Raw genomic sequence first — 267,099 nt, 5'->3', positions numbered from 1 at the left:
CAGTGGCTGAGGCTGTCCTTGAACCTGTGATCCTCCTGTTTCAGCCTCCCAAGTACTAGGAGTGCAGGTGTGAGCCACCACGCCCAGCTGTATTTGTTTTTGAGGAGCAATGAAGGTAACTACGAGCAGGGCTGCCATGTTTGATGGTCCAAGTTGGGCCGGCACAGGGACATCATAACTAAGAGAACATCCTTCACACTGCAGACACTACAGATTTGTTCCCTCATTACAGCTTTTTTCTTTTCTTTCTTTTTTTTTTTTTTTTTTTTTTTTTTTGGTGGTATTAGTGTTCCTGGAAGCCCGTCTACCTCCGGGCTACACTCCCAGACCTATTTTATACTTTTTTATTTGGAAACAGGGTCTCTTAAGCACCGTGGCTGGCTTCGAACCTGCGCGATCCTCCTGTCTCCACCTCCCAAGCACGGGGATTACAAGCGTGTACCACCACGCCCGGCCAGCTTTTTTCTAATGAACAAAAGTTTCTTGAGAAAGAAGCATGTTTTCTAATTCACAAAAAGAGTTTTCCAAGCCAGCCCTGGCTCTAGTGACAAAGGGCGCACAATTATGTATAAGTTTACAAAGTTCAGAATCATCCAAACCTGCTCCCACTTTTGTACATCATATCATGTTGGTGCGAATGTAAATTAGAGATTAATCAAAACACGTGCTAGCCTCTCCCTGCCTCTCTTGTGACTCAACTTCAAGCTGGAAGGGACCTGGAGGTCAGCTGTCCCCTCACTTGGAAATGAGAGGCTCCTGGGGGCCCTGAGACGCTGCATCACACACTGAATTAGTCGCTTTGAGCTGCTATAACAAAAGACCACAGACTGGGTGGCTTAAATAACAGAAATCTTTTCTCAGTTGTGGCAGCTGGCAGTCCAAGATGTAGGAGCCAGCTATCCAGTTCCTGGCCAGTGCTTGCGCGCCTCTCTCTCTCTCTCTCTCTCTCTCTCTCTCTCTCTCTCTCTCTCTCTTGAAAGAGCAAGCTCTCTGTTCTCTCCTTAGTACATCCTTAATGCCTTCCTGGGGCCCCTTCTCCTGACCTCATCTAAACCTACTTTCCCAAGGCCCCGCCCTCTGTACTAATGCACTGGGGACCAGGGCTTCCATGTGTGAATTAGGGGGAACACAAGCATTAGGTCCAATACACATCCTCAAGGCCATCCAGGAGGAAAGAAAGAAAGAAAGAAAGAAAGAAAGAAAGAAAGAAAGAAAGAAAGAAAGAAAGAAAGAAAGAAAGAAAGAAAGAGAGGGAGGAGGGAGGGAGGGAGGGAGGGAGGGAGGGAGGAAGGAAGGAAGGAAGGAAGGAAGGAAGGAAGGAAGGAAACATCTTTTCCAATCAAAGTCTCAGCAAAGCCGTTTTAGCCTTGACTGTGTGGTTTAGCCTTGAATGTGGCGGTCACATTCCAGGACAGGCTCTTAACAGAGCTCCCTGTGGTAAGCTCAGGGATTTCAGACCCCAGCTCCATCCTTTCCCCCAAAAGTCCATGAGAAGGTCAACTGTCTTGGAACCTGTGCCCTTCCCAGGCATAGGCTGGGTTTGCCTGGGACACTGAGATGGCTTCTATGGAGAGACATTTTTTTTTTTTCTGTCCTTGTTTTATTGAAGGGAAATTCAAGGCCAAGGCAGAATGTGAGTGAGACCAAGAACCAGAGGTTCCAAATTCCAAGTGGACAGCCAGCCTCCAGACAGCAGCCTGGAGCCTGGGTCTGGGGCTCAAAGATCAGTGACAGAGAAGTAACCCTGGTGAGTGACGGGCCTCCGGGGAGGACAGAGCAGGGCAGAGAGAAAACAGTTTTACTGAGCACAAGGAGGGCCAGGCATGGTGGCACATGCCTGTGATGGATGTGGTGCACATCCCAGTACTTGGGAGGCTGAGACAGGAGGATCACAGGTTCTTTTTTTATTTTATTTTATTTTTTTTTGTCCAGTACTCGGGATGGAACCCCTTGGCATTCTACCTGCAAACTACCCCATTATTATTGTTGTTGTTGTTGTTATTATTATTATTATTAGCCCTATTTTATTTTTTATTTTGAAACAAGTCTCACTAAGTTGCAGAGGGCCTCACTAAGTAGCTGAGGCTGGCCACGAACCTTTGATCCTCCCATCTTAGCCTCCCAAGTACTGGGATTACAAGCGCGCGCCACCACACCCAGCCAGATTGCAGGTTCTAAAACGGCCTCAGCGACCAAGTGAGCCCTTGTTTCAAAATAAAATATAAAATAGGGCTGGGAGTGTAGCTTAGAGATAGAATACCCCTGAGTTCAATCCCCAGCAACACACACACACACACACACACACACACACACACACACACACACACAACAAGGGAGCCCAGAGAGCAGCAGGCAGAGAAAAAGAGGCAGGCGAAAAGCAAGGGGGAGTGGGGAGAAGAAGGCTGGAGCAGGTGCCTGACTCCTGGCAGCCAGAGAAAGGCAGACAGTGAGATGCGGCTGCCACTCTGCAGACCTGCAGAAGCTTGCTGATGGGAGAAGGGAGTGCGGAGTGACGGGAGCTCTCGAGCGCCCCCGGCAGGCGAGCTGGAGATGGGAATTGCCAGCTGTGACTCTGGCCTGGCTTTAATATAGCTACAGAGGCACAAACCCCACGCCCAGAAATTCCACTCGTGGGATCCACCCTCGAGAAAATCTTGTACACGTGAGCCAGGAGAAGCATAAGGACATTTGCAGCAGCTCTGTGGCCAGTCAGTCCCCATATCCACCGGGGAAATGAGGAATACATTGTAGTGTGCTCACTGCTGCAAAATATTACACAGCAATGAAAACAAATGACTGCCCTAGCAATGTTTAGTGGAAGAAGCCAGACCTAAAAATCTGCAGCGTATGATGTGACTCGCATAAAGTTCAAAGGAAGGAAAAACGAGCTGAGTGCTTGGAAATGTGTACCTGGCTAAGTAGAACTTCATAGAAAAGGCAGAACAAATTAGCAGTGGCTTGCCTGCGGGCAGGAAGGTGACTACAAGCCCATGGGTAGGTTCTGGAACGCCGTAGCACGTCTATATCTTGACCTGGGCGGTGGCCACCCAGACAGTCCCTTAATAATTATTCTTCAAGCTGTTCACACGTCTCAAGCAGTACACTTTTCTGTCCATGAAGACAAGACCCCAGGGCCAACAGGCGGACGTGGTTGCCTTCAGAGGCAGGTCCCTCCGGAGCCCAGGAGGAGTCTCCCTGACCCCCATCCTCCACTACATTATCCATCTGCAAATTTGCTGCCCGGGCTCTCCTGGCCAAACCCAGGCCAGTCCTAACTCACGAAGACCCCGCACATCCCCGCTGGGGCCACATGCCAGCCTGCGCCGCGTCTGACCCCCTGCACTGAGGAGCGAGCCCCGGCGTGCCCCCGGAGCTCCCCAGTGAGAGTCAGCCCTTCCAGGTGCCCGGCCGACATGGGCCTTGTCCTGGAGAGGTGGCGGCAGGACCACGGTTCCGGAAAAAAGCATGATGCTCCCCACTGTGATAACGACTACAAGCAGCCCACGGAGAGGCGCTAGTGAATCCCAGCCTCCAGAGGTGGAAACTGAAGCCCAAGAGGCAAGGAGCCGGGGTTGGCACACCAATAACAGTGTTACAGGCTGGTACTAGGATCCCGCCCGTCCAAGCCCTGCATGCTAGCCAGTGCCTTCCCCCGGCACGTCCCATCCCCGCACCTGGCTCACTGCCCTCGGCAGTCCCGGGGAGCCGTGGCACAGATGGGATTCACCCCAAGAGAGAACACGGCCCACCAACAGAGGCAGTAGCCTGGACGCGGACGGCCCAGGGCAGCCCTCCTTCCTTGGGGCCCGGCACTCAGAGCATGAACCCTTCACCTGCCCTTTAGAGCAGACACACGAAGGCCCAGAGAGGGGCAGGGGCCCAGACACACGGCGTCCACATCATGATGCCCCTCCTCGAGCCGGGTCCTTCGTGCTTGCCCCAGCTCAGTTCCTTGTTCCTCCTCCCAGGACTTCGGTGATCATGACCTGTCCTCCCCTGCCCACCTCCCACACACAGCGTGGTGGACCGTCACTTCTCACCTCTCACGGGGGTCCAGGGTCCTTAGCCTCTCAGGAGAGGACACTGTCCCTAGGTCCAGGAGGCAAGGACAGGGCAGCCCTTCGCCGGGCCCGCCCTGTCCCCAGCCCAGCCGGCTGTGCTCCGGCTCTCTGAGGCTCGCCTTGATAAACACGGCTGCATAGCAACGCTCTCTGAAGGAGCCAAGGGCCTGCTGGGGAGAGATGGAGCCGGAGACTTTTCCCTCCCTCTCGTTTCCCCTGTGGCTTCCCGGTGCTGGCCTCTCCCAAGTGGCTGGCCTGGCCTCTGGGGCCAGAGACAGACAGATGAGAGAGCCGGGCCCCGCTGCTCGGCGACCACAGCAAGAAAGTGCCCGGCAGGCTTGGGCAGAAGTCCTGGGCAGCTGAAAGTTTGTTTTGCACCACGGGCCTCTGGGCCCACTTTGCTTCTGTTTAGAAGCTGTTCCTGGAGGCAGAGGGCACACAGCCAGGCCTGGACTTAGCCTGTGCTGTGTGGCCAGTACTTAGCCTTTTCCACCTCAGTTTTCTCATCCATAAAATGGGAATAGTTACAGTACTGACTCAATGGAGGTGCTGTCAGGATTTAAAAAAAAAAAAAGGGGGGGGGGCCAGGAACAGGTTTGTGGTTTGTCTAGCACAGAGGAGGCCATCTACCACTTCCCCAGAAATAAATACTTACATAGTAAAAAACCTGTGGCCTCCTCCCCAACCAGAGTTTTTTGTTTGTTTTGGGGGTTTTGTGGGGTTTTTTTCTTTTTTGGTGGTACTGGGGTTCCTGGAAACCCTTCTACCTCCGGGCTACACTCCCAGACCTATTTTTTTTAATATTTTTATTTGGAAACAGGGTCTCTTAAACCAGCAAGGCTGGCTTCAAACCTATGCGATCCTCCTGTCTCCGCCTCCTAAGCGCGGGGATTACAAGCGTGCGCCACCACACCCGGTGCAACTAAACAACCAGAGTTTTTACCCCAAATTTGAAAATGTAGAACACAGCAGCACGTGCGTGTGTGTGTGTGCGTGCATGTGTGTGTGCATGTGTGTGTGTGTGTGTCTGTGTGTCTGTGTGTCTGTGTGTCTGTGTGTCTGTGTGTGTGTGTCCTCATTCAGCCCTAGCCCTTGGGCAGAAGTCCCAGGCTGACAGGGTCCCTCAAACAAGTTCTCTCCTAACCCCCATCTACCCTGCACCCTCCATGGGAGGCAGAGGGTAACCAAGGTTTTGATTTTATGCAGCCTTGCAATGAGCCACTCGCCAAAGACATTAAGACTCTCTCCAGGTGGCCCCCATGTTCCTCACGGAGGGATCCCGGGGCCCAGGAGTACCGAGCAAAGGAGGCTGGAATGCGCTGCCCACAGCATCTTAAGGCCTGGTGGACTCGCTCCCGCCCAGACCCACAGTGTCCTGGACCCTCTCCTCTTTCCCTCTGCAGGGACCTCCCCAGAGGCCTTGGGAGGAGCAGCTTCATTTAGCAAGCTCCCAGAGGGGCTAACGAGGTCCCGCAAGAAGGACAGAAAACAAGATCCGCTGCAGAGGGCGCTGGCCAGTCAGGAGGCATCACCTGAGAAAGCGGGCTGGCAGGAGCCCGACTCCTGAGCACCCTCCAGCAGAGCCCAAGAAGGAGGCGCCTCCTTCAGGCTGTGCCAGCGGCCAGTAGGGAGAGACAGCCTGGTGTTTGGGTTGGCTTCTCCCTAGGAGATAGGTATGAAGAAGCCCAAGGTTACAGCTAGGGAAACTGAGGCTTGGCAAGTCTTGTGGCTTGCGAGTGAGAACCCATAAAGGGCAGGGACAGGGCAAGACAGGACTTGATGTCCCTAACTCTGCCAGAGATAGCGTGTATACCTTCCCCAAGCCATCCTCACACATCTACAGGCATGCCCCTGCCGGCCCCAGCAGTTCTGAGTGTAGCTCCCTGCCCTGGGGCAAAGACCCCAGTCAGAACTGCAGCCAAGAAGCCCCTCCAGCCTACCCAGCTCCACCCTCTCTCCACCCCTCCCCTCTGCCCTCTTGCTCACCTGCACACTCTGCCTCTGGGGGCATTGGGCACCAGGTTCCCTTGAGCCTGCGCTGTGCCAAGCACTGGAGATGAGAGCACAGGCTGCCTTGGGGCAGAGCAGAGACCCGAGCAGGCAGCCGCCCGCTCAGGCTGTTACCTTAATAAGGGGCGGGACTCGCAGTCCTCTAGCCAGGCACTGCCTGTAATCCCAGCTACTTGAGAGGCAAAGGCAGAAGAATCACAAGTTCTAGGCCAGCCTAGGCAATGCGCCTCAAAATAAGAAATAAGGAGCCGGGCAAGGTGGCACACGCTTGTAATCCCAGTGTTTGGGAGGCTAAAACAGGAGGATCCCAGGTTCTCAGACAGCCTCAGCTACTTAGGCCCTCTGCAACTTAATGAGACTTTGTTTTAAAATAAAGAATAAAAATAGGGCTGGGGGTATAGCTTGAAGGTAGAATGCCTCTGGGTACCATCCCCAGTTCCACACACACACACACAAAAAAAAAAGGATAAAAGAAGGAAGGAAAGAAGGCAGACAGGCAGGCTAGCCAGGTGTGGAAGCGCAAGCTTGTAATCCCAGTACTTGGGAGGCTGAGACAGGAGGATCACAGGTTTGTGGCCAGCCTCAGCTACTTAGTGAAGCCCTCAGAAAATTAGTGAGACCCTGTTTCAAAATAAAGAATAAAAATAGGGCTGGGAATGCAGCTCAGAAGTAGAATGCCCCTGGGTTTCATTCCCAGAGCAGAAAGAAAGAAAGAAAGAAAGAAAGAAAGAAAGAAAGAAAAGAAAGCAGGCAGGCAGGCAGGCAGGCTGGAGGCTGTCTCTCACTGGTAAAGTGATCTTGAGTTCAGTCCTCGGTGCCATTAAAAAAAAAATCATAGCCAGGCGTGGTGGCGCACGCTTGTAATCACCACGCTTGGGAGGCGGACACAGGAGGATTGCACAGGTTCAAAGCAGCCGCGCGCACTGGTTTAGGAGACCCTGTTTACAAATAAAATATAAAATAGGTCTGGTAGTGTAGCCCGGAGGTAGAAGGACTTCCAGGAACCCCAGTACCACCAAAAAAAATATATATATATATTGTTTTTTTAAAAGGGCTAGGGTTAGCAGGGCATGGTGGTGCACACTTGTAATCCCAGCCTTGGGGAGGCTGAGACAGGAGGATCACGGTTTGCGGACAGCCTCAGCTACTTATGAGGCCCTTTGCAACCCAGTGAGACCCTGTTTCAAAATAAAGAATAAAAAATAGGGCTGTGGGTATAGCTCGGAAGTAGAATGTCCCTGGGTTCCATCCCCAGTACCAAATAAATAAATAAATAAATAAATAAATAAATAAATAAATGGCTAGGGGCCAGGAGTGGTGGTACATGACTCAGGAGGCTAAGGCAGGAAGACAGCAGCAGAGGACAAAGCTCAGCTAAAGCAGTCGCCCAGTGAGCCTGCCAGGCAGGGCCGGCGGGGGCGTGGTGGACACTAGAGGCAGCCTCGGGTGCTGCAGTCCCTAGGACAGGAGAGGCCACTGTCGGAGGGGAGCCAGACCTCCGCCTGGATGCTTTCCTAGGACACCTGAGGAGGTCTCCCAACAAAGGGGCTTGGACCTCTAGGCCCCAGGAATTTGCCATGATTTTTTATCATTTGAAAGAAATATTTTGCTACCTAACTTTGTCTTGTTTCTGGAAGAAAAGGGCATGGGGCCTCACCAAGCCTGAAAGGCCCCAGGTGAGAGAGGGAGGACCCTAGGAAGAAGGCTGAGAGCACCAGGACGTAGCTCTGAAGGAATTCCAGGAGCAGAAGCCAGAGGACCGGCAGGACGGAGGAGGAGAGACCAGCCCCAAGGCCGCCTGGCCATCTGAGGCGCCCGTCCCCAGGCCCCATGCGCGTGGCGGGCTCTTGGGCTCTGGCGTACTCAACAGCCCTGTCCTCAGGTGTGTTCAGCATACACGCGAATCCCTCCCCCATCTATCAAGACAAAGCTTGTTTATGGTTGAATTGTGCGTTCCCAGAATTCCTCTGTAGAAATCCAATATCTCAGGCAGTGACCTTCTTTGGTAACAGGGTCACTGCAAATGTCAGTAAGTAAGAAGAGGCCTCCTGCAGCAGGGTGGGCCTGGCATCCACTACGGCTGGTCACCTCGATAAAGCAGGAACATTTGGACACAGATGCAGGGAGAAGTCAGAAGACCGGAGTCACACTGCCTTGAGCTCAAACAACCCAAGGAAGGGAGCTGGGAACATCCTTCTCCAGCCTTCGCGGGAGCGTGGCCCTGCCCAAGTGCTGACCTCGGCTCTGGCTCCAGAACTGTGGGACCACAGGATCTAAAATTCTCAGCACCCAGTTTGCAGTGCTCCATCATGGCCACCCAGGGCAAAGCGGCCCTGACCCGCCCAGGTGATGCTGAGCACTCCCCAACAGGGGCTTGGGCTGGAGCGCTCCAGCTGGGTTCTCTCACCTCCTGGTCCACCTGCTCTGTGCCCTGAGGCTGGGCTCTGGGCCGCAGCAACAGGCTCTCCTGCCTTCCCTTGGGTTTGGCAGCTGGACAGAGGAGAGCTTCTATTCCCCAGCTTCCTTCCAGCAGGATCCTTAGAGGAGTGCAAGAAGGCCTGTAGCAGCTAGGAGGCCCATGCCTGGAATCCCAGACTAGGGAGGCTGAGATAGGATGATTGCAGATATGAAGCCAGCCTCAGCAACTTAAGTGAAACACTCAGAAATCTAGCAAGACTTTGTTTCCAAACAACAACCAAAAAAAAAAAAAAGAAGAAGAAGAAGAAGAAGGCTGAGGGTATAACTCAGAGGTAGAATCCCCCTGGGTTTAATCTCCAGTACCAAAAAAAAAAAGATGCCCAGCCAGCAACCTTCTAAGATGCTCTGGAGGGATTGAGGTGCCTCCCGCCCCAGCCTCCACCAAGAACGTTTACAGCACAGGGATTCTGAAATATGAAACAAATAGAAAACAGTCTGCTGGATTCTGAGTGGCTCTTATGTTCTATTCCAGTGACTCTGGAATCATGCCCTTGGCCAGACCTGTCCCAGAGCCAGTGAGATTCTCAGCCCAGCCATTCCCCAGCTGGATTTTGTGAAACAAATGTGAATGCAAAGAAGAAATGAAGGTTCTAATGGTAAAGAAAGTTTGAGAATGTAGGCTTGAATAACGCTGCACTAATTTCCTATCTCCAAGCCATTCATACACCCTAAGTATTTTTTCTTTTTTTTTTTTTTTTTTTTTTTGCAGTGCTGAGGATGGAACCCAGGAGCATTCTATTTCTCAACTACACCCCCAGCCCTATTTTTTATTCTTTATTTTGAAACAAGTTCTCACTAAGTTGCAGAGGGCCTCACTAAGTAACTGAGGCCGTCCACGAACCTGCGATCCTCCTGTCTCAGCCTCCGGAGTACTGGGATCACAAGCGTGCATGACCACACCCGGCTCCTGTGCCCTAAGTATGTGGACACTCCATAGAGGTAGAGCTCAAGGCAACTTCCAGTTAGATCTATTTGTTCACAAAATACTTCTTAAAACCAGAGTTTTATAGCATACACATTGCAAAACTCTAATGTGTTTCAAAGTTTCCAAGGCAACTAGCCCAGAACTTGAGCGCATCCCAATAACAAATGCATCATTCATTGCAAGTAACATTGTACCTCCCGGGACCATCAAGAAAAAATCAGCTCCCCAGTCCAGGTGTGTGCGTGTCCCTCTCCCTCTGGTCCAGGTCCTCCTACTTCTTCCCAGAAAAAGCAGCAGAGGCAAAAGGAGGAACAAAAGCAGCCAGAGGAAAAACCAGCTCGGAGAAGATGAGCAGCCAAGCTCGTTGACAGGAAGACAGGGCGAACGCCCTCCCACCGAGGAGGTTGACTGGGAACCCACATGCCCCTCCGGTCCCTTCTCTCAGACCATAAACCACCTCCAAGCCCAAGCCCTCTGGAGCGTTTCACCCCCTCCGCCCCTGCCTTGGGACAGGACCATCAAATGCGGGCTTATTACCTGAGGGTCCGGTGCCAGGCCCGCGGGGTCCCTGCAGGGTCACAGGGTCAGCCAGGGCGCTCTGGGAGGGAGCAGTGACGGAGGAAGGACACACATCCTCGTGAAGGAGACTGGCCAGGGCCAGCTGGAGGGCGAGCTGCCCTGTGGTTCCTGGGCCCTGGCCCTGTTTGATGTGAATGGAGAGAAAAGACGCTTGTTTCTCGCCGTTTGCCTGGGTGACAGTTACCATGGATATAAATCAATTTTTGGAGCCTGTCAGTCACCAGTTGAATAGAAAGAGCATGCTGTCTTGGAGCCACGGGAAGACAGGCAGTGACACGCGTGGGGACCTTGGCTGACGTAAGCTCGGGTGGAGACGCAGAAGAAGCCGCAGGAGGGCGCCTGGCTCTCAGAATCCCCTGGGTTTCATTTTTTTGTTTTGCCGCACCGGGGATGGAACCCAGGGGCATTGTACCTCCAAGCTACACCCCCAGCCCTATTTTTTTTTTAGTCATTTATTTATTTATTTATTTGGTGGTACTGGGGTTCCTGGAAGCCCTTCCACCTCCAGGCTACACTCCCAGCCCTATTTTATAATTTTATTTGGACACAGGGTCTCTTAAACCAGCACAGCTGGCTTCGAACCTGCATGGTCCCCCTGTCTCCACCTCCCAAGCTCGGGGATTACAAGTGTGCACCACCACGCCCAGCTACTCTTTTTATTTTTGAAACAGGGTCTCACTCCCACTGTGTTTCCAACATAGTACACACACCTATACACCGGCCCATGCAGTATCTTCTCATGGCCAGGGAAAAGTGACCAGACATAGGTGAGAGAGTCTGACTCCCCCGTCCCATGCTCATATGCAGGACACCCAGAACTCTGAAGGATGCTCTGCAGAATCCCCACAGAAGACACCCAGGAAGGAGCCCCTGGGGGCATCCTCTGGTGGTGCCAAAGGATACTAGAGCCAGCACTGCAGCTATTTGCCAGTCTAGGCGATATAGATCCCAATTCATTCATCCGACAGAAAACCTGGGGGGTAGATACGCTTATTATCACCATTTTGAAGATGAGGAAACTGAGGCTCGGAGAGGTCACTCAACTAGTACTGGTTGATCAGGATTAGACCCCAGTTAGGGTCAAGTGCAGTGGCCTGTAGCCTCAGAACTTGGGAGGCTGGGACCAGGGAATCACAGGTTCAAGGCCAGTCTCAGAAACTTAGCAAGACCTTTATTAATTTAGCTAGAACCTGTTTCAAAACCAAAAAAAAAGCTGGGATGTAGCTCAGAGGTAGAATGCCCCTAGGTTCAATCCCTAATACCATAAAAAAAAAATCTGTAGCAGTTGTTATACATGGTCAGGATTTCTGAGACCTCGTGCAAGTCATTGCTTCTCTGAGCCCCATTTTCTCACCTCTAAAATGGCAAAAAAAAAAAAAAAAAAAAAAATCCGGGCATGGTGGTGCACGCTTGTAATCCCAGCATTCGGGAGGCTGAGACCATAGGATAGCAGTTTGCAGCCAGCCTCAGCTACTTAGTGAGGCCCTCCGCACTTAGTGAGACCCTGTTTCAAAATAAAGAATAAAAAGTAGGGCAGAGGGTGTAGCTTGGAGGTCGAATGCCCCTGGGTTCCATACACACACACACACACACACACACACACAAATTTTAAGTGGCAAAAAATAAATATTTTCCCTGCTTTTGTCCAAGGATTGTTATAAGAATCATGCAGAAGATAAGCCAAATGTAGAAAAAGAAAGAGAAAAAGAAGTTAACATTCATTAGGTGCCTTCTGTGTGCCGGGCTATTATACTGTGGTGTACAACGTCTTACCTCCAATCCTGCAAGGAAGTCAAGACGCCCAGCAGGAAAGGCAGGGGCTGCAGACCTTCGCAGTAGGAAGCCAAGAATCTGGATTCCAACAGAAGTCTGCCTGGTTTCAAAATGTTTGTTTTGGTTTGGGTTTGGTGTGTGTGTGTGTGTGTGTGTGTGTGTGTGTGTGTGTGTGTGGTTTTTGGTTTTGTGTACTAAAAGGCCATGGATACAAAAGTTAATGACCCATTTGTATTAATGGCCCAGGACTTCTAGGACTCCTCACTTGCGCCCACGTGGCCTGTCCGGCCTCACCCCAAGCCTGCAGGCACTGGCTCCTGCACAGGAACTCCTGACCCCCTGCGGCCCCCACCACTGCTGTCCACATCCAGCCAGGCAGCTACAGATGCTGTGTGACCTGGGCAAAGCCCTTGACCCTCAGACCCCCGTAACCTCATATCTAAATGGGACTAACACCAGAACTGAAGGTTTCCATGGCAAATCTCAACTTCCCCCACCCCCAGGGCCTACAGCGCAACCCCTGCCTAGAGCTCAGCGAGCATCCTTCCGACTCCTCTCAGTGAACTGGGTGTCCTGACGCCGCATCAGAAATCAAGTGGACACTTGTCATTCTCTCCAATAGTAGAGAGCACATTCTTCTGGTGAGACCAAAGAGCACACACTGTCTCCTCCTGTCCCCCACACTGGCCTTCCTGGGGCTCACAGGCACCGGCTGGCTCCTCCCTTCCATAGACACAGACTGTCCTGGCTGAGCACTGGCTCCTGAGGGGCAGTGCAGGAGCTGCCCAGACGCATGCTCACACACACACACACACACACACACACACACACACACACACACACACACATTCTTAAGGTGTATATGGGTGGGAGGAGGACGAGAGTGCAAAGAACCAAGATGATTACAGGGGAGGGAAGGAGGGGAGAAAAGATGGAGAGAGAATTGCTCAACTATTTAAACATGCCCTCCCAGACTCATGTTGATTTTTTTTTTTTTTCCAGAACCAGGAATTGAAACCAGGGGCACTCCACCTCCAAGCTATACCTCATGCCCTATTTTTTTTTTCATTCTTTATTTTTGTTTTTGTTTTTGTTCTTTTGGTGGTACTGGGGTTCCTAGAAACCCTTCTACCTCCAGGCTACACTCCCAGACACCTATTTTTTATATTTTTATTTGGAAACAGGGTCTCTTAAGCCAGCAAGGCTGGCTTCGAAACTATGCGATCCTCCTGACTCTGCCTCCCAAGCACAGGGATTACAAGCGTGTGCCACCACGCCCGGCTTTCATTCTTTATTTTGAAACAAGGTCTCAGCAAGTTGTGGAGGGCCTCACTAAGTAGCTGAGACTGGCCGTGAACCTGGATCCTCCTGTCTCAGTCTCCCAAATACTGGGATTAATAGTATGAGCCCCCATGCCTGGCCCCACATTGAAATTTAGTCTTCATTATATCTCACTGAAAGATGGGATGAGGTAGGACCCTTACTAGGTGACTAGGGCTCTGATCTTGTGAATGGATTCATCTAGTCATACAGATAATGACCTGATGGGTTATGTCCACTTGTCACAACTATAAAAGCCAGTTCAGCTAGGTCTCACACCCACGCCCCGTCTCTCGACACGTGATGTCCTGGGCCACTGTGGGACTCTGCAGCAAGAGGGTCATCACCAGATGGGGCCCTTAACCTTGGGCTGGAAGCATGTGTCCAAATGAACTCTGTTCCTTTATAATTTATCCAGCTGAAGTATTGTGTTATTAGTAACAGAAAATGAACGAAGACATCAGCCAAGTCTAGAATTGGCTGTGTTATGGGGAAAAAATAACAGTTTAACTATTAAAAGACCCTAGATGGAACCTGGCGTGGTGGCACATGCTTGTAAATCCCACGCTTGGGAGGCGGAGACAGGAGGATGGCGCAGGTTCAAAGCCAGCCTTGCTGGCTTAAGAGATCCTGTTTCCAAATAAATAAATATAAAATAGGTCTGGGAGTGTAGCCTGGAAGTAGAAGGGCATCCAGGACCACCAAAAAAAAAAAAAAAAAAAGACCCTAAATGGAAAATAGATGAAGAGGGGGGAATGAATGTTCTTAGGATTTGAAAGCTGGGCACGGGGTGGGCCCGTGCCTGTTGTCACAGCTGCTCGGGAGGCTGAGGAGGGAGGACGGCGTGAGCCCGGGCAACATAGAGACCCGTCTCTAAACAAAGGAAACCTTTAAGATGTGCTGGGGATTGGAAGAAGTGACTGTGTACCTGATGCTTGACTGGATCCATGGTTTTGAGCTGGCTTCATAACTTCCCGGAAGTTGGTCCCTGGACACACCACAAACGCTTCTATTTCATCTCACAGCCAGCCTCTGAGTTGCTCTGACCTTCATTCTGTAGGTGAGGACATCGACCTTTGCAGAAAATAAATGTCTTGCCAAAGATCACAGAGTAAGTGCCGGGGGCTGGACCCTAACCACTCTAACGCCAAAACTTCTGTGATGCCCAATTTCTTCATAAGCAAAGGCGTGAGGTGTGCTGAGTCAGCTCTGCGAGGGCCAAAGGAACACTCCATGTAAGAGCCTGAGAGCTGAGAGCCCTCGTGGTGTGTGTGTCTCTCTCTCTCTTTCTCTCTCTCTCTCTCTCTCTCTCTCTCTCTCTCTCTCTCTCTCTCTCTCTCTCTCTCCTAAGATAAAACCCAGGGCTTTACACATGTTAAGCAAGTGTCTTCCCACTGACCTAGACTTCCAGCCCTTTTAAAAATTTCCTTTTATCCAGGCAGAGTTTTACACTATAATCTCAATACTTTGGAGGCTGAGCCAAGAGAATCACTGATGTGAGGCTAGCCTTAGAAACTTAGCAAGACCCCATTTCAAAATTTAAAAAATTAAAATAAAAGCAGCTGGGGGGATAGCTCAGAGGTGGAATGCCACTGGGCTCAATCTTAGTATCTAAGGATAAAATTTTGATTCAGGGTCTTGCTAAATTGCCCAGGCTATCCTGGAATTTATAATCCTCCTGCCTCAGCCTCCCGAGTAACTGGCATTGCGGTCATGGATCATTGCTCCTGGCCTACAGAGCTTTAATTTGTACATTTTTTTAGCAGCATGGCCTATTTAATTTTGTTGCTTCTTTTTTATTATTATTATTTGTATACTGGGGTTGGAACCCAGGGGCATTCTACTTCTGAGCTCTACCCCCAGCCCTATTTCATTCATTTATTTTGAAATGGACTCACTATGTGGCAGAGGCTGGCCATGAACCTGCAATCCTCCTGCCTCAGCCTCCCAAGTACCAGGATTATACATTTGTACCCCAAACTCCTGACTTGTTTGTTGCTTCTTTAAAAAAAATAAAACTTTAGCCGGGCGTGGTGGTGCACGCTTGTAATCCCCGGGCTGGGGAGGCTGCAACAGGAGGATCTGGGATTGCGAATAGCCTCAGCTACTTAGGCCCTTTGCAACTCAGTAAGACCCTGTTTCAAAATAAAGAATACGGCCAGGTGTAGTGGCTCAAGCTTGTAATCCCCATGCTTGGGAGGCTGAGACAGGAGGATCGCACAAGTTCAAAGCCAGTCTCAGCTACTTAGTGAGGCTCTCAGCAACTTAGTGAGACCCTGTTTCCAAATAAAGTATGAAATAGGTCTGGGAGTATAGCCCGGAGGTAGAAAGGCCCCTGGGTTCCACCCCCAGCAGCACACACACACACACACACACACACACACACACACACACACTACAAAATAGGAAAGGGGGTATAGCTCAGAGGGAGAATGCCCCTGAGTTCCATCCCCAGTACCACATGCATACAAACACAAAACAAAAGTGGCAGAACTGAAGTAAAAACAGGTCCACATTTATTTTTAATTCCTCAAAAGGCCTCTTTCAATAATTGATAGGATGAATATACACAAAAAGCAGAAAACCTGCACAGCACTATCAAACAGTTTGATCTGTTGCTATTTACAGAACAGTCCCCAAAATAAGTATTCACCAAGATAGATCAAATACGAAGCCATGAAACAAGTTTCAATGCGTATGAAATCAAATGATATGAACATGTTCTCTTTTCACCGTAGAAGTAAATCAGCAATTGATATCAGGAAGATCTCTGGAAAATCCTCAAATATTTAGAAATTAAATGTCACGCTTCTAAATTATCCATGGGACAAAGGAGAAATCGCAGGAGAAAAGAGGAATTAGACAATATCTTGAACCAAATGAAAATGAGAACACAACATATGAAAGTTTGCAGGATGCAGCTACAGCGGCCTTTAGAGGGAAAATTTACCCCTCGATGTTCGGCCAGAAACAATGTAAATCTCCACAAATAGAAAGGATATGCAAATCATGGATTATCCACATAATGGAATACCACATGGCCACGAAATGAGCCCACTGTGGATGCCCACAACAGCATCCAAACCCTCAAAAACCCAACTCTGCTGGAATTAGCTAACTCCACGATGGGGAGGCAATCCAACCCAGCCCTTCTGTGAGACAGCTGCCCGGTCTCTTTAATGTAGCGACGTCACAGGGAAAGGCTGAGGGGAAAGAGGAGGGAAGAGCTGCTTTAGAGCAGAAGTAACTACGGATGGATGAAGAATCACTCTCAGTCAGTAAACCTTGACTGGATCTTAGTTTAAAAAAAGACATTTGGGTATCTGCCTGTATAACAGTACTACACTGTTTCAATTAATGTAGCTTTATAAGGTTTGAAATCAGAAAATGTGCATCTTCTAGCTTTGTTCTTTTTCGAGATTGTTTTGGGTATTTAGAGTTCATATTTCACGTGAGGATAGATTTCTTCTGGGAAAAAAATGTATGATAGTTTCACCTTAAAAAAAAGAAAAAATATATATCCTCTGGTAAGAAAGACAGCAAAAAGAAATATTGAAATGTTATCTCTAAGTGATCAAAAGTTTGATATCAGACAAATGAATCTGTTATGTGAGATTATCATTATTAATTTTGGATAAATTGCTATAATACTAGATGTCAACCACTAAGCCAAGCATGGGAGGGAGGGATGGGGAGGGAATGGTGTGAGGTAGGGGCTAACTGGGTGATGTGTGCATGTATGTCTACACAAGATTTTTATCCCATGATGATGTATGAATACAGTGCACCAATAAAAAATTTAAAAAGAATAGATATTAATAAAAAAAAGACATTTGGGGGACAATTGGGAAAAATTGGATATGAACTAGATATCTGATATTAGGGAATTACCATTTGATTTTTTGGTGTAATAATAATATGTATGGGAATAAAATGACATTTCTAATTTATTTTCTAACATATCCTCAAAAATAAATATGTGCACATTTTTAAACAGTCAAAACAAAATATAGCAAAATATTTACAATGCTATAAGTGGTATACATACAATTATACTATTACTTTAAGGCTGGGCATGGTGGCGCACACTTGTAATCCCCGTGCTTGGGAAGCGAAGACAGGAAGATCGCGCAGGTTCGAATCCAGCCTCACTGGCTTAAGAGACCCTGTTTCCAAGTAAGAATATAAAAAATGGGTGTCTGAGAGTATAGCCCGGAGATAGAAGGGTTTCCAGGAACCCCAGTACCACCAAAGTAAATAAAAAAATAAAATACTATTACTTTAATTTTCTATATATTTGAAATTCTCAAAAGTTGGAAAAGAAGTTAGGTGAAGAACAAAATTCTACCCCCCATACACACTATCACTGATATGTGAAATCATGGTTTTCATGGACAAAGTCTACAGAAAAAAACTAACGCAGTTGGTACATTAATGTGAGTGATTGTCTTATTTATAGTATTATTACTTCATTTTTTAAGCAAATGAAGGTGGGGGGGGATCAAGCTTTCTGTGCGGGGCAGATAGTACAACCTTTTTTCTGCCTTTTCCTTTCCTATCTGGGAAATCTTACTAGCCCAGCCTAGTGGCAGCATGGCAGGGTCCAGGAGTAGGTAGACACTCCCCACATCAGTGAAGCTGGGGATTCAGTCCGCCAGTTGGAGGCTTAGTCTCCTCCAAATTCCAATTTATTCTGGGTCCTTCTTATGACTCGTGTTGATAGGCTAGTCATTCGGGCTCTGCTTTGGGACGTAGACACCAGAAGGAAAAAAAAAAAGAGCTAGAAACACCTTGGGATTTCTCTGGCCAACTCCAGAAGGCTGGTGCAAGAAAACTCACACCCCCAAGAGGGACAGTGTAGGGATGGGGGATTACTGTACACAGGAAGAGGTCCGTTGTAATGGCTGTTCTTGAGGACCACTGGGCTTGGATAGAAATATGCATGAAGCAAGGCTGACATCTAGTGGCCAATAAATAACTAGGACAATCTGAACAGAAGTCAAGAAACTACCATTGGAGCGCCCTGGTTCTAAATGACTCCATTAAATTCACCAAACTCAACCAACACACAGGTGTGTGCTGTAAAATACAAATATGTCTACTGAGGGAAAGGCCCCTTTAGGGAAGCAGAGAAAAATCTGTCATAGAATCTCTACTTATCAAAACTCAAATTGGAGCCCAGAATGAAGGTCTATAATCCCAGTACTTGGGAGGCCGAGACAGGAGGGTCACACAGTGGGTCTGGGCCAGCATGCAGTAACTTAGTGAGACCCTATTTCAAAATAAAAAGGGCTAGGAGTGTAGCTCAGAGGTAGAATGCCCCTGGGTTCAGTCCCAGCACAAGGGAGGAAGCAAGGAAGGAAGGAAGGAAGGAAGGAAGGAAGGAAGGAAGGAAGGAAGGAAGGAAGGAAGGAAGGGAGGGAGGGAGGGAGGGAGGGAGGGAGGGAGGGAAGGAAGGAAGGGGAATCATTATATTATATTCCTATAAAATGAGAAAAGCAATTTTAATGTCATGTATGATGTCTTCTGATTTTAATTCTCATAAATAAACCTGTTGAGGAAGGTGTGGTGGTGCAGGCCTGTAATCCCAGTACTTGGGAGGCTGAGATAGGAAGACTGCAGGTTCGAGGACAGCCTCAGCAAGTAATTAGACCCTCATCAACCTAGCAAGACCCTTTTGCAAAATAAAAAATACAGTTGGGCTAAGGATATAGCTTGAAGGTAGAATGCCTGTGTGGTCATTCCTCAGTACCACAAAAAATAAATAAATAAACCTGTTGGCTGATCACAAATCTAATCAATACTCCCATGGGATTTATTTATAACTTGCGGTGGGGTATTTGAAAGTTTCTGTAAATTAGTTTAGCTATACTGATGCAATTTGATGGCATCTATCAAAATGTAAAAGTACTACAGCCTGTGGCCAGAATTCTGCCTCTCAAAACCCACATAGAGGCCAGATGTGGTGACACATGCTTGTAATCCCAGTACTTGGGAGGCTGAGACAGGAGGATCCAGGTTCACGCACGGCCTCAGCTATTTAGTGAGGCTCTCTACAACTCAGTGAGACCCTGTTTCAAAATTAAGAATAAAAAATAGGGCTGGGGATATAACTTGGAGGTAGAATGTCCCTGAGTTTCATCCCCAGTACCACAAAATAAATTAAGAAAAAAAAACCTAGAAGAATCCCAGCATAGGTGCCCAAGAAACACAATCAGGGTCACCACAATCTTTATTTTACCAAGAATTTGGAAACAACCCAAACGTCATCTGTTAGGGAATGTCTCGTGTCCAAAGCCACAGCTGTGGTTCTCAAAGGCATAGAACAAGATAGAGTGCCTGAATCCTTGGAGACTTATAAGCTTATCATCTGGCCCCACTTGACAGAAACTCCGGGGAACAAGGAGGTCTTGTTTTAGACCCCTCCCGCAGGTCCTGGAGCTTTCAGCTTGAAAAAAGAAAGTAGTTCTGTGTTACTGACTCGGAAAGTCCTCCAGAATACAATGAATACAATGACATTGTGTGTGTGTGTGTGTGTGTGTGTGTGTGTGTGTGTGTGTGTGTGTGTTGCTGGGGTGGAAGCCAGGGGCTTTCTACCTCCAGGTTACACCCCAGACCTATTTTATACTTTATTTGGAAACAGGGTCTGAGTTGCTGAGTTGGTTACCTCTGCATAGAACCACTTCAAGCTGGGATTTGGAAGGGGATCAGAGTTGGTAGGCAAAGAGCATTTAGCCTTATCTGTAACCTTTCATTCTTATTTACAAGAATGAATTCCTATAATGTATTCCTAACTAAATGTATTCTATTTTTACTGTGTGTGGTACTGGGGATTGAACCCAGGGGCATTCTATCTCTGAGCTATATGCCTAGCCATGTTTTTTTTTGGGGGGGGGGGTGTTGAAACAGGGTCTCACTAAGTTGCAGAAGACCTCATGAGGTTGCTTCGAACCTGCAATCCTTCTGTCTCAGCCTCCCAAGTACTGGGATCACAGATGTACGCCACTCACTGTGCAGGCTTCCAATGTTTTGTTTTTGTTTTTGTTTGTTTTCTTTTGGTGGTACTGGGGGTGGAAGCCAGGGGCTTCCTACCTCCGGACTACACTCCCAGACCTATTTTATATGATATTTGGAAACAGGGTCTCACTAAGTTGCTGAGAGCCTAAGCAGCTGAGGATGGCTTCGAACCTGTGCGATCCTCCTGTCTCAGCCTCCCAAGTGCGGGGATTACAAGTGTGCACCACCACACCAGCCTCCCAATGTATTTTAATGAAGTGCCTAGGGAAGTCAAATGCAGAGCCAGGAAGCAGAATGGTGGTTGCCAGGGATGGAGGGAGGGGCCTGGGGAATGGCTGTTTAATGGGTAAAGTTTCAGTGCTGGAAATGGATGGTGATGATGGCTGCACCACACATGAATGTGCGTACTACTGAACTTTCCCCTTAAACAATGGTCTACTTACCTGGGCGTGGTGGCACATGCCTGTAATCTGTACTTGAGAGGCTGAGACAGGAGGCTCACAGGTTCAAGGCCAGCCTCAGCAATTTAGCAGGACCCTGTTTCAAAACTTTGAATATGGAGTGAGTGCAGCCTAAAGGTCATTGGTTCTGGTTTCAATCCCCAGTACCAAAAATGAAGAGAAAAAAAGGTAAATCTTGTTTTGTGAGGTGTTTTTTTTTTTTTTACCACTACTTTAAATAGCAAATGTTTAAAGGCTCAAGCTGTCAATGAAGCAGGCACTGGTGGGCTCACAGTGAACTGACTTTGAAGACTGGCCTCTCCCGCCATGTCCCCAGGATGGAGTGACCTGCCCCAGGTGGGTGATTGAACCAGCTCGACACACGAGAAAAGTGCAGCCAATCAAACAGTCCTTCCCAGAAAGTGGGAAATTGGACTGGCTTGGAGTTTGGGCAGGAAACACATTCATTGGGGCCAAGGGAGTGGTGTTAAGGGACTACTATTAAAGGTGGGGGAGGAGTTAAGGGACCTGAGGGGAGTGAGGAATTCTGGGGTGGGTAAGAGAGGGAAGCTATCAAGAGGAAGAAATGCTTTTGGATCCCAGCCAGAGTTAAGGCACAGGCAGGGGACCATGGGACCCCTGCTCATCCCAGCCAAATAGACGTGGAGGATTAAAAGAAAATGCAAGAATACCTGCCTAGCTCCAGAAAGGGGAGTATTTTTTGGGGGGGGCTCAAAATTATATTTATTGATGTATGGTTTTTGTGCATTAGAGTCTCAAATCACAAACTTAAAACTAAGAAAACTGTCAAGAAAAACAGTATCATAGCCGGCACGGTTGCACACCCTTGTAATCCCAGTACTTGGGAGACTGAGACAAGGGGATTTTCAAAATAAATTAAAAAAAAAATAAGGCTGGGGGTGTAGCTTAAAGGTAGAATGCACCTGGGTTCCATCCCAGTACCACAAAAATAGATGATAGATTAGATAGATGATAAATAGATAGATGATAGATGATAGAAGATAGACAGACAGACAGACAGACAGACAGACAGGGTGAGGGTGTAGCTCGAAGGTAGAATGCCCCTGGGTTCCATCCCAGTACCACAAAAATAAAGAAACAAATAAAAATCGGGTGGAGGTATGGCTTGGATGTAGAATGCCCCTGGATTCGATCCCCAGTTCTGCAAGAAGAAGGAGGAGGAGGGGAGGGGAAGGAGGAGGGGGGTGAGGGGGAGGAGGAGGAGAAGAAGGGGGAGGAGGAGAGGATGATGATGACGACAATGGGTATCATGAAAAATATGAGTAGGCAAACTAAAAAATATTTGTGGCATGTTTGACAAGAGAGAAGTATCCCTCATAAAAAGACAAAGGCAATGCCAGGCGTGGTGGCGCACACTTGTAATCCCCGCGCTTGGGAGGCAGAGACAGGAGGATCGCGCAGGCTCGAAGCCAGCCGCTCGCGCTGGCTTAGGAGACCCTGTTTCCAAATAAAAATGTAAAAATAGGTCTGGGAGTGTAGCCCGGAGGTAGAAGGGCTTCCAGGAACCCCAGTACCAACAAAAAAAAAAAAGACAAAAGTAGACAAGACAGTCCCTCTAAAGATGGACAAGGATCTGAACCCTCAGTACACCTGAGAATACAAATGGCACTGAATATAAAAAAGTTGCTGAACTGAGCATGATGGATTGGAGATAAAGACACTGTGCCTGGAAATAAAAACTAACGCAGTCCTTCTGGAAAGCCCTGTTGATAAAACCTTTCTAAGAAGATTGGCAGTTCTCTCATATTTACTTGGTAATACTATTCCTAAAAGGAGCTCATAAATTTTAAGAAAAATACAAAGTGTGCCCAAACTATTCAATGTAGCATTACTTATATCAAATTAAAACAAGGGAGTGGTTAAAGTGTAACATAGGCAGAACACTAAGAACCAAATAGCATTAAAGCATAATTAAGGGCTGGGGAATATGGCTCAGTGGTTGAGCACTAACCTAGAATGTGCAGGGCCTTGGCTCAATCTCCAGGACTGCAAAAAAAAGAGAGAGAGAGAGAGAGAGAGAGAGAGAGAGAGAGAGAGAGAGAGAGAGAGAGAGAGAACTGATATATTACGTGAAAGGCAATAAAATGAACATTATTCTTATTTTATAAATGTATATAAGCTAGGCGTGGTGACACATGCCTGTAATCCCAGAATTTGGGGAGGTTTAGACAGTAGGACCATAGGTTCAATAGGTCAGCCTCAGAAAGCAACAAGACTCTAGGCAATCTAGTGAGCTTCTCTTTCAAAATAAAATAAAAAGGCCAGGCGTGGTGGCACACGCTTGTAATCCCAACATTTGGGAGGCTGAGACAGGAGGATCGCAGTTTGAAGACAGTCTTGGCTACTTAGTGAGGCCTGCAACTCAGTGAGACCCTGTTTCAAAATAAAGAATAAGAAATAGGGCAGAGGGTGTAGGCCGGGGGTCAAATGCCCCTGGGTTTCATCCCCAGACCCGCAAAATAATAAAATAATAATAATAATAATAATAATAATAATAATAATAGCTGGGCGTGGTGGCACATGCTTGTAATCCCCACACTTGGGAGGCGGAGACAGGAGGATGGCGCAGGTTCGAAGCCAGCCACGCTGGCTTAAGAGACCCTGTTTCCAAATAAAAAGTATAAACTAGGTCTGGGAGTGTAGCCCGGATGTAGAAGAGCTTCCAGGAACCCAGTAGTACCACCAAAAAATAAATAAATTAATAATAATAAAGGCAATAATAATAATAATAATAATAATAATAATAATAATAAGGCTAGGGGTGTAGCTCAGAAGTAGAATGCACACATATGTCATTAAAGGATTTTATTAATTTCACTTTTTTGGTTGTCTGATTTTAAAATGTCAGAGATAAAAAGGACTTTCCCTTAGAGCTATGCCCTACCCTTCTCATATTGGAAAAATATGTAACAATTGATCTGAAAATAATCCCTTGGGCAGGTACTGCATTTTGGTGTTCAGTGTTTCCAGATAGTCTAATTTGGTTCCTGCAGCATCTCTGAGACAGGTGGTACTTTTAACTCTCCTGCCACACACCAAAAGGAAAAAAGAAAAAGAAAAAAGTAGTCCAGCCATTGCCACACCGTGGAGCAGAACCAGAATTGGTGCTTCTGCTCCTGTTCCTAAATTTACTTTTCACAAGAGACTGAACTGTATTCCTGCTGACCCACCTTTCATTTTGTACACCCAATCCCATCGCAATCACCAATGAAGACTTTGCCAGTTACACAACATGACTGCATAACACAGAACCGTACACCTAAAAATGGTCAAATGCTTTTGTTATATACATTTTGCCACAATAAATGGGGGTAGGGGAAGAGCTCTGCCAGACTAATCATAATTAACACGGTCAAAATTTGCCAAAATCTATTTTATTTAGGTGTAATAACCATCTATACTGTAAGGTACCCACAGTCAGCAATGGACTATCCCCTGAATTATTAAGAGTGTAACTAGTCAGCAGCTAAACATGACGATGGAAGCCCATCACACCTTTTCCAAACAGTCACTTCCTGTTACCAAAAGGAGAAAGTTCAGTATAGAGGAGAGGACCTGGTAAGGGGTGAAGATAAGGAGTCGAAGCCTGTCCACACAGGCCGCCATGAAGCCCGTCCAACTCATCTCCTGCTCTGGTGCCGCGTTCTGGTTCAGAAACAAATCTTGCAGTTGTATAAAACTGGGTCAGTGTGTGACCCTCCTGTGAAGAAAGACACCGCATCACGTGAACAGCCCGCTCCATCTGAGAGGCAGGTTTTCTCACACAGAATAAATATATGAAGGAAAAACTTTTTCCTGGAAGCCTGGTTCATGACTTCACTGTGTGAAACTGCGTCCACTCTAGAGACAAATGCTTCAAGCCCACACAGCTCGGCCCCCGACACCATGGCCACCCAGGCCGTCCTCCCTGGACAGGCCGTGCTGCCCGCGCCAGGCAGCCACACTCCCTCCCTCTGCAGAGCACCTACCCATTTCCACTAAAGAATTATATTTTAAACCTCAGAACCCAGAAAGTAGAGAATTTCCTCCCTATGTTATTACTACCTAGAATATGCAGACAACTCTTAAAAGTGCTTAATTTGCAACTTTGGGGATTTTGACATTCCCTACCTCCTCACCTGCAATGTTACATACCACACCCCACCAAATTTCATTTTGCACTGTGCCTTACACAGTAACTTACAGTAGCTGTCCTCAGAAACATCTCACGCTGCAAGTTCACACACGTATATGAAAATCAACGATGGTATCGATTACAGCCAACCTAGTTCAGCATCAGCTAGCACCTCATGAAGACCGCAGTCCCCAGCCGGGGCTCCTCCAGTCTCCCCCCTCGGAATGAACCCTGCTAATCCATTCACACCGTTGTGGCTTCTTGTTCTGCACTGCCTTGTGATCCAGTGTACAATTCTCTCAACACAAGAGATAGTGCTGAGGTGCCACAAAAGACCACTGTGCTAGACTAAAAGAAAATGGAATTTTATGCCTGAGTTACCATCAGAGAAAGGTTCAATTAATGGTCATATGAAGGGCACCAGAAAAACAACTGCAGTATTCGTATCAATCACAGCTCAAAGAAAATTGCAGCTGAGGGATGCCATGAATTCAGATTTGAAGGGACCTAGAGCCAACGGACCCCTCCACTGGCATCACCCAGGGCTTCTCTTCTTGCAGGGCAACATCACTCCCTTGGGAAGCTCATGTCACATCCATGTCAATATCAAACTGCTATCTCCATCCCAACTACTCTTCCCAAGCTAACACAGTAGATATTTACAGACTAGTTGATACTACGGCTGGACCAGGTGTGCTGGTGCACACTTGCTATTTCAGTACTTGGGAGGCTGAGACGGATCGCAGGTCAGCAATCAGCCTCAGCAGGTTTGCAATGCCCTCTGCAACGTAGTGAGATCCTGTTTCAAAATAAAATATAAAATTGGGCTGGGGGTGTAGCTCTGAGCAGTCACACTATGCAACCCAAGGCCTCACTACTTCTCTGATTCACTCTCTCCGTGCGCCCTTTCTCATGGTCCTCAGTTTGACCTCCTTTCAGCCTTTCAATAAATCAGGCACAGAGGGTGGCCTCAGACCCTTCCTTATGCCGGCCCCTCTTCCCCAGATGCCACAGTATGTCAATTCTCTCCCCTCTTCTGACATACGTTCAAATCTCTCTTCAGTACTGTCTCACTCACGTCTACAAACTACTCTCCGCCCACCTCCTTACTCTTCCGCTCCCCATTTGCAGTTACCATTTCACGTACTGTATGAAATTTTCTTGCTCATCATTATGCATTGCTTACTGCCAGTATCTCCCTAGTAAACATCAGCTCCTCAAAAGGGTTAGTTGGCTTTGCATCACTGCACAGAAACACCAGAGGTGACTGTGTGGTGCTGGGGATGGAATCCAGGAGCATTCTACCTCCAAGCTACAGCCCCAGCCTTTTTTTTTTTTTTAAACAGGGCCCAAGTTTCAGTGCCTCACTAAGTAGCTGAGGCTGGACACAAACCTGTGATCCTTTTGTTTCAGCCTCCCTAGTACTAGGATTACAGTGGGCTAAAACTTATAAAGAGAAAAGCTTCTGTTGGGTGGGCTGGCACTTTTCAAACTCTGCATAGCATACATGGCTGCAATAACTCCATTCTGCTCCCATCAGGCCAAAGAATGGCTTCCCAAAAATTGGCTACCAAGCCCTCTCACTTCCTTGCAGTATAAAAGGTTCCTTAGTCCAACTTGTTTTCTGGAAACCCCGATTCATGCAAGTATTAATAACATGTATTAATAAAAGTGGCATGTTCTCCCATAAAGAAAAAAACTCCCAAACCCTATACCTAAAGCCTTAATACCTACTGACATATACTCAACACATTCATCTGTACCCAAGGAATTTGTCTATGAAGCTGTCACAAATGCAAGCACCAATTATAAAAAACACTTAAACCAGAATCTAACTTCTAAGGAAACAGATAAATCAAAACTGTAGGACCCTGTATAATGTCTTAATTTATAAGAATTCGATTTTCAAAAACAAGATACACACACACTGGAGGGTGGGGGTGAAGGCTCTGGATCAACAGAGCAATAGACAACCAAATATCACGTATGTATGACTACTGACTTGATCACAGCTGAAAAGTCGAAACATTTTTAAAAAACACAAAGCTGGAAAGGAAATTTTAAAAAAATACATACAACACTGTCACTGGAATTAGGAGTAGAACAAGACAATGAAATGCCATAGGACCAAAAAATTCCTTTTTTGTAACAAGAACTCTGTATTTTTCTAAACTGAAAATAAAAACCCTAAGAGATTATCACATTTTCTTCTTCAAGTCAGGAATAGGAAAGTAAGACTCACGTGATCTAGTGTATTAGTACATGCATGCCTCTTCATCACTGTTACCACAGCCTTGGGTGGTGAAGTCACACCCCAGCCAAGTGAGACAGCCGCAAGCAACACCCAGCTACAGCTGCCACTAGGTTAAGACAATCGTTGTTCTTTCACTTCATCACTAACCCTAGGTTATCCAACAAGCCTTGAATAATTTGCCTACTAATACTGGCAGAGTAAACTCACTTTTTAGAAACTTTCATTTAAGCCCAAACATGTGATTGCATTTCTCTAAATATACCACAAGACAAACACTGGATAAAGATGAATATTTATTCGCTTTACAAAGAGATGGTATTAAGTTGCCATAAACAGCTCCATTGATGGACAAATGCCACTGAGCACGGCACCAGCAGTTTGCTCACGCTGCAATCCCAAGAGGCTCTCGGGGCTCCAGCTCTACGAGTTGAACACAGAAACCTCTGTTCTGCCACTGTATTTTAAAAAATCCCTCAAGGATAATGGTTTTTACATATTCACAGGTGGGGAAAAATAAATCCATCTGCCCTGTCCTTAGAAGTGAGCGTCCATCCGCATGCCCCGGAGAGCACTAAGCAAATAGTGGCTCATTCTTTAAAAACAGTCACTAACAGTTTGAAAAGGTTTCTGTAGCGCACCAAAATACTTATTTATACATACATAAAAAATCTTGAGTCAGATTTATTATTTTAAAGATAAAACATATACCCTAACACTGCCAAGAGTGGGTAATGAAAAGAAAAACATTAAATTACTGAATTATAAAAATATTTTCTTTGGAAAAAATCCCAACAAGGTTATCATTAATATCTAAAACCAAAGAGAAAAAAATAAACAATTGTTCTTTGATCCATTAGTAATTTAAATAAAAATGAAAGCCTCTTCAAAAGCAGCTATGACTGAATTTTTTAAAAGTTGAAGATGAGCATTTTTAAATCTATACACTGATCATTCTTTACAGACAATATGCAGTCAAGAAAAATCCTTAATATGGCAAAATCTCTAGTTTTTTAAATACCATAATTTTTTGTTTTGTGTTAAAAAAATATTTCACGTGACAGCTTAAAAAATAAGTGGTTTTGGGGAAGCACTCCAAACCTTTAACTGGACTTAAAAGTCAGATGACCAGTCAGTAGACAAGCTAAGGAGATGGGTGAAATTTTTTTCTTAAATCACAATCATTTTTACTCCAGTTTTTAGTTACTCCTTCATAGTTTATTAAAATGTCCCAAATTAAAAACCGTTCACGAGTGCTGTCTGGCATCTGGATTTGATGAAAGATTACCAACCTGAGGTAAGAGATGGCTCCTTCACAAACGTCCTGAACCCCTATGGGATGTGCCTGTGTCTGCACTGAAGTCAATTTCTGATAGAACCAATCGTACTAGGATATTATATTATAAAAATATACCATATATTGGACACTCATGTCAGTACATTGCAGAAAATGTATCTATTTGCTGTGTAAAGTTTATTAACATTTGAATGAAACACTCTTATTTACACAGTTAAAAGTCTGGGGCGCCCAGGACAGCAAGGCGGCGTGGGAACCCGCTGACTGGAAACGGGCAGCGGCCTTGCATCCGGCACAGGGCAAGCTCCCTGGAGGGCTCGGCAGCATTGGGCACAGTGCACCAGTCTGCAGTCTGACTGGCTGGCTCTCTGTCTTCACTCTTCTTCACTTTCATTCTCAGGGTCCAAATCAGAATCTCCATTTAATTCCTTTTCACTCGCCCCATCTCTGTCCTCGCCATTTTCTTCTTTGTCCTCAGCATCCTCATCTTCCTCGTCAATCTCTTCCTCAATGTCCTCATCCTTTTCACTGTCTTTCTCTTCTTCGTCTTCATCCCAATCGTCCTGGAGGACACAAATGTCAAAGGAGAAAGTATCTGTGAAGGGCTTATCCTTAAAGAATATGAGGGTATAAGGCAAATGTATGCACCAGGAAACAAACCACTCACATCAGAATCCTTGTCTGCTATTTCATCGTCAGACTCCTCTTCAGAAGATTCTGTAGGAGAAACCAGCCTTCGTTTAGTGAGAAGCAGAGAACACAGTGCAGGACCAGATTTCTGAATTTACCCCCCACCCCACGGATTAGCCCTTTGAGTTCTTTATTTCGAGATAGGGTCTAAGTTGCCTAGGCTGGCCTCAAATGTACAATCCTGTGTCAGCCACCCAAATAACAGGGCTATTGTGCCCAACTGTTTCTAAATTTGCTTTTAGAAATAGTATTTATATTCAGCTATCACCCATCCAAAAAGTAACATTATGTGCATAAAAATAATCATAACAAAATCTCATCTTAAAATACTAAGCCAGCTGGGTGTGGTGGCGTACACTTGTAATCCCAGCACTTAGGAGGCTGGAGACAGGACAATCGCGCAGGTTCGAAGCCAGCCTCAGCTATTTAGTGAGGCTCTCAGCAACTTAGTGAGACTGTTTTCAAGTAAAATATAAAATAGGTCTGGGAGGATAGCCAGGAGGCAGAAAGGCCCAGTGTTCCATCCCAAGTACCGCCAAACAAAACAAAACAAACAAACAAACAAAAAAAAAAAAAAAACTAAGTCAAGTAGAGATGGTGGCACACACTTGTAATCCCAGTACCTTGGAGGCTAAGACAAGGGGTATAGCTCAGAAGTAGAATCCCCTTGGGTACAAGTCCCAGTGCCACAAAACAAACAAAGCAAGCAAGCCAACTAGCTAACCATTTCTGGAGCACCAAAAATAACCCAAGAGGATGTAGAAAAATTTTCCATAAAAAATATTTTTCTATACTTATTAAGAATACTTGGCCAGACATGCTGGAACACACTTGTAATCCTAGCATTTGGGAGGCTGAGACAAGAGGATCACAGGTCACAGACAGCCTCAGCTACTTAATGAGACCCTCTGCAACTCAGTGAGACCCTGTTTCAAAGTAAAAAAAGAATAAAAATATAGGGCAGAGGGTATAGCTCGGAGGTAGAATTCCCCTGGGTTTCATCCCCAGAACTGGGGGGGAAAAAAGGTAATACTTGAGCAAGATGTGGTTGCAGGCACATACTCATAATCCCAATGCTTGGGAGGCTGATACAAGAGGATGTCAGGATTGTGGCCAGTCTCTTAGTGACTATTTCAAAATAAAAAATAAAATAGTAAGATTAGGGCTAGAAGTAGAATGCCCCGAGTTCAATCCCTACTATCAAAATTTTTAAAAATTAAAAAGGTTTAATATACAGTGTTCTCCAGTAATCAATCAATCAATCTCTCTTTTGTTGTTGTTGCAGTACTGGGGATGCAACCCAGGGGCATTGTACCTCTGAGCTACACCCCCAGCCGTATTTTTTTTTTTAAGAAACAGGGTCTCCGCCGGGCATGGTGGCGCACGCTTGTAATCCCCGCACTTGGGAGGCGGAGACAGGAGGATTGCACAGGTTCGAAGTCAGCCACGCTGGCTTTTAAGAGACCCTGTTTCCAAAAATAAAAAAAATAGGTCTGGGAGTATAGCCCAGAGGTAGAAGGGCTTCCAGAAACCCCAGTACCACCAAAAAAAAAAAAAAGAAAGAAAAAAAGAAACAGGTCTCACTGAATTGCAAAGGGCCTCACTAAGTAGCTGAAGCTGTCCTCAAAACACGATCCTCCTGTTTCAGCTTCCCAAATGCTGGGATTACAAGCGTGCGCCACCATGCCCAGCTCAGTTAATCTCTTAATGTAATGACTATATTAAGATTTTGTATGCTAAATCACCTTATAATCTTTAAATAAACTCTACTTGACAATGGCATAGTAATTTAACTTAAACACTTCTATAATCAATTTGGTACTTAATGATCTTGGATGGTCTAAAATGTTTTCTTAGCTGGGCGTAGTGGCACACACTTATAATCCCAGTACTTGGGAGGCTAAGACAGGAGAATCCCAGGTTTGAGAACAGGCTCAACAAATAGATTCTGATCAACCTAGCAAGACCATTTCCAAATAAAAATAGGGATGGGAGTATAGCTCAAAGGCTGAGCATGGCCCCTGGGTTCAATCTCCAGTGCCACAAAAATCTAAATAAGTAAATAGTTCTCTTCACTATACTTTTCTGGTTTTAACTGTTAGTAAAGTTATACTTGACTCATAAAATGTTTAAACTGTTTGGATTTGTTCCTTGAAGGTTTGATAAAAATCATATAAAACTAATGGGCCCGGTTATCTTCTGATGGGTTTTTGATTAAGTTAATTTAGAGCTTCTGACTCTCAGGTCAATTTTGGTTATTAAAGTTTCCTAATGAATTACCAGTATCACCTATGGTTTTCGTTTTGTTTTGTTTTGTCTTGTGGTACTGAGGTTCCTGGTAGCCCTTCTACCTCCAGGCTACACTCCCAGACCAATTTGTTTTATTTTTGGAAACAGGGTCTCTTAAGCCAGCGCGGCTGGCTTCTAACCCGCGTGATCCTCCTGTCTCCGCCTCCCAAGCGCGGGGATTACAAGCGTGCGCCACCACGCCCGGCGCTCACCTATGTTTTTACATGTATAGGCAAATCTCTTTAGGGTTCTTCTCTTTAAAGATCTTCCACTGCTGGTCATGGTGACACATGATTGTAATCCCAGTTCTTGGGAGGCTGAGACAAGAGGATCTCAAGGTTTGTAGCCAGCCTCAGCAACCTCGTGAAGCCCTCTGCAACTTAGCTGAGACCTTGTTTCAAAATAAGAATAAAACAGGACGGGGATGTAGCCTTGCCCCTGGGGTTCAATCCCTAGAACCACATACACACACAAAGGTCTGAGCTTAATGTGCCTTTTCTTTATTGCTCTATCACACCTGTGCCTTCTCTTTCCTTATTTCACTGGAGCGTTTTGCTCCAGGCAGGCTTGGCTATTTTATTAGAGGGGTATGCCAAAGCAAGACCTTACATGAATGTTATTACAAGTAAGATAGCAGACCGAGTCACTGTGCAACACTAACTGTTCCCGTCTAGACACAACCCCACCCACACCTTTACCTTCTTCATACACCAGCTTTGCCTTCTGTCCAGGGGAAGGCATGCCTTTTGTTTTCTCTGATGCTGTAACCTGAAGGGCAGAGTAGAATTATGAGGCAAAGCGTAAGCCTGTCCCACACATCACAACATCGCCACGTCCACATCCTGCCACTGGCCCATTTACCCTCACCACACCTGAATCAACAACAGGAAGAAAATGTGCAACGAAGGCAGGGCAAAACAAAGCTTTGAATAAAGAGGGAAAGAATTACTCTGTAAAAGCTGGAAAACACTCTGAGGTAATTAAAATATTTTTGTGTCAAAACTTCTACCTACAGAAATACCCTATAACTTAACTATATTAACAACTGAAATATAGCGGTGAGAAAAGGCTTGAATGGAAGTTGAAACAATGCCAGGCACTGGTACATACTTGTAATGCCAGTACTTGGGAGACTGAGACAGAAGGATCGCAGAATCTCACGTTCAAGACCAGCCTCAACAGCTTAGCCAAGACTCTATTTAAAAAAAAAAAAAAAAAAAATCGGGCTACAGGAATAGCTCAGAGGTAGAATGCCTCTGAATTCGATCTCTAGTACCACAAAAAAGCTGCAATAGGTATAACTAAATCCTCTATCAAACAGGTATCATACTTCCACATTAAGGACTAGATTCTCATTTACCTGCTGAAAGAGGGAGCTCTGGCTGATTGGGTAAACAATCCTTATTCCTCTCACAATCAAAATTGAAGGCTGAACAATTTGAATTACTCACTTGCGTAATTAGAAGGATAAGCTTTCCATGAAGGTGTGAGAGTTTCTGAAAAGTTTTGACTCTGCTTTCCATTAGCTGGTAGAGTGTCCCCAGCTGGTGTACCAGGTCAGGCAACTAGGGGGAAAAAAATGATTGTTTGAAATTACAGTCACATTCTAGAGTTGACAACAAATCCACTCAGCTGTGCCTCAGCGCTCAGCCACTGCTTCTGTCCACATGTACTTCCGACAGCAGTGGCTGCTTGTGATACTTGCCTGGCAACATCGCAAATTTCCATGGAACACCCTCCATATCCTAGCAGAAAAAAATGACTTTGGAAAACTAACGAGCTGGGCGTGGTGGTACACACTTGTAATCCCAGTACTTGAGAGGCTGAGACAGGAGGATCACAGGTTTAAGATACAGTGACAAATCTGTTTGCTTTGCCTGTTTGGTTTTGTTGCTATCTGTCTGTTTTTGGTGGTACTGGTGATGGGACCCAGGGACATTTTACCACCAAGCTACAGCGGCAGCCCTTTTTGGTATTTTGTTTTGAAACAGGGTCTTGCTGGGGTGCTAAGAGTCTCACTAAAGCCGGGCATGGTGGTGCACACTTGTAATCCCCGCGCTTGGGATGCAGAGACAGGAGGATCGCGCAGGTTCGAAGCCAGCCGCGCTGGCTTAAGAGAACCTGTTTCCAAAAATAAAAAAAAGTATAAAATAGGTCTGGGAGTGTAGCCCAGAGGTGGAAGGGCTTTCAGGAACGCCAGTACCCCCCAAGTCTCACTATATTACCAAAGCTGTCCTCAAACCCATGCTCCTCCTGTCTCAGCCTTCCAAGTGCTGAGATCAAAAGCATGCAGCACCACGCCAGGCTCAAGTCTGTGACCTTTTGTGTCTCTATTTCATCCCAGCACCATGGGGAAGAGGGGATTATCTTGAACCTGTGGTACAGCTACAAAACAAGGGGGCCCATACTTTCCCTTTAATTAGCTTTTACTCGCCCTCCTATTTCTGACAAACATAAAATTGTATTTTACTTCGCCGGGCGTGGTAGCACACGCTTGTAATCTCCGTGCTTGGGAGGCAGAGACAGGAGGATCGCGCAGGTTCGAAGCCAGCCGCGCACACTGGCTTAGGAGACCCTGTTTCCAAATAAAAATGTAAAAATAGGTCTGGGAGTGTAGCCCGGAGGTAGAAGGGCTTCTAGGAAACCCAGTACCACAAAAAAAAAAAAAAAAAAAATTGTATTTTACTTCAATGTTAGTAACTTTTAATAACAGACAGGTGCAAACACAAGGTTTATTGCAAATGCATTTCAACTTATCACTACGTCCCATGTGTCCCCATTCAGACTGTGAGCTCCAAGATAGGGATCTGAACACCTTCTGAGTCTAGATGCCTAGCACAGACCTTGGCTTAGAGGAGCCATTTAAAGGTATTTGATAAGAAAAAAAAGAAATGCAGGAAAAGAAGGAAGGAAAGCACGGCTTTCTTAAAAATACTGTTGGTGGATTGTGAGGCCCTCTCCACACCACACCTTCCTGATATACTTTTTGTGTGTGTGTGGTACTGGGGATTGAACCCAGGGTCATTCTACCTTTGAGCTTTATCCCCAGCCCTTTGTTTTTTGTTTTGAAACAGGGCCTCACTAGGTTGCTTAGAGTCTCGTTACTTGCTGAGGCTGTCCTGCAACCTGCGGCTCAGCCTCCCAAGTGCTGGGATTACAGGCATGTGCTACCACACCCAGCCCGTACTTCTTTACTATGACATGACCTTGAATGTTATGCAACTTCTGGTATTTGTAACTCAGGAGTTGATTCTAGGAGGGATTTCCCCACAGGCCCCTGGATCTGTTCTTGCTTCAATGCAAGTAAATGGGTTAGTATTACCCAGTTTTCTAGCCAGAGTCCTAGGATGTAATGTTTGCTTTAATCATTCAACTCAGATCACCACTCCACTCACCACTGCCTCCAATTCTCCTCCAAGATTCCTGCAGGCTGGAGGATCTTACTGTTGATTGTCTCTCCCTCTTTCTAACATTTTGGTAAAGTTCTCTCTGGACACCCAAAGAACGAACTGCTGACCTCAAAGCAGGTTATCCATTAGTTTTCCCTATTTCAAACCAATGCAGGCAAAAGACTCTGAGACAGAGAAAATGGGACAGTGACCAGGAAGGAGGTGGGTGAAACTGGGTTAAGATATGAAGAGCTATAGGTTAAAGAGCAATTAAGAAATTTTCAACTATCCACTAAAATCTTTAAGAAAATAAAGCACCAGATACTCAAATACAGGAATAAAGTGTATAACTGTATTTCTGGCTTAAAACACAACTGATATAATGGATGGTAAAGAGCTCAACTTATAGCATATAGGATTTTTTTTATATTACTTTAAGATTTTATGCCTTTGTCTACTACTTATATCAATAGTGTTAAATCTTTTTTTTTTTTTTAAGGTATTGGGGACAGAACTCAGGGGCATTCTACCTCTGAGCTATACCCTCAATCCTATTTTTTTATTCTTTACCCTGAAACACGGTCTCACTGAGTTCAAAGGGCCTCACTAAGTATCTGAGGCTGTCCACAAACCACAATCCTATTTCAGCCTCCCAAATGCTAAGATTGTAAGCATGCACCACCATGCCTGGCTAAATCATTTATTTTTATTACAAACCACCTTTTATTCTCCTGGGATAAGGTAACACATGTATGTTAACACATGAAAAAACTTTAAAAACCTGATAAAATGTTTTAAAGGGAGGGCAAAAACATACGGAATATAAAAATTTTGTTGAGGTTATATGTATAGAAAAATGCTAGTATGTCAAAATATATAGCATTTTCCCAATCCTTTATTTTTCAAAGCCCTCTGTATATATTACTTTAAAATCCAGTAGAACAAGAGACCAATTTATTAAAGGCCACAACAGTGGCATTATGAAAGGGTTATGTCAATGCACCTTGGGAAAAGTAAATCTTTAAAGGAAGCATCTAATGGCTGAAGAAAGATAAGGGGTTACTTTTGTTTAGCTACTTATCAAAGTTTATAATCCTTTACAAAAGCCAAACTATTCATACTCAGAAAAGACTTACTGTGGATAGGTAGGATGCATGAACCGTTAATACACATTTCAGCCATTGAACCATTAAAACGGCACTGGAAAAAGAAAAAAATCCAAGTTAACTAATGTTCCTAAGTTCAAAATTTTAAATTGAGTAATAAAATTAGAAAAACCTAGATAAGCAAGTGAAAATCTGTTACGGTATTATCTAAAGATGACCATAATAATCAACACGTGTTCACTTCAAAGTCCTTTCATTCTTTCACAAAATCTACCTCAGAGTCCTGTAGAACACCAGCCTCCGAGGGGAAGGGCTGGAAAACCCCTCCCTATCAAACAATTCAATGTGACACGGCTCACTTCATAACTGAGACCAGGCCAGTCATCTTCATCCAAACTGAGATTGACTCTACACTTTAGGCTCATATTTGAACCTAATATCTATTCACTGTGTGTAGCTAACAAAGTTTTTGACACCAGCATTACAAGGTAAATATAGACCAAAACTATGAAAGCCAGTTCTATTTAATGAATTATCTTTCTCTTTTGTGAGCTCAGAAAGCTAATGAAGCATGTATCAAGAAAAAAGTCAGGGGAAAAAAAACTATTTTATAGATACCAATGATGCTGTAAGCTTAGCATCTCTGAGATGCTAACTTCCTGTTTAAGTGTTTAATCAAAGTATCTAGAAAAAGAGACTCACGAAATTTAGTCTTTTAGCTAAGAATATGGGGGAAAGGGTCAGTGGTAGAATTCTGCTGCCAGGGGCAGTGGCGCATGCCTATAATCCCAGTACTTGGGAGCTGAAATTGGGGAATCAAAGGCAAGGTCAGCCTCAACAAGTTAACGAGACCTAATTTCAAAATGATAAGAAGGCCTAGGGTTGTAGCTTGGAGGGAGGTAGAATGTCTCTGGATTCAATCTTCAGTATCAAAAAAATAAGCCGGGCATGGTGGTGCACAAATCCCAGCATTTGGGAGGACTCCCAAGATTGGAGGATCACAGTTCGCAGACAGCCTCAGCTACTTAGTGAGACCCTGTTTCAAAAATAAAGAATAAAAATATAGGGCAAGGGGTGTAGCTCGGAGGTCAAATGCCCCTGGGTTCCATCCCCAGACCCACAAAAAATAAATAAATGTATAGATAAATAAATAAATATTTCTGCTAGACAGAATTTGTTTCATTCCCCACTACTCAGATATTGATGGTTTTAATGACTACCTCTAGTTTACTTGTAAAAACAAAGCAGCTAAAGTCATCTAAACATCTTACCTATTAGGGTGTCCTTGCAGCCTCTTTGTAAGCTAGGGAGAGAAAAACAATATGAACTTGAGCACTTCCAAGCTGCCATCCCCATTAGCCCCAGACAAAAACCAGAAAACATTTCATAATAGTCTACTTTCAACCAACAAACTAAGAATTTATTTCCATTGTAGTTCCCTAATAGAAATGTAAATTGGAGTGTGTATGAATGAATAGGCAAAGTCATGGAGATACAAAATAAATAAATTAGTGATGATCAACTGAGGGGGCAGAGAAAATGGGAAGTCCCCACTAATGGATAGAGGATTTCTTTTGGGAAGGACAATAGCACAACCCATGAATGTATAAAAAATGAATAAAATTCATTTATTATACTGTAACTCTGGATTTTATGGTGTGAAAATTATTTCAATTTTCTAAGCCGGGCATGGTGGCGCACGCTTGTAATCCCAGCATTTGGGAGGCTGAGACCGGAGGATTGCGGTTCGAGGACAGCCTCAGCTACTTAGTGAGGCCCTCTGCAACTCAGTGAGACCCAGTTTCAAAATAAAGAATAAAAAATAGGGCAGGGGGTGTAGCTCGGAGGTTGAATGCCCCTGGGTTCCATCCCCAGACACGCCAAAAAAAAAAAAAAAATCTAAAAAAATCGATGTTGGGTAAATTTTGTTTTGGGATTGATAATATTTAAAGCTATGATCTAGCCGGGCATGGAGGCATATGTCTGTAATCCCAGTACTTGGAAGGCTGTGACAGGAATATCACAGATTTGAGGAGGCTCAGTAACTTAGTGAGAGCCTATTTCAAAATAAAAAACATAAAATAGGGCTGGAGATATAGCTCAGAGGTAGAACACCCCTGAGTTCAATCTTTTTTAAATATAGAGGTTTCCACTACCAATAATGGTACACAGGCCCACACTATGAATACTAAAAGCACTCTCACAAAGTGTTTCAAGATGTCAAACAAATGCAATTAAGTATGAATCCTGGTTTTTAATCATTTGTACTCATCCTTTAAATGGCATCAATGGAATTATGCATACTTTAAATAAAAAACAAAGAAAAAGATTTTCTCTAAGGTAATACTGGCTACACACGTAGCCAATCCCAAGTAAGCTGTGTCTCAGGAAACCTCAGCCTCACTGGCACGAAGATTGCCTGAGGAGTTGGGGTGCTGGGCTTCCTGGGCTCAGCACACCCACTCCCCTTCTGTCTACCTGCTCCTCCTAACACTGCTCAACAGTTAACTTAAGAAAAGACATGACAAGCACTTGTCAGAGACAGTGAAGATTATCTTCTCTAAGTCAGAGGCTGCACTAGATAATCTGTTTATTTGGACTAGATGATCTTAATGCCCTCTCTAGTTTCATATTGCCAGGGATAGAGACTAATAAATAGGCCATCTGCAGTAAAGAAAGTCAAAAGCATGGCAGGCTGGTGGTGCACTCCTATAGTCCAGTACTTGGGACTCAGAGACAGGAGGATCAAAGGTCTGAGAACAGTCTTTGGCAACTGAGACCCTGTTTCAAAATTTAAAATAAATTTTAAAAAATAGGGTTGGGGTATGCCGGGCATGGTGTCGCACGCTTGTAATCCTCGCACTTGGGAGGCAGAGACAGGAGGATTGTGTAGGTTCGAACCCAGCCTTGCTGGCTTAAGAGACCCTGTTCCCAAATAAAATATAAAATAGGTCTGGGAGTGTGGCCCGGAGGTAGAAGGGTTCCATCCCCAGTACCACCAAAAAAAAGGTTGGAAGGTTGGGTATAGCTTCAAAGTAGAATGCCCTGGGTTAAAGCCCCAGCACCCCCCCCCCACACACACACACACAAATGATTTCAATGTTACGTTAGAGTGCCTCATGGAATATAATGGGAAAACTCTAAGAATACAGGCGTTCCATGGTGGGATTTCTACTGCAACTGCCCCATGCAAGGGACATCCCTACATACAGCTTTCTATGGTTTAAAGTTCCAAATACCTTCTGGTGAAGATGGACACACTCATGCTAATGGAATAAAGGTCAAAGCATACATTGTATTTCCTTTCATTGGCTTGTGAATTCATCAATTTCACTTTTCTGTCCAAAGCACTTTCTTTCTATTTGCCATTTACTCTCTAAACTGCAGTGTCATTCAGTATTACAAATCCATTTCTCTAGATATTGGTTTTCCACTTTAAATCACAGAATTAGAACCTTAAAATAAAAAGAGCAGTTTAGTTACCTCCTGCAGCAGTGGAATAACAGCATGCAAAGGTATCCTTAACACAGTCTTCTTTATCAGGTTTAAGTTCCTAGTTTGAAGTACTTTCTGTGAGAAAAGAAAAGGATTATCAATATGAGTATAACAAAGTAAGGACACTGCAAGGAAAACTGTGTAAAAGGCAGCGCCGGGCGTGGTGGCACATGCTTGTAATCCCCGCGTTTGGGAGGTGGAGACAGGAGGATCGCGCAGGTTCGAAGCCAGCCGTGCTGGCTTAAGAGACGCTGTTTCCAAATAAAAATATATATTAAAAGAAAAATAGGTCTGGGAGTGCAGCCCAGAGGTAGAAGGGCTTCCAGAAACCCCAGTACCACCAAAAAAAAAAAAAAAGACCAAGGCAATAAACCACTAAATGAATTTAGTACATCAATGTTGGAGGAAATAAACAGAAAATGTTTCATTAAGTCTTGTGGCTATCATAAAGTATAGTAGTCTTTAGGCATCAGGAAATTTACTTCTTACCAATTTTTAATCCTCTCTCTCCTTTTTTGGGGGGTGGGCAGTACTAGGGATGGAATCTGGGGGCATTCTACCTCTGAGCTAGACTCCCAGTCCTATTTTTTATTCTTTATTTTGAAACCGGGTCTCAGGGAGTTGCAAAGGGCCTCACTAAAAAGCTGAGGCTGTCGGTGAACTAGGATCCTCCTGTATCAGCCTCCCAAATGCTGGGATTACAAGTATGCACCACCACATCCAGCTTACCAGTTTTTAATATAAAATACAGAAGAATATCTCAAAACATTTAAATATAGAGATAAGTACTACTTTAGAGATGCTCCCAAACCTCCACTTTATTAGAGCTGTCTCCATGACAGTGAACAAAACAGTACAATCACAATTAGCAAGAAACTCCTTTAAACTGTCAACTGATGTCTGTGTGTGTGAGAGACAGACAGACTAGGGATTGAAATCAGAAGTATTCTACCTGAGTTCCCCGCCCTATTTTATTTGTATTTGGAAACAGGGTCTCACTAGGTTGATGACAGTCTCGCCACTTGCTGAGATTGTGCTTGAACCCGTGATCCTATCTCAGCTTACCAAGTAATGGGATCGCACAAATACGCACTACCACATCCAGCTACCTCTGATATCTTAAACCAAAAGTGTGCACTCACAAAAAGTGTGCTTCACTGAAAACCCTTTGAGGTCAGACCTGGGAGAGATGCTGTCTCTACCCTGGACAGCTGAATGGACGACCGCTGACCAGGCTGCTCCTGCTTGTATAAACTACACATTCCTGGGGGGAGGCGTTTCAGCTTCTCTGTGCCTGACATGCCTCACAGAAGCCAGGGGAAGGGATTGGTGATGAAACAGGGCCTCACTAAGTTGTTTAGAGCGTTCACTAAGTAGCTGAGGCTGACTGCAAACCTGCAATCCTCCTGTCTCAGCCTCCCAAGTATTGGGTTTACAAGTATGCACCATCACACTGGGTGTTTTTTTTTTTTTTTTTTTTAAATTGTACTGGGTACTGAACTCAGGGCATTCTGCCATTGAGCCACACCCCTAGCCCTTATTTATTTATTTATTTATTTATTTATTTATTTTTAGTGTATGGCACTAGGTATTAAATCCAGGGATATTCTATCATTTACCATTGAGGTATACATCACCAGCCCTATTTTATACTGTATTTTGAAATGGAGTATTGCTAAGTTACCATGTGGTAAAACTACCTTTATACCAATTCATTCTAAATCCATCAATTACTATTTTAAAACTATGACATAATGAACTTCAACAGTAACAGAGTGCATGTCTCAAATCATCTCATCACTAAACTCTCACTTGTCACATGGTTCAAATGATCTAGAGAAGCTATAGAAAACTTCCTATGAACTAGTCTACAAATTACTTTGGAAATACACAATTCTTTTGATAAGACCTTAAATTTTCACAAGATGTTCACTCAAACCACCAACTTTCTTGGCTTAAATGGCCAAGTAGAGTGACCATGCTGCCAATTACTTACATTGGAAATTTGCTTAAGAACCCACAGTGGGTGGGTCACGGCTCAGCGGCAGCATTTGCCAGCATAGGTGAGGGCCTGGTCTAATCCCCAGGGCTGCACAATGACCACAATGAAGCAAAATGGAGGACAGAACACTGTGTGGCTCCCAAAACTCACTAGTGCTCTCATTACAGAGTGAAGATAAAATCTGCTGTCTAAACTGGGACACTGTGGGGAATGGAAGGGGTTACTACTAATACATACACCAAGATGAGTGATGGAAGCCAGAATTACAGAAAGCAAAATAATGAGTATGGCCTAGATACTTAGAAGCTATCCAGAACTACAAGGCATAAGAATTCTTAACAAGCTCTTGGATACTTATAATGCCCAACAAGATAGAGGCACTGTGTTAACAATTTTAAATTTAAAATAAGCAAATAAAAATAAATTGCTCTGCTCTGAGCTATATCATATTGAGAGGGGAATGAGCATCATTAATTTCTGTTAGGAATGTATTTAAAGAAACAACAAAGAGTTGATGCTGAAGAAGAGATTTTTTCTTTGGCAACTTTACTACAACTGAAACAAAAGGCGCCCATTTAAAAGTGCCCTATTTGGAAGGCTAGGCATCAGGAAAACATAAACACTAATGACATCTGACAATTTTAAAGAATTACTAATTCACATTTTTAGGTGTGATAATAGACTGGCTGTTTTCCAAAGGAACTTTTAAGTTTAATAGGGATTGTATCTATGGATGAAATGGTATTTGATCAGTTCTGAAATCTGTTTTAACATAACCTGGAGAGTCATGTAGGCAGATAAATGGCTAGTGTTAGTTAAAATTTGAAATTGAGTGATGGCTTCATAGTGATGTGCTGCACTATTCTAAATGTCTGAAAATGTTTCTTAGTACAAAAGAAAAAATTGATACCTGATTCACCTAACAAAGTTTCAAAGCAGAACTACATAGGGAATCATGACAAGTAAGCCATACTACATTTCAAAAATACTAATTGTTTTTTAAAGCTTCTTTTTTACAAAATCCTCATCTAGGTTTCTATGCTATGGTTAGCTAAAATTGATCTTGTAAAACAAATACATTGACAAACTACATTAAAAGTAGTACTGGGGCTGGGCACAGTGGCACACACTTTTAGTCCCAGTACTTCAAAGGCTGAGACAGGTGGACTGAAGGTTTGAGGACAGCCTCAACAACACAGGGAAACTCTCAGGCACCTGGCAAGAACCCTGTTTCAAAATAAATAAATAAAAAGGACAGGGGTTGTGTCTCAGAAGTAGAATGAATGCCACTGGGTACAAACCCCACCACCACACACACACACACACACACACACACACACACACACACACACACACAAGTAATTCTGGGGGTTTATATCTACTAGTTTTCTTTCTTTTTTGTTTGCTTATCTTTGTAAAACCACCTTAAGACAGAAATGTAAGATATTCCCATTTAGAGCCAGGCGTGGTGGCGCACGCTTGTAATCCCAGCACTTGGGAAGCTGAGACAGAATTCGAAACCAGCCTCAGCTACTGAGTGAGGCTCTCGGCAAGTGAGTGAGATCCTGTTTCAAATAAAGTATAAAATAGGTCTGGGAGTATAGCCCGGAGGTAGAAAAGCCCCTGTACCACCAAAAAAAAAAAAAAGAAAGAAAGAAAGATTCCCATTTAGACCAAGTGAAATCAATGACACTGTAAGTTGCATATTAAAGTTATATCTATACTGATACAAACTCTATTTCCACTGAGTCATTAAGAATGTACTTAACCATAAATTACTTTAATCTGGTCAGGTAGTATTTAAATTCAATTATTTTTCATCACACTTAAATTTTCCACAAAGACAATGTCAAATTGTAAAATCTAAGAGAAATTGAGTAACTTCATATAAGCAGTCACCAACTTACAGAGAAATCATAAATGCCTTCTTTTATACAGTTTCTAGTACTTTGATCTTTGTGTATTTTATAAAATATCCCCCAACCCTCTTGGATTTTTGCCCCAAACCTCCTACCCATTGCCAAGGTTCCACCTCACTGCCCCCTCTCACGGCCAGGGGGAAATAAGTTTCTGGAATCCAGAGTAAAAACTCAGGAACGCATTTTCCTACAGAAAAAAATATAAATGTGATCTAGTATGCTGAGTACTATAGTTCAGCTACACATTGTTTAAAAAGGCTTTTGTGAACTAAAGCCTAAAATCTAACAATTCAGAACAATATTTCTATGAGAAAATGCATTCCAGGTTTATAGGAATTCAACACAATCCCATTGTAGGCTAGTGACTGTTTGTATAAAGCCACCAAGTTATACACATTTGAATAAACTCACAAAATATTAAGAACTGCCACATGATTATTTGCTCTATGAATGTGTTACACATCAATCACATTTTAAGAAAAATTAACCATCTTAATTCATTGAAAAAAGCCATACTTACATTTAGCATTTCGAAATCATTACTTTCTAATCCTTGTGTGAGAAGAACTGGAAAACTACTTGTCTGCAGAAGGTCATCCTTTCTCTCTTTTGTATCTATATCCATTGCTCCTAGGCGTTCTTCAATGCTAACCTACAGAACAGTTTAGTGACAAAAAAAAAAAAACCACTGATTTACATCTTAACACCAAAAACTACATATATGTTAACGGTTGTTCCAATAAAATCTCATTATCATGATGCCAATGTATAAGTACAATATCTGTGATTCAAGTTTCTCGATTCTAGCAAAAAATATGAAGCCTACAAAGCACTGTTTGAAAATGTAATTCATAAAATCTCTCCATAGCAAAATTCAAAACAGGACATGACATGATTACTAAAGCACAAGAGAGGACCTATTATCAGTCAGTATGGTGGCACATGCCAATCCCAATACTTGGAAGTGAGACAGGATCGCAGGTTTGAGGACATCCTCAGTAACTTAATGAGGCTCTTAGCAATTTAGTGAGACCCTGTTTCAAAATTTAAAAAAAAAAATTAAAATAAGGCTGGGGGTGAGCTCTGTGGTACCTGACCCCTGGGGTTCAATCCCCAGTCCCACCAAAAAAGACCTATTTTCACAAAAGCTTTCCCCAGATCTGAGGTTAAAGGTAAAGGCAGCTATGTTTTCAAAACAATCCATAAAACATCTTCCTATTTTTTATTTATGATTTCAAATAGTTTTTTTGAATTTATTTTGCGGTACTAGGGATGGAACCCAGGGGCATTCTACCTATTTTTTATTCTCTATTTTGAAACAGGGTCTCACTGAGTTGCAAAGGGCCTCAGTAGCTGAGGCTGTCTGTGAACAGTGATCCTCCTGTCTCAGCCTCCCAAATGCTGGGATTACAAGCGTGCATCACCACACCCAGCTAAATTGTTCATCATTTATTACCTAGAATATATTATTATAACCATATGTTCTTGATAATTTAGGGGAAAGATTGTATGATACTAGGAACTGAATCCAGGGACATTGTACCTCTGAATTATAGCCCCCAGTTCTTTTTATTATTTTACTTTTAAAAAGGTCTCACTAGCCAGGTATGGTGGTGCATGCTTGTTATCCCCGTGCTTGGGAGGCTGAAACAGGAGGATCGCACAGGTTCGAAGCCAGCCTCAGCTACTTATAGTGAGGCTCTCAGCAACTTAGTGAGACCCTGTTTCCAAATAAAATATAAAATAGGTCTGGGAGTATAGCCCGAAGATAGAAAAGCCCCTGGGTTCCACCAGTACCACCCCCCCCCCAAAAAGTCTAAGTTACCATGTGCTGGCTGGCATCAAGCCTGTGATCCTCTTGTCTCAGTCTCCCAATCACTGAAATCACAGGTGTGTGCAACCATGCCTGGCTCCCTTAATTTTTTTTTTTTTAATTTAAGGGTAAATAAATATGATGCAGTCTGCCATACAAACGCTATGTTCTGGCAACTCCTGGGTAGCTAAATCAAAATATGAATTTGATCTTTGATTGTTAAATCAAATGTGTGCTCCAGAACGCTCCCTACTCGGGTTAGCCTAACATATAAAAAAAATTTATTAAAAAATTAAAGAGATGAATCTAGGCCAAGCTAAAGAAAGGTTGTATCTTAAGGTCAGACATCACGTTACTGAAGAATATATTTGGGGGGTGGGGTACTGGGGATTAAATCCAGGGCCTTATTTTTTATTCTTTGTGGGGGTGGGGGGGGTGTGCTAGAGAAGGAACCCAGGGGCATTCTACTTCTGGGCTATACTTCCATATCTATTTTTTATATTTGGAAACAGGGTCTCACTAAGTTGCTGAGGGCCTCACTAAGTAGCTGAGGCTGGCTTCGAACTCACACAATCCTCCTGTCTCAGCCTCCTAAGTACTGGTATTACAAGCGTGAGCCACCACACTCAGCCTGTTTTTTATTCTTTTTTTTTGACACAGAGTGTCACTAAGTTACAGAGGGCCTAAGTAACTGAGACTGGCCAAGAACCTGCAATTTTCCTGTTTCAGACTCCCAAGTACGGAGATTAAAAGTATGTGCCACAACGCTCAACTAAAGAATAATTTTTAAGAATAACTAGGTTAACCTCTAACCCCTCTACCAAATAAAGATTTAAAATCAACTAAAGAAAGGTTTTATGGTTAAAAGAGCTAAAATTCTAGATTATTTCACACAAAAGTGAAGAATGTGAACAGAAGATGAACATGAACTTTGTAGAGATAAGTACAATAACATACAGTAACTATAGGAAGGTGTTGGGAGTAGAGAAAAAATAAAGTATATGAGCACTTTAAGTGATTATGACTGCCAGGCCCCTGGTGCATACCTGCAACCCTAGTACTTAAGGCTGACAGAAGGATCACAGGCTCAAGGCCAGCCTCAGCTACTTAGCAAGGCTCTCCGGAACTTAATGAGGCTCTGTTTCAAAATAAAAAGTAATAAAAAAAATACATCTGGGGAGTATAGTTCCAAGGAAAATGCCCCAGATTCAATCCTCACTATTGCAGAAAAACAAAAATGAAGCCAGGCATTGTGGCGCACACTTGTAATCCACCAGTATTTGGTAGGCTGACACAGGAGGATTGTATGGGTTCAAAGCAGCCTCAGCATCTCTTTAAAACGCATGATGTATGTAAATAAATATATCAAAGTTAATCACCAAATCAAGCATGGGATCAAGGGAGGGGGAGGGAATGGGATGGGTAAAGTATAAAGGCTAATTGGATGATGTGTGCTTGTATATGCTCACAAGTCTTGTATTCCATTGTGATGTTTGACTTCAATGCACCAGTAAAATATATATAAATAAAATAAATAAATAAACACAAAGCCAGCCTCAGCTACTTAGCAAGGCTCTCTGCAACTTAGTGAGGCTCTCAGCAACTTAGTGATACCCCGTTTCTAAATAAAATATAAAATAGATCTAAGAGTATAGCCCAGAGGCAGAAAGCCCCTGGGTTTCATTCCCAGTACCACAAAAAATAAAAATGAAAATGAAAACTAAAATAGGGTTGGGAGTATAGCTCAGAGGTAGAATGCTCCCGAGTTCAAGCCCAGTACCACAAAACAAAGTGACTATGACCATTACACTTCTAAGGACCAACTGGCATGAAACAGCCAGGACTGCTCAGACAGCCAAGAGAAGAGGCATCACTGGAACTCAGTGATCTGCGAAACCAAGTTAAAGTCATCATAGCAAGTCCTGGCTTCATTTAGTCAATTTTACATTATCTAGATAACTAGTAACAAGTGACCAAAATTTGGTTCCTTTAAGTTAATAAAAGTTTCATCTTCTCAGAACAGTGGCCAAATGAGCCTTATAAAGATGACAATCTAGAATTTGGGACCTAAGCTGCACAGGATAAAGAAAAGACAGCAGCAACAATCACAGTACATTTCTAAAGATTCAACTTAGGATCTACTATTCAAATATACTGTTGGACTCCCCAAGCATTCTTAAATCTAAAACTCAAGAATCTAACCAAAGTGTTTACAGTACCTCGTTTCCCACTAGCTTCCTCTTGCTCTCTACTTCTCCAGTTTGTGGAAGAGGCTTGATAGCTGCATGATGCCCAGGAATCCCAGGCACCAGAACCTTTGCTTCAGAATTTATCACGGGTGTTCTCACCTGTCAAAAATAGTATGAAGGGTGTGGAAAAGGAAATTATGCCTTAGTCTTTATGCTTCCTTAACTAAAACATAAATAGCTTTCAAAGGGCATTCCTACTGAAAACTCTCAATATACTTTACTTAAAAGAGAAATTCAAGGTAAGTTTTAATTGAATGTTGACATTTTTAGATCATGATCTGAAAGTTCATGGTTTTAGAGCTTCCAATTTTTTTTTTTTTTTTTTTTTTTTCTGCACTGGAGACGGAACCCAGAGGCATTCTACCTCTGAGCTACACCCCCAGCCCTAGTTTTTAGTCTTTATTTTGAAACAGGGTCTCACTAAGTTGTGAAGGGCCTCACTAAGTAGCTGAGGTTGCCTGCGAACCGTAATCCTCAGGTCTCAGCTTCCCAAATGCTGGGATCACAAGCATGTGCCACTATACCCGGCCAATTTTCTTCATTTAAGAGTAAAAAAACAGCGAGGCATGGCGCGCACGCTTCTAATTCCAGCATTTGGGAGGCTAAGACCTGAGGATCACAGATCGTGGGCAGCCTCAGCTACTTAGTGAGGCCCTTGGCAACTTAGTGAGACCCTGTTTCAAATTAAAAAATAAAAAATAGGGCAGGGAGTATACCTCAGAGGTCAAATGCCCCTGGGTTTCACCAAGACCCGTTTAAAAAGAGAAAGAAAAATCTACAGATTACACAGGGATAAACTCATTTTAAAAACATTAAACAAGCTGGGCCTTATAGTGCACGCTTGTAATCCCAGCATTCGGGAGGCTGAGACCAGAGGGTCACGGTTCGCAGACAGCTTCAGCTAGTACTTAGTGAGACCCTGTTTCAAAATAAAGAATAAAAAATAGAGCAGGGGGTGTAGCTCGGAGGTTAAATACCCCTGGGTTCCATCCCCAGGCGCGCGCGCGCACGCGCGCGCACGCGCGCGCACACACACACACACACAAATTAAAAAGTAAATTTTTTATGACCCCTTCTAGAATTCAGTCTTTGCCAGAAATGCTCAGACAGCCAAGAGAAAGGTGTCATCTCTGAAACTCAGCCAGAAGCGAAACCACGTGGTTGTCATCATAGCAGATCTTGTTTCCTTAAACCACCAAGCATAGGTCATCTATGTGCAGGCACCAAGTTATGTTCACAGTACAGCACCACAATGCTCTTATGTGTAGTAATAAATTCTAGCTCCCTCATGGTTTTATTTCCCCCCTTAAATACCACAATCCTCTCATCAAACTCATGCTTCTTTAATACTGAGACTGGTACAATCAATCATTGACGAGTTTGGCATTTATTACCACATGCTTCCTTGCCTGATAGTAATGTGATCAGGAAAAAAATTTATCTGCAAGCTACCCACCCACTGGGTCAACAAAGAGTACAGGAGTGAAGTTTCATAATCTTGATATCTAAATCCACACTTCCATAAAACTTATAGACAATATCACAAGGAGGCTAATAAAGAATAAAAAGACAATCTAAATATACTACTGCAGAACAATTCACCCCTGTCTGTTTCTTGATTTCAAATTTTTAATGTACTCACCTTTGTTACAGCCGTTTCTACTTTTGGGGCCCAGCAATTTGAAAGATCTCTTACTAAACACATATGAGGTTCTTTGGAGTTTAAAACCTGGAATATTTCCAAAAGAAACGAGAGGGAAGAGGAGACAGTGTTAAAGAAAGTAACTGAGAAGAACAATGAGAAACTGACTAATGGTGTTCAGAGAACGGGGGAATGAACTTCCAAGCTACACCCCCATTTATTTTTATTTTTTATTTCAAAACAGAGTCTTGCTAAGTTGCTGAGGGGCTTGCTAAGCTGCCAAGGCTGGCCTTGAACCTGCAATCCTATACAAGCCTCCCAAGTACTGGGTTCATAGGTGTGTGTCACATCATACCCAGCACAATTGTACATTTTTATAAAAATGTTAAAAAGTGTAGAGGGCTTCCACACTGAACTGTTAACCATAATCACCACTCTGACTGATGGAAACTGAGGAAACTCTTAAACTGAGCACCAGGTTTACCTCGTTTTAGTTACAAACTGCTCAAATTTTTCACATTTAAAAGGCCAACAGATTTCTCTCTGCAGAAAATTTTAAGGAAAGCCCAATGGGCAGTGGGTGTGACAGCACACACCTGGAATCCCCGTCCTGGAAGCCTCAGAAATGAGGACTGCAGCCAGACATGGTGGCACACTTGAATACCACTAACTCGGGGGTCTAAAACAGGAGGATCTCAGCTTCATGGCCCGCCTACTTAGTGAGACCCTGTTTCAAAAATAAAGAACAAAAGTAGAGCTGGGGTATAACTTGGAGGTGGCATAACCTTGCATTCAATCCCTGATGCCAAAAAAAAAAAAAAAAGAGGATTGCAGATTCAAGACAAGCCCCTCAGCAACTTAGTATGACCCTGACCCTGTTTGAAGGTAGTGTCCCTAGATTCAATCCCTAGTACCAAAAAAAGGTAATGAAAATCCAATAGGTGCTATCAGTAAGCGCTCTTATTAAGATTTTCATCTTATGCAACTGAGCAAAACAACACAAGTCATACCTATCCTAACCAAAACTATAATCCAAGAAACATGCAGCTGCTGAGCACTTGAAATGTGGCGAATCCACACGGAGATGTGTGTGAATGACACATCCGCTTTCTCAAACAGAATATCAAAAGGGAAGGTAAAGAGGACACTGGCTATGTCGAATAATGCTTTATACCAACTAGGTGTGAAAATGCTTTTAGGTATGCTGGGCTGAGCAAAACATACAAAGGCCTCAAAAATTAAAACAAACTGCCCAGTAAAAGGAGTAGCCAATGGGTTTTTTAAATAATTCTTTTCCTCAGATGGGTGGATGCTGTATTGCTTTTCTCCAGATTAGCATCTACGTACCACTCGCTCAATAGTAGGCTGAAACCAATTGCCATATACAAGCAACAATGACGTTTTGTCTGAGCAAAAGCCAGCTGCTAGAATAGGTATGGGTTTTGGTGTTGATTTCTTGCCTTTCCCAGGCGTTGTTATCTGAATTGTGAAGTTTGAAGTCAAAGGTTTTTTGCAGTGTCTGGGAATGAAAAAATATAAGATTAGAGAATTTGAAATGACGCTCCTTCCTCATTCTCTGAAGCTGGCATCAAGTCGTGAAAAGCAACCCTCCTCTAGCCTCCACTGTACCATCAGGAATGCTCCGCCTTTCAAAACTGCACCTGCCCCTCCAACAGCTCCCCACCAGGATCAGCCTTTAGACCGACTTGCCCCTCTGTCCTACTTTGTCAGGCCCCAGAAAGAGGCCCCAAGCTCCCACACCATCTCCTATGCCCTGGGCTTCAGCCCTCAGATACATGCCCTCTTAAAGCCAATCCTACCTCCAACTGCTCCCAACCTTGAAAAGCTTCTGGAAGTAGCTCCAGTAACAAAACTATGTCCTTCCTATCCTCTCTAACGACATTCTTCCTCTATGCTGGCTCATCATTGCAGCCCTCCAAGGTGCAGCTGTTTTCTGTCCTACACCCTTTGTTAAGTACGCTGCTTCATCTCCACTGATGTCAAGACCTGGTCTATCCCTCTTTCACACCCACAACCTTTCAATTGTTGTCATTAGTAGAAGTTACTTCTCCCTCCTGCTGCCATCTCTGGGTCACTCCCCCACCTTTCTGAAAGATTTCAGTAGCCGAGCATCATTTTTCCTATCACTGCTTAAGAATGAATTCCTTTCTTGACAATTCCCATTATCCAGGTTGAAGATTCTTTTTTTTTTTTTTTTTGGCACTGGAAATTGAATCCAAGGGCATTCCACCTCCAAGCTACACTACCCCAGACTTATTTTTTCTTTTGAAGTAGGGTCTCCACTTTGCTGAAGCTGTCCTTGAACCTGCAATCCTCCTGTCTCAGCCTCCCAAGTACTAGGACTAGAGGGATGCACCATCATGTCCAGCTTTGAAGAGTCTTCTGATGCTCTGGCCTCTCCATTCTTATCACCAATATTCATGCCCTTCACTGTTTCTAAACCACACCTTCTTCACACCTTAGACATTACCACTTATTCCAAGTAAACACACATACTCTATAATCCATTTTAAGCATGCTACTATCCCTTTTACCAATTTACTCCTTATAGTACACTGATTCCACAACTGTTTCTAGACCAAGGACACTGCATATCTGCTCTGGCCTTTACCTCTTCTTTAGGCGATTTCTGACACGAGACATGCTACCTTAAAACTTAGGTCAAACTCCATCAATGCTCTGCTTAAAACCCTTCAATGACTTACCAGTGCCCAAGAAAAAATGTTCAGGTCTTCACCAGGGCCCAGTTCTTTGGGCCTCAATATATATTCCCTGTACACATATGACTATGTAAATAAAACCTCAAGTACTTCACATTATACTGTTTAGTTACTTCTAGAAATCAATGGAGAGACTCAGATTTCCTGAATCTTTTTAAAATGAATACTAATGTTACAATTAGTGCATAGCATTTTTTTTTTTCCCTGTGTGTGGTACTGGGGATTGAACCCAGGGGCATTCTACTTCCAAGCTACACTCTCAGCCCCCCCCCCTTTTTTTTAACTTATTTCAAAACGGGATCTAAGTTGCAGAGAGCCTCAGCCAATGCATTAAGGCTGGCCATGAACCTGTGATCCTCCTCCTGTCTCAGCTTCATAAGTTCTGGGATTATAAGCATGCACTACCACATCCAGCACGCCAGGATATTTTAAAAGCTTCCCCCGCCCCCTGCAGTACTGGGAATGGACCCAAGAGCATTCTACCTCCGAGTATACCCCCAGCCCTATTTTTTTTTCTTTTATTTCCAAACAGGGTCTCGCTGAGTTGCAAAGGGCCTCACTAAGTCGTAGCTGAGCCTGAGAACCGTGATCTTCCTGAATCAGCCTTCCTAATGCTGGGATTACAAGTACACACCACCATACCTGGCTTTAAAAGCTACTCTTAATCACAAATACAATGTTCCATTACTCCAAAAGCTTGAGTTCTTAAGTGTACTCATACAGATAAAGTACCATGAATGCTTTCAAAATGATCTAACTGAACAGTAATATGATACAAATAACAATGAAGTGGAAATATAAAAAGTAAACAGTCAGGAAAACAAATTTCTGACTTAGAATAACTTCTTACTTACCCATTTAATATGTGTTCAAAAAGATGGACCTGACCATCTCTGCAAACAACAGCTAACTTGACAGGCTAAAAGGAAAGCGTAACTGATTATTATGATGAATAATATACTTAAGTTCCTATAATCTATCTTAAGAAAACTAAACTCTCTTCCCACCCCTTATTATCTGCATATGTGTGTGGTACTGGGGATTGAACCCAGGGTCATTCTATCACCAAGCTATACCCCTAGCACCATTTTATTTTATTTTGAAATAGGGTCTCACGCCGGGTGTGGTGGCACACGCCTGTAATCCCCGCGCTTGAGAGGCAGAGACAGGAGGATCGCGCAGGTTCAAAGCCAGCCGCGCACGCTGGCCTAAGAGACCCTGTTTCTAAATAAAAATATAAAATAGGTCTGGGAGTGTAGCCCGGAGGTAGAAGGGCTTCCAGGAACCAGTACCACAAAAAAAAAAAAGAAAGAAAGAAAGAAAGAAAGAAAGAAAGAAAGAAAGAAAGAAGGAAGGAAGGAAGGAAGGAAGGAAGGAAGGAAGGAAAGAAAGAAAGAAAGAAAGAAAGAAAGAAAGAAAGAAAGAAAGAAATAGGGCCTCACTAAGTTGCTGAGGCTGACCATGAACCTGTGATGGTCCTGTCTCAGGTTCCCAGGTATTGGGATTATAAGCATGAGCTTCGTACCATACTCAACTTCATTTTATTTTGAAATAGGGTCTCACTAAGTTGCGTAGGCTAGCCTGGAACTTGCAATCCTCCTGTCTCAAGCTCCCTACCTCCATGCTTGGATTACAGGTGTATGTCACCATGCCCAGTAGAGTGTCACTCTTAGAACAAATTAAACCTTTGGACCTACAAGATTTTTATAACCCAAAAAATACATTTGATAACAATCACATATGTACATACATATGTACATATACATACACTCCCATTATTGGCAACTTGTTATTTTCTATAATGAACTTTAAAATGTGCTTCCTTTGTATACCATCTTTCCCCCTCTCTTAGAGCACATCACAATGTTTCTATAGTCTAAAAAGATTCTGGCTACATTTTACGCTCATACCCACACCTTAACATTTTTTTGGATGAAAGATTGCTAAGGAGTGAACCAAGGTGCATTCTGCCTTTTGAGATCCACCCCCAGCCTTTTCAATTTAATTTTTAAACAGAGTTTAAGTTTCTAAGGTGAGCCTCAACCCTGCAATCCTCCTGTCTTGGTCTCCCATGTGCTGGGATTACAAGCATACATGAAACATGGTCTTGCTAAATTGTTGAGGCTGGTCCTGAACCTGCGATCCTCCTGCTTCAACCTCCCAGGTGCTGGGATTAGAGGTTTGTGCCACCACAATCAGCTCAGTGCTTTGATTTTAAAACTGAGGTTTACAGAATCCAAAACCAACTCTCAAAAATCAAGCTACTTACCTCTTCTTTGTTTTCTGACAAGGTCAAGTCAATATAGACAGGTTCATCAGTGACTGTAAAAGACATCACTGCATTCTTTTCTTTGTTTTCTGACCGGACCTGCCTAGATAACAAAGCCACCCATTAGATAAGAGGACAGATTTATCCAAAGGGAAAATCATAGCATTTGAGTCTCAATAGCTTTTATGTCTTTGAAAGCCAACTACAGTAATGAAAGATCAAAATAAGGAAGCATTCATATGACCTTATTAACATTTGCTTGGGGGAAAAAAGGCACTAATATATTCATGACAGATTTTTTTTAAATAACATTCTCTATCCTCTTCCACTGATTCATGTTAATTCCACTGATTATGTTAATAACTTTGGCCTGTTGGCACACACCTGTAACCCCAGTACTTGGGGAAGCTGAGACAGGAGGAGCCCAGGTTCAAGGATGGCCTCAGCAAATGAGATGAGACTTTCATTAACCTAGTGAGACCCTGTTTCAAAATAAAAATAAAATAGGGCTAGGGGTATATCTTGGAGGTAAAATGCCCCCGAGTTCAATCTTCAATACTACACAAAATAAATGACATTAAATGCCAGGTGTGCTGGCACATACCTGTAATCTCAGTACCTAGGAGGCTGAGACAGGAAGATGGCAGGTATAAAAATAATCTCAGTATCAAGATTCTCAGTATCAAGATTCTCAGTACCCTGCAGGTGTGGTGATGAATGAATGTAATCTCAGTACTTGGCAGGCTGAGACAGGATGATCGCAGAGAATCAGCAAATTAGTGAGACTCAAAATAAATAAAAATTAGGGCTGGGGGTGTAGCTTGAAGGTAGAATGCTCCTGTATTCAATCTCTAGTACGGGAGCCAGGGGGACTCCTCAGCAACCTAGTGAGACCTTGTTTCAAAACAAAAAATAAAAAGGGCTATGGGTGTGCCTCAGACGTAAAACGCCCCTGGGTTCAATTCCACTACAACCACCACCAAAAAAAAAAAAAAAAAAAAAAAGACCATCAAGCCAGGTATAGTAGCAAACCTGTAACCTCTATACTTGGAAGGGTATGACAGTAGGATCACACGTTAGACGCCAGCCTTAGCAAATTAGGAAGACCCTGTTTCAGAATTTTAAAAAGGGTTAGGTGTATGCCTCAGAGGCAGACTCCCCCTGGGACCACCAATGAATGTCCCTCCCCCACAGAAAATTAACTTCAGAGGGAATTAGTAACACACGTACTGCAAAAAAGGGCTACTGGGAATTCTCAGAAATAGTCAGGGAATTTATGTCCTCCATAAACTATCAGCAAATAGCCATTACTGCATTAACCCAGTGGCGCCATCTATTTCAACAAAATGAAGTTTTTCTTAAAACAAACCTAGCTGGATGTGGTGGTACATGCTTGTAATCCCAGCATGCAGGAGGCTGAGACTGGAGGATCGCAATTCAGGAACAGCCTCAGCCACTAAGCGAAGTCTTTCACAACTCAGTGAGACCCTGCTTCAAAAAATTAAAAGACTAAAAAAATAGGCCTGGGGATGTAGCTTGCAGGTTGAATGCCCCTGGGTTCCATCTCTAGTACCGCAGGAAAAAAAGAAAAAGAAAAACCAATCTAGAGGTATTGTTAAAATGCCCAGTCACAAAAATATTCAGTCCACTGAATCTCTAGACAAGCAGAAAGGAGGCTCTATGCTCTGGAATTATTCTCAAAACTGGTTTTGTGGTTTTGTGTTTTTATTTGGCGGTAATGAGGATTAAACCCAGGAGCATTCTAACTTTGAGCTATAGCCCCAGCCCTACTTTTTTATTCTGAATCAAGGTCTCACTAAGTTACGGAGGGCCTCACAAGTAGCTAAGGCTAGCTGTGAACCTGTGATCCTCCTGTCTCAGCCTCCCAATTACTGAGATTACAGGCGTGTGCCACCATGCCCAGGTTGAATCCTTATTTTTCTTTTTTTTTTTGTGTGTGTGTGGTACTGTGGATGGAACCCAGGGGCATTCTACCTCCAAGCTACATCCCCAGCCCTATTTTTCAGTCTTTTCATTTTTGAAACAGGGTCTCACTGTGTTGTAAAGGGCCTTGCTAAGTAGCTGAGGCCACCTAGCTTAAAAAAAGATGTGTTTTAAAGGCCAGTTCAAATCTTTAGTATAAGTCAATGTAATTCCAACATTAAATACAACAAAGAAAAAAGAAAAAAAAAAAAGCAGGTCTCATTCATTCTCCCCCCCCCCCGCCAGCCCAATTTTTGTGTGTGTGTGCAGGTCTGGGGATGAAACCCAGGGGCATTCGACCTCCAAGCTACACCCCCTGACCTATTTTTTATTCTTTATTTTGAAACAGGATCTCTAAGTTGCAGTGGGCCTAAGTAGCTGAGGCTGTATGCAAACCGTGATCCTCCAGCCTCCAAAATGGAATGCTGGGATTACAAGCATAAGCCACCAAGCCCAGCATTTGTGGAGCACCTCACTAAGTAGCTGAGGCTGCCCACCAACCTGTGATCCTCCTGTCTCGGCCTCCCAAGTCCTGGGATTACAAGTGAGCACCACACCCGGCTTCATTATTTTGACTAACCATATAAAATGTGACAAATAAGGAAAAGCTACTTCTCAAATACTATAAGAACCACCTACCAGACATTAAGTAACCGGTCATGTACTGCTCCAGATAAGAAATAAAGACCTGTAATTCCATCAAAGGGCTGGCTCTCATTAGGAGGTCTGATAGAAGTGAACATAAGTGATGTAACTGGCGTCGCATGGCCTGTAAATTGCTAGAGAAAGTTAAATCTTATTTAGGGGAGGATGGATTCAAAGAAGCATAGAAATGTAAGAGTCCATATGTTATCATAAATAAGCTATGTGATACATCTCTGACAGCAGAGCTCTATAATGAAGTAACAAACTGTAAGCAAGTAAAACTTGTGCCATGATCTCCTTTTTTTGTGTGTGTGGTGCTAAAGATGGAACCCAGAGGCATTCTACCTCTGAGCTACACCCCCAGACCTATTTTTTACTCTTTATTTTGAAACAGGGTCTCACTAAGTTGCAGAGGGCCTCACTAAGTAGCTGAGGCTGTCAGAGAACCACGATCCTCCTGTCTCAGCCTCCCAAATGCTGGGATTACAAGCATGAGCCATCACACCCAGCCAATGTTCTCCTTTCTTTAAAAACCTGAAAATTAAAATGGTCCTTTTAACTCCCAAGACTCACCCACAATCTTTATGTCTTCCATTTATAAACTTCAGATTCAGTTAATTCTATCCATTATTTACTTTTTTTTTTTTTTTTTTTTTTGCAGTGCAGGACAAAACTTTACTCAGAGCTTCATGTATGATAGGGAAGCACTCTACATCCCTATCCCTAATTCTATCCATTTTTAAAGGGGTGCTCAGACACAGCCAAGGAATTGTAGGTCCTCATTTTACTCTCAGGGAGCTGAAACCACAATCTAAGGCATCATCACAGCACCAAAAATTCAGTAACTCCTAAGCTCACTTTCCTCTCCTAGTATTTCAAATCTCCAGTTAAAACATAAATAGACCAAATGCTGGTTCTAAACTAAAAACACAATAGACATAATCTTTGCATAGTAGAAGTTTTTAATTCAGATTCCATTTATTTTTCCATTGTATGTAGACATGTCTAACCTGTTTAATGTCAATGAGTGAGATATGGAGGCTAATTTTTGTCTATTGTATTATATGATATACCCAAAATCAAATATGTACGGGTTATAGGGGGGCTTTTGTTTTTTATTTGAGATGGGATCTCACTATACTGCCCAAGCTGGCCTCAAACTCTTAGGCTCAAGCAATTCTCCAGCCTCAGCCTTCAGAGTGCTAGGATTATAGGCATGTAGCACCAGCCCAGTAAAGGACCTGTGCACTTAAAACAATATTCTATGGTTCAAACTTCCTTCCCCATACTTACTCTGCACAACTGTTATGCTAACAAACAATTTAATACACTCACTCTGTAGACTTCTTTGGTCTCCAAAACCCACAGTTTGATTGTTCGACCAGCTGAAAGCAACATCTTTCCATCTGGGCAGATACACAGGGAAGTGACACTGCTATTGTCACCTTTCCATTTGCTGTAATGTGAGAGAAGCAAAAAAAAAAACTCAATGAACGAGGCACAATTTTACTCAGAGGAAAACATAACAAAAAACAAAACAGGCAACAGAAATGTCCCATGATCCCATGGCAACTACATTCCCTAAAATCTTGTAGTAGACGAATAACCCTACACACACCACTATGGTAAAGCCTCCATGGTGGGGCTCTCTTAAAATGGCATGCTCTCCCCTGGGCAGGCACAGAAAAGAATCATAAGATTGTTAAATAGGGAGCTGTGTTTCCAGTAACACTTTGCTAATGCCCAATCAACTAGCAAACAGACTAGACCTCCGCAAGACCATCCTACCCCCACCACAGTTCGTGCTTTATCTAGAAGGATAAACTTTTAATTCCCTTAGTTAGCAACACAAATGACTTCTCAGGCTACAGTCCAAAAATTTCTTTTTTTTTTTCCTTGATGGTACTGGGGATGAAACCCAGGGACATTCCTACCTTCGAGCTACACCCCCAGACCTATTTTTTATTCTTTATTTTGGAACAAGGTCTCACTGAGTTGCAAAGGGCCTCACTAAATAGCTGAGGCTGTCTGCTGTCTGTGTCCTCCTGTCTCCACCTCCAAATGCCCCAAAAGTTACTTCTATCCCAAATATGCATAGATGAATTCCTATCGACTGAATGAGATAAATTAGGTATAGATTATTCCTTTCTAATAGTCCAAATATAATTATAAGCACAAATATTTGCAGTTTGATGCACATATTAATGCTGTTAGAGACAACTAGGAGCCACATAGTTCACTGATATTGAATATACTGATCTTGCTGGGCATAGTGGCATACCCCCGTAATCCCAGTACTTGGGAGGCTGAGACAAAAGGGTCACAGGTTCAAGGACAGCCTCAGTAAGTAGTAAGACATTCAGAAACCTAATGATACCTGTTTCAAGCTAAGTAAAAATAAATAAATAAATAAAAACAGGGCTGAGGATATAGCTTAAATGAAGAATGGCCTTGGGCTCAATTCCCAGCATCACAAAAACATACATATTTATAGACAAAGAATTAATATTTAGAACACAAAGCTCCTCTATCAAAAAGATAAAGACGCTTGGTGTGGTGGCACATGCTTGTAATCCCAGCATTTGGGAGGCTGAGATTTGAGGATCGCGGTTTGCGGACAGCCTCAGTTACTTAAAGAGGCCCTTTGCAACCCAGTGAGACCCTGTTTCAAAAATAAAGGACTAAAAAATAGAGCTGGAGGTGTAGCTTGGAAGTACAATGTCCCTGGGTTCCATCCCCAGTACTGCAAAAAGAAAAAGAAAAAAAGAAGAAAAACTCATCTGAGTATGATGGCACATGCCTAATCCTAATACTTGGGAGGATGAGACAGGAGGATTACAGCTTTGAAGACAGTCGAAAAATAGTGAGACCCTGTTTCAAAATAAGAATAAAATAAGGCTGGGTGTGGTGGTGCACACTTGAAATCCCAGCATTTGGGAGGCTGAGACAGGGAGATGGCGGTTCAAGGATAAGCCTCAACTACTTATAGTGAGGCCCTCTGCAACTCAGTGAGACCCTATTTCAAAATAAAGAATAAGAAACAGAGCTGGGAGTGTTGCTCAGAGCTAGAATGCCCCTGAGTTCCAACCTGGGTACTGCAAAAAAAGAGAAAAAAATAGGGCTGGAAGTGTATCTCGGAGGTAGAAAGCCTCTGGATTCAATCTCCAGTGACACACACACAAAAAAAAACTCAAAATGAAAACAAAGGATATTAGCAGTCAATGCACAGCACAAACACGAATTGTTGGTAAATATAAACACTAGAACTCACTAAAGCAAGGAAAGATATATCAATAACGTATGGAAGAACTTTTCTTCTACCTTCACTGGCTTCTAAAAGTTTCTGCCAACTTCTCATCAATTCCAGTATCTTCAAGTCTTACTTAGATTCCTCATTCAACATATACTCACCAAGTTGGTACTTTATTTTAATGGTACTGGGGATTGAACCCCAGGATGTTCTACCTGAGTTGTCACATCCAATCCTATTATTTTTTTAATGGTACTGGGGATGGAACCCAGGAACATTCTACATCAGAGCATACAAGCTACCCCTAGCCCTATTTTTTATTCTTTATTTTCAAAGAGTCTCACTGTGTTGCAAAGGGCCTCACTACAGCCCTCCACCCCACTCTACTTCAAGAGCATTGCAATTCAGTGTAATCCTCCTATATCACCAAGAACTCCTCAGATTAGACTCCCAAGGCCCAACCACCTACTAGACCTGCTAAATCAGATCATGTGCACAAGTTACATTAACCTGTTATATCCCATCATCCTATAAAAACCTACACAGTTTTACAGAACATTCAACTTAAGTTTTTAAAGGAGTTGGGTGTGTGTATGTGTGCATGTATGCCACATATATATGAAGTTATCTTACAAGAAATTAAAACTGACTAACAGATGTGTCTAAAAATAACTTTACAGCCAAGCACAGAGGCACACGCTTGTTATAATCCTAGTACTTGGGAGAGGCTGAGACAAGAGAATTGCAGGTTCAAGGCCAGCCTCAGTAACTTTGTGAGGACCTCTGTAACTTAGTGAGACCCTGTTTCAAAATAAATAAAAAATATGGCTGGGAATAAAGCTCAGAGGTAGAATGCCCCTGGGTTCTATCTCCAGTACCACAAAAGAAAAAAATAATAATAAAAAATAAAAATGACTTTATACTACTATAAGAGAGCAAACCAATGGCAAGTACATGTAAATCTAAGCAAATGAATATGGCAATAAACCCCAAGAAAAGCAAAATGTTGCACCAAAAAGAAAATAAAACTGAAAACAAAAAAACTTCAGCTATAACAGTAAGTAATCATAATGTAAATAAATACTATTAAACCAAAACCATGATACACCTATAATGGGGGAAAGGGAGGGGCAAAGGAGAATGTGAGAGTTAAGTCCTCATCATCCATAGTAGGAAATTAGTAGGTATTAAGCCAAATGGGAGGAGCGTCAATATAAGACGCTAAGGAGAAAGCCAGAAGTAAAATTTTTATTTATTTGTTTTTGTTTGTTTGTTTGTTTATTCTGGTGGAGCTGGGGACTAAACCCAGTGGCATTCTACCTCCAAGCTATACCCTCAGCCATATTTTTTCTTCTTCTTTTTTGAAACAGGGTCTCACTAAGCTGTGGAAGGGCCTAAGTAGCTGTGACTAAGTAGCTGAGGCTGTCTGCAAACTGCGATCCTCCTGTCTCAGGTACTCAAGTACTGGGATTACAAGCATGCGCCACCACACCCTGCTTACAATCATTTTATTTTATGAGACAGCATAGTTTAATGGGAAAGATAATGGGTTCTTATTCGATCTATTTCTCAACTGTGGAACAGGGTTATGATTAAATACAGTAACATGTCTACTGTGGTCAAGCAGTGCCTCCAGCTTGCTGCTCACATGAAGGACCCAACTGTGTGAACTCTCCCCCAGACCCACTGGATCAGAATCCCACAAAAGCTTCTCGCAGATGACCAGTACGTAAACAACTGCTGCAGGTAAATGGCACACAAATACTAACCCTCTAAGCCCCCACTTTAAATCCAAGTCTCTGTCAACCTCCCTGTCCCACTAGCACTTTCACATGATTTCAGATTCAACCTGTCTGAAAACCCCAAACCACTTCCCTCTTCTGCCTTTAACATATGAACTGGAGGATATTTCTGTCTCTACCACGCATTATCTGCTAGTATGCTCCTCCCCTAAATCACTCAGTACCAAGTAAATATTTCACTTTCTTCCTCCTGGCCTTTGCCCTGTCTGTCATCTACCCACCTGCCTCTCCCATCTCTTGACAAGATTCTCCTGCCCTCCCCTATCCAAATCCTGACACAGAAGTACAACTGAAACCCCTCTCCTCCACCAGGCCTGCCAACCCTGCCTATTCACCTGACAAGCCAACCGCCATCACACCCTGCTGTTTGACATCTCTCATGCAATTATTAACTTTTATGAATTAAAATCTTATGTGTTGCCTGATTAAACATTCTTTGAAAGCAATCCTCTGAATGTGCACATCCCCTCCGTGTCAAACTCAGCACATTTCCAACAGTAAGGGAGCCTTCGCGCCCGGCCTGGTTACTCACCATTTCACTCTGCACGTCTGCGTGTTCCACTCTACGATGTGCTTATCATCTGAACAGCTGTACAGGCAGCCGCTGTCTCGATGCCACTGTATGCAATTCACTCTGTTGTCATGTCCGCCACTCTGCAGATGAAAAGGAGATTCAAGAAAAACCAAAACTTGTCTCATATACTAATATGAATCCTAGAGTCATAACTAGTTAACCAAAATGTTAAGCCTTAACCTACATCTATTCATTTTAGTTTTCCAATATCAAAAATAAGATAAACCAGCTAGAACTTCCCCAGAAGGTTAACTTTCCCTCCTCTGTATTAAAAACCTACTTCCATATCCTATGTCAAAAATTACTAATCTTAAATATTAATTCTAAACAAATACATTTGCTTTTGACAAAATGCCACCTCTAAACATGATCAAATATAAACAAAATATAAACAGTGGGAAAATAGAGTAAGGTCAAATAGTAGAATTCATAAATTAACTTTTAAAGTAAACATTTAGCTAAAAAAAATCCTTGAAAATCATTCATAAAAAAAGTACCAAATTAGCCGGGCGTGGTGGCTCACGCTTGTAATCCCCGAGCTTGGGAGGCTGAGACAGGAGGATCGCACAGGTTCAAAGCCAGTGTCAGCTACTTGGTGAGGCTCTCAGCAACTTGGTGAGACCCTGTTTCCAAATAAAATACAAAACAGGTCTGGGAGTACAGCCTGGAGGTAGAAAGCCCCTGGGTTCCACCCCCAGTACCACTCCCCCCCCCAGAAAAGCACCAAATTAGCCGGGCATGGTAACGCACACTTGTAATCCCAGCATTTGGGAGGCTGAGACAGGAAGATTGTGCAGGTTTAAAGCCAGCCTCAGCTACTTAGTGGAGCACTTTGCAACTCAGTGAGACCCTGTTTCAAAATAAAGAATACAAAATAAAAAATAGGGCTGAGAGTGTTGCTCAGAGGTAGAATGCCCCTGGGTTCCATCCCCAGTACTGCAAAAAAAAAGTACCAAATTAAACAGGCATGCTGGCACACATCTGTAATCTCAGTACTTGGGAGGCTGAAATAGGAGGACTACAGGTCCTAAGTCCACCTTCACAGCTTAGTGAGGCTCTCAGCAACCTATAAAACTGGACTGGGGGTGGAGTTTGGAGGTAGAATGCCTTTAGGTTCAAACCCTAGCACAAAAAATATAAGTACCAAACTAACCAGGTGTGGTGGTACACACCTGTAATTCCAATACTTGGGAGGTTTAGAAAGTAGGACCACAGGTTCAAAAACAGCCTTAACAACTCAGTGAAACTCTCAGCAACCTAGTGGGACACTGTTTCAAAATAAAAAATAAGCCAGGTGCAGTGGCGCATGCACATAATCCCCACGCTTGGAGGTGGAGACAGGAGGATCGCACAGGTTCGAAGCCAGCCTTGCTGGCTTAAGAGGCCCTGTTTACAAATTAAAAAGTATAAAAATAGGTCTCGGAGTATAGCCCAGAGGTAGAAGGGTTTCCAGGAACCCCAGTACCATAAATAAATAAATAAATTAATTAATTAATTAATTAAATAGAGCTATGGGTGTAGATCCAAAGTAAAATGCCTCTCTGGGTGTAAATCCTTAGTAACCAACACACACACACACACACACACACACACACACACACACACACACACACACACAAAATCTCTCAATAAAGAAATCACTATTTCTTTAGATAAATACTACTATACAAACAGTACTTTAAACACAGATAGCGGCTAAGACAGGAGAATCATCTGTTCAAGGCAAACCTCAGCCCTCTAGTGAGATCCTGAATCAAAATAAAGTGGGCTGAGGAGTGTAGTTCAAAAGTAGAATACCCTTGGATTCAATACCCAAAACCAAAAAAGAAAAAGAAATTGTTTTCACATTAAATACTATTGTTGTCTCACAAGCATTCAAGGACAAGCTCACTTAGCAGAATAAGGTGCTAAGTTACCTACATTGTAAGCAATTGTTATTTTCATTCATTCTAGCTGAATTCTATAAATGAAGCACCATCTAAGCTAAGAATTAAAGAAGTGCTCAAAATCATAATTATTATTTATGCAAAATTCTACATCAGTAGTATATTTCCAAATAAATTACTCCTATTTTAAGAGAAAAAAAATTTTTATGGTGCTTGGAATTGAACCTAGAGGCACTCTATCTCCAGGCTATACCTCCAGCCTAATTTTCTTTTATGATAATGGGGATTGAACCCAGGGGCATTCTACCTCTTAGCTATACCTTCAGCCCTATTTTTTATTCTTTTATTTTGAAACAAGTTCTAACTAAGTTGCAGAGGGCTTAAGTAGCTGAGGCTGGCCAGGAACCATGATATATCAAATATATCAAAACATTCCATTTAAAGTGCAAAGTAGCCAGGCGTGGTGGCACACGTTTGTAATCCCAGCATTTGAGAGGCTGAGATAGGAGGATCATGATTTGCGGATAGCCTCAGCTACTTGGTGAGGCCCTTTGCAACTCAGTGAGACCCTGTTTCAAAAAATAAAGAATAAAAAATAGGGCTGGGGGTGTAGCTTGGAGGTAGAATGCCCCTGGGTTCCAACCCCAGTACGCAAAAAAAATAAAGTACAAAGTAGCATTTTTAGTCTGTTCATCTAGGAATTTGTTTAGCATTATACTGCCCATGCTGGTGAGATTATAGTAAAAATGGCACAATAATACACTGCTAGAGGCAGTGAAAACTAGTATGTTCTTCTGGAAAGTAATCTGGCAGAGTCCACATATTCACTGACTTAAGTCATTCAGTAAATACCAATGACATGCCAGGAATTTTCAATGTACTATCATGCCCAAGTCCTTACCATGTAAGGGAGGTTGTATAATAACCACTTAAGAGATAAGGTGTTTAATTATTTGCCCAAGATTGTGTAAGTAGTAGGAGTCAACTTCCAGAAGGCCAGACCCCTCCTGATACTGGAGATTGAACCAAGGGGCACATCTCTCCCTTCTGGGGACTGAAGCCAGGGGCACTCTACCACTGAGCTACATCCCCTATGCTTTTATTTTGAGACTGGGTCTCCCTGAATTGCCCAGGTTGGCCTTAACCTTGAGGTCCTCCTGCCCCAGTTTCCTGAGGAGCTGGACTATAACACCACACTCACCAGCTTCCTCTCTTTCCTCCTCCACCAGTCTGGGTCCCCTGCCCCTTCCCCGGGATTCCCTCTACTACTTTCAGATATTTTTTTTCCCCCCTTCGATTCCAGAAATGAGAGAAAACACTTGTTTTTCTGTGTCTGGCTTATTTCATTTTCCATGATCTCCAGTACAAGCCATTTTCCTGCAAATGACATGACTTCATTCTTCTTTACAGTTGAATTGTCATCAATACTCGGCTGTCATCACACTATCTTCAAGTGTTTCTAACAGTCTCTAATAACCAGTTTCCCAGTCACATTTCTTATAAAACATATATAAGTATACTTACTATTAGTTTACTATGCAATTCTCCTTTTACTGTACTGTACAACAAAATGCTACCAACTGCTGTACCAAGAGCCAACAGGTCAATCTGGTCACTCGTTCCTATAGCTTCTGATTTCCTTTTTTTCCTCTGATGACTTTCCTGGAGGGAAAAATGTTTTCATTTAGTATTCACACTAAAACATCACTAATGCATAACTACAAAAGCCCACTACCCCACAAAAGACATATTAAAAAGGAGGGAGGGAGGCTGGGCATAGTACACCTGCAATCCCAATACTTGAGAGGCTGAGAGGGGAGGACAGCCCCAGCAATTTAGTAAGACTCAGCAACCTAGCAAAACTGTTTCAAAATAAAGATAAAAATTAAAAGTTGGGCTGAGATGTACCTAAGGTAGAATACCTCTAAGTTAAATCCCAAGTACAACCCCCCCCCCAAAAAAAAAAGGTAGCCAGGTGGTCCATGCCTGTAATCCCAGTACTTGGGAGGCTGGCACAGGAGGCTAGCCTCAGCAACTCAAGGAGAACTTGTGTGTGTGTGTGGGGGGGGGGGGGCTTACTGGGGATGGAACCCAGGGGCCTTGTACCTCTGGGCTACACTCCCAGATCTATTTTATATTTTATTTGGAAACAAGGTCCTACTAAGTAGCTGAGAGCCTCACTAAGTAGCTGAGGCTGGCTTCAAACCTGTGCAATCCTCCTGTCTCAGCCTCCCAAGCACTGAGATTACAAGTGTGTGCCACCACACATGACTTGTTTTTCAAAATAAAAAAATAAATAAATAAATAAAAGCTAGGTGTGGTGATACATGCTTGTAATCCCAGCATTTGGAAGGCTGAGACTGGAGGATCGCGGTTCATGGACAGCCTCAGCTACTACTTAGTGAAGCCCTCTGCAACTTAGTGAGACCCTGTTCAAAATAAAGAATAAACAATAAGGCAGGGGGTGTAGCTCAGAGGTCGAATGCCCCTGGGTTCCATCCCCAGACCCACAACAACAACAACAACTAAAAAAGGACTAGGGCTGTAGTTCAAAGGTAGAAACACCTGTGGGAGGCTCAATCCCCAGTAACACACACACACACACACACACACACACACACACACCTTCCCAATATAAGATCATGATGAAAACCACAATGTTACCAATGCAAAGAGAATATCAGAATAAATTTCCAAAGTAGTTCCCTTTTTTTAGTTATCTGACCTAGATGTTACATTTGAAGAATCTGATACACTAGACACATTTATATGAGCAAAGAGACTTAACAAAAAAGTAACTTTTAGAGGAAAATTAACATTTGACAGGTCCTTAAATGTATCTCTATGAATAAACCCAAAAGGGAAGTTAGAATTAAAAGCCAAAGTATAGAAGAAGTCTGATGTCTCATTTGTAACATTTAATCTACTTGAAACATTAAAACTTTTGCTCCAGCCCACTGTGGTGCCACACTTGAAGTCCCTGTACTTGGGAGGCTGAGACAGGAGGATCACGCAGGTTCGAAGCCAGCCTCAGCTATTTAGTGAGGCTCTCAACAACTTAGTGAGACCCTGTTTCCAAATAAAATATAAAATAGATCTTTGAGTGTAGCCCAGAGGCAGAAAGCTCCTGGGTTTCATTCCCAGTACCACAAAAAATAAAAATGAAAATTAAAATTAAAATAGGGTTGGGAGTATAGCTCAGAGGTAGAATGCTCCCGAGTTCAAGCCCAGTACCACAATACAAAGTGACTATGACCATTACTTCTAAGGACCAACTGGCATGAAACAGCCAGGACTGCTCAGACAGCCAAGAGAAGAGGCATCACTGGAACTCAGTGATCTGCGAAACCAAGTGAAAGTCATCACAGCAAGTCCTGGCTTCATCTAGTCAATTTTACATTATCTAGATAACTAGTAACAAATGACCAAAATCTGATTCTTTTAATAATAAGTTCCATCTTCTAAGAACAGTGGCCAAAAAAGTAACTTTTACTTAGAGGAAAAATAACATTTGGCAAGTCCTTAAATGTATCAGTATTAATAAACACAAAAAGGAAGTTAGAATTAAAAGCCAAAGAATAGAAGAAGTCTGATGTATCATTTGTAACATTTAATCTACTTGAAACATTAAAACTTTTGTTCTAGCCCATTGTGCTGGCACACACACAAGTAATCTGAGTACTTGGGAGGCTGAGGCAGAAGGATCGCACACTTTTGAAGCCAGACTCAGCTACTTAGTGAGACGCTGTTTCCAAATAAAGTAAGTATAAAAATAAGTCTGGGATTGTAGCCCACAGGTAGACAGCCCCTGGGTTCAATGCCCTGTACCACAGGGGGGAAAAAACACCCCCCCCCACCAAAAAAAACAACTTTTGTCTTAGAAATGCCCTAGGTTACAAGAATTTCTTAAACTACCTCTCAATGATTCCAGAGGGCTTCTACATAGTAGCTACAGAGTAGCTTCTACATAGGGCTCACAAATACATATTTCACAAAAGAATGGGGAGATAAGTGTATTACCTACTATAGGATGAGCATCCCTAATTCTGGTAATTTGAAATTTTGGAGCACTTTAGATTTCAGATTATGGATGCTCAAAAGGTCAAATCTACCAGGATATGGTGGTACACGCTTGTAATCCCAGTACTTGGGAGGCTGAAAAAGGAGGATCACAGGTTCACAGCCAGCTTCAGCAATTTGTGAGGCCCTCCACAACTTAGTGAGACCCCATTTCAAAACAAAGAATAAAATAGGGTTGGAGATGTAGAATGCCTCTGGAGTTCAATCCCCAATACCACAAAAAGAAAAAAGGTAGTCTATGTAGTATTCTGAACTCCAAAAACCTCTAAATCCCCAAGCAATTCAGATAAAAGATGCTCAATTTTGAGCTACATTAAAAAAATAAAAAGCCGGGCATTGTGGCACACGCTTGTAATCCCAGCATTCGGGAGGCTGAGACCCGAGGATCGTGGTTTACAGACAGCCTCAGCTACTTAGTGAGGCCCTCTGAAACTCAGTGAGACCCTGTTTCAAAATAAAGCATAAAAAAATAGGGCAGGAGGTATAGATCAGAGGTCAAATGCCCCTGGGTTCCATCCCCAGACCCACAAAAAAATAAAAAATAAAAATAAAAAATAAAAATAAATGAAAATTAAAAAGCTGGGTGTGGTGGTATAGGCTTGTAATCCCAGTACTTGGGAGGCTGAGACAGGAGAATTGCAGGTTTGTGGCCAGTCTCAGCTCTTTAGTATGGCCTCCACTAAGACTGTCTGAAAATAAAGAATAGAACACTGAGCTGGGGATTTAACTCGGAGGTAGAATGCCCCTGTGTTCAATCCCCAGTTAACGCAAAAAAAAAGAAAAAGAAAAATCCTCTGAAAACTTCTAAAAAATTTCTACCCTTAGTTTTCCCAAATTAAAAAATTAAATTATTTATACTAAGGTTCTTCAATGGTAAAAAAAAAAAAAGGGGGGGGTCCTGGTTCACACACACATACGCTTTACTGCAGATTTAAATTTGCATTAAATAGCACAAAAATATAAAAATTAAAACATTAATATCATCAAAATCCAGCCGGGCGTGGTGGCGCACGTTTGTAATCCCAGCATTTGGGAGGCTGAGACCTGGAGGATTGCAGTTCGCAGACAGCCTCAGCTACTTAGTGAGGCCCTCTGCAACTCAGTGAGACCCGGTTTCAAAATAAAGAATAAAAAATAGGGCAGGGGGTGTATCTCAGAGGTCAAATGCCCCTAGGTTCCATCCCCAGACCCGCAAAAAATAAAGAAAGAAAAAAATATATTTATCATCAAAATCCTAGTTTCCCTATGTGCAGAATCTATTTTTGGTGGAAGCAAAAAGCAGGTAGAAATATCCACAGGATGTATGTACAACTCGGAGGAACACTGGTCTAAAGCTAAATAATAATCCAACTAAATTGCTTTAATCCCAAATAACTATTGGCTCGACTGTTTTTCAAGGCGAAGGAGCCAGAGGACGCTTACCAAGTACTGTGTACATGTATGTCCCTATCACTCTGAACTACATTGTGAGATGACATTGCATCAACAAAATTATATATTTGAAAACATACATACATAACATACACATATACATGTGTAACTAACTCCCCATCCAGCCTGGCGACACTACCTGTGATCCTAGTATTTGGAAGGCTGAGACAGCAGAATCACATTCAAGGCTGGCCTCAGCAATTTAGCAAGATCCTCTCTCTTTGGGGTGAGGGGATACAGACTGAACCCAGGGACATTTTATTCCTGAGCTTTACTTCTCCTAAGGGCATTTTACCTTGGAGCTACACCCCCAGCCCTTCTTTTAAATTTTTGTTTTGAAACAAGGTCTCACGAGTTTGGTAAGAGTCTAAATTGCTGGGGTTGGTCTCAAACCTGCCATCTTTCTGTCTCAGGGTCCTGAGTACTGGGATTTTAGGCATGGTCCACCACCCACTGGGTTTCTACATCTGGGTTACACTCCCACACTATTTTATATTTTATTTGGAAACAGGGTCTCTTAAGCCAGCTGAGGCTGGCTTCGAACCTGCGTGACCCTCCTGTCTCAGTCTCCTAACAGCAGGGGACTACAAGCATGCACCACCAAGCCTGGCTTGATACCCTCTTTCAAAAATAAAAAGAAAGGACTAGGGGTAGCAGGGCGTGAAGGCAACATGCTTGTAATCCCAGTACTAGGAAAGCTGAGACTGGAGGATTGGAGGCCAGTCTTCGAAAATTAGGGAGGCCCTATTTCAAAATAAATAGCAGCCAGCCAGGCATGATGGTGCACACTTGTAATTCCAGTGCTTGGGAGGCTGAGACAGGAGGATTGCACAGGTTCAAAGCCAGCCTCAGCCTACTGAGTGAGGCTCTCAGCAACTTAATGAAATCCTGTTTCCAAATAAAGTATATTAAAAAATAATAAAAATAAAAAGTAGCCATATGTGGTGGCTCATGCTTATAATTCCAGTACTTGGGAGGCTAAGACAGGAGAATCAAAGGTTCCAGCCAGCCTCAGCTACATAATGAGGCTCTCTGCAACTTAGTGAAACTGTTTCAAAATAATAAAAAAAAAAAATAGGACTGGGGGTGTACCTCAGAAGTAAAATGCCTCTGGGTTTATCCCCAATACCACAAAATAAACAAAAAGTAAAATAGGGCTGAGGGTGTAACTCAGAGGTAGAGAATAGCCCCCACAGGTGGTCAATCCTTGGTGCACAGGGGAAAAAAAAGGGCTAAGGCTGTAGCTCAGAGGAATACCCATAAGATTCTCAGTATCAAAAAAGTAACTTCCCATTCAGCAAGATAAAAATATTTAAACATGTAACACATCAACTAGACCAGAGGCTTAGATAAGCAAGGTGTAGTATAATGAATCTAATGTTTCAAGTACTATCCCACACTAAATACTTTTTTTTTTTGGGTAATACGGGGGTTCCTGGAAGCCCTTCTACCTCCAGGCTACACTCCCAGACCTATTTCATACTTTTTTTTTTTTGGGGGGGGGGGACAGGGTCTCTTAAGCCAGGTCTCTTAAGACAGGAGGGTCACCTGCGTGACCCTCCTGTCTCCGCCTCCCAAGCATGGGGATTACAAGCGTGCATCACCACGCCAGGCCTAAATACTTCTGAAACCAAAAGGTCAGTGTTATTAATTCCAATTCCATCCTTTACATCACACTCTCAAAATATGTACACACTCCCCATTTTTGCTTTTCCTGCAAAACCTTGTTGGGTCTTTTCCTACTCACCTCAATTTTCATTGGCTAAGAATCCTAGCCATGCTTCAAGATCCACCTTAACTACCATATCCTCCACGGAAACCTTTCTCTCAAAATACGTCATGTTCTACATCACACACATAGTAAATCTGAATTGTCTTTCATATTTTAGTCACACTTGGTTGTTTCCTTTAAAGTACCTTACACAGCATCATGTGCCAACTGAGTATACATGTAAGTAAATACATAAAGCAGTGAGAAAGGTCGGCTGAGGATTTGGTTCAAATTATTTATTAGTAAATCTAAGTGAAGGGGCCGGGATGTAGCTCAGTGGCAAAGCACCTGCTCTGCAGGTGCAGCGCTATGGGTTCAATCCTCAGTTCCAAAAGACCCCCTTTAGAAAAAAAAAAAAAGTAAGCTAAGAAGAAAATTTAAATGAAGGCACCAAGAAAAAATAAAAGAAATGTGCCAATCAATAAATATCCAAAATCTGTGTGATAAAAGCTTCTCCACATTTGTCCTAGCAGACAGAATGAGAGCCCACATGGCACACACCTGGTCTACAAAAGCAAAGACATGCAGATGAGGTGACGGACAACCTGATGAGAGGTGAACCTGATCAGCAATGAAGCGCTGAGGTCTAGACTGAGATCCCAGAGTGAGAAGAGTTTACACATACATGGAAAGACCAGGATACACTCACAGGACTTCTGTTCATATAAAAAAAGCAAGTTCCACAAAAAAAGTATCTTTTTCAAGAACAAAAATACTGATATTTTCCATTCTATTTCTTTTTTGGGCAGTACTGAGGATTGAACCCAGGGGCATTTACCTCTGAACTAAACCTCCAGCCCTGTTCTTTATACTTTATTTTGAAACAGGGTCTAAGTTGTGGAGGGCCTCACTAAGTTGCTGAGTCTGGCTGTGAACCCGTGATCCTGTCTCAGCCTCTCAAGTATTGGGATTACAAGCATGCGCCACTATATGCCTGGCTCTATTCCATTTCTTGACCTATCTTATTGCCACTTACTCTGGCACATGTATGACAAATAACAATGGGGGAAAAACCCATTTTATATAAAGTTAAAATTATATTAAAAAGTTGTAATACACAGAAACTTCTATTTCTGCCAAATGGATCTAATTAGAACCTTTACCTTGGTGGACAGGGGGTCCTGGGGAATTTAACTCAGGGCATTCTACCTCTGGTCTACTTTCCCAACCCTATTTTATCCTTTTATTTTGAAACGGGGTCTCACTAAGTTGCAGAAGCCCTCACTAAATTACCAAGGCTGGCTTTGAACCTGTGATCCTCCCATCTCCCAAGTACTGGGATTATAAGCATGTGTTACAAACCAGCTCTTTACCTTTTTTTTTTGGGGGGGGTGATACTGGAGATGGAGTCCAGAGGCTTTCTACCTACAAGCTACACTCCTAGCCCTATTTTTTATTGTTTATTTTGAAACAGGGTCTCACTGAGTTGCAAAGGACCTCACTAAGTAGTAGCTGAAGCTGCCTGTGAAGGGTGATCCTCCGGTCTCAGCCTCCCAAATGTTGGGATTACAAGGGTGTACCGCCACACCCAGCATTACCTTCTTTTAACGTTGGGTGTGTCACTAGGGAATAAAGGGGGGGGGGGATTCTACCTCTAAGATACACCCATCTAATTTTTCTTTGAAAACAGTGTCTTCCTACTTTACAGAAAGTCTCACTACCTCCAGAAGCTGTCCTTAAACCTTTGATCCTCCAGTCTTAGCCTCCCAAGTACAGGGATTGTGCCCAGATTCTTTTGAAGTTTAAATACTGAAGACCTCCTTGAGGCAGTACACCTCTGAGTGTGGCGGTCACACTTGTAATCCCAGTATTTGGGAGGCTGAGACAGGAAGATCTCAGGTTCAAGGACAGCCTAAAAGTAGTGAGACACTCTGTAAGGTAGGGAGACCCTGTTTCAAAAACAAAAATAAAGTCGGGCAAGGTAGCATATGCTTGTTCTTGCAAACCCTGTATTTGGGAGGCTGAGACGAGAGGATCAGAGGTTAGAAGCCAGCCTTGGCAATTTGGTGAGACCTTGTTTCAAAGAAATAAAATCAGGCTGGGATATAACTTGGAGTTTTAATGATTCTGGGTTCAATCCCCAGTACCACTAAATAAATAAATAAACAAATAAATAAATAGGGCTTCAAATGTAGCTCATAGGTAGAATGCCCCCAGGTCCGATTCCCAGTAACACACACACACACACACACACACACACACACACACACAACCTCTGAATTGTGCTGTATCACCAAGAAATAGGAATGAAGATACTCAGTTCAGATTTTTCCTAGAAATGTCCTTAATGCTACCATGCTAGCTCTGCCCCAATGCCTGAGATGGCAGGTGCTTTATTTAACAAGTACTAAGCTGTGTGGGGTCATATTAACTTCAGTGACAGCAGAGCAGCATAAAAACATGTACTGAGCCAGGTGTGGTGGCACAGGCTTGTAATCCCAGCATTCAGAAGGCTGAGACTGGAGGATGGTGGTTCGCGGACAGCCTCAGCTACTTAGTGAGGCCCTTTGCAACTGAGACCCTGTTTCAAAATAAAGAATAAAAAAAAAAAAAATAGGGCTAGTGGTGTAGCTCGGAGGTAGCGTGCCCCTGGGTTCCACCCCCAGACCCAGAAAAAAAAAAAGTGTACTGTGTGTGTCAACGGCAGACAAGACATAGTCCTCTGAGGATCTTTAGCCAGAAGGGAAGGAAAGCAGAAGTTTGAGAGATTTAAGAGAGAAACAGGACAAGATGAGTTCCTAATGGCTCAGCCAAACTGTGTGACTCAGGCCTGTCGTTAACAGCTTAGCCTCAATCTACAATATAAACCTTAGAAAAAATACTGTAAACCCCTGCCTTAACCCAAGAAATCCAGCACAAAGTTATCTTTCTCTATTGATAAGAATATCATCCCATAAGGCCGGGTGTGGTGGCACACTCTTGTAATCCCTGCGCTTGGGAGGCTGAGACAGGAGGATTGCAAAGGTTCAAAGCCAGCCTCTGCCACTGAGTGAGGCTCTCAGCAACTTAGTGAGAGCCTGTTTCCAAATAAAGTATAAAGTAGGGCTGGGAGTATAGGCCAGAGGCAGAAAATCCCCTGGGTTCCACCCCTAGTACCACAAAAAAAAAAAAAAAAAGATTTCCATTAATGAATACAACATTAAAGAATGAGTCCAGGCAAAATACTTGCTAACTCAGTAACAACTAACATTGAGCTCCTATCATGTGCCAGGCTTTGCCATGTCAGTCATAAACACTGCCTCATTTAATCCTGAAGACTGAAAGGTAATCATATCTTTTTCATGCTTGAGTGGGTAGTGTGCCAGGAACTTAACAAAATGCAGGGAAAATGTGGCTTTGAATTAACATCCTTTTCATGCCTTGTACTTTTAAGCCTCAAAAATGCAAAGAGACCAGGCATGGTGATGCACACGTGTAATCCTGGCGCTTGGGAGCCTGAGACAGGAGGATCGCGCAGGTTCCAAGCCAGCCTCAGCTACTTAGTGAGGCTCTTGGCAACTTAGTGAGACCCTGTTTCCAAATAAAGCATAAATTGGTCTGGGAGTGTAACCTGGAAAGTAGCCCCTGAGTTTCACACCCAATGCCACAAAAAAATTGCAAAAAGAGTTTAATAAGAGCATCTTAACACTTCAGTGGCAAGGAACATAACCTAGGGACCTGGAAGCAGAGGTTAAGCAGCTGCTACAAATGACTGCAGCTTCAAAAACAGCCTCAGCAAATAGTGAGACTTTCATCAACCTAGCAAGACCCTGTTTCAAAATAAAAATAAAACAGGGTTGGTGGTAAGCTCAGAGGTAGTGCCTCTGGGTTCAATCCTCAGTGCCGTGTGTGTGTGTGTGTGTGTGTGTGTGTGTGTGTGTGTGTGTGTGTGTGTGTGTTTTACAGGACAGCTGGGTGTGGTGAGGAACTTGTAATCCCACTATTTGGGAGGCTGAGACAGGAGGATCACAGGTTCAGGACCAGCCTCAGAAACTTAGTGAGAAGCCGGGCGTGGTGGCGCACGCTTGTAATCCCCACGCTTGGGAGGCTGAGACAGGAGGATCGCACAGGTTCAGAGCCAGCCTCAGCTACTTAGTGAGGCTCTCAGCAACTTATTGAGACCCTGTTTCCAAATAAAATAGAAAATAGGTCTGAGAGTATAGCCTGGAGGTAGAAAGCCTCTGGGTTCCACCCCCAGTACTACTTAAAAAAAAAAAAAAAAAGAAGAAAAGAAACTTAGTGAGGCCCTCTGCAACTTAGCAGGCCCCTGTTCCAAAATAAAAGAATAAAATAAGGCTGGGAGTGTAGCTCAGAGGTAGAATGCCACTGGGTTCAATCCCCAGTACAACAAAATACAAATATATAAAAACTAGCCGGGCGTGGTGCGCACGCTTGTAATCCCCGCGCTTGGGAGGCGGAGACAGGAGGATCGCGCAGGTTCGAAGCCAGCCGCGCGCGCTGGCTTAGGAGACCCTGTTTCTAAATAAAAATATAAAAATAGGTCTGGGAGTGTAGCCCAGAGGTAGAAGGGCTTCCAGGAACCCCAGTACCACCAAAAAAATAAAAAAATAAAAATAAAAATAAAAAAGGGCCGGGGTTGTAGCTTGGAGACATAATACCTGTTCAACGCTGAGTACCACACAAAAATAAAGTAAAAATCACATGACTTCTTATTCTACACTACATGCAAGTTTGTTTTAATTCAGGAAAACTGTCTTTCACTAAATTTCAAGTAAAACTAATGCTCCAGGAGATCCTGTCCCAGTATGATGAAAAGGACGTCTCTAGTCTTCCCAGCTCAGTTCTGTGACGCAAAAGAAAAAAAGCCAGGGTAACAATTTAAGTAAGGTAGTGGACTAGAAGTCAGGGTACTTTCACTCTAGTGGCCACCACTACCTTATTAATAATATAGGCTTTGGTCAAGTAATTTAATTTCTTAGCTCTGACTCTCAATCCATTTCAGGGCTTTTTACAGTTATGTGGCTAAAATCATAGCTAACAGATAAAAGGAAAGTGAAACTTACACTTTTTGTGTGTATGAGATGATAGGACTTAACATGTACTCTACCACTGAACAACTTTTATGGAACCCAACTCTCACTTTTCACTAAGACCCCTCCCCAAGTTAAGCAATTTAATATAAGAAAAAGGAATCTGAAGCCAAGAGAAGAGGCTCTTATCTGTAATCCCAGTACTGGCAGGCTGAGAGAGGAGGATCATACATTTGAGGCCAGCCTCAGCAACACCTTGTTTCAAAATAAAACAAGAAAAGGACTAGAGGTACAGCTTGGCAATAGAATGCCTCTGGGGTCAATCCCCAGTACAAGGGAAAAAGTCTGTGTTGAGTCCTGAGGATAATATCAAGTCCACTTACTTTTTTAACTGTATCCGAGTGGTGTATATAACCATGAACTATGGCTTTTAACTTGAGACTAGGAAAAAATTTAATTCCTGGGTATATAATGTGATTAGAAGCAAAGGGCACGGTGGCACACATGTATGATCCCAGTGTTTGGAAGGCTAAAACAGGAGGATTGCAGCCTCAGCAGCCTAGCAAGACCCTGTTTCAAAATAAAATAAAATGGGCTGGGAGTGCAGAATTCCCTTGGGTTCAATACCCAGTACCAAAAAAAAAAAAAAAAAGGTAAATTAGATGACAAGTTTTGGGCAACCTAATATGAACTATATTTTGGAGATAACCAAGAACTGAGAGTTAAAGACCTGATTTCTAGCCCTGGTTCCACTTTTTCAAGTTGCTTTATCTGCCTGCAAAATGAACTATACAAATACAAGATACTACTAATAGTACTTAACACTTGGAGCTCCTATCACAGAACCACTCTAAGTGCTTTCTGTGTCATTAAACATATTACCTGTATATTAACTGTATGAAATAGGTACTACTACTATCCTCATTTTACAAATGAAAAAAACAGGCACAATTGGTGCTATGAATGAGAGCCTGGATTCATATGTAAACCACACAACCTGAGTAAATGTACCTACCTAACCACTGATCCATATTGCTCTCAGCATTACTCTTATTGCCACTGTAAGGGCTGTTGAATTAAAATATAAAGAACAATTTTTTAAAAAAGAAATACACGCAGTGTATAATCCCATTACTTAAGAGGTTGCAGATTCAAGGCCAACAGGCGGTGATTTAGTGAAGCCTCATTTCAAAATAAAATAGGGCTGGGGGTGTAACTTAGAGGTAGAGTACTCAGTGGTTTCAATCCCTGGTACCACGGTGCTAGTTAAAGGAAAAGAAATAACGCAAAGTGTCGTACCAACAGCTATGGCGGTTTTACAAGTGAGTTTTGTGCTTGATGTATGAGCCCTGATATTAATAGGAGAAATTACGAAAATGTGGCTTAAAATCTAATAAGTATCTGAACATACTCAAAGTCCAGCAAGTTAGATTATCCCCACTTTCATCCGAGAGTTTAGTCTTAGTTTCCTCTGGTGATCAGAGTTAAGAACTATCCTAAACACTCCCTTCTTAAGTTTGACAGCATAGCTACGGTAAAACGTGTCGCATTTCAAGATACCTTAGGCTTCCAAATCACACCGAAGTGATTCGACTTGGCTACTCTATAACTGCAGTAACCACGTGCGGGCGAGTGTGAGGAGGAGGAATCCAGCGAGTGGCATTTACCTGACAGTGAAAAGGCTTCCCTAACTTCGCAGTTCCCCATCCAAGAGAAACTTCACCTGGACTTAGACCTCACTCACTAGGTCAAGCTACTTCACTTTAACTCCGTATCCTAACACGGGCTTCAGGGTTTGGGCAGGGGGAAGGCGAGCAGAAGTTGGAATTTAAAAAGCAAGAAGGTTCGAAAGGCTGAGAATAAAATGGAGCTTGGGAAAATGACGAGTTTAGAGAGTGTAGGTCTCAGACCTAAACGTGGACGAAAACACGTGTAGAACCCGCACCGGACCGGAGGGGGGGTCCAGGAAACAAGAAAACGGGCTCGTTCACTCCAACTGCCCAAGGTGAAGCCAGCACGGGCTGTGGGATGCGGGAAAGAGGTATAGTCCCAATATGGAGCTCTGTCAAAAGCCAGGGCTCTCGTGTGCGCCCGCGGATGAGTGGGGCCTGGCAGCAGAAGGCCATCGTGGGGGCCGGGGTCCTCGGCGAAGATGGCGGCCCCGCGACAGTGGGGCGCAGACCGCGTGGAGCCGGGCGGATCGGCCGCGCCCTCCGCTGCCCTCCGGACAGGCCGCACACGCGGCGGCGGCGTGGGCCCAGTGCGCGCCGGCTGGCCCGGGCCGCGGAGTGCCACGCGCGAAGCGGGGTCACGCGCCGCTGCGGGGGGCGCCGCGCAACACACCCCGCGCGCGCCCGCCCCGGCCGCCCCGCTCGCTCTACCTTGGCCTGCAGCCGCGCTGGCGCCCAGGCCAGGCAGGTGCAGGTACCGCTGAGGTGCGCGGAAGGCACGTACTCCTGGTGCAGCCGGTTGCTGGCTGTCTCCCACACTCGCAGGTGACCGTCGGCGGAGGCCAAAGCGAAGTAGGCCTGTCTCTCCGGGGAGAAGGCGCAGGGGACCCCCGCCGGGGCCAGGGGGTCGCAGCTACCACCGCCACCCGCCGCCATTGCTGCTCAGGCTCCGCGGCAGCCACGTGTTCGCTGGTGCGCAGGCGCACGGGCGCGGGGCGGAGCCTGGAGGCGGAAGTGGGGCGGGAGAGCCCCGGGAGCCCAGGGAGTGGCTCGGCACTGCGCAGGCGGGCGTCGGGCGGGGCCGTCCCGGGACGGTGGCCCGGCGGGTCCAAAGCTAACTAGTCTAGGGAGGGAGAGGGCAAGTGGGAAGTGACTGTAGACTGCGGAGCAAGGCTCACTAACTCACTCACTCACTCACTTACTTACTTTACTTAATCTATTTATTTTTGGTACTGGGGATTGAACCCAGGAGCATTCTACCTCCAAGCTACACCCCCCAGCCCCATTTTTGTGTATGGTATTAGGGATGGGACGCAGGGCAGTCTATCTCAGAGATACAGCCCCTTCCCTTCCCTATTACATTTTTTTATTTTGAAAAAGGGTTTCTCTATTTCTGTATTGCAAAGGATCTCACGAAATTGCTGGTTTGGAACATGTGATCCTCCTGTCTCAGCCTCCCTAGTACTGGATGACAGGCGTGTGCCAACCTGACCCGCCAAGGCCCACTTCTTAAAAAAAAAAAAAAAAACCACTTTGTAGGATGTAAAAAAAATTACTTTGTAGGATGGTTAGACGAAATGTTTACAAGTCATATTTACTTAGAACTCCACTACTGTAACAACTGTTTCCATTCTTCCCTATTCACTTCCAAGCTATAATTAAGGACACACATATAGTAATAATGTATTCATACGATGTAAAAAGAAATGATGGGAACAACTATTCTCTTTTATTGTGTCCACAGTGGTCTCAAATTGCTACATCAAATAGTAATTAACACAGCAAATGCAATTCATTTATCTAGTTTGTGGTCTTGGGGATGGAACCCAGAGGCATTCTACCTCCGAGCTACACCCCCATCCCTATTTTTTTTTTAATTTTGAAACAGGGTCTCCCTAGGTTGAAAGTCTTAACTATTTGCTGAGGTTGTCCTTAAATTTACCATCCTCCAGTCTCAACCTCCCAAATAATCAAGTTTTTAATGTTTCTTAAATATTCCACCAAATCAATGCATTCTGATGGGGGAAAGCGCACTTGTAATCCCAGTGCTTGAGAGGCTGAGACAGGAGGATTTCAGGTTCCCAGCCAGAGCAACAAAATTAGGTCCTCCACAAGTTAGGGACACTTTGTTTCAAATTTAAAAAAATAAAATAGGGCTGGGATCCCAGCCTGGTGGTGCAGCTACTTAGTGAGGCTCTCAGCTACTTAGTGAGACCCTGTTTCCAAATAAAATATAAAATGGGTCTGGGAGTATAGCCCAGAGGTAGAAAGCCTCTGGGTTCCACCCCCAGTATCACACACACACACACACACACACACACACACACACACACACACACAATATATATATATATATATATATATATATATATATATATATATATATATATATATATATATATATGGCTGGGGATGTAGCTCAGAAGTAGAAGGCCCCTGTGTTCAATGCCAAGTATGGAAAGAAAGGAAGGGAGGGAGGAAGAGGGGAAAAAAGATGACTTGGAGGTAGTGTGGTGAATACATTAAAAGAAAGCTAGATAGCCAGACATGGTGGCGCACGCTTGTAATCCCAGCATTCGGGAGGCTGAGACCGGAAGATCACGGTTCACAGACAGCCTCAGCTACTTAGTGAGGCCCTCTGCAACTCAGTGAGACCCGGTTTCAAAATAAAGAATTAAAAAATAGGGCAAGGGGTGTAGCTCAAAGGTCGAATGTCTCTGGGTTCCATCCCCAGACCCGCAAAGAAAAAAGAGAGAGCTAGATAAATTGAGCATGGCTGTGCACACTTGTAACCCCAGTACTTAAGAGGCTAAAACAGGAGGATTGCGGGTTTGCAGTCAGCCTCAGCTACCTGTGAGGCCCTCCATAACTTAGTGAGACCCTGTTTCAAAATAGAGAATAAAAAAATTGAGCTGGGAGTGGAGCTAAGAGGTAGAATGCCCCTGGGTTCTATCCTTGACACCACAAAAATAAACAAATAAATAAAATTATGCTGAGTGAGATTAGTGAGTCACAAAAAGTAAAAAAGCAGATGTTCTCCCTCATATGCAGAAGCTAGGGAGAAAAAGGGTCATCAGAGGAACTGTAAATGAAGGAGAACTATAGATGAACAAATAATGCGACCAACTGAAGGGGGTGGGAGAGGGGAAGAGGGAAATTCCCTAGTGCACATGATAAGCATTCACAAACATATCAAAGGCAATCAGTAAGCCAAACCTGAGACAGAGGGAAGGGAAGGAAATAGGGCGGGAATTAGGGAATGGCTAAATGAGTGATGTGTGCATGTGTGCCCCTACCATCTTGTACCCCAATAAGATGCATGACTACAATGCACCAATAAAAAATTTAAGAATATAAAAAATAAAAATAAATAAATAAAATATAAAGGCGCTAGAAGCCCAGTAGTTCATGCCTGTAATCTCAGTACTTGAGAGGCTGAGACAGGAGGAACGCAGGTTCAAGGCCAGCCTCAGCAAGTAGTGAGGTGCTCAGCAACCTAGTGAGACCCTGTTTCAAAATAAAAATAAAATAAGGATAAGGGTGTTGCTTTAAGGTAAAATTCCCCTGAGTTCAATCCCCAGTACCACAAAAAGGGTGGGGGAGCTGGAGAAGTCTTAAAGTCCCAGATGAAGATGGCAGTGAATAGACGGAGAAATGGCGGTGGGGATGAGGGTTTCAAGAGATGCTAAGTACAGTGAACAGGGTTTCCAGCGGCAAGTGAGAGAGAGTGAGGGCCAAGGATGGCTCTCCCCACTCTTACAGCAAGGCAGCTGCAAGAAGAGTTGGTTTGTAAAAGAAAACAATAATATCCTAGTCTGGGAATGCTATATTTGAGATGTCTAGCTGGCACTTGGAGTCACTCAGTCACTTGAACAAATTAAATACCAGCTCATGCCAGGCATTGTTCTAGGTACTAGAAATACATCTGTGATCATGAAAGTCAAGACTCCTTCTCTCAGGAAGCTTACATTCCACACAAGAAGGTAAATAATAAATACATAAATAATCTCTATTTCAGGTAGTTTAAACAGCTATAAGAAGAAATAAAGCAAGGGAAGGGAAAAGAGAGTTGCAGGAGACATGTTTTTGTCAGGCAAAGTTTCTCTCCAGCCAGCCAAGGTCAGAAGGGAAAGCAATTAATGTACAGAAAACAACAAAGGCCTTGACAAGCCAGGCATGGTGGCGCACACCTGTAATCCCAGTACTTGGGAGGCTGAGACATGTGGATCGCAGGCAGGTGGCCAGCTTCAACTACTTAGCGAGGCCGTCCTCACTTCAGCAAGTTAGTGAGACCCTGTTTCAAAATAAAGAATAAAAAATGGGGCTGGGGGTATTGCTTGGTGGTAGAATGCCCCTGGGTTTAATCCCTAGTTCTGCAATAAAATAAAAGTTCAGAGGTAGAATGCCCCTGGATTCAATCCCCAGAACACACACACACACACACACACACACACACACACACACACACGGAGAGAGAAAGAGACAGACAGACAGACACCAAGAGGATCCATAAGAGGAGGTTGAGAAGGGATGACAGTGAGGTAGGCTAGCAGCCAAAGAGAATAAGAAGAGGCAGATGTGAAGCCAGGCGTTGTGGTGCACACTTGTAATCCCAGCATTTGGGAAGCTGAGAAAGGAGAATTCGGGTTCGCAGCCAGCCTCAGCTACTACTTAGTGAGGCCCTTTGCAACTCATGAGACCATGTTTTTAAATAAAGAATAAAAAATAGGGCTGGGGGTATAGCTCGGAGGTAGAATGCCCCTGGGTTCCATCCCCAATACTGCAAAAAGAAGGAGGAGGAGGAGGAGGAGGAGGAGGAGGAGGAGGAGGAGGAGGAGGAGGAGGAGCAGCAGCAGCAGCAGCAGCAGCAGCAGCAGCAGCAGCAGCAGCTGCAGATGTTATAGCACAACCTAGTAGTCCGAGTACTTGGGAGGTTGAAACAGGAGGATCACAGGTTCAAAGCCAGCCTCAGCAACATATCAAGGCTCTCAGAAACCTAGTCAGACCCTGTTTCAAAATAAAAATGAATAAAATCAGGATGAGGGCCTACCTTGGAGGTAGAATGCCTTTGAATTTGACCCCAGCCCAGAGAAAGAGCGAGATAGGAAGAGGGAGAGGGAGAGGGAATATGAGATGCCCTGGAAACCAAAATTTTATGACAATTTCAGAAGCAAGACATGTCAAAACCGGGCATAGTGGCTCTCACTTGTAATCCTAGTACTTAGAAGACTGAGACAGGAAGATCATAGGTTCAAAGCCAGCCTCAGAAACTTAGTGAGGCCCTCTGCAACTTAGCGAGACCTTGTTTCTAAAGAAAAGAATAAAATAAGATCAATCCTCAGCATCACGCACATCAAACACACACATACACACACACACACACACACACACACACACACACACACACAGTAGACTTGGCAAAATGAAAGTCACTGGTAGCCGAGCATGGTGGTACATGCTTGTAATCCCAGTACTTGGGAAGCTAAGACAGGATCACAGGTTTGAGGCTCATTCTACCTCTGAGCTACACCGCAGCTTTATTTATTTATTTATTTATTTATTTATGCAGCACTGGGGATGGAACCCAGGGGCATTCTACATCCAAGCTACACCCCCAGTCCTATTTTTTATTCTTTATTTTGAAACAGGGTCTCACAGAGTTGCAAAGGATCTCACTAAGTAGCTGAGGCTGTCTGCGAACTGTGATTCTCCAGTCTCAGCCTCCCAGATTACCTGCACCACCACGCCTGGCCTTATTTTTACTTTGAAACAGAGTCTCATTAGGTTGACCAGAATCTCATTACTTACTAAGGCTGTCCTTGAACCTGTGATCCTCCTGAATCAGCCTTCCAAGTGCTGGGATTACAGGCATGTGACATCATGCCTGGCTTCCTTGGTCAGTTTGTTTGTTTGTTTGTTGCAGTACTGGGGATGGAACCCAGGGGCATTCTACCTCTGAGCTACACCCCAGCCCTATTTTTATCTTTTTTTTTTTTTTTTTTTTTTTTTTTTGCAGGTCTAGGGCTGGAACCCAGGGGCATTCAACCTCCAAGCTACATCCCTTGCCCTATTTTTATTCTATATTTTGAAACAGGGTCTCACTAAGTTGCGGACGGCCTCACTAAGTAGCTCAGGCTGTCCTCAAACCGCCATCCTCTTGTCTCAGCCTCCCGAATGCTGGGATTTTAAGTATGCACCACCACGCCCGGCCTTTATTCTTGATTTTGAAACAGGGTCTCACTGAGTTGCAGAGGGCCTCACTAAGTAGCTGAGGCTGTGTGCAAACTGGTATCTTCCTGTCTTGGCCTCTCAAATGCTGAGATTACAAGCGTCCACCACCACGCCCAGCTTCCTTAGTCAGTTTCTAATGTTTAAAATGATATTACTCCCCCTCCTCCTCCTTTTTCCTCTTCTTTTGTGGTACTGGGAATTGAAACCCAGAGGCAGTTTACCTCCAAGCTACATCCCCTGCACTATTTTATTTTTTATTTGGAAACAGGGTCTCACTGGGTTGCAGAGAGCCTAAGTTGCTAAGATTGGTCTGGAAACTGTGATCTTCCTGTCTCAGCTTCCCAAGTACTGGGATTATAAGCATGCGCCACCATGCTTTGCCAGGAATAATTTCTAAAAGAGTTGTCATTTGAATCAATAGCTAACGTGCCTAGGTATTGCCAGACCCTTAATAATGTGAACTACTACTCCTAAGACAGGTGAGTGATATTTAATGTTAACTTTGGACTCCGGGTATACATTTTTCTGTTTCAAACAGTGTATTTAAGTTTGGGGAAGCTAAAAAGCTAAATATTTTAATTATTTAAGACGTTCTGTCGAATAAGCACGTAGGAAATACTGTTACTTTAATTGACCATTTGGACTCCCTGGCCTGGGGTTAGGGACAAGCGGGTGATCACACCCTAGTCAAAAGAAACGTGCATGGGACAGAGAAGAATGCCATGGGATCAACTTGGAAAGAAGTGCCTGCCAGCGCCATCTGACAACAGACTTGGGACCTGGATTTACAAATTCATCTGGAGAACGACCGGGTGATGCCTTTTGCATTTACAAAAAAGCTTTGACTAGTTTTGTCGTGAGTGTGTGTGAGGGGCACTGTACCTCCTAGCCATCCTCACACCTATTTTATTTTTGTTTTGAAACAGGATGAGTCTCACTACTTGCTGTGGCTGTCCTCGAACCTGCGGTCCTCCGTCTCAGCCTCCCATCTACTGGGGTTACAGGCGTGCGCCACCCCGCCTGGCCCAGTTGTAAATTCCGTGCCCAGATCCCGTAGAAGAAAATGGGCCTTTTTGCGCAAGCAGGACAAGCCCCTTGGACAGCTCCTCAGCGAGGGCTCCCTGCCGCTGCGGACGCGCGGTGGCCGCGGGGCTCTTCCGGCGCCGGAGTCCTCACGCAGTTGCCTCAGGGGGCGTGGCCTCGCCGTACGTCACTCGTCCGCGACGGCGCCTGCGCGGGACACCGGGCTGTCGGCGAGGTCGGCTGGCGCAGCGGCGTCTGCGGAGGCTGCTGGGCATCGCGGCCCGTTCATCGCTGCCGCAGCCTCTCAGGGAAGGCGGTCCGTGGTGTGGGGAGCCCTCGTCCGCAGACGCACGAGCTGGAGCGGGAGAGCTGGAGCGGCGCCGGGGAAGCCGCGGAGCAGACCCGTCCCCTCGCTGCCCTCCAGCCGCCTGGAGCGCGGGGCGCCTCGCTGCTGGCCCCGAGGCCGCGGAGCTCCCCGTCTCCCCTTCCTGCTCAGCTTCCAGAGAGGGACCCTTTCGAACTGGGGGGCTGATTTTAGCTGAGACTGGAAAGAAAGAGACACCGTATAAAAAAAGTTATCTAGGTTGAGCGACGCCGGGCACTTAGGTGGTAACTGGGGGTCAGTCCGGGTCCGTGAGATCGCGGGGAAGTTCACCGGTCAGCTTCATGCTGAGGATGGCAGCATCGGGAGATAATGTTTTATTGATGAAAAGAGGGCCTGCCGCCGGCGTGGCAGTGCAAGCTTGTAATCCCAGCATTCGGGAGGCTGCGACAGGAGAATCGCGGTTGGCGGACAGCCTCAGCTACTTAGGCCCTTTGCAACTCAGACCCGATTTCAAAATAAAGAATAAAAATAGGGTTGGGGTTGTAGCTCGAAGGTAGAATGTCTGGGTTCCATCCCCAGTGAAGAGAAGAAAAAAAGGGAGGGGGCTGCCATCATATCCAGAGGTAAAGCGGTGAGGGTTAAATGTCTTTTGGTTCCCCAAAGAGCAAAGCCAGGTGTGGCACCAACAGTCCTGTACTCATCTAAGAGCAAGGATTCCCCCCTCCCCCCCCCCCCGGAGGTAGAATGTCCCTTGGGTTCAATCTCCAGTACTGAAAAAAAAAAAAAAAAAAAAGAAAGAAAAGAAAGCAAAAGACTAGAAATAAAATAAATGTTCATCAGCAGGTGACTGGTTAAATAATTTTTTGGCATAGCCATACAATGGAATATAATAGTTGTTAAAAAGAATGCAGTACATGTAGAATTGCTGAAATGACATAGGTAAATAAGAGGGAAGGTGCAGGACAGTGTAGTCTAGCCATGAAACGTATTAAATACAAAGAGCCAGGCGTGGTAGCACATGCTTGTAATCCCAATACTTGGGAGGCTGAGACAGGAGAATCAAAGGTTCATGGCCAGCCTTAGCAATTTACTGAGGCTCTCAGCAACTTAGTGAGACCCTGCTTAAAAAAAATAAAGGAATGAAAGCTGGGCATGGTGGCACACACTTGTAATCCCAGCATTTGGGAGGCTGAGACCAGAGGATGACAGTTTGTGGACAGCCTTAGCTACTTAGGCCCTCTGCAATTTATCGACCCTGTTTTAAAATAAAGAATAGTTGGGCATTCTAATCCTAGAATTCGGGAGGCAGAGACTGGAGAATTGTGATTCGGGGACAGCCTCAGCTACTTAGTGAGACCCTTTGCAACTCAGTGAGACCCTGTTTCAAGAAATATAAAGACTAAAAACATAGAACTGGGGGTGTAGCTCGGAGGTAGAATGCCCCTGGGTTCCATCCCCAGTACCGAAAAAAGAAAAGAATAAAAAAAAATAGGACTGGGGATGCCTCTCGGGGATAGAATGCCCCTGGGGTTCCATCCCTAGTAACTAACACACACACACACACACACACACACACACACACACACATATACACACACACAGAGGAATAAAAGCCAGGCATGTGTAGCTCAGAGGTAGAATGTCCCTGGTTTCCATCCCCAGTACAGAAAAAATAAATAAATAAAAGGAATAAAATAGGGCTGAAGGTGTAGCTTGAAAGTAGAATGTCCCTGGGTTCCATCCCCAGTACCACAAAAATAAATAAATAAAAATACAAAGAGAGAGAGAAGGAGCGTGTGCACACATAGGATGGGTAACTGGTAATATGCCTGGCTCTGAAAGGAAGATTGTCTGGGGAACCAGGGATGATAGAAAGTCTTTTGTAAAGCTGGGTTGGTGGTGCATGCTTGTAATCCCAGCACTTGGGAGGTTGAGACAGGAGGATCTCACAGGTTCAAAGCCAGCCTCAGCTACTTGGTGAGGCTCTCAGCAACTTAGTGAGACCCTGTTTCCAAATAAAGTATAAAATAGGTCTGGGAGTATAGCCCAAAGGTAGAATAGCCTCTGGGTTCCACCCCTAGTACCACCAAAAAAAAAAAATATATATATATATATATACATACATATATATATATATATATGTATATGTATATATATTCCACTAGCAGTGATTCATGGAATTTAAGTCATGCAGAAGAAGGCTGGACAATGTGAATTTTATTCATAAGGATATTTCAAGAGCAACTTGAAGACATTCAATTTTTGCCATTTGATGTGGTAAATTTTCTCAATTGAATGCTGTATTTTTACTTTGAGTACAATGAAACCAAAGATCAGGCTGGCACAGTGGTGCACACCTGTGCTTGGTAGGCTGAGAAAGGAGGATCACAAGTTCGCAGCTAGCCTCAACAACTTAGTGAGAACCAGTTTCCAAATTAAAATAAAATTCAGCTGGTAGGTAGTGTAGCTTGGAGGTAGAATGCCCCTGGGTTCCATCCCTAGGATCACACATGCACAGGTACACACACACCTCCCAGAAACAAGGGATCAGGCACTGTGTGTATGAGTAGTGCTCTTCGTTGTATTTTCCCTGTTTCTGTTAGTAGGGGTGAAAAATATTTCCCTTTAATGTCTTTTAATGTCATGGTGGGCTTTGGGGCAGAGACACATACTGACACAGGTGCCAGAATTGTCAAAGAATGTAGCTAGTGACCATGGATTAGGAGGGGTGTACTGAACTTCAACATTTCCATGATAAATAATAATTTGAAAGTAGTAGTAGGGCATACTGAGACCAGTGCCTGACCTCAGTTGTGAGAATTGAGGGGAATAAATAGCCTCCTTTTGAGAAGAATGGGCAAGTGGCATCTTTAGAAGTTAAAATCAGGATAGAAGCCGGGCGTGGTGGCGCACACTTGTAATCTTCACGCTTGGGAGACGGAGACAGGAGGATCACGCTGGTTCGGAGCCAGACTCGCTGGCTTAAGAGACCCTGTTTCCACATAAAAAAGTTTAAAAATAGGTCTGGGAGTGTAGCCCGTGGGAGTGTATCCCGAAGGTAGAAGGGCTTCCAGGAACCCCAGTACCACCAAAAAAAAATAAATAAAAGTAAAAAAAATAAAATCAGGATAGAGAGAGGAGTGTTCATTAAAGATGTTGAGGAAAGCTGGGCATGGTGGTGCATTCTTGTAATCCCAGTACTTGGGAGGCTGAGACAGGAGGATGGCAGGTTTGTGGCCAGCCTCAGCAACTTGTGAAGCTCTCAGCAACCAGGTGAGACTTTGTTTCCACATAAATAAAATCAGGCTGGGGGGTATAGCTTGGAGATAGAATGCAGGGTTCAAACCCAGTACCACAAAAACAAAGAAAAATGAATAAATAGCTGTGCCTATAACCCAACAACTCTGGGCTTTTGGGAGTTATCCAACAACAAATATTTTATTTTTTAGTTTTGAACAGGGTCTCACTGAGACCTGAGGCTGGCTGTGAACTTGCATTCCTCCTGTCTGTCTCCCAAGAACTGGGATTATAAGTGTGCATTACCATGCCTGCCTACTGTGTGTGTGTGTGTGTGTGTGTGTGTGGTGTGTGTTTGTGTGTATGTGTGTGCGCGTGCTACTGGGGGTGGAGCCAACGGGGCTTTTCTACCTCTGGGCTATACTCCCAGACCTATTTTATACGTTATTTGGAAGCAGGGTCTCACTAAGTTGCTGAGACCCTCACTCAGTAGCTGAGGCTGGCTTCGAACCTGTGCGATCCTCCTGTCTCAGCCTCCCAAGCGCGGGGATTACAAGCATGTGCCACCACGCCCGGTTCTACTTTTTATTTTGAAACAGGATCTTACTACATTGCTGAGGCTGACCTCAAGCCTACAAGTCACTTCCTTTTATTAGCCTTCCACAGACTGGAAATACTAGTATGCACCATCATACCCAGCTTTAATTATTTTTGATGCTAGAGATTGAGGCCAGGGGCCTTCTACCTCTGAGCTACACCACCAACCCTGTTTTATTTTGAAGTAAGGCCCTGCTGAGTTGCTGAAGTTCTCCTTGAGTTGCTGCTGGTCCTGAACCCGTGATCCAATCTCAACCTCCCAAGTACTAGGATTATATGCATGTGTCACTACACTCAGCTTAGTTTTTATTTGAAAGTCCCAGGCATTCGTTTGCTCAGTGTATTTGTTTGGTATCTTGGGGAGGACAGTGCTGTTCTCCACCGTGAATAAAGAAGGAAGAGCTAAGGGGCATGGCTCGCACACTTTAGTCTCTAAGAAATATTCAGTGTTTGTCCTCTGAACAAAGAAATTTAAACATATTTGATATGTGAACTTTTATTCAAAAAGCTCAACTTAAAGCACTTAAGTTTATACATTTTAGCAATAGAAATTCACAAGACTTCAAATATGTTTTAACTTTTTATATGTAATGACATGTCTTTGGCCATATATTACCTGAATCTTTGTCTACTTTTTTGGACACATACATAGCCAAAGAAAGAATTCCTATATTAATATTTCCAAGTACAAGCTGGGTGTTGTGGCACATGTTTGTAATCCCAGTACTACAGGACAATTGCAGGTTCAGAGCCAGCCTCAGCAACCTGTGAGGTCCTTGGTAACTTAGTGAGAACCTGTTTCAAAATAAAAAATAAAAAACAGGGCTGAGGGGTGTAGCTCAGAGGTAGAATGCCTCTGAATTTGACAGGTCCAGCCCATCAGCTGTGGGGCAGAGCAGGAAAATGAGTGTCGACAGCCCGAACAGAACTACACGAGCCGGGAGATGTGTCAAGCTGGATCTTGTTTATTTCTCTCAGGCAACCCAATTTAAAGCAAAAAACCGCAAGGGGGATTTCCAACAGGAAACTATTCTAACCTATCAAGCTAAAGGTCACTCTTGCATGTGTAAAGTACATAACTTGTAGCCAATCATTGTCCAATGCACGAGGGGTTCACGAACACGGAAGCATTACATGAGCCAATAAGGCTCAACATTACCAAATTGGGCTAGCGGGGGCAAGGAGAGTAGTTACGCCCTCCATATCGGCTCGGCGCTACATGTTGTAGATTCATTCATCGGAAGTTCAGGTGGTTGTGCAGACCTGCACTCGACGCTACATGTAGCTGATTCATCAGAAGTCCTGTCAGGCAATTGAGCAGACCCCAACATGGATTCAATTCCCAGTACGCGATACACACATTTCCAAGTGCAAGATACACCATTATAATTTGAAATGTGTGTGTCCAAGGATTGAAGCCAAGGGCATTCTACTTCTGAGCTACACCCCCAGTCTTATTTTACTTTTTCTTTTATGTGTGTGCATGGCACTGCGGATTGAGCCCAGGGGCATTCTACCTCTGAATTATGTCCCCCCAGCTCTATTTTTATTTTTGAAACAAGGTCTCTCTAGGTGATGAGAGTTTCACTATTTGCTGAGGCTGCCTCAAACCTTCAATATTCCAGTCTCTGCTTCCCAAGCACTGGGATTATAGGTGTGTACCACAATGCCCGGCTTTTATTTTCCTTTTTTTGTGTGTGTGGTACTGGGGATGGAACCCAGAGGCATTCCACCTCCGAGCTATACCCCTGCCCTATTTTTTATTCTTTACTTTGAAACCGGGTCTCACTGAGTTGCAGAGGGCCTCACTAAATAGCTGAAGCTGTCCGCGAACTACGATCCTCCGGTCTCAGCCTCCCAAATGCTGGGATTACAAACGTGCGCCACCACGCCTGGCTAACTAGAAAAGTTTTAAAGTTGTAATGTGAGCAGTAATGTTAAATTATGGTCTTTATCTTCATTTTTTTAACTTAGTAGCCGGTGAAATTACCTTTATTATTATTATTATTTTGCAGTACTGGGGATGGAACCCAGGGGCATTCTACCTCCGAGCTATACCCCCAGCCCTATTTTTTATTCATTATCTTGAAATAGGGTCTCACTGAGTTGCAAAGGGCTCACTAAGTAGTAGCTAAGGCTGTCCTTGAACTAGATCCTCCTGTCTCAGCCTCCTAAATGCTGGGATTACAAGCATGTGGCACCACACCCGGCTTTTTTTTTTTTAAATTTTAATTTTTTTTTTTTGGTGGTACTGGGGTTCCTGGAAGCCCTTCTATCTCCGGACTACACTCCCAGACCTATTTTTACATTTTTATTTGGAAACAGGGTCTCCTAAGCCAGCGCGCACGCGGCTGGCTTCGAACCTGCGTGGTCCTCCTGTCTCTGCCTCCCAAGCGCAGGGATTACAAACTTGCGCCACCACGCCCGGCTGTTTTTTTTTTTTTTTTTAAATAGGGTCTCCCTAGTTAATGAGAATCTCACTATTTGCTGACACTGTCCTCAAACCTGCAATCCTCCTGTCTCAGCCTCCCAAGTGCTGTGATTACAATTGTGCCACCACACCTGGCTCTTCAATTTCATTTTCTGTTGTGGCTGCAATAATAAGTGGAGAATGGATTCCTGAGTGTATTGTCCAGTAGATAATAATGTTCCTGAGAGGCACTTTTTTCCCATAGAAATTTAAGTGTGATATCTACTCTATTAAAATGTGACAGAGGCTGGGCTTGGTGGCACACACCTGTAATCCCAGTACTGAGAGGCTGAGACAGGAGGTTCATTGCGTCACTGACGGCCTCAGCAACTTGGGCCCTCTGTAACTTAATGAAAGCCTGTTTCAAAGTAAAATAGGACTGGGGGTATAAATCAGAGATAGAATGTCCCTGGGTTCAGTCCCCAGTATCAAATGCAAAAAAGTGAGAATGTCAATGGGACAGAGTAACTTACTTTTTATGTAAAACTCTGGTATCTTGAAGTTGACTTTAGTATAAAATTCCTATTTTACTTGTCATTGTGAACTTGATTTGTGAAATAATTCAAATATACTAAGGTATGTTTCACACGTATATCAGTGATTACTACTGAAGGGAATGAATTTAACAGGACCTGATATGGAAATAGCTAATATTGCAAAAAGCAACACCTAAGATGCTGCTGGAATTTTTCAAAGAACTCTTTAGGTTCTTGTTGGATGTACACATTATTTAGGCTATGAAAATGTTTCCAAATATCCATTGATTTATGATATAGGTTTATCTACTTGGTTATAAAGCCATGTTACAGGGTTGTTATGTAATCACTGACAAATTGTTTCTGTACAGTATCTGGCAGAAACAAGTGCTAGTAAAGGTATCAGAGAAAAAAATTACAGTAAAGAAACAGTTATTCTTTTTTTTTCTATTTTTTGTGGTATTCGGTATTGAACCCCAGTAATTAATATTTTAACAATCATTGTGAACACATTGTCTTTTTTTTTTTTTTTGCAGTACTGGGAATGGAACTCGGAGATATTCTACCTCTGAGCTGCACCCCCAACCCTTTTTTTTTTTTTTTTTTTTTTTTTTGGTGCAGCACAGGGTCTCACTAAGTTGCGGAAGGCCTAAATAGCCGAGGCTGTCAGTGAACCATGATCCTCTGGTTTCAGCCTCCCAATGCTGGGATTACAATGCGTGCCACCACGCCCGGCCCCAGCCCTATTTCTTATTCGTTATTTTGAAACACAGTCTCACTAAGTTGCAGAAGGCCTCACTAAGCAGCTGAGGCTGTGAACCTTTCATCCTCCTGTCTTAGCCTCCCAAGTACTGGAATTACAAGTGTGCGCCACCCTACCCAGCTCCACTGTCAAATATTTTATGTAGCTTATGGTACTTATTTTGTTCTGCAACAGAAGAATCATGTTCTGACTTTCCATATGGGTCACACCTCCTTACATTGCTAGACCTGTGCATTGGCAAACTGGCCTTACAGGCGAGCCACACTTTCAGGCCATACTAGATTGTGGTTTTTCTTTTAATTAATATACTGTAATGACTTTGTATTTTTCCTCTCTGAAATTAACTTTTCTTGTCAGTTTGAGGAATTTTATAACACAGCTTAATTGAAGACTCCAGATGACAGCAACTGATTTGAAATGGAAAAGTATCAGACTAGAACTTTGTATTGCAAATCACTACTTTCATAGATTAGTATTTTTAGCTATTACTGTGATCTGTATGGCATTTACATATAATTTTGAAAATAACAAAAACTAAAGAAAGATATGTAACATTGCAAAATTGCTTAAATGTCCCATGTTAGCCCTTGTCTTGCATTGAGTTTGACATTTTATAACTAATGATTCCAGGTTGCTTTAGTTGAGCCATCTCATTCTTCACTTCCTGTAAACCACGCCATAGATTTGTCTTTCTCCATGAAATCAGTTTCATTTTCTTTGTTTGATTGATGGTCATTGGCTACTGAAATAAAATATGCATTTTAAGATAAATTTTATGTTAATACATATTTTAATGGCTTGTATGTAACTTAAAAATAATGAAGAAATCTGGGCTATAGTAAATAGTAGAGGGAGGACTGATAAGATATAATTACCTTAAAATTATAACAAAACTGTCCTGGGCCTCAAGCCTTATACCAATATGTAATTATTTTTAAATATCCTTTATCTCTTTCAGAATCTTTTTAATCAGCTTTAAAGAACACCAGAATCATTGCACATGAATCAGATATTTGAAAAATATACTTTAGAAACATGAATTAATTAGGATAGAGCTTGTTATGATTTGTAGAAACTAGTTACTTTGCATTTACTATATTTTTTTTCAGTACTGGGGATGGAACCCAGGGACATTCTATCTCTGAGCTACACCCTCAGCCCTATTTTTTATTCTTTTATTTTTTAAAAACAGGGTCTCACTGAGTTGCAAAGGGCCTCACTAAGTAGCTGAGGTTATCGGCAAACCGTGATCCTCCTGTCTCAGCCTCCCAAATGCTAGGATTACAAGCACACCACCATGCCTGGCTTTACTATATACATTTTTAAATAACTACATATATATACATATATATATGTATATGTACATATATATTACAAAATGTGTCACTCATATTTTTTGTGGGAATGGACCTCCCCCCCAGCCTTATTTTATTCTTTTACTTCAAAATAGGGTATCAGAGCCAGGCGTGGTGGCACGCACTTGTAATCCTGGTGCTTGGGAGGCTGAGACAGGAGGATCTCACAGGTACAAAGCCAGCCTCAGCTACTTACTGAGGCTCTCAACAACTTAGTGAGACCCTATTTCCAAATAAAATATAAAATAGGCCTGGGAGTATAGCCTGGAGGCAGAAAACTCCTGGGTTCCACCCCTAGTACCACCAAGAAAAAAAAAAAAAAAAACAGCGTCTCAATAAGTTGCAAATGGCCTCACTAAATTGCTGAGGCTAGATGCAAACCTCACTAGTTCTAGCTCAGCCTCCCAAGTACTGAGATTTCAAGCCACCATGCCCAGTTGCAATTTCTTTAAGGTTGTCTATATTTCACAGATAAAATAAAGGTTTAGCTGGGTGTGATGGCACACACTTGTAATGCAAAATACAAGACAGGAGGATTGCAGGTTTGAAGCTAGCCTCAGCTACTTAGGTCCTGTTTCAAAAAAAAGCATAAAAATAGGGCTGGGAATGTAATTTGGAGGTAGAATATCCCTGGGTTCCATCCCTGGTACTACAAGAAAAATAAATACATAAACAAAGGCTTAAAGTAGTAGTTAGATTGTTTAAATACAGGTGTTTTGTAGGTCTTAAATTAGTAATATCTGGACATATAAATGCTATTCCTGAGCCAGGTATGGTGGCACACTCTTGTAATCCCAGTACTTGGGAGGTTGAGACAGGAGGATCATGATTCTTAGACAGCCTCAGCTACTTAGTGAGGCCTTCTACAACTTAGTGAGACCTTGTTTCAAAACAAAGAATTAAAAAAAGGGCTGGGGGTGTAGCTCAGAGGTAGTATGTCCCTGGGTTCCATTCCCAGTATTGCAAAAAAAAATTAAAAAGCTATACTTGGGTTTGCCCCATTATAACTATTTAAAATTATGTGTAGGTAAATATTTCATAATATTTTACAGAATGTGAGGATTTTAAACTGAAAAACTCTGCCTTAACTTTATTTATTTATTTATTTATTTATTTATTTATTTTTCAGGTCTGGGGATGGAACCCAAGGGCATTTGACCTCCAAGCTACACCCCCTGCCCTGTTTTTTATTCTTTATTTTAAAACAGTGTCTCACTAAGTTGCAGAGGGCCTTACTAAGTAGCTGAGGCTGTCCGCGAACCGAGATCCTCCGGTCTCAGCCTCCCAAATGCTGGGATTACAAAAGTGCACCACCACGCTCGACTTAACTTTATTTTTTTTAACAATTTTTTATTGAACATAAGTAGTATACATTTATACTATATTTGGTGCCCTCTCCCCCCCGCCCCCCCCCACCAATGGTTGTCCAGGTTAACCATGTCTTTTAACTTTATTTTTATTTATTTACTTTTTTGTGGTACTGGGGATGGAACCCAGAGGCATTCTATCTCCAAGCTACACACCCAGCTCTATTTTTATTCTTTTATTTTGGTGGTACTGGGGATGGAATCCTTCTACCTCTGGGTTACACTCCCAGACCTATTTTATATTTTTTAATTTGGAAACAGGGTCTCTTAAACCAGAGAGGCTGGCTTCGAACCTGTGCAATCCTCCTGTCTCCACCTCCCAAGCACGGGGATTACAAGCGTGCGCCACCACGCCCAGCTTTTTATTCTTTATTTTAAAACAGGGTCTCACTGAATTGCAAAGGTTCTCACTAAGTAGCTGAGGCTGTCTGTGAACCCTGATCTTCCTGTCTCAGCCTTCCAAATGCTGGGATTACAAGTGTGCGCCACCATACCCAGCTTTGCCTTAATTTTATTTAGAGAGTTTATAGGTAATACAGATAGATATTAATCACAAAATATAAAACTTAAACTCTTATGTATTCCAAATTAAAGGGTACTACTGGACTGAGGATGTCGCTCAGTGGTAGAGCTCTTGCCTAGCATAGGCAAGGCCCTGGGTTCAATCCCCAACATTGGAAATAAAACAAAACAAAAACAAAAAATAACACACCACAAGTACTATAAGTAGTCATCATAGGAGTTTTGCTTCAGCAGCAGCACTTCAGCTAAAATCTGAATGGCAGATAGGGGAAAAACTGAACAAAAAAAGGCCAGATACACTAGAGTTGTAAATAAAAGACTGGAAAGGTACACAGGAATCACAATTTTCTGACCTTATAAGGAGTTTGCCTGTCTTAAGAAAACAAAATTGGTGGCATTGAATAATTTAATTAAGGACAATATGCTTAGATCTGTGTTTTGTTTTTGTTTTTTGCGGGTCTGGGGATGGAACCCAGAGGCATTTGACCTCCGAGCTACACCCCCTGCCCAATTTTTTATTCTTTATTTTGAACTCGGGTCTCACTGAGTTGCGGAGGGCCTCACTAAGTAGCTGAGGCTGTCCGCGAACCACGATCCTCCGGTCTCAGCCTCCCGAATGCTGAGATGACAAGCGTGCGCCACCACGCCGGCTCTAGAACTGTGTCTTGGATGAAAGCATTTGGGCTGTACTGGAGACCTGGCTGCATTCTGCTGTGGGGCCTCACTAGCAGGCGAGGCTGGCCGAGAACCTGCCATCAGCCTGTCTCAGCCTCCCAAACTGGGATTATGAGCATGCGCTACCGTACCCAGCTTTTTTGGTGTTATATTTCTGTCTGAATACTACAGCTTTTTTGCTTGTTTGTTTTTGGTTTTTGCGGTACTGGGGTTGGAACACAGGGCCATTCTACCTCTGAACTATACCCCAGCCCTAGTTATTTTGAAACAGGGTCTCACTGAATTGTCAAGGGCCTTGCTAAGTAGCTGAGGCTGTCCGCGAACCTCAATCCTCTGGTCTCTGACTCTCGAAAGCTGGGATTACGAGTAAATGCCACATGCCTGGCTTAACTTCTAGAGCTTTGGGGCTGACTCAGAGCTGTCTACCAATTGCTTTCCAAAAGTTCTGCTTCACCTTTTCCAATCAGTAAATGTACAGCAAATTTGCTGATGGCTTTAAGCAAACATTGGATCATGTATTGTTTAATCTGTTGTTCTAGGGGATATTTGTCCATTTATTATTTGTGGTATTGGGGCATTCTGCCTCCGAGGAACATCCCAGCCTTATTTATTTATTTATTTATTTATTTATTTATTTATTTACTTATTGTGGTGCTTGGGATTGAACCCAGGGACATTCTACTTCCAAGCTGTACCCCTAGCCCTATTTTACTTTAATTTTATATTTTTATTTTTTTATTTTTTGTGGTACTAGGGATAGAACCAAGGGGCCTTCTACCTCTGGGCTACACTCCCAGACCTATTTTATATTTTGTTTTGAAAAAAGGTCTCACTAAGTTGCTGAGAGCCTCACTAAGTAGCTGAGGCTGGCTTCCAACCGGTCTGATCCTCCTGTTTCAGCCTCCCAAGTACTGGGATTACAAGTGTGCACCACTATGCCCAGCTTATTTATTTATTTATTTATTTTGAAATAGGATCTCAGTGGGTTGATGAGAGTCTGACTACTTGCTGAGGTTGTCTTCGAACCTATGATCCTACTATCTCAGCCTCCTAAGTACTGAGATTATAGATGTGCATCATTACACACAGCTAGAGAGAGATTTAGAAATATGTAACTCTTGAGCCGGGCGTGGTGGCGCACGCTTGTAATCCCCGGGCTTGGGAGGTGGAGACAGGAGGATCGTGCTGGTTCGAAGCCAGCCGCGCTGGCGTAAGAGACCCTGTTTCAAAAATATAAAATAGGTCTGGGAGTGTAGCCCGGAGGTAGAAGGGCTTCCAGGAACCCCAGTACCACCAAAAAAAAAAAATTATATATATATATATATATATATATATATATATATATATATATATCTTGGATTGTGTAAAGCTTTGGTTTTGAACCTCATATTTCAGAGAAAGTGAAAACTTTTGAAGAGTCCATTATCATATAAAAGGAGATATTTTTAAAAATTAAACTGGGTGTGGTGGCACATGCTTGTAATCCCAGCATTTGAGAAGCTGAGATGGGAGGATGGATTGTAGTTCCTGGACAGCCTCAGCTACTTAGTGAGGCCCTTTGCAACACAGTGAGACCCTGTTTCAAAACAAAGAATAAAAAATAGGGCTGGGGGTATAGCTCAGAGGTAGAATGCCCCTGGGTTCAATCCCCAGTATGGCAAAAAAATTTAAAAAAGAGAAAGAAAGAAAAGAAAAGAAAGCTAGACATATACCTGTAATATCAAATGCTTGGAAGACAAGGCAGGAGGCTCATAAATTTAATCTGGTAAATTAGTGAGATCCTGTCTCAAAAAAAAAAATTTTATAGCTGGGCACTGGGCATGGTAGTGCACACTTGTAATCCCAATGCTTGGAAGGCTGAGACAAGATGATCACAGGTTTGCAGCCAGCTTCAGCAATTTAATGAAGCTCTCAGCAACTCAGAAAACTAACTTTCTTTCCTTCTTTCTTCCTTCCTTCCTTCCTTCCTTCCTTCCTTCCTTCCTTCCTTCCTTCCTTTCTTTCTTCTTTCTTTTGTGTGGTGCTGGGGATGGAACCCAGAGGCTTTCTATCTCCAGGCAAAACTCCCAGACCTATTTTCTATTTTATTTGGAAACAGGGTCTAAGTTACTGAGAGCCTCACTAAGTAGCTGAGGCTGGCTTTGAACCTGTGAAGTCCTCCTGTCTCAGCCTCCCAAGCACTGGGATTACAAGCGTGTACCACAATGCCCGGCTCAAACCTTATTTTTAAATAAAAAATAAAATAGGTCTGGGGGTGTACCCTGGAGGTAGAAGGCCCCTGGTTTCCATACACACACACATACACAAATTTCTTTTTTCATAAAGAGCTGGAGATGTAGCTCCATGGTGGTGTTCTTATGTAGCCTATACAAGGCCTTAGGTTCTAGTCCCAGTATTGTTTTTTTTTTTAAAAAAAAAAAAAGTTAGCTGGGCATGGTGGTACACACTTGTAATCCTAGTACTTGGGAGGTTGACACAGGCAGATCACAGTTTTGCAGCCAGCCTTAGCTACTTAGTGAGGCCATCTGCAACGTAGTTAGACCTTTTCAAAATAAAAAATAAAAGGTAGGGCTGGGGTAGAATTCCCCTGGGTTCAATCCCTAGTCCTGAAAAAAGAAAAAAAGTTAATCTGTCAGTGACACTTTTTTTTTTTTTTTTTTGGTGCTGGTACTAGTGATTGAACCCAGAGATATTCTACCTCTGAGCTACACCCCCCACCCCTGATCTATTTTTTTAGTTTTTAAGTTTTGAAACAGGGTCTCACTAAATTGCAGAGGACTTCACTAAATTGCTGAGGCTGGCTGCGAACCTGCAATCCTCCTGTCTCAGCCCGCCAGGTAATGAAATTACCAGACTGTGTCATCATGCTTGACGGAGTAATGAGTTGTGTGTGTGTGTGTGTGTGTGTGTGTGTGTGGTATTGGGGATGGAACCAGGGGTGTTTTGCCTCTGAGCTCCACCCCACGCACCCCCCCTTTTTTGCGGGTCTGGACATGGAACCCAGGGGCATTTGCCCTCCGAGTTATACCCCCTGCCCTATGTTTTATTCTTTCTTTCTTCTTTTTTTTTTTTTTTTGGGGGTGGTACTGGGGGTGGAACCCAGGGGCTTTTCTACCTCCGGGCTATACTCCCAGACCTGTTTTATACTTTATTTGGAAACAGGGTCTCACTAAGTTGCTGAGAGCCTCACTAAGTAGCTGAGGCTGGCTTCAAACCTGTGTGATCCTCCTGTCTCAGCCTCCCGAATGCTGGGATTACAAGTGTGTGCCACAACACCCAGCCTGATTTTATTTATTTTGTAACAGGTTCTCACTAGGTTGATTCAAGTCTCACTACTTGCTGAGGTTATTCTCGAACCTGCAATCCTCCTCTCTCAGCCTCCCAAGTACAGGGATTACAGGTGTGTGCCACAACGCCTGGCTTATATTTTTTATTTTGAAACAGGATCTTTTGCTGGGCATACTGGTGCAACCATGCCCAGCTCCTAGTTTTTGTTTTTTAATTTTTTTTATTGGTGCAATGTATTCTAGTTTGTTTTTTTTTTAATCAATAAAAAGAGTATCAGTACTTTGGAGGATGAAATAGGAGGATCACAGGTTCACGCCAGCCTCAGCTACTTAGTGAGGCCCTCTACAGTTTAGCAAGACACTGTTTCAAAATAAAAAAAGCCAGGCATGGTGGCGGATGCTTGTAATCCCAGCACTGGGAGGCTGAGACTGGAGGACTGCAGTTTGCGAACAGCCTCAGGTACTTAGTGAGGCCCTTTGCAACTCAGTGAGACCCTGTTTTAAAATAAAGAATAAAAATAGGGCTGGGGGTGTAGCTTGGAGGTAGAAAGCCTCTGGGTTCCATCCCCAGTACTGCAAAATAAATAAATAAATAATAAAAATTTTAAAAAGGGCTGGGGTATAGTGCAGAGGTAGAATACCCCTGGCTTCAATCCCCAGCACCCCCACTCAAAAAAAAGAGTATTATAGCTGGGTGTGGTGGTGCATGACTATAATTCTAGTATTTAGGAGGCTGAGACAGAGGATCATAGGTTTGAAGCCAGCCTCAGCAAATCAGCAAGGCTCTCAGAAACTTAATGAAATTCTCTTTCCAAATAAAAAATAAAGTAGGGAAGCTGGACATGGTGGCTCACACTTATAATTCCAACATTTGGGAGGCTGAGATAGGAGGATCATGGTTCTGGGACAGCTTCAGCTACTTAGTGAGGCCCATTGCAACTCAGTGAAACCCTGTTTCAAAATAAAGAATTAAAAAATAGGGCTGAAGGTGTAGCTCGGAGGTAGAATGCCCCTGGGTTCCATCCCCACCACCACAAAGAAATAAAAAAATAATAATAATAAAGTAGGGAGCCAGGAGTGGTGGCACACACTTGTAATTCCAGTATTTGGGAGGCTGAGATAGGAGGATTGGTTTGCGGACAGCCTCAGCTACGTAGTGAGGCCCTTTGCAACTCAGTGAGACCCTGTTTCAAAATTAAAAAAAATAAAAAATACAGGGTTGGGGGTGTAGCTTGAGGTAGAATGCCTCGGGGTTCCATTCCCAGTACTGCAAAGATAAATAAAATAAAAATTAAAAATAAAATAAAGTAGGGCTAGGGTATAGCTCAGAGGTAGAATGCCTTTGGGTTCAATCTCTAGCACCATCAAAAAACAAAACAAAACAAAAAACTATTATTGCCCGGCGTGGTGGCGCACGCTTGTAATCCCCATGCTTGGGAGGCGGAGACAGGATGATCGCGCAGGTTCAAACCCGGCCGTGCTGGCTTAAGAGACCCTGTTTCCAAATAAAAAAGTATAAAAATAGGTACTGGGAGTGTAGCCCAGAGGTAGAAGAGTTTCCAGGAACCCCAGTACCACCAAAAAAAAAAAAAAAAAAAAAAAAAACCTATCATAATGCCACTTCAAGATTTCTTGCAGCTGGGTATGGTGGTGCATACTTGTGATCGCAGTACTTGGGAGGCTGATACAGGAGGATTACAGGTTCACGGCCAGCCTCAGCTACTTAGTGAGGTCCTCTGCAACTTAATGAAACTCTGTTTCAAAATTAAAAAATAAGAAAAAGGTTAGGGGTATAGCTTGTAGGTAAAATGCCCCCAGGTTCAATCCCCAGTACAACACACTCAAAAAAATTTCTTGCTGAGTTGTGTTTTAGATCAGATTACCTTTATAAAGGACTAGCACAAGATTGGTCATTGTGATGTGTGTAAATTTGTACAGAATGCCTCATCTATCTACTCCCCCACCATGAAATGTTTAGTCCATGTTTTCAATCTACCTTATCTGACTAAAAAAACACTTTTGTTCTTCAATGTCATAGTATATTTATGTAAAACTGTCTTTTTCATATGTATGTATACTGGAGACTGAAACCAAGGATATTATACCACTGAACTATGCCCCACCCTTTTTATTTTTTAAATTTTCAAACAGGATCCCACTAAATTACTGTGCACTTGTCCTGGAACCTGGGATCCTCCAATCTCAGGGCAAATACTGGCGTGACAGGTGCATGCCATACCATACCAGCTAAAACTTGTTTTTTGAGCTTTATTTTGTTATACTAAAGATTGAACCCAGAGTTGTTCTACCTCCCAGCTACACCCCTAGTCCTATTTTATTTTTTATTTGTATACAGGGTCCCACTAAGTTGCTGAGAACCTTGATAAATTGCTGAGACTGTCTTCAAACCTGGAATCCTCTGTCTCAGCCTCCCCATGTACTGGGATTACAGATGTGCATCATCACACCCTGCTGATTTTAAGGTAAAAAACATGTTTTACCTGATAATCAAGATGTTTCAGCTGGGCGTGGTGCCGCACGCTTGTAATCCCAGCATTTGGGAGACTGAGACAGGAGGATCGCTGTTCGCAGACAGCCTCAGCTACTTAGTGAGGCTCTTTGCAACGCAGTGAGACCTTGTTTCAAAATAAAGGATAAGAAATGGGGCTGGGGGTGAAGTTCAGAGGTACAATGCCCCTGGGTTCCATCCCCAGTACTGCAAAAAATAAAAAAATTAAAAAAAGATTTTTTTTCTTTTGTTTGAAAGAAAGATGATAAATACCTATGCTAAGTTTTAGTAAACTTAAAACCTGGAGCAGAGCCTCAGCTCACTGTGTCTCTCTTGGAGAATTTTGGGTAGAGTTTTCTGTAGTCATGAACCATCAAGTGAGTTTAACCTTATTTAGACTATAAGAAGAAATTATTATTTTTATTATGATTGTGTGTGGAAGTAGGTTTGGAACCCAGGGACATTTTACCTCTGGGCTACACCTCAGCCCTGTTTTAGTTTTTATTTTGAAACAGGGTCTTACTAAGTTGATGAGAGCCTCACTAAATTTCTGAGGCTATCCCTGAACTGCCATCCTCCTGTCTTACCCTCTCAAGTACTGGGATTACAAGCATGTGCCACCGCGCCTAGCTCACAACCAGCTTTGGGAAGAAATTTTTGCTTGCAGAGATTACTGCTGGCAATCAGCAGCTGCTTAGACAGGATGAGACTGACCTCACTCCTAATAATATTATGTGTCTATCTTACACTCCTAACTTCCTTTCCAGTTAGCTCACTTTTGTTAAGCCTATTGGAAGAAAATATAGATTTTTACTGGTCAAAGGTGTGTGTCAATAGTTTTTCTTTGTCAAAAGATTTTACAAGCTGGGCGTGGTGGTGCACACCTGTAATCCCAGTACTTGGGAGGCTGAGACAGAAGGATTGCACGTTTGAAGGCAGCCTCAGCAAGTAGTGAGACTCTCAGCAATTAAGCGAGACCCTGTTTCAAAATGAAAAGTAAAATCAAACTGAGGGAGTAACACAGAGGAGCCCCCTGGGTTCAATCCCCAGTACTACAAAAGAAAGGGGAAGTTTTATAGTTAACCTTCAGTTAATCGGCAGAGCAAAACAGTGATGGATACATGTTCCTTCCTATATAGGAACTGTTGATCCTAAATCAGAGATTTCATTTAAGAACACAGTGAGAGCACAGTTCCTTCTACAACTCCATTATGTCAAAAACCCATTTTTGTCCAGTCCCCCCAAAGACTTTTTTCTTCAAAGCATAGTAACAGGCTTATCACTCTAATCTCCTGTTGAAATGTCAAGGCCTAGAATCTAGAATATACAATTGTTGTTATCTATAGGGCTTGTCTGAATAAAATATAACTGCTTCTGTTTTGCTTTCTTTAAATATCTATATTCAAGCTGGGCATGGTGGCGCACACTTGTAATCCCAGCATTCAGGAGGCTGGGACCGGAGGATTGTGGTTCACGGACAACCTCAGCTACTTAGTGAGGCCCTCTGCAACTTATTCAGACCCTGTTTCAAAATAAAGAATAAAAAAATGGGGTAGGAGCCGGGCATGGTGGCGCACGCTTGTAATCCCTGCGCTTGGAAGGCTGAGACAGGAGGATCACACAGGTTCAGAGCCAGCCTCAGCTACTTAGTGAGGTTCTCAGCAATTTAGCGAGACCCTGTTTCCAAATAAAATATAAAATAGCTCTGCGAGTGTAGCCTGGAGGTAGAAGGCCTCTGGGTTCCATCCCCAGTACAACCAAAAAAAAAAATAAAAAATAATTGGGTAGGAAGTGTAGCTCAGAGGTTGAATGCCCCTGGGTTCCATCCCCAGACTGGCAATAAATAAATTAATAAATTAATTAAATTAAATACATATCTATAGCCGGGCACGGTGGCGCATGCTTGTAATCCCTGTGCTTGGAAGGCTGAGACAGGAGGATCACACAGGTTCAAAGCCAGCCTCAGCTACTTAGTGAGGCCCTGTTTCCAAATAAAATATAAAATGGATCTGGGAGTATAGCCCAGAGGTAGAAAGCCTCTGGGTTCTACCCCCAGTACCACCAAAAAAAAAAAAAAATCTATATTCAAATTGTTGAAATTCCCTCCTAACTTTCTCCATAAAATCCTCCATGAGGGACTTGGCTCTTAATGGTCTCACCACCTCCTTAGCAGTCTGCTAAAAAGACTTCTGCCACAGCTCATTTTCACTGCGAAGGGCAAGATTTCATCGACAGTCGAGAATAATTGTTAGGAATTCAAGCTCTAGTCTACAGTCAGAGAATGGGATTCAAATGTTACATTTTCAACCTCCGACAAATTACTAAGCTTGCTAAGCCTCAATTTCTTTATCTGTCAAGTGGAGATTTCCCTTAAGGTTGGCTGTGGATATTAAATGGTACTATAAGTGGGGTGGGGTGTGGTGAAGCAGGCCTATAATCCCAGTCCTTGAGAGGCTCAGACAGGAGGATCACAGGTTCGAGGCTAGCCTCAGCAACTTCGCAAGACCCTCAACAACTTAGTGAGACTCTGCTTCAAAATTTAAAAAAGGACTGAGGTTGTGTCTCAGAGGTAGAATGTCTTTGCGTTCAATACACAATACTTCAAAAACAGATACTATGAATGCAAAATGTATATATTGCATGGGAATTTCTAAATATTCAGTAAATACTATCTATTATGAGGATCAAAATATGTAAAATGAGCTGGGAGGTAGCTAAAAGATGACTCTTTTTTTTTTTTTTTTCAGAACTGGGGGTTGAACCCAGAGGCATTCTACTTCTGAGCTCCATCCCCAGCCCTATTTTTTTATCCCTAATTTCAAAACAGAGTCTCACTAAGTTGCAGAGTACCTCACTAAGTAGCTGAGGCTGGCTGTGAACCTGTGATCCTCCTGTCTCAGCCTCCCAAGTACTGGGATTCCAAGTGTGCGCCACCATGCCTGGCTACCTCTTACTTTATAATTTAGATTATGGTGGACCAAATTTACCTTCAAATATGATGAAACAAAAGGAATTGTGGGTGGAAGTGTTATACTGTCAGATTTGTTGAGTGATTACTATGGCCAGGAAATAAAATGGGTACTGAAATACAACCTCTACCTTCAAGGGTCTAGAGTCAGTTTCTCCTTTAGTGAAGCATTAGTAAAGCTTCAGCAATCACTGTTATTCTCATAGGGATGTGACAGAAATAAACTGGTGACATTCTGAAGTAATGGATGCCTGTTCATTTGTCATGACAGAGTTGGAATGGATTCTGTCAGAGCCCGGTGTGGTGGCACATTAATGTGATCCCAGTACTTGAGAGGCTGAGACAGAACTAGCATAGGTTCAAGGACAGCCTCAGCAACTGAGCGAGACCCTGTTTCAAAATAAAACATAAAAAAGGCTGGGGGTATAACTCAAAGGCAGAACACCTCCACTATAAAAAGGAAAAAAAAAAAAAAAAAGAAAGAAATCTGGCTGGACATGGTGGCGCACACTTGTAATCCCAGTGCTTGGGAGGCTGAGACGGGAGGATCACACAGGTTCAAAGCCAGCCTCAGCTACTTAGTGAGACCCTGTTTTTAAATAAAGTATAAAATGGGTCTGGGAGTGTAGCCCAGAGGTAGAAAAGCCTCTGTGTTCCAACCCTAGTACCACAAAAAGAAAAAAAAAAAGAAAGGAAAGGAAAGGAAAGGAAAGGAAAGGAAAGGAAAGAAAAGAAAAGAAAAGAAAAGAAATCTGTCAGTCCTATCTTCAAATGGGTGAAAATCTGGAAGAAAGGATTTATAAGAGGCTGCGACAGAAGGATCACCGGTTCAAGGACAGCCTCAGCAACCTTAGAGACCATGTTTTAATAAATAAAATAGGGCTGGGTAGCCGGGCATGGTGGCGCACACTTGTAATCCCCGCGCTTGGGAGGCGGAGACTGGAGGATTGCACAGGTTCGAAGCCAGCCTTGCTGGCTTAAGGGACCCTGTTTCTAAATAAAAAATATAAGATAGGTCTTGGAGTGTAGCCTGGAAGTAGAAGGGTACCATCCCCAGTACCACCAAAGGGAAAAAAAAAATAGGGCTGGGTAGAATTCTCCTGGGTTCAATCCCCATTACAAAAAAAAAAAAAAAAACAAAACACAAAAAAACCCCTCAAAACAACAAGATGGATTATATCCTATTATAGGACATTATTCTAGTTCAAATCTAGAAGAGACTACTATACATAAAACGGATTTGACAATTATGTGGTGTTTGTATGTCCAGCTACTTTATAATCAACATAAGATACCACTGTATGAAGCACTTAAACTCCAAAAACTAAAATGTGCAAGTAAATTATGGTACTTACACCATGACAGGATTAAAAATAAAGCTTTCAAAAACTATATAATGACATGGAAGATGCTTATTGATAAATAAAAAAGGTGTACTAGATATAATTTGGTTCTAATTTTAATTTTGTTAGAAATAGAAAAGTATATTGAAGGAAGCCAATAGTTAGATGGTGATTATTAAAAGTAAATTTATTTTTAATCTTAAAATCCTTTTGGAATAAACATTTCAAAGAAATGGCTCAGGTCCTAATACTTGAGGCCTAGGGTACATTAAGTTTCAATTTAACGTACATCACACTAAAATCCTGTTAGTTGATGTAGACTGCCATAAAACATACAGAGACAACAAAAGCAACAACTGAAAGAGGGGAAACTTCCTATACTAAGTTAACTGTTTGTAATATATCAATTATTACGTATCCCTGCCTGTGATGCTCACTAGAGCTCAAAAAATACCATGCATGGACCCCGTTGTGTCTTAGCACTAAATCATACCTTGAGAATAGCTACAAGCGTGAGAAGGATCACCTAGTGTGCCCACTGATAAACAACTGTGTGACTCTCGAGAGTGTTTGTCCATCAGCTCTCCCGCGTCACTGAATGAAGATGATGAGGAAGACAATCCCAGCAGAACATATCTTCCTTTTTTACCACAGAGCGAGCACTCGGCCGGCGTGGCGCTGGGTCCCCGAGGCAGCTGGACTTCATCCCTGTTGTAGTTTCTGACCGCTCCACTGTGATGGATAGAGCGCTCTCGTTGCCAGATATAATGGGTCGGAGCAATAGCCATAACCTATAAAGGAAAGCCTACTTTTAGAATTTTAAGAAGATTTTAAATTTACCTAAGTTAAAAAATTATAATTGGAGAGCAGCCATTTCTAAATCTGACATAAAATCTAAGTTACCAGTTTTATTATTTACTTCTTTTTTGTGATACCGGGGATTGAACCTAGTGCCCTTCTACCACTGGGCTACACCCCAAGCCCTATTTTATTTTTTATTTGGAAACAGGCTCTCACTAAGTTGCTAGAGCCTAACTAAGTTGCTGAGGCTGGCTGCGAACCTGTGATGCTCCTACCGCAGCCTCCCAAGTATTGGGGTTACAGGCATGCACCACAATGACACATGCACATGTATACACACACAAACACACACACACACACACACCTCTCCCCAGTACCACAATAAATAAGTAAATACACTCTGTGACCCAGAAAGTTACATAATTTGCCCAAGATCATAGAACTAAGAATTAAGACCCAAATCAAGCTCTCGACCCTGGTATAATTTTATTCACATTACTGTTATCATACCAATTTTCTACTTGTGTGTGTGTGTGTGTGTGTACATTTGTTCAAAAACAAGTGTGGGTGTGTATTTTCCTAGCTGTGTTAGCCTGTGGAGACTGACATGATACCTCAGTTACAGCAAAGATAACTGTTTTCCAAGCTTCTATTTTGTGCCATTTGCTTCCTGTTTCACTCTGCTCTTTTCACTAGACTTTGCTATAGGATTGCTACAAAATTGATGGTAAGGTTTGTAATGTCAGTAGCCTCCAATTATTAGTTATTTTATCTATCATTAAAAAGTATATATCTGCCGGGCGTGGTGGTGCACACCTGTAATCCCAGTACTTGGGAGGCTGAGGCAGGAGAATCGCAGGTTTCCAGCCAGTCTCAGCTACTAAGTGAGGCCCTTTCTTTTTGTGGAACCAGGGATGGACTCAGGGGCATTCTACCTCTGAGCTATACCCCTGCCCTATTTTTTTTTATTTTAAAACAGGGTTCTCACTAAGTTGCTGAGAGGCTAAGTAGCTGAGGCTGGGTATGAACCTGAGATCCTTCTGTCTCAGCCTCCCGAGTACTGGAAATACAAGCCTGTGCCACCAGGCCCAGCTAACATTAATTTCACTTTCTTGAGCATTGCTATCTAGTCCACACCCTTGTACATTCTCAATAGTCTGTCTTTTTTACATATGGGGCATCACTTTATTCTGTCCAGAGAGACCATTTACTGCTTTCTAAATGCCTATTCTGGAGCCAGGCATAGGGGCACACACTTGTCATCCCGGTACTTGGGGAGGCTGAGACAGGAGGATCGCAAGTATGGGGCAGCCTCAGCAATATAGTAAGATTCTAGTGAGACCCTGTTTCAGAACAAAAAATAAAAAAGGGCTGGGTATATAGCAAAAAAAAAAAAAAAAAAGCAGAGAGAGAAAGAGAAATTACAAAATTCATTATCTGAAAGTACGATGTATGTTCATATGTTTTCTGGCAGTAATTTATGGCGAAGAGTTAGTGATAGTTATCTCTATCACTAGCTTAGAGAAATAGCTATAGAGGAGTCACAACCCACAGTTTTTTTTTTCATCTGGGAAATGAGTAATTATGCTACATAACTCCCAAGAATAGATATAAGTTAATTTTCTAAACTAATTATAGTTTATATGGAAGCTAGATGTCTTAGAGAAAACAGGACACTGGGATGTTATTCTTTTTTCTTTCTTTTTTTTTGGGGGGGGTACTGGGTATATAGAACCCGGAGCATTATACCTCAAAGCTACATCCCCAGCCCTATTTTTTATTCTTTATTTTGAAACAGGGTCTCACTGAGTTGTGGAGAGCCTAAGTAGCTGAGGCTGTCCGCGAACCCCGATCCTCCTGTCTGAGCCTCCCAAATGCTGGGATTCCAAGCGTGCGCCACCGCACCCGGTTTTGGATGTTATTAAATGTGAAGATCTGGCTCGATCACTTACTTGATATGCTTTGATATGGTAAATTCCAACCTCTTTGGTCCTCAATTTCATCAGCTGTAAAATGAGAATGCTACCATCCTTACAGGTATTTTTGTGAGGATAAGAAAACAATTTGTATGAAAATATTTACAACTTGCAAAGCACTATGCAAATGTAATTTTGTATATATTATTTGTAATATTATTATTATTTATTTTTTTGGTGGTACTGGGGTTCCTGGAAGCCCTTCTACCTCCGGGTTACACTCCCAGACTTATTTTATATTTTTATTTGGAAACAGAGTTTCTTAAGCCAGCAAGGCTGGCTTCGAACCTGTACGATCCTCCTGTCTGCACCTCCCAAGTGCAGGACTACAAGTGTGCACCACCACGCCCGGCTGTAATATTTTAAGCCAGCTCGTAGCTATTCCAACTTGGGTTCATTTTAGGATATGTGATTGAAACTTTTTTTTTTTTTTTTTGTAGTACTGGGGATAGAACCCTTCTACCTCTGGGCTACACTCCCGGACCTATTTTATATTTTTTATTTGGAAACAGGGTCTCTTAAACCAGAGAGGCTGGCTTTGAACCTGCGCGACCCTATCTCCGCCTCCCAAGTGCAGGGAATTCCAAACGTGCACCACCATGACTGGCTGAAGACATGTTTTGACTAGCAATATGCCTATACCAAGTTTTTAATAATGAGCGCAAGAAATGTTTAATTTCTTTCTTTCTTTGTTTTTTTCCAGTACTGGGGATTGAACCCGGGGGAATTCTGCCTCCAAACTACACCCCCATCCCCATTTTTTATTCTTTATTTTGAAACAGGGTCTCACGAAGTTGTGGAGGGCCTCACTAAATAGCTGAGGCAGGCTGTGAAACTGAGATCTTCCTGTCTCAGTCTCCCAAATATTGGGATTACAAGCATTGCCACCATGCTAGGCTTTAACTGAATGATGTAATTCTTCTGTATAAAAATCCTCCCATGCTGGGCATGGTGGCGCATGCTTGTAATCCCAGCACTTGGGAGGCTGAGACAGGAGGATCACACAGGTTCACAGCCAGCCTCAGCTACTGAGTGAGGCTCTCAGCAACTTAGTGAGACCCTGTCTCCAAATAAAGTATAAAATAGGTCTGGGAGTATAGCCCAGAGGTAGAAAAGCCCCTGGGTTCCATCCCCAGTAACACACACACACACACACACACACACACACACACACACCACCACCACCACCACCACACAAAAACCCTCCCACAACACTAAACTTGGTATTAATTCATAAACTAGCTGTGAATGAATACTCAAAAAGAACAGGACAATGCTGTTGAGGTACAAGGATCTCTTTAGCCCAAGGGCTTCAAGGCTGTCTGGGCAACATAGTGACAACTTGTTTCAAAAAACAAAAATATAGCTGGGTGTGGTGGTACACAGGTTTAATCCAAGTACTTGGGAGACAGGAGGGCTGCAGGTTTGTGGCCAGCCTTGGCTGCTTGGTGAGGCCCTCTGCAGCTTAGTGAGATGGTTCAAAAAAAAAAAAAAAACCAATAAAAAATAGGACTGAGGATGTAGCTCAGAGGTAGAATGCACATAGGTTCAATCTCTAGTAACACAACGAAAGACAAAACAAATGTGTGTGTGTGTGTGTGTGTGTGTGTGTGTGTGTGTGTGTTTTGTTTGGTACTAGGGATGGAACCCAGGGGCATTCTACCTCTGGGATACACCTCCCCCCTATTTATTATTATTATTATTATTATTATTATTATTATTATTGTTAATTTTTGCGGGTTTGGAGGTGGAACCCAGGGATATTTAACCTCCGAGCTACACCCCTTGCCCTATTTTTTATTCTTTATTTTGAAATAGGGTCTTACTAAGTTGCAGAGGGCCTCACTAAGTAGCTGAGGCTGTCCACGAACCATGATCCTCCGGTCTCAGCCTCCCAAATGCTGGGATTACAAGCGTGCACCACCACACCCGGCTCTATTTTTTATTATTTATTTATTTATTGATTGATTGATTTTGTGGTACTGGGGGTGGAACCCAGAGGCTTTCTACCTCCGGGCTATACTCCCAGACCTATTTTATATTTTATTTGAAAACTGGGTCTCACTAAATTGCTTATGATCCTCCTGTCTCAGCCTCCCAAGCGCGGGGATTACAAGCATGCGCCACCACGCCTGGCCTTATTATTTATTTTGAAACAGGGTCTCACTAAGTAGCTCAGAGCCTCACTAAATTGTTGAAGCTGGCCATGAACTTGCAATCCTCCTGTCTCAGCCTCCCAAGGACTGGGATTACAAGCATACCCCACCATGCCCAGCTCTATACGTGACACATACATATATATCATACACACACTCATAAGCATATATCTTATACATATGTATTTTTTTGGTACTGGGGATCAAACCCAGATCCTTGTACATACTGGGTAAGTAATCTATCACTGAGCTACATCCCCAGAAAATATTTATATTCCCGTGGTGGAAAATAGACAATAGGCAAAATAAGAAAAAAAAAAAAAGAATATATGATGCTGGACGTGGTGGTGCATGCTTGTAATCCCAGCATTTGGGAGGATTGCAGTTTGTGGACAGTCTCAGCAGTTTAGGCCCTTGGCAACTCAGTGAAACCCTGTTTCAAAAAATAAAGAATAAAAAATAGGGCTGGAGTGTATCTTGGAGATATAATGCCCCTGGGTTCCATCCCTAGTACCACACACACACACACACAAAAAGAGTATATATAGTTGAATGCTATGATGACAACTGGAACTGACAATGGAAATACAGAGTAATAATGGAAAGTACTACTTTTTAAATAACTTTATTGAGATATAATTCAAATATAAATCACCCATTTAAAATGTACAATCCAGTAACTTTCAGTATAGAGTTGTGTAACTTACCATAGTCAAGTTTAAAACATTTTTACTCCCAAAAGAGAACCACACCCCTTTCCCTTCCTCTCCTCAGCCCCAATAACTTCTAATAGAATTTCTCTTTATATTTGTCTATTCTGGACATTTCATATAAATAGAACAACACAGTATATGGTCCTTTGTGACTGACTTCTTTCATTTAATGCTTTTAAGGTTCATCTATGTTTTAGCTTGCAGCAGTATTCCATTCTTTTAAATAACTGCCAAGCATGCTGGGCGTGGTGGTGCACACTTGGAATCTTAGCTTTTGCGAGGCTGAGACAGGAGGGTCGTGGTTCAAGGACAGTCTCAGCAACTACTGAGGCCCTTTGCAATTCAGTGAGACCCTGTTTCAAAATAAAGAGTAAAAAATAGGAGCCAGGTATGGTGGCGCACGCTTATAATCCCAGCATTCAGGAGGCTGAGACAGGAGGATCACAGTTCATGGACAGCCTCAGCTACTTAGTGAGGCCCTCTGCAACTCAGTGAGAGCTGGTTTCAAAATAAAGAATAAAAAAATAGGACAGGGGGTGTAGCTCGGAGGTCGAATGCCCCGGGTTTCATCCCCAGACCCCCCCCACACACAAAAAGAATAAAAAATAGGACTGAGGGTGTAGCTCGAAGGTAGAATGCCCCTGGGTTCCATACCCAGTACCACCAAAAAAAAAAAAAAATGCCAAGCAATATTTCATTGTATGGATGTACCATATTTTGTTTATTCATAAGTTAATAAACATTTATTTCCACTTTGGGATTTACAAATAAAGCTCTATGAACATTCGTGTGCATGTTTTTTGTGTGTGTGGACAGTTTTCATTTCTTTTAAGTAAGTAGCTAGAATTTCTGGGCCATTTGGTAACTCTAGTTTTGGTTTTTGAGAAACTGAGAAACTGTTATCTAAAGCAACTATTCCATTTTACATTTCCCCATCAAAAGCGTATGTGGGTTCCAATAGCTCCACATCCTCAACAATACTTATTTTTTGTGGTACTAGGGAGGCAGCTTGCTCACCACTATGCCACCAACGCACTCCCTTTTTGTGGTACTAGGGATTGAACGCAGGGGCATTCTACTTCTGGGCTACACAGCTAACCCTCTTTTATTTTTTATTTTGAAATAGGGTCTTGCTAAGTTGATGAGGGCCCAAGTTGCTGAAGCTGGCCTCAAAACCTGTGATCCTCCCATCAGCCTCCCAAGTACTAGGATTACAGGTGTGTGCCACCATGCCTGGTTTGTGACCTGTGATCCTCCCATCAGCCTCCCAAGTACTAGGATTACAGGTGTGTGCCACCATGCCTGGTTTGTGATTACTATTTGAAGTACTGGGGGTTGAACTCCGGGCTATACTCCCAGATATATATATATATATATATATATATATATATATATATATATATATATATATATAGTTTGGAAACAGGGTCTCACTAAATTGCTGAGAGCCTCACTAAGTAGCTGAGGCTGGCATTGAACCCGTGCGATCCTCCTGTCTCAACCTCCCAAGTATGGGGATTACAAGCGTGCGCCACCGCGCCTGGCTATGGAGCTTCTATTTCTGAGTTAGACCCCAACCCTATTTTATTTTGAAACAGGTTATCACTAACTTGCTCTGGCGGGCCTCAAGCTTGCAATCCTTCTGCCTCACCTTCCCAAATACTGGGATTACAGGGGTGGGCCACTGTGCCTGGCTTAACTTTTTGTCTACAGCCACCTTAGTGAAGTGATATTTCATTGCTCTTTTGCTTATCTGTATTTCTCTGGCAGTAACTAGGTTGAACCATCTTTTCATGTGTTTTCTAGCCATTTGTCTCTCTTCTTTGGAAAAATACCTATTCAGCTCCTTTGCCTATTTAAAAAAAATTGGGTTGTCCTTTATCATTGAGTTGAGAGCTCTTTACATATTCCAGACACAAATAGCTGATTTGCAAAAGTATTTCTCCTATTTTGTAAGTTGTCTTTTCACTTGGTGTTCTTTGAAGAAGGACAAAGGTTACTAATTTCAATGACATTTATTTTATTTTATCCATCTTTTGTTGCTTGTTCTTTTGTTATTATATATAAGCAGCTTAGTTCATGGTCAAAAAGATTTATCACTATGTTTTCTTCTAAAAGTCTTTTTTTTGTGTATGTGGTACTGGGGTTCCTGGGAGCCTTTCTACCTCCAGGCTACACTCCCAGACCTTTTTTATTTTTGGAAACAGGGTCTCTTAAACCAGCGAGGCTGGCTCTGAACCTGCACGGATTACAAGTGTGCGCCACTACGCCCAGCTAATTTTTTTTTTTTTTTTTGGTGGTACTGGGGTTCTTGGAAGCCCTTCTACCTCCGGGCTACACTCCCAGACCTATTTTTACATTTTTTATTTGGAAACAAGGTCTCCTAAGCCAGCGCGTGCGGCTGGCTTCGAACCTGCACGATCCTCCTGTCTCTGCCTCCCAAGCGCGGGGATTACAAGCGTGCGCCACCATGCCCGGCTCTACTAAGAGTTTTAATAGCTTTGATTCATATCAGTTCTCGGATCCATTGTGAGTTTAATTTTATTTATGGTATAAATTCAGAGCCCAATTTCTTTTTTTTTTTTTCCCCCAGTACTGGGGATTGAATCCAGGGACAATATACCCTGCCTCCCTCAGTCCTATTTTATTTTTTTATTTGGAGACAGTCTTGCTAAATTGCTGAGAGCCTTGTTAAGCCGCTGAGGTTGGGTTTGAACCTGCAATCCTCCTGTCTCGGCCTCCCAAGTACTGGAAATAGAGATGTGTGTCATCACATCCACCTCCAACTTCATTCTTCTGCATGCAGATAGTTGTCCCAGCACTATTCTATTTGTTGAAAAGACTGTTTCCTCATTTAATTTTCTTGTCAACCTTGTTAAAATTTAGTTGAACACAATAGTGAAGGGTTTATTTCTGGGTACTTCTATTCTATTGAATGGAATTCTATTCCACTGAAGGAAATATTACTTTATATAGGAAAATGAGGAGCAATCTGTCTGAGATGAGAATGGCAAGGGCAAAGTTACTAAGAGGGAATGTGTCTACTATGTTTGCAATAAGGAGGCCGGTGTAGCTGGAGTGGGTGAGAAAGGAGAGATGAGGTCAACTACAGAGAACCATGATAAGGATTGCCTCTTCCCCTATGCTAGATGGGAAACTACTGAGAGCTTTATTTTTTTCTTTTTCTCGTGGTACTGGGGATTGAACCCAGGGGAATTCTACCTCTGAGCTATACCCTCAGTCCAATTTTTAAATATTTATTTATTTATTTATTTATTTATTTATTTATTTATTTTTGCTGTACTAGGGATGGAACCTAGGAGCATTCGACCTCTAAGCTACACCCCCAGCACTATTTTTAACAGGGTCTGAATTGCAAAGGTTCTAAGTAGTTGAAGCTGGCTGCAAACCGCAATCCTCCTGTCTCAGCTTCCCAAATGCTGGGATTACAAGGGTGCACCACCACACCCAGTTTAAATTTTTATTATTTTATTTATTTATTTATTTATTTATTTATTTATATTTGCATGTCTGGGGATGGAACCCACGGGCATTCGACCTCTAAGCTATACACCATGCCTTTTTAAAAATTAATTCTTTATTTTGAAACAGGGTCTCACTAAGTTGCAGAGGGCCTCATTAAATAGCTGAGGCTGTCTGCAAACTGCGATCCTTTAGTCTCAGCCTCCCAAATGCTGGGATTACAAGCGTGTGCCACCACACCCAGTTTAAATTTTTATCTATTCTTATTTGTTTTTTGTGGGTCTGGGGATGGAACCCAGGGGCATTTGGCCTCCGAGATACACCCCTACCCTATTTTTTTAAATTCTTTATTTTGAAACAGGGTCTCACTAAAATGTGGAGGGCCTCACTAAGTAGCTGAGGCTGTCCGCGAACCATGATCCTCCAGTCTTAGCCTCCCAAATGCTGGGATTATAAGCGTGTGCCACCACTCGCGGCTTAAATTTTTATTTTATTTATTTATTTTAATTTTTTGCGGATCTGGGAATAGAACCCAGGGGCATGCGACCTCCGAGCTACACCCCTTGCCCTATTTTTTATTCTTTATTTTGAAACCAGGTCTCACTGAGTTGCAGAGGGCCTCACTAAGTAGCTGAGGCTGTCCACAAACCATGACCCTTTGGTCTCAGTCTCCCAAATGCTGGGATTACAAGAGCGAGCCACCATGCCCGGCTAAATTTTATTATTTATTTATTTATTTATTTATTTATTTATTTATTTATTTATTCTTTTTGGTGGTACTGGGGTTCCTGGAAGCCCTTCTACCTCTGGGCTACACTCCCAGACCTATTTTATATATTTGGAAAGCCAGCGCCGCTGACTTTGAACCTGCAGGATCCTCCTGTCTCTGCCTCCCAAGCATGGGGATTACAAGCATGCGCCACCACGCCCAGCCCGATTTTATTTATTTATTATTTGGAAACAAGGTCACAGTAGGTTGCGGAGAGCCTTACTAAGTTGCTGAGGCTGTTTTCAAACCCACGATCCTCCTGTCTCAGCCTCCCAAGTATTGGGATTGCTGGCAGGCATGCCTCACTGCACCGGGCTTAATCTTTTCTTTTTTTTTCATGTAGATACTTGGAGAAGGTAAGGATGAAGAAAGGTTGATCAGTGGGTGCTAAGTGGAAGTTTGGAATAAGATGTCCTAGTGTGCTACTGTGCAGTAGGGTGGTTACAGATGGCAGTTGTGTACTGTGTATCTGAAAAAGCTAGAAAAGAGGATTTTGAAATGTAAGTGATGTTTGAGAAGATATATGTGTTTAAACTGATTATACAATATTATCATGTAATGATATATGACATTATGCCCCATTAACATGTACAATTTTTGTTTATATGTATCAATTTAAAAATAAATTTAAAATGTTGATATATCTCAAAATTATGAAAAAGCAAAAAGATATCCATATTCCTACTGTCTAGAACAAATAGATATTAACATTCTATTTTTGCTTTAAGCCTTTCTTAAAATTAAAAGCAATAATATAGCTTGTGGTAAATATTTATTAACTACCCATTAAATCAATGTATATTTAATAAGTGAATGAATTTGATCCAATGTTAAGAAACAATCTAGGCTGGGCGTGGTGGCACACGCTTGTAATCCCAGCGCTTGGGAGGCTGAGACAGGAGGATCACACAGGTTCGAAGCCAGCCTCAGCTACTTAGTGAGGCTCTCAGCAACTTAGTGAGACCCTGTTTCCAAATAAAATATAAAAAAAAAATGGTCTGGGAGTATAGCCCGGAGGTAGAAACCTCTGGGTTCCACCCCCAGTACCACCAAAACAACAAAACAAAACAAAACAAAAAACAACAAAAAAGAAAAAACAATCTAGTTTGCCCAATAAGAGTTTAGGCAATATAAACTTATATAACTCTGAACTCTCAAAATAAAAGTTGAAAGAAACTTTAGTGACAATCTAGTTTAACTGCTTACCTGAGGCATGAATCTCCTCTATAATATAACCAGGTGGCTTTTTTCCCTCTCACTGTGGTACTGGGGATTTAACCCAGGGGCATTTTACCTCTGAGCTGCATCTATAGGCCTTTTTATTTTTTGTTTTAAAACATGGTCTCACTAGGTTGAAGTCTTGCGATGTTGTTGAGGGTGTCCTCAAAATTACAATCCTCTTGTCTCAGCCTTCTAAGTATTGGGATTCTAAGTGTGTACTATCATGCCCGGCTAACTGCTTGTTTTTAAAAAATCATCACTGACAGGAATCACTACCACTAGAAGAGTCTCTCATTTTCAGATAATTGGTAGAATAATATTCTTCATATTGAGCTATACTGTCTTCTTTAGTTCTCTACAGATTTTTGTGTGCGTGTGCGTGTGGGGGTGGTTTGGGGATGGAACCCAGGGGCATTCAACCTCCGAGCTACACCCCCTGCCCTCTTTTTTATTCTTTATTTTGAAACAGGGTCTCACTGAGTTGCAGAGGACCTCACTAAGTAGCTGAGGGTGTCCGTGAACTGCAATCCTCCGGCCTCAGCCTCCTGAATGCTGGGATTACAAGCGTGCGCCACCACACCTGGGTAATTCTCTATAGATTTTAATTCTGTATTTGTCGTTTAAAAAAAAGACAAATGTGTGTGTGTGTGTGTGTGTGTGTGTGTGTGTGTGTGTGTGTGTGTGTCCTACTGTGATTTTTTTCAATATTTGGAAACAGCAAGCTTCTAGAATCTTTTCTTCATCATAATAAAATCTCTGGTCCTTTTTATTGTTCCACATATGATTTTTTTGGAGACTTCACTCTATTCTAGTTGCTCTCCTCTGGATATACAGTTGTTGGTCAATATTCTTCAAGTGTGGTATGTAGAATCAAATGCAATACTTGAGATATAATCTGATGATTACCTCCTCTTTACTGAAGCCTAAGTTTAAACTTTTTTCTAAGTCCCATTCCATAACTGAAGCCAGATGTCTCCAATATTTTATAGTTATTTAAATACGTGCTCTTGCCAGGCGTGGTGGCACACGCTTGTCATCCCCGCGCTTGGGAGGCGGAGACAGGAAGATCACGCAGGTTCGAAGCCAGCTGCGCTGGCTTAAAGAGACCCTGTTTCCAAATAAAAAATATAAAATAGGTCTGGGAGTGTAGCCCGGAGGTAGAAGGGCTTCCAGGAACCCCAGTACCACCAATAATAAATAAATAAATAAATAAATAAATAAATAAATAAATAATAAAAAAATACGTGCTATTAAGCCACATCATTCTCTTGGCTCTTTGATAGTGTGGTGCCAACAGCTGAGGCAATCCCAGCATTAGTAGAGTTATTAACATGCTGCAGTTAAAAATGCTAGTCATTGTACTTGAGAGCAGGTGGGTGATCGCCCATGAGGTAGCCCCTGCCAGTCCTAGAGTCTTGCTCCTGGTGCCCAATCTATGCTCTTTGCTGAGTGTCCCACAGGGCCTGAAGCATTTACTTGGAAAAAATTAGCTTATTCAAACTTGGCCCACTGTCACTTCCAAGGATGACAACAGGTATGCAAATTATCCACTGACCTGGGGAAGTAGTGATTAAACAAATACCCAACACCCAACAAAACAAAACCAAAAAAGCAGACAAAAAAACCCCACCAAAACTCTTTCAATGCCCTGCAATTGAAATGTATACAGTTTAAGTACTTAAATGAGGATCCATTTTTTAAGAGAGCCTAATACTCAACTTTTTTTTTTTTTTAATGGTACTGGGAGTGGAACCCAGAGACTTTCTACCTCCAGGCTATACTCCCAGAGCTATTTTATATTTTACTTGGAAATAGGGTCTCACTAAGTTGTTGAGAGCCTTACTAAGTAGCTGAGGCTGGCTTCGAACCTGTGCGATCCCCCTGTCTCAGCCTCCCAAGCGCGGGGATTACAAGCGTGTGCCACCAGGCCCGGCCTTACACTCAACTTTTCATCTTTCTTCTGAATTTATTATTTTAAAGGTTTGACTTGCTGTGTAGTCTAAGTTATTTCTGAATCCTTGCATTTCTCTTAAGAATCAACAATACTTCTAAGTTAACTTAACCAATAAATATGCATATTTGTTGTGTTTTCAGTCATTAATAAATATAATTAAAAGTTTAGCTCTGGTAAGAATTCTGTGACATATCACTGAACACTTCATACAGTTTTGACACCAATTCTTTAATTGGCACCTTTGACTTACTGCTATTTAACTGGTAAGATTTAACTTAATTATGAAATACCTATCCTACATTTATCAAAATTTCTGAACAAGTACAAGAAGTACAGTAATCATTGCTTTCTATTTAATTTTATATTCCAGATTTTTTTTTTAGTTTGAAACATTTTTCCTTATTAAAACCAGAACACAAAAGCCAGCCATGGTGGTCCATGCTTGTAATCTCAGTACTTGGGAGGCTGAGACAGGAGGATCACAGGCTGGTTCTCAGCCAGCCTCAACTCCTTAGTAAGGCCCTTTGCAACTTAGTGAGATCCTGTTTCAAAATAAAGGATAAAAAATAAGGCTAAGGGTGTAGCTCAGAGGTAGAATGCCCCTGGGTTCAATCCCCAGTACTGCAAACAAACAAACAAACAAACAAACAACCCAGAACATTTGATAAAATAACTGATTTTTAAATTTTTAGTGTCCTGCTGGTTTATATTAAAATCTGGCATTAAGGACATTTACTTAATATATTATATTTGAGAAGAGGTCTGGGTTTAAAGCATAATTAAGTTTACTTAAATTATTTAACATGCTACTATTCAAATCTTAGGAATGTTTAACTTTATATACTTTAATGGAAGTTATTATTCTACTCCAATGTTATCATAATCTTCAATAAATAATTTTTGTATGTCCACACCACCCTTTCCTAATATACTGGTGATCTTTATAAGAGAAGCACACATTAGAATAAAAATATTTGCTATAGAAGTAGCCTGCTCTGAAAAACAAATAATTTTTCATTAAAAATGTGGCAATACAGAAGTTGTACTGGGGATGGAACTCAGGGGCATCCTACCTCCAAACTACACCCCCAGCCCTATTTTTGTGTGTGTGTGTGGTACTGGGGGTGGAACCCAGAGGCTTTCTACCTCCGGGCTATACTCCCAGACCTATTTTATACTTTATTTGGAAACAGGGTCTCACTAAGTTGCTGAGAGCCTCACTCAGTAGCTGAGGCTGGCTTTGAATCTGTGCGATCCTGTCTCAGCCTCCCAAGCGCGGGATTACAAGTGTGCACAACCACACCCGGCTCCTATTCTCTATTCTTTATCTTGAAGCAGGGTCTCACTGAGTAGCCTCACTAAGTAGTAGCTGAGGCTGTCCACGTACTGTGATCCTCCTGTCTCAGCCTCCCAAATTCTGGGATTACAAGCCCAGCCAGAAGTTGTACTTTTGATAATTATTAAGGTTAATAATCTATCCTTACATATACAAAAAGAATCAAAGAAACATTAGAAACACATTCAAAAACAAAATTAGATAAAGGCCATATTTAGAAAGCATTTAAAAAGCCTTACCTCCTCACAGCACCTTCTGCTTACAATAGCCCTATAGTCAATTCTATCCCAGAGCTGGTCCCTTAACTTTAAGAAAGTAGGGAACAATTGTCTCCAGTTTTTCCCTAATGCCCATGGAAAAATTTCATACTTGGATTCTTCTTCATCTTCTTCAACTGTATTAGCCAGATACCTAACAGAGGACCAATAACCCAAAAAATAAATGAGTAAGGATAGGAACAATAATTAACAGAGAGATACAAATGGCTTATAAGTACAAAAAAGATGTTCAACTTTACTCATAAGAAATGCATATCAAAAACAGAGATACACCAGGAGTGCTGGTGCACATCTGTAATCCCAGTACTTAGGAGACTGAGACAGGAGGAGCACAGGTTTGAGGCCAGCACTAGCAACTTAGCAAGATCTTGTTTGGAAGAGAAGAAAATTCTCTCTTTCTCTCTCATATATATATATATATATATATATATATATATATATATATATACATACATACATACATACATACATATATGATTGGAAAGATTGATTTACAGGTGTGTGTGTGTGTGTGTGTGTATGTGTGTGTTTGTGTTTACTGGACATTGTATCCCTGAGCTCCAACCCCAGTACATCTTCCTATGCACCATGTCCAGCCTTCTAGTAATCTAAAACTTTGTTCTGGGATGCAGTTAGGTTATGTGGAAGCAATCAGATACCTTCTGGTCTTGCGTCTTGCTTTGATGATTTCTCAGATATATCTATATCAATGTTAAGTCTGTTTTTTTTTAGGGGTACTGGGGGTTGAACCCAGGAGTGTGCTTTACCACTGAGCTACGTACACGACCTTATTTATTTATTTATTTATTTACTTATTTACTTATTTACTTATTTATGGTACTGGGATGAAAGCCAGGGGCTCTACCTTTGAGCTACACTCTCAGCCCTGTTTTTTTTTTTGGGGGGGGTGTCTGGGGATGGAACCCAGAGGCATTTGACCTCCAAGCCACACCCCCTGCCCTATTTTTTATTCTTTATTTTGAAACAGGGTCTCACTAAATTGCGGAGGGCCTCACTAAGTAGCTGAGGCTGTCCGCGAACAGCGATCCTCCGGTCTCAGCCTCCCGAATGCTGGGATTACAAACGTGCACCATCATGCCCGGCTCCAGCCCTGTTTTTTATTATTTATTTTGAAACAGGGTCTCACTAAGTTGTGGGGGGCCTCACTAAGTAGCTGAGGCTGGCCATGAACCTGTCTTCCTGTCTCAGCCTCCCAAATGCTGGGATTATAAGTGTGTGTCATTATGCCCAGATCCCTTTTAATTTTTTAAGACAGGGTCTCTCACTAAATTGCTGAGGCTTCCCTCAAACTTTCAGTTCTCCTGCCTCAACCTCCTGCGTAGCTGAGATTACAAGCTCTGTATCCAGAAGTACTTTTCTTTTTTTGTGTATGGTGGTATGAGGGATTGAGCCCAGAAGGCATTCTGCCTCCCAACTATACCCCCAACCCTTTTTGTTTTGAAACAGCATCTCACTAGATTGCTGAGAGTCTTGCTGCTGGCCCAAAATATATTCTCAGCATCGTTTCTAGTTGAATTCTGACTTATTGGTTAGAAAACTCCATCATTAAAACCATTTGACAAGTCAGACATGGAGGCACACATCTGTAATCTCAGTACTTCGGAGTCTGAGACACGAGGACCACAGTTTTGAGCCTTAGCAATGTAGCAAGACCCTCTTTCAAAATAAAAGATGAAAAGTGATGGGGGGCCAGGCGTGGTGACACGCACTTGTAATCCCAGTACTTGGGATGCTGCAATGGGAGGAACACAGGTTTGTGGCCAGCCTCAGCTACTTAGTGAGGTCCTTTGCAACTCAGTGAGACCTTGTTTCAAAACAAAGAATAAAAAATAGGGCTGGGGGTGTAGCTTGGAGGTACCATACCCTGCACCTGGTTCCATCACCAGTACTGCTAAATAAATAAATAAATAAATAAATAATAAATAAATAAATAGATAGGGCTGGGGGTATAGCTCAGAGGTAGAATGCCCTGGGTTCAACCCCCCAGTACTACAAAAATAAATAAATAAATGAATAAATAAATAAAATCAATGGAAAAACTGGAAAACTAACCATATTTCTTTGTCACTGTTCAGTGTGTTCAGTAAAAGTCAGTGGATAACAAAAGTATTGGACATAAATAACTCCTGTCTTAAAGACATTGACGCACAGATTATGTCTAGAACGCTTCCCACAAGCTGTTCAATAAAAAAGGGATAACGATAGTGATTTTTACTATACATTAACAGTAAATTTAAAAGAGATTATTTTGGCTTTAAAAAAAATCTGTCATAAAGAGAAGAATTTAGAATGATTTCTATGGGAACATGGAAATATTTAAAAGCATAATACAAAGCCAAGTAGAATAATGAGTAATAAATCTTAGGTATGTAAACATGATAAAGTCAGTGAAAAGAACATAACAATATCCCATTAAAGTAAAAAATACAGTTCTTATACAGGAAGATGTTTTAAAAGATAGCCATCAAGTTTTAAACAGCTTCTGTTTTAAATGATATATATATATTATAAACAGCATAAAAATCACTTAGTAGAAAGTGTACTTACAGAGCAATAAAAAAATTTATCCTGGTATGCTCATTTACAGTAAATTTAGCTCTCTTGAAATAAACAAAGGTCATAGCCAAAAGATACTAAAATGAAAAAAGTTAGAATATTAATGTTTTACTTTCCTGCTTTAAAATAAATTGAAAAATTTATGAATAAGCTAAAATAAGGCATTATGTATCCTTGTTATAGATTCACTTGAGCACTTATATTTTTGCTTCATGTAATTAAGCCATGTAAAGTGAGAAATAGCTCTTGACCATTTATTATGATTAATGTTAACTATATGAAGTACTAAATTTTAGTATGGCCAATAAGTTTTAAAATTAAAACTCCATTTTTTTTTGGACTGGGGATGGAACCCAGGGGCATCCTACCTCCAAGCTACAACCCCAGCCCTATTTTTAATTCTTTATTTTTATTTTGAAACAGGGTCTCACTAAGTTGCAGAGGGCCTCACTAAGTAGCTGGCCATAAACCTGCAGTCCTCCTATCTTAGCCTCCCAAGTACTGGAAATACAGGTGTGTGTCACCCCACAGGGCTTTAGCAAAAAAATTTTTGTGTGTGTGTGTGGTACTGGGGATGGAACCCAGTAACTAACTTTCTTTCTTTCTTTCTTTCTTTCTTTTTTTTTTTGGTGGTACTGGGGTTCCTGGAAACCCTTCTACTTCTGGGCTACACTCCCAGACCGACTTTTTATATTTTTATTTGGAAACAGGGTCTCCTAAACGAGCGATGCTGGTTTGGAACCTGTGCGATCCTCCTGTCTCCGCCTCCCAAGCGCGGGGATTACAAGCATGCGTGGCAAACCCAGTACCTTTGTACCTTCAGGCTACACTCCCAGACCTATTTTATATTTAATTTGGAAACAGGGTCTCACTAAGCTGCTGAGTCTGGCTTCAAACCTTCGATCCTCTGTTTCAGCCTCCCAACTACTGGGATTACAAGCGTGTGCCAACACACCCAGCTAGTAAAGGATTTTTTAAAATTTTATTTATTTACTTTTGTGGTACTGGTGATGGAACCCAGGGCCATTCTACCTTCAAGCTACATCCCCGCCCTATTTTTTATTCTATATTTTGAAACAGGGTCTCGCTGAGTTGCAAAGGGCCTCACTAAGTAGCTGAGGCTGGCGCGAACTGTGATCTTCCAGTCTCAGCCTCCAAAATGGATTACAAGTGTGTGCCACCATGCTCAGCTTGAATTTTTTAATTTTTATTTTTATTTATTTTTTGCAGTATTGGGGATCGAACCCATGCATTCTACCTCCGAGCTACACCCCAGACCTATATTATTTTTATTCCTTTTTTTTTTTTTGGTGGTGGTGGTACTGGGGTTCCTGGAAGCCCTTCTACCTCTGTGCAGCACTCCCAGACCTATTTTTACATTTTTATTTGGAAACAGGGTCTCCTAAGCCAGCGCGCGCGGCTGGCTTCGAACCTGTGCAATCCTCCTGTGTCTGCTTCCCAAGCGCGGGGATTACAAGCGTGCACCACCACCCCCGGCCTTTTTATTCCTTATTTTGAAACAAGGCTTTACTGAGTTGCAAAGGTCTCACTAAGTAGCTGAGGCTGTCCGCAAACCCTGTGTCAGCCTCCCAAATGCTGAGATTACAAACGTGCAAAGAATTTTAAAAAGTGTTAAGATACTGTACTCCTGGTTAGTTGCTTTTCAAACACTGCCCCCTGCTGTCCAATAACTTTAATTCACTTAAAACTCTAAAGTAAAAAAAACTTTATAAAGTTAAAAGTTATAAACTATAAAACTTTATATATAAACTACAAGGTTTATATATAAAACTATAAAATTCCACACAGAAACTGAATTTTTTGTACAGAGACTTGAACTCAGAGGCATTCTACTTCCAAGCTATACCCCCAGACCTATTTTATTTCTTATTTGGAAACAGGGTCTCCCTAGGTTGATGAGTCTCACTACTTGCTGAGGCTGTCCTTGAACCTGTGATCCTCCTGTCTCAGCCTCCCAAGTACTAGGATTACAAGTGTGCGCCACCACGCCCAGCTAGAAACTGGATAAAGTGCTGTTGATTATTTGAAAAAGTGTTACTGACACTGTAATTGTTATGAAGAACAGTTTATATTTTAGAGCTACATCATAAAGCATTTATGAATAAAATGCTAGAATGTCTGAGTTCTGCCTCAAAATAATCTAGTGTTTTGGAAAAGGGTTTAGAAGAAACATGAAAGGCCATGAGTTGATTACTGTGGTCGTAGATGAGAGGCACGTAGAGGTCTTTGTCCTATTTCCTCTAAGTTAAATATTTAAAATTTTCTAAAATGAAGTTTCCAAAACTAAAATATAATGTACTTTTGTCTTTTTTTTTTTTTTTAGGTCTGGGGATGGAACCCAGGGACATTTGACCTCCGAGCTACACCCCCTGCCTATTTTTTAATTCTTTATTTGGAAACAGGGTCTCACTAAGTTGCAGGAGGCCTCACTAAGTAGCTGAGGCTTGTCTGCAAACTGCAATCCTCCGTTCTCAGCCTCCAGAATGCTGGGATTACAAGCGTGTGCAACCACACCCGCCTACTTTTGTCATTTTAAATGTGAAATAAAATCATTTACTTCAATAGTAAATTAGAAATATTTAATCATATCTAAACTTTTGTTTTTGTGGTACTGGGGGTTGAACCCAGTGGCATTCTACCTCTAAGCTACACTCCGAGCACCTATTTTTTTTTTTTTTTTTTTTTTTAGTGTCTCACTAAGTTGTAGAGGGCCTAAGTAAGTGTGAGCCACCTTGCCTAGCTAAGGAGTGTGTGTGTGTGTGTGTGTGTGTGTGTGTGTGTGTGTGTGTTACTAGGAATTGAACCCAGGGGCATTCTACCTCCAAGACACCCCACCCTCCCCCATCTTTTTCATTTGGAGAGTCTTGGTAAGTTCTTAAGATCCTTGCTAAATGTTGAGGTTGGCTGCAGACCTGCAATCTTCCCATCTCAGCCACCAAACACAGGGATGACAGGTATGTGCCACCAAGCCTGGCTCAAGCTAAATTTCTGAAACAGTTCCTTTTCTGCTGATTTGCACATTTCCAGTGTGATGTGACGTTATGATGAAATTTCTATATGACTGTCTAGTCCAAAAATAGCACTTATAAAGCTGAAGTTGTAATGTTTCAGCTAACTCAAAAAGCATAGAAAGACTGAAGTTTATGTGTAAAATAAGGCACAGATATATCAGTTTCTAGAATATGTTAGAAATTCTTTTATTAAACAATAATTCCTATATAAATGACATCTTAAAACTAATTTTACCCTATAGTATTGAGATTTTATCTTAATAACTTACAAAGTATTAAAATATTTGAAAGACTGCTTTAGTAGAATGAACCCTAGAATATTTTTTCTCCATAGCCTGATAAAAGGTAATAATTTTGATCTAAATACAGTAAGTCTACATTAATTCTTATTTTCAATCAAACAAATGCGGACTTAAGGTCATTTAAATCGAATCAATGATGCTCATGAATCTATACTATATTCTTTTTTTGGGGGGTGATACTGGGGTTCCTGGAAGCCTTTCTACCTCCAGGCTACACTCCCAGACCTATTTTTACATTTTTATTTGGAAACAGGGTCTCCTAAGCCAGCGCGCGCGGCTGGATTCGAACCTGCACGATCCTCCTGTCTCTGCCTCCCAAGTGCGGGGATTACAAGCGTGTGCCACCATGCCTGGCTAAATCTATACTATATTCTAATTCCAAAAATTAATGTGTATTCTGCTTTAAAGAAACAATGCAACCTGGACGTGGTGGCGCATGCTTGTAATTCCAGCATTTGGGAGGCTGAGACAGGAGAATCAAGGTTTTTGGACAGCCTCAGCTACTTAGTGAGGCCCTCTGCAACTCAATGAGACCCTGTTTCAAAAATAAAGACTAAAAAAAAAAGGGCTGTGGGTGTCACTCAAAGGTAGAATACCAGCCAGGCGTGGTGGCGCATGTTTGTAATTCCAGCATTTGGGAGGCTGAGACCAGAGGATCGTGGTTCTCAGACAGCCTCAGCTACTTAGTGAGGCCCTCTGTAACTCAGTGAGACCCTGTTTCAAAATAAAGAATAAAAATCAGGGTAGGGGGTGTAACTCGGCAGTCAAATGCTTCTGGGTTCCATCCCCAGTACAAAAAGAAAGAAAGAAAGAAAGAAAGAAAGAAAGAAAGAAAGAAAGAAAGAAAGAAAGAAAGAGAAAGGAAGGAAGGAAACAATGCAAGTTGTTTGTCTTAGTTGATAGAAAACTCTTATAGTGTGTCATCAAAGTTTTGATAATAACGTAATACTGATTAATGATTATACTGTTACCAAATTTACCTTGTCTGCAATTTTACAGCAGCAGTCCATCCACAAGAAATCTTGAATTAAATCATCATCTACAACAAGAGATAGCTATGACATATTTTAAAATGTTTAGTTTTGAGGAATTTATATATCAGAAGATTATACATTATGACTAAAAATCAAACAAAAATGGCTGGACCAGTGTTGTCTAAAAGTGTAGTTTTCAGTTCTTTAGTGTATTTACCGTAGCAAGGGCTCTGCAAAAGCCACTGTCTTATCTTTCATCTTTCATCTGATTTGCCCATGTATATAACTCTGCTTTAAGGGAGAACGGCTATGTGTTTGGTTTATTTTTATCCAATAGTATGTTGGGTAATTCTAGCTCTTTGTTCCTTTCCCAAATCAATCTTAACAGGAGCCATGCATGGTGGGCTATTCCTGTAATGTCAGTACTTGGGAGGCTGAGACTGGAGGATCGAAGGTTCATGGCTAGCCTTGGCAACTTAGTGAGGCCCTCCACAACTTAGCGGACTCTGTTAAAAAAAAAAAAATAGGGCTGGGGGATGTAGCCTGGAGGTAGAATGCCCCTGGGTTTCATCCCCAGTACTACACCTACACACACACACATATACACACACACACATATATACACACACACACACACACACACACACACACACACACGAGAAATAATGATTTCATGAATACTGTTTCTAAATATGTTTTACTTTTTCTGTTTTTTCCTTTTAGCTCTAAAAGTATTTTTAGTTTGGAATCTTTAAAAATATTTTTTCCAGTACTAGGGATTGAACCCAGGGGCATTCCACCTCCAAGCTACTACCCCCAGCCCTATTTTTTAATTCTTTATTTTGAATGGGGTCTCACTAATCTGTAGAGGGCCTAAGTAGCTGAGCCTGGCTATAAACCTATGATCCTCCTGTCTCAGCCTTCCAAGTACTGAGATTACAAGCATGCGCCCTGTGCTCAGCTTGAAATCCTTTATATCTTCTACTTATCTATTATTCAAACACATATGAAAATATCTCTATAAAAAGGTACAAAATTCACTAGTGATTTGTAATTAACACTTAATTTTTGTAAAACTCCTAGGACAAAAAACGATCCACAAACAAAAAAAAATGTTTAGAACATAAAAAAATAGGTCAAAAACACTTGTTTCCATTTTAAAGGACAAAAATATAAAATCTCAAAGTAATGTTTGTAATTATAAGAAAGTAATCTAGGAAAATCTGATTTCCCCCCATTTCTTCCCTTCATTTTAAGTAACAAAGAATAACTTCTTTTTGCGTGTGGTTTTAGAGATCCAGCCCATATGCATTTTGTCTTTCAGCTATACCCCCAGTATTTTTCTTTGTGTGTGTGGTACTGAGGATTTAACCCAGGGGCATTCAACCTCTGAGCTACACCCCCAGCCCTATTTTTTTTTTTACTTTTAGTCTGAAACAGGGTCTCACTAGGTTGATAAGAGTCTCATTACTTCCTAAGGCTGTCTTCAAATCTGTGATTTCCTTGTGTCAGTCTCTCTCAAGTGTTGGAATTACAGCCATTCACCACCACGCCTGGCACTCCCACCTTCCACTCCTTTTTGATAGTGTCTTGGTAAGTTTCTGAACACTGGCCTGGAATCTTTGATCCTCCTGTGTTGGCCTTCCAAGTACTGGGATTACAGCCTCTGTGTCCCTGGCTATAACTACTATGTCTTTTTTTTTTTTTTTTTTTTTTTTTTTTTGTACGGGGAATTGAATCTAGGAGTGTTCTATCTCTGAGATAGACTCCCAGCCCTATTTTTTTTTTTTTAATTTTGAAACAGAGTCTTGCTAAATTGCTCAAACTGCCCTTGAGCCAGTGATCCTCCTGTTTCAGCCTCCCAAGTTACTGTGATTATAGGCATGTGTTCTATACCCAGCTGGCCCTAACTTCTAGGTATTCGTTTCTAATACCACAAATATCATCAATGAAATCAAATATTTGAAAAGTTCTAAGGATAACTACTGATTTCCGGAGAATTTTAACTTGTTAACTCCATTTCTGTTATTTTTCTTTTGTAGGACTGGAGATTGAACTCAGGGCCTTGCACATGCTAGGCAAGTGTTCAAACCACTGAGCTACATCACCAGTCCTCTGTGTCCAAAGTTATTAAAACTGATAGAGCTAGGTATTTTCTCTTTTTTCATGACTAGCTATGGATACTAAAAAAGTTAATAGATGATAATTTTTCAACTCTTTGTTTCTATGGTAGTGAGGACTGAACCCAGAAGCATTCTACATCTGAGTTATACCCCCAGCACATTATTATTTTGAAACAGGGTCTCCCTAAGTTGCTGAGGGGCTTGCTAAAATGCTGAGGCTAGCCTCGAACCTCTGATTCTGTCTCTGCCTCCCAAGTATTGGGATTACAGACATGTGCCACCATTCTACTTTTAATAAAGAGGCAGGGAAACAGTCTAGATCCTGGTAGGGAAACATCTTTGTATATTTCCCAACTTATACTCACATGTATTTTTCTTTCTTTTGCTTTTCTTTACATCTTTTGTGTGTGTGCATGGTACTGGGGGTGGAACCCAGGGGCTTTTCTACCTCTGGGCTATACTCCAACCTATTTTATATTTTATTTGGAAATAGGGTCTAAGTTGCTGAGAGCCTCCCTCAGAAGCTGAAGCTGGCTTTGAACCTGTGTAATACTCCTATCTCAGCCTCCCAAGTGCTAGGATTACAAGCATGTGCCACCATCCCCGGCTTTCTATACATCGTAATTAGCTTGCCTTAATGCACCTTTATATATAAACAGGGAGGGCTGTTACTAGATTGTGGTGTCACTTTGACTTGATTCATTCCCATTGGTACTTACCAGAACCCTTCTGTCCCATCCCTTTTCCCTACTCTATCTACCTTACTACCATACCTCTAAATAATGATCCCTCTTCATTCTGGTCTAGTAGAAGTACTATAAAGAAGGCTCTTTTTGCCTATTTGTTAAGAAATTTATCAGCAAGTCGTACTATCTCATGAGCTGAACAAATTCAAACTCAGTTTGACTATATGAACATGTTATGAGACTGTTAATTTGTAATACTATTTTGGAACAGTATTCCAAAACTTTTCTAGGTTGACCAACATTCCCAGTTTGTTTGGTTTTAGTTGTGAACATCCTGGGAAACCCTTATGCCCATCCTGGGTTAATATTCATCTGAACCCTTACATAGTATTTTACTTTATTTATTTTTTAATTTTTAATTTTTGCAGTACTGGGGATGGAACCCAGAGGTATTCTACCTCTGGGCTACACCCCCAGCCCTATTTTTATAATTTATTTGGAAACAGGGTCTCACTAAGTTGCTGAGAGCCTCACTAGGTAGCTAAGCCTGGCTTCGAACTTGTGCAATTCTCCTGTCTCAGCTTCCCAAGTGCTGGGATTACAAGTGTGCACCACCACACCCGGCTTATTTTTTTACGTTTTAGGTACTGGAGATGGAACCTAGGGGCATTCTACCTCTGAGCTACACCCCCAGCCCTATTTTTTTATTCTTTATTTTGAAACAGAGTCTCACTGAGTTGAAGAGTGCCTCACTAAGTACCTAAGGCTATCTGTGAACCGCGATCCTCCTGTCTCAGCCTTCCAAAATGCTGGGATTATAAGCGTGCACCCCCACAACTGGCATGGGATCTAAATTTTTAATCTATTAGCAATTCTGCATTTTTAAAAAGGACTATAAACAAAACAAACTTGGCCGGGGGTGGTGGCGTACACTTGTAATCCCCGTGCTTGGGAGGCGGAGACAGGAGGATCGCACAGGTTTGAAGCCGGCCGTGCTGGCTAAGGAGACCCTGTTTCCAAATTTAAAAAGTATAAAAATAGGTACTGGGAGTGTAGCCTGGAGGTAGAAGGGTTTCCAGGAACCCCAGTACCACCAAAACAAAAAACAAAACAAAAAAAAAAACCCCAAAAAACAAAAACAAAAACTTGGAGATGGGAAATTTGACATAGAAAATAAAACCATCCTTTTTGATCATTACAAAAATGATAAGATTAATATTTATATTCTAATTTTTAAATATAATATAATTACACTATTAAAATATGTTAAACCTACCAAATAACTTAAAGAAAGCTGTCATTTCCTGGCGCTGTATAACCAGACAAGGCCCTCTGGGGCGTTTACATTTGTTTGCATTTTTTTCAGATGCTTGCCAGCTATCTTTAAAAATTGGACGTTTTAGAGTAATGTTTTTTTTAGGCTGATGTGATCTATTTGGTTCTGATTTTACATGAACAGTGACAGAAGGTGGTGTCTCACAACACATCTGATTGTGCCTCATTTTGGATTCCCAAGATTCCTGTAAAAATAAAATACAATTAGTTATTATATTCATTAATTTATTTAAAAAAATAATTGAGCCAGGTGTGGTGGTGCACTTCTGTAATTTAGAACTTGGGAGGCTGAGATAGGAGGATCACAGGTTCAAAACCAGCCTCAGTAACTTAGTGAGGCCCTCAGCAACTTACCAAGACCCTGTTTCAAAATAAATGATAAAATGGGGGGGGGATGTAGCTCAGAAATAGAAAACCCTGGGTTCAATCCCTAGCACCACAAAAAAGAACTGAATACTACTACCAGATGCAGTCATGAGAACTATTATCAAACTTGCTAATCAACATGGTATTTATAACAGTGCTCACAGTAGAAATTGCTTTTAGAATTCAGTGCTAGATAAAGTTGTGCTTCTTTTAGATAATTAAAATAATTCATTTTCTCAAATAATAAGATATTGTATACAGTTTTGCTTTGCCTATTAAGAAACTCAAAACCAAATTTGAAAGTTAATGATAGAAACCATGCTGTTTATGATTTGTTTCCTGATAAAGGTTTTTTTTTTTTTTTTTTTTTTTTTTGCCTGTCTGGGGATGGAACTCAGGGGCATTCGACCTCTGAGCTATACCTTCTACCCTATTTTTTATTCCTTATTTTGAAACAGGGTCTAAGTTGTGGAGGGCCTAAGTAGCTGAGGCTGTCCACGAACCACGATCCTCCAGTCTCAGCCTCCTGTATGCTGGGATTACAAGTGTGCGCCACCATGCTTGGCTCCTGATCATTTTTTATTTTGCTTGAACTGGCATAATTGTATTACATGGTTGTTAAATGCCACTTTAATTTTTATTAAAACAAGGCAAAGGAACTTATTAATGTCAATTATTATATTAAACAGCAACCCCTCCCACAAAAATAAATCTTATTTGTAAATTCCTTAGTATATTACAAAGTTTACTTATTTGATAAGCATTTATTGATATTTATTCAACAGCTGAAAATAATTATAGCAAAGAAATGTATGAAATGTCTTTTCATGTGCTTTGGAGGGTTTTCACAAATTGATCTAATTTTTTTGTTACTGAAGATTGAATCTAGAGGCGTTCTACCTCCAATCTACACCACCCCCATCTGATTTTATTTATTTGGAAACAGGGTCTCACTAGATTTCTGAGAGCCTTCCTACGTTTTGAACCTGCGATCCTCTTGTCTCAGTCTCCCAAGTACTACAATTACAAGTGTGTGCCACCACTCCCAGCTTGATATCATTTTTAAAGTTGGGGTTTTATAATCACTCTATTTGAATGGCTGATTATAAGAATATATGAAGCCGGGCACGATGGTACAGGCCTGTAATCCCAGTACTTGGGAGGCTGAGTCAGGAGGACCAGAGGTTTGAAGACAGACTCAGCACATAGCAAGGCTCTCAACAACCTAGCAAGATCTTGTTTCTAAATAAGAAATAAAATCGAGATGTTGGTGTGTCTTGGAGGTGGTATGCATTCTGAGTTCAATCCCTAGTACCACACACCACACACAGACACAAACGTATATGAATATGCAGTGTTATGATTAATAGAATCTGAAACAAAGTTAACCCATCAATACTTAACAATGTGCATCAATATGTACAATCATTACTTTGTTTGGTGCTGATTAGTAAGCACAGTTACTGTGGTTAGTGTTATCTGTGTGGTCGAGGTGTTTCTAGGGTAATGGGAGGTGGAGAGAGGAAGAGGCAGGCGGGATTCTACTCTAAGACCCTGATGACTCAGTGACAGAGGCAGCCATGCCTCCCTTGGTGTCCAAGGAGTTAGGTACAGACTCTCCTTCTTGACCCCCAGAAACTTCCCTGCTGAAGGCAGAGATGGAAAATAAGGTTGTGTGCACTGAGACTAAAACAGCACTGTCCAATATAATGAGAGCTGCACATATTATTTTATGTGGCACTGGGGATTGAACCTAGGAACATCATCCTTTGAGCTATACCCCTAGACCTTTTTTTTTTTTTTTTTTTTTTTTTTTCGTAGGTCTGGGGATGGAACCCAGGGGCATTCGACCTTCAAGCTACACCTCTTGCCCTATTTTTTATTTTGAAACAGGGTCTCACTAAGTTGTAGAGGGCCTCACTAAGTAGCTGAGGCTGTCCGCGAACTGCAATCCTCCGGTCTCAGCTTCTTGAATGCTAGGATTACAAGTGTACACCACCACGCCCGGCTCTTTTTCTGTTTTTGAAACAGGGTCTCACTAGCTTGCTAAGAGTCTTACTATGTTGCTGAGGCTGTCCTTGAATTTGCTAATCCTCTTTTTTTTTTTTTTTTTTTTTTTTTGGTGGTACTGGGGTTCCTGGAAGCCCTTCTACCTCTGGGCTACACTCCCAGACCTATTTTTGCATTTTTATTTGGAAACAGGGTCTCCTAAGCCAGCGCGCGGGGCTAGCTTCGAACCTGTGCGATCCTCCTGTCTCTGCCTCCCAAGCGCGGGGTTTTACAAGCGTGCGCCACCACGCCCAGTTTGCTAATCCTCTTGTTTCAGCCTCCCAAGTACTGGGATTACAGGCATAAACTACCACATCAATCCTTAATTTTATATTTTAGAGCCACATTTTAAAAAGTAATCTAGAGCCGGGCATGATGGTGCACGCTTGTAATCCCAGCATTCAGGAGGCTGAGACCGGAGGATCGTGGTTCGCGGACAGCCTCAGCTACTTAGTGAGGCCATCTGCAACTCAGTGAGACCCGGTTTCAAAATAAAGAATAAAAAATAAGGCAGGGGGTGTACCTCGGAGGTCAAATGCCCCTGGGTTCCATCCCCAGACCCGAAAAAAAAAAAAAAAAAAAAGTAATCTAGCCGGGCATTGTGGCCCATGCTTGTAATCCCAGCATTTGGGTAGCTGAGACAGGAAGATTGCAGTTCGCTACTGCAGTTGCAGTAGCTAGCCTCAGCTACTTAGTGAAACCCTTTGCAACTCAGTGAGACTCTGTTTCAAAAAAAAAAAGAATAAAAAGTAGGGCTGGGGGCATAGCTCGGAAGTCAAATGCCCCTGGGTTCCATCTCCAGTACCGCAAAAAAAAAAAAAAAAAAAAAGTAACCTAATATATTAAAAATACCATTGGGCGTGGTGGCGCACGCTTGTAATCCCCACGCTTGGGAGGTGGAGACAGGAGGATTGCACAGGTTTGAAACCAGCCGTGCTGGCTTAGGAGACCCTGTCTCCACATAAAAAAAAAATATAAAATAGGTCTGGGAGTGTAGCCCAGAGGTAGAAGGGCTTCCAGGAACCCCAGTACCACCACCACCACCACCAAAAAAAAAAAAAAAAAAAAGAAAAAAAACCCATTGAACATGTAATCAATATAAAAATTAATCAGGTACTTTATACTCTAAGTCTTTGAAATCTGGGGTATATTTTATACTTTCAGTATATCTCAATTTTTTTTTTTTTTTTTTTTTTTTTTTTTGCGGGTCTGGGGATGGAACCCAGGGGCATTCGACCTCCGAGCTACACCCTCTGCCCTAGTTTTTAATTCTTTATTTGAAACTGGGTCTCACTGAGTTGCAGAGGGCCTCACTGAGTAGCTGAGGCTGTCCGCGAACCGCGATCCTCCAGGTTTCAGCCTCCCGAATGCTGGGATTACAAGCGTGCGCCACCACGCCCGGCTAGTATATCTCAATTTTGATGCTAATTTAACAGTTTACACAAAATGCAGTCCTATAAAAATGTAGTGTGCAATGGGGAAAATATTTCACAGTTTTTAATCAGTTTTTAGATTTATATTAGCTAAAAGTAAAAATTAAGAAGGATGTGGTGGCACATGTACACGTTTATAATCCCAGCAGTTGGGAGGCTTAGACAGGAGGATCGCAGTTCTTGGACGGCCTCAGCTACTTAGTGAGGCCCTCCACAACTCAGTGAGACTCTGTCTCAAACTAAAGAATAAAAAATAGGGCTGGAGGTATAGCTTGGAGATAGAATGCCCCTGGGTTCCATCCCCCATACTGAAAAAAATTTTCTTTAGTTGCCACATTTCAAGTACCTAATAGCCATATGTGCATGTGTTTACTGTATTAGGCAGTCCAGGGCTAGATTATGAAAAACTAGGCAGAAAAAACTGTACATACTCAGTTTTATAATTGTTTCTCTTCCCTCTATTTTGCCCCCTCCCGCTCTCCATCCTTCTTCCTAGATCCTAAGGTCCAGCGAAATTGAAGGCAATTATGGAACAGGTGGGGACGCTATAAACCCCAAGGACGAATAGGGGATAAACAGACCTTGAAACTTGTAAAAACTTTCTGCTAGCTCCTACCCACCTCTAGGAGACAGATGGAGCTTCATCTGCATCTTCCTGAGTAGCCTAAAATCTAGATGGAAAAAATAGGTTTCTCAAATTGGGGTATGTGTGGGTTGGGGGAGGATAGGCTCAGGGTTTGGATAAACCAGAATACAGAATAACTATGGGAAATCTTCTAGGAATAAGTTTTACTCAATAGTAAATGTGTGTGTGTGTGTGTGTGTGTGTGTGTGTGTGTGTGTGTGTGTTACTGGGGACTGAAGCCAGAGGCATTCTACTTCCAAGCTACACCCCATCCCAATTTTATTTGGAAACAAGAGTCTCACTAGGTTGATGAGTCTCACTGCTTGTTGAGGCTGTTCTTGAACCTGCGATCCTCCTATACAAGCGTGTGCCACCACATCCAACAATGGTAAACAATTTAAAATACATTTGTGAGCCTGGCGTGGTGGTGCATGCCTGTAATCTCAGCACTCGGGAGGCTGAGACAGGAGGATCATGGTTCCTGGCCAGCCTCAGCTACTTAGTGAGGCTCTCTGCAACTCAGTGAGACCCTGTTTCAAAATAAAAAATTAAAAATAGGGCTGAGGGTGTAGTTCAAAGGTAGAATGCCCCTGGGTTCCACCCCCAGTACCACAATAAATAAATGTGTGTGTGTGTGTGTGTGTGTGTGTGTGTGTGTGTTACTGAGGATTGAACTCAGGGATATTCTATCTCCAAGCTATACCCCCAGCCCGATTTATTATTATTTATTTATTTATTTATTTATTTATTTATTTATTGTAGTACTGGGGATGGACCCCAGTGGCATTCTGCCTCTGAGCTACACCCCAGCCCTATGTTTTATTCTTTATTTTTGAAACAGGGTGTCACTGAGTTGCAAAGGACCAACCTAAGTAGATGAGGCTGTTCTCAAACTGTGATCCTCCTGACTCAGCCTCCTGAATGCTGAGATTATAAGCATGTGCCATCCAGCGTCTTTATTTTTATTTTAAAACCAGGTCTCACTAATTTGGAGAGGGCTTCACAAAGTTGCTGAGGCTGGCCATGAACCTGTGATTCTCCTGTCTAAGCCTATCAAGTACTGGGATTACAAGCGTGTGCCACCATGCCAAGCTGAAGATAAATGTTTGATTAGTAAAACCACCACAAATAAATCATGAAATAGAAGGCAAATTTTCTATCATTTAAAAAGGTAAAATGTAAGCTGGGTGTGGTGGCGCATGCTTGTAATTTCAACGCTTGGGAGTCTGAGACAGGAGGATCACACAGGTTTGAAGCCAGCCTTAGCTACTGAGTGATGCTATCAGCAAATTAGTGAGTCCTATTTCCAAATAAAGTATAAAATAGGTCTGGGAGTATAGCCCAGAGGTAGAAAAGCCCTTGGGTTCCACCCCCAATACTACAAAAAAAAAAGGTAAAATGTAGCTGGGTGTGGTGGCACATGCTTGTAATCCCAGTATTTGGGAGGCTGGGATGAGAAGATCACAGGTTTGAAGCCAGCCTCCACAACTTAGTGAGGACTTCCACAATTTAGTGAGGCCCTGTTTCCAAATAAAGTTGGGCTGGGGGTTTAGCTTGGGGATAGAATGCCTCTGGCTTCAATATCCAGTGCCACAAAATAAAATAATAAATAAATAAAAAGGTAAAATGTCATGTTAACAGTAAGCTTCTTAATGTATGTATTAGAAGATGTATAAAAATTGAGAAAATTAAAAAGGGAAAAATTGTCTGAATTTTTTTTTAAGTGGGGATTGAATCCAGGAGCATTTTTACCTCTTAGCTACATCCCAACCCTATTTTTAGTCTTTTTTTTTTTTTTTTTTTGGTACTAGGGGTGGGAACTCAGGGGTTTTCTACCTCTAACCTATATCCCCAACTCTATTTTTTATTTTTTACTTTGAAACAGGGTCTCACTGAATTGCAAAGGGCCTCACTAAATAGGTGAGGCTGTCCGTGAACCTGGATCCTCCAGCCTTAACCTCCCAAATGCTGGGATTACAAGCATGCACCACCATGCCCGGTGTTTTTTAGTTTTGTTTTGAAACAGGGTTTTGCTAGATTGATAAGAGTCTCACTACTGGCTGAGGCTGGCCATCAACATACAATTCTGTCTCAGCTTCCCAAGTACCAGGATTATAGGCATGTGCCACCAGGCCCAGATTGAAAATCTTTTTTTTTTTTTGCAGTCCTTGGGATGGAATCCAGGGACATTCTACCCCTGAGCTACACTCCAAGCCTTATTTTGAGACAAGGTCTCACTGAGTTGCAAAGAGCCTCACTAAGTACCCAAGCTATCAGCGAACTGTGATCCTCCTGTTTTAGCTGGGATTACAAGCATGGGCCACCACGCTGCGGGATTTGAAAATTCTAAGAGATTTACTAGCTGGGCATGGTGATGCACACTTGTAATCCCTGTGGTTGGGAGGCTGAGACAGGAGGATCAGGAAGGTCCGAAGCCAGCCTTAGCTGGCTTAAGAGACCCTGTTTCCAAATAAAATATAAAATAGGTCTGAGAGTGTAGCCCAGAGGTAGAAGGCTCCTGGGTTCCATCTCCAGTACCATTAAAAAAAAAAAAGAGAGAGAAATTTACTAAAGTTAATAAGCAAACACTGACAGGAAAATTAGGACCTAAGTGGGCACAGAAGCTATCCATATTATAGTCTTGGTCAAAATCTAGCTTTTAATTTTGTTGTTTGGTTATACCAATAGAATCAGAGTTCTGATTTTAAGTAAGAGAAAAAGAACAGAAATAAAACATGGGCTATTTCTCCAGAGTAAGAGAGAGGAAAAGAGGAGGAACTAGAGACACTATGCTCATATAAATAATAAAACCTGGCTTGGCGGTGGGGGTGCATGCTTGTAATCCCATTATTCCAGAGGCAGAGACCAGAGGAGGATCAGCCTCAGCTACTTAGCGAGGCCCTTTGCAATTCAGTGAGACCCTGTTTCAAAAATGAAAAGACTAAAATATAGGGCTTGGGGTGTAGCTCAGAGGTAGAATGCCCCTGGGTTCCATCCCCAGTACCGCAAAAAAAAAAAAAAAAAAAAAAAAAAAACCAAACAAAAACCTAGTGTGTGTGTGTGTGTGTGTGTGTGTGTGTGTGTGTGTGTGTGTTGGGTACTGGGGATGGAACCTAGGGGTAGTCTATCTCCAAGCTACACTTCCAGCCCTTTATTTTTTAAAAACAGGGTCTTGCTAGGTTGCTGAAGGTCTCACTAAGTTTAACTGAGTCTGACATTGAACCTTTGATCCTTCTGTCTCAACCTCCTCAGTACTGGGATTACAGACTTGTACCACAATGCCTAGATCCTTCCTTTAATGAATTTGTACATGGATTCTACCAACATAAAGAAGGAAAAAAAAAAATCATACCAGCTGGGACATGGTGGTATAGTCTTATAATCCCAGTACCTGGGAGGCTGAGATAAGAGGATCACGGGTTCATGGCCAGCCTCAGCAACTTAGGCCCTCTGCAACTTAGTGAGATGTTGTTTCAAAATAAAATAATAAAATAGGGCTGGGGTGTAGCTCAGAGGTAGAATGTTCCTGGGTTCAAAAAAAAAAAAAAAAACATACAAAAGGGCTGCGATATAGCTCAGTGGTATCGTTCTTACCTAAGATAATGTGCATGGCTCTGGGTTTGATCCACAGCACCACAAAAAAGCAAAACTAAACATAATAAAAAATAATTCCAATTTATTTTTGAATAGAATGTTTGGGGTTTTTAAACTTTTTATAAGTACATATCAATTCTATACATTTCTGGAATAGTTTCTTCTCTCTGCAAGTAATATAGAGTAAAAATGGTCCACAGAATCATAAAATAGAAGCAGAACTTGTTAGGTTTTCCAAATGGGCGAAGGAATCCCTAAACAACAAACTGTCTAGTGTCAACTCAGGGCAGGCAGTTAAGTTTTAGCTGCTTTATAAATGCAATCACACAATGAGCTCTTCCTTAATGTGTCAGACACTGCTTACAGTTTGTTATCTTAATTCTCAAAACATCTGAAAATGATGGGTATTATTTTACCTAAGCTGCTGAGGCTTGCCTTGAACTCGAGATCTTTCTGTCTCAGCCTCCCAAATACTAGGATTACAGGCATGTGCAACCATGTCTGGATTATTTTACCTTGTTTTCTAAATTAGAAAAAAAAATTTTTTTTTTCCGGTACTGGGGATGGAACCCAGGGGCATTCTATCTCTGAGCTACACCCCCAGACCTATTTTTTTATTCTTTATTTTAAAACAAGGTCTCACTGAGTAGCCGCGGCTGTCTGCAAACCATGATACTCTCGTCTCAGCCTCCCAAATGCTGGGATTACAAGCGTGTGCCACCACGCCCGGCTTAAATGAGTGAGAAATTTGAGGTTTAGAGAAGTTAAAAAATTTGCCCATAAGCCAGAAAAATAGTAAATTATAAAGATGGATTTGAATGCAGTACACCAAAGTCTTATATTCTTTAATCACTAAAGAACTTTTTATAATACTAAATGAAATATGTCAAATATGTCAAACACCTGACATAGTAACCTCTCCAATATTACTTACTGTAACCTTTCCAGGAAAACATAAACCTAGCTATATGACTATTTATATAATGTGCATAATAAATGGTGACTCGGTATTTTGTTTGGGGTAACTCACTTGTAATCTCAATTACTGGGATTACAGGCATGTGCCATCATGCCTGGCGACTGACCCGGTAACAGGTAGATGATTTCATCTGTCCCTATGCAAGCAGGGTGAGCTGCAGACAGGCTGCTGCCATTACAGGAAAGTTTAAAAAAAAAAAAAAATCCCGCTGACTTGCTTAGGGATTGGGAAAGGTGAGTATCATGGCAACAAGATAAGATGCCTAGACCTAAAAATTATAGGAAGTAACAGACCTTAAGACTAAAAAGGGAGTTAAAGAAACATCATCACCCCCCTCATGTAGACATTGATAAAGCAGACATATCAGATCTGCATTCGGTGAACAAAGATTAAAAAGTGGGCCAAGGTCTGTGCAAACGGGCCTGGGAAAGAAAGGTGGCAATAGACCCTATTTAAAATCAGAAATTCCAGGAGGGAGGAGAGCGTTCCGCTTGGAAGCTCCAGTCTCTTCGGAGGCTGAATCTGTTCTCTCTCTCTCTCTCTCTTTTTTTTTTTTTGCTTGTAATAATCCCTGCTGCTTGCACCTGGAAGTTTCCCCGTCTTTTATTCTATTACTGGCCAAGGAAAAGTACCCACGGAGTGAGTGACACCCAAACTGTAAAGCTACCACCAATAACTTACTTTTTAACACTGGGGATTGAACCCAAGGGCATTCCACCTCCGAACTACACCCCCGGCCCTTTTTAATTTTTAATAATAATAAATAATAATAATAATAATAATAATAATAATAATAATGGTACTGGGGTTCCTGGAAGCCCTTCTACCTCCGGGCTACACTCCCAGACCTATTTTTACATTTTTATTTGGAAACAGGGTCTATTAAGCCAGCGCGCGCGGCTGGCTTCGAACCTGCGCGATCCTGTCTCCGCCTCCCAAGCGCGGGGATTACAAGCGTGCGCCACCACGCCCGGCCGCCCTTTTTATTTTGAAACAATGTCTCGCTCATGGCGGAGGCTGTCCTGGAACCCACGACTCCCCCTATCTTAGCCTCCCACTCCGGCCATTTTTTCCCCCAACAATTGAAGCCTGGTGGACCCCGGTCGTCCCAGATGTCAAAGTAGAAGAAAACATTTGCACATTTCGAGAAATGAGCTAAGGGCATAGCGCGGAGACACAGGTTTAGGTGGGAGAGGATGTGTTTCTAGGGACACCTGGACAAGGAGGCAGGACTTATCCGAAGGACCGCGCCCGGCGCCCCGAGCCCCGGCCGGGAAGCTCCTCCAGGTCCCCGCCTCCGGCGCCGCGGGCTCCCGCCCAGGAGAGGGGCGAGGCCGCCGCGTCTGCTGCCCCGTCCTGGTGAGCGGCCCTCGGCGACTCCTGCGGGCCGGGCGGCGGCGAGCGAGCGGGTACGTGCGGAGCCGCGGGGAGGGCGAGCGAGCGCGCTCCGCCTCAGCTGCGGCCTCGGGCGGTTGCGCGCAGGTCGCTCCGCGCCGCCCCAGAGGCTCGCGGAACGCCCGCCCCCGCCGGCGCTCGCGGTCCCCAGGGCCAATCAGCGTGCAGGACCGGGCTGGGGGCGTGGCCAGCGCCGGAGCCCCGCCCCCGCGCCGAGCGGCCTCCCGCCGTTATCCAGCTGCGCTCGCCCACACGCGCGCCACCTGCGGGGTATCCCTCACACACGCAGGGAGCCAGGTCCAGACATTGCAGCAGCTCAGTTACGACGTACACACAATGACATAGAACGAGGAAGGGCCGCTTAGACAGCCAAAATGGTGTGAATAGAAGTGGCTTTTTGTGAGGGGAAATGTTCTTCTGAGCCCTAAATTCGTCTCTGGCAGGGAGCCTCCCCTTGTCCTGGCCCTTGCCCAGGTGCCTGGGATGTAGCAGGTGCTTAATAAATGCTTGTTGAGCTGGGCCTGGTGGCGCACACTTGTAATCCCAGGATTTGGGAGGCTGAGACCAGAGGATCGCGGTTCGCGGACAGCCTCAGCTACTTAGTGAGGCCCTCCGCAACTCAGTGAGACCCTGTTTCAAATTAAAAAATTGGGCTAAGGGGTGTAACTTGGAGGTGGAATGCCCTGGGATCTATCTCCATTACCGCAAAATAATAAATACTTGTTGAATTAAAGAGGATGCTTTGCAGCCCCTGCTTCACACACGTTTTTTTCGTTCTAATGTATAACCTGCTGTTCTTGCTAATATATCACATCCTTTTTTCAAGTTTCTGGCTTTCCAGAATGAATGGCCCACATTAAAATCACTCTGATATTTAGATTGCTTTCAGACGTTTAGGCTACAATTACTACACTTAAAAAGCAATTTAGCCTTGCCCGTTTGTAGGTATTTCCAGGCCTTTAGTTCGACAGCTACTCTTAAGACCAAGTGTATTGTTCCCTGCCGTCTGAGGCTCTCACACAGCAAGATGGCAAAATCACCTACAGGAAAGAAAGGGCAATCTGCGAATGTTTCTTGACAAAGGTTTGTATTTTCCCTTAAATGGGGGAATAGTTTTGTAAAAGAGCATCAACTTGTCAGCTGTGAAGTCTTTGGGAAAAATGGCTGCTTCGAGTTTCGTTGCTTTGGCCCTTTCTTTTAGATTTTTAGAAAGGATTAGGGTTTCCTGTGATTTCCAATTTCCACCCTTTAGTATGTTTGATTTACTGAAAAATGGCTATCAAGGATAGCACAGTCTTACAAAATGGGAGGCAAGATAAATAGCATAATAATGAAGACATGGCACTACTTTTCTAGAATGTTCCAGATGGATACAGACATAACTAAAACACAAGACACAATGAGCTATGTCATGAGGAGGAAAGTAGTTAGGAAGGTACTCCTGTGGATCTCTCCAAATCTTCACAATTTGTATTTTATAAAATATTTTGCATTAAAGTGAACCAATGCATTACAAAACTATTAACAAAGCTCATGGGAAATCAGCCTATCTTTAAGGTAAATTCATGCGTTTCCTCATTCCCAAGACTACAATTTTGGTGCATGAAGGTGAGGTGAAGGTACTTGATAACCTTCTGATCTGGTTTAAATTCAGGTACTGCCACTTTACCAGCTATACGAATGCGAGCAAGCCTTCTTGGTATACCATCTCAGTACATGTAAAGGTGGGATGGCACAACTTTGTAAAAAGCACTTGGGACAAATTTCATATTGTGGTTAAATTGTTCAGGAATGGATGGGTACAAAAGTAGATGGTTCTTGTTAATTCTTTTGTCTTTTTATTTGATCTGGGATTTGGATGAGGACTTGAGCATTTAAATGAGCAAGCTTGGCAGTTTGTGGCCAGCCTCAGTTACTTAGGCCCTTTGCAACTCAGACCCTGTTTCAGAATGAAGAAAAATAGAGCTGGAGGTGTCGCTTGAAGGTAGAGTGCCCCTGGGCTCAATCCTCAGTACAGGAGAAAAAAAAAAAAAAAAAAAAAGCAGGCTCTGAACTATTAAGTCCCTTCCCTCCTCTTATCCACCCAGTCCACCATCTCTAAACCATGGCTTACTCAAACTTTTTACTACAGTAAGATTTTAATTTAAATCTCGGATGACTAGTCAAATTCATTATTGTGGAGTTACCAGGCCCCAGAGTTAGAGATGGGCTACAAAATCTAAGGCAATTATCCTGGGAGCCAAGAGATCTGCTTCTAAACTTTTTACTGAAATCATACACATGTTATTACTATTCATAATACATAGGAGATGAAGGGGATGGATCCTCACACACAAGATTTTAAGGCATTAAGTAGCTTATTAATTTTTTTATAGTACCGGGGGTGGATGGCACTCGGGCATTGTTCCTCCGAGCTACACCTCCAGGCCTATTTTTTTTTAGTCATTTTTCTTTCTGAAACAGTCTCACTGAGTTGTGAAGGGCCTCGCTAAGTAGTTGAGGATGTCCGCGCACTACAATCCTCTGGTCTCTGCCTCCTGAATGCTGGGATTACAAGCGTGTGCCACCCTGCCTGGCCTTATTTATTTTTGCAGTACTGGCGATGAAACCCAGGGGCACTCTACATCTGAGCAACACCCCCAGCCCTATTTTTTATTATTTTGAAACAGGGTCTCACTGAGTTGCAAAAGGCCTCATTAAGTAGCTGAGACTGGCTTCGAACTTGCACGACCCTCCTGTTTTAGCCTCCCAAATGCTGGACTTACATGTGTGCGCCACCACGCCTGGCCTCTTAAAATTTTTTTTTTTGGTAGTACTGGGGATGGAACCCTTCTACCTCCGGGCTATACTCCCAGACCTATTTATTATATTTGTAAACAGGGCCTCTTAAACCAGCAAGGCTGGCTTCGAACCCGCATGATCCTCCTATTTCTGCCTCCCAAGCGCGGGGATTAAAAGTGTGCACCACCATGTCCGGCTTAATTTTTTTAACTTGGTAAACTGAGTAGGTTCAAGAGTGCTGCCTGACATAAACCATCTCAGAGGACCCTGCTCTTCAAGTCTGTTTTCTTAGAAATCCTTATTAACCCATCCATTATGTAGAATGCTGGAACCCAGTGAATTAAATCAAGAGCTAGAGAGAAAAAGTTCATCTTAGTACAGAAAGAGCCGGGCGTGGTGGTGCATGTTTGTAATCCCAGCATTCAGGAGGCTGAGACAGGATTGTGGTTTGCAGAGAGCCTCAGCTATGTAGTGAGACACTCTGTAAATTAGTGAGACCCTGTTTCAAAATAAAGAATAAAAAATAGGGCAGAAAGTGTAGCTCGAAGGTCGAATGTCCCTGGGTTGCATCCCCAAACCCATAAAAAAACAAAACAACCCCCCCCCCCACAAATAATACAATGGGCACCAGTCGATCTTAACTTGCCAGTTATCAGGGGTAATATACTAGAGGGTAGTTTGATATAAAAAGTGAGTTCAAACTAACTTATTATGAGGGACTCCCTTGGACTTTTTCATTTTATACTATTTTGTAACTTTGTTAGTTACAATAATAATCAGTGTTGAGCCGGGTGTGGTGGCACACGACTGTAATCCCCATGCTTGGGAGGCTGAGACAGGAGGATCGCCCAGGTACGAAGCCAGCCTCAGCTGGCTTAAGAGACCCTGTTTCCAAATAAAAAATATAACATAGGTCTGGGAGTGTAGCTCAGAGGTAGAAGGCCCTGGCTTCCATCCCCGATACCACCAAAAAGAAAAAAGAAAAAAAAAATCAGTGTTGTATTACGTTGGTATAATAATCTGTTACTTCTAGATGTTTAGGCTGTCACTGCTTTTGGAATTTCTACTGAATTACTCAGGTGAGAAAGCTATAAAAATTAACATACATTTTACTTGGTGATCCCAAGCCAGGCTTGACTGAATGCTCCAGAAATATCTTTTTTACATGTTACATTTCAAAAGAATGCTTCAGGCAGCGTACACACACACACACACACACACACACACCCCTCTCCCTGACCCTGATTCCCACATTCACTTGGAATTTTCCATCCCACAGATACCCCAAACAACCTGGTGTAACAAGTAAAATTTTATAACTACATTAGCTGGCAAAGATCCCTAAAGGAAAGAAGTAAAGATTTATGGTCATTTCTATAAAAATAAGCTTTAATAAATGCTGGCAACCTGAATGAGAAATTAAGTAAATTACAGTAAGAAATTAAAGCTGCTCAGGGCAGAAGTCAACTGATACAGGTGATGGTTGAAGGAAGTAAGCTTGGACTTTAAAAATTCCCTAATCAGGGGTTTATTTAGAAATTCTGGCATTCAGATGTACAAGTAAAATCCAATTTTGACAGATAAATACTGTTACACACTGTACCTAAGTTTAATTTTCTTGAAGAAACATCATTAGGTGTAAAGAGCAGGAACAGCTGGGTGCAGCAGATCCAGTTCTTAGGAGGCTGAGACAGGAACAGGTTTGAAGCCAACCATAGCAACCTCATGAGGTCCTCACCCCCCCCGCCCCTTTCTTGTTCTTTTTTCAATTTAAAAAACAAACATTTAGCTGGGTATGGTGGCGCATGCTTGTAATCCCAGTACTTGGGAGGCTGAGACAGGAGGACTTCAGGCTCACAGCCAGCCTCAGCTACTTAAGTGAGGCTCTCGGAAACTTAGCGAAACCCTGTTTAAAAATAATAATGAAACAGGTCTGGGGGTGTAGCCCAGGTAGAAGGCCTCTGGGTTCCATCTCCAGTACTCTCCCCAAACAAATGTTTAGCTGGGTATGGTAGTACATGATTGTAATTCCAGTACTTGGGAGGCTGAGACAAGAGGGTTCACAGATTCTTAGCCAGCCTCAGGAATTCAGGGAGGTCCTCTACAACTTACTTATTTCAAAATAAAAATATAAAACAGGGCTGGAGGTGGAGGTGTAGCTCAGAGGTAGAATGCCCTTGAGTTTAATCCCCAGTACCAAGACACACACACAAAAAGAGGGGGGGGGAGTTACTGAAACATGGATTCTTTGGACAAACTGGTCCTTTGCTGATGATTAAAATTTGTATCTGGGCAAGATTAAAGAATGTTAAAAAATTTTTCCAATGCAGGGGATCCACTGCAAAAGATCCTCTCCTTTTGAAAACAAATAGAAAATGACTATAATAACTATACCTTTTATGAAACTGGGGGTTGAATCTAGAAGGGTTAGAAGAGTTCTACCTTTGAGCTACGTACCCAACCCTTTAAATTTTCATTTTAAAACAGGGTTTTGCTAAGTTACCACATGCTGACCTTGAACCTATTATCCTATCTCAGCCTTTCAAGTACTGAGATTTTATTTTATTTATTTATTTATTTTTGGTGGTAACGGGGTTTCCTGGAAGTCCTTTTAACCTCCAGGCTTATACTCCCAGACCTATTTTTTATATTTTTATTTGGAAACAGGGTCTCTTAAGCCATAGAGGCTGGCTTTGAACCTGCGCCATCCTCCTGTCTCCGCCCAAGCGCAGGGATTACAAGTGTGCGCCACCATGCCCGGCGCCATAAGTACTGAGATTTTTAAGTGTGTGCCACAGTTCTGAGGCCAACTTTAGCAACTTAGCCAGACCCTGTTTCAAAAGAAGTAGGATACCTTTGGGCTCAACTCTAGCACCCCCCAAAAGCATGTGTGACCCAATATATAACACTTTCAGAAAGAATCAACTCAATATATTTCAAAATATGTGCTTAAGTGTCTTATCACAAGAAAAGAAAAAAACAACCAGAAAAAAATCAGTCAGGCTTCATATCAATTAGACAACTTTTACTAAATGAGAAAACTACATTTAAAATGTGCTTTGAAACAAAATGGAATTAGAAAAAAAGACAGGCATTTTAAAGAACGTTTGCACTGTGCTGAAAATCAAATTATTTCTTGCAGTAATACAATGCGCCAATCCATAAAATGTAAGTTAACAGAATTCTCATTTTAACATCTTCAAAGACGATATTAAGGTCAAGAATTTCACATCTATGGTAGCACATATAGTAGGGCATTATAAATATGATGTCCATCCCTATGAAGCTTACAAATTTGACAATACTCAATAAAAGATTTTAGAATCACATCCAATAGTGTCACATCCAAAGAATCACAAATGTGTGTCCTGTTAAGTCCTCCTTCTAAAATCTTTATGTTGACTTTTCTACTCCTTGCCATTTGTTAATGCTAACCCTTAAAAAAAAAGAGAACAGGAGAAATGCTGCAATAAACTCTTGATCATGAGTAGAAATTATTGCTACTATAGTGCACGACAAAGCATATCTATACAGTATCATATGACCTTTGATTATGAAAAACCAGAATAAAAACCTTTAGTGACATAGCCTTACAATCGAATACAACATTCACATGGCAATATTAGACAGTGAAGCACCCAATACCCATAGTTGACAAAATGTCCCACTGACCAGCATTCATTTAAATACATCCTTCGTACAGGGGGTGGGGGGGAGAGGAGATAGTGCCAGCTTTCTAAGGCTTGTCAAAAAAGAATTCTCATGTTCTGTGGATCTAAAAACAAACAAACAAACAAACAACAAAAACCCAAAAAAACAAAACTGATGCAGGTGAGGGTGTTACCATAAAGTTAAGCATGCCAAAAGGTGTTTCGTGCGAATTAAAACCTAAAGCCAAGGTACCACATAATCACATTACCAACTAGTTGGGTAATACTATATGAGCCTTATCTTAAAGTTAAATGAAATGCTACTGCACAATAGAGCATCAATAAGTTAAAAATCAGAGTGCACAAATTCAAATCAGTGGCAATTTCTGTAAAAAGCAAAATATTCACTATTTGCTGTAAAGTTTGCCCAGTCAAACTGTTTGATTAAAACACTGGATTGGACAGTTTGCATTTTACATATTTTTAAAAATTATCAATCTCTAAAATTCCTTTCAGTGTAATGAGGCATAAGTTTTCTTTGTAAGATCAAATAGGTACATAAGTAGATAAGCAAAGGAAAACAATAGTTGGTGAATGTCTTTAAAGCTCTTCCCATATTTCATTTTTAAAAATGTTTCCGAAAAAACTTTTTAAAGAGTTGTCATTATTTTAGCAAAAACATACAAACAAAACAAAACAAGCCCAAAATAAGTAAACAACCAAGCAACACTAAAACCACATTACACAGATGGATCATCATGCTTTCATCTGATTTAACTATCACATCTGGTTTAACTGGGATGCTTTTCAACTTTAAAAATTGTGATACATGAAGATGTAACTTTAATGGACAATTTCGATTTGGATTTAACTTTTTTTGTTGAATATTTTAACAGTATACTTATTACAATACAGTGTAGCACATCTTTCTATTAGAAAAAAATTTAAGATCCTTTACCCGTCTCCTTAAGTTAAAGGTGTGACATCATAAAGGGTGTCAAATGGCTGGATGGTTTTACAGTGCACACTTATATATTATGAAGTATGTCCTTAGCAAATCTGATGGTTTCTTCATAGAATTCCTTTCTTCACCTTTTCTTAGGTGGATTAGCTGTTCGAGGTGGAGTGACAGGACGACCAGAATTCAGTCCACCATACTGGTACTTAGCTTTCTTTTCAGACGGTTTCAATATCTTAAAGTAAATATAACAATGTTATTCATTTAATAAATAGCACAAATTATCATATTATTGTTATTGCAGTACTGGGGATGGAACCAGGGGCATTCTACTTCCAAGCTACACCCTCAGCCTATTTTTTTTATTCTTTATTTTGAAACAGGGTCTCACTGAGTTGCAAAGGGCCTCACTAAGTAGTAGCTGAGGCTGTCTGCGAACCATGATCCTCCTGTCTCAGTTTCCCAAATACTGGGATTACAAGCATGTGCCACCATGCTCAGCTAAATAGTATTAATTATTAACATACAATAAATGTAAAACAAAACAGCAAAGTTCTAAAAATATTTCTCACACTTAAAGAATGTGCAAAAGTTGGAGCTGTAGCTCAGAGGTGGTGTGCCTGCTCAGCACGCACAAGGCCCTGGATTCAATCTCTAGCACCAAAGCAATACAAATAAAAAAGAAGGTAAAGATATTTCAACTCTTACTGTTTATCATTCCATTAATATTTTAGCAACAAAAGCTTGAATATACTAACTCTATCAACTACCCAAACCTAAAAATATAAATTTTTTTGGTACTGAGATTTGAACGCAGAGGCATTCTGACTCCAAGGTACACCCCCAGCCCAATTTTTTATTTCTTATTTGGAAACATGGTTTTACTAGGTTACTGAGAGCCTCACGAGGTTGCTGAGGTTGGCTGTGAATCTATGATCCTTTTCCTTTTTCTTTCTTTCTTTCTTTCCTTCTTTTTTTTTTTTTTTGCAGGTCTGGGGATAGAACCCAGGGGCATTCGACCTCGGAGCTACAACCCCTGCCCTATTTTTTATTCTTTATTTTGAAACCGAGTCTCACTGAGTTGCAGAGGGCCTAAGTAGCTGAGGCTGTCCTTGAACCGCGATCCTCCGGTCTCAGCCTCCCAAATGCTGGACCGTGATCCTTTTGTATCAGCCTCCCAATACTGGAATTACAAGTGCGTACCACAATGCTAACACTTTTTTTCATATTAGTGTATCTCAGTGGTTTAAGAGTTTATAGACCTAGGCTCTCATCATAAATTGGACATACTTGATAGCATAAACCCTTCAGACTTTAAAGTTTTACATATAAATCAACCTTAATTTTATCAAGCCCAGCTGTATTGATGTATCTTTCCTACCATAAAACTCACCTACTTAAGGTGTACAAGCCAAGGTTTAACTTTTCTATTTTCTGCAGTACACTAGGGATTGAACCTAGGGACCCTATACCACCTAGCACATTGAGACAGGGTCTTGCTAGGTTATTGAGGCTGGCCTCAAACTTGAGGTCCTCCTTGCTTCAGGCTCTGAAGTTGCATATGCAACCTGGCAAACCAAGGTTTTAGTACACATACTTACAGTTATACAGTCACTACCACAATCTAATTTTAGCATTTTTTTGTCCATCTCCAAAAGAAACCTTGTTATTATTAGAAGTCACTCACCATTTCTCATTTCCCCGCAATCTCTTCAACCATAAGCAATTATTAATTTACTTTATGTTTCTACAGATTTTCCCAATTTGGCCATTTCAAATAATTGGCATCATATAATATATGGTCTTTTGTGACCGGTCTCTTTCACTTATGCTTTCCAAGCTCCCCCACGTTGCAGCATGTATCAGTACTTGATTCCTATTTACTGCTAAATTATATTCCTTTACACAGATATGCCGTATTTTAGTTATCCATTCTTCATATGGGCTTTGTGGCTGTTTCCACTTTTTGGCTATTATGAATCATGCTGCTATGAACAGTCATGTATAAGATCTTGTGTGACCGTATTTTCATTTCTCTTGTATATGTACACAGGTGAAACTGCTGGATCATAATTCTCTTTAACTTTTTCTGTTTGTTGAGATGATGTGTTTAACCTTTTGATGAACTGCAACCAAACTGTTTCTAAAAAGCAGCTGCACCAATTCATACCACCACCAATGTATGAAGGTGTGTGTGTGTGTGTGTGTGTGTGTGTGTGTGTGTGTGTGTGTGTGTGTGTGTGTCTGGAGACTGAGCCCAAGCGTCTTCTACTAAGCCACACTCACAGGCATATTTTACTTTGAAACAGAGTCTGGCTAACTTACTGTGTGTTGGCCTGCAATCCTCCCATTTTAGCTTCCCAAGTACTGGGATTATAGGCATGTGCCACCACACCTGGCTTGAAGTTTGAATTATTCTCTTCCTTGCAAGCACTGACTTTGTTATTATATGACTTTTGTGTATGTGTATATGTGTGTGTTGGGGGTGGGGGGGTTAGAGGGGATTGAATACAGGGGCGTTCTACCTCTGAGCCACACTCCCAACCCTATTTTATTATTATTATTATTTTTGGTGGTACTGAGGATTGATTTTAGGGGACATACTACCTCCAAACTATACCCTCAGCCTGATTATTTTTTTATTTTGAAAGAAGGTCTCATTAAGTTGCAGAGGGCCTCACTAGGTTGCTGAGGCTAGCCGTGAACCTGCGACCCTCCTGTCTCAGCTTCCCAAGTATTGAGATTACAAGTGTGTTATCACCATGCCCAGCTTTTTATTTTTATTTTAAATCAGGGTCTCACTAGGTTGATGAGTCTTACTACTTGCTGAAGCTGTCCTCAAACCTGCAATCCTCCTAAATAAAGCCTCCTAAGTACTGGGATTATAAGCATGTGCCACCACTTCCAGCACCTTTTTATTTTTTGTTTAGAAACAGGGTCTTTTTAGGGTGCTGAGGCTGTCCTCAAACCTGTAATCCTCTTGTCAGTTTCGTACAAAATGGAATTATTGACATGTTCTGATTTACTGTATTCATTCAAGTGTGTATAAATAAAGCTTTAACCTGCATTATAAATACAAAATGCCATTATTTTACAAGTAAAATGTGTAGAAAAGACGTATGAACCCAAGCATGGTGGAATACATCTATAATCCCAGAATTTGGGAAGCTGAGACAGGAGGATTGCAGGTTTTATGCCAGCTCGAATAATTCAGTGAGCTCTTGTTTCAAAATAAAATAAAAAGGGGTGGGGGCTTAGCTCAGTCTTGGAATGCTCCTGGGGCTCAATCCCCAGTAACCCCCTCCAAAAAATGACTCAGTATTTGTTAAAACTATTCAGGCCATCATAGTGCCTCAGTACAAGGGATATATTAATTCATTATGACAATTGCTGAAGGCTAAGGCTGGGTTACTATTTTTAAAATGTAAATGAGACATCAGTCATTCACCATTCTTTTGTACTAGTCGGTAGATATGATTTAATACAACAAAGGGAGAGAAAGATGGGAAAACCTCACTACATTTAAAAATACAGTTAAAAATACATTTAAAAATAGAAATATAGTTGGCCCTACCTCTGCATCCGAAAATTCAGCCAACTGTGGACTGAACATTTTCAGAAGAAAAAGTGCCTGTACTGAACATGTACAACAGACTTTCCCCCCTTGCCATCATTCTCTAAACAATATAGTACAATCCTTATTTACATAGCATATGCACAGTATTAGGAATTATAAGTAATGTAGAGATGATTTAAAAGAATTTGAGCAAGGTGTAGTGACCTACGGCTGTAATCCCAGTACTCGGGAGGCTGAGACAGAAGGATCACAAGTTCAAGGACAGCCTCAGCAAGTAGTGAAACTCTCAACCACCTAGTGAGACCTTGCTTCCAAATCAAAAATAAAATTGGGCCGGTAGAATGCCTCTGTGTTCCATCCCCAGTACCCCCACCCCCCACAGCATAGGTTTAAAACACTACTCTAGTTTATATAAATGACTTGTGCATCCTCAGATTTTGGTATCACTGGGGCATCTAATCCCCCATGGATACCAAGGGATGACTGTATAGTAGATGTGAAAGACATAAAATAACCTTTGCAAAAACAAAATAATGAAGCTGTTTTAGTTAGTGAACAAGAATGATTTGTAAGCAGCACATTAAAGTTAGAGCCAGCCACTTTAAAAAATGTCAATGTTTCTATGCTTATAAATGGGTACTTAAGATAATTTGTAAAGTTTTTTCCTTTCCAAATACTGGGTAAATATTATACTTTATTTTTATCTGAGGTCATTATTTCCTCTCTCTTCAATGTATATTCCATCCATTTATCTTAGAAAGAAAATAAAACCCTAAATTTATTCATTTCATTCAACTTTTTTTGTGTGTGTGGTACTGGGGGTGGAACCCAGGGGCTTTTCTACCTCCAGGCTATACTCCCAGACCTATTTTATACTTTATTCAAAAACAGGGTCTCACTAAGTTGCTGAGAACCTCACTAGTGGCTGAGGCTGGCTTCGAACCTGTGCGATCCTCCTGTCTCAGCCTCTTAAGCATTGGGATTACAAGTGTGGCCACCATACCCGGCTTGCATTCAACATTTTCTTTTGGTATGGTACTGGGAATTGAACCCAGGGGCGTTCTACCTCCAAGGCGCATGCTCAGCTCAGCGTCTTGCAAAGCTGCTGAGGATGGTCTCAAATCAGGCTGTGCTACTCCTATCTCAGCTCCCAAATACTGAGATTACAATGTGCCACCATGCCTGGCTTGCATTCACATTCTTTTAGAAGGCAAGCCACTACCTAGCAGGTTACAGAGGAACTTAACAATTTAAACATCTGAATCAGGAGTGCCAGGCATAATTCAGGTTTCCCAAAACCCTCATAGTTGATTTGTACCAAAAATGGCTGTAAACTTCTATGACTAAAAATAGAATCTGTAATAATTCTCAGTATCAATCACTACTGCACTAAATTGATTTTCCACTTTGCTCAACGAAAGATCACAAATCTAAAAGAAAAACTTCTGACAAAAGTTTTACTTTTATATACATTTATATCATACCTGAAATGAACACATCAAAGTTTCATCCACACTCATCATTCCACCAGCATTGTCAAACTCTCCACAGTAGTTTGGGGCTGAAAATAGGGTTACCAACTGTCGTTTAGCAAAAAATTCATATCCGTCTTCTACCACCTGCCAAAAGATTTCAAAAGCGAAAAACTTTATTAGTATATAATTCTGAATCATCTTCAGTAACTGATATCAATGTAGCAAAGACCTAAATAACCCTGATTTTTTTGGAAGTTGTAGTTTTTATTCTTAAAGGTTGCTGAAAACAACCTGGCTTTTCTACAATGGCGGGATTTAGCTTAAGCAGAATTATATTCAGTAATAGTTTAAAAAGCTTAAAAATCATACTCTTTCCAAGGATCCTCATTAGACAAAACAAATTATGCTGACAGGTATAAAGACCACAGGGTGAGAAGTTATTTATCTGACAATAACACTGTAATCAATTTTATCCCCCCCTTCTTTGTGGTACTAGACACTGAACCAGGGCATTCTACCTCTGACTCTATCCCTTTTCAATGTAGGTTGCTGAGTCTCGCTGCTACCTATAGAGGCTGGCCTCAAACCTGAAGCTCTCTTATCTCAGCCTCCCATGTACTGAGATTACAGGTATGGGCTACCATGCCCAGCTATCAAATTCTTAAATAGCAAGTTAGACTTTGCAAACTTTTCCTTTATTAGTGTCATACTGAAACAATGAAATATATTTATATATTACCAAACTGAGTTTAAGACATATAGATAATGCTTCTTAAATTAGCTGTTTGCTAGATTAAATTTTTATTATGCCTGATTCTTTTACTTATTAATTTAATATGATTTCTAGAATCTATTATCAATCCCCAAGGGATTTAAACAATTTGTTTCTCAGATCTACAAATGTGAAAGAGAGGCAATAGCATATAATAATACACAAACATTTTATATTTATTTGCAGTAGGAAATTTACATTTCTTGTGAATGGTATTGGGGACTGAATCAATAGTATTCTACCTCTGATCTATACCCCTGGCCCGTCCTATTTTTTATTTTGAAACAGGGTCTTGCTAAATTACTATACACTGGCCTCAAGCCTGCAATCCTCCTGTCTGTGCTTTTCAAGTACAGGGATTACAGGTAGGTGCTACAAAAGCCTGGAGCAAGATGACGATGATGATGATTACTAAGTTTTAATGAGGACTGAACCCCAGGGACATTCTACTGAGCTACAAACCAGCCCTTCTTACTTTTAAATTTGAAGCAAGGTCTTATTAAGTTGCTGAGGCTCTGATATCTAACACCCAATCTACAATCAAATTCTTCAGCTCTCTTAAAAATTTCTTAAAGTGTAGTTTGTTACCAAAAAGAGATATCTAGCCGGGAGTGGTGGCACATGCTTGTAATCCCCCCGCGCTGGCTTAAGAGACCCTGTTTCCAAATATAAAAGTATAAAAAAATAGGTCTGGGAGTGTAGCCCGGAGGTAGAAGGGCTTCTAGGAACCCCAGTACCACCACCAAAAAAAAAAAGAGAGAGATATCTAGCTGGGTGTGGTGTCTTACGTTCGTAATCCATCCTTGGGAGGATGAGACAGGAGGGTCGCAGGTTCAGAGGTAGCCTCAGCAACATAGCAAGGCTCTCAGAAACCTGATGAGACCCTGTTTCCAATTAAAGAAGTAAAATCGGGCCTAGGGTGTGGCTTGGTGGTAGACAGCCTCTGGGTTCCATCCTCAGTCCTTAGTACCAAAAACAAAAACCCAAAACCAAACAAAAAAATATATACAGCTAGGGATGGTAGTGCATAGATGTAATCCCAGTAATTTGGGAGGATGAGACAGGAGGATTGAAGGTTAGAGACCTGCCTCAATTCAGCAAGACCTGCAGCAACCCTACTCTTGTTTCAAAACAAAAACTAAAAATGTATGGAGGTGTAGCTCAGAGGTAGAATGCTACAGGGTTCAATCTCCAGTCTTAAAAAAACAAAACAGAGCCGGGCGTGATGGCACACGCTTGTAATCCCCGCGCTTGGGAGACGGAGACAGGAGGATCGTGCAGGTTCGAAGCCAACCGCGCTGGCGTAAGAGACCCTGTTTTGAAACTATAAAACAGGTCTGGGAGTGTAGCCTGGAGGTAGAAGGGCTTCCAGGAACCCCAGTACCACCAACAAAACAAAACAAAACAAAAAACAAAACAGGTGGGCATGGTGTTAATCCCAGTACTTGGGAGGCTGAGAAAGGAGGATTGTAGCTGTGGACAGTACTTAGTGAGACCCTCTGCAACTTAGTGAGACCCTGTTTCAAAATAAAGAATTAAAAATAGGGCTGGAGGGTACAGCTTGGAGGTAGAATGCCCTGGGTTCAATCCCCAGTACTGCAGAGCAAAATAAAACAAAACCACCAACCTCAAAGCCCCGCCCCCACAAAACAAACAAAAAATATTCACTATTTAAAGACCACATTAAAAAAAAAAAAAAAAATCTAGACCATGTCTGGAAAGCCCCAGCAAAACAATGAAAATTTTGGTAAGGTTGTATGGCATTGTACTACAAAACTATATTCTTTTTAAGCATTTTATATAGGGTAAGAAAAGACTTAACAAAATCATTAAATGTGAGCTGTGAGGTCTAAGTACTATCTCTTCCTCTCCTACAGTTTTCTTTGTATTAAGATATTTCAACATTTTTAGATCTTAGTTTCTGTTGTAATGGAGGGGCTTGTGTGAAGTTAATAAAAATCCAAGTCTTACTATACCATACCTGATGAGCTCGACAAATCAAGTCTAAATCATGACGATTCAGAAATTTACTGACTACATCAGCTCCAAAAGTAAAGGAAACACCACGATCATTTTCTCCCCAGCCTTGCACATCTTTATCTGGGTCAGACCACAGCAAATCACAGAGCAGACCTTTAAAGAACAGAAATATAGCAATGAAAAACTAAAACAACAACAACAACAAAACCCAAACCCATAGAATAAAGCACATTCATATCACATTTCACTTCTTCTCTGGCCCTCTTACCCTTAAATAAACAAGGACAATCACTTGCCTGTATTTCAGCATATCTAGCTTACTCAATCTTTGTAAAAGCAACGATACAGTATACAAATATTTTTTTGGCTTCTTAAAGGCAATAATTTCTAGTGGCTTCTACATTCAGGAAATACGTGCATGGTACAACCATGAACACGTAGAAATCCACCTGTACCACTAATCGATTCAGCACGATTTCCTCCTTTCCTTAAGGGGTTACACTGTGTTTCTGAGTACCACAGTCTATTCCATTAGTATATTTATCTCTGAGTCACTGACACCAGTTATTTAGTGACTAGAGCTTTTAGTAAGTCTTTAAATTTGCTAGCACCCCACTTAATTTTATTTTTCAAGGCTGTCTTGGTTATTTTGGATACTTGGTTCTTCCACATAAAATTCAGAATCAGCTCAAATACTATGAAAAACTTAACTGTGATCTCATTGGAATATCATTAGATGTACATGCTAATCTGACGCCTTTTTTATTGAGGCCTGAAGGATAAAAAAAAAAAAAAAAAAAAAAAAAAAGAGGTGGAGGAACAAATCAAATCAAATCCCTGACTTTGGTAATGGTCTGGACCTAGAAAAGAGGCCAGAGCTAAAAAGATTTATATAGGTATCTGAAAATATTAACAGTAGTTGAAATCTTGGGGGAGGGGAACTCAGACAACTGGGGGAATGTAAAGACCACTAAATGAACTCTAAGGAAACCAAATATTTAATGGGCAAGAAGGGAAAATAAGCAAAAGATATTGCTAAGAAATGGCCAAAACAAAGGGAAGAGAGAAAATAATTAGTATAGGCATTCTGAAAGGGAAAAGAATCACCAGTAAGTTAGAAATGAAGTTTCAAGTGCTACAATCAAGTGATGTAGGACAAAGACCAAGAGCATGCCACTTTTATCATCGGACCACCAGACCTCATTAATAAAAGCAATTTCAGCTGGGTATGGTGGTGCAAACCTATAATCCCAGTACCTGGTAGGCTGAGACAAGAGGATAACATATTTGAGGCTACCCTTAGCAACTTAGTGAGATCCTGTTTCGGGCTAGGGGTGTAGTTCAGAGGTAGAATGACCTTGGGTTCAAACTCCAGCACCCCAAAATAAACAGACTTCTTGATTGCTTGAAGAGTATTTAATAGTTAAACTAGATTACTGAGGGTAAGAGAGTAGTTAGTAGTTAAACTCCAGTAAATGATTGAGGGATAGATATTGATAGAATGTAATTTTCTAAGAACTGCAGTGACTAAAGATAAATGTTTATTTTGCCTGGCGTGGTGGTGCATGCTTGTAATCCCCGCTTGTAATCCCCCGCACTTGGGAGGCAGAGACAGGAGGATCGTGCAGGTTCGAAGCCAGCCGCACGCACTGGCTTAGGAGACCCTGTTTCCAAATAAAAATGTAAAAATAGGTCTGGGAGTGTAGCCCGGAGGTAGAAGGGCTTCCAGGAACCCCAGTAGCACCAAAAATAAATAAATAAATAAATAAATAAATAAATAAATAAAATAAATGTTTTTTACAGAATGAGCCAGTTTTAAGATTTTCTTTCTTAAGCCAGGCCTAGTGGCACACACCTGTAATCCAGTACTTGGGAGGCTGAGACAGGATCATCACAGATTCAAAGTCAGCCTCAGCTACTTAGTGAGGCACTCCACAATTTAGTGAGACCCTGTTTCAAGAGAATGAAAAATAGAGCTGGGGTATAGCTTGGAGGAGGAAGAATGTCCCTGGGTTCAGTCACCAGTACTGAAAAAAAAATTTTCATTTATTTATTTATTTTTGTGGCACTGGGGGTAGAACCCAGGGGCTTTTCTACCTCCAGGCTATACTCCTAGACCTATTTTATACTTTAATTGGAAAACAGGGTCTCACTAAGTTGCTGAGAGCCTAAGTAGCTAAGGCTGGCTTTGAATCTGGGCGATCCTCCTGTCTCAGCCTCCCAAGCACTGGGATTACAAGCATGTGCCACCATGCCAGGCAGGCTATGGTTTCAAAGAATGTTATAAATTAAATTTCTGAAGGTTGCAGAGAATGCCAAAGATCAAATTAATCATAGTTTAGCATCTCAGAAACTTTATTTTATTTTTTGTGGTACTGGGGGTGGAACCCAGAGGCTTTCTACCTCTGGGCTATACTTCAAGACCTTTTTTTTTTTTTTAATAATATTTTATTTGGAAACAGGGTCTCACTAAGTTGCTGAAAGCCTCACTAAGTAGCTGAGGCTGGCTTCGAACCCGTGTGATCCTCCTGTCTCAGCCTCCCAAGTGCGGGGATTACAAGTGTGCGCCACCATGCCCGGCTATTTTATTTATTTTTTATTTTTTGTGGTACTGGGAATGGAACCCAGGGGCATTCTACCTCTGAGCTATACCCCCATCCATCTTTTTTATTCTTTATTTTAAAACAGGGTCTCACTGAGTTGCAAAGGGCCTCACTTAGTAGCCGAGGCTGTCCTCGAACCACAATCCTTCCTGTCTTAGTTTCTCAAATGCTGGGATTACAAGCGTGAGCCACCACGCCCAGTTTATCTCAGAAACTTTAAAATATGCTGAAAATAGAAAATGTCATTTTCTATTTGATATTGATTTGATAATCAATCCCTTTACAAAATTACCAATAAACAATCCTCCTGTCAGTAAGTTTAAAAGCCTTGATTTTATACATAGTGTGTTTCTAATATGTAATAGCACTTTGAGTCCTTATGTTACCCCAGAGCATTGGCATGGTGATACATTTAAATTTTGCTGAGAAGTGATATTAAAAGGTGGAGCTTATTATGTAAGTAACAATGAGTCAATTAATACAATAAGGCTTCTATTAAAAAAGAGTCTGGCAGAAACAGAGGAAGGGTAGTTTTCCTTATGTTAATGTTTTTCATGATATAAAAGTATGATATAATACAATTATATTTTGTCTTCATTACTATTTTGTCCTGGTTCAGAACTCCTTAAATTCTTGCAATTTCCTGAACCAGTGTCTATTATTTGCAACAAGCCCCTTCCCACCACAGTAGACTCTATGGCTATGAGGAGAGTCACAGGGTGTCTAGTTAGTTTTGATCTGCCTGGTGATCAGGCAGATCAGCCACCTGAGTAGAGGGTTGAATTTTCAGCTCTCTCTTCTTCCTCCCGTTTCAGACCTGGAAATGAGTCCTATAAAGAAAACTCACATTGGGTGTGGTGGCACATTCCTGTAATCCCATTACCTGGGAGGCGGAGACAGAAGGATCACAGGTTGGAGAACAGCCTCAGCAACTCAGTGAGACTCCACATGCCTGGGGTGTAGCTCAGAACCTCTGGTTTCAATACAGTATGACTTGGGGAGCTTCCTGGTTAGTGAACTGATGTGCTAGGAAGGAACATGCCCAGAGAGGGCAGGAAGCCTTGGGCTGACTGTCCCCAATACTTCCTCCTATGTATCTCTACCATTTGACTGCTCTTGAGTCGTACCCTTTATAATGAAGAAGTAAATGTTAACAGAGAGGGGGGCTGTAGAAGCTCTAAATTTGTAGTCAGCCGAGCACAAGCATGGGTTACCTGGAGACTCCACTTGCAGCCAGTGTCTTTAAGTGTGAGCTGTCTTGTGGGATGGTCCTTAATCTGTTGAGTCTACTAACTCAGTTAGCAACAAAAGTGAACTAAACACTTTGTATTTGTTGGTGTTGGAGAGTTGATTATGATTTGGAAAATAAATACACATGTGATGTCAGAAAGCACCACCCACAGGGCATTAATATTTGTAGCACAGCTGAACTGAGGAAGTAGAGTAACATAACTGCATTAAGTCCAGCAGTTCATGGCATCTGGTGACACAAGTGCCATTGTTATAGACACCTTAAGTACATACCTGATATTCAAATATGAGCAATAATATTTTCAAACCAAGAGAAAAGTCGACTAAGTGGCAACTGTGTCTATCATTCACTTACAAAGTTATGTTAGGCCTGTTTGTTAACTCATACACCACTGTATCCTCTACTGGAATTTGCCCTTTTTCCTTGATTGTGTAACAACTTAAGAATTGTTCTTATTGTCTGAATGATCAATTTTTATAATTTCTTTACAAAATAAAGTCTGAAATACAAATGATGCAAAATATAACAACAACAAAAAACCCTACTAGGATAATTTAAAAGAGGGCAACTATACCCCTGGCTAAGAAAGAAAATTATTTTAATTTAAAAACATTTAAAGCTGGGCATGGTGGTACATGCTTGTAATCCCAGCATTTGGGAGGCTGAGACCAGAGGATTGCGGTTCACAGGCAGCCTCCGCTACTTAGTGAGGCCCTCTGCAACTTAGTGAGACCCTGTTTCAAAATAAAGAATAAAAAATAGGGCAGGGGGTGTAGCTCAGAGGCCGAATACCCCTAGGTTCCATCCCCACCCCACCCCCAAATTTTGAGCCAGGTGAGGTGGCATACATCTCAATCCCAATACGTGGGAGACTGAGACAGGAAGATCACAGGTTTGAAGCCAGTCTCAGCAACTTATTGAGATACCATTTCAAAATAAAAAATAAAATTAACGGTGTTGCGTGTTTATGTAGCTTGGAAGTAGAATGCCCCTGAGTTTAATCCCCAGTACCAAACAAAAAGACTTTTGACTAACAGGTTTTTAAAGGACATAATCAACGCCAATTTAAATGAGGGGATTTAAAATGATAGGAAGTTAAGGGGAATCAATAACAAATCTTTTTCATGAGCCGGGCACAGTGGCGCACGCTTGTAATCCCCGCGCTTGGGAGGCGGAGACAGGAGGATGGCGCAGGTTTGAAGCCAGCCGCGCTGGCTTAGGAGACCCTGTTTCCAAATAAAAATAGGTCTGGGAGTGTAGCCCAGAGGTAGAAGGGCTTCCAGGAATCCCAGTACCACAAAAAACAAAAATAAAAATAAATAAAAATAAATAAATAAATATAAAATAAATTAAGTTTGGCCCAACCAAGAAGGGTTATATAAAAATTTTAAGTTATGTACTTTGGGGAGAAGTGAAATATTTTATACTACTATAATCTGTAAGTTAAGCTTACTAACTATAAAACATGATTATTAGTAAACCAATCCTATTTCTACTAAATGTAACTAGTTTCAAATATATCACCATTTCACACAAAGCAATTAAACTTCTCTACATTATGTACCTGTATCAGGGACATCAGTGGGTCTCATAATTCTCCGAATCTGTTCCATAGACTGCAGGTCTGGCGACAGTCCTATAAATAAAAAAACAAGTCATAGGCCTAACATCTAACAGAACATCCGATTATGATTATGTTGTCTTCTCTGTTTTCCCTACCAAGGAAATGGAATTGTTATATTCCAAAAGACTCCCCAAGGAAAGACCCCAGTGCTCCTTCTCCCAACAGCTCCCTGCCCTTTACATGAGCATACTCAATCACAACCTTTCCTACTTGCCCACTTTGTGACTCACCTAATCATAAACATTTTTATTTCTAAGTTAAAACACTTCAGTTCGTTCCCTAAGAACTTTTCTCACTTCCCACTCAAACATGTTCATTATCTTCATGAAACATAAACTGTTAGTCAGGACAATAAACAAGAAAAAGCACTTGAAAATGACTCTGTCAGACTGGAGATTGTACACAGGGGCATTCTACCTCTGAGCTATACCCCTACCTGTATTTTATTTATTTTGAAACACAGTCTTGCTAAGTTGTTGAGGGTCTCACTAAGGTTCTGAGATTGGTCTCAACACTTTGATCCTCCTGTCTCAGTCTCCCATGTACTAGGATTACAGGCATGTAACTATCACGCCCAGCTCTTAAAAATACTTTTTTCTTGGTGGTTCTGAAGGTTGAACTCAAAGGCATTCTACCTCTGACCCACATCCCCAGCCGATTTTATTTTTTATTTTGAAACAGGGTCTCACTAAGTTGCAGAGGGCCTCACAAAGTTACCAAAGCTGGGCATAAACCTGTGATCCTCCTGTCTCAGCCTCCCACATACTTGGATTACAAGCATGTGCCACCACACCCATCTTGAAAATACTTTTGTAATCTTTAAAGTAGTACATAAATATATTACTTTTCTCTGGTAAGCAATCAAAGTATAATCACACACAAAAAAAGCTAAAAATTCAGATTCCACACTGCTTCATTCCTATTCTAAGCTATACTGTGTAAGAACTACAATTCCTTAAATGTATAAATATACCAGAAATGTTTCAATTAATACAGTGAACTATGTTCTATCAGAAAATAAATCATTTATTACTTCAAGCCTAATCAGTGCATATTTGTGGTATATTCCATTTTAATCCTTCTTATATATTAATTAAAACTTTCTTATTTTCATTAATTCCGTATAATAAAACCCAATATGATTACTAACCATTCAATAAACCCCTTTGCTCAGTATTTCGGTCTCTATAACCTTATTCCCTCACTCCCCAACACATACTTGACATTCTAGGAAGGCTACACCTTCTCTAAACCAGACAACACAGACTGTGTCTCAATTCTTTCACAGTCTACCCTCTAAAACTCAGGCCTCCATAATCTTTACTCAACTATTCTCTCTCATAAGTTCTGTCTGTAGAAGTACTAACATAATTAAATTTCCTTTATTATTCACTATATTTCATAAATATATTTTATCAATAGGTTTAAAAATTGTTCTCAATTTTCTTTCCTTTATTTTGGTGGTACTGGGGATGGAACCCAGGGGCCTTCTACCTCCTGGCATACACAAGGCATTTTCATGAAATCTAGCCAAACACCAGACACATTAAAATTTCAAACGAATGCTTATTTCACAAGTCATATAAAATAACTTCTAAGCCGGGCGTGGTGGCACACGCTTGTAATCCCAGCGCTTGGGAGGCTGACGCAGGAGGATCGCACAGGTTCAAACCAGCCTCAGCTACTTAGTGAGGCTCTCAGCAACTTAGTGAGACCCTGTTTCCAAATTAAGTATAAAATAGGTCTGGGAGTATAGCCCGGAAGTAGAAAGCCTCTGGGTTCCACCCCTAGTGCCACCAAACAAAACAAGACAAAACAAACGACCAAAAAAAAAAAAAAAAAAAAAAACCCTTCTAATTCTACCAAAAATTACTTATAGGACTAAGGGCAACACTGCATAAATCCTAGACTTCTTAATATATGTGAATATTAAGCTTAGTTACATTAGAATTCTGATGAAAGATATTTAAGATAGGCAGGAAACTAATGATCCTCTAATTTTTACTGATGGCAAGGGTATCTTTCTGGCAAAATTTCAGACTTGGGCTGGGGATATAGCTTAATGGCAGAGTGCTTGCCTAGCATGCAAGAGGCCCTGGGTTTGATCCCCAGCACCACAAAAGAAATAAAAAAGAAAGAAACTGAGGCAAAGGGAAGAAATTAAAGCAACAATGAAACACAAAGAAAAAAACCCCAAACCCTACACATTTTATATGAGAAATTCTTTATATTTAACAAATGTTAAATTTTTATTATTTATAATCATAAGTTTCTAATTATTGAAAGGTTTCAAGCCACAAGTACTGCTTTGTTATTATATTATTTATTATTGTAGATCTTTTCTGAATCATGAAAGAACAGTAAGAGAAACCCCCACGGCAAATGTTCTACCTCCATGACAACAGAAGATCTTCTCATCCACAATGGCGGCTATAGGCAGACAGTTAAAACAATCAGTAAAGGTCTTCCACAATTTGATATTAAACCTTCGTTTGCCTAGAACAAGAACAAGTAGATTAAAAACAAATTAAAACCATCTAAAATTGTTCTCACTAGTTATCCTAAAGCCAGAGGATTCTGGAGGATTTTCTCCTTTTACTAGTGCTTTTTCTGTAAGTGAACAAGTTAGAAGAGTAAGTTTTATGGCTGTGACTCTAACTCGTGGTATAGCACCTAACCCCAGTATCATGTTCCCCCTCAAAGGCAATAAATATAATGTATATTGAGCACCTTCAGTAAAGTTACAAAGACTTCAAAGATTGTGCTAGGTGTTTTACAAAACATACACATCAAACAATTTTGTCTTTTAAGATCTCAGTGGTTTTAAAATGGTTTAGCAGGTTGTCATTTCCCCCTTTAATATGCACACTAGTTAAATATCTAGCCAAATAAGCAAGCAGAAGCGAAAGGGGTGCCTCTGGAGAGTGTCTATCCTAACTCCACTGTACTGAACAACACAGTAGAAACTTATTGCCAGGAAAAAAAAACTTTCAAGGTTTAATTGGTATTCACTTTTGAGTGAATTACAACTTGGCACAATAGCAAGTACAGACACAAAGGCTATAATTTTCCTGTAGCCTAACTTAAATAGCTATAACAAAGACAACCTAAAGTGCATGTTCACCTTTTTAAGAGTTACTTGATTTTCCCGATTTGGCTTTATGTTCAACTATTAAACCAGGGAAAGGACGAAAGACACAAGTATTAATTTCCTATGTTTCTATGCTACAGCCTGCCTCTTAAGGAATACGTACAACTCAAAGCACTGTTTACAAGTGGCTCACTTATGCATTATTCCATCTGATGCCATTTCTGTCCTCAAGGATACTCATAACCCTATTTCATCCTTTAAGAATATACCTATGCACTTCTATTTCTGTTAGAGCTTTAAGAAGAAGGTTATAGTGTGATATACTTCAACCTACTTCCTCTCTACAGGTTTACTTTATTTCATTTTATTTTTGTGGAACTGGGAATTGAACCCAGGGGCATTCTAGATTTGAGCTACACCCCCAGACCTATTTTTATTAAACAGAGTTTCACTAGGTTGATGAGTCTCACTATTTGCTGAGGCTGTCTTTGAATTTGTGATCCTTCTGTCTCACACTCCCAAATGCTAGGATCACAAGCGTGTATTACCTCACCCGGCTCTCTTTTTTTTTTTTTTGCGGAACTGGGGATTAAATCCAGGGGCATTCTACCTCTGAGCTACAAAAGGGTCTCACTAAGTTGCTGAGGGCCTAAATAGCTGAGGCTGGCTGCAAACCTTCGATTCTCCTGTCTCAGCCTCCCAAGTACTAGGATCACAAGCATGTACCACCACATCTAGCTTCTATCATTGTAAAATGAAAAAGAAAAAAAAAATCAAAAGCAAAAAGCAAAACAGATTCTAATGAGGAATTTGGCAATAAAAAACAAATTTAATTAGAAAATCACTGTAGTTGATTTTAAATAATTGACTAAGCAAGCATACTCCCATAACTGATCTAACAAAACTAAAAGCCCAAATATGAATGTTAATAGGACAATTTAGTAATAGTACTTGTGAAGACTACTAGTAAGAGCAAATCAGTGATAGCCCAGAATACTCAGGATCTTGTCTCTCTAGGTTTGTAAGCAGATTAAAATTCTAAGACTTAACTTTGCCTTTGAAATAGCTTCACAGAGTTTCTCAGTAGTTTTTGTGCACAAGAAAGGTAAGATCAAGCTTCTGTGATAGCACGAGAGCTGAAGCTTACTGGACTCTAGAAACCAAAGCCCCACCTAGAGAGACCTGTTTCCCTTGGGTATTTTACTAACTAATGAGCAACAGGATCAAAAAGATCCCAAGAAACCAATTTAATTAGTAGTATGTTTTTCAACTGAGACTGATATATATTTATTTATATATTTTTTAATTTTTGCAGTACTGGAAATAGAACCCAGAGGCACTGTACAGCCAAGCTAAACCCTCAGCCCTGTTTTTAATTCTTTATTTTGAAACAAGTTCTCACTCACTAAGTTGCAGAGGGCCTCACTAAGTAGCTGAGGCTGGCCTCCAAACTGGATCCTACTGTCTCAGCCTCCCAAGTACTGGGATTACAAGCATGTGACCACACCCAGCTCCCAAGAGGTATTTTTATTATTATTATTATTATTATTATTATTATTATTATTATTATTAGGGTCTGGGGACGGAACCCAGGGGCATTTGACCTCCAAGCTATACCCCCTGCCCTGTTTTTTATTCTTTATTTTGAAACAGGGTCTCACTAAATTGCGGAGGGCCTCACTAAGTAGCTGAGGCTGTCCGCGAACTGCGATTCTCCAGTCTCAGCCTCCCAAATGCTGGGATTACAAGTGTAAGCCACCACACCCGACAAGAGGAATTTTAAAAAAAAATACTGAAGAAACTCTTTGGAACTGGAAAATTTTCTATTAATTACTTTAAAAAGTTTTTAGTGTTACTTACATTCATCATAGAATCCATAAATGCGATTGATACTAGCACACTCATGGTTTCCTCTTAAGAGAAAGAAGTTCTCCGGATATTTGATTTTATAAGCCAATAGCAAACAAATGGTTTCCAAAGACTGCTTCCCTCTGTCCACATAATCTCCTAAGAAAAGATAGTTGGCTTCTGGTGGGAAACCTCCATATTCAAATAATCTCAGTAAATCTGTATACTGTCCGTGAATATCTCCTAAAAATGAGGGGAAAAGATTTAGAAAGATTAATTTTGTAAGAAGCTTCTATGAAATGGTTTCCAATGTTCAAACTCTTGTGCAATCCACTCTCCTTAAGCACAGCATATGTTTTGTGACTTGCTTTTAACAAAAAAATAGAAGTGAAATGGGCTGACCCAAAATTAGGTTATAAAAGATGTGACTTTCCTCTTGTTTGTGCTCTCACATCTTCTTCCATAGTTGCTGATGAAACCGGCTAGCTGTCTTATGAAGCTCACACAGCAAAGAACTGAAGGAGGCCTCTGGCCAGAAGTTCAATTGGAACCAAGCCCACCAGCCTATAAAGAACTGAAATCCTGTTACAGGTGAGCCTTTCAATAACTACAGCCCCAGATCACATCTTTACTGGAGCTTCGTTAGAACCCAGAACCAAAGAACACAGCAAAGCTCCACCCAAATTCCTGACCCAAAGAAATCATGAATTTGTATAAAAAGTCTGAAACTTCTAGTCCCCCCCCCGGGGGGGGGGGCAATACTGGAGATGGAACCCAGAGGCATCTACCTCCGAGCTCCACCCCAAGCCCTATTTTTTCATTCTTTATTTTGGAACAAATACAGAGTGCCTAAGTAGCCAAGGCTGGCCTTGAACCTGTGATCCTCCAGTTTCAGCCTCCCAAATACTGGGATTACAAGTGCGCCACCACGCCTGGCTTAGGAGTCAGTGAGTGAGTGAGTGAGTGAGTGAGTGAGTGAGTGAGTATGTATGTATGTATGTATGTATGTATGTATGTATGTATGGTGGTACTGAGGATAGAACCTAGGGTTTTTTCTGCCTTCAGGCTATACTCCTAGACCTATTTTTTTTTTAAATACTTTATTTGGAAACGGTCTCACTATGTTGCTTAAAGCCTCACTAAGTAGCTGAGGCTGGCTTTGAACTTGTGTGATCTTCCTGTCTTAGCCTCCCAAGTACTGGGATTACAAGCATGAGCCATCACTCACCCAGCTTAGAGTTATTTTTATACAACAGATAATTAATACTGCTATTATTATTACCTAATAGTTTAACTTAGGTCATACAATATTTGCAACAAAATTTTGCAACAAAAAGTAAGAATTAAGAAATAGTATAGACTTTATTACCCTTAATTTATTTTTGTATTAAAGAGTACCTTTTAATGAGTAGACATAGTCCCTGTCTTGCGAAGGTTTGATTTGCAAATTTTTAACATCATGGTGTTACAAAAGCAATATGAAGTCCTTAGAAAGTATACTTGGAATACTGACCTTTCCTTAGGCTTGTGCTGCATGATACAATACTCCTATGAAATGCTGAGCAGCAGCACCAACCTGCAGCTCCCATCAGCATGGGATCATGAGGGTAAATGACACATACTTTACACTGTACTTTGCTTATTGTTAGGCGTATTAAGTGTATTTGAGAGTTAAGATATAACTGGAACTTAACCCCATCATAAGTTGAGGAGCATATGTACTTCAAATCATTTAAAGATTACTTATAAATAACCACATTTGCTTCATATAAATAGAAAGGATTGGGCATTTCTAGAAAATTCCAAATTATTGCCTCTTAATTATAGGTAATCCTCTAAGCTAACTGACCCATTCACCCAACAAATATTTACTTAGCTAATATCTTTTATTTGCTAGGCTCTATACAAAGTAGCACCAAATACATGATTTTATAGACTACACAAAGAAAGAGTAAAAACAATTTCAGAGACAATAACCACTTCAAAGAATAGCTGCATTAGCCAACCAAAGGCCAGTGTGATACATTTTATCACTTCCTGTGGCTGTGTGAACTACAGAACCCCCCACCCCCATACTAGAGATGAACCCAGGATGTCCTCTCTCTGAGCTACAACCCAGCCCTATTTGTTTATTCTGGTACTGGGGATGGAACCCAGGGACATTCTTCTTCTGAGCTACATCCCCAGCTCTATTTTTTATTCTTTATTTTGAAACAGGGTTTCATTAAGTTGTAGAGTGGCTCACTAAGTAGAAGAGGCTGACTGTGAATCTGAGCCCCTCCTCTTAAACCTCACAGGTACTGGGACTACAACATGAACCACCACACCCAGCTCTTTGATTCTGAACAGGGTCTCACTAAGTTGAGGGTCTCATTAAATTGCTGAGGCTGGCCTTTAATCTTTGATCCTCCCGAGTAGTGGAATAACAGATGTATATCACAAGGCCCAACTGGGATTTATATTAATATGTCTCTTCCTATATTTTATTCTTATTGCCTTATTATTTTCTTATTCCTAAGAACTCTTGATGAATAGCAATCTTTTTTCTGAGGGGGGGATGGTACTGGGGACAGAACCTAGAGGCATTTTAACTCCGAGCTACAACTTCCAGCCCTATTTTTATTCTTTATTTTGAAACAGGGTCTGAGTTGTAGAGGACCTCACAAAGTAGCTGAGGCTGTCCCCGCAAACTGCGATCCTCTGCCTCAGCCTCCCAAATGCTGTCTGTATGGTCATTTTAATGAAATGTTCAATTTTTATATAATTTTACTTAATAAAACCTATGAGTTTTTTCTTTTAAACAAATTAAAAATTTTCACTAGATCATGCCAACATAAATGTGGGAGGAAAACATGATTCAAAAGATTTGTTCTCAACTTTACTTATTTACTTACCACAGATTTTTAGTGGTGCCTCCAATTCCAAAAGAATAGGCTGGCTGAGAAAAATCTCCCGCGACTTGATACATAAGCCCCGAACTTCTGCTTCAGTCATCTGCACAATCTTTCCTGGACGACATCCTCGCACTGATAAACAATGAATAAAATAGTCAGTTTTCTTTCTTTTTTTTTCTTTACAGAACTGGAGATTAAACCCAGGGTCATTCTACTTTCAAACTACACCCCCAGCTCTATTTTTATTCTTTATTTTGAAACAGGGCCTCGCTGAGTTGCAGAGGGCCTCACTAAGTAGCTGAGGCTGTCTGCAAACCACAATTCTCCTGTCTCAGCCTCCCAAATGCCCTACCACGCCCAGCAGCATTCTACTTCTGAGATTCACTGCCAGTCCTATTTTTTACTCTTTATTTTATTTTTTGGTTGTACTGGGGTTCCTGGAAGCCCTTCTACCTCTGGGCTACACTCCCAGACCTATTTTTTTATATATATTTTTTGAAACAGGGTCTCTTACGCCAGCACAGCTGGCTTCGAACCTACGCGATCCTCCTGTCTCCGCCTCCCAAGCACGGGGATTACACAAGCGTGTGCCACCACGCCCGGCTTTACTCTTTATTTTGAAACAGGGTTTTACTAAGTTGTGGAGTGCCTCAATAAGTAGCTGAAGCTGGCTGTGAACCTACAATCCTCCTGTTTCAGCCTCCCACATACTGGGATTACAACTGTATACCACTACACCTAGCCAAATAATCAGTTTTTAAAAAGTCTGTTCATAAAAATAATAATCCTTAAAAAGTCATGCACACCAGATGTGGTGGTATATGCCTGTAATCATAATACTTGGAAGACTGACACAGGAGGATCACAGTAATTTAGGACCAACATCTGTAACTGAGCAAGATCCTGATTCAAAATAAAAAGTAAAAAGAGTTGGGAATGGATCTTGGAAGTAAAATGCACCTGGGTCAATCTCCAGTACCACAAATTGACAAAAGGAACACCTGGATTGAACTACCTTGCTTTGCATCGTCTTTTTTTATTTTCCAGAAACCTCCCAAATCCCATTTGGCTTGTCTTTAATCATGTTGTCTCTAAAACTGATACAAAAGGCAATAACATAGACTTAAAAAAAAGTTTGAAAGAGTGGACAAACATGTATTGAGGGCAAAGCCCTTTGCTGAGCTTGGGGACAGATAAGGTGGCTAGTCTTAATTGAAAAGGTTAGAAACTAAATTTTACTGAGGTAAATGTCAACAGGCATATGTTCCCAGTACTGAATTTTTTATTCTATAAAAATAAAAGCCATGTGTGGTGGTACACACTTGTAACCCCAGTATTCCTGAGGCTGAGACTGGAGAATCATGATTTTCAAACAGCCTCAGCTACTTATTGAGGTGTACTGCAACTTAGTGAGACTATGTTTCAAAATAAAGAATAAAAAATAGGGCAGGGGTGTAGCATAGTGGTCAAATGCTGCTGGGTTCTATCCCCAGATCTGCAAAAAAAAAAAAGGGGGGGGGACTGAGGGTATAGCTTGGAGGTAAAATGCCCCTGGGTTCAATCCCTAATACTCACCACACACATACAAAGCAATCATGTAGCCAGGCTTGATAGTGCATGCCTCTAAGCCCTGGTACTTGGGAGGCTGAGACATGAGTTATCACAGGCTGGAGGCCAGCCTCAGCAATTTAGTAATGCTGGGTTTCAAAGTAAAATAAAAGGGCTAGTGTCATAGTTACCAAAAAAACCAAGTCAACTTGTATCAAGCTCGATGGCACAGGATTGTAATAACAGTACTTGGAAAGCCAGGACAGGAGGATCACAGCTTTGAGCTCAGTGTGCAGTAACTAAGTAAGACACTGTTTCAAAAGATAAAACCAGGCGTGGTGGCACACGCTTTTAATCCCAGAGCTTGGGAAGCTGAGACAGGAGGATTGCACAGGTTAAAAACCAGTCTCAGCTGCTTAGTGAGGCTCTCAGCAACCTAGTGAGACCCTGTTTCCAAATTAAGTATAAAATAGGTCTGGGAGTATAGTGCAGAGGTAGAAAACCCCCTGGGTTCCACCCTCAGTACCACAAAAAACAAAACAAAACAAACAAAAAAAAAAGATAAAAGCAAAGTGTGGGGAGGCTGACACAGGAAGATCGAAGGTTCATGGCTAGCCTCAGCTTCTGCAACTTAGTGAGACCCTGTTTCAAAAATAAATAATAGCCGGGCGTGGTGGCGCACGCTTGTAATCCCCACCCTTGGGAGGCTGAGACAGGAGGATCATGCAGGTTCGAAGCCAGCCTTAGCTGGCTTAAGAGACCCGGTCTCCAAATAAAATATAAAATAGGTCTGGGAGTGTAGCCTGGAGGTAGAAGGGCTTCCAGGAACCCCAGTACCACCATACATACATACATACATACATACATACATACATACATACAGGGTTGAAGGTGTATCTCAAAGGTACAACACCCCTGGGTTTAATCCCCTGTACCACAATACATACATACATACGTACATAAATACATATATACATGGATGGGCTGGGGCTGTAGCTCAGTAGAATGCCCCTAGATTCAATCCCCACCCACCTTCACACCCACAGTTACTGTGATTTAGCTTTCAAATACTTCATTGAAACATATCAGCAGCCCCAAGAATTTCTGTAGTCACCACTTCCATTTGCTGATAAAATATGTAAAATGTGCCAAATTATTTATTTAATTAGTATTAGGACATTATATTAAAACCTTTAAAACCTATGTAGATGAGGTTAAGCAGTTTTTTACACAAATGAACAATAAAAGTCATAAAATAATATGGTTTCTTTTTAATTTTTATATATTTTTTGTGTGATACTGGGGGATGGAACCCAGGGGCTATCTATCTCTGGGCTACACTCCCAGACCTATTTTATTTGGAAACAAAGTCTCACCAAGTTGCTGAGAGCCTCACTAAGTAGTTGAGGCTGGCCTCAAACCTGTGTGATCCTCCTGTCTCAGCCTCCCAAGCGCAGGGATTACAAGCTGCGCCACCATGCCCGGCCTTCCAGAAACATTTCTAATGGGGTAGAGTAGAATGGAAAAATAAAGACTGTAATTCCAGCATCTGGGAGGCTGAGACAGGAGGATCTGGATTTGCAAATAGCCTCAGCTGCTATGTAGGCCCTTTGCAACTCAGTGAGACCCGGTTTTAAAATAAAGAATAAAAAAACAGGGCTGGGGATGTAGCTCAGAGGTAGAATGCCCCTGGGTTCCATCAACCCAGTACTGCCAAAAAAAAAAAAAAGAGAGGAGTTATTTGCTCTTTTGAACCAAACTTATTTCCTCATCTCCAGTAGTTATTATCCTTTAATCTTTAAGTATACTGCCAAGTTCTCAAGTCTTAACTGAAGACATTTAAAAAGAAGAAAGTACCCTGGCATGGTGGTGCATGCCTCTAATCCCAGTACTTGGGAGGCTGAGATAGAAAGATGGATTTTTTTATGAGAGTTTAGTATGTCCTCTAATGAGCACTACCTCTCAGATACCAATGACAATGACCTACTATATATAATTTTTTTTTTTTTTTTTTGGCCGTACTGGGGATGGAACCCAGGGGCACTCTACCTACAAGCTACATCCCCAGCCCCATTTATTATTCTTTATTTTGAAACAGGGTCTCACTGAGTTGCAAAGGACCTCACTAAACAGCTGGGGCTGTCCACTAACCATGATCCTCTGGTCTCAGACTCCCAAACACTGGGATTACAACTGTGCGCCACCACACCCAGCTCCCCAGTGACCTACTTCTGATGCACATTATGGCATTTCCAGGTCCCAAAGGACACCTAGCTTTGTGCTTCTATTAGAAATACTGAATAAGACTCTGGAATACTCGCTTAGGTCCAGGGACACTTCTTATTCTTGGCATCAGTTTTTTTTGTGTGTGTGTGGTGCAGGGAATTGAGTCCAGGGGCATTCTACTTCTGAGCTACACCCCCAGCCCGATTTTTTAATCTCTGTGTGTGTGTGTGTGTGTGGTACTGGGGATGAACCCAGTGGCACTGTGCCTCTGAGCTACACCCCAGCCCTATTTTTATTCTTTATTTTGAAACAAGGTCTCACTGAGTTGCAAAGAGCCTCACTAAGTAGCTGAGGCTGTCCACAAACCACGATCCTCTTGTGGGATTACAAACTGGCGCCACCACACCTGGCTTTTGGCATGAGCTGTGTTTTGTTTTACCCTTTGTGGTGCTGGCAATGGAATGCAGGGGCGTCCCAGTCCTATTCTATTTTTCACTGTGAAATAGGGTCTCACTAAACTGCAGAGGGCCTCACAAGGTTGCTGAGGCTTGCCTTGATCCTCCTGACTTGGCCTCCCAAGTACTGAGATTAAAGCTGTGGGACACCACACCCGGCTTGGCATTATTTTTAAATAGGGGGAATCTTAGTTTAAGGGGAAAAAAAATTTATCTCAAAGGAGGATGGATGTGTGATGCTTTTCAGATGACAAGCACAGAGCTAAAAGTGCTAACTCAGAGACTCTATTAACTCAGTGAACAAATACTTGAAATGCGACTGTGCGTTGTTAGTGATGACAACAGGCAAGACGACAGAACACTTGGTTATTATGAGGATCCTGGGTTTAAGACCAAGCCACATGGCAAGACCCTGCATAAAAAAAAGCCCAGAAGGGCTTCCAAAATTTAGTTGTGGTCTGATGGCAATCATTATGAAATAAGTCAAAAGACTTGCATATATCACGCCAATCTGTCTATTTATTTTTTATTTTTTGGTAGTACTGGGGTTCCTGGAAGCCCTTCTGCCTCTGGGCTACACTCCCAGACCCATTTTATATTTTTTTTATTTGGAAACGGGTCTCTTCAACCAGTGTGATCCCCCCCCCCCCCCCGTCTCCTAAACACAGGGATTACAAGCATGACCACGCCAGGCTCAATCTGTCAATTTAAACTGTCCAAATTTAAATAATAAAATAAACCTTAGATTTTATTTTCTCTGTAAATTAGGTTTTTAATTTGATTTCCCAAATAAATAATTATGTAATTTTGACTAACATTTGTACAAAACTATAAAATGCCTCAATTTATAAGTCATGCTAATTCACAAAGGCTAAAATTCACAAAAAACTGCACAAAAGCTTCTTAATTTCACTGATTCTAAAACATTTTTTCTAATTAATATCTCCAAAGTTAGCTTGTTTAAATTGTCAGTGGCTTTTTTCCCCTCTTAGTAACACAAAAAAAGGACATTTCGTTATTAATTCTTAGTCAGTGAACCACTGTTAGAGAAACTAAGGGTTCTTCCAAAGGTTAAGCCTTTGGCAAGTAACCAAATCTTAGAAATAAATTAATTAGCCAAATCTTTGGGAAAATGAGGTAGACATCTCATAGCAATCCCAGCTGTTTTCCCAATTCAAACACTGCGTTCTCTAATGTACTACCAGATTTCGAAGACCGCTTCAAGTTCCTTGGCCATTTGAAAAAAAGCCAAGAAATCAACTGCCCTAAGATATGGCAACCAGATGACTATCAATACTTAAAAGGGATCACATTATTTGGATATGGGAGTCTAGATGTAAATATCTAACTGGATTAGGAAGGTAGCTATAAAACCTGCATACCTTATTGGCACAAAGGACCCAGCAATCATCTCATTTAGTCCTGCTATTCCAGGAATCACAAAGTATCTCCACCCTACAATACTAGAAAGACTAAGAGCCGGCACAAGGTTAACAGCATTGAGGTTTTATAAGACTAGAGGAAGTGAAAACAGCAGAGGACCAGTCAGAACCAAAGTCCATGACTCAAAGGCCAGTACTCTTTAACTTTACTATATAAAATTTTTGGATGAAAAGTTTCCAGGAAAAATAAAAATCTCAGCCTTTAATAATTTCAAGCCAGGCAAAACCTTGTTAGAGCATATATCTATGGTAAATTATTTTGAGGTATTATATACAAACAGAAAAGTATACTACCCTTACATGTGTAACTCAATGAACTTTTAACTATTATGCACCTGAGTGACTACCATCCAGATTGAGATACAGAATTCTTCCTGTAATCCTGAAGGTTCTTCTGTGCCCTAACCCACAGTAATGCCCCAAATGGTCCTTTCACTATCATCTGACTTGTTTTTTAATTTTAGACAGAAATATACAGTACATACTCTTTTGCTCATTATTTTATCTATGAGTGACAGCCACATAATTCTGTTTAGCAGCCATTTAAAATATTCCATTTAAGCTGGGTGTGGTGGTGCACACTTGTAATTGCAGTACTTGAGAGGCTAAGACTGGAGGATTGCAGGTTTGCAGCCAGCCTCAGCTACTTAGTGAGACCCTGTTTCAAAATAAAGAATAAAAAATAGGGCTGGGGGGTGTAGCTCAGAGGCAGAATGACCCTGGATTCCATCCCCAGTAATACCACACACACAAAAACACACACACACACACACACACACACACACACACACACACACACACACACCATTTAGTCGGTGAAATAGCCCACATCTGTAATTTCAGTACTTAGGAAGCTGAGATGATAGGATCACAGGTTCGAGGCCAGCCTCAGCAACTTATTGAGATTTTTTTTTTCTAAGTAAAAAAATAAAATATGCCAGGCGTGGAGGCGCACACTTGTAATCCCCGTGCTTGGGAGGCGGAGACAGGAGGATCGCAGTTCACAGACAGCCTCAGCTACTTAGTGAGGCTCTTTGCAACTCAGTGAGACCCTGTTTCAAAATAAAGAATAAAAAATAGGGCTCAGGGTGTAGCTCAGAGATAGAATGTCCCTGGGTTCCATCCCCAGTACTGCCCCCCCAAAATGCCCCTGGGTTCAACTCCCAGTATTCAAAAACAAAACAAAATAAAACCAACAAACTAGAATTGACTTTTCTCCATTTTAATTCTATCTTGATGAACACGAGTTTTTTATTTCAACGAATATAAATTTAAAACAATTTTAATTAAATTTAATCAGTTTTTTCCCCCCCTGAGGTACTGGGGTTCCTGGAAACCCTTCTACCCCCAGGCTACACTCCCAGACATCTATTTTTTTTTAATATATATTTTTATTTGGAAACTGGGTCTCTTAAGCCTGCGAGGCTGGCTTCGAAACTGCAGTATCCTCCGGTCTCAGCCTCCCAAGTGCCACCATGCCCGGCTTAATCAGGCTTTTGTTGATTAGTGCTTTTTGCATCTTGTTCAAGAAATCTTTGGCCAGGGTGGTGGAGCCCAGTGCTTGGGAGGCTGAGACAGGAGGATCACACAGGTTCGAAGCCAGCCTCAGCTACTTAGTGAGACCCTGTTTCCAAATAAAATACACAAAATAGGTCTGGGAGTATAGCCTGGAAGTAGAAAGCCTCTGGTTCCACCCCCAGTACCATCAAAAAACAAACAAAAAACCACCAAAAACAAAGAAATCTTTGCTTTTCTAAGGGTATTTCCTGTAGATGATTTATTGTTTTAGACCATTTCACTCTACAATCTTTATGGTGTAAAATTCAATGTTCATTTTTAGCTGGGCTTGGTGGTACAAGCCTGCAATCTCAGTACTTGGGAGGCTGAGACAGGAGGATCACAGGTTCAAGGACAGTCTCAGCAAGTAGTGGGACACTCAGCAACCTAGCAAGACTGTTTAAAAATAAGAGTCTGGCATGGTGGTGATAGTAGAAAAGGAGCAAGCTGGGCACAGTGGTCCATGCTTGTAATCCTATACTTGGGAGGCTGAGAAAGGAGGATCGCAGGTTTATGGCCAGCCTCAGCTACATAGTGAGGCCCTCTACAACTTAATAAGACCCTGTCTGGGAAAAAAAAAAAAGAATAAAATCAGGCTGGGGGGTGTATCTGGGAGGTAGAATGCCTCTGGGTTCAACCCCCAGTACCCGCTCCATACACACACTAAAAATTAAAAAAAAAAAAAAAATCCAAGTTCTTTCTTTCTCTCTTTCTTTCTCTCTTTCTCTCTTTCTCTCTCTCTCTCTTTCTTTCTTTCTTTTTTTTTTTGCGGGTTTGGAACCCATGGGAATTTGACCTCCAAGCTACACCCCCTGCCCTATTTTTTATTCTTTATTTTAAAACAGGGTCTCACTAAGTAGCTGAGGTTGTCCGCAAACCGCGATCCTTCGGTCTCAGTCTCCCAAACACTGGGATTACAAGTGTGCGCCACCATGTCTGGCTCCAAGTTCATTTTAATCCATGCAGATATACAATTGATTTAGTACCATTTATCATCCTTCCTGCCAATAAATTGCAGCGACAGCTTTTTAGAAAAACCAAATGAGCCGGTGCTTGTAATCCCTGCGCTTGAGAGGCTGAAACAGGAGGATCGAGCAGGTTCGAAGCCAGCCTAAGCTGGTTTAAGAGACCCTGTTTCCAAATAAAATATAAAATAGGTCTGGGAGTATAGCCCGGAGGTAGAAGGCCCCTGGGTTCCATCCCCAGTACCACCAAAAAAAAGAAAAACAAGTGACTATACATCAATGCATCTAGTTTTGGACACTATATTACTATTTGTAATCAATATATTTTTACATTAATACCATAGTCTCTCTGTCACTTTCTATAAAGCAAGCCTTAATGAGAACATAAACATGATTTTGCTCCCCAAAACTTTTGGTTAATGTAGGTCCTTTTGCATTTTCAAGTATTTTAAAACTCGCTTGTCCCTATCCTCTCTGCGCCAGACTAGTTTTTCAATGAAAATGAACAGACAAGTCTAGATAGGGGGAACTGAAGTCTTAACAGTCTTAAGTCTTCTGATCCATGAACTTCATAGTTCTGTCATTTATTTACTGTAGCAATCCTGAACATTTTTTACTTAAACCCATTTTGAAGGAACATTACTATAAATGTGTTTTCTTATTTCTTTTTTATAATTTCATTAAAAACTCATATATTGCCAGGTGTGGTGACACACACTTGTAATCTCAGCACTTGGGAGGCTGAGGCAGGAGGGTGGCAGGTTCACAGACATCCTCAGCTACTTAGTGAGAACCTCCGTAACTCAGTGAGACCCTGCTTCAAAATAAAGAATAAAAAATAGGGCTAAGAATGTAGCTTTAAGGTAGAATGTCCCTGGGTTCCATTCTCAATACCGCAAGGAAAAAACACATATCTACTTTTTATTTGATTTCTGCTCTTTATTATTTCCTTCTACTTTCCTTGATTATAATTTGCCTAATCTATTATCTTGAAATAGAAACTTGATGTTCAGCCTTTCTTTTGCATTTAGAACTATATAGAAAAGCATTGCTTTTAGGTGCAACTGTACAAACTTCCATATGCATTTTCATTATCATTCAGTTTAATGTATTTTATGATTTTTGCTATTTCTTCTATGGTTCACAAGATATGTAAGAGAACACTAATTTTCAACTATTTGAGAATTTTCTAGTTACCTAGTAGTATTTCTAGTTTATTACAACAGAAGTCTACAATTTGATTTCTTTCAAATTTCCTGTAATTTGCTTTATGGTGCATTATGTGGTATGTATTAGTAAATGTTCTATACATACTTGAAAATCATCTATGCTCTGTGTGTCTGTTACATCCAGTGAGTGGCACTGTTCAAATCTTCTGTTTGTTTGTTTTGTGGTACTAGGAATGGAACCCAGGGGCATTCTAGCTCTGAGCTACATCCCCAGCCCTATTTTTTATTCTTTATTTTGAAACAGGGTCTCACTGAGTTGCAAAGGGCCTCAGTAAGTAGCTGAGGCTGTCCGTGAATGGTGATCCTTCTGTCTCAGCCTCACAAATGCTGGGATTACAAGTGTGTGCCACCACGCCCGGCCTGTTTATTTATTTATGCTACTAAAGATTTGGCTCAGGGGCATTTTACCTCTGAGCTATAGCACTTTTTAATTTTTTTGTTTTAAAACAGGGTCTTGTTAGGTTGCTAAGAGTCTTGTTAGGTTGCTGAGGCTTCCTAGAACCTGTGATTCGCCTGTCTCAGCCTCCCAAGTACTGAGTTTACAGGCATGCACCACAAGGCCTGGCTCAAGTCTTTTATATTCTTAATTTTTTTTTTCCTGTTTGTTTTACTAGTAACTGAGAGAGTATATTAATTTAGTAGGGTTGTGGTTGTGCATTTTATCCTTTTTTTTTTTTTGGTGGTACTGAGGTTTGAACCCACAGTCATTCTACCTCTGAGGTATACCTTCAGTCCTATTTCTTTTTTATTCTGAAACAGGATCAAAGCTGCTGAGGCTGGCCCTGACCTGCATTCCAGTGTCAGTCTTCCAACTACTGGAATTACAGGAGTATGCCACTACACCTGGCTGGGTTTTATCTATTTTAACATCTTAAAAACTATATCAGCTTTCCCCTTTATTTTAGACCTGTATTATTAGATATATAGAATTTTAAATTATTGTATCTTCCACTGAATTGAACAACATTCTTCTTTACCTCTAGTGATATTTCTCAGCTTTTCCTATCACAGTCAACCCAGGTTTCAGTTGGGTAATGTGTATATAATGTATTTTTCTCCAATTTATTTACTTACTCACCCGTGTCTTTAAATACATCTCAGAGTATACTGTATAGTAATAATTCTGAATTATATATTTTTTGCAGTACTGGGGATGGAACCCAGGGGCATTCTACATCTGAGCTTCACCCCCAGCCCTATTTTTTATTCTTTATTTTGAAACAAGTGTCTCACTGAGTTAGTTGCAGAGGGCCTCACTAATGAGCTGAGGCTGTTCGTGAACTGTGATCCTCCTGTCTCAGCTTCCCAAATGCTCGAACTATAGGCGTGGGCCACCATCCCCGGCTGATTTATATCTTAAGTTCAATGTTTGCTGCTTTTACATTTACTATAATTACTGGCAAAATACAGTTCAGATCTGTTAGTTTGTTCCATCTCTTCTTTGCAATTGACTTGTTTTCTCCTCTTTAGTTTTCTAGTTACATATTTTTAAGTTAGTGGTTATTTCAGAGATTACAAATTCTTTTTGTTCTACAGTTGTCATATATCATTTCCACATACTTTGAGCCATACAAGGCACAATTATTTTAAGCAGTCCAAATTAACTTTTACTCATATCTCCCACCCGTCTTGGCAATGGGGATTGAACCCAGAGGCATTCTACCTCCAGGCTACACCTTCAGTCCAATTTTATTTCTTATTTGAAAACAGGGTGTTACTAGTGTGTGGAGAGCCTCACTAAATTGCTGAGGCTGGCTTTGAACCAGCAACCCTCCTGTCTCAACCTCTCAAGTACTGAGATTTCAGGCGTGGGCCACCATACCTGGCTTGCAATTGTTCATTTCTTTTATGAATTTCTATGCTTTTATCTGAATTTCCTTTTTCTCTCTATTCATTGATTGATTCATTTTGTGGTTCTGGGGATTAAATTTAGAAACATTCTACCTCCAAGCCATACTTCCGGCTCTTTGTGTTAAGTTCTTTTTGCATTCAGTATGAGGGGTTGAACTCTGATGCATTCTACCATGGAGCTATACCCCTAGTCCTGTGCTTTTTTTTTTTTTTTTTTTTTTTTTGCAACAGAATATAGGCTGGCCAGGAATTTGTGATCCTGCTGTCTCAGCCTCCAAACTACTGGGATTACAAAGCATGCACCACTATACCCAGCATCCCCCGCCCCTTTTCATTTTTTGAAACAGGACCTTGATAAATTGCTGAGTCTCACTAAGCTGCTGAAGCTGTCCTCAAACCTACGATCCTTCTGTCTCAGCTCCTAAATCCTGGGATTTACAGGCATGTGGTGCCACATACAGATCATTTTCTTTCAACATAAAGAACTTCCTTCAGCATTCTCTAGTGTCCATCTATTAGCAATAAACTTTCTCAGCTTTAGTCTGTCTTTATTTTGCTTTCACTTATGAAGGATTTAGAATTTAAGTCTAGCATTATGTCCCCACACCCCACAGTGGTATACAGAGATTGTCCTATCCTCTGTGATGTTTACAGTTTCAGGTAACAAATCAGCTATTATTCTTATTATTGTTCCCTAGAGGGAATTTTTTTCCTCTTGTTTTCTCTATTTTATTTTTTAGCAGTTAAGTCTACAACTGGTTTCAATCTGGTTTTCTTAATATTTATCCTGCTTGGAACTCATGGAACTTCTTTAATCTGTGGTTTCATCTCTCTGTGGTTTCAAAATACATTGTTTCTCAATATTTCTTCTATCCCACTTCATTTTTTCTTTTTGCATATATTTATTTTGTTGAATTTGATGTTACAAAGTTCTTGCACTGCCAAACCATTTCTGTGAATCCAAGAAATGAAATGCTTTCCCTAATATGTGAGAGTTAGGGAGAAATGGGTCATAGGAGGAACTCTAGATGAAAAAGGAAATCCTACAGAGGAGCAAACAAGGCAACCTAAAGGAGGAGAAAGGAGGGGGGAAGAGGAAAATCTCTAAAACACACAATGTACTTAAACATATCGAAGTCAACCACTAAGGGAAGGACGGATGGGGAGGGAATTGGGTAGGGGTTAAATCAGTGATATGTACATGTATGTACACACAAGCTTTTTACCTCAATATGATGTATGAATATAGTACACCAATAAAAAAATTTAAAAAAAGAAAATGAAAAGGTACAATGGACGGACAGCTTCACCTACCCAGCATACAGTACACTGAAACTTTATTCATGAGCATTTTGATCATTTCTGTTGAGCCTCTTCCCTTTTTTTCTAACATACTACTACTTTCTGCTGTTTTTTTTTTTTTTTTTTGGTGTGTGTGTGTGTGGGGGGGGGTGTTACTGGGGGTGGAACCCAGAGGCTTTCTATCTCCGGGCTATCCTCCCAGACCTTTTTTATATTTTATTTGGAAACAGGGTCTCACTGAGTTGCTGAATGCCTCACTAAGTAGCTGAGGCTGGCTTTGAACCTGCGCAATCCTCCTGTCTCAGCCTCCCAAGCGAAGGGATTACAAGCATGCGCCACACGCCCGGGGTTTCTGCTGTTTCTAATTTGCTGGTAAAGCCAAAGACCAAATTCTTAATTTTGGTTATTATACATTCTTAGTTGTAGTTTTCAAGTCTCTGATAGAATTCATTGTTTCCTCTTTATTTAAAGAGCATATTAATGACTTGTTTTAATATCCTGTGTGGTAACTAATATCTGAATCCTCTGTGGATGTTTCTTTTTTTTCTCTTTGTTTTTGATCAATTCGGTTCTGTTAGTATGTTGCCCTACAGTATTAGGCTGAATGAAAATATTAAAACATGAATAAAACACTGTAAAAAATTGAAGCAACATCTCCCTTCCAAGGGGGCTATTTCCTTGTAGCAGAGTAGCAGTGACTTATCCACATTTTCTTGAGGACTAGTATGTTTCAGTTTTGCTCACTTTTAGGGAATGGCCACAATGGAGTCTCAATGAAAACGCAGGGTGTAATGAGGCTCTTGTCAGGGTATGAATTTCAACTTCTGCCTCTTTGGCATAGCAGGATGCTACCCAGCTATTGTTTTCTGCTAAGTTTCTTAGAATCTTCTCTTGTACACGTACCTTTGAAGTCTGTGGAGGGAACTGACTGTAGATTCTGAGGTTAGTTTCCATGATTTCCCCACTCTCCAGGACTTAAGTTTTGATTATTTTAGCAGTCTCCAACTTTACTCCCTAGCCCAGCTAAATGTCATTCCTTGTTTGGGATTGATTCCTATATGACACAAACTAGGAAATGCCTTTACAAAAAAGCCAGGCTGACAGGTGAGTTCATACTGTACATTTCCCTTTTGCCAAAAATCAAAACCTCTCAAAAATACTTCGTGCTGATTGCTCTTCAACAATGGAATGGCTGGTCAATGGAACCTAATGTGCTCAGAGAGGGGCATTAAATGCAATTATTTGGTACACACTAGATATTTAGATTACATTTTTCCTTTCTTTTATTTAAATTTTTTTTTCTTGTCTTTTTTCTTTTTGGTGGCACTGAGGATCAAACCCAGGGGCAGTCTACCTCTGAGCTACAATTCCAGCCCCATTTTATTTCTTACTTGAAACAGGGTCTCACTAAGTAGCGGAGAACTCTCATTAATTTGCCCAGGCTGGCTTCAAACCTGTGATCCTCCTGTCTCTGCCTCCCAGGTATTGGAATTACAAGTGTGTGCCAACACGCCTGGCTCTACATAAATTTTTTTGAGGAATACCTTGCCAGGGACTAGACATCATTGTCCTGATCCTGTTATTTTATGTTACTTTATCAGCCACACCTTTGGTAAGACAACAAAGTTTCCTGAGTTCTTATAGTAAGGTCATCTACCCTCACAACAGTATTTGATCAGAAAGGTGGAAATACTGGATCAGTGTTCAGCAAACCAAGGCCTAAATGTCAAATCTGATTTCTGCATGGCCAGTGACATAAAAATGTGTTTTTTCTTTCCTGTATTAGGAAATATAAAATAAAACCCAGTATTTTGTGACACATAAAAATGATAAAAGTTAAATTTTTAAAAATACATGAAATTCAAACTTCATTGTCCATACTTCCTGAAACACAGGCACTCTCGTTTATGCATTGTTAGTGGGCTACCCAGCTAGCTGGGTGGAACTGCTGTAAGAGACACATGGCGCTCGGCCTGCTGCAGATTACAGATGCAGTTGTAATGGACAGCCTTTAGAGTGCTGTGCTTACTGCTTTACCATAACATTTTATTTTGTCTTTATTACCAGTGCATACTCGTATCAATGCAAGAAATTTAGACTATGAATGTGTTAAGACAAAAACGGAGTATAAATTATTATTTCTGAATAATTAGTCACTGTTTATTATGCAAAGGCACTGCAGCTGTGCAGCACAGTGAGCCACAGTGCTGCAGTGAAACACAAGGGTAAGCTTCACCCAACAATGCCCTTAATGAAGCAATGGCCAATATCACTAAATTGTAATGCTTGAATATATATATATATAATATTCTATTTGATAAAATGCGAAGTACCCATACAGTGCCACATACCACAACACAGTGGCTTCTTAAAGAAAAACATTTGTATGTTGTTTCTGGTCAAGATGATCTAGCCACTTTTGTGTGTGTGTGCAGGTCTGGAGATGGAACCCAGGGCATTCGACCTCCGAACTACACCCCCTGCCCTATTTTTTATTCTTTATTTTGAGACAGGGTCTCATAAGTTGTGGACGGTCTCACTAAGTAGCTGAGGCTGTCCTTGAACGGTGATCCTCAGGTTTCAGACTCCTGAATGCTAGGATTACAACCGTCCACCACCACGCCCGGCATCTAGCCACTTTTTATCACAGTACTTTTTTTTAACTGGTAAGCACTATTGACAAACTAGCTACTCAGACACAGATATCTGATTGACACTCTTGAAAATGAACAAACTGAGCCTATCATTTCAAAGACTGACAACATTTATTGCCAAGAGAATTCAAGCTTTCAAAATAAAAATTAAAAATCTGGAAACCTTGTATCCAAATGACCAATGCATGTTTCAAAATCTAAAGTACTAGATTAACAGACTTTAATGTAATTAAAGAGAAAAATTCATTAATGTCATTTTAGATTCCACATTATGACTAACCTTTAAAAACTACTAACTGACCTGGGCCTGGTGATGCACTCTTGTAATCCCAGCCTTCGGGAGGCTGAGACCAGAGTATTGTGGTTCACCGACAGCCTCAGCTACTTAGTGAGGCCCTCTGCAACTCAGTGAGACCCTGATTCAAAATAAAGAAGAAAAAAAAATAGGGCTGGGGGTGTAGCTCAGAGGTAGAGTGCTCCTGGGTCTCACCCCCAATACCACAAAAAAGGGAATTAAATATATATTTTAGTAAATGTTTAATAGCATTTTCTTTTTTTAGTAACTTTTCATAAAAACATGTCTACTAAAACTAAGAGGTTATTGTCACCTTAATAGAACTAAATAGAAATTTTTAAATTCTTAATTTCTTTCTTTTTTTTTTTTTTGCAGTACTGGGGATTGAACCCAGGGGCATTCTACCTCTGAGCTACACCCCCAGCTCAATTTTATTCTTTATTAGGAAACAGGGTCTAAGTTGCAGAGGGCCTCAAACCTCCTTTCTCAGTCTCCCAAGTACTGGGATTATAGGTATGTGCCACCAAGCCTGTGGGTGTGTGTGGGTGTGTGTGTTTACTTGGGACTGAGCCCAAGCATGCTCTACCACTGTGACAGAATCTCACTAAATGACTCAGGCTGGCCTCCAACTTGTGATTCTCCTGCCTCAGCCTTCCAAGCACCTGAGAGGGATTACAGGCGTGCACGACCATGCCTAGCTACTTGTTTAATCTTTGCATGAACATTATAAAGTAGGTACTTGCTATCACCCTCAATAATGCAGAAGATTTTGGAGCAGAGATGAAATTGAATTATACAAAAAACTGTACACAACATGGCCTCCCCCACTGTATTAATACTTGTTGAAATTTCTTATGTAAACACTTAATTGAAAAAACATCTGATTACTATTCAGGATTCAACAGTTGGGATCTGAAATTCACCAATCTATTCCTTTCTCTCATGATCAAGTTTAGATCTTACTCTTTTCTACAGATTTGGCAGTTTCTCACTCAGATATCCAGTTATTTCTTTCACTAATTTGGCTTATTTATTTGAAAATACTCAGCACAGATGAAACCTTCAAGTTGCTAGGAAAATCCCTTCTCTACTAAAATTTTAAATTAAGCTATTATTACTCTAAAATATGAGAGAAAGCTATGTAATATCAAGTATCTTTAAACTTCTTTTATGTGCTGTGCTCGCTTCGCAGCACATATACTAAAACTGGAAAGAGACACAGAAGATTAGCACAGTCCTTGAGCAAGGATAAAACTCAAGTTCATGAAATGTCCTATATTCTTTACACTAATGACCTAAACAACTCCTAGATATGTGCCTTCTCACAAAAAGCCTTATCATAAACTCAGTAATCCTAGTTAATCTATCACAATAATGTAATTATGTTTAATTTCTACAAGGTATACAATACCGATCTGCTTTGGTGTTAAGTTTTTCAGTAAAGTTTTGATTATGGAAAAAAACTATATGCCAAGTTTTGTCTAATCTTGAAAATGGGAGATAAGATTAGATAGAAGGTTAAAATGGTATTAGACAAGTACTAAAAGCAAAAAAAAAAAAAAGTTTTTGTCACTCTGTATTTCACAAGATGAGAATTTTTGTTATGTATTACCCATGGGCTTTCTACCCCTGAGCTGCACCTCCAGCCCTATTTTTTTTTTTGTGTGTGTGTGGTACTGGGGAGGAACCCAAGGGCTTTTCTACTTCCAGGCTATACTCCCAGACCTATTTTATACTTTATTTGGAAACAGGGTCTCACTAAGTTGCTGAGAGCCTCACTAAGTAGCTGAGGCTGGCTTTGAACCTGTGTGATCCTCCTGTCTCAGCCTCCCAAGCGCTGGGATGACAAGCATGCCCCACCATGCTCGGATCTATTTTTTGCTTTCTTTGAAACGGTCTCACTAAGTTACGGAAGGCCTCCCTTAGTTGCTATGGCTGGCCATGAACCTGCCATTCTCCTGTCTCAGCCTCCCAAGTACTGGGATTACAACTATGTGCCCTCACATCAAGCTCCATTACTCGGGGATATTTTGATTAACATAGTTGGAATAAAATTCTTTCATGGTGAAATAAGTTGTATCAAAACCTCCAACATAAACAATGTGGACATGCATAAAGAACAAAAGGCAATATTCTTTTTAGGTCATGTACCTAACCTAAATACTTCTACTACTCTTGCACAGATGCAGGTAAATCTGGGAAGGGAAGTCAGCGGTTTTGGGGAAGGTTATGCATAAATCACTGTGCTACACGCACCCATGAACAGTGCAAAAGCAGAAAGGACAATCACCACGGTCTTTCTTCCTACTGTCATAACAAGTACCCACCTAGACCCAATGATCGCCTTGCTCAACCAGGAAAAAGCCTGCTGGCTGCTCATTTGTACTTAACTTCATTGTTTTCTACCTCTAGTAGCAGAGTAAAAGCTGTCTCTAATCAAAGTATTTTTGCCTTAGTCAGGCATGGCGCATGCCTGTAATCCCAGTACTCAGGAGGCTAAGAAAAGGAGAATCACAAACTTGAGGACAGCCTTAGCAAGTAGTGAGATTCTCATCAACCTAGTGAGACCCTGTTTCCAAAAAAAGAAATAAAATCGAGCTGGAGGTGTAGCTCAAAGGTAGCCTGTCTCTGGGTTCAGTCTCTAGTACCACAAAAATAAATAAAATAATTTCACCGTATTAATCAAATGTCTCTGTTACAGAGAATGAGATGTAAAAATTTCATTTTTACTGATAGCCACAACTTTTGAGGAACTCAATTTAGCTATGCGAGTACACTGAGTAGTTTAGGAATAAGAAAGAGGAGTTGTGACCTTGATCTTTCTCCTACCTTAACTGATTCTCTATTTTTTTTTTTCAGGAAGAATAAATCATGAAATAGTTATTCATAGCTGCTAAAGGGGCAATGGTCACTGCCTGAGGGTATGAATTTGTATCTAATCAAAATTAAATCCCCTAAGACTTATTCTGCACCTACCACCCCACCAAAGCAGTGCAAGACTATTGACATTTACAAACCATCTCTCCCATTGCCTCTCAACATCCCAAAACAACATACAAGATAACCTACAAAGCAATGCACGACCTGCCTCACTAGTCCTAAGTCTGAATTCAATCCTATCTCTAGGCTTTTTTTTTTTTTTTTTTTTTGAGACAAAGTCTCACTAAACTGTCCATGCTGGCCTTTAACGTGTAATCCTTCTGTTTCAGCTTCCCAAGTAGCTGGGACTACAGGCCTGCACTACCATGCCCAGTTCTAGACTCAAATTTAAATAGGTTGTTTAATCCAATGAATCTTTATTCTGGATTTAAGGCATTTTCCAGAAAAATTCCAGTTCTACATTCAAATAGCAAAATAAAAACATTTCTAGGCTACTTCTTCAAATTGTCAGTTTCCTTCACTTACTGAAACTATAAAAAAGAAAAAACCTCTTATAGTCCTAGTACTTGGGAAGCTGAGAGAGAACTGCAGGTTCGTGGCCAGCCTCAGCTACTTAGGCCCGCCATGACTTAGTGAGACTCTGTTTCAAAACAAATAAAAAAAAATAGGGCTGGGGATGTAGCTCAGGTAAAACGTCCCTGGGTTCAATCTCCAGTAAAACACACACACACACACACACACACACACACACACACACACCCCACCACCACCATTTTTAGGACTCCTGCCTTGATCTAGAAGAAATAAAGTATCCCTCAGGTGATCTCTACTCTCCAACTTCCTGTTTTCTAAAAAGTCTGGCCTCAGACTTGTCCTATGTGACATTTGCTGTGGAAGCTGAGGTTGCCAGGAAGAACTAGCACTTCCTTCAAGCTGCCTAACCATTAGACTGCTTGGTCAGAATAGTTATAAAGAGGCTTTAAACGGTTCCTCAAAGGTAAGACATAGAGCTACTATATGATCCAGCAATTCCATTCTTAGCTATATACCAAAAAGAGATTTTGATAACAAAAACTTTTTTGAAGTTCAGGTGGGCGTGGTAGTACACACTTGTAATCCCAGTATTCGGGAGGCTGATACGGGAGGATCGGGGTTTGCAATCAGCCTCAGCAACTTAGTGATAGCCTCTACAACTTAGTGATACCCTGTTTCAAAATAAAGAATAAAAAATAGAGCTGGGGTGTAACTCAGCGGTAGAATGCCCCTGGGTTCAATCCCCAGTACTGCAAAAACAAAATAACAAGAACAAAACACATTCTAAAATTTTCATATTCTAAATTTCCATAAAACTATTAGTGGATCAAAAATATAAACAATCATATTCTACCACAGAATCTTATACAGTGTTAATATTCTACAACTAGCTAGGCATGGTGGAACATGTTTATAATTCCAGTAGCTGGGAAGCTGGAACAGGAGGATCACAGGTTTATGATTAGCCCCAACAACTTAGCATGGCCCTCAGCAACTTAGTGATACCCTGTTTCATAAGAAACAGATGGAGGTGTAGCTCAGAGGTAGAATGCCCCTGGGTTCAATCCCCAGTAATACAAAAATAAAACAAAATTCTCTAACTCATGTTTTAATACTCAATCTCCACTTTGTGGCAAAACCAAACCAAACCAATCAAAAGATAAAGTCTTAAGAAATATGGCAAATAGGCTGGGTGTAGTGGCGCATGCTTGCAATCCCGGTGCTTGGGAGGCTGAGACAGGAGGATTCCACAGGTTCGAAGCCAGCCTCAGCTACTTAGTGAGGCTCTAAGCAACTTAGTGAGACTCTGTTTCCAAATAAAATATGTCTGGGAGTATAGCCCGGAGGTAGAAAGCCTCTGGGTTCCACCCCCAGTACTACCAAAAAAAAAAAAAGAGAGAGAGAGAAAGAAAAGAAAGAAAGAAAGCACATAGCAATAGCTTTTGAGGTGTTTCTGAAGACATTTCAATGACAATGAAAAATGTATTGTGTAATTATGCCTTCCCCCTTTTCTGTGGTACTGGAGATTAAACCCAAGGGCATTCTACCTCTGAGTTACACTCTCAGGCCTCCTTATTTTTTGCTTTGAGAAAGGCTGCTGAGAGTCTCACTACATACCTGAAGCTGTCCTCAAACCTGCAATCCTCCTGCCTCAAACCCCCAAGTACTGGGATTAAAGATATATGCCACCATGCCTGACTTCTTTTCCCCCTTTATACTTTTTCATTTCTCAAATTTTCTCTAAGAATGCCTTACTTTTATAAGAAAAAAAATGTTCTAAAAAGTTGCATTAACAAGCAGGGTGTAGTGGCGCACGCTTGTAATCCCAGCATTTGGGAGGCTGAGACCGGATGATGGCAGTTTGCCGACACAGCTCAGCTACTTAGTGAGGCCCTTTGCAACCCAGTGAAATCCTGTTTCATAAAATAAAAAGACTAAAAAATAAGGCTAGGGTGTACCTTGGAGGTACAATGCCCCTGAATTCTACCCGTACTGCAAAAAATAAATAAGTAAAAAGACTAAACAAATAAGACTGGGGGTATACAATGCCCCTGGGTTCCATCCCCAGTACTGCAAAAAAATTTTTTTTCCATTATGTATTATCAAACAGATGGTATACAACAGACATGTTAATTATCATCAACTAGTATAGCCTGGTTTTAAAATACTTGGATCATATCTGTGGTTGGGAGCAGGTTGGCACTATCTTAATCACCCAGCTGTAGTTTTCCATACTAACCTCCTTCCAAATGCATCAGATTCCACTCATTTCACTTCACTTCCTCTGAAATAAACTCTGCATTTATGGTTTGAAGCAAGTGCCTCAGGTGAGTCTGTCTATCCCAATTCTCATCCTAACTCCTTAAATAAATAAGCTAAGCAAAAAGCTTTCACTGGACTTCTGGGTTACCAATACACACCAGAGCTTCAATTAACTCATCAATCAAGAGCACGGTGATAAGCCAGAATAATATTGGTCGTCACCACAGGGGGTAAAGTGGTAGAAGTCTGGCTTTTAGTTCGAAGTAAAGCTTAAGCCAAGAAAATATACTGAAATATACACTGTCCAAATAATCCACCAGTATATTTGTTTTATATTAAACAACAGCTTAAATTTATTAAAATGCCCAAAAGGCTCTCTGAAAATACATCAATCACATGGCCACCTAAAAAAGAAAAATACAAATTCACAAAAGTAGTTACTGTGTATGCTGTGTATGCTTTGATATAGTAAAAAGGAAACAAGAAGCCAGGCGGAGTGGCACACACTTGGAATCCCAGTACTTGGGAGGCCGAGACAGGAGGATCACAGGTTCAAAGTTAGCCTCGGCTACTTAGTGAGGCCCTCTGCAACTTAGTGGGACCTGTTTCAAAATAAAGATAAAAAAATAGGCTGGGGGCGTAGCTCTGAGGTAAAATGCCCTTGGGTTCTATCTCCAGTACACCACACACACAAACATACACACACGCACACACATACAAAAAAAAAGAAAGAAGAATTAAGGAAGCATAACATATGCTATGTACATGTATGTTTCCATTACTCTGAACCTCATTATAATGTATACTATAATGCACACATTTAAAAAAAAGAAAAGAATATGCTAAGGACCTATAACAAGCATTTAAAAAACAAGATCTGGTCTTGCTGATTTTTTCCCCCCTCAATACAGAGAAAGTCTAGCCAATTTTTTAAATTAATTAGTTAATTTTTGCAGTCCTGGAGATTGAACCCAGCGGTGCTCTACCACTTAACTGAATTGCTAGGTCTTTGTATTTATTCTGTCCAGGATGGCCTGAAAGGCAAGACCCTCCTGCCTCAGTCTCCCTAAATCACTGGGATTATGTAATAGATGTGCTTTACTGTGTACAACACACTCTTTTTAAGTATTTCTACACTGTAGAAAGGTTAAATCTAGCCAATTCACAAATGTGTTACTTAACTGTAGCTATGTGTATGGTGAAAGCACATATTCACTCTTAACTTTTCTATACAATGTCTCATCATTAACTGTGGTCACCTTGCCACACTACAGATATCTTGAAATGTATTCTTCCCAAGTGTAATTATATATCCTTTGCATATTTAAACAATTTGACTTGTACTTTCATTTAATACACACAAAATCTCACCATAGCTACTTTGTCAGCAGCTTTACAAAATGCCATCACTTAAATTTGAGTTCAATTAATTAGCATACAACATAATTGAAAATGATTACTAAAAATGTCAAGTCTGCTTTGAACAAGTCTTTGAATGGTCTAAATTTGGGAAGAAGGGAAAGATTTTGGAATACTTAAGAATCCCAGGAAAGCACTGTCAAACTATTCTTCTGTGGGTTTAAGAAGTAATGAAACTCTTTACCGATGGTATTAGACTACAGAAACAGTGAGGGGGCTGGGAAATGCTGAAAAGTCACTTGTTTAGACTGGGAACTCCTTGAGTGAAGAGACTGTCTTATCTTTGGATTCCTTGTGCCTGGCACAGAAGAGTTCAATAAACACTTGCTAAATTAAAAGAGAAAAATGTGTCTGGACTAGAGCTCTTACCAAAAAAAGGAAAAATGATCCAACACCAGAACCAAAAATTCAATTTGGAAAGAATAAAATCACTTAGGCTACTTTTCCAATAATGTCTTTTCCCCCCAATAACTTTGAACTACACTCAAGATTTTTTTTAGTATCTACAATAAGAAGGCATCTGACTTAAAAGTTCTAGATCATTTTAAAATACAAGAATCTGTTTTATGCCTATAAATACATGTATATGAAAAATAAATTGTGCAAAATGATGCAAATACCAAATTTTTAAAAATACATAAATTCACAAGTAGTGTAAATATATAAAATGAAAATTGAAAAATTATGAAAATTTTAAAGTAACTGTATTTTGCCTGGTGCACTGGAGCATGCCTGTAATCCCAGTAAATAGAAAGCTGAGACATAGGATTGCAGGTTCCATACCAGGCTCAGCAATTTAGTGAGCCCTTGTTTCAAAATTAAAAAATAAATAGGAAAGGGTGAGGTGTAGTTCAGAAGTAGGGCGCCCCTGGGTTTAATCATCAGTAACATCCTCCCAAATAAAATAAAAATATTTTCCTCACTGAGCAATGCAAGATTGCAAAGTGTGTGTGTGTATATATACACTTTTTAAAAACATATTTCTCACAGATCCAGCAAGATGTTCCACATCTGTTAAAGACTACAAAGTCTTAAGTAGTGAACACGGACTGCAAGCACCAGGGGGCCTCCAAGGAATAACTTCATCGCAAAAGAAAGGGTAAACTTTTGCTTTCTATTCAGTTGTAAGACTGTTGGAAGGTTGTCACATCTGGGGCAAATATATCAATTTGGTTACACAAGAGGTACACACAGAACTGATGTTTCAGATCACCTACACATTAGCTGAAAAACAGAACGAGTCCCTCCCTCCCAATCTTACAATCTTCTTTGATGATTTTCCAACTACAAATAAGAGTTTTGCTGTAGTAAACATTATCTTCACGTAACTAAAAAGAAAATATCCGTACAATGGCAATACTTCGAAGGTATCTGTGACAAAGAGGACTCCAAATTGTTTTTAAAAGGTTTAAATTCTTTCCTACACATTTACAAAACGATGACTCAAGTGTTGGGGTGAAGGGACGCTTTGGTAGAAGACTGCGTTTACTTTGCATAATATCCTGCAACGAATCGGTACACTGGCCTTCCCTCTTCTTCCCTTTCCTTATGCGCCCACCAACACAAAACTAATCAATAAAAGCGGGAGAAACGGAAAACTTCTAACGCTGCTAAGACTTGTACGTAAATACCTTTTCAGCCCAAGAGAGGCTTTACAACAGACCTTTTCTAAGTTTGTGCAGAAATTAAACTCTGCTCGACCCGGTTGAATCCCCAAGCCCCTAAACCCACCATCCCTTCAACAATCCTATCCGTATACGTGCCGTATTTCTTAACGTGTATCTTCACCAGGGATCAAGGTTTTGTTTCGCTCATTTTCCATGCCAAATAATAGTCGGTAAACTTCCGCTCATTTTATCCTCTCCTTTTCTTAAGAATAGTCCGTTTCTAGGGCATCGTGCAAAAATGCAGAACGGATGGAAACAGTCCTAACGTCGAGAAGGATCCGCATAAAATCCACTCCCGGCACGACGATCGGAGGCAACCAAGGGCAACGCACAAAGAGAACGAGAAGAGACACACATTCCACGGACGCACAATGCCCGGCGCAGGCGCCTCCCGCCGCGCGGGCCCGGGCAGGCCAGCCGCACCTCGGCCGCGGCGCCGGCCCCGGACGACTCACCCTCCAGCAGGCGGGTGATGAGGCTGTCCACGTTCAGCTCCCCGTCCGCCATCTTGTCGGCAGCAACTCTCCTTCCCGGCCGCGGGAACAAGGGCTTCTCGGCGGCGGAGGCTGCGGCGACGGCTCGGCGTTCTCTCACCTACGAGTCACGCGGCGTTTCGACCCGGCTCCAACGCCCCCTTCCTCCCGGGCCCTCCCCCGGCCCTCCCCGCCGGGCCGCGAAAGCGCGCGCACGCTCGGGGCGCCCCCGGCAGGTAAATAAACCAGCGGAGCCCCCACGAACCGGGCCGCGTCGGACCCCGGCCGCCACCGCCGCCGCCTCCTCGGCACCGCCCAGCTCCGCAAAGCTCACCAGCGCCGCCGACGGCCCCACCCGCAGCGCCGCTCGCTCCCTGCCGCCGCCGCCGCCGCCGCGCCACGCAGCCCTCCGCGCATGCGCGCCGCGCACTCCCGCCCCCGCCCCGCCCGCGCCGCGCAGCCGCAGTGCGCGCCGCTGCCCGCCGCCGCCAGCGCGCAGATGCAGCGCCCCTTCTCCCTCCGCGTCCACGGAGACCGGGCCGCGGGGCGCAGGCGCGGGGAGGGGCAGGCGGGCTGCGCCGGGCAGCTCCCGTACGCAGACGCGCGTGGGCAGAGCTGACCTTCTCGCATCCCTGTTCGCCCCTGGGCCCCGGCGCTCCGCAGAGTGCTGTGTTTTTTCGTGTTTTGGCTTCGTTCTTGCTTTTGCAAGCCATTCCCAGTGTTTCCGTTAACCAGGAAACAGAGGCTGCTGTCACCCATGTTTGAAACCCAGGTGTATGGGAAGCAGGAACTACTGTGCAGAAAAAGTTTGACATTGCAAATAAGGGATTCCATAAGGCTAGGTCCCCAGGTGCCTCTGGATGAAACCAGCGTTCAAGTGCGATCAGAAGGGTAATCCATCGGAAATTTTTACGGGTGTACTACCCCCTTGACCTCCCCTCTAGCTCTTCCATCACACATCTTATATCGGCATCCACTCTGCGATGTCATCTTTTTCCACAGCGCTTTTCTGTCCAGACCTCCATTATATTGCTTCACCTTCCTGCTTTGTAATTTTGGCAGGGGGTGTGGTACTGGGGATTGAACCCAGGGCCTTGCCTTTCCTGCTACTGAGCTCTACAACCACACAGCGTTTTTTGTTGCTGTTGAGACAGGGGTCTCTAACCTGCTCAAGCTGGCCCAGCTTGCCACCACCCTCCTACCACAGTATTTGGCCTGTTTCTGGAGGTGGTCAGGCCAAAGGCCTTGACCCCTTTTTCCCACGAGTGCTTTTCCAAAAACTGAGACATGATGTTGCTCCATGATGTTGCTCAAAGCACAAGGCACTGCTTCCCGCACTCACATATCAGTAATAACAGCAGCATCTACTGAGATCCCTTACGTGTGCTCTGCACCGTTTTAGATGTTACACACGTGCCATCTCATTTAATCCATACAACAGCCCTATGTGGTAGGTACCATTACTATCTCTCCTTTGTAGATGGGGTTAGTTGAGGTACAGAATGGTTAAATACCTAGCTCCAAATCACAAGCTGCAGAGCTGGTTCAAGTACCAAGGTTTGTACTAACAATTGCTGTATAATGCCCTTTCGGTGTGGGTTAGTTGAGGGGCTTATACATGTGCTCTGTTACAAGCTTGGGGAGTAGTAACTGTACGTTTGGCTGGGGGGGGCACTGTCCAATCAAGTGCCTTAGAGTGTCCAGATGATCTATAGAGCTGGGATTTCTTAATGTCTTTTGTTGTTGCTGTCGTCTTTCCACGTTAGGGTGTTGCTTGCGGGTTAATGATGAAGTCAGAACAGGTAACATAACCAACCAGTCATAATGGTGATCCTATCTGAAGAAGAGTTCACAGACCTTGCAATTGCTGTCAGTTCATTTTAGGCTTTGAGGAGGTAAAGAAAGTGCTCCTTTTGCTTTTGGTTGTGCATTTACTTATGCCCAACTTCATTCCAGAAGAAAGGATTTTAGGTAGGTACCTTGCGTCAGTGCGTGCATCAGGGTAAATAAAAAAGAAAGCGGAAAATAAAAGGAAAACAAGAGTGAGACTGATAAAATGAAGCTAGCTCTTGTATGGGAATGCAAGATGCAATAAGATCCCATTGGTTTGCTAGAAATAGACCACAAAAGCCAGGTGTGGTGGTGCCCACCTATAATTTAGCTACTCCAGAGGCTGAAGTAGAAGGATCATAAGTTTGAGGCCAGCCTGGCAATTTAGTGAGACTCTGTCTCAATTTAGAAAATAAAAGGACTGGGCCCAGGAGTTGGTGGTGCATACCTGTAATTCCTGTACTTGGAAGGCTGAGACCAGGGAATCACAGATTTGAGGCTAGCCTCAATAACTTAGGCTTTCAGCAACTTAGTGAGACCCTGTTTCCAAATTAAAAAAATAAAATAGGGTTCGGAGGTGTAGTTTGGGGATAGAATGCCCCTGAGTTCAATCCCCAGCACCCTACCCCCCAAAAAGAACTGGGGATGCAACGTGGTGGTAGGGTATTCCTGTGTTCAGTCTCTATTACTGCCAAATAGAGAGAGAGAGGAGAGAGAGAAAGAGAAGAGGAGAGGAGAGGGAGAAGGAGGAAGAGGAGGGAGGGAGGGAGAGAGGAGAGAAGAGAGAGAGAAGGACGGAGAGAAAAGGAGGGAGGGAGGGAGGGGAGAGCGAGAGTGAGAGCGAGAACGAGAGAGAATGAAAATGAAAATGAGTAAATGAAAGCCACAAATAAGATTTTCAGCTTTCTAGCAATCGAGGAGGTCAGTTATAAGTGGAATAAGAATTTGGCTGAGCTAAGCTGAATATGGGACTTACACACAGCGCTTGTAGAGTTGGACGCCACTTACCCCAGTTTCTTCTGTGGGCCTCTTTAAGAGTACAGAACGTTCGGAAACACTTAAACAGGTGTCTGCTTGTCCCCCAGTTCTCATGGGTCCCATGAATCACATGAAAAAAACTTTGAATTTTGTCCACAATTAGGATTTCAGCTATACATAGATTTTTTGTTTGTTTGTTTGTTTGTTTGTTTGTTACTAGGGGTGGAGGCTTTCTATCTCCAGGAAATACTCCCAGACCTATTTTCTATTTTATTTGGAAACAGGGTCTCACTAAGTTGCTAAGAGCCTCACTAAGTAACTGAGGCTGGCTTTGAACCTTCGTGATCCTCCTGACTCAGCCTCCCAAGTGCGGGGATTACAAGCCTGTGCCACCATGCCTGGCTACATAGACATTTTTAAAGGGCAAGGGAAACACAGAGGCAACTAGATTGCACAGAGAGAAAATGAGATTGGAGAGAAAAAACATGTCTTAGCAAAGTTCTGGGGGCTGGCAGAGGGGGAAAGTGGTTGTGAGGACTGCCTGCAACTTCCCCTTCATTCCATCAGGTTCCTAGTGCCTTGCAATTTCAGAATGGGCCATTATGAAGAGGAAAGAGCTTTATCACTAGGGGCCCAACTAAGTATTCTTGGGGCCTCCTCTAAAAGAATTATAAACTCAGAATTCTTTTTTATTTATTTATTTGTTTATTTATTTATTTGTGGTACTGGGGGTGGAACCCAGAGACTTTCTACCTCCGGGCTATTCTCCCAGACCCATTTTATATTTTATTTGGAAACAGAGTCTCACTAAGTTGCTGAGAGCCTCACTAAGTAGCTGAGGCTGGCTTCGAACCTACGCGATCCTCCTGTCTCAGCCTCCCAAGCGCGGGGATTACAAGCGTGCGCCACCATGCCCAGCAAAACTCAGAATTCTTAACTGATGCAAAAACCATGTTACTTAATATCCCAACAGCTTCTAGGGTAGCTTGCCATACTTTAAAACATTAATTTCTTTTTGAAGAAAATCATAATATTCACATCATTTAAAAGAAAGACTGAGCCAGGCATGGTGGCGCACACTTGTAATCCCAGCACTTGGGAGGCTGAGACAGGAGGATCGCACAGGTTCGAAGCCAGCCTCAGCTACTGAGTGAGGCTCTCAGCAACGTAGTGAGACCCTGTTCCCCAATAAAATATAAACAATAGGTATGGGAGTGTAGCCCAAAGGTAAAAAGCCCTGGGTTCCATCCCTAGTACCACAAAAATAAATAAATAAATAAATAAATAAATAAATAAATAAATAAAATTAACCTTATATCAGTTCAGGTTAGATTTGCCACTAAAGAAGTTTTCTCTCTCTCTCTCTCTCTCTCTCTCTCTCTCTCTCTCTCTCTCTCTCTCTCTCTCTCTCTCTCTCTCCCTCCCCCCCTCTCTCCAGACTAAGATGTATTTATTGAAGAAATTGTGGAAAATGAAGAAAAAATTTAAAATCACCTATAATTTCACCAGTCATAGATAACTACTTCCGTCTTATTTCTGAGTCATGGTTGTTGAGCATTTACCAATCCACCATTAGACCCAGGGAGAACAGTAGGTCATATGTGTCAATACCCTTGGGTAATTCCAAGTAAGATCTGTGAAGGGAAACTCCTGATTTTATTTGAACTTCCTGCGTGTAAGGGGCTTGGACATCATGGTTTAGGGTCTTAATAAAATTGTGGTTTTCTTTTTACTTATTAGTAAGTAATGTCTGGAATACCCTTGTGTCCATTAGCTAAAGGTAGACCAGTCCTCAGAGAAACCCAACCCAAAATATCCCTCTGGGCTGTCCTCAAGGAAGGCACTTGGAACACTCCTTACAGTAGACACCGTAGATTTTATTTATTTTCTTTCTTTTTCCTTCTTTCCTTACCTCCTTTCTTTTCTTTTTCTGTTTTTAGTACTGGGGATGTAACCCAGGGGCATTCTACCTCTGACCTACACCCCCAGCCCTATTTTTTATTCTTTATTTTGAAAGAAGTTCTCACTAAGTTGCAGAAGACCTCACTAAGTAGCTCTAGAGGCTGTTTCGAACCTGCAATTCTCCTGTCTCAGCCTCCCAAGTACTGAGATTACAAGTGTGAGGCACAATGCCTCACAGACACAGTAGATTTTAATCAGGATGCTTTTACTTATTTAATGAATTTTTTGGTAGTGGGAACTGAACTCAGAGCACTCTACCTCTGAACTACACCCTGAACACTATTGTTTTAGTTTTTATTTTGAAACAGGGTCTTGCTAAATTACTGAGGCTGGCCTTGAACCTGATAACCTCCTATCTCAGCCTCCAGAGTACTGAGATTACAGGCGTGTACCCACCCAGCTTGGATTGCTTTTTCATATATGCCTCTCAATATTAGCCAGTCATCAATATTGTGTGAAAATGAGCGGGTGTATGTGCAAAGTGTAGTTTGTTTCAGGGCAAGTTAGCTGCTCTGGCTTAATCCAAGACGGCCTAAGAGAGTGAATCAACATTTAAGCTATCTTTCCATCAATACAAATCAAGTCTTTAGTAAGTCTTGAGTGGCACTAAGTTTAAAGTTTATTAGGTGTACCTGGAGAGCAGCCATTCTCTTCATCAAATGTCATAAGTGTTTGAGGACAGCTCAATCCAAGAAAATTGAAAAATCAGACAGATACCTGTCTCCATTAGCAGAAGGCTGCCACTCTCAATACAGAACCAGGCCTAGGTGGTATGCCTAGGTAAGGCCATGATTTTTAATTAGAATTTACTTTTTATTTAATTTTGGGGGGCAAAAAAAAACCAATATGCCAGAGTTATAAGGTAAGACATAGATGTGTCCTCAGTCATGTTAGCCCCCCCCCAAATTTTTTTAAAGCAAATATAACAAAATGCCTCTTTCCCAGCCCTTGGTCAATAACCTCTCTATTACCCACACACACACACACACACACACACACACACACACACACACACACACTGTTTTACTGAAAGCACGCGCGTGTGTGCGTGCGTGTGTGTTATGTGGTACTGAGAATTGAACCCAGGGCGTTCTCCCTCAAAGCTATACCTCCAGCCCTTTTATTTATTTATTTATTTTGAAACAGGATCTTGCTAAGTAACCTTGTGCTGACTTTCAACCTATGATCCTCCTGTCTCAGCCTCCCAATTACTAGGGTTTTAGGCATAAATCACTGCTCAGCTGAAGTATTTTACCTTAAACTTTCTAGTATATCAGAGGGAAACATTAAGTGCCTAGCAATTGAAGGAGTTAACTAGCTATATAGATCCATAGCTATAAGATAATTAAAGTTGCATGAACATCTACCATAGATGGCAGCTACTTAACCACATTGTTTAATGGTTGACGCATTGATCCATGGCACTAAGTTTTCTCTTGTAATGAGATTACAGGCCAATTGTGTATGTAGGTCAGTTCTAGTTTGTTACAATAAAACCATGTCATTTACATAGGTAAAAATGTTTCTCTTTCAGTCCTCTCCCATCCTGCTCACTCAGACAAGATACCAGAAAATAACTAATAACCTTTGTTTGTAAAGAAAAAGATACACAATGGGAAAATTTCTAACGTCCTAACAGGAAAGTTACTTGTTTCTAACAAAAGTTTAACTTTTTTTTCTCATGACAACTGCTATCTTCTTATATAGTGTATCCAAGCTAGGTATAATTCACCTTTTACCTCTCAAGGGTTTCATGAGTCTCCATTTCAACTGGTTTTGGTTTAAAACAAAGAAAGCAAATTTTCAGAGAAAGCAAAGTTTTCTAATTTAGTTATAAAATGAGTAGATTCCTTCTAAAAACACAGTAAATCAATTGCATGCATCTCCCCAAACTAAAGCCAAATGTTTTTGTGAGCCATGGAAATATTCATGAGGGTTACATTCAGAACTAATGAGGCTTCTGTGTAGAAAATGCTAGTTATAGGATAGTGTGCGCATGTGCACGCATGTGTGTGTCACAGTTGGTACTGAGGATTGAACCTAGTAGTGTTCTACCCCTGAGCTACATGCCATTCCTTTTTTTTTTTTTTAGTTTTTATTTTGAAATAAGGTCTTACCAAATTTCTGAGGGCCTCGCTGAGTTGCCAAAGCTGGCTTCAAGCCTGTGGTCTTCCTGTCTTTGCCTCCAAAGTACTGGGATTACAGGCGTGCACCATCCACTGACTGGGCTTAAGTAGGATATTTATGAATTAGTATTTGAATGTTAAGAGCCAGGCGTGGTGGTGCACACTTGAAATCCTAGCATTTGGGAGGCTGAGACAGGAGAATCACAGTTTGAGGACAGCCTCAGCTACTACTTAGTGAAGCCCTTTGCAACTCAGTGAGACCCTGTTTCAAAATAAAGAATAAAAATTAGGGCTGGGAGTGTAGCTTGGAGGTAAAATGCTCCTGTGTTCCATTGCCAGTACCACAAAAAAAGTATGTGAATGTTGATTTAAGCCAGTCTAATTATAAATTTGTTCTGTACGAATGGTACTGAAGATTGAACATAGAGGCATTCTACCTCCGAGCTATACTCCAAGTTCTAGTTTTTAATTCTTTATTTTGAAACAGGGTCTCACTAAGTGTGGAGAGCCTCACTAAGTAGCTTAGCTATCGTTGAACCTGCAATTCTCCGGTTTCAGCCTCTCAGCACTGGGATTACAAATGTGTGCCACCACACCCAGTTTAAATAAATTCTTAATTGAAATGAACTATGATATTTCTATTATTTAAGGAAATATTACAATAAACAAATTCCTAAAGTGAAATGGATAATGATCACTTAAGTATGTATGAAACATTTAGTGTGTTTGAGTGTGTGCCTAAGAAGGCATGAGTTCCCAGCTTGCCAAATAGTTTAATGACTTTGTGGGTAAGTGACCACACAATGATTTGGACAGTAGGAAAAGCATTGGCTTGGAGGCTGGAGACCAAAGTAACTGAGTAACCTCAGACAACTCTGTCTGCCTGAGCCTTGATTTCATTACTTACAGAATGTGACTACTAATTAACAATCTCCAAAGTTTCTTCCAACTCTAACAAGTCTTTGTAGGACACACAAAGTCCAAAAATGTAACGCTATATTGTACAAGCTGTCCCCAAGTTAGGAACTGGATCAACTCCAAAAGGTCAATTGTTTGGGACACAAAATATATTTTCCCACAGAGACTAGGGTATAAATGGTGGTTACACTCCCAGATCAGTCTGCAGAATCAATTTAATCCTTAATGTAACTATAGAAGAGTATCCATGGGAGTATAAGCTTTTGTTACCAATTGTCACAAAGTTAATGGGGGAGAATCTACTGAGGATTCTAATTTGATATGACAGAACGCATTTCTCTATTTCCTACTACCTGAAGCAAAAGGCATGAAGACAACTCTAATAGCAATTCAGTCAGCCCTACAGGGGAGACAAGGCTCGGGCTGGCAGATCGGAGAGTGAAGGATGCTCTGACACCTCTGAATCCATAGGCAGGGTGGGCTGAGCACAGTTCACAGCGTCTGGGATTTGGTTGCCAGGGAGGAGTTGGCTTCCAAACCAAAGGATAGAGAGCAAAAGGACAGAAGTTAAAAAGAGAGTGAACATACTGTGCCAGGAACATTTTTTTTTAAAGACACAATTACTTTTAATCTAACTCACTTTGTAGTCCAGGAAGTTGATATTTAGAAAGGCTGAACTGCATTGGCATTGGCTTAACAGCAAAACCAGGACTTGAATCTGGGTCTTTCTCTCTTTCTGCCTCTCAGATTTTTGCTTGAAAGCCACCACGCTGTGCAAGAACCTCTTCTATTCCTCCCCTCTCCTTCTCGCACAGGAATGATCTCTAGAATCCAGCCTCCCATGCCCACCCACATCCCTGTTTTTCCCTTTCTTTCTTTCTTTCTTTCTTTCTTTCTTGTCTGTCTTCTGTCTTTCTGTCTTTCTGTCTTTCTTTTTTTCTTTCCAACCTAATTAGCAGTTAACATAGCATTTCTTGTGCTCCTGTGTGTGTTAATGTAGCCACCAGCTAAAGCACGTCTTCCTAGCTGCTTAACACAAGGTTGCGCTGCCCCTTGAATTCCTGCAGAGGCTTGAAAAAAGCATTCAGAGAATGTAGTTGAATAATCCCGAACTCTAGTACCATTAGGGTACCCCTCATGGTGATGCCCTGTTAATGATGCCACATTGGCTGGGAGGATGTGTATCCTGGGATCACATGATTAGTCTTTTGTCAGAAAGGCTGTGGCTGGGTATGCCACGTGCTCAAAATTTTTACTGACATTAAGTTGAACCCCCCCCCCCAGCCCTGGAAATCCTTGCAGCAGGTAATTTCTTTTATATGAATGTGAGCACAAAGCCTCTGCAGCTTTAATTTGTTTCTAGTCACTTTGGGGAACGACGGACAATGTTGTGAGAGGAGGTGAGATGTGGGGAGCCATTAAGGTTTTCCCCTAAAAGAATACTTCTGACTGTCCTTTGCCCAGAGTCAATAAGGTTTGGGGTCATGGAAAGTTCAAGGTCTGAGAGAAGCTCAGGTGGGATTGACTGACTTGACCGTTATGCACACAGGTGGTAATGGCATGAGGGATTGATTGACTTGACCGTTACACGCACAGGTGGTGACAGCACCAGGGTTGATTGACCTAGAGCTGTATAAATAGGATGAGAGTGATAAACCCGGGATTGGTGAGTAGAGATATTGACCCAGGTGTGTACTGGCGATCCTTCCATGATAGAATTAAATATTCTTTGAATCAAATTCTTAGAATTGAATTCTTTTCATCCTCACTCCTCTCTTCGGAACCCATACTTTCACCGTGAAGGACACCGCTGAATAAAAAAGGAGCGCGCTTGAAGACTTGTGGTGGCGGTGAGTAACGTGGAAGTTGTAATATACAATGGGTCAAAAATTAGTCTTTTTGTTTTTTGTACAGATATTAAGAGATATGCTTGGTGTTAGGAAAACTAAGAACATGAAGGCCATTTGCCTTCACTTCCTAAGAAAGATGAGGATACTGAAGAAGAAGAAGAGCAGCTTGAGGAAACTGCTGCTCGGTTCCATAGAAATGAGTTCGGGGCTTATCCAGATATGCCAGAAACTCTGGAGCCCAATTTTTGTATGAAACAATTACAAGTAGCTGTAGAGACTTTAATTAAATGATTAGATCAGATACCTCCTTCAAATAGTGAAAAAGAAGGACCTCAACAATATTCTCCTACTATCAGCAATACGAACCTTCAAAATTCTCCCCCTGTACCATTCGCTAAACAAAGCATTGAAAAACACCGACCTTCATCTTTAATATCACCGCTTCAAGCGGCTATAAATCGGGCTGCAGAAAACGGAGAAGATACTAGAGGATTCAGAGTTTTCCCCATTACTGAAGACCCTGATGGTCAAGGAGGTGTTATTAGAGGACATAGACCCTTTCCTTTCAAACAATTAAAAGAATTAAAAAAGGCTTGTGCTCAATATGGGCCAATAGCACCTTTTACTCAAGCCATGTTAGAATCTCTCTCTATGGAGGCTTTGTGTCCTTCTGATTGGAAACAGATAGCCCGAGCTTGTTTATCAGGGGGTGATTTTTTTTATTATGGAAGTCTGAATTTGCAGAACAATGCCAATCCACAGCAGATTTGAACATAGCTCAGGGAATACCCATAAATTTTGGTATGTTAGCAGGAGAAGGGCAGTTTAGGGAGACTGCTCAACAATTGGAATTTAGTCTAGCTTCTTATGCTCAGACCAATGCTGCTGCGCGTCGAGCATGGAACAAGATTATAGTAGCCCCTGGAGTAGTTGATTCTGACTATGAAGGAGAAATAAAAATTATACATTCTCCTCAAGGTATAGCTGTTATTCATGCAGGTCAGCAACTGGCACAATTAGTATTGCTACCTCAGGTGCAAACTAATAATAGTGTTCAGAGACCTAAACGAGGTCAAAGGGGATTTGGCTCCGGCAGTGAGTAAAAGTGAGTAGGAGGTGGGGCAGGACAGTGGACAGCGTGTACTGTGATGGCATCTAACCTTGTAGCAAGGATGGAGGAGACAGAAGGTGGGTGACTCCCTGCAGCAGCACAGTCCTCAGTAAAGAGAGGGAAGAGGAAGTCATTCCCAGCTGCCTCTAGGGGAAAGATGGGGATTACCCACCCCTGCACATCAGCGGGGGTTCCCTGGCATACAAACATTCACATAAAAGCAACCCTCTTCAGGTACGGTGGCACATGCCTATAATCCCAGTACCTGGGAGGTTGTGACAGGAGGATTGCAAGTTCAAGGCCAGACTCAGCAACTTAGTGAGACCCTCAATAACTTAGCAAGAACCTGTTAAAAAAAAAAAAAGCCAGGTGTGGTGGCACACGCTTGTAATCCCAGCATTTGGGAGGCTGAGACAGGAGGATCACGGTTCAAGGACAGTCTCAGCTGTTTAGTGAGGCCATTTGAAACTCAGTGAGACCCTGTTTCAAAAAAATAAAGAACAAAAAATTGGGCTGGGGATATAGCTCGGAGGTACAATGCCCCGGTACCATCCATCCCCAGTACCGCAATAAATGGATAAATAAGTACACAGTAAAAGGGGCTGGGGATATAGCACAGAGATAGAATACCTCTGGGTTTAATTTGATTAAAAAATCTTCATTTATCTATATTATTTTGCTGGTAGTGGAGTCTTATAGATGACCAGTGCTTGGGGTTATGGAGCGGATCCTAAATTTTCTAGAATCCCAAAGAGAGAGAGGACAATGAGGTCAGGCAAGGCTTTTCTAGCAATGATGCCATGAATGGATTTGCACTGGGTTGTGAAGTATTATGGGATTTTTACTTTTTAAATACTTTTATTGGGGCCAGGCGTGGTGGCGCACGCTTGTAATCCCCGCACTTGGGAGGCAGGTTCGAAGCCAACCACGCACGCTGGCTTAGGAGACCCTGTTTCCAAATAAAAATGTAAAAATAGGTCTGAGAGTGTAGCCCGGAGGTAGAAGGGCTCCCAAGAACCCCAGTATCACCAATAAATAAATAAATAAATAAATAAATAAATAATACTTTTATTGGTACATCATAATTGTACATCGTAGCACAATTCAGAGCGATACCTTCATAGGCGTACCTACCACTAGGTGTGTGTCTTTCTGAGTCCTTCGCCGCGCCTCCCTCTTGCCTCCCTGTACGTGTTAGTGAAATCAGTGGTGACATCTTCGTATGTGGATGTCTGACGTCACTTGATCTGTTTTCTCCCTCAGTCCTCCTTTCTCTTTCCCCCAATCCCTTTTTACTATTCTACTGATCTCTCTTCTCATTTACCTCAAGTCTTGTCTCTCATTTCCGTTTTCTCTCTAGTTGCCACATGTGAAAGGAAACATAAGACCCTTGACTTCCCGAGTCTGCCTGCTTGGCACAGTACTCTCTAGTTCCATCCATTGTTTCCCTACAAATGACACAGTTTTGTTCTCCTTTATGACTGAGTGAAATTTCATTGTGTATCTGTACCACAGATTCTCTGTCCATTCTTCTGTCAATGGATGCCTAAGTTAGTGCCATAATTTTCCCACGACACTAAATTGAATCACGGGGAAAAGTTACTATTGTGGGATTTAGATTGGTGACTTTCAACTACAGTGGCTGTGTGTTTGCTGTCAGAATCACTTAGGGAAGTTTTTTAAAGTGCCAATGTTGGAATTCCCCTTACGCTCACCCCTCCGCAAGAATGTCACCACTAATTCTCAACTTTGGGAGCATTGTCTTGAAGCAGTGTCCTAGGGCATTCTGATCGGGAGCCATGCATCTGTCTCCTGCCCTGGTTCACTGATGTGGATCTCAAAAACCAAACGGAGCACATTGGAAGAGAAGGAGGTGACTGGGCGGGCTCTCTATGGGGAGGGGTTGATTCTGGTGAAGGAGTCTGGACCACAGGGCGCTGACCTGTACCTGAGGAGCTAGGAGGAAGTAGGGTGGGGTGATTAGAAGGGCTGGTCCAGAAGGAACTGGTATGCTAGGCAAGAGAGTTTAAACCTGAGGCTGCCAGACACAGGAAATTATTCATGTATTTGGTCATTCAGTCCATATTTATTGAGCACCTACTCTGTGCTAGGGCCTGTATCATATGCTGGGGGTTGAGAGCAAAGTAAAGTCCTTTCCCTTACCCAGGCTTATACGCTGGTGGGAGAGAGTAGGGTGACCCATTCATCTTGGGGTTTGCTGGGATTTTTCTGTTTTTAGCAATGAAAATCCATGGGCAAATCAGAATGGTGTGTGTGTGTGTGTGTGTGTGTGTGTGTGTGTGTGTGTGTGTGTGTTACTAGTGATTGAACCCAGGGGCATTCTATCTTTGAGCTACAACCCTAGCCCTACCGTTTTATTTTGAAGCAGGGTCTTGCTAAGTTGCTGAGTCTTGTCTCAAACCTGGGATCCTCCCATCTCAGCCTCCCAAGTTCTGGTATTATAGGCGTCCATCAGTAGACCTAACTAAAAATGCTGTTCTTGATGGGGCTGTCAGGGAGGACCTCTCCACAGAAGTGACAAATGAGCAGTAATCCAAACAAAATGAGAGCAAGGGCCATGTGTTTATATCTGAGGGAAGGTTGGGGAGGGGTGATTATTTTCAGCAGAGAACTACCATGTAAAGGCCCTGGTATTATGACATGCTTGACGTAGATAAATGAAACAAAACAAAATGAAAAGCCAGCAAGCAGGCAGAGGTTGCAGGAGCAGGAGGAGGGAGTTGTGTTGGGATCATTTTCCAGGCATGATGGGACCACCGCACAGAGCAGAGGCATGGCCGGATCACTCAGATGATGCGGGGAAACGCGTGTAAGCAGGGAGACCCCTCGGGAAGCAAGTGTATTAGGAAATCCTGAAGATTCCCTTCTCAAAACATTTGATCTGAGAAGCAGCAGAGCACGCTGCTGTCCAAGGTCATCCACTTGCTAGCAGACCGGACTGGACAGGGTCGGGCTGACCCAGTCTACACCCCAGTGATGACACTGGGCACTGGGGAGGGAGAGGAAGCGCCCAGGATTTCCTCAGAGATGAAATACTCATAAGCTGGTGGCCCAAGATTTGTAGGTGTCTTAGTCTGTTTTATGCTACTGTAACAGAATATTACAGTCTGGATGGTTTATAAGCAATAGAAGTTTATTGGGTTCATAGTTCTGGAAGCTGAGAAGTCTAAGGTGGGAGGAGTCAGAGAGAGAGAGGAGAGAGAGGGAGAGAGAGAAAGAGAGAGAGAGAGAGAGAGAGAGAGAGAGAGAGAGAGAGAGAAAAGAGGGTGCACTTGCTCTTAAAACAAACCCATACTCTTGGTAATTATAACTAACCCACTCCCTTCGTTACAGCATTAGTCTCTCTGATCACTTCTTAAAGGCCACACATCTCGATTCTGTTGCACTGGGGACTATGTTCCCAACACCTAAACTTTGGGGACCACATTGCAACCACAGCAATATGGGAATGAAGGAGAGTGTTGAGTCAAAAATGATTCTAAGCTAATCTTTCCTCCATTTTCCAAGTTTAAATCTTTCTCAGTTGTCATGATCCAAACTTCATGGGAGAAAAGCATGTGATATACTTCCCCCCATTAAAATGGAGGCATCATGCCAGAGTGGCAAGAGCGGGAGCCTGGCACCACGCTGCCCAGAACTTATACCCCAGCTCTGCTACCTTCAAGCCACGCCTGCCAGCAGCTCCCATAAGCACAGGAGTAAGCTGGCTGGCTGGCAGAGCTGTGAGCTCTAAATAAGGTAATGTTATAAAGAACCTAGTGCAGAACACGTGAGCCCTTAGTTTAGGTTCCTTCTTTCCACTTAGTTACAGCCTTGGAGCTTGGCGTATATGTTTTCATCATTTATCAGTAATATATATATTAAATATATATATGTGTCATTTTGGGCCAATCCCTTTTCAGCCTGGTTATTATATAAATTCCTTCCTTCCTTTTTTTTCTTCCTTTTTATTCCTTTCCCACCCAGGGGCATTCTACCTCTGAGCTACAGCCCTACCCTGTTTTATTTTTTATTTGAAAACAGGGACTCGCTAAGTTGCTGAGGGCTTTATTAAGCTACTGAGGCTGGCTTCAGACCTGTGATCCTCCTGTCTCAGCCTCCCAAGAGCTGGGATTACATGCATGCGCCACCATGCCTGGCCTGTTACCATATTTCTCGGTCACCGAGGCCCACAGTCTTGCCATTTGGTTCCCCTATTCATCATCGCTGCAACTTCCACTGTGCCAACCCACTTTCCCTCCCCATCGAGAATGGGAGGATGGTGGGGAGACACCGCTGGGCTGCTCACATCCTTCAGGCACTCCTCATCACCTCCAGGATAAAGCTGAACCCCTGGGCTGTGCACACAGGGCCTTGCACGGTCCCTGGTGCTCTTCCTCAGCCCTCCTCCCTGGCTCCCGACCTGGTCTGGCCTTGTCCTCTGCTCTCTGCCCCCCGCCCTCCGCCCTCTGCCAAGTTCCATTTTATTCTTGGTTCTCCCATGGTACTTTGCACTGACTGCAACTTATCTCCCTGTTATTTCTATTTAAAATGACCAAGGCATTTGGTGCAGGGGTTCAGGGCTCAGGGACTAGAGTCACCCATCCCAATCCCAGTCCAGCTGTTCGCAGCTGGGCTTGATGAACAGCAGTTAAATAAACAATGCTACTTCCTTGCCTGGAATGCTAACTTTGAGCAAGCTGACTAATTACTGTGTTTTAGTGATAATAATAATAATAATACCCACTTTATGGGGTTGTATATGTATAGTGAATACCTGCAAAGCACTGAAATAGTACTGTGCACATAGTAAGCCCTCATGAAACCTTGCCTGTCAATACTGCATCTGTATCCCTGAATCTGGTTCCTTGAAGGAGGAGACTGACTCTTTTAATTCCTTTTTCTTTTATAATAGGCACTTAAATGTTTATTGAATGAAGATAGAAGTACATCTCATTTAAGCACTCTATTCCTTTGTTGGCATAGCTATTTCCTTTTTGAACAACTTTATTTTCTTATTTTTTTTATAGAAGATAAGCACAGATATCTACACATCATATTAGAAAGACATAAAAACAGGACAAGATTGATACACAAGGGCATAGTTAAAGAGAGTTTTAAAGAAATATAAAAATGAAATTTAGGAGATAAAATTTTTGTGCTTACTTTTAAAAAATTAAGACGTGTGACCTGGGCATAGTGGCACAGCTCACTTGTTATTCCAGCATTCAGGAGGCTGAAACAGGAGGATTGTGGTTCCTGACCAGCCTCAGCTACTTAGTGAGGCCTTTTGCAACTCAATGAGACCCTGTTTCAAAATAAAGAATATAAAAATAGGGGTGGGCATGTAAATCAGGGGTAGAATGCCCCTGGGTTCTATCCCTGGTATCATAAAAAAAAAGCACCAAATCACAGACTAAGAGGAGGTATTTGTGCCTCCTGTCTGTCTGTCTTTCTCTTCTTCTCCAACAAAGAACTCAAATTCTGTAAAATAATAAGAGAAAAACAACCCAATTAAAAAACTGGCTCCTAAGCCAGGCGTGGTGGCACAGTTTGTAATCCCAGCACTTGGGAGGCTGAAACAAGAGGATCACGGTTTGCAGCCAGCCTCAGCTACTTAGTGAGGACCTCGGCAACTCAGTGGGACTGTTTCAAAATAAAAGAATAAAAAATAGGGTTGGGGGTATAGCTCAGAGGTAGAATGCCCCTGGGTTCCATCCCTAGTACAGCAAAAAAAGGCTCGAGTGTGGTAATTCACACCTGCAATAATCTCATCTACTCTGGAGGCTGAAGCAGGAGGACCACAAATTTGGTGCCAAACTGGATATCTTAGTGAGAACCTATCTCAAAAAAAAAAAAAAAAAAAAAAAAGGAAGGGAACAGGTAAAACACTTCACAGAAGAAAAAGTTCAAATAAATGTCTGAAAAAAGTTGCTCAGGCCTTTTTTTTTTTTGGTGGTATTGGGGGTGGAACTCAGAAGCTTTCTACCTCTGGGCTATACTCCCAGACCTATTTTATATTTTATTTGGAAACAGGGTCTCACTAAGTTGCTGAGCGCCTCACTAAGTAGCTGAGGCTGTCTTCCAACCTGTGTGATCCTCCTGTCTCAGCCTCCCAAGCGTGGAAATTAGAAGCGTGTGCCACCATGCCCGGCCTCAGGCTATTTTATTAGTCATCAGGAAAATACAAATGAAAAACATTGGATACTAACTTATACTTTCCAGGATGGTTAAAGTTAAGAAGACTGATTTCAGCAACTTAGTGAAAGCCCTGTTTCAAAATAAAGCATACAGTAGGCCTAAGGCATGTAGCTGGAGGTACACTGCCCCTGGGCTCTATTGCCAGTACGAAAGAAAGAAAGAAAGAAAGAAAGAAAGAAAGAAAGAAAGAAAGAAAGAAAGAAAGAAAGAAAGAAAGAAAGAGAGAAGAAAGAGAGAGAGAGAGAGAGAGAGAAAGAAAGAAAGAAAGAAAGAAAGAAAGAAAGAAAGGAAGGAAGGAAGGAAGGAAACCCACTGATGTTCTTGAGTGTTCAAGAGGATACAGAACCATTGGCACTGCTTGCTGCACATGCTGATGGGACTGAAGAGGAACAGCCACTTTGGAAGCCTGGTACATATTTAAAAGCTAGACCTGAGCCGGGCGTGGTGGCATAGCTTGTAATCCCCGCGCTTGGGAGGCGGAGACAGGAGGATCACGCAGGTTCGAAGCCAGCCTCAGCTACTTAGGATCTCAGCAACTTAGTGAGACCGTTTCCAAATAAAGTATAAAATAGGTCTGGGAGTATAGCCCAGAGGTAGAAAAGCCCGTGGGTTCCACCCCCATTACCACCAAATAAAAACAAAAACAACAATAAAAAAAAACAAGTAAAACAAATCAATGGTCAAAGTCAAAATAGGATTCACTTCTGGGACAAAAGTGTATCAACTAAGGGGCTATGAGAATTTTCAAAAGTGCTGGAGTGTTCTTCATATTAATCTAAGTGGTAGTTAAACAACCATATACTTACATACATTTAAGGTCAGTGTGCACTGGGTGTGGTGGCAGATACCTGGAGTCCCAGTACATGGGAGACTGAGACAGGAGGGTCACAAGTTTGAGGCCAGTCTCAGCGACTTAGTGAGACCTTCAACAACTGAGCAAAACCCTATTTTAAAATAAAAAATAAAAAGGAGTTGGGGCTCTAGTTCAGAGGTGGAATACCTCTGGGTTCAGCCTCCAGTACAAAAAAAAAAATTAGTGTGAACCTGGCACACACCTATAGTTCTAGTACTTGAGATGCTTTGATAGGTTTGAGGTCAGTACATGGTAACTTAGTGAAACCCTGCTTCAAAACATAAAAATAAAATAAAAAGGGCTGGGGTATAGATCAGTGGTAGGACCCCCTTGGATTTAATTGCTAACATTACACACACACAAAATAACATTAGTGTGCTTTGCTGTATATTTGAAATGCCTCAGTAAACAGTATTATATTTTAATTTTCCTTTTTTGCTATGTCTTTTAAATGTCACCTTTTTCTTGGCTATATTGTCTAAAAGGTCTAAAATGAAGGCATGCTGCATTGTAATGAGAAGACAGTAACAGCAGACACCACTATTAGTTTTTAAAAAGTAGAGCTATATCTCAGCTGCCTCTTTCAACTTACTGGCCTGAGCCCTGGACCCAGCTAAAAATAGCCCAGAGCCTGGGCAGCTGGGAGCTGGGCTATGTTTAGCAGAAACCGCACAGGCGTGGAATGGGGTGGAGTCAAGCCCAGGGCTCGCAAACATACCTGTCCCAGTGAGTCAGGCTGTCCCCCCTGCAGGTTGACAGCAGCCTGCAGGATCGCATTTTACTGGGGAGTAGAAATGAGAGAGACGACAAAGGTCCACTGAGAGGCGGACTGGACTTAAAGGGACTCAGAGTAACTAAGCCCCTGCTAGTCGCAGAGCACATTCTCCTTTTTTTCTTTACTTGGTTACACTCTTCATTATTCATTTCTGTAAAAACAGATTCATCTTCCAACAACTTGGTTTGAAACGCTAAGCTCGTGCTTAGGGATGCCAGGTGCAGAGGTAGTTAGATTGCAGCCATGAAAAGTTCCCTCGGGTGTTTTTGCTGCTGCACCAGACTAACCTGGGGAGTCCACCTCACGTCACCCCTTTCTTCTTCAGGGCACCCGTCTAAAAAGCAGGGATGACTGGTGTCATTTGCTACGTCACAGTGATGCGTGGATGCTAATTAATGTTCTTAACCCACTTTGAAGATGGTTGATAGGGATGATGCTGGGCCTAAGTTCTGCTGACAAACTCCAGCAAGTTACAAAGCACAATGTGTGGTTCTTCACTTCCAAATGTACTATCACCCAGCCAATCGAGAGGCCTCTGTTTTTATACTTTATCATTATTAATAGGAAGTCGTAAATAGAGGTAATTCCTAACAAGTGACAACATTTGGAGGTTGACTCTTAACAGGTTGGTATGTTCTTGTCAATAGATTAAAAAAAAAAAACCTTTTAGCCCCCAAATAGGATGCAACCCAACTTCTAAAAAGAAAAATGACCAGGCATGGTGGTGCACGCTTGTAATCCCAGTAATTGGGAGGCTGAGACAGGAGGATCCAGGCTCATGGTCAGCCTTCGCTACTCAGGCCCTCTGCAACTTAGACCCTGTCTCAAAATAAAGAATAAAAAATCAGGCTGGGGTGTAGCTCAAAGGTATAATACCACTGGGTTTAATCCCTAGCACCACACACACAGGAAGGAAGGAAGGAAGGGAAGGAAAGAAAAAGAAAGGAAAGAGAAAGAAAGAAAGGAAAGAAAAAGAAAGGAAAGAGAGAGAGAGAGAGAGAGAGAGAGAGAGAGAGAGAGAGAGAGAGAGAGAGAGAGAGCAGGTAAAGTAAAGGGATTCCAATTTCCATGGTCTCTCTCAACGAGGATCGTTTTGGAGACGCTTACCACTCACTCACTTGTGCTCCTGTTGGAACACTTACTCTTGCTGCTGGTCTCCTCGTTCACAGGTGTTTTCCTTTGGTCACTTCCAAGCCGGTCCTTCCTTGGGCATTGGTCTTGGGCCTCCGCTGCCGGTTCTGTTCTTTATCCTCAGCTTCCTGAAGTTGACTCTTCCCCCATATGATTGGCTCCTGTCACTTAGGTCTCAGCTAAAATGTCACCTTTCGGAGAGGCCTTCACTGATGACCTATCTAAACGAATCCCTTTCTGTTACATTATTCAATTTGATTTTCTGAGTAACACCAACTGCTGATAGTTTTCCTTATTTTCTGTTTTGTTTTGAGGTACTAGGGATCAAACCCGGGGGCATTCTACCTCTGAGTTACATCCCCAGCCCTATTTTATTTTTATTTTGAAACAGGGTCTCGTGAGATTGATGTGTCTCACTACTTGCTGAGGATGGCCTTGAACCTGCGATTCTCCTGTCTCAGCCTCCCAAGTACTGGGATTACAGACATGTGCCACTATATCTGGCTACTTTTATTTTCCAATTGTTATGGGAGCATTGTACTTGTACATCACAGTGAGATGCATAGTGTACTTTCATATATGCACATACCACTTGCTCTGTTTCCTTCTCCACATCTCCCTTGCCCTCTTCCTTCACATACATGATCGTGAGATTCATAGCTACACATTCATATTTGCACTTAAGATTATTTTGAATGTTTCCTTCCCCAAACCTCTCCTTTCCCTCCCCTCCTCTACCCCCCAACCGCTTCTCACTACTCTACCGGTTTCTCTCCTTGTCCTCATGAGATCTTTTTCTCTCTAGCTTCCACATATGAGAAAAGGCACACAGCCCTTGATTTTCTGAGTCTGGCTGATCTCACTTTGCTTGATATTCTCCAGTTCCATCGCCTTTCCTGCAAATGGCATAATTTTGTTGTTCTTTATGGCTTAGTAAAACGCCATTGTGTGAATATGCCACATTTTCTATATTCATTCATCAGTTGATGGACATTTAGGTTGGTCCCATAACTTGGCTATTGTGAATTGCGCTGCTATAAATATGGGTATGCATGTAGCTGATATTTTTCTTACTTGCTTTTTTAATCATCTGTCTCCCCTAACTAGACCGTAAGCCTCAATAGGAAAGAACTCTTCTATTACATCATATTTTCCCTGTTATATTTACACTGTCCAAAATGATGCCCAATGCTGGGAAGATATTCTATACATATTTGGAAAGGAGGGAAGAAAGAAAAAAAAGGAAGGAAGGAAGGAAGGAAGGAAAGTAAGGAAGGAGAAAGAAAGAGAAAAAGGCAGTGGGGAAAGATGCTTTTGAGTCTTGGAGATGTCCAATTGGATACCTTGTTTTTTATCCATAAAATAGTTTTATCTGCCTCCTTTGTAAATAAATCAGGAATCTTCAAGATGTGTCAAGATTATTACATAAGACTATTTAACAGTGGTTAAAAAAACTAGAAGCCAGGTGTGGTGGCGCACGCTTGTAATCCCCGCGCTTGGGAGGCTGAGACAGGAGGATCGCACAGGTTTGAAACCCGCCTCAGCTACTTAGTGAGGCGCTCAGCAACTTAGTGAGACCCTGTTTCCAATAAAATATAAAATAGGTCTGGGAGTATAGCCCGGAGGTAAAAAGCCCCTGGGTTCCACCCCCAGTACCACCAAAAAAAACCAACCAACCAACCAACCAACCAAACAAACAAACAAAAACTAGAGAAGTTACATGGGGAGTCTACTAGATATTTGTCATTATTAGGTCAGTTTCATAATTTATAACCACATACATAAAACAAGGAACACTGTTTAAGTGGTTGAATTTAAGTAGCTAAGTTTCAAAATACCTTTTTTGGCCAGCAAATAGGGATAATAGTACAGTGTCTTCCCAAAAGGCTGGAAATAGGAAATAAAGTTAAACCAGTAAACACACACACACACACACACACACACACACACACACACACACACACACACACTCATGGGTAAACCAACAGAAGGAGTAAACGGAGGTGACCAGCGTGTAACTGAAGACTGGGAACACCTACAACCTCAGTCCAGAGCACCTGGGGGCAATCCTGCAAGGTAAGCCCCCAAACGTACCTGTTCACTTCACCAGCACAAGGCTGGTTGTTGTGTGGTCGGCCTGAGAAGCTGGGAAGTTGGCAGCCCTGGCCAAGCCTTGTTCTGGAGTGAAGGGGCCTTGCCCAAGGCCTTGGGTTCTCAGCTCTCCATAGCAAGGGAGTCTTTGATAAATCATCTGTTTTCCTCCCTTCACGCAGATTTCATGCTCTCCATACAGCAGGGCTCCCTGGGCTCTCAGCTTGTCTACAAGGAGCAAATATCCTCATGTGGCAATGTGAGGGCCCATCTGTTAGCTGACTGCATTTATTGTTAAAGTGGAATACATGCGGATTATGGCTATATACTAGCCTCTTTGAGCTTGGGTTAGTTTGAGTCTATGCCTTGAGATTTAGTTCCAGAGCAGAGTGACTTGTGATTGCTTTGGGCCCATATTACATGGCAGAGAGTGGATCAGAATGTAAACAGCCTGGAACAGTTTGGCTCTGAGAAGACACTGCCACTGAGGGCTGGTCTACGCTCAGATCATGTCTCAAGTTCACCATGGTATAACTCACGTGACATTCGGTGGGGAAAAGATGAGGAGCCAGGGGTGTGACTTTAGTTGGATTTGCCTGCAAGAGCTTGCAAGGCCCCAGCAGATAAGATGTGAATACTTAGCCAGGTGTGGTGGTTCACGCCTGTGATTCCAGTACTTAAAGGCTGAGACAGGAGGATCGCAGGTTCAAGGCCAGCCTCAGCAACTTAGTGAGATGCTCAGCAACCTAGTGAGACCCTGTTTCAAAATAAAAAATAAAAAGGGCTGAGGCTGGGCTGGGCGTGGTGGCGCACGCTTGTAATCCCCGCGCTTGGGAGGCGGAGACAGGAGGATCACGCAGGTTCGAAGCCAGGCGCGTGCGCTGGCTTAAGAGACCCTGTTTCCAAAAAAAAAAAAAAAAATGTAAAAACAGGTCTGGGAGTGTAGCCCGGAGGTAGAAGGGCTTCTAGGAACCCCAGTACCACCAAAAAAAAAAAAAAAAAAAAAAAAGGGCTGAGGCTGTATCTTAGAAATAGAACATCCCTGAGTTCAATTCCTCAGCACCAAAAAAGAAAAAAAGTGAATAGTTTAGTCCACAGGTCAGCAAATCTTTTCTGTTAAGGGCCAGATAATAAATACATTAGTCTTTGTGGGTCACATATAATTGTTACCTATTTTTCATCATGGTGTTGTGTTTTTTTTTTAAAAAACTTTAAAATTATGAAAACTATCCTTTGCACTGATCTGGTTCTGATCTGGCTACTCATTAGCAGGGAGACCTTTTAGATGATCTACTTGAGCTGATGTGTTCATCAAAAAATGGCAACTTCATAATCTGCCCTGTTCCTCTCCAAACTACCACTGCTCCCTTCTACATTCTGTGAGGTCAAGGGTCAAACGAGAAGGAGTGAATTTTGAGTGAAGCTCTGAAGAAGCTGTGGCCCTGAGTGTCCTGTGCCTGCGGGGTGGCTGGGGACTAGTCCAGGAGACCTGTGATTGTCTGGACTGAAATCTCAACCAAAGAGAAAGTGGAGGAGAAAATGCCTTTAGCCAGGGATGAGCTTAGCTCAGGTCATGAGTGGGAAGAACCAAGACCCAGAGCTATTGGAGACATCTTCTAGGAACCTCCAAGGCTGGGTGGTGGTGCACTTTGTGAACCCAACTATTCGGGAGCCCGAGGCAGGAGGATTACAAATTCAAGGCCTGGGTAATTTATCAAGACTCTGTCTCAAAATAAAATATAGCCAGGCGTGGGGGCACCTGCCGATAATCCGAGTACTTGGGAGGCTGAGACAGGAGGATCATAGATTCAAGGACAGCCTTAGCAACCTAGTTAGACCCTTTTTGTAAACAAAAATGTAAGAAGGGTTGGGATGTATTTTGGAGGTAGAACACATGTGTGTTCAATCCCTAGTACCACAAAAACAAAAACAAACATGGAGTGGGGATGTAGCTTAGTGGCAGAATGCCCCCCGAGTTCAATCCCCACTATCAAAAAAGGTACCTCCAAGCTTCGTGCTGATCTATGGCTTATACACACCCGGCTCTTCCGGGCCCTATCTGCTCTCTATCAATAAAGACAAGTGGTCCAGAAGTTTGGGTAATAGAACCAAATTTCACCCCAGTGAGTGGGCATCCCTGGAAACTGGGTCCTCCAGAATTCAGCTATAATAGAAATCATCACTTCCTGGGGAGGGAGAACAAGACTTCCTAAAAGAACTCACTTTACCAGCTTTGCTGTATGTGTGACAGTCTATCATTTCTATGAGAAAATTTTCATTATATATTTCATCCTTTGTAGTTTAAACCACTTTCAGTTTTTATTTATTTAAACTCAAACTATATAAACAGATTAGTGTAATTGATGGGAAGGTGAACCAGGATCACACAGCGGCAGGAGAGTTGGAGACAGAAAGGTAAATGGAGTCTTGGGCTCCAGGTTCTAACCTTCTCTGCTGCTGTGATTCTTGTCTACTGCAATGGCCAGGGATGGGGAGGGCCCTGGGAGGTGAGAGGAGTTGAAGTTTGAGGAAGCTCTTGGCCTTCTTCCAGTGCAGTTGAAATTCACGGATCTATCTGTAGTTCATATTTTACTTTGGGTGTTCTTGAGACCTCTTTAAACTAAACAAACAAAGACTTTTACAACTCAAGTTGGAGGGTGGTTCTTCTATTTTAGAAGTGGCCAACAGCAGTGCAATAGACAACAGAGTGATTCTTGAATCAGCAACCCTGAGCTTAGATGGTTCATGCCAAAAGGCCATGGCCGGAATCAGCCTCATTCATTGGCAGGAAGCCACCCAATAAGTCACAAGGTAGAATCATACTAAGGCCTCTGTGGGGAGCCATTAAGGTTTTTCCCTTTAAGAATACTCCTGACTGTCCTTTGCCCAGAGCCAATAAGGCTTGGGGTCATGGAAAGTTCAACATCTGAGAGAAGCTCGGGTGGAATTGATTGGTTTGACCGTTAAGCGCACAGGTGGTGACGACACAGGGTTGATTGGTTTGACCCTTAAGTGCATAGGTGGTGACGTCACGAGGGTTGGTTGACCGGGAGTGGTATAAATAGGATGAGAGCGATAACTGGGATCGGTCAGTAGAGATATCGACCCGGGGGTGTACTGCCGATCCTTCCATGAGAGAATGAAGTATTCTATGAATAAAATTCATTGAATAAAATTCTTTGCATCCTCACTCCTTTCTTCAGAACCCGTACTTTTGCCGGCTGGCTCCGGCAGGCCTCTCTGTTTTAAAACAGAAGAGAGGAGTGTGTCTCAGGCTCACTTTGTTCATTGGAAAAGAATTAAAACCAAATGAATTCTTTCAGAATTTGAATCTGTGGCAATTAAGTAGATGACTAAACCATTCCCCACCAAATGAGGGTGGATGGAAAACATACTCACATTGACCCCTCCCCCAATGAATAAACTATAACTATAGGTTTTTAAGTAGATTAATAGCATTAGGAAAATATTAAGAGGCTACTGGAAGAGATGCTAAGACTTAATCTGACACCAGTATTATAGAATATTGTATCTACATTATAGTATAGTTATTAAACACATTATCCAAAATACCATGAAGCTTAGAGTCATCAGCTAGAATCATACATTTTAGAGTTTGGATGGACCCTAGGGGAATTCTTCAGATGAAGAAACTGAATTTCTGTTCTAGATTCAAAATCGGTGGGCTTGGCTAGACCTGGAACCATGCACATGCCTCCAGCAAAGCATATGGCAGAGACAATAGGATTCAGACTCCTGTCTGAATCCTCTGGGCTGGGCTCCTTGACCACAAAGACTAGGCTTTTACTCTTTCAACTCCTGACATCCAGTACAATGTCCGGCACTTAGTAAGTATCTAATACTGTCTGTTATACCAACCAGAAAAAGCAAGAGTATAAATCCTAGGGCAATAGGAAAATACTTGTAAAAGGGAAAAAAAAAATCCACCACCGATCTTCCATGGTATGTCAGGGAAAATGAATAAAAAAAGCAAACACGAACTTGCGCACAATGTGTCATTCTTAGGCAAACATCGCAAGTCACAGGTAAGCGTTTGCCAGACGGCCCTCAGAAAGTACTTCCACCATTGCTCCCAACAGCATGGTATGCTTATCTTATCTGATCAGGGCGTCAGAATGCATTCTTCCCCAATTAAGTTCCCTGCTTTAATTATAGCAGAAATAGACAAAAAATTAAGGAGGCTTTTATTCAAGCATTTCAGAAATGTTTTACTTTTGAAGTCTGAATTATTAAGGGTAGATAATAAAAAGAATATCTTGTTTGAAGTTAGAAGCACAGATGATCTCATCATGGAAAAGATGAAATGTAATTTTCTCTACCTTATGATTATAATGGCTCATCAGATCCAGTAGCTGTTGGGAAACAATCATATCTTTTTTGTATCTAAATTATTTGGTTCTTTCTCTTGAAAAGACAAAAAAAAAAAAAAAACCATGAACCCTTAATTTCAATTGTACAAAGAATTGTGCTATTTATAAACCAGCCATAGGACAATAGGCAGCAATGAAGAATTAAATGTTACGTTCTCTTCTTAAGGAATATTTTCTCTCAGCATTACATAAATATCTTTGTACTCTTTGCTTCTCTTTTGAGATCAAGTAACCCTATGACATTTCAAAGTGAAATAACTACACATGCAATTTGTACAGAAAGCCGAGGATGACTTTTTTTTTTAGAACGAGTATAATTAACCACACACACAGCATATTATTCTTTGTCCTCTGACCTTTATTATTTAATCTTATATTCTGAATATATTTGCTTCTAAATTTAGTTAGAAAATTTAGTCAGGAAAACAAGGGACTGTTATGATTGTTTTGCTGGCTGCACATTACAGTGAGTATACCTAGAATTGTTTAAAAATGTGTGTGTGTGTGTGTGTGTGTGTGTGTGTGTGTGTGTGTGTGTGGTTTATCTACTTTGGCCTAGTAATTTGGATTTATCGGTGAGACCCCCATCCAAGGGCCTGAAAGTTCTAATTAACTGTAAACTAAGGAGCCTGGTGGGGTCCAGGGGAGACACACACTCATCTGGGGTAGAAAACAAAGGCCGGAGGCTGTTGAAGTGTCTGGAGAGTCCCTCTCCTCTTGCTGTCCCGGTTGCCTCCAGAGACCATGATGTGGCTGGTCTAGATCAGGAGCTTAAAAAAATTGTTTTTAAGTTGTATAATCCTTTCTTCTAAAGTGGAAGATCAGAATGAAAACCTTTCACTACCCAGCAGGACAGAGGGACCAGCCGTTGTTGACGTGTGGGGTGTGTGTGTGTGTGGGGGGGGGTCAGAGGCATTTCAGTGAACTCTAGGAGGGCATGGCATGCACTTTTGGGATCTTCACTCCAGTCTGCCCTTCATTAAAAGCTGGGTCACCTTCTCTGCTCTAGTGTGACGGTCACTGCCTGGCCAGAGCCACGTGTACGGGTTGTGCCCTGTGCTCCATGCATTGCCAAGGAGGCTCCAAGGGACAAGAGCCCAGCTCTAGCTCCTCTTGCAAGCTGGGCTTCCTGGGCTGGGGCTGATCCAGCAAGGGAGAAAGGACACATTTTATGTTTTCGCTGAGCACAGGGGATGTGTTTTCTCAACTGACACTAAGTCTTAGGAGCCAGCCAGGTCCCAGGCAAGGCTTGAATGCTCCTGGAGAGCTTCTGAGCCCATCTGGAAGGGCTCTCGTCTTCCTGGTCCTGGTGTACCTGGAGGCTGTGCTGCTCCTGGCGGGGAGGGTCTGCAGGACAGCTAGAGGAGCACTGTCAGGGAGGAGGGTGGGAAGCTCTGAGTGGCCTGCTGCCACTCAGACTGGCCTCGCTGTACACCCCTCCTCGCTCTACACTCCTGCTATCCCCTAGACTCCTTCAAGGAGAAGACCCATGGCTTCTCCATCTCTAAGGTTTTGGGGCAAGATTCAAGTTCCTTCTCAGGCCAGTTTGCATTTTAAGTGCACTCAGGCAGCCGGGCGTGGTGGCGCACACTTGTAATCCCAGTGCTTGGGAGGCTGAGACAGGAGGATCGCACAGGTTCAAAGCCAGCCTCAGCTACTTAGTGAGGTTCTCAGTAACTTAGTGAGACCCTGTTTCCAAATAAATTAAAATAGGTCTGGGAGTATAGTCCAGAGGTAGAAAAGCCCCAGGGTTCTACCTCCAGTACCACCAAAATAAATAAATAATAATAATAATTAAGTAAGTAAGTACACTCAGACAAGCATGATCAAATGAAGAAACGCCTGGAATTCTTATCTTTACTTTTGGAGAAAAAGAAAAACAGATAGTGGGGTGCAGTGGCTTGTGCCTGTAATCCAAGTACTTGGGAAGCTAAGACAGGAGGATCACAGGTTCGAGGCCAGCCTTAGCAACTTCATGAGGCCCTCTGCAACTTAGTGAGACCCTATTTCAAAATGAAAACTTAAATAAGAATGGGGATGCTTGGCGTGGTGATGCACGCTTGTAATCCCAGAATTTAGGAGGCTGAGACAGGATTCGTGGCCAGCCTCAACTACTTAGCAAGGCCCTGTTTCAAAATAAAGAATAAAAAATAGGACTGGGGGTGTAGCTCAGAGGTAGAATGCCTCTGGTATCCAGTATTCCCCTCAAAATAGTAATAAAATAAAACAAAATGTAATTGTATTAAAATTAGCCAGGGGTGGTGGCGCACGCTTGTAATCCCAGCATTTGGGAGGCTGAGACAGGAAGATTGCACAGGTTTGAAGCCAGCGTCAGCTATTTAGTGAGGCCTTTTGCAAATCAGTGAGACCCTGTTTCAAAATAAAGAATAATTAATAGGGCTGAGGTATCACTCGGAGATAGAATGCCCCTGGGTTCCTTCCCCAGTACCACAAAAATAGTAAAATTTTGAGAATATTTTTATCAAAATATAAAGTGAATGTAAATTTAAAGTTATTGTTCTAAAATATTATAATATGCTATCTATTAAAATTAGAAGGGAAAATAAAAATAATGCTTGAAACTACCATTTTAAATAAAAAATTTGAAGCCGGGCGTGGTGGCACATGCTTATAATCCCAGTACTTGGGAGGCTAAGGCTGGCGGATTTGAACTCTTAGACAGCCTCAGTTACTTAGTGAAGCCCTCCACAATTTAGTGAGACCTTGTTTCAAAATAAAGAATAAAAAACAGAGGGTATAGCTTGGAGGTAGAATGCCCCTGGGTTCCATCCCTAGTAGTGCCAAAAAAAAAAAAAAACCCTAAATAAATAAAATAAAAAATTTGAAACTAAGTTGAATTTTGTAAAAATGTTTGATTAAATATTTTAATATAGATTTTAAAAGTTAAATAATTACAATCTAAGGGTTTAGTATTTATGAAGTCATCAATATAAAGAATCAATATTGCATCATAATAGTATACCTACATTTAAATTTTTCCCAGCACTAGGAATGGAACCCAGGGACATTTAACTTCTAAGCTACACTCCCAGCCCTCTTTTTTATTTTGAAACGGCCTCACAAGTTGAGGAGGGCCTTGCTAAGTTGTTGAGGCTGGCTGTGAACCTGTGATGCTCCTGTCTTAGCCTCCCAAGTACTAGGATTGCTGGCATATGCCACATCTGGCTTATATATTTATATTTTAAAAGCACAGTAATCCCCTCTTTCTATGGGGGATTACATTCCAAGACCCCCAGTGGATGCCTGAAACCATGGATAGTATTTTTTTCTACATACCCATGATAAAGTCTAATTATAAATAAGGCACAGTAAGAGGGCAGCAACAATAACTACTAGTAATATGGAACTATTTAAAAAAGTATAATGAAAGTTATCTAAAACTTAGGAATCATTTATTTCTAAAATTTTCCACTTACTGTTTTCCCCCTGTTGGTTGACCATGGTTGACCATGGAAAGTAAAACAAGTTTGATGGGGGTCTTGGGTAATAAGAATCATTCTCTCTTACAAATATCCCCAATCACCATTGCGAATGCCCTTCAGGACTGTGAGCTGGAACACAGAGAAGCCAGAAAAGGAATGCTCAGCACTCCTGGCCGATGACACTTAGTTATGCAAGAATCTATTGCGCGTGGACTTTCTGGGAGGAAGGATTTGACAGCTTAATTCGTCTTTTCTTACTTAAGAGCTTCCACCACTCAAATCTTTCCAGAGTACTTTTTATTTCTCGTGTGAGCAGCACCACAAACTTCAGCCATTTTCTTCATGGTACTTGAGATTGAACCCAGGACATTCTGTTGAACTACACTTCTGACCCTATTTTATTTATTATTTTGAAACAGGGTCTCACTAAGTTACCATGCACTGGCCTTGAACCTGTGACTCTCCTCTCTCAGCCTCCCAAGTACTGGGACTCCATGCATGTGCCGTGTGCTCGGCAGAAGTTCTGCTCTTTGCTGAGAACTTTTTCTTTCTTTCTTCTTTAACACTGGGACCTATTTCTAAATATTTGTTTCTAAAACTTTTGATCACTAGATCTAAACTTTGATCTTAAGCACGGCAAAGCTCTTTTGTCTGGTCCAGCATATCTCTCTCTCTCTCTCTCTCTCTCCACCGATGTGTTTTTAAAGATAAGCTTCTACCATCAATTATGTGTACATATGTGAATATACAAACATCAGTCTCAGTACTCTTGTATTGGGAAGGGGGGAAATGGGGAGGTGGGGGGCGTCAAGCGCTGTGTGCATGTATGTCACCATCAACATGATTTACATTATGACATGAGACCATAATGCACCAATAAAAGCAAATTAAAAAAAAAAGGTAAGCTTCCCTGGCCCACTATGCTCTGGTCTTTCCTTTCTCTTGAATAATGAGCCCCTCAGAGGCATGCAGGTCTAGCTACACTTACAGGCTGTGGCAATTTCAAAGGAAATCTGCTGGTAAGTAGATGAGTAGGTGTAGAGAGTATATAGACCAAAAATCTGGGTTGAGAGGCCTAAGTAACTTGAGGAAACATTCTGAGATCACCTTGCTTTGTTTTCATTTTCTTTCTTTCTTTCTTTCTTTCTTTCTTTCTTTCTTTCTTTCTTTCTTTCTTTCTTTCTTTCTTTCTTTTTGCGGGGTTGGGGATGGAACCCAGGGGCATTTGACCTCCAAGCCACACCCCCTGCCATATTTTTTATTCTTTATTTTGAAACAGGATCTCACTGAGTTGCAGAGGGCCTCACTAAGTAGCTGAGGCTGTCAGTGAACCGTGATCCTCTGGTCTCAGCCTCCGGAATACTGGGGTTACAAGTGTGCGCCACCACACCCAGCTACCATATTTATTTTGAAATTTATTTTTTTTGCGGTATTGGAGATTCAACTCAGGGACTTTCTACCTCCAAGTTATACCCCCAGTCCTATTTTTTATTCTTTATTTTGAAACATTCTCACCAAGTTGTGGAGCACCTCACTAAGTAGCTGAGGCTGGCCGTGAACCTGGATCCTCCTGTCTAAGCCTCCCAAGTACTGGGATTACAAGCGTGTACCAACACGCTCAGCTGAAATAATTTTATAATAGAGTATATAATTTTTATGTTCGCTGCAAGGGAACAAATATTTAAAAAGATGTTGAAGTAGGGCACGGTGGTACATGCCTACAATCTCAGTACTTGGGAGGCTGAGACAGGAAGATCACGGGCTTGAGAAGAACCTCAGTAACTTAGCAAGGCCCTCTGCAACTTAGGGAGACCTTGCTTCAGTAAGTAAGTAAGTAAGTAAGTAAGTAAGTAAGTAATAGGGGTGGGGTGTAGCTCAAAGGTAATATGCTCCTGAGTTCAATTAAAAGAATATGTAGAGACGCAGTCTATAAAATGGGCTCCGCCTTTCTGTGTACTGAATAAAAAGGAAGATCTGTTTAGACTGAGCTCATTTCCCTCACCCCGGAGCATGTTGAAAGGCCCTTGCGATGCTGTGTGCACACGCGTCTCTGTCTGTGTGTTGGCACCGGCAGATCCACCTGGTGCTCTATGGAGTTGGTCTTTTTGCAGTGGTTCACCGTGTCACCACTTCTGCCCTTTTAGACCTCTAGAGAAAGAGGATTCTTTCTTTTGCTTTTGCTCAGACTCTGGAACCCAGCTCTCTGGTGGCCTCATTCCTCTTCTCTCCTAAGACCTAGAAAGAAACCCTCTTATTATAAAGTTGATTTCTTTGATTTTCCATTTCCAACTCTCCGTCCATCCTAATGCAATCTGAGGCTTTCCCCTGGAGAACACCTGCCCTGTCCTTCCTGTTCTTGGAATGGTTGGCCCCGGGCTCCTCCCAAAGCCCTTGGGCTGGGCTGTCCCTGCCCCCTGCCCTGGGCCCACTCCCTGTCATTGCTCCATCTCAGCCCCGATGCTCCCCCAGAGGCCTTCCCCGATGGCTCTCTAGATAGCTCAGTGGCAGGTGGACTTCTGTCTGTCTGTTTTTGCTCACTGTGTTGTTTCTACATCTAGAACAGCGCACTTGGCAGCACTTGAGTCCTTGTTGAATTGTTACCAGTAAAACATCTCTCTGAAAAGCACCAGGTTGCATAATCTCCGTCATTTTGTGTTGGGCAAGAAAGCAACTGAAGAATGAACAAAGACAGGAGGAGCAGGCAAGAGAAGAGAGAGAGAAGCTCCTTGCCCCTGGGGCAGAGGATAAAATGGATAGTTGGACAGAAAATCGAGGATAGGGGCTATAAAGCTTGTTCTCCACTCTCCCTGCCACACAAACTGCTTTCTGCCGAGATTCAAGTGAAAGCTGGGCTTCACTTAAAGAAAAGGGTATTTTTTTTAGTGGGGGGGTGGTACTGGGGTTCCTGGAAGCCCTTCTACCTACGGGATACACTCCCACGGGCTACACTCCCGGACCTATTTTTTAACCTTTTCATTTGGAAACAGGGTCTCTTAAGCCAGAGAGGCTGGCTTTGAACCAGCACAATCCTCCTGTCTCTGCCTCCCAAGCGCGGGGGATTACAAACGTGCGCCACCACGCCCAGCCAGAAAAGGGCATTTTAAACTGGCCTGGTGGTGCATGCTTGTAATCCCAGCCTCAGGGAGGCGGGGACTGGAGGATCGCACTTTGTGGACAGCCTCAGCTACTTAGCGAGGCCCTTTGCAACTCACTGATACCCTGGAAATCCTATGGAGGAGCAAACAAGACAACCTAAAGGAGGAGAAAGGAGGGGGGAAGAGGAAAATCTCTAAAACACACAATGTACTTAAACATATCGAAGTCAACCACTGAGTCGAGCAAGGGAGGGAGGGACAGGGAGGGAATGGGGTGGGAATTGGGTAGGGGTTAAATCAGTGATGTGTACATGTCTGTACAAACAAGTGTTTTACCCCAAGTGTTTTATATATGAATATAATGCACCAATAAAAATTTTAAAAAGAGTTGAAACAAAATATAAAAAATAAAAAATAAAAAAATAAAAGACTAAAAAATAGGGCTGGGATTGTAGCACAGAGGTAGGGTTCCATCCCCAGTACCGAAAAAAATAAATAAATAAAAATAAAATAAAATAAAATAAAATAAAAGGACATTTTAGAAGAAACCAGAAAAGAAGACAATTTCTGCAGCACTCCATCTCTCCAGCCTCCGCCTCTCAGTTTCCAGCTTTCATCACCAAATGAAGAATGATGGGACAGGTGTCAATTGCCACTGCATATTAAACAATTGCTTAACTAAAAATATCACTATATGCCGGGCGTGGTGGCGCACGCTTGTAATCCCTGTGCTTGGGAGGCAGAGACAGGAGGATCGCGCAGGTTCGAAGCCAGCCGCGCGCTGGCTTAGGAGACCCTGTTTCCAAATAAAAATGTAAAAATAGGTCTGGGAGTGTAGCCCGGAGGTAGAAGGGCTTCCAGGAACTCCAGTACCACCAAAAAAAAAAAAAAAAAAAAAATCAGTATACATGGGATGCAAATTCAAGGGACACAATTTTGTGTGAATATAAAAGCAGTCCCATCTCTTTCTTTCATATGTCTATATACACATATGAAATATGTATGTATATATATATATATATATATATTTTTTTTTTTTGCTTTTTTGTGATACTGGGAATTGAACCCAGGCCTTGCACATGCTAGGCAAGTAAGTGCTATACCATTGAGCTGTATCATAAACCCCTAAAAGCAAATCCTTTTAAGGTATATATTATTTTATAAGGCTTTTGGGCTACTCTCTAAGGTGACTGGTTCACAGTGGAGTGACTTACCTGTCCTGGTAGAAACTGACACTATATAAAGGATGTTCCCAACTCACAATCCCATTGTACAACCATCCTTCATTTCTTTTGCCGAACTGGATCTTCTGCTTCCTTGGCCAACTGAAATCAGATGTGTTAGGTCATGGCACTACCATAAAATAGTTTCCACACTTGTTTTTCTTTCTCCTTTCTTAGCCTCCATTTATTGCATGGAACAAGTCATATTATAATTATGCGCAGCTGAGCGGCCTGCTAGTGCACAGAGGCTGAGCTTCTAGTATTGTTTAGACCCACTGGTGCCAGTCAAAGGGTGTTAGTCACATGATTGTTTGGGATGTGCAGTCACCCGAGACTAAAACAGTATCACCAGAGTGAGTTACACTGGAACGTGGCAAATCTGAAGTGCAGGGTTTTCCAAGGGAAGCCACATATTAGCCTCTTAAACTTACTATGATCCCCATGTGATTGGCATTATTATTTTTTTCTAGTGGCTTTTGTGTTATACGGAAGAGGAAGCTCATCTAGTTATTTCTGGTACAGGTAGTGTGTCAGAGAGACTGAGACTTCATGGATGTGGAATCATTAGCACAGTGTTTTAGTTTGCTAAAGACCTCTCCATGCTGTGTGTTCTCACCTCTGCCTGGGGGTATAAGATGTTTCCTCTGTTTCCTCTCTCTGGCTGGTCCTTCTGCTTGGTCCTCTCCCTTCTAACCCTGTCTGCCTGGTCAACTTCCATTCATCCTTTAAGACAGTTTCAAATGACTTCTCCTAAGTGAATTTCCCTTTGCTTTCTGCTCTCCTGATTCAGACAACTGCCAACTGTCATCCACCACTCCATCTTGAATATCCCTTCATTCCATGAGTGACCTGTGTTACATTATACATGAATTACTTTTCTATGGAAGCTTATGTCTCCACATCCTGTTTTCCCAGCGTTTGACACGGTCTTGCAAAAGGAACCCCTTTGACGTGTGTTGGTCCCCATCTCTTCCTCCTTCAACTGCTTTTCCTCATTGTTATGCATATGCTCAGTTCAAAATGTGATCCAAGTTTTATCAAATTTTAAGATTGTATAATTTGAAGACAAGTTATTAAGTACATATAAGTTTAGAGAGAGCTTCTATACTTCTCTGATGAGTTAAAGCTTTTATAAAAATTCAATGAGTCACTTTGTTCCTAATAGTGCTTTTATCTTAGGCTCACTTGTCTGGCATTGATAATAGCTACATTACCTTTTGGGGGGTATTCCAGCCCCCTTTTTTATACTTTTACTTTCTGTCATTCTGGATCCCTATAGATTCATAGGACTTTTATAAAAATTATATATGTGGCTTACTAATACATATTATATACATATACATTACATATAATAATATATTATATATAATGTGTGTGTCTATGATATATGTATAATAGACACGCATATGTTCGTGTGTGTGTGTGTGTGTGTGTGTGTGTGTGTGTGTTACTGAGGATTGAACCCAGGAACATTAGACTTCTGAGTTACACCCCCTGCCTTATTTATTTATTTATTTTACTGGAGATGGAATCCAGGGGCATTCTGCCTTTAGCTACACCCCCAGTCCTATTTTATTTTTTATTTTTTTGGTGGTACTGGGGTTCCTGGAAACCCTTCTACCTCCGGGCTACACTCCCAGACCTATTTTATACTTTTTTAAAATTTGGAAACAGGGTCTCTTAAACCAGCACTGCTGGCTTTGAACCTGTGCGATCCTCCTGTCTCCACCTTCCAAACGCGGGGATTACAAGCGTGCACCACCATGCCCGGCCTTTTAAATTTTAAAACAGGGTCTCACTAAGTTGCTGAGGCTGGCCTAGAGCCTGTGATCCTCCTGTCTCAGCTTCCCAACTATTGGGATTACAAGAGTGTGCCACCATGCCTGGCTTATTTTTTTTGTTTTGAAACAGGGTCTTGCTAAGTTGCTGAGCTGGCTTCAAACCTTTAATCCTCCTGTCTCAGCCTCCCCAATACTGGGATTATAAGTGTGGGCCACTATGCCCGGCTTCTACTGCCTTTTCTAATGCTTTCTCACTTTTTCTAAGAGTGTGGCACACTCAAATGTTGTGATTTGTTCTTTTTCATAAGCAAATTGGATGTGCTATTCATATGAGAGGGTCAATCAAAGCAGGTTTTCATCTCATTTCTTAGTCTCTTTAACTAGGAAAATGAGAAGATCCCAGAGGATATTTGGGATTATTCATTGCATCATCAGCAAAGAAGAGTAGCTAAGGGGACACTTGGAAAGAAAACCCTTTATTTCTTATCAGTTCTCACTGGGGACTGGGGCAGTTTAACAGCCAAGTAGCTAGTTCTCAAGACGATGAGTCAACATGGTGTGCAGTGCTGGACGCAGAAAGATGGAATTTGTGTGATGTGTCTGCTCCCAGCTGAGGGTGGTGACTAAGGGGACAACCCTTGTGAGCTCAGCATGCCTCTATGTTGCATGGCTTTTTGAGGAAGCAATTCTCCCATGACTTGTCTCTGTTTAATCTACTGCAAAAGCCTGTTCCTTCAGTGTGCCATGGTGTATTTGACCTTTTGGCTAGAAGTCAACCATAAACAAAGACGAAAGGGAGCCATGAAATGTTGTGACAGGACCCAGTTATGATTGTACAGCCTGATAATTCAACAAATACGGGTTTTAAAAAAACTGTGATTCTAGTAAAGGTGCATAATTATTCATATACTTATGGTGCATTATTTTGTGGTTTCTTTTTTATATTTTTTCCTTCCCTATAGAAACAAATATACTGTAGGAGTTAATAGCCTGGGGTCTGGGATTTCATACAGAGTAGGTTTTGATTATTTCTTGATTATTCCTTGCACTGGCTGCATAATATAAAGCAATTACTTAGTCATGCTGAACTTTAGTTTTCTTATATCCTAAGCAAGGCTAAGTCTACAAACAGGATTGTTTTTAATAAGTTAGCACATATAAAGCCTTTACATATAAAGCCTTTGGCCTAAAATTAGTACTTAAAAAAAAGTATTAGCCAGGTGTGGTGGTGTAGGCTTATAATCCCAGTACTTGGGAGGCTGAGACAGGAGGATCGCGCGGGTTTGGAGCCAGCCTCAGCCACTTAGAGGGCTGTCAGTAACTTAGTGAGACCCGGTTTCCAAATAAAATATAAAATAGGTCAGGCTATAGCTCGGAGGTAGAAGGCCCCTGAGTTCCATAGTTCCATTCCCAGTAACACACACACACACACACACACACACACACACACACACACACACTAGTACTACACACACGTGCGCGCGCACACACACACACAGTAGTAGTAGCTATTTTTATGAGTAAGGAGCTCTCTGAGAAAGTTTAGGCAGAGGAAAGGGTCTGAGAAGGTGCTGGGACTAGTTAACTATTGATCTCTGTGCTTCAGAGTTTTAACATGAATATGATGGAAATCCCTTTGAACTTCAAAATGCTCCGAGGGGTCAGAGGTGCTGGCTTCAGTGGGCATGACCTCTTGACAAGGCTGGCATGGTCTTCTGCCCTAAATCCCCATCTCCTCTCCAAACCCTGTTAGAAAGTTGTCAGGTAGCAGCATGCTGCGTCCCTCTCACCCTTGGGAGTCCCCACTTCCAGGGTGAGGAGTGTGCCGAATGGGGTGCTGAGTTAGAATTGGGAATGAATTTCCTACATGAAGAGGATTATTTGTAGGTAATATGTATCATGGGACTCAGTACAATTAAGTAAATAAAGCCTTTAGAACCAAGCCTAAGATCCCAGCCCCTAAACATGTTTCCCTGTGAGAAAAGTGTGCTCAGTTCCAAATAAAATATTAAAACACAAGTCATAGGAGAGGGAGGCTACAACCTTTATCCTTTCTTTCCTTCCTTTCTTCCTTTCTTCCTTCCTCCCTTCCTTCCTTCCTTCCTTCTTCCCTCCCTCCCTCCCTCCTTGTCTTCCACAATCCTGGGGATTGAACCCAGGGGTATTCTATTGCTGAACTGTACCCCTAGCCCTTTTTAATTTTTATTTTTTGTGGTACTGGGGATGGAACCCAGGGGCATTCTACTGTGTGCCAGCCTCAAACCTGTGATCCTCCTGTCCCAGCCTCCCAATTACTGGTACTACAGGCATGTGCCACTGTGTCTGGCTCATCCTTCACGTCTTTAGTTTAGGAAGAGAAAGGAAAATTCTGCAGACCACCCAAAGTATAGGATTAGCTGGGCATGGCACATTTTCTGAAGCTGGAGCTTAGCCACTGGAGGTTACCAGGACAGCAGATGAACAATGTCCTAAAGGTCAGCACTTGGGGCCTCCGAGGCCAGGATCGGAGCATGCCGAGGGGTTAGGCCGGTGCTGGGGCCAGCGAGGCCGGCATCGGAGCCTGCCTTGAGGCAAGGCCGGTACTGGGGCCTCCGAGGCCAGGACAAGAGCCTGCTGAGGGGTTAGGCCGGTGCTGGGGCCAGCAAGGCCGGCATCGGAGCCTGCCTTGAGGCATGACCAGTGCTGGGGCCTCCGAGGCCGGGATCGGAGCCTGCCGAGGGGTTAGGCCGCTGCTGGGGCCAACGAGGCCGGCATCGGAGCCTGCCTTGAGGCAAGGCCGGTACTGGGGCCTCCGAGGCTGGGATCGGAGCCTGCCGAGGGGTTAGGCCGCTGCTGGGGCCAGTGAGGCCGGCATCGGAGCCTGCCGTGAGGCAAGGCCGGTTCTGGGGCCTCCGAGGCCAGGATAAGAGCCTGCTGAGGGGTTAGGCCGGTGCTGGGGCCAGTGAGGCCGGCATCGGAGCCTGCCGTGAGGCAAGGCCGGTGCTGGGGCCTCCGAGGCCAGGATAAGAGCCTGCTGAGGGGTTAGGCCGGTGCTGGGGCCAGCGAGGCCGGCATCGGAGCCTGCCTTGAGGCATGACCAGTGCTGGGGCCTCCGAGGCCAGGATCGGAGCATGCCGAGGGGTTAGGCCGGTGCTGGGGCCAGCGAGGCCGGCATCGGAGCCTGCCTTGAGGCAAGGCCGGTACTGGGGCCTCCGAGGCCAGGACAAGAGCCTGCTGAGGGGTTAGGCCGGTGCTGGGGCCAGCAAGGCCGGCATCGGAGCCTGCCTTGAGGCATGACCAGTGCTGGGGCCTCCGAGGCCGGGATCGGAGCCTGCCGAGGGGTTAGGCCGCTGCTGGGGCCAGCGAGGCCGGCATCGGAGCCTGCCTTGAGGCAAGGCCGGTACTGGGGCCTCCGAGGCTGGGATCGGAGCCTGCCGAGGGGTTAGGCCGCTGCTGGGGCCAGTGAGGCCGGCATCGGAGCCTGCCGTGAGGCAAGGCCGGTACTGGGGCCTCCGAGGCCAGGATAAGAGCCTGCTGAGGGGTTAGGCCGGTGCTGGGGCCAGCGAGGCCGGCATCGGAGCCTGCCTTGAGGCATGACCAGTGCTGGGGCCTCCGAGGCCAGGATCGGAGCATGCCGAGGGGTTAGGCCGATGCTGGGGCCAGCGAGGCCGGCATCGGAGCCTGCCTTGAGGCAAGGCCGGTACTGGGGCCTCTGAGGCCAGGACAAGAGCCTGCCGAGGGGTTAGGCCGGTGCTGGGGCCAGCGAGGCCGGCATCGGAGCCTGCCTTGAGGCAAGGCCGGTACTGGGGCCTCTGAGGCCGGGATCGGAGCCTGCCGAGGGGTTAGGCCGCTGCTGGGGCCAGTGAGGCCGGCATCGGAGCCTGCCGTGAGGCAAGGCCGGTACTGGGGCCTTTTGAGGCCAGGATAAGAGCCTGCTGAGGGGTTAGGCCGGTGCTGGGGCCAGCGAGGCCGGCATCGGAGCCTGCTGTGAGGCAAGGCCGGTACTGGGGCCTCCGAGGCCAGGTTGAGAGCTTGCCGAGGGGTTAGGCCGGTGCTGGGGCCAACGAGGCCGGCAGCGGAGCCTGCCGTGAGGCATGCCCAGTGCTGGGGCCTCCGAGGCCGGGATCGGAGCATGCCGAGGGGGTAGGCCGGTGCTGGGGCCAGCGAGGCCGGCATCGGAGCCTGCCTTGAGGCAAGGCCGGTACTGGGGCCTCCGAGGCCAGGATAAGAGCCTGCCAAGGGGCTAGGCCGGTGCTGGGGCCAGCGAGGCCGGCATCGGAGCCTGCCTTGAGGCATGACCAGGGCTGGGGCCTTCGAGGCCGGGATCGGAGCCTGCCGAGGGGTTAGGCCGGTGCTGGGGCCAGCGAGACCGGCATCGGAGCCCGCCGTGAGGCAAGGCCGGTACTGGGGCCTCCGAGGCCAGGATAAGAGCCTGCCGAGGGGTTAGGCCAGTGCTGGGGCCAGTGAGGCCGGCATCGGAGCCTGTCTTGAGGCAAGGCCGGTACTGGGGCCTCTAGTCCAGGATAAGAGCCTGCCGAGGGGTTAGGCCGGTGCTGGGGCCAGCGAGGCCGGCATCGGAGCCTGCCGTGAGGCAAGGCCGGTACTGGGGCCTTCAAGGCCAGGATAAGAGCTTGCTGAGGGGTTAGGCCGGTGCTGGGGCCAACGAGGCCGGCAGCGCAGCCTGCCGTGAGGCATGCCCAGTGCTGGGGCCTCCGAGGCCGGGATCGGAGCATGCCGAGGGGGTAGGCTGGTGCTGGGGCCAGCGAGGCCGGCATCGGAGCCTGCCGTGAGGCAAGGCCGGTACTGGGGCCTCCGAGGCCAGGATAAGAGCCTGCCAAGGGGTTAGGCCGGTGCTGGGGCCAGCGAGGCCGGCATCGGAGCCTGCCTTGAGGCATGACCAGTGCTGGGGCCTCCGAGGCCGGGATCGGAGCCTGCCGAGGGGTTAGGCCGCTGCTGGGGCCAACGAGGCCGGCAGCGGAGCCTGCCGTGAGGCAAGGCCGGTACTGGGGCCTCCGAGGCCAGGACAAGAGCCTGCCGAGGGGTTAGGCCGGTGCTGGGGCCAGCGAGGCCGGCATCGGAGCCTGCCGTGAGGCAAGGCCGGTACTGGGGCCTCTGAGGCCGGGATCGGAGCCTGCCGAGGGGTTAGGCCGCTGCTGGGGCCAGTGAGGCCGGCATCGGAGCCTGCCGTGAGGCAAGGCCGGTACTGGGGCCTCCGAGGCCAGGATAAGAGCCTGCTGAGGGGTTAGGCCGGTGCTGGGGCCAGCGAGGCCGGCATCGGAGCCTGCCTTGAGGCAAGGCCGGTACTGGGGCCTCCGAGGCCAGGACAAGAGCCTGCTGAGGGGTTAGGCCGGTGCTGGGGCCAGCAAGGCCGGCATCGGAGCCTGCCTTGAGGCATGACCAGTGCTGGGGCCTCCGAGGCCGGGATCGGAGCCTGCCGAGGGGTTAGGCCGCTGCTGGGGCCAACGAGGCCGGCATCGGAGCCTGCCTTGAGGCAAGGCCGGTACTGGGGCCTCCGAGGCTGGGATCGGAGCCTGCCGAGGGGTTAGGCCGCTGCTGGGGCCAGTGAGGCCGGCATCGGAGCCTGCCGTGAGGCAAGGCCGGTTCTGGGGCCTCCGAGGCCAGGATAAGAGCCTGCTGAGGGGTTAGGCCAGTGCTGGGGCCAGTGAGGCCGGCATCGGAGCCTGCCGTGAGGCAAGGCCGGTGCTGGGGCCTCCGAGGCCAGGATAAGAGCCTGCTGAGGGGTTAGGCCGGTGCTGGGGCCAGCGAGGCCGGCATCGGAGCCTGCCTTGAGGCATGACCAGTGCTGGGGCCTCCGAGGCCAGGATCGGAGCATGCCGAGGGGTTAGGCCGGTGCTGGGGCCAGCGAGGCCGGCATCGGAGCCTGCCTTGAGGCAAGGCCGGTACTGGGGCCTCCGAGGCCAGGACAAGAGCCTGCTGAGGGGTTAGGCCGGTGCTGGGGCCAGCAAGGCCGGCATCGGAGCCTGCCTTGAGGCATGACCAGTGCTGGGGCCTCCGAGGCCGGGATCGGAGCCTGCCGAGGGGTTAGGCCGCTGCTGGGGCCAGCGAGGCCGGCATCGGAGCCTGCCTTGAGGCAAGGCCGGTACTGGGGCCTCCGAGGCTGGGATCGGAGCCTGCCGAGGGGTTAGGCCGCTGCTGGGGCCAGTGAGGCCGGCATCGGAGCCTGCCGTGAGGCAAGGCCGGTACTGGGGCCTCCGAGGCCAGGATAAGAGCCTGCTGAGGGGTTAGGCCGGTGCTGGGGCCAGCGAGGCCGGCATCGGAGCCTGCCTTGAGGCATGACCAGTGCTGGGGCCTCCGAGGCCAGGATCGGAGCATGCCGAGGGGTTAGGCCGATGCTGGGGCCAGCGAGGCCGGCATCGGAGCCTGCCTTGAGGCAAGGCCGGTACTGGGGCCTCTGAGGCCAGGACAAGAGCCTGCCGAGGGGTTAGGCCGGTGCTGGGGCCAGCGAGGCCGGCATCGGAGCCTGCCTTGAGGCAAGGCCGGTACTGGGGCCTCTGAGGCCGGGATCGGAGCCTGCCGAGGGGTTAGGCCGCTGCTGGGGCCAGTGAGGCCGGCATCGGAGCCTGCCGTGAGGCAAGGCCGGTACTGGGGCCTTTTGAGGCCAGGATAAGAGCCTGCTGAGGGGTTAGGCCGGTGCTGGGGCCAGCGAGGCCGGCATCGGAGCCTGCTGTGAGGCAAGGCCGGTACTGGGGCCTCCGAGGCCAGGTTGAGAGCTTGCCGAGGGGTTAGGCCGGTGCTGGGGCCAACGAGGCCGGCAGCGGAGCCTGCCGTGAGGCATGCCCAGTGCTGGGGCCTCCGAGGCCGGGATCGGAGCATGCCGAGGGGGTAGGCCGGTGCTGGGGCCAGCGAGGCCGGCATCGGAGCCTGCCTTGAGGCAAGGCCGGTACTGGGGCCTCCGAGGCCAGGATAAGAGCCTGCCAAGGGGCTAGGCCGGTGCTGGGGCCAGCGAGGCCGGCATCGGAGCCTGCCTTGAGGCATGACCAGGGCTGGGGCCTTCGAGGCCGGGATCGGAGCCTGCCGAGGGGTTAGGCCGGTGCTGGGGCCAGCGAGACCGGCATCGGAGCCCGCCGTGAGGCAAGGCCGGTACTGGGGCCTCCGAGGCCAGGATAAGAGCCTGCCGAGGGGTTAGGCCAGTGCTGGGGCCAGTGAGGCCGGCATCGGAGCCTGTCTTGAGGCAAGGCCGGTACTGGGGCCTCTAGTCCAGGATAAGAGCCTGCCGAGGGGTTAGGCCGGTGCTGGGGCCAGCGAGGCCGGCATCGGAGCCTGCCGTGAGGCAAGGCCGGTACTGGGGCCTTCAAGGCCAGGATAAGAGCTTGCTGAGGGGTTAGGCCGGTGCTGGGGCCAACGAGGCCGGCAGCGGAGCCTGCCGTGAGGCATGCCCAGTGCTGGGGCCTCCGAGGCCGGGATCGGAGCATGCCGAGGGGGTAGGCTGGTGCTGGGGCCAGCGAGGCCGGCATCGGAGCCTGCCGTGAGGCAAGGCCGGTACTGGGGCCTCCGAGGCCAGGATAAGAGCCTGCCAAGGGGTTAGGCCGGTGCTGGGGCCAGCGAGGCCGGCATCGGAGCCTGCCTTGAGGCATGACCAGTGCTGGGGCCTCCGAGGCCGGGATCGGAGCCTGCCGAGGGGTTAGGCCGCTGCTGGGGCCAACGAGGCCGGCAGCGGAGCCTGCCGTGAGGCAAGGCCGGTACTGGGGCCTCCGAGGCCAGGACAAGAGCCTGCCGAGGGGTTAGGCCGGTGCTGGGGCCAGCGAGGCCGGCATCGGAGCCTGCCGTGAGGCAAGGCCGGTACTGGGGCCTCTGAGGCCGGGATCGGAGCCTGCCGAGGGGTTAGGCCGCTGCTGGGGCCAGTGAGGCCGGCATCGGAGCCTGCCGTGAGGCAAGGCCGGTACTGGGGCCTCCGAGGCCAGGATAAGAGCCTGCTGAGGGGTTAGGCCGGTGCTGGGGCCAGCGAGGCCGGCATCGGAGCCTGCCTTGAGGCAAGGCCGGTACTGGGGCCTCCGAGGCCAGGACAAGAGCCTGCTGAGGGGTTAGGCCGGTGCTGGGGCCAGCAAGGCCGGCATCGGAGCCTGCCTTGAGGCATGACCAGTGCTGGGGCCTCCGAGGCCGGGATCGGAGCCTGCCGAGGGGTTAGGCCGCTGCTGGGGCCAACGAGGCCGGCATCGGAGCCTGCCTTGAGGCAAGGCCGGTACTGGGGCCTCCGAGGCTGGGATCGGAGCCTGCCGAGGGGTTAGGCCGCTGCTGGGGCCAGTGAGGCCGGCATCGGAGCCTGCCGTGAGGCAAGGCCGGTTCTGGGGCCTCCGAGGCCAGGATAAGAGCCTGCTGAGGGGTTAGGCCAGTGCTGGGGCCAGTGAGGCCGGCATCGGAGCCTGCCGTGAGGCAAGGCCGGTGCTGGGGCCTCCGAGGCCAGGATAAGAGCCTGCTGAGGGGTTAGGCCGGTGCTGGGGCCAGCGAGGCCGGCATCGGAGCCTGCCTTGAGGCATGACCAGTGCTGGGGCCTCCGAGGCCAGGATCGGAGCATGCCGAGGGGTTAGGCCGGTGCTGGGGCCAGCGAGGCCGGCATCGGAGCCTGCCTTGAGGCAAGGCCGGTACTGGGGCCTCCGAGGCCAGGACAAGAGCCTGCTGAGGGGTTAGGCCGGTGCTGGGGCCAGCAAGGCCGGCATCGGAGCCTGCCTTGAGGCATGACCAGTGCTGGGGCCTCCGAGGCCGGGATCGGAGCCTGCCGAGGGGTTAGGCCGCTGCTGGGGCCAGCGAGGCCGGCATCGGAGCCTGCCTTGAGGCAAGGCCGGTACTGGGGCCTCCGAGGCTGGGATCGGAGCCTGCCGAGGGGTTAGGCCGCTGCTGGGGCCAGTGAGGCCGGCATCGGAGCCTGCCGTGAGGCAAGGCCGGTACTGGGGCCTCCGAGGCCAGGATAAGAGCCTGCTGAGGGGTTAGGCCGGTGCTGGGGCCAGCGAGGCCGGCATCGGAGCCTGCCTTGAGGCATGACCAGTGCTGGGGCCTCCGAGGCCAGGATCGGAGCATGCCGAGGGGTTAGGCCGATGCTGGGGCCAGCGAGGCCGGCATCGGAGCCTGCCTTGAGGCAAGGCCGGTACTGGGGCCTCTGAGGCCAGGACAAGAGCCTGCCGAGGGGTTAGGCCGGTGCTGGGGCCAGCGAGGCCGGCATCGGAGCCTGCCTTGAGGCAAGGCCGGTACTGGGGCCTCTGAGGCCGGGATCGGAGCCTGCCGAGGGGTTAGGCCGCTGCTGGGGCCAGTGAGGCCGGCATCGGAGCCTGCCGTGAGGCAAGGCCGGTACTGGGGCCTTTTGAGGCCAGGATAAGAGCCTGCTGAGGGGTTAGGCCGGTGCTGGGGCCAGCGAGGCCGGCATCGGAGCCTGCTGTGAGGCAAGGCCGGTACTGGGGCCTCCGAGGCCAGGTTGAGAGCTTGCCGAGGGGTTAGGCCGGTGCTGGGGCCAACGAGGCCGGCAGCGGAGCCTGCCGTGAGGCATGCCCAGTGCTGGGGCCTCCGAGGCCGGGATCGGAGCATGCCGAGGGGGTAGGCCGGTGCTGGGGCCAGCGAGGCCGGCATCGGAGCCTGCCGTGAGGCAAGGCCGGTACTGGGGCCTCGAGGCCAGGATAAGAGCCTGCCGAGGGGTTAGGCCGGTGCTGGGGCCAGCAAGGCCGGCATCGGAGCCTACTGTGAGGCAAGGCCGGTACTGGGGCCTCCGAGGCCAGGATAAGAGCTTGCCGAGAGGTTAGGCCAGTGCTGGGGCCAGCGAGGCCGGCATCGGAGCCTGCCGTGAGGCAAGGCCGGTACTGGGGCCTCCGAGGCCGGGATCGGAGCATGCCGAGGGGTTAGGCCGGTGCTGGGGCCAGCGAGGCCGGCATCGGAGCCTGCCGTGAGGCAAGGCCGGTACTGGGGCCTCTGAGGCCGGGATCGGAGCCTGCCGAGGGGTTAGGCCGCTGCTGGGGCCAGTGAGGCCGGCATCGGAGCCTGCCGTGAGGCAAGGCCGGTACTGGGGCCTCCGAGGCCAGGATAAGAGCCTGCTGAGGGGTTAGGCCGGTGCTGGGGCCAGCGAGGCCGGCATCGGAGCCTGCCGTGAGGCAAGGCCGGTACTGGGGCCTCGAGGCCAGGATAAGAGCCTGCTGAGGGGTTAGGCCGGTGCTGGGGCCAGCGAGGCCGGCATCGGAGCCTGCCGTGAGGCAAGGCCGGTACTGGGGCCTCCGAGGCCAGGATAAGAGCCTGCTGAGGGGTTAGGCCGGTGCTGGGGCCAGTGAGGCCGGCATCGGAGCCTGCCGTGAGGCATTACCAGTGTTGGGGCCTCCGAGGCCAGGATTGGAATCCTGCCAAGGGGTTAGACCGGTGCAGGGGCCAATGGCCAGCTTCGGAGCCTGGCGTGAGGCAAGTTCACTCCTGCGGCCTCCAAGGTCGGGACCAAAGCCAGCTTAGGGGTTTGACCGGTTCAGGGGCCAGCGAGACCAGAACTGGGTCCTCCCATGAGGCAAGGCCGCTGCGTGAGCCAGCGAGGTCTGGATCAGTCCACTGAGTAGCCAGGCCACTACTGGGACCATCAAGAGTGGGATTGGTACTTGCAACGCAGCATGCACAGAGAAATATCGCAGAAAATATAAATCAGATGCTTCTCTTAATCAGCAATAACTAGGAGGAAAAGGGCAACAGGAAGAGGTTGAGCTATAGAAAGGGCCCTATAGTGAAGCAACTAATGTGACGAATCAGAGGGTATGTAATACTGGAGGACGGAGCCTCTTTAAAATGCAGGAGGTACATAAACAAATGTATCAAAGTAAATCACCAAAGAAGTGTGGGATGGAGGGAGGGGGAGGGAATGGGATGGGGGCTGGAGGAGGGCTAATTGGATGATGTGTGCTTGTATATCCTCTCAAGTCTTGTACTCCAATGTGATTGATATATGACTACAATGCACCAATTTAAAAAATAAATTAATTAAAAAAAAAAAATAAAGGTCAGCACTGCTCCTTAGTGACCACCAAGTGGTAAGGACATAGAGTTGGGTTTGATCCCAGGGCCACTCCTATACCCCGCTGAGTCTGGATGCACTATTATTTCTTGGAGAGTTCTTCTTAGAAGAGAGAAGGCCAGATTTCTGCCCAGGACTTCCTGGAAACTTGTAAACCTTTGTAGAGGGAGCCTCTGTGCCTACCCTCCATGGCCCTCACTTGGCCTGCCCAGTAGCCACTCTCCAAACTCTCTTCACCAAACCCTCCTCTAAACTGTCACCAATGACCAGTGCTTGATCGCCGTGGACACGGGGCTCCCATCAGCCAGTTAACAGGTAGACAGGTGCTAAGAGTCCACTATTGCTCAGGATTCCTCGAGGCTCTGAGTGGGCAGAAGAGACACAATGTCTGCTCTCAAGGAATTAACAAACCAGTTTGGGAAGCAGTCTATAAAACACAGGGTCCAAGTCAGCCATTTCTTTGTTATGAACTTAGGTCTCAGGTTTTTGATCTGTAAATGGGGGTGATAAAGAGGCCATCTCCTAGGCTGTGGTGAGTATTTTGTCACTGGCAGGGCCGGCACATAGTAAATAAATACTAGTTACCATCATTAGCATTCTTCAGAAAGTCCAAGTTCAACTCGTCTGAGCTATGAAGGAACTTAACAATGCTTCCCTCAATGTCTGCTTAGTCTTTTCAGACCAGGAGAAGGAAGCAGTGCTCTGTGGGTCACAGAAGTGGACGGAGGTAGACTAGTGCAAGATGGGCTTTGGGTATATTAGGATCTGCTGTCGACTCCTGGGCAAGGCAGCTGCCTGTCTTGGTTCAGTTGCACGCCAGATATCTTGCTGGGCTTGGAAATCAAATAACTGAAACTTCTTTGCTTTGAAGAATTGGCTGGTCAGATGGGGATTCAAGACATACACCTGAGACACAGCTTTAACATAATGAGGAAGCACCATATTATTTAACAAGAAGAAAGTGATGTGGTAAAATCTTAATGTACCTATAAGAAACATTTAGGGCAGGAAATGCTCATTGATAAGTCTAAATTCTGGACTTCTGAGCAAAATTTTCTAAATGCGTTAGTACTGCCTGTGGCTCCGTGGCATTAAGAGTGGGGTATATCTTTTCTTCCCCTGTGTCCCCCAACCCTGTTTCTGTTTCTGTCCCTCAGACTGTGGCCTGGTCCGGCCAGTGAGACATGTTCCTGAATCCTGCCCCCAGCCATGGAGGCCTATGCTTATTTTCATGTTTAAGGCAGGCACCGGCGGGCGATGGGTGAAAGCTCTTGTTTAAAGGAGCATGGTTGGCTTTTGTGTGGAGAGCCATTAAGGTTTTCCCCTAAAAGAATACTTCTGACTGTCCTTTGCCCAGAGTCAATAAGGTTTGGGGTCATGGAAAGTTCAAGGTCTGAGAGAAGCTCAGGTGGGATTGATTGACTTAATCGTTATGCGCACAGGTGGTGACGGCATGAGGGATTGATTGACTTGACCGTTACGCACACAAGTGGTAACGGCACAAGGGATTGATTGACTTGACCATTACGCGCACAGGTGGTGATGGCACGAGGGTTGATTGACTTGACCGTTACTCGCACAAGTGGTAACGGCACAAGGGATTGATTGACTTGACCGTTACGCGTACAGGTGGTGATGGCACGAGAGTTGATTGACCTGAAGCTGTATAAATAGGACGAGAGTGATAAACCCGGGATTGGTCAGTAGAGATATCCACCCAGGTGTGTACTGGTGATCTTTCCATGATAGAATTAAATATTTTTTAAACCAAATTCTTAGAATTGAATTCTTTTCATCCTCACTCCTGTCTTCGGAACCTGTACTTTTGCAGGCTGGCTCCAGTACTTTTGGTAACTGCTAATCGGGCTTTTGCTGAGGACAGTGTTTACTTTGCAGGCTTAATGATAGCGATGGCTTTCTGTGAGTGTCCCAGTGAAAGAGATTCAGACAGAGGTCACCAGGGGCCTCCTCCCTTACAAGGCTGCTCCAGCCCACAGGTCCAGAGCACTGAGCTTGGGATTTGGGTGTGAGAAACAGCTTTTGCCAGGAGGCCTTTTTTTGTGTGTGTGTGTGGCACTGGGGATTGAACCCAGGGGCATTCTACCTTCAAGCTATCCCCTCAGCCTGATTTTACTTCTTATTTGGAAACAGGGTCTCACTAGTTTGCTGAGAGCCTCACCAAATTGCTGAGGCTGGCTTGGAAACTGCAATCCTCCTGTCTTAGCCTCTCAAGTGATTAGCCACTCTTGGCTAGGAGGGTTTTTATTTTTTAGCAAAGGACTGTGTCATTTTGCCCTCAGGATAAAGGCGTATGTTCAGGAGCAAGCATATCTCCTTGCCTCCTTTTGGTGGATTAAATGACTGCAAGAAAGAAAAGCAAATACAAAGCAAAAATCGCGGTTGTGATGTTATTTTAGTTAGATCCGTGTGGACTTTGAGGGTACCATTGAAATCATCAGCTGATGGAAGAAAACTAGAGCCCAGAGAAGACAAGCAACTTGCCCACGGTCGCACAGCAAATGACTGCAAAATCCAGCTTCGTGGGCTCCTGGTTCTATTCTCCTGTATCTGTCAACAACAACGGAGAGTTCTTTTTTCCATTGGATTCTTCTTCCATCTCGAAGCCCCCAAAGAGCTGGGATGATCCAGGAAATACAGGGAATCCGGATTCACTTTCAAAGGCAGTTTGTTTTCTGTTAGCCAGGCCATATGGGTTGCTGTTTCAATGAAGTTTTTCAGTGTTTCATATGAAAGCATGCAAACTGCCACTGGATTTAAATAAATCAGTTTAGGTATCCTGGGTTTATAAAAAAGAGAATCTTGCTTCCCCTCTCATTCTTTCTCTCTTCTCTGGCTCTCTTCCCTCCGCCCACTTCCATTAAGATGGATTTTAAAAGCAGACTTAGAATACATATTTTGGTGAAAGCCTTAACATTTTCCTTCTCAACTTTTATAATATCATCACCATCATATGTTATAATTTACATTTTGCAAGATTTTTTAGTATGTTAATATTACGGTGTAACTGTCCCTAGGTTTCTCATGAGGAAGGCACAGAGAGGACCAGGCAGAGACCTGACAATGTGGGTACGGTGGCTGTGACCGTTTGGGCAATAGAATCTTTATGTGGCAACCGTGGGTGTCTTGAACTCCCTGGAAACTGACCAGCAAGCTCCACACATGAAGCTGATGGAAGTCCTCCAAACTTTAGACAACAGGGGGCCTTTTAGAAGTCTGAATGGATTCCAAGACGAATTACAACACACTGTGCTAGTGCGAATGGGAGGCCCGGCAGATCAGAGGAAATGACACTGGTCCAGGACCCCTGGAGACCATGGCCTGATGCTGGCTCTACCACTAGGCTTGTACAATAATAGCTTCTACCTCACGGAGTTGCTTTGATGATAAAAATAAAACAATGTGTGTAATGTCCCAAGCATAAGGCTTGGTTCTAATAAGCACTTGTTATTGCAGGAAATGCAAATACATTTCTGAGGAAAGACACGGGCCCTGACGGCTGGTCAACAAGAGAAGGACCCCACTGTGGCGGGGAGGCCCCAGGGTGATGGCAACAGGTTATGAAGTTGGACAAATCTGTTTTTAGATCCCTGATCCAGTTTTTTAAATTAAATTTAATTAAAATTTTTTGTGGTACTGGGTGTGGAACCCAGAGGCTCTTCTACCTCTGGGCTATACTCCCAGACCTATTTTATACTTTATTTGGAAACAGGGTCTCACTAAGTTGCTGAGAGCCTCACTAAGTAGCTGAGACTGGCTTCAAACCTGTGCGATCCTCCTGTCTCAGCCTCCCAAGCGCGGGGATTACAAGCGTGTGCCACCATGCCCAGATCTTAATTTTATTTTTTTAGCTGTGTGATCATGGGCAAATGGTCTCACTTCTTTCAGCCTCCAGATCTATCTCATGGGGTTTTGTATGATTAGGGGTGTAGCCCAGGGGTAGCCCCTGACTTAGTGCCTGGCAAGGAGTAGGTGCTTAATAAATGGTGATCATTGGTCAGATTCTTAGAAAAGGGGCCAAGAAGCTAGAGGAGTGACATAAGACAGTTATAAAACAAATGAGGCCAACAGAGAGCAGGAAAGCAAATTCAATCTCGTTGGAGCCTATATCACTTTCTTGTGGCTACTGTAACAAATTAGCACAAATTGGTAGCTTGAAACAATGGGAATTTATTCTCCCATGGTTCTGGAGGCCGGAAATACAAAATCAGCACCACTGGGTCAAAAGCAAGGTGCTGGCAGGGCCTTGTTCCCTCTGGGGTTGAAGGGCAGAATCTGTTTCTTAGTTTTTCCAGTCTCCTTCCTTTCTTCCTTCCTTCCTTCCTTCCTTCCTTCCTTCCTTCCTTTCTTCCTTCCTTCCTTCCTTCCTCCTTCTTTCCTTCTTTCCTTCTTTCTTTTTTTCTCTTTCCTTCCTTTATTTCTTCTCTTTCTACCTTCTTTCTTTCTTCTCTTTCTCTCTCCTTCCTTCCTTCCTTCCTTCCTTCCTCCTTCTTTCCTTCTTTTCTTTTCTTTCTTCTCTTTCCTTCCTTCCTTTCTTTCTTCTCTTTCTTCTTTCTTTCTTTCTTCTCTTTCTCTCTCCTTCCTTCCTTCCTCCTTCTTTCCTTCTTTCTTTTTTATTTCTTTTCTTTCTTTCTTTCTTTCTTTCTTTCTTTCTTTCTTTCTTCTCTTTCTCCCTCCCTCCTTCCTTCCTTCCTTCCTTTCTTCCTTCCTTCCTTTCTCTTTCTTTCCAGTACTAGGGGTTGAACCCAGGGGAATTCTACCTTCAAGATACACCCCCAGCTCCATTTTTTTATTCTTTATTTTGAAACAAGTTCTCACTGAGTTACTGAGGGCCTCACTAAGTATCTGAGGCTGGCCACCAACCTGTGATCCTCCTGTCTCAGCCTCCTAAGTACTGGAATTACAAGCGTGCACCACTATACTATGCCTAGCTGAATTGACTAACTTATAAAGAAAAAAGCTTAGCTGGGCCTGGTGGCACACATTTGTAATCCCAGTATTTGGGAGGCTGAGACAGTAGGATCTCAGGTTTGAAGCCAGCCGTGGCAACTTAGCAAGGCCCTCAGCAACTTAGTGAGATGACTTCCCAGGCGCTGCTGGCTTTTCTTGGCTTGTGGCACAATTACTGTAGCCTTTCACTTTGGCTGCATGTGGCCGTGTGTGTGTGTGTGTGTGTGTGTGTGTGTGTGTGTGCTGTGTGTGTGCACACACGCACGTGTGCAATCCTCCTCATTCTCTAACCTATAAGGATACTTGTGAATACATCTGGGGTTTGCTTGAATAACCCAGGATAATCTTTCCACCTTCATCACCCTAATTCAATTGCATCTGCATTTTTCATATAAGGTAATGTTTGCAAGTTCCAGGGGTTGAGAGCTGGTATCTTTGGGGGCCATTATTCTTCTTACCATAGGACCCAATGCACCACTGGCTGGAAGAGAGTCCCAGCTTGCTTTTCCCTGGAGTGATGTATCAGGGACAGGAGTGTAATAAGGATAGACGTCACCAGGGCAGTGGCAGAGCCAAGTCAGGGCTGGCCTTTGTGGTAATGACAAAGCAGGGAAGACCAGGGACACAGGGGAGGCCAGTGGGCGTCGGGTGGTGATAGGTGGGGTGACATCAGCCAAGTCCTGGGCAGCGTGGAGTTCAGCACAACCTCTGGGCAGCAGTATGGGAGTGGCCTCCAGGAAAAGGCAGGAGCTGCCTGGACACTTGCTTAGGGGAAGGAAGAGACCGAGGCTTGCTGAGTGCACTGGTGGGGCTCAGAGTCAAAGTAGAGTGGGGAGAGCCTGAGATCCTATAGCCGTGCTGGGACCAGCTGTTCCATAACAAATGAGACACTGTCCATCCTTTGCCACTGACTAATTGAATGACCTTGGGCAAACCTTCAGACTTCTGAGGCATGTAAAATGAGGGTAGGAACATCTTCCTCAGAGAATTATTTGGAGGATTAAAAATGCAAAGAAGTACTTGGGAGGCTGAGACAAGAGGTTTTGAGGCCAGCCTTAGCACCTTAGTGAGACCCTGCTTCAAAATAAAAACAAAATAGGGTTGGGGGGTGCCCCTGGGTTAAATATCTGGTACAAAAAAAAAGAAAGAAAGAAAGAAAGAGAAGGAAAGAAAGAAAGAGAAAGAGAGAGAGAAAGAGAAAGAGAGAGAAAGAGAGAAAAAGAGAGAGAGAAAGAAAGAGAAAGAGAGAGAGAAAGAAAGTAGTTTAAACATTAGTTTCCTGCCTTCCGCATAGGCAAGGCAGTCAGTAGACACATCATCCCTGGAACAAATGCTCTTCCTGCTGGGGGCGGGACAGTAGTATCACTAACACCGGTAGGAACATACAAGAGCGCCTGCCTTTTCAGAAAACAGACTTGTTTTCTCAATTGCTCTATTTCCCCTCATTCTTCCTTTCCCCTGGGCTCACAAGAAAACACTGGGAGGAGTCTCTCTGTTCTTTGGTACATTTGATTTGGTACATTTAAATGTTGCAGTCCAAGACGGCTCACTCCTAAAAGAGAAGTCTCTTAATGTGGCAGACACTAATAAATAGATGTGCACACACTTGACCCCAAGCCAGTCATCATACCCTGTCATCTTGGCTTTCTGGAAGCAGGACGAGCAGCCTTCCCTCCACTGTGACAGTTTCCAGGCCCTGGGCAGAGGACCAGCCTGCTTCTGATGGTCCAGTTCCCGGGGCATTGCCATTCAGGGCTCTGTGGGAGCTGCATCAGTGGGCTTGTTAAAAGGATGGAGTCTGGGTGCGAGTCTTGGCTCTGCTATTTGACTTCCAAGCCTCAGTTTTTCTCTCTGCAAAGTGTAATAGCAACAATACCCACCTCACAGGGAATGTTACAAGAATTACTGAAGATGCTTATAAACGACTTAGCACAGTGAAGAGCTACTATTACATAGTTTAAAAGGGAGAGACGAAGAATAGAAAAAAGCACAAGTTATTGAGAAATCCAGGAGAAGATTAAATGGCACTTCCAGCTCTCTCATAATTTCCTGCAAGCGGGGACAGGGGCAAATCCCCTGTGGACAGTGAGTTCGTGGAAGGGCTGCTGTTAAAAAGCTTCTCTCTAAAGCTGTCTTCTTCAGGGGGGTTGGATGGGGCCTGAAATTCCAGCCCCTAGAGAAGCATTCTCTTAACCCATACCCTAAGTCTCTGGGAATTTTCTACTAAAAAAAGAGAGCTAGCACATTAAGTCATTAACATTTTCACTTGAAATATTTACATCTCATTGAGGACCTGAGGAAGTGAAGTATGTGACAGGTTCCTTTGGACCAGGGAGATTTCATGAGTTGAATGAGAGCCCCTGGAAGAGATGTCCATATCCTGAACCTGTGAATATGACTGTGTTTGGCAAGAGGGTCCCTACAAATATCATCGAGTTAGGGATCTAGAGATGAGATTATCCTGGGTTATTTGGCTGGACCCTAAATTCAACGATAAGCATCTTTATAGGAGACCCAAGGAAGGAGACACAGAGAAGACACAGAAGGAAAACAACCCTGAGAAGACAGAGGCAGAAATAGGAATGATGCCAAAGACACTGAGCCCCCAGGGGCTGGGAAAGGCAAGAAAGGATCTTCCTTCTAGACCCCCCAGAGGGAGGGTGGTCCTCCTGACACCTTTATTTTGGCCTTAAGTTACAGATTTTGCATTCTGGTCTCTTTAACTATAATACATTTCTGTTGTTTTAAGCCACTAAGTTTGTGCTAATTTGTTACAGCAGCCACAAGAAACTCATACAGGCTTTAAGAAGAGAGCAGATCTGAGGGGTGTCAGACTGAAAGTGTTAAGTGCCAGCACTTTGGGACAAGCCAGGGTACTCACTGAGATGCTCTGTACAAAACTGTCCATCTTTCTTTTGGGTGTGTGATACTGGGGGTGGAACCTAGGGGCTTTTCTACATCCAGGCTATCCTCCCAGACCTTTTTTATACTTTATTTGGAAACAGGGTCTCACTAAGCTGCTGAGAGTCTCACTAAGTAGCTGAGGCTGGCTTTGAACCTGTGTGATCCTCCTGTCTCAGCCTCCCAAGCGCTGGGATTACAAGCATTCGCCCGGCAAAACTGCCCATCTCTTAGTTCCCCTCATCTTATTTACTCATTGGCCTCTGCCAACGTTAACAACAATATTTATGGAGACCTTATTGTGAAACACCAAATAGCACTGGAGTCTCTGAGCACCTGGCAGTGAGCCAGGCAGGCTGAGCCCTGTCCTCCCAGGAGTCCCAGTCTAGAGGAACCACAGGAACTTGAGCCTGTCTCTGCAACTGTACTTGCTCACGCTTGGATGTGACAGTTGGGTTGCAGATGCGTTCTGACCTTGACCTCTTCTTGTCCTACTTGTTTTCAGCTTCTGCTACTTCCTGGTCCCGGCTCCTCTTCCAGCAGCTGCCCTCCCTTCCCAGGGCTGGCACTGGGCTCCTGCTGTCAGCCTGGCCCAGCCTGGCACTTCTGGGTCAGCTGGCACCAACCGCTCCATTCAGCTAGAACCCCGTCCTGGACCTCACCCACAGTCTGCCATTCTGTTTTCTGACCTGGGCTCCCAATGCCCTGCCTTGTTCGCCTCCTGAGTGTGGACCCTCATTTGGTTCACTGGATTCGACTGAGCGCTTGCTCTCCTGGTTCTATGAATCCCAAGGGCCGTCAGGCATTTGCGGCCATTGACCTGGCCCACTTGCCTGGCTCTAGGACAATGTGGTCACCCAGAGCAGGTTGAAACAGGTCATAAGGAGCTGGGCAAGACTTTGTGTTGTTAGGATCTTGAGATGGATGCCAGCCACACCAACAGACCGTTAAATTGGCACAGAGCTCCCGACGGTGGACACTTAGCTGGTTCTTTCTTCTCTATTCCAATCGGGGTCAGGTTAATAATTACAGTTTGTAAACTGTGAACACTCTGTTTGCTCAGAGCACTCAGTTGATTTTGGTGTGTCTGACACGAGGATCATCATCTACAGCTCCCTCCATAGCCTTCTCCTTGTTCACCTCCCATTTTTACTCTTTCCTGGTAGAGAAGGCAAAAGAAAACACTCAAAACATCTTTACACAAAGGAATGTGATCCTGTGACTTTAGTGATCAAGTGCGCGTCCTGTTAGAACAGGCCGTGCTGGCCGGTCATGAATGGGGCTTTCTGTTTGCTTTTCTACCGTGCCTTGTAGCAGAGGGGCAGGGCTGTGAGGAGGGGGCAGGAGAGAACCCATGTGCTGAGTACCTCTCAGTACCAGGCACTGAGATAGGTACTTTGCCACTATTACCTCATTTAAGGCTCACAACAAGTTCCAGAATTAGGAATTATGATCTCATTTTATAGATGAGGAAATTGAAGCAGAAGATCACGAGACCCAGCCAAGATCTTGCAGCTGGGATTGGGAGCTGGAACTTGAACCCATATGCTGATGTAGGTGCCTCAAACAAGTGAGGTACTACCAATGAGATGGTTTTGAGAAATCAGTTAGGATCTGAGTGTGGTGGTAGATACTTATAATCCCAGTATTTGGGAGGATGAGACAGAAGGATCTCATGTTCAAGGACAGTGTTGGCAGTTTAGAACCTGTTTCAAAATAAAAATAAAATAGGGGTGAGGTAATGTAGCTCAGAGGTAGGGTGCCCCTGGGTTTAGTCCCTGGTATCGTAAATAAATCAATAATTAGCTAGGACTGTTGCTAAAGCTATAGTTTAAACACTGGGCCATATAATCTCTACGCTGGAACAAGGGCTGACACGGGCTCTAGAAATCTAGAATTTCTTTCTTCATGGAGGCTGATGTGTAGAAAAGGAGCTTCAGGCTGGGTATGGTGGTACACACCTGTAATGCCTTCTAGTATCTGGGAGGCTGAGCTACTTAGTGAGGTCTTCCACAACTTAGTGAGACCATGTTTCAAAATAAGGGATAAAAATAGAGCTGGGGGTATAGCTCAGAGGTAGAATGCACCTGGGTCCAATCCCCAGTATTGAAAAAAAAAAAGTAAAAAGAAAAGAAAAAAAAAGACAAAAAGAAAGAAAGAAAAGGAAAAAGAAAAGAAGCTGCAGTTGTAGCCAGAGGTAGCTGCCTTCAAGTAATTAACATTTCCAAAGTTCTTTGAAGTACAAAGAGAAGGAGTGTCATAGACAAGTATGACTGCGATGCTCACCAGGGACGGGGCCAGAGTAGGAGCATCCCATTGTGCACATGGTCGGACTTCTCCAAGGATGGCTATTGAAAGCCAGCATCCTGCCTTGGAGACACACCAAGGTGAAACTGGGCAGGGTGGCAGAAGCTTTGGATCCTCATGTACAGATCCATGCTCTGGGAGCTATTAGTGGTTACCTGTTACTTTCACCTGAGTGGGAAGGAATTTCAGATTCTGTCCAGAGATTGGGTTTGGGTAGAGGGGGAGAAAACCCAAGGGCCTCGGGTACCGGGGCTGGAAAGGGGAAAGTTGCAGCAAGCTGGAGGCACAAAAATGGAAAAGTTGAAGATGGGCTCTACTCACAGTACTATTTTGTTTTGGGTTGGTCCTTGCAATGAGACAGTGCTTTAATTCTCCAGATAAAGGCCCAGGTACTGGCACAGGTCTAGGTATGAACTACAAAGAGGGACTGGAGCTTCCATGAAGAAAGAAATTCTAGAAATTTCCAGGGAAAGAAAACAGAGGCACAAAGAATGAGGGAAGGGCAGAAGGGTGTTTCAGAAACTGAGATCAAAGCCGGGCAGGGTGGCACACACCTATAGTCCCAGTGCTTGGGAGGCAGAGACTGGAGGATGGCAGGTTTGGGGCTAACCTCAGCAACTTAGTGGGACTCTGTTTCCAGCTAAAAAAGAAAAAATAAAGCCGGGCGTGGTGGCACACGCTTGTAATCCCAGTACTTGGGAGGCTGAGACAGGAAGATTGCACAGGTTCAAAGCCAACCTCAGCTACTTAGTGAGGCTCTCGGCAACTTAGTGAGACCCTGTTTCTAAATAAAAATAATAATAAAGTAATAATAAAAATAGGTCTGGGAGTGTATCCTGGAGGTAGAAAGCCTCTGGGTTCCATCCCCAGGACCACAAAAAAAAAAAAGAGGAAAAATAACAAAAAAGATAAAAGAAAAATGGACGAGGGTGTAGCTCAGAAGTAAATGGTCCCTTGGTTCAATTTCCAGTCACACCACACACACATACACACACACACACACACACACACACACACGCACACCGAGATCAAAATGATTCTGCAGAGTAGTAGGCAAAGACAGGAATCTAGAAGAAAGCAATTTGAAGCACCACGCGAGTTGGGAAGGAGATCTGGAACCATAATGTGTTTTGGTTGTCTCTGGCAAGACACAGGATGTGCCCTGGACTGCAACTACACCACCGTGGCTTATTGCCAGGAGGACTCAGCAACCCTGAGAGGTGGGTATTGTGACCCGCTCTTACTCGGGGAAGCTGAGGTCCCTGACTTGTACCCGGGACACAGTTAACTGGTGGGTCCTACAATCCAGGCGTTGTGCCCCCCCCCCCCACCATGCACTCTCCCCACAGGCCCACCGCTGCTTCCACACACACTGTTGTCAAGGACACAACAGATGGAGAGAGACGAACGTGACGGCGTGGAAGGAACCTGAGCTTTCGGACCCACAGATCTGAGTCAGGACCTTGGCTCCCACGTGCAGTTGTGTGGCCTTAGACAAGTATTTGAGCCTCCTTCGTTTCCTCCACCATTCATTTCATACTTGGAGCATCAGTTAATGACCAGATGATGACGATCATGATGAAAACCATCAAAGTTAATGGTTTTTGAGTGGTGGCTATCATGTGTCAGTGTTGGAAGCATCTTCCATATGCTAATTTGTTTAATCCTTACAAATCTGTTAGTGATTATCCCCACTTTTCAGTTGAAGAAACTGGTGCACAGTGAGGTTAAGTTACATAAGGCCCCACTGATATAAAGTGGGCACGTTACGTGCAGGAAGAGGCCCGGATATGGCCTGGGCCAGGGTCTGCCTAGGTGGGGAGACCTGCAAGGTGTGAGGAGGAGCTGGCCTTGGCTGTCTCTTGGCTGCAGGGTCTTGGTCAGTGTGAGAGCTCGACAGGGAACGTGGACAGTGGTTGGTTTCCATGTCCTCCATGCCTTGGTTGACTGCCCTTGGAGCTTCTCCATGTCTCAGGCCTTGATTTCCTCATCATTACCCTTCAGCTGCAGCTCTTCTGACTCAATTTACTTTTCCTATCAGTCTGTTTTTGTTTCTCAACTGTTTCAATGTGGTAAAATACACATGAGATAAGATTTACCACCATAATCATTTTTTTTTTTTTTTTGGTGGTACTGGGGTTTCTGGAAGCCCTTCTACCTCCGGGCTACACTCCCAGACCTATTTTTACATTTTTATTTGGAAACAGGGTCTCCTAAGCCAGCGCGCGCGGCTGGCTTCGAACCTGCGCGATCCTCCTGTTTCTGCCTCCCAAGCGCGGGGATTACAAGCGTGCGCCACCACGCCCGGCCATAATCATTTTTAAGTGTACAACTCAGTGACATTACATACAGTCATCATGCTGCCTGACCGTCACCACTCGGCTCTAGAATTCTTCTCATATTGTAAAACTGAAACTCCTTCCCATCAAGCAACAGGCTCCATCTCCCCTTTGCCCTAGTCCTGGGCAGCCACCATGCCACTTTCTGTCCTATGATTACTTAGCATAATTCATGCAAGTGGAATTGTTAGGTAGCTAGAGAGAAATGAGCAGGCCAGGGCACGATTGGGGGGACCTGAGAGAAAGCTAAGCAGGCCTTCATGAATGGACTTAGCGGCCTGCCTAGCGTATCCAGAGGGATGCCAGGAGGCCAATCCTACTGCACACATAACACCCTGCAGGGTGTCACTTCAGAGCCCAGAGGAAAGTTTCCGATGTGAGGAAAGCAGCCCAGGTGCACAGAGGGAGTGACCGCCCCAAATGCATATGCATTAGGGGGACGGTTTCCAGACAGAAGAACGCTCACCACAGGGGAGAGAGCAAGACTCATGGCCACTTCCAGACCTTTCTCTGGAATATAATCCCTTTATCACAGCCTTCTTTCACACTGCACCCCCACTTCCCTAAATAAACTCTTTATATTCCCCTATTTATATTTTCCATTTGAATTGTTTCTTTTGGAAGAAGCAAGATTTGAGGAAGAGGCCACCACCCCGTAACCTTTTCCTTACAGTATTCTACTTACTATAATCTTCTCAATCTTCCATAGGGTGTCAGAATTTTGTTTATTTTGAAGGCGAATATTCTACTGTATGCATATTATCACATTTGGCTTATGCATTCAACCATCACTGGACATTGGGTTGCTTCCATGTCTTAACTGTTGTGTGTATAAGTTGCTATGAACATGGACATACAATTAACTTTTCAAGACCCTCTCTTTTGGGTATAGACCCTGAAGTAGAATTGCTGGTCATGTGGTAGTTCTGTTTTTAATTGTTTGAAGATTGCCATACTGTGGTCCACAGTAGCTACATCATCTCAATCTGGTCGTGACGTCATCATCCCTCACCACTCCCCGCCCCACGTGCGGATGGTGGGATCCCAGTTTCCTGTCTTATACCCGGCTCTGGTTTCTCTACCTCTGGGCTCCCCGTCTCCTTCCCGTCCTTCTTTGAGTCTGGCCCTTGGAGGTGACGTGCACTGCCTTCAGCTCCCCACACATTTGCCTCCAGGAGCCCTGGGCTCCGTGGGACCCGGCAGAGACTGCCGGGGTGTTTGTATGTCAGAGGAGAAGGTGGGAGGTTGGATGTGGTTAACCTTTAAGATTATAATGTCTCGCCGGGCGTGGTGTCGCAAGTTTCTAATCCCCGTGCTTGGGAGGTGGAGACAGGAGGATCGCGCAGGTTCGAAGCCAGCCGCGCTGGCTTAAGAGACCCTGTTTCCACATAAAGTATAAAATAGGTCTGGGAGTGTAGCCCGTGGGAGTGTAGGCTGGTGGTAGAAGGGCTTCCAGGAACTCCAGTACCACCAAAAAAAAAAAAAATTATTCTGTCTCTAAGCAACTGTTATAATGCTGGGCCTCATATAGAGAAACAGTTGAAGGCATGCACACCTGGAGGCTCCTGGCCCCACATAGTGTGTTCCTGGCATGTGCCAAGACCATAAGGCCATGCGGCTTTACACTCAAATTTCTGGGGGCAAAGCCGTTCATTTAGGACCTTGGAAATTAAATAAAGCCCCCACTCCTGGGATTCTTGTAATGAATCTCTTCACTCCCATTACCTGAACCTAATTTAAGAACTCACAGGTGATAGTGGTCAAATTTTTGTGATGAAAGGAAAAATAAAACAAAACATGTTGGCTACATAGGGCAAATCTAGAATAGTACAGATCCAGAAAAATCTGTGGCTTAAACACACATTAAAAGAATGATGAGAATTTGCTTCTCTGAAGAGCAGAAGGGTGCTGCGCTAGCTGGCCCGGTGCAGGGTGCACAGCAGCCCCACACACTGCCTCGGCGTGTAACAGACAAGTCACACCCCCAACACAGGCTGCCTGGAACCTGAACACTCCATCCCAGCTGCCACAGCCAAGGCCCAGCCTCTCCCTGTTGCAGGCTCTGGGAGGTTTGCACCTGTGGGCCCTTCCTGGAGGTGGAACAACTTTCTCCCCACACCACATCGGGGCGAGGCTGGGGCTCTGGGCCTGGAGGAGGGAGTGGGAGTGGCTTTACTGATTACACTCACCTCCCCCAAAGCTCCTTTTAGCGAGCTCAGACTGTTCCACATTTCCTGTAGCTTAGCAACCTTAGCCCCTGACAACTGACTTATTGGAAAAAAGCTTAACTTTCTCCAAGCAGCTCTGTTTCCTCTCTTCCTCTTTTCACTCTCTCTCTCTCCCTTCTTTTCTTCCCTCTCCCCTGCCTCCTTTTCTTCTTTTGCAAATATTTAAACTTGGATCGTCCTGAGGTCCTGGGGACACTGATTTCACCTTCTCTTGTGGGGACCCCAGCTTTCCCTCTGTGTCCCACCCTCCAGTCTCACCTCCCTTTTCTCCTCTGTGCCCTACAGCACATTGATCTTGCCAAAGCTCAGTTCTGATGAGCTTCCCGCTATGGCCTGAGTCTTTATGTCCTTCCCAAATTCATATGGAAGAGTCATTTTTTTTCTTTTTGGTACTGGATATTAAACCCAGAGACAGTCTGCCTCTGAGCTTCACCCCTAGCCCTATTTTATTTTGAAACAGGGTCTTGTTAAATTGTTGAGGGTCTTGCTAAGTTGCTTGTATCTGTGATCATCTGGTCTCAGCCTCCCCGAGATTGTAGGGCACCCCCCCCCCCCGGATTGTAGGTAGAAGTCCTGCTCCCCACTCCAGAAGACGTCTTGTCTTGTCTTAGGAGGCGAGGGTTCGGGCGGGATCAGGTAAGAAAGGTGAAACCTTGTGAGTGGGTGTTAGCGCCCTTAGGAAGGGGCTAGGATCACCCTTCCTTAAGGGAGGACTCACCAAGTACATGTAGTTTGTGAGGAAGCGGGCTCTCACCAGATACCAAATTTGCCAGTGCCGCCATCTTGGGGTTCCCAGCCTCCGGAGCTGGGAGGAATACATTTCATAAGCCACCCAATTTATGACATTTGCTGTAGCAGCCCAAGCAGTCTAAGCCACTTCCTCTCTTGCTTCAAACACTTTTTTTTTTTTTTTTTTTTTTGCGGGTCTGGGGATGGAACCCAGGGGCATTCAACCTCCAAGCTACACCCCCTGCCCTATTTTTAATTTTTTATTTTGAAACCGTATCTCACTGAGTTGTAGAGGGCTTCACTAAGTAGCTGAGGCTGTATGTGAACCGCGATCCTTCAGTCTCAGCCTTCTGAACGCTGGGATACCAGCATGTGCCACCACGCCTGGCTGCTTCAAACACTTTGATTGGTTCCCAAGAACACTGTCCTCAACCGGCCCTCCAACGTCCTCAACTAGGCCAGCCTCTGTTCCAGGCCGCAGGTCCTTCCCCTGCCTCACACCCATGTTATAGTTCTCTTTGGCTGGGGCTGGATTCACTCAGCTATGAGATGTTCTCAAGATTCAGGTTCAACACAGGCCACTCTCTGGGGCCTTTCTTGCCTGGCACACAGCCCGTGACCCCCTCTGTGCTCCACCCCCCCACCCAGTCCCTACTTCTGCGGGTGCACCGGTGGGCCACGCTGCACAGGCTGTTTATGGGAGACTGCCACTGGGGGAGGTCTCCGTGAGGGCAGCCCGTCTCTCCAACACATCCCTGATGGCCAGCACAGTGCTGACACCAAGAGCGATCTGTAGGTGAGCAAGTGAGCCAATGAAGGAGAGAAGAGAGGGAGGAAGGAAAGAAGGAAGGGAGGGAGGGAGGAAGGGCTGTATGTTGAAAATAAGCAAGTGTGAGTCTCAATGTCCTAGAGGGCCAGGAGGATGAGGCCCGCATAACGTCTGCCACCAAGCTGCAGTGCCTTTTCGTCTACTCCAGGCTCCGACCTTGCCCATCCAAGGTGCAGCAAGCTGGCTTCTGGGGGCTTGACACAGATGTCTGGGTAGAAAAGAACGCAAAGCCAGCCGTCTGGGCCCAGTTGCACTGGACCCCTCCACTGGGCCTCTTTTGCTCTGAACCACAGGGGCCTGACCCCTTAGGCTCCATGGAGATGTGCTGGCTGGGTTTGGCCAACAGGAGGGGCTGGGGTGATGCCGGAGGGTGGATGGAGGGTGAGGCTGGGGCGTTTCCCTCTGTCTCTTGCTGTGGTGGCATTCCTGGTGATGGCCATCTCCTTCTGTGTCTCTGAAAGGATCCAGAGCTTTGGGCTTAGGTTATGTGACCTTTCGCTTGTGGCCCCTCAGCTCTCGGGGATGGAGGTTGCTTCCGGCTTCTCTGGGTTGCCACCTCACCCCCTGGTCCATTTCCCAACTCCTCTGTGACCTGTGTTACCAACTCCCTGCTTCAGATCCCCCCACTGTAAAGATTTAGAGAGGTTTCTGTTTTCCTGGTTGGACCCTGACTAATATACCAGTTTAATTTCGAGACCTCCTTAGGGCTGAAGTTGCTGATATTTACTTTGGGAGAGATGGTATGTTTCTTTTTGTCTTTTTCTAGTTCATTATGTGGTGAGGTTGTGTGAGGTATATGTCTTAAACCACATGGGGACTGCTGGGGACATTTGTTTGGTGTGCCAGGCCACATGGTTGTTGGTTTGAGGTTTGGGCCCTGAGGGCCCACTGTGCAAGTTTTGAATAAGGGAAGTGCCCTTAGGGCTTCAGTGACTCTAGGGACTCCCCTCCCTTTAGCCCCCACCCCCACCCTAAGAAGGTGGGGCTTCGAGCCTTAGTCCCTGGCTACTTGTTGAGAAGTAGCAACAAAAAAAAAAAAGCAAAAAAAAAAAAAATTACATCATTTTCAAGACGATGGAAGGACCTGGGAAACATGTTGTGAGATGAGCCGATCACAGAAAATGAAGGGTCTTATGTGTTCTCGAATATGTGCAAGCTAGGGAGTAACTGGGATACCAGAGGGACTCCAGGTAATGAAGGAGAAGCCTCGGTGGAGCCAGGGCAGAAGGGTAAGGGAGGCGGAAAACTGAGGTTCATTAATGGAAATACTACCATCGACTATGTGTACACATGTGAATATACCAGTGTTATCCTGGGGACTTGGTATTGGGAGGCTGGAAATGGGGAGCCCAGGGGAGCACCAAGTATTGTGTGCATGTTATTGCCCACATGATTTAAATTATGATGTGAAGCTGGGGGTGGTGGCGCACGCTTATAATCCCCGCACTTGGGAGGCGGAGACAGGAGGATCGCGCTGGTTCAAAGCCAGCCTCGCTGGCTTAAGAGACCCTGTTTCCAAGTAAAAATATAAAGTAGATCTGGGAGTGTAGCTCGGAGGTAGAAAGGTTTCCAGGAACCCCAGTACCACACACACACAAAATTATTATGTGAGACTATAATGTTCCAATAAAGGCATAAAAATAATAAACATAAATTTTATAAAAGAAGAAAAAGTTCATGGAAGCAAGGAGCTGGGAAAAGAACATTTAAAAGGCACAAAGAAGAAAGGAGGGGAAAGGAGAAAATTGAGGAGGCGAGAGAATGGGACAGGTGTTAAGCACTGTTTGTAGGTAGAAGGCTCAATCAATATCAGTTGAGTGAATGAAAGAATAAAGGCATTAGGAGGGACAGGGGAGTGTGTGGATAGCACTGGCAACCATTGAGGGAATTTTGTCTCCACTCCCACAACTGTCACCTTGCGAAGCACAGCCTTATGACTCCTTCCTGACCTCCTGGCCTTTTGCCCACAGCTGCAGGGGACTTAACTAAAATTGCCATCTCAGCTGCTTGAGCCAAATGTCTTGACTTAAATTCTCTGTTTCATTTTCTACTATACACTTTCAGATCTGGACTCCTCCCCTCAGTCCCCCGGCCTGGAACGTGTGTGGTAGGGAGGGATAGTTCCCCTAAGGGGCACAGACCTCACCCTCAGCCCTCTCCCTCAACCCTTCGATCTTTCTCCCCTTAAGGCTTGGAATCCTTCCCTGATTTGAGATGGGGTTGGGGAATGGGAAGTTGGGTCAATACATGCAGACCAACCCTTGACTCCACCCACCCTCTTCTCCCATAAATTCCTTCGGGCTCTTGCTGGGGTCCGGACAGTGGCAGCCACTCCAGCAGCTTGCAGGTCACTCACAGCTGTTGCCATTCTGGGCTCCGGAGGGAAAGAATGGACTCGCAGCACACCAAGTGGCCAGCCCCCGGGTGCTTTGTTCACGCTCAGACAGCTGTGGAGCTGCATGTGCAGGGCCTGGCTGCGTGCAAGTGTGCAAGTGTGCAGGTGGGGAGACTGTGCAGGTTAAACTGTGCTTTCCCCAGCCCTAGCCAGGCAGTCCCGACTGCACTGGGAGCCTGGCCAGGACTGGGGGATCCTCTGCTGACTTTGCTGGGAGAGCTGGAGGACACCTATCTCAACCTCATTGCTCGTACCCAATCCAGTGAACATTTGCAAGTACAGGCGGTGGGGCTCAGCAGTTGTACTTTGTACAGAGAGGGTGTGAGCCCCTGCTCTTGACTTGACACCTATGCGGACGTGGGCAAATCACTCAGTCGCTCATTTCCTCATCTGCAAAATGAAATGATAAATATTTGCCTTGGATCCAAGTGTTTTTGCTCCTTATATAAAGGTTTCACGAAAGGGTGCTATTATTGACTTGACTGACAGTAGGGAGTACTTTATCTCTAAATTACACTTCTAGCCCTTTTTATTTTTTATTTTGAAACAGGGTCTCACTAAGTTACCAGACACTGGCCTCGAACCTCTGATCGTCCTGTTTCAGCCTCCCAGGTACTGGAATTACAGGTGTGTGCCATCATGCCCAACTTAAAGGGCATTATTGTTATTACTATTTATTTATTATTTTAGACTCTTGGGATTAATCTCTGTGCTTGGCCTCAAGGCTAAGAATATGAAGATACAAGTAAGATCTTGTCAGTGGTAGGGAGCTGACAGTTTTGAGCAGGGATGGGGAAACTACTGCCTGAAGGTCAATTCTGCCCAGTGCTTGTTTTGTAAATAAAGTTTTATTGGAACACAGCCTTCCCCATTCATTTACATATTGTCTATGGCTGCTTTTCTGTTATAATCATGAGATTAAGTAGTGCCCACAGAGGTCATAGGACCCATTAAGCCTAAGATACTTATTATTTCAACTTTTATATAGAAAGTTGTTTGGCCTCTGCTCTAGAAGGAAAGCTAGCTGTGTCATTGGAATGGAGCCATTTGTAGGAGAGATGGAGATCATCTCAAATGGTGGTCCAGAAGGGGAGAGAAGTAATCCTGATCTGAATGAGCATCAGGAATTTTCAGCCAGGTGAGAAGGCTCAGAAGAAAATTGCCCCCAGAGCTTAGGAGTAGTGGAGAGAGAAATGGACATGTCCAGTTGACAATGGGATTTTTGTTTTTTGATACTGGGGATTGAACCCAGGGTTATTGTTCCTCTGAGCTACAAACCCAGCCCTAGTTTATTTTGAAACAGGGTCTCACTAAGTTGCTGAGGCTGACCTCAAGCCTGTGATCCTCCTGTCTCAGCCTCCCAAGTACTGGGATTACAGGTGTGAGCTACCACCTTGGACTGGACGATGGGATTTTTAAAAAGATGTAATGCATATGAAGATGGAAGATACTAGAGGTTCAGTGGCTAAACTACAGTCTGCAACTTTGCAGTCAGAACTTGAGCCTCACTCGGTGCCGTGCGGGCTTTATGGCTTCATTTTGACACATCATTTCATACGATACAAAACACATGATGTACTTCCTCACATCCATGCCGAGAAATAGGTACTGGCAGACTCATTTCACGGATGAGATCAAATGTCACTCGGGCAAGGAGGGCATCTTGGGGATCTTAGGATCCAGAGAAGGGCCCTGTGACTGTGGCAGAGGTACAGAGCCCATGTAGTTCTGACCTCTGTCAGGGGAATATGTCCTGGTGACCTGGTGTGTGACATCAGTGACAAGCCTACAGAGTCAGGGAACCTCAGACCTCCATACTCGGAGGGTTTTTAAAAAAAAATCCAGTGTATCTATAGCGAAGGTCTGTTGTGTTTGTCCACAGAACCGGATGCTATGGGAAAAACCCAGAGAAAGAGGATAAGACCACCCTGGGCCTCCTGGGGCTGTGAGTTTAGTTGGGGACAGAATCCTCCAAGCCCCACCACGGCATGAGATGCTGTACGCCAAGTCACTCATGTGTGACGTAGAGCGTATACCAGAGGTAGAAAAAGACCCTGGGTTCCACCCCCAGTACCACACACACACACACACACACGCACACATGCACGCACGCACACACGCCACAGGAGTTGGAGGATGAAACAGGAAGGTCCTGGAAGGGGAATGGGCTGGGGCCTGGTTCAGCTGATCCTATGCTGTGATGGATTGGAGGGATCATCTCCTCATGTTACAAAAGCCTCATAAAGCCACAGAACCGAAGAGCTGGAAGGGGTCCAAGTCCTTCCGACTGATGTACAGATGGGAAAACTGAGTTCTCAGGAAAGGACTGAGTTGCTTAGTAACTTACTACTGCTGATACCATTGAGCTCAAACCTGGCTTTCCCTTGGAATCCAGGGCTCTTTTGATAGCACTTTTTGTCCCTTCCCTTTGAATTAGCCGCCTAGGATTCAGTTTTCTCTTTCCAGCTCACCCTTCACCTATAGAGTGTTGGAAGAGATGGTAGCAGCAAGTTTATCCTCTGCAGGAGAGACACTTTCATGTGTGGGATTTCAGAGAGAGAGAGAGAGACTCCAACCTCAGGCAGTGACCAAGTTAACAGGATGGGAGAGGCCCAGCCTGGGTGGAGTGTGGCAAGTGATACCAGGTAGGTATAAAATGCAGTGGAGGCAGAGGAAGGAGAGGTCATTCCAGGAGATAGGTGGGGCAGACAGGAGGGGGTGGTTGTGGGCAGGTCAGGGAGGCCTCTATGAGAGAAAGAGCGTTTGAGGTTGACCTGGAAGAGTGGGCAGGATTTCAACAGAGGAACCAGGGCAAGGTGTTCCAGGTGATGGAAGCAGCATGGGTCTGGGGGTGAGGCTAGAGGGATCAACTGGAGTCAGATGGTGAAGGGCACTGGGTACTGGGCTGAGGAGTTTAAGTAAGAGTCTGGTAGTGGGAAGCAGACACTGAAAGTTAGGGCAAGGGCCATGACATGATTCAAAATGGCTTTCATAATCCTGAGAAGATGTCCTGCCTGGCGTGACAGAAGTAGAGAGTCCCAGGCCCTGGGAAGACCTGGAAGGCTGTTGTTATAGTCTAGTAATGGCCCAAGCAACTTATTTTCCTGATGGGGCCTCTGAACCTCCTTCCCAGCCTCCTTGCTGGGCTGACCCTCACGTCCTGTGCCAGCCAGGACTCCTGATAAGGTGGGCAGGGTTACACAGGCCAGCCGTGCACTGCAGATAAGCAGGATCCTCTCTCTGTGTGACCTCCTCCAGGGCCTCGCTGCTTGGGGAGGGCGAGAGGATCATGTAGCTCCATCTGCTCTTTTATTCCTGGCTGGGGCTCTTCTCTGAGACAAGGACAGTTTTTGGTGCTAGCAGTCTGGGGGCCTTCCCTCCTTTCAGATTAATTGCTTCTTGGTACTATTTGTTTCCTTTCTTTTTTAAGGGCCTCCTTGAAGGTAAGAAGGACCTCTGCTCCAACTTGAGCCATGTTTTGCACATAGGCAGGTGACACTTTTTAAAAAATATATGGTTTTATTAGTGGTTTGGAGTGATGGAAGATACACACACAGAGCACTTGGTGGGTATATGACACTCTGTCTACGTGCAAATCCAGCAAAGCAAACTCTCTCTTGCCACCCACAGTTCTCTAGTTCTGTCCACAGGTGTCAGGCAGATCCTCAGCCTTGGTTAGCCAGAGCTCCAGGGTCCCACTCAGGGAAGAGAAGAGACAATAACCAAATAGGAGAATTTCCTTAGCTGAGCATCGTGGCACACACTTATAATTCCAGTACTTGGGAGGCTGAGACAGGAGGATTGCAGGCTCGTAGTAACCTAGTGAGAGGTTTTTGATGTGCTCAAAACAAAAACATAAAAGGACTGGGGCTGTAGTTCAGAGGTAGAATGCCTCTGTGTTCAATCCACACATGCAAAAACACACACACACACACACACACACACACACACACTCCTTTGGCAGCCATGCTTTCCAAGGATAGGGGAGAAATTGTTCTTCCCTGTGATGTTTTGCAAGGGTTTGTAAAGAGTTAATGTAGTCCAGTCATCCCCCTCCCTTATATAAAGGCATTCTACCCAGAAGGAATGTGGGAGTCACGCTGAGCTCCAGGGTCAGGACTAAGGTCTGGACTGTGCAGACACTGGGAGTCACAAGACTCTGGGGCCCCTGAGTGCCATGTTCAGTGCCCAGCAGCCTGGCCTGTGCCTGTAGTGGAGGAGCCTATGTGAGTGCCGGCAGTGACCTGGCTCCCTAGTGGAGGAGACTTGAATGGTGATGGTCCTTACTGCAGCCACTGTGTGCAGAACACTGACTACAAATGGGCGGTCTGCAGAGAGCTCGCCACATGGTCCCTGGCATCCCCCCTTCTCCCAGGAGCCACGGGCTCTTGAGGACACGAGGCCCTGTCATCCACCACCAAGGCTGCTGCTCATGGAGGGCTGGCTATGTGCCAGGCTCCGGCAAGCGCTTCACTGTGCCGAATCCTCACAACTGCTTTTTGGGGTAGATGTGTTTGTCTCCAATTTTAGTTTAGAAAACAGAGGCTCTCAGAGCTTAAAGTAACTTGCTATGATTATGAGTTAGTAGCAGAGTCAGATTTGAACCCAGGCCGTGGATGCTACAGCTCTGAGCTGTTTGCGTATGTGGCTTTCCTGCCCAAGGCTGCCCAGGTACTCAGTCTCCATCTGCAAGGAGCACTGTTTGCTTCCTTTGGGGTCTCCTACCAGGGGATCAATGTCTTTTGAGGGCCCTGGGTTGTGACCATCCTCCACCACTGATGCCTGCGGCAGGGACCCTGTTTGTGCCCTCGGCCTAGTCACGTTCCCAGGAAGTTCTGACAAGAAGACATCTCCCTCTTCTTCTGCTCTGCCTTCTGTAGGACCGACTTTGTCATCTTATTTCCCTTTGGGGGAAAAACAGCCTGAGCTTTTTTAAAAATTTTATTTTATATACTTACCTGGTCCTGCACAGGAAAGAGAGATGGGGTTTTGCAGAATGCTTCCAGGAGAGAAAGGCTCTCTTTCCCTGAGGCACCTGGCAAACCCCACCGGCGACTCCCTGGTCCCGAGCTGGGTAGCGTGCACTCCTTGGGCTAAAGAGTTGGAAGTCCCCATGGTGGGTCTGTGTCCCCAGCC

General features: G+C 43.4%; 4 protein-coding genes across 5 annotated transcripts in view; all 4 read right to left on the bottom strand.

Annotated features, from left to right (window-relative positions):
• Positions 1-28,681: 28,681 nt before the first annotated feature.
• On the bottom strand, positions 28,682-78,909 carry WDR43 (WD repeat domain 43; the record flags this gene model as incomplete). The annotated part of the gene is made up of 18 exons (XM_080712019.1): positions 28,682-28,870; positions 28,975-29,024; positions 31,985-32,054; positions 32,738-32,851; positions 35,812-35,875; positions 37,053-37,084; positions 39,265-39,351; positions 43,718-43,849; positions 47,230-47,358; positions 48,902-48,988; positions 50,249-50,420; positions 52,497-52,561; positions 53,912-54,014; positions 56,534-56,673; positions 57,875-57,995; positions 62,124-62,245; positions 65,576-65,713; positions 78,685-78,909. The coding sequence occupies 18 exons, from the start codon at positions 78,907-78,909 to the stop codon at positions 28,682-28,684; spliced, it is 2,040 nt and encodes a 679-aa protein (XP_080568145.1).
• Positions 78,910-93,745: 14,836 nt separating this feature from the next.
• SPDYA (speedy/RINGO cell cycle regulator family member A) lies at positions 93,746-134,866 on the bottom strand (the record flags this gene model as incomplete). 2 transcript variants are annotated; one of them, XM_080711181.1, is made up of 7 exons in its annotated part: positions 93,746-93,834; positions 107,615-107,912; positions 121,770-121,941; positions 124,377-124,462; positions 128,700-128,758; positions 132,779-133,022; positions 134,774-134,866. In XM_080711181.1, the coding sequence occupies 7 exons, from the start codon at positions 134,783-134,785 to the stop codon at positions 93,746-93,748; spliced, it is 960 nt and encodes a 319-aa protein (XP_080567307.1). The 2 variants fall into 2 exon arrangements, with proteins under 2 accessions (XP_080567307.1, XP_080567306.1); XM_080711180.1 differs by lacking the exon at positions 134,774-134,866 and having other exon boundaries at positions 93,746-93,837; positions 132,779-133,004.
• Positions 134,867-150,797: 15,931 nt separating this feature from the next.
• On the bottom strand, positions 150,798-196,576 carry PPP1CB (protein phosphatase 1 catalytic subunit beta; the record flags this gene model as incomplete). The annotated part of the gene is made up of 8 exons (XM_080711246.1): positions 150,798-150,902; positions 155,729-155,863; positions 158,473-158,624; positions 163,891-163,962; positions 166,342-166,446; positions 168,902-169,132; positions 171,784-171,915; positions 196,525-196,576. 8 exons carry the CDS (start codon positions 196,574-196,576, stop codon positions 150,798-150,800), a joined length of 984 nt encoding a protein of 327 aa, XP_080567372.1.
• Positions 196,577-259,433: 62,857 nt separating this feature from the next.
• The window catches only part of LOC308273938 (phospholipase B1, membrane-associated-like), a gene marked incomplete at both ends in the record, with an annotated part of 181,166 nt that continues 173,500 nt past the window's right edge, over positions 259,434-267,099 (bottom strand). The window contains 3 exons of the mRNA XM_080711345.1: positions 259,434-259,529; positions 261,844-262,038; positions 262,218-262,310. Of these exons, the coding sequence (XP_080567471.1) occupies positions 259,434-259,529; positions 261,844-262,038; positions 262,218-262,310 (384 nt within the window). The remainder of the gene's footprint in view (positions 259,530-261,843; positions 262,039-262,217; positions 262,311-267,099) is intronic.

The sequence above is a fragment of the Muscardinus avellanarius genome, assembly GCF_963383645.1.
Source record: "Muscardinus avellanarius genome assembly, chromosome: 15".
Lineage (NCBI taxonomy): Eukaryota > Metazoa > Chordata > Mammalia > Rodentia > Gliridae > Muscardinus > Muscardinus avellanarius.
The sequence above is the reverse complement of the archived record's forward strand: the minus strand, read 5'-3'. Positions and strand labels throughout refer to the sequence as shown.